The 283,557-nt window shown below is 42.7% G+C and overlaps 1 protein-coding gene and 84 non-coding genes across 90 annotated transcripts in view; 84 read left to right on the plus strand and 1 right to left on the minus strand.

The window, feature by feature from the left end:
• Window positions 1–868: 868 nt before the first annotated feature.
• Window positions 869–947, plus strand: LOC131903024 (small nucleolar RNA SNORD115). The gene has a single exon (XR_009377287.1). It is a non-coding gene; the product is annotated as a small nucleolar RNA SNORD115 (small nucleolar RNA).
• Window positions 948–2,784: 1,837 nt separating this feature from the next.
• Window positions 2,785–2,863, plus strand: LOC131903041 (small nucleolar RNA SNORD115). The gene has a single exon (XR_009377303.1). It is a non-coding gene; the product is annotated as a small nucleolar RNA SNORD115 (small nucleolar RNA).
• A 1,832-nt stretch (window positions 2,864–4,695) lies between these two features.
• LOC131902944 (small nucleolar RNA SNORD115) lies at window positions 4,696–4,774 on the plus strand. Its single transcript, XR_009377212.1, has one exon. It is a non-coding gene; the product is annotated as a small nucleolar RNA SNORD115 (small nucleolar RNA).
• A 10,322-nt stretch (window positions 4,775–15,096) lies between these two features.
• LOC131902945 (small nucleolar RNA SNORD115) lies at window positions 15,097–15,175 on the plus strand. The gene has a single exon (XR_009377213.1). It is a non-coding gene; the product is annotated as a small nucleolar RNA SNORD115 (small nucleolar RNA).
• Window positions 15,176–16,987: 1,812 nt separating this feature from the next.
• LOC131902946 (small nucleolar RNA SNORD115) lies at window positions 16,988–17,066 on the plus strand. Its single transcript, XR_009377214.1, has one exon. It is a non-coding gene; the product is annotated as a small nucleolar RNA SNORD115 (small nucleolar RNA).
• A 1,804-nt stretch (window positions 17,067–18,870) lies between these two features.
• LOC131902948 (small nucleolar RNA SNORD115) lies at window positions 18,871–18,949 on the plus strand. Its single transcript, XR_009377215.1, has one exon. It is a non-coding gene; the product is annotated as a small nucleolar RNA SNORD115 (small nucleolar RNA).
• A 1,820-nt stretch (window positions 18,950–20,769) lies between these two features.
• LOC131903033 (small nucleolar RNA SNORD115) lies at window positions 20,770–20,848 on the plus strand. Its single transcript, XR_009377295.1, has one exon. It is a non-coding gene; the product is annotated as a small nucleolar RNA SNORD115 (small nucleolar RNA).
• Window positions 20,849–22,699: 1,851 nt separating this feature from the next.
• Window positions 22,700–22,778, plus strand: LOC131902908 (small nucleolar RNA SNORD115). Its single transcript, XR_009377178.1, has one exon. It is a non-coding gene; the product is annotated as a small nucleolar RNA SNORD115 (small nucleolar RNA).
• Window positions 22,779–24,592: 1,814 nt separating this feature from the next.
• Window positions 24,593–24,671, plus strand: LOC131902949 (small nucleolar RNA SNORD115). Its single transcript, XR_009377216.1, has one exon. It is a non-coding gene; the product is annotated as a small nucleolar RNA SNORD115 (small nucleolar RNA).
• Window positions 24,672–26,487: 1,816 nt separating this feature from the next.
• On the plus strand, window positions 26,488–26,566 carry LOC131902950 (small nucleolar RNA SNORD115). Its single transcript, XR_009377217.1, has one exon. It is a non-coding gene; the product is annotated as a small nucleolar RNA SNORD115 (small nucleolar RNA).
• A 1,819-nt stretch (window positions 26,567–28,385) lies between these two features.
• On the plus strand, window positions 28,386–28,464 carry LOC131902951 (small nucleolar RNA SNORD115). The gene has a single exon (XR_009377218.1). It is a non-coding gene; the product is annotated as a small nucleolar RNA SNORD115 (small nucleolar RNA).
• A 1,820-nt stretch (window positions 28,465–30,284) lies between these two features.
• LOC131902952 (small nucleolar RNA SNORD115) lies at window positions 30,285–30,363 on the plus strand. Its single transcript, XR_009377219.1, has one exon. It is a non-coding gene; the product is annotated as a small nucleolar RNA SNORD115 (small nucleolar RNA).
• Window positions 30,364–32,182: 1,819 nt separating this feature from the next.
• LOC131902953 (small nucleolar RNA SNORD115) lies at window positions 32,183–32,261 on the plus strand. The gene has a single exon (XR_009377220.1). It is a non-coding gene; the product is annotated as a small nucleolar RNA SNORD115 (small nucleolar RNA).
• Window positions 32,262–34,075: 1,814 nt separating this feature from the next.
• LOC131903026 (small nucleolar RNA SNORD115) lies at window positions 34,076–34,154 on the plus strand. Its single transcript, XR_009377289.1, has one exon. It is a non-coding gene; the product is annotated as a small nucleolar RNA SNORD115 (small nucleolar RNA).
• A 1,822-nt stretch (window positions 34,155–35,976) lies between these two features.
• On the plus strand, window positions 35,977–36,055 carry LOC131902954 (small nucleolar RNA SNORD115). Its single transcript, XR_009377221.1, has one exon. It is a non-coding gene; the product is annotated as a small nucleolar RNA SNORD115 (small nucleolar RNA).
• Window positions 36,056–37,875: 1,820 nt separating this feature from the next.
• Window positions 37,876–37,954, plus strand: LOC131902955 (small nucleolar RNA SNORD115). The gene has a single exon (XR_009377222.1). It is a non-coding gene; the product is annotated as a small nucleolar RNA SNORD115 (small nucleolar RNA).
• A 1,803-nt stretch (window positions 37,955–39,757) lies between these two features.
• LOC131902956 (small nucleolar RNA SNORD115) lies at window positions 39,758–39,836 on the plus strand. Its single transcript, XR_009377223.1, has one exon. It is a non-coding gene; the product is annotated as a small nucleolar RNA SNORD115 (small nucleolar RNA).
• Window positions 39,837–41,652: 1,816 nt separating this feature from the next.
• On the plus strand, window positions 41,653–41,731 carry LOC131902957 (small nucleolar RNA SNORD115). Its single transcript, XR_009377224.1, has one exon. It is a non-coding gene; the product is annotated as a small nucleolar RNA SNORD115 (small nucleolar RNA).
• A 1,822-nt stretch (window positions 41,732–43,553) lies between these two features.
• Window positions 43,554–43,632, plus strand: LOC131902958 (small nucleolar RNA SNORD115). The gene has a single exon (XR_009377225.1). It is a non-coding gene; the product is annotated as a small nucleolar RNA SNORD115 (small nucleolar RNA).
• A 1,826-nt stretch (window positions 43,633–45,458) lies between these two features.
• Window positions 45,459–45,537, plus strand: LOC131902959 (small nucleolar RNA SNORD115). The gene has a single exon (XR_009377226.1). It is a non-coding gene; the product is annotated as a small nucleolar RNA SNORD115 (small nucleolar RNA).
• A 1,812-nt stretch (window positions 45,538–47,349) lies between these two features.
• Window positions 47,350–47,428, plus strand: LOC131902960 (small nucleolar RNA SNORD115). The gene has a single exon (XR_009377227.1). It is a non-coding gene; the product is annotated as a small nucleolar RNA SNORD115 (small nucleolar RNA).
• Window positions 47,429–49,258: 1,830 nt separating this feature from the next.
• Window positions 49,259–49,337, plus strand: LOC131902961 (small nucleolar RNA SNORD115). Its single transcript, XR_009377228.1, has one exon. It is a non-coding gene; the product is annotated as a small nucleolar RNA SNORD115 (small nucleolar RNA).
• Window positions 49,338–51,156: 1,819 nt separating this feature from the next.
• LOC131902962 (small nucleolar RNA SNORD115) lies at window positions 51,157–51,235 on the plus strand. Its single transcript, XR_009377229.1, has one exon. It is a non-coding gene; the product is annotated as a small nucleolar RNA SNORD115 (small nucleolar RNA).
• A 1,816-nt stretch (window positions 51,236–53,051) lies between these two features.
• Window positions 53,052–53,130, plus strand: LOC131903012 (small nucleolar RNA SNORD115). The gene has a single exon (XR_009377275.1). It is a non-coding gene; the product is annotated as a small nucleolar RNA SNORD115 (small nucleolar RNA).
• Window positions 53,131–54,952: 1,822 nt separating this feature from the next.
• On the plus strand, window positions 54,953–55,031 carry LOC131902964 (small nucleolar RNA SNORD115). Its single transcript, XR_009377230.1, has one exon. It is a non-coding gene; the product is annotated as a small nucleolar RNA SNORD115 (small nucleolar RNA).
• A 1,805-nt stretch (window positions 55,032–56,836) lies between these two features.
• Window positions 56,837–56,915, plus strand: LOC131902965 (small nucleolar RNA SNORD115). Its single transcript, XR_009377231.1, has one exon. It is a non-coding gene; the product is annotated as a small nucleolar RNA SNORD115 (small nucleolar RNA).
• Window positions 56,916–58,739: 1,824 nt separating this feature from the next.
• Window positions 58,740–58,818, plus strand: LOC131902966 (small nucleolar RNA SNORD115). The gene has a single exon (XR_009377232.1). It is a non-coding gene; the product is annotated as a small nucleolar RNA SNORD115 (small nucleolar RNA).
• A 1,814-nt stretch (window positions 58,819–60,632) lies between these two features.
• LOC131902967 (small nucleolar RNA SNORD115) lies at window positions 60,633–60,711 on the plus strand. The gene has a single exon (XR_009377233.1). It is a non-coding gene; the product is annotated as a small nucleolar RNA SNORD115 (small nucleolar RNA).
• A 1,824-nt stretch (window positions 60,712–62,535) lies between these two features.
• LOC131903032 (small nucleolar RNA SNORD115) lies at window positions 62,536–62,614 on the plus strand. Its single transcript, XR_009377294.1, has one exon. It is a non-coding gene; the product is annotated as a small nucleolar RNA SNORD115 (small nucleolar RNA).
• A 1,816-nt stretch (window positions 62,615–64,430) lies between these two features.
• LOC131902968 (small nucleolar RNA SNORD115) lies at window positions 64,431–64,509 on the plus strand. Its single transcript, XR_009377234.1, has one exon. It is a non-coding gene; the product is annotated as a small nucleolar RNA SNORD115 (small nucleolar RNA).
• Window positions 64,510–66,327: 1,818 nt separating this feature from the next.
• On the plus strand, window positions 66,328–66,406 carry LOC131903025 (small nucleolar RNA SNORD115). The gene has a single exon (XR_009377288.1). It is a non-coding gene; the product is annotated as a small nucleolar RNA SNORD115 (small nucleolar RNA).
• A 1,812-nt stretch (window positions 66,407–68,218) lies between these two features.
• Window positions 68,219–68,297, plus strand: LOC131902969 (small nucleolar RNA SNORD115). The gene has a single exon (XR_009377235.1). It is a non-coding gene; the product is annotated as a small nucleolar RNA SNORD115 (small nucleolar RNA).
• A 1,834-nt stretch (window positions 68,298–70,131) lies between these two features.
• On the plus strand, window positions 70,132–70,210 carry LOC131902970 (small nucleolar RNA SNORD115). The gene has a single exon (XR_009377236.1). It is a non-coding gene; the product is annotated as a small nucleolar RNA SNORD115 (small nucleolar RNA).
• Window positions 70,211–72,045: 1,835 nt separating this feature from the next.
• Window positions 72,046–72,124, plus strand: LOC131903020 (small nucleolar RNA SNORD115). The gene has a single exon (XR_009377283.1). It is a non-coding gene; the product is annotated as a small nucleolar RNA SNORD115 (small nucleolar RNA).
• A 1,812-nt stretch (window positions 72,125–73,936) lies between these two features.
• LOC131902971 (small nucleolar RNA SNORD115) lies at window positions 73,937–74,015 on the plus strand. The gene has a single exon (XR_009377237.1). It is a non-coding gene; the product is annotated as a small nucleolar RNA SNORD115 (small nucleolar RNA).
• A 1,828-nt stretch (window positions 74,016–75,843) lies between these two features.
• Window positions 75,844–75,922, plus strand: LOC131903028 (small nucleolar RNA SNORD115). The gene has a single exon (XR_009377290.1). It is a non-coding gene; the product is annotated as a small nucleolar RNA SNORD115 (small nucleolar RNA).
• A 1,814-nt stretch (window positions 75,923–77,736) lies between these two features.
• LOC131902909 (small nucleolar RNA SNORD115) lies at window positions 77,737–77,815 on the plus strand. The gene has a single exon (XR_009377179.1). It is a non-coding gene; the product is annotated as a small nucleolar RNA SNORD115 (small nucleolar RNA).
• Window positions 77,816–79,643: 1,828 nt separating this feature from the next.
• Window positions 79,644–79,722, plus strand: LOC131902972 (small nucleolar RNA SNORD115). Its single transcript, XR_009377238.1, has one exon. It is a non-coding gene; the product is annotated as a small nucleolar RNA SNORD115 (small nucleolar RNA).
• Window positions 79,723–81,526: 1,804 nt separating this feature from the next.
• LOC131902973 (small nucleolar RNA SNORD115) lies at window positions 81,527–81,605 on the plus strand. The gene has a single exon (XR_009377239.1). It is a non-coding gene; the product is annotated as a small nucleolar RNA SNORD115 (small nucleolar RNA).
• Window positions 81,606–83,421: 1,816 nt separating this feature from the next.
• On the plus strand, window positions 83,422–83,500 carry LOC131902974 (small nucleolar RNA SNORD115). The gene has a single exon (XR_009377240.1). It is a non-coding gene; the product is annotated as a small nucleolar RNA SNORD115 (small nucleolar RNA).
• A 1,804-nt stretch (window positions 83,501–85,304) lies between these two features.
• Window positions 85,305–85,383, plus strand: LOC131902975 (small nucleolar RNA SNORD115). Its single transcript, XR_009377241.1, has one exon. It is a non-coding gene; the product is annotated as a small nucleolar RNA SNORD115 (small nucleolar RNA).
• Window positions 85,384–87,207: 1,824 nt separating this feature from the next.
• On the plus strand, window positions 87,208–87,286 carry LOC131902976 (small nucleolar RNA SNORD115). The gene has a single exon (XR_009377242.1). It is a non-coding gene; the product is annotated as a small nucleolar RNA SNORD115 (small nucleolar RNA).
• A 1,816-nt stretch (window positions 87,287–89,102) lies between these two features.
• Window positions 89,103–89,181, plus strand: LOC131902977 (small nucleolar RNA SNORD115). The gene has a single exon (XR_009377243.1). It is a non-coding gene; the product is annotated as a small nucleolar RNA SNORD115 (small nucleolar RNA).
• Window positions 89,182–91,024: 1,843 nt separating this feature from the next.
• On the plus strand, window positions 91,025–91,103 carry LOC131902978 (small nucleolar RNA SNORD115). Its single transcript, XR_009377244.1, has one exon. It is a non-coding gene; the product is annotated as a small nucleolar RNA SNORD115 (small nucleolar RNA).
• Window positions 91,104–92,907: 1,804 nt separating this feature from the next.
• Window positions 92,908–92,986, plus strand: LOC131903030 (small nucleolar RNA SNORD115). The gene has a single exon (XR_009377292.1). It is a non-coding gene; the product is annotated as a small nucleolar RNA SNORD115 (small nucleolar RNA).
• A 1,812-nt stretch (window positions 92,987–94,798) lies between these two features.
• Window positions 94,799–94,877, plus strand: LOC131902980 (small nucleolar RNA SNORD115). Its single transcript, XR_009377245.1, has one exon. It is a non-coding gene; the product is annotated as a small nucleolar RNA SNORD115 (small nucleolar RNA).
• A 1,828-nt stretch (window positions 94,878–96,705) lies between these two features.
• LOC131903031 (small nucleolar RNA SNORD115) lies at window positions 96,706–96,784 on the plus strand. Its single transcript, XR_009377293.1, has one exon. It is a non-coding gene; the product is annotated as a small nucleolar RNA SNORD115 (small nucleolar RNA).
• A 1,820-nt stretch (window positions 96,785–98,604) lies between these two features.
• Window positions 98,605–98,683, plus strand: LOC131902981 (small nucleolar RNA SNORD115). Its single transcript, XR_009377246.1, has one exon. It is a non-coding gene; the product is annotated as a small nucleolar RNA SNORD115 (small nucleolar RNA).
• A 1,822-nt stretch (window positions 98,684–100,505) lies between these two features.
• On the plus strand, window positions 100,506–100,584 carry LOC131902910 (small nucleolar RNA SNORD115). The gene has a single exon (XR_009377180.1). It is a non-coding gene; the product is annotated as a small nucleolar RNA SNORD115 (small nucleolar RNA).
• Window positions 100,585–102,413: 1,829 nt separating this feature from the next.
• On the plus strand, window positions 102,414–102,492 carry LOC131903014 (small nucleolar RNA SNORD115). The gene has a single exon (XR_009377277.1). It is a non-coding gene; the product is annotated as a small nucleolar RNA SNORD115 (small nucleolar RNA).
• Window positions 102,493–104,296: 1,804 nt separating this feature from the next.
• LOC131902982 (small nucleolar RNA SNORD115) lies at window positions 104,297–104,375 on the plus strand. The gene has a single exon (XR_009377247.1). It is a non-coding gene; the product is annotated as a small nucleolar RNA SNORD115 (small nucleolar RNA).
• A 1,804-nt stretch (window positions 104,376–106,179) lies between these two features.
• On the plus strand, window positions 106,180–106,258 carry LOC131903015 (small nucleolar RNA SNORD115). Its single transcript, XR_009377278.1, has one exon. It is a non-coding gene; the product is annotated as a small nucleolar RNA SNORD115 (small nucleolar RNA).
• Window positions 106,259–108,102: 1,844 nt separating this feature from the next.
• Window positions 108,103–108,181, plus strand: LOC131902983 (small nucleolar RNA SNORD115). Its single transcript, XR_009377248.1, has one exon. It is a non-coding gene; the product is annotated as a small nucleolar RNA SNORD115 (small nucleolar RNA).
• Window positions 108,182–109,989: 1,808 nt separating this feature from the next.
• On the plus strand, window positions 109,990–110,068 carry LOC131903016 (small nucleolar RNA SNORD115). Its single transcript, XR_009377279.1, has one exon. It is a non-coding gene; the product is annotated as a small nucleolar RNA SNORD115 (small nucleolar RNA).
• Window positions 110,069–111,872: 1,804 nt separating this feature from the next.
• On the plus strand, window positions 111,873–111,951 carry LOC131902984 (small nucleolar RNA SNORD115). The gene has a single exon (XR_009377249.1). It is a non-coding gene; the product is annotated as a small nucleolar RNA SNORD115 (small nucleolar RNA).
• A 1,804-nt stretch (window positions 111,952–113,755) lies between these two features.
• On the plus strand, window positions 113,756–113,834 carry LOC131903017 (small nucleolar RNA SNORD115). The gene has a single exon (XR_009377280.1). It is a non-coding gene; the product is annotated as a small nucleolar RNA SNORD115 (small nucleolar RNA).
• Window positions 113,835–115,694: 1,860 nt separating this feature from the next.
• Window positions 115,695–115,773, plus strand: LOC131902985 (small nucleolar RNA SNORD115). The gene has a single exon (XR_009377250.1). It is a non-coding gene; the product is annotated as a small nucleolar RNA SNORD115 (small nucleolar RNA).
• Window positions 115,774–117,581: 1,808 nt separating this feature from the next.
• Window positions 117,582–117,660, plus strand: LOC131902986 (small nucleolar RNA SNORD115). The gene has a single exon (XR_009377251.1). It is a non-coding gene; the product is annotated as a small nucleolar RNA SNORD115 (small nucleolar RNA).
• A 1,806-nt stretch (window positions 117,661–119,466) lies between these two features.
• LOC131903018 (small nucleolar RNA SNORD115) lies at window positions 119,467–119,545 on the plus strand. Its single transcript, XR_009377281.1, has one exon. It is a non-coding gene; the product is annotated as a small nucleolar RNA SNORD115 (small nucleolar RNA).
• A 1,852-nt stretch (window positions 119,546–121,397) lies between these two features.
• Window positions 121,398–121,476, plus strand: LOC131902987 (small nucleolar RNA SNORD115). The gene has a single exon (XR_009377252.1). It is a non-coding gene; the product is annotated as a small nucleolar RNA SNORD115 (small nucleolar RNA).
• Window positions 121,477–123,284: 1,808 nt separating this feature from the next.
• On the plus strand, window positions 123,285–123,363 carry LOC131902988 (small nucleolar RNA SNORD115). Its single transcript, XR_009377253.1, has one exon. It is a non-coding gene; the product is annotated as a small nucleolar RNA SNORD115 (small nucleolar RNA).
• Window positions 123,364–125,167: 1,804 nt separating this feature from the next.
• On the plus strand, window positions 125,168–125,246 carry LOC131902989 (small nucleolar RNA SNORD115). The gene has a single exon (XR_009377254.1). It is a non-coding gene; the product is annotated as a small nucleolar RNA SNORD115 (small nucleolar RNA).
• A 1,818-nt stretch (window positions 125,247–127,064) lies between these two features.
• Window positions 127,065–127,143, plus strand: LOC131902990 (small nucleolar RNA SNORD115). Its single transcript, XR_009377255.1, has one exon. It is a non-coding gene; the product is annotated as a small nucleolar RNA SNORD115 (small nucleolar RNA).
• Window positions 127,144–128,963: 1,820 nt separating this feature from the next.
• LOC131902991 (small nucleolar RNA SNORD115) lies at window positions 128,964–129,042 on the plus strand. The gene has a single exon (XR_009377256.1). It is a non-coding gene; the product is annotated as a small nucleolar RNA SNORD115 (small nucleolar RNA).
• A 1,820-nt stretch (window positions 129,043–130,862) lies between these two features.
• Window positions 130,863–130,941, plus strand: LOC131902992 (small nucleolar RNA SNORD115). Its single transcript, XR_009377257.1, has one exon. It is a non-coding gene; the product is annotated as a small nucleolar RNA SNORD115 (small nucleolar RNA).
• A 1,816-nt stretch (window positions 130,942–132,757) lies between these two features.
• On the plus strand, window positions 132,758–132,836 carry LOC131902993 (small nucleolar RNA SNORD115). Its single transcript, XR_009377258.1, has one exon. It is a non-coding gene; the product is annotated as a small nucleolar RNA SNORD115 (small nucleolar RNA).
• A 1,804-nt stretch (window positions 132,837–134,640) lies between these two features.
• On the plus strand, window positions 134,641–134,719 carry LOC131902994 (small nucleolar RNA SNORD115). Its single transcript, XR_009377259.1, has one exon. It is a non-coding gene; the product is annotated as a small nucleolar RNA SNORD115 (small nucleolar RNA).
• A 1,804-nt stretch (window positions 134,720–136,523) lies between these two features.
• Window positions 136,524–136,602, plus strand: LOC131903019 (small nucleolar RNA SNORD115). Its single transcript, XR_009377282.1, has one exon. It is a non-coding gene; the product is annotated as a small nucleolar RNA SNORD115 (small nucleolar RNA).
• Window positions 136,603–138,406: 1,804 nt separating this feature from the next.
• Window positions 138,407–138,485, plus strand: LOC131902996 (small nucleolar RNA SNORD115). The gene has a single exon (XR_009377260.1). It is a non-coding gene; the product is annotated as a small nucleolar RNA SNORD115 (small nucleolar RNA).
• A 1,804-nt stretch (window positions 138,486–140,289) lies between these two features.
• LOC131902997 (small nucleolar RNA SNORD115) lies at window positions 140,290–140,368 on the plus strand. The gene has a single exon (XR_009377261.1). It is a non-coding gene; the product is annotated as a small nucleolar RNA SNORD115 (small nucleolar RNA).
• A 1,822-nt stretch (window positions 140,369–142,190) lies between these two features.
• On the plus strand, window positions 142,191–142,269 carry LOC131903013 (small nucleolar RNA SNORD115). Its single transcript, XR_009377276.1, has one exon. It is a non-coding gene; the product is annotated as a small nucleolar RNA SNORD115 (small nucleolar RNA).
• Window positions 142,270–144,079: 1,810 nt separating this feature from the next.
• On the plus strand, window positions 144,080–144,158 carry LOC131902998 (small nucleolar RNA SNORD115). The gene has a single exon (XR_009377262.1). It is a non-coding gene; the product is annotated as a small nucleolar RNA SNORD115 (small nucleolar RNA).
• Window positions 144,159–145,974: 1,816 nt separating this feature from the next.
• On the plus strand, window positions 145,975–146,053 carry LOC131903000 (small nucleolar RNA SNORD115). Its single transcript, XR_009377264.1, has one exon. It is a non-coding gene; the product is annotated as a small nucleolar RNA SNORD115 (small nucleolar RNA).
• A 1,804-nt stretch (window positions 146,054–147,857) lies between these two features.
• Window positions 147,858–147,936, plus strand: LOC131903001 (small nucleolar RNA SNORD115). The gene has a single exon (XR_009377265.1). It is a non-coding gene; the product is annotated as a small nucleolar RNA SNORD115 (small nucleolar RNA).
• A 1,822-nt stretch (window positions 147,937–149,758) lies between these two features.
• LOC131903002 (small nucleolar RNA SNORD115) lies at window positions 149,759–149,837 on the plus strand. The gene has a single exon (XR_009377266.1). It is a non-coding gene; the product is annotated as a small nucleolar RNA SNORD115 (small nucleolar RNA).
• Window positions 149,838–151,641: 1,804 nt separating this feature from the next.
• LOC131903003 (small nucleolar RNA SNORD115) lies at window positions 151,642–151,720 on the plus strand. Its single transcript, XR_009377267.1, has one exon. It is a non-coding gene; the product is annotated as a small nucleolar RNA SNORD115 (small nucleolar RNA).
• A 1,822-nt stretch (window positions 151,721–153,542) lies between these two features.
• Window positions 153,543–153,621, plus strand: LOC131903004 (small nucleolar RNA SNORD115). The gene has a single exon (XR_009377268.1). It is a non-coding gene; the product is annotated as a small nucleolar RNA SNORD115 (small nucleolar RNA).
• A 1,804-nt stretch (window positions 153,622–155,425) lies between these two features.
• Window positions 155,426–155,504, plus strand: LOC131903005 (small nucleolar RNA SNORD115). Its single transcript, XR_009377269.1, has one exon. It is a non-coding gene; the product is annotated as a small nucleolar RNA SNORD115 (small nucleolar RNA).
• Window positions 155,505–157,326: 1,822 nt separating this feature from the next.
• On the plus strand, window positions 157,327–157,405 carry LOC131903006 (small nucleolar RNA SNORD115). The gene has a single exon (XR_009377270.1). It is a non-coding gene; the product is annotated as a small nucleolar RNA SNORD115 (small nucleolar RNA).
• A 1,828-nt stretch (window positions 157,406–159,233) lies between these two features.
• LOC131903009 (small nucleolar RNA SNORD115) lies at window positions 159,234–159,312 on the plus strand. Its single transcript, XR_009377273.1, has one exon. It is a non-coding gene; the product is annotated as a small nucleolar RNA SNORD115 (small nucleolar RNA).
• A 1,836-nt stretch (window positions 159,313–161,148) lies between these two features.
• LOC131903007 (small nucleolar RNA SNORD115) lies at window positions 161,149–161,227 on the plus strand. Its single transcript, XR_009377271.1, has one exon. It is a non-coding gene; the product is annotated as a small nucleolar RNA SNORD115 (small nucleolar RNA).
• A 1,822-nt stretch (window positions 161,228–163,049) lies between these two features.
• LOC131903008 (small nucleolar RNA SNORD115) lies at window positions 163,050–163,128 on the plus strand. Its single transcript, XR_009377272.1, has one exon. It is a non-coding gene; the product is annotated as a small nucleolar RNA SNORD115 (small nucleolar RNA).
• A 6,007-nt stretch (window positions 163,129–169,135) lies between these two features.
• LOC131903241 (small nucleolar RNA SNORD109A) lies at window positions 169,136–169,201 on the plus strand. Its single transcript, XR_009377481.1, has one exon. It is a non-coding gene; the product is annotated as a small nucleolar RNA SNORD109A (small nucleolar RNA).
• A 3,887-nt stretch (window positions 169,202–173,088) lies between these two features.
• Window positions 173,089–173,152, plus strand: LOC131903243 (small nucleolar RNA SNORD109A). The gene has a single exon (XR_009377483.1). It is a non-coding gene; the product is annotated as a small nucleolar RNA SNORD109A (small nucleolar RNA).
• Window positions 173,153–201,360: 28,208 nt separating this feature from the next.
• The window catches only part of Ube3a (ubiquitin protein ligase E3A), a 100,091-nt gene continuing 17,894 nt past the window's right edge, over window positions 201,361–283,557 (minus strand). For 5 of the 6 annotated variants that reach the window (XM_059273607.1, XM_059273599.1, XM_059273582.1 and 2 more), the window contains 10 exons: window positions 280,328–280,372; window positions 247,185–247,480; window positions 241,826–243,132; window positions 232,461–232,605; window positions 230,105–230,310; window positions 229,110–229,274; window positions 227,733–227,888; window positions 227,548–227,621; window positions 209,468–209,611; window positions 207,799–208,398 (listed from right to left, as the gene is read on the minus strand). In XM_059273607.1, the coding sequence (XP_059129590.1) occupies window positions 208,278–208,398; window positions 209,468–209,611; window positions 227,548–227,621; window positions 227,733–227,888; window positions 229,110–229,274; window positions 230,105–230,310; window positions 232,461–232,605; window positions 241,826–243,132; window positions 247,185–247,480; window positions 280,328–280,329 (2,616 nt within the window). In that variant the 5' untranslated portion in view covers window positions 280,330–280,372 and the 3' untranslated portion in view covers window positions 207,799–208,277. Of the gene's footprint in view, window positions 201,669–207,798; window positions 208,399–209,467; window positions 209,612–227,547; window positions 227,622–227,732; window positions 227,889–229,109; window positions 229,275–230,104; window positions 230,311–232,460; window positions 232,606–241,825; window positions 243,133–247,184; window positions 247,481–280,327; window positions 280,373–283,557 lie in introns of those variants that run through there. The other variant, XM_059273616.1, reaches the window with a different exon arrangement.

A 283,557-nucleotide genomic window follows, 5' to 3' on the forward strand; every position in this document is an offset into this window, starting at 1 on the left:
CAAGAGCCCTGATTGTTTTCAGACCCTCACTACCGTAGGCATTCTCAACGAATGTCAGCTCCATGTATATCCTACAAAGCTCTAAAAACACACTTCTGTGACCACTGTGATTTGGAATTTCCCAGGGGTGTAAAGGAGGCTAGTGACACAGGCTGGGGACCAGCAAATGTCGCCCCTGGTACAATGGATTTTTTTATGGAGTGATTTATCTGTGGTTATCAGCCATTAGATACATATATACATATATTATTTATTTATTTATTTATTTATTTATTTATTTATTTATTTATTTATGCATTTGTATATATATATATATGGTTCTCTACCATGGAGAACTGATGAGAGTTCTCTGACTTGGTGGGGCCAAGGCAGGAATCACAAGGAAAAAAGATGTAATTAGCCCTGTATAGTGTCTTGACAATTGTCATCAGTCTAAGTCTAAAAGTCAGAGCACGAGGGGAAAGGTGCCTTTACTGAAAAACTCACATTAAAATTTGGGCATGCAAGACAGGAAACTATGCCTTACTGTGTGACAGGACTCACCATTTGATTTTCCAAGGGCCCGAGATTTCCTAAACCTTGTCATGCTTTCAGAGCATGGTCCAATCCCGCAGACCGAGCAGCGTCATCAGTGGCCCATCTCAAGAGTGCCCTGACATCCTCCCCTTTCTTCCTCCCAAAAAGGTTCCCTAAGGAAGAAGAGAACTCATTCTGCTGCTTCCCTTGAAGCAGAGTTCACCAGGCCCAGGCCCAGCTGTCATTTGGGCCTAACCTTCTTACGGCCAAGGCCCTCTTCAGCAATGGCAGCCCTGGTAAGCAATGTTGTTTGTGTCCTAAACGCATGTGTGGCTGTGCTCTCCGGAAACCTGGGACTATGATGACAAACCTATATCATGAAGAGAGATGATGACATAAAAATCATGCTCAATAGGATTACGCTGAGGCCCAAGCTGCAGGGCAGGAGAGAAACAGGTGCCTCGTCTCATTGAGGCCCAATTCTCAGGCCCTGCTTCCCAAATTCCTGTTTCCCCTCCTGGGGAATCCATCCTATCCAGGTGCAAATACCTAGGAGAGCCCTGAGGGCTCCATTCCAAAGCACCTGGTGTGACTCTCTAGCCACATGCAAGGCTTTAGCGCCCAACATGCTGCTCATGTCCCTGTCTCCTGTGCTGTCTTTCAGTGACCTGGGATGCCGTTTCACAGCCCGAAGCATCCTGGCACATTTCAGGTAATTGGAAATATCAACCCAAGGGCTGGGAATCTCTAAACATCGTGTGCCCTCGCCTTCTAAAGCCTCTGACACCCAAAGAACCTTTCCAGCTTAGAAGCAAGGCCTCCAGGCTCTGGCCTGATGGTGGCAATCTTCTACCCTTCTGACCTATGGGTGCAGAATGGCAATTTAAATGTATACACTGTCCTGGACAATTCCAAGGAAATTGGACAGGAGCCACAGATCAGGGACTGCAGCGCAATACCCATAGGTAGAGTCAGGAGGCCCAGACTTTTCTGGTTCATGGCACAGGGATAGAACAAGTTACCCTCCACTTGACTGTCCCGCCTAGTTGGATCCTAGCACCTGACATACAGACTAGGTCGGATGGGCGGGGAAAGACCTTCAAGGTCACACTGTGACACAAGGCAGGAGACCAACATCCATCATGAAGGGGCTTTGAGGAAGGGCCATCTGGCACACCCTAGAGCTCACGGTGAGCCGAGGCAACTTCTTGGGCATATCGGACTTAGGGACATCTCGAAGGACATCTACTGAAGGACAGGCCCACAAAGCGTTCCCTACCCCTGTGCCTTACAGAAGCCACTCTATTGACCTCCCATCCATCAGGCCACTGGAGCCAAGGCAGGATTGTTTTTCGGGGCAGGCATTCTCTTCCTGGCTGCAAGGTCAAGAGCCCTGATTGTTTTCAGACCTTCTCTACCGTAGGCTTTCTCAACGAATGTCAGCTCCATGTATATCCTACAAAGCTCTAAAAACACACTTCTGTGACCACTGTGATTTGGAATTTCCCCAGGGGTGTAAAGGAGGCTAGTGACACAGGCTGGGGACCAGCAAATGACGCCCCTGGTACAATGGATTTTTTTATGGAGTGATTTATCTGTGGTTATCAGCCATTAGATACATATATACATATATTATGTATTTATTTATTTATTTATTTATTTATTTATTTATTTATTTATTTATGCATTTGTATATATATATATATATATATATATATATATGGTTCTCTACCATGGAGAACTAATGAGAGTTCTCTGACATGGTGGGGCCAAGGCAGGAATCACAAGGAAAAAAGATGTAATTAGCCCTGTATAGTGTCTCGTCAATTGTCATCAGTCTAAGTCTAAAAGTCAGAGCACGAGTGGAAAGGAGCCTTTACTGAAAAACTCACATTAAAATTTGGGCATGCAAGACAGGAAACTATGCCTTACTGTGTGGCAGGACTCACCATTTGATTTTCCAAGGGCCCAAGATTTCCTAAACCTTGTTATGCGTTCAGACCATGGTCCCATCCCGCAGACCGAGCAGTGTCATCAGTGCCCCATCTCAAGAGTGCCCTGACATCCTCCCCTTTCTTCCTCCCAAAAAGGTTCCCTTAGGAAGAAGAGAACTCATTCTGCTGCTTCCCTTGAAGAAGAGTTCACCAGGCCCAGCTGTCCTTTGGGCCTAACCTTCTCACGGCCAAGGCCCTCTTCAGCAATGGCAGCCCTGGTAAGCAATGTTGTTTGAGTCCTAAGCACATGTGTCGCTGTGCTCTCCGGAATCCTGGGTCTAAGATGACAAACCTATGTCACGAAGAGAGATGATGACATAAAAATCATGCTCAACAGGATTACGCTGAGCCTCAAACTGCAGGGCAGGAGAGAAACAGGTGCCTCGTGTCCTTGTGGCTTCCTTGAGGCCCAATTCTCAGGCCCTGCTTCCCAAAGCCCTGTTTCCCCTCCTGGGGAATCCAAGCTATCCAGGTGCACATACCTAGGAGAGCCCTGAGGGCTCCATTCCAAAGCACCTGGTGTGACTCTCTAGCCTCATGCAAGGCTTTAGCGCCCAACACGCTGCTCATGTCCCTGTCTCCTGTGCTGTCTTTCAGTGACCTGGGATGCCGTTTCACAGCCCGAAGCATCCTGGCACATTTCAGGTAATTGGAAATATCAACCCAAGGGCTGGGAATCTCTAAACATCGTGTGCCCTCGCCTTCTAAAGCCTCTGACACCCCAAGAACCTTTCCACCTTAGAAGCAAGGCCTCCAGGCTCTGGCCTGATGGAGGCAATCTTCTACCCTTCTGACCTATGGGTGCAGAATGGCAATTTAAATGTATACACTGTCCTGGACAATTCCAAGGAAATTGGACAGGAGCCACAGCTCAGGGACTGCAGCGCAATACCCATAGGTAGAGTCAGGAGGCCCAGACTTTTCTGGTTCATCGCACAGGGATAGAACAAGTTACCCTCCACTTGACTGTCCCGCCTAATTGGATCCTAGCACCAGCCATACAGACTAGGTCGGATGGGCGGGGAAAGACCTTCAAGGTCACACTGAAACACAAGGAAGGAGACCAACATCCATCATGAAGGGGCTTTGAGGAAGGGCCATCTGGCACACCCTAGAGCTCACGGTGAGCTGAGGCAACTTCTTGGGCATATCGGACTTGGGACATCTCGAAGGACATCTACTGAAGGACAGGGCCCACAAAGCGTTCCCTACCCCTGTGCCTTACAGAAGCCACTCTATTGACCTCCCATCCATCAGGCCACTGGAGCCAAGGCAGGATTGTTTTTCGGGGCAGGCATTCTCTTCCTGGCCGCAAGGCCAAGAGCACTGATTGTTTTCAGACCCTCACTACCGTAGGCATTCTCAACGAATGTCAGCTCCATGTATATCCTACAAAGCTCTAAAAACACACTTGTGTGACCACTGTGATTTGGAATTTCCCCAGGGGTGTAAAGGAGACTAGTGACACAGGGGGGGGACCATCAAATGACGCCCCTGGTACAATGGATTTTTTAATGGAGTGATTTATGTGTGGGTATCAGCCATTAGATACATATATACATATTTTATTTATTTATTTATTTATTTATTTATTTATTTATGCATTTATGCATTTGTATATATATATATATATGGTTCTCTACCATGGAGAACTGATGAGAGTTCTCTGACTTGGTGGGGCCAAGGCAGGAATCACAAGGAAAAAAGATGTAATTAGCCTTGTATAGTGTCTTGACATTTGTCATCAGTCTAAGTCTAAAAGTCAGAGCACGAGGGGAAAGGTGCCTTTACTGAAAAACTCACATTAAAATTTGGGCATGTAAGACAGGAAACTATGCCTTACTGTGTGGCAGGACTCACCATTTGATTTTCCAAGGGCCCGAGATTTCCTAAACCTTGTTATGCGTTCAGACCATGGTCCCATCCCGCAGACCGAGCAGTGTCATCAGTGGCCCATCAAAAGAGTGCCCTGACATCCTCCCCTTTCTTCCTCCCAAAAAGGTTCCCTTAGGAAGAAGAGAACTCATTCTGCTGCTTCCCTTGAAGCAGAGGTCACCAGGCCCAGGCCCAGCTGTCTTTTGGACCTAACCTTCTCACGGCCAAGGCCCTCTTCAGCAATGGCAGCCCTGGTAAGCAATATTGTTTGTGTCCTAAACGCATGTGTCGCTGTGCTCTCCAGAAACCTGGGTCTATGATGACAAACCTATGTCACGAAGAGAGATGATGACATAAAAATCATGCTCAATAGGATTACGCTGAGGCCCAAGCTGCAGGGCAGGAGAGAAACAGGTGCCTCGTCTCCTTGTGGCTTCCTTGAGGCCCAATTCTCAGGCCCTGCTTCCCAAAGCCCTGTTTCCCCTCCTGGGGAATCCAAGCTATCCAGGTGCACATTCCTAGGAGAGCCCTGAGGGCTCCATTCCAAAGCACCTGGTGTGACTCTCTAGCCTCATGCAAGGCTTTAGCGCCCAACACGCTGCTCATGTCCCTGTCTCCTGTGCTGTCTTTCAGTGACCTGGGATGCCGTTTCCCAGCCCGAAGCATCCTGGCACATTTCAGGTAATTGGAAATATCAACCCAAGGGCTGGGAATCTCTAAACATCGTGTGCCCTCGCCTTCTAAAGCCTCTGACACCCCAAGAACCTTTCCACCTTAGAAGCAAGGCCTCCAGGCTCTGGCCTGATGGTGGCAATCTTCTACCCTTCTGACCTATGGGTGCAGAATGGCAATTCCAAAAGCATACACTGTCCTGGACAATTCCAAGGAATTTGGACAGGAGCCACTGATCAGGGACTGCAGCACAATACCCATAGGTAGAGTCAGGAGGCCCAGACTTTTCTGGTTCATGGCACAGGGATAGAACAAGTTACCCTCCACTTGACTGTCCCGCGTAGTTGGATCCTAGCACCTCCCATACAGACTAGGTCGGATGGGCGGGGGAAGACCTTCAAGGTCACACTGTGACACAAGGCATGAGACCCACATCCATCATGAAGGGGCTTTGAGGAAGGGCCATCTTGCACACCCTAGAGCTCACCGTAAGCCGAGGCAACTTCTTGGGCATATCGGACTTAGGGACATCTCCAAGGACATCTACTGAAGGACAGGGCCCACAAAGCGTTCCCTACCCCTGTGCCTTACAGAGGCCACTCTATTGACCTCCCATCCATCAGGCCACTGGAGCCAAGGCAGGATTGTTTTTCGGGGCAGGCATTCTCTTCCTGGCCGCAAGGCCAAGAACCCTGATTGTTTTCGGACCCTCTCTACCGTAGGCATTCTCAACGAATGTCAGCTCCATGTATATCCTACAAAGCTCTAAAAACACACTTCTGTGACCACTGTGATTTGGAATTTCCCCAGGGGTGTAAAGGAGGCTAGTGACACAGGGTGGGGACCAGCAAATGACGCCCCTGGTACAATGGATTTTTTTATGGAGTGATTTATCTGTGGGTATCAGCCATTAGATACATATATACATATATTATTTATTTATTTTTTTATTTATTTATGTATTTGTATATATATATATGGTTCTCTACCATGGAGAACTGATGAGAGTTCTCTGACATGGTGGGGCCAAGGCAGGAATCACAAGGAAAAAAGATGTAATTAGCTCTGTATAGTGTCTTGACATTTGTTATCAGTCTAAGTCTAAAAGTCAGAGCACGAGGGGAAAGGTGACTTTACTGAAAAACTCACATTAAAATTTGGGCATGCAAGACAGGAAACTATGCCTTACTGTGTGGCAGGACTCACCATTTGATTTTCCAAGGGCCCAAGATTTCCTAATCCTGGAGATGTAACCAACCTTCTTATTTAAATAAGAAACACAGAACCAATGCAAAGAAGAAAGCCAAGAGGTCAGAGCTAAGAGCTAAAACCTTACCCTTCCTCCTGCAGTGGTCCTACCTCTCAGAACCCACTACCCCTGTGTTAATGTCTTTATATAGTGTTCCTGTTCTGCCTTCTCATTGGTTGTAAACCCAACCACATGACTGCCTCGTCACGGCCTGTCTGTATAGGCCTCCAGGTTTTCCTTGCTTGGTATTGAGATTAAAGGCATGTGTGTCCAATAATGGCTGTATCCCTGAACACACAGAGACTTACCCAGCTCTGCATACCAAGTGCTGGGATTACAAGTATACGCCACCACTGCCCTGCTTTCCTATGGCTTGCTAATAACTCTGACCCCCGGGCAACTTTATTTATTTACAAACAAATAACATTTTAATACAAATAAAATATCACCATATTTCCCCTTTTCTATTTTAATAAAAAGGAAAAAAGAAAAAGCTTATAACATAAGAAAAACTATATACAAAAGTACAATAACTATATACAATATATACAAATAATAAATGTCTAAACAATGTCTAGTCCATTTGTATTTGACAAATTCAGAGATGATAATCTCATTATCCTATTTTGTTAAGTCCAAAATGTATCTAATTCACTTTCTATCCTAATTAATCTTCAACTAACTAACCTTCAACTATAACTAACTAATCTTCAACTCCTTCAGAGACCCAAGAAGGAAATAATATTAGCTAACAAAAATAAAAACAGAAAGTGCATGCAAGCAACTTCCAAAAAATTTGTGAGTTGACAGAAACAGCCAACTGCCTGGACAGTCACCTGAGGTTTCTCCACAATGCTGGGGCATCATCTTCAGCCTATATAGGCTTAGCATGTCTGACAGACTCATTTGTGAAGTAGGATGTACACAAGGTCAACAGTTCAACCTCACATTGGGTGAGAGCAGTCCATGCACCAGAAACACCTGAATTCCACTAATGTCATGTCATGATTCAGGATTTTAAATTCTGGAAAATGTTGATGGTTTTTTAGTTCAGCTCTCCATTCTTCTTGGCTGTGTACATATGGCTTCATCTCAGCATCCCGTTCTTCTCCACATCTCTCTATCAAATGCCAGTCTACTATTGAGAGGCGTGAGCTTAGTTACTCTTCAAGAATAACTGTTTCAGCTGCTGTTCCATAGCACATCAGAAGCCATCGGCCCACTGCCTGTTCAGCTGCCTTCGAAGAAAAGGGCACTGTACCTTTCCCGGATTGCGAAGGCCACTTCAGGGATGATGCCATTTTGTCCTGGCCTCAGAAGATGCCTTTTGATAAAGCCATAACCACGCTTGTTTAGGCAAGAATCAGTAGTCCTTTGTTTCATGTCCTGTCTGTCCATTTTGTCATCAGTTGATTCGAGGATACTTTGTTGTCCAGTGGCTAACTCTTGCCACAATGAAAGCTAACTCCATACGCAGTTTCTTCAATGCCCATATTTTCTCTGAAGTAGATTGGTACTGCCAGGAGCTGACATGTCTCATAGTCATAACAAAAAAGAAAATTTTTCTAGGTTATTAAAACATTTTAAATGCCATATTCTGTAGATCTCTGAAGGGTTTGAAGATAACCTGTCTATCTAAAATATATCTACTCAATCTTGAAAACATACCTAATATAACTACAAGTTCTATTATAATGTCTAACTACTAACTTTTATTTCTTTATATCCTAATAGTTGGTAATAACAACATTCAAGGATTAGAAAATTGCATTGTTAAATGAACGATATAAGTACAATTAGAAATATACATATAGCATTTTCTAACAATATCAATTTCAATATATATAATTTGTATACAATATAAAACAATCCAATCCAATGTAAAGTATTTAAAACTAGTAATTGTCTTTTTCTTCTTCTTTCTTTCTCTCTTTTTTTTTAAATAAGAACCTTAAATCTAATCTGCTTAGTCTTTTTCCTAACCCTTGACAACAACTTGTAACCAACCCCCCTAAACAATGAAAATTATCCCAGACCCAAAACCCATTAAAAAGACCAAAAAACCACCCACCCCACACCACCTCTTTGGGAATGTGGGCGTCGTATTCTTAAAATTGCTTCCTGCTGGGTATGGGCGAAGTTATCTTTATCCTGAAAGAAAAATTTTAGGTTAATTGTCAAATTCTAGGAAAGGTAACTATATCCTTCATTATCCATTCTGTGTATAATGCCAAAGTTCAGGGTTTATCTCAATTCCTTATTCAAGTAGTCTTTGAGACTGGATCATCTCAGCTAGTCATCTCAAAATTGCTCTGAGCACCTTGTAGTTCAAAGCTGATCTGTAGATGATGTTTGTCAGCTTAGTGATGTTATTATTGTCCACGTGAAATTGTTGTTGTTGTGGGGCCCCAACTTCTTCCTGGAGACTTCAGTTGATGTTAGGCCTGGCCGTGAATTCGTGCAGAAAACTGATAAGAGACTCGAACACAAAGACATATATATGCAGCTAATTGAAGCCTTTTTTTTTTTAGAATTAATCAGTACTCTATATGACCATTCACATCTTAGCAAAGTTTAAAATGTATATATATATCTATATCTATATATCTATATATATTAATCTTGTAAGTTTTGATATAAAATTTATACTTTAAGAAAAGTTTAAAGAATCAGAATAGAATCAAAGAGTTGAGATTAGTAATACAATAGTCCCTTAATTAATTTGGCTTTTCTCCTGTCTCATAGCAGAAGATGGCTCTTTTATTCTGGCATGATACAGGGAGTTTGCATTTTCCTTTTAACAACATGCTTGAGTTTAAAGAAGGAGAGAGCCATTCTCCAACTCCAAAGTCAGCTTTAAATTTTAATTGGACTGGGACTATTAGAAGACCAATAGTGTTAAATCTTTAGAGAAAAGCAGAAACAAACATTTAGGAAGACATAAAATATTTTAGATAATATATACCCATACGCCATTTCACTCTGCTTCCTGGGATAGATGATTTGTCCCTTTTCTTCAGTTGTCTTATTTGTCCAGTGTTCTTCAGATTCCTTAACCTTCATTCTCCTAAAAGACAAAAACAAAAACTTTTCCCCAAGGTTTTTTGGGGATGTTCCTTTTTGGCAAGTTACTATCTGATTAAATGAAAAGACATGTGTTACTGGTATAAGTTAGTTTAAATTGGATGTTCATGTTGGTTGATGAGCTATCACCTCCTCTAATTAAGAGGTTTATCTTGTTCAAATCGAACCTTTATCAATTTTGATGGTACCCACAACTTATCTTCTCCTGTAGAAACAAAAGCAAAACCTCGTCCCCAATGTAACACATACCCTGGTTTCCATTCTGAGGTCAGCACATCCTTAAAATATATAGGCTGATTTAATTCTGTAGTTTTTTCTATTATCCAATGTCTCTCTGCAGCTGTTGTTCCTTTCTCATTGGCATTAAGAAAATTCAAAGTTAATAGAGCATTATGCAGTCTATTTCTGGGGGTTTTTGTTGCCCCTTTCTGTTTATTTAGCATATCCTTTAGAGTTCTGTTTGATCTTTCTATAACTGCTTGACCTGTAGGATTATGTGGTATACCTGTAATATGGTTTATATTATAATAAGCAAAAAACTGTTTCATTTTAACAGAGACATATGATGGAGCATTATCAGTTTTGATTTGTGCAGGTATACCCATAATGGCCATAACTTCTAGCAAATGAGTGATTACAGAATCAGCTTTTTCAGAACTCAAAGCAGTTGCCCATTGAAATCCTGAATAAGTATCAATAGTGTGGTGTACATATTTCAATTTTCCAAATTCTGCAAAGTGAAACACGTCCATCTGCCAGATTTCATTCCTCTGAGTACCCTTTGGGTTACATCCTGCAGGTAATGGCGTTTGATTGTAGAAGGAACAAGTAGGACATTTCTTTACTATTTCTTTGGCTTGTTGCCAGGTTATGGAAAAATCCTTTTTTAAACCTTTACTATTTACATGATGTTTTTTATGAAATTCTGAGGCCTCCAACACATTTCCTATCAATAATTTATCAATCTCATCATTGCGTTGTGCTAGAGGGCCTGGCAGACCAGTATGGGATCGGATGTGAGTTATATATAAAGGATGACTCCTTTTTCTGATTGTATCTTGTAATTGAATAAATAATGTAGTTAATTCTGAAGTATCGTGGATAAATTCTGCAGTCTCAATATGTAATACTACTCTTTCAGCATACTGAGAGTCAGTTACTACATTGAGAGGTTCTGAAAAATCCATTAATACCAACAGAATAGCATACAATTCTGATTTTTGAACTGAATTATAAGGACTTTGAACTACTTTACTTAAATTTTCTGATTTGTAACCTGCCTTTCCTTGTTTGTTGGCATCTGTATAAAATGTACGAACTCCAGATATGGGTTTTTTCCTCACAATTCGAGGCAAGATCCAATCAGCTCTCTTTATAAGATCAATTCTATTGCTTTTGGGATATTTGCTGTTAATTTCTCCCAAAAAATTACTACAAGCTTTTTGCCAAGCTTCATTTTCTATCCATAATTTTTCAATATCCTCCTTAGTTAAAGGTACAACAATTTCTGCTGGGTCTATTCCTGCTAACTGACGAAGTCTCAATTTTCCTTTCCAAATCAAGTCAGAGATTTTTTCTACATAAGTTTTTAATTTTTTATTTGGTTTATTTGGTAAAAATATCCATTCTAATATAATATCTTCCCTTTGCATTAATATTCCTGTTGGAGAATGCCTAGAAGGTAAAATAACCAAAATGCAATCCAGCTTTGGATCAATACGATCTACGTGCCCTTCATGTACTTTCTTTTCTACCAAGGCCAATTCTTTTTCAGCTTCAGGTGATAATTCTCTTGGACTGTTCAAGTCCTTATCACCTTCTAAGGTTTTAAACAAATTATTCAGTTCATCATTTTTTACCCCAACAATAGTTCTTAGATGAGAAATGTCTCCAAATAATCTTTGAAAGTCATTAAGAGTCTGTAGTCTATCTCTCCTAATTTGCACCTTTTGAGGTCTAATTTTTTGAAGTTCTATTTTATATCCTAAATAATTAATAGAATCTCCTCTTTGTATCTTTTCGGGGGCAATTTGTAAACCCCAGCAAGGCAAAATTTTCTTTACTTCTTCAAACATTCTTTCTAAAGTATCTGCATTTGAGTCAGCTAATAAAATATCATCCATATAATGATAAATTATAGATTTAGGAAATTTTTTACGTATCACTTCTAATGGCTGTTTTACAAAATATTGGCACAAAGTTGGGCTATTCAGCATTCCCTGTGGGAGAACCCTCCATTGAAATCTTTTAACCGGTTGAGAATTATTATAAGTAGGCACTGTGAAAGCAAATCTTTCTCTGTCTTTTTCTTGTAACGGTATTGAAAAGAAACAGTCTTTTAAATCAATAACTATGAGAGGCCATCCTTTTGGTAACAGAGTAGGCAAAGGAATTCCAGATTGTAAAGAGCCCATTGGCTGAATTACTTTGTTAATTGCTCTAAGGTCTGTTACCATTCTCCATTTACCAGATTTCTTTTTAACAACAAATACAGGAGAATTCCAAGGGCTGGTTGATTCTTCAATATGATGAGCATTTAACTGTTCTTCCACCAGCTCTTGTAAAGCCTGGAGATTCTCTGTTGTTAAAGGCCATTGCTGAACCCATACAGGCTTATCTGTTGACCATTTTAAAGGTAGAGCTATTGGTGTTTTTGGAAAATTATCAGTTGTGCCCTGTTCTTGTATGACATGGATGGCTGGTGAGCACTCATTAGAATAATATCTTTTAATATTTCTCCCAGAAACATGTACTAATTTATGATTTGTTTCTGAGATTGGAGGGATATTAATCTGAGTATTCCATTGTTGTAACAAATCTCGACCCCACAGGTTCATAGCTATGTTAGCCATATATGGTTTTAATTTTCCTTTCTGTCCTTCTGGACCTATAAATTCAAGCCATCTTGCACTTTGTTTCACTCGAGATAATGTCCCAATTCCTAACAGTTGAACGTTTACCTCCTGAAGAGGCCAAGTTGGATGCCAAAATTCTGGTGCAATTATGGTAATGTCAGCACCTGTGTCTACCAGACCAGACAACAAAACACCATTTATTTTTATTGTTAGTTTTGGTCTTTGTTCATTAATAGAAGTTTGCCAAAAAATTTTCTTTATGTTTTTTCCTGAATTCCCTATTTTCTCTGTTTCATCATCTCGACTAACATGATTTATTCCTATAGACATTTGGTTATTTAGTTGCTTTGAGTAGGTGTTTTCTCTACAACTGCAGGAAAGGTTTGAACTGGATTTACTGTGGGGGCCTGCCTGAGGCCCCTCTGGGAGTTTCCCGAGGCTCGAGGCAGAGGATTACCCTGTCTGTCCCTTGTTGATCTACATTCGTTGGTCCAGTGTTTTCCCTTACCACACCTTCTGCATACTCCAGAAGGAAGGGGCATTCTGTTGCCAGTGTTCCTTAAAGAAACATTATTTCTAGGAATGACCTGTTTACAATCCCTTTTCAAATGTCCTTGCTTTCCACATCCAAAACATCTAACATTGCTCAAACCTTTTGAAATTGCTTTTCCTACCCACATATCATCATGGTCATAAGCCTCAATATTAACTGTATCTCTAATCCAATCTTCCAAAGGTGCAGATCTTGCCTTTAATGGCCTGATTATCCTTTTGCATGCTGCATTTGCATTCTCAAAGGCCAAAGTTTCTATTATTATCTGACTAGCCTCTGAATTCGGGACCATTTTCTGTACTGCTGAAGTCAATCTTTGTAAGAAATCTGTGAAAGATTCTTTTGGGCCCTGTATAACCTTTGTAAATGACTCAGTTTTTTTTCCTGGTTCTTCAACTTTGTCCCATGCATTCAAAGCTGCCGTTCGACATAGAACTAGGGTTTGGACATCATATAAACTTTGTGTTTCTACTGAAGCATATTGGCCTTCTCCAATAAGCTGATCCTGACAGACTTGTATTCCGCTATCCCTCCATTGTTTTTCTATATTTTTAGCCTCATTATTGAACCACATTTTCCACTGGAGATGTTGTCCAGGTTCAAGAACAGCCTGTGCCAATTCCCGCCAGTCCTTTGGTATAATCCTATTACTAGTTGACCAGTTGTTTAACATTTGCTTTACATATGGGGAGTGCATGCCATAAGATGCTATTGCCTCCTTAAATCTTCGTAAGTCTAACATTTTAATTGGAGCCCAAGTATTTTGTTCATTCTCTTCATCAGGTAGCTGCTGTACCGCTACCAGATAAATTAAGGGTGATTGTGTGAAAACTGGCTTTCTTTCTGTAACCTTATGATCCAATTTTGAAACAACTTCACTGTTTATTTCTTCTGTCTGAGTTTGAATTTCTCTATAATTCATTTTTACTAGTTTAATAGGTTTTTCTAAGACTGTTATCCTGGTACTTAAATTGACTATCTTTTTAAATAGTAAAATGAGGATAAGAAAAGTAATAAACTGAATAATTCGATCAATATTAACCTTTTCATATACTTGTTCCATTGTCAGAGTGCCTAAAATTTCAAACAAAGTCCAATTTTCTTCCAATGCACACATAAAGCCCATTTTTTTTTAATGTAGAAAAAAAAATTCCCTTTTAAATAGATATGTTAATTGACTTACCAAGTCTGGGTAGAACAGTAGAATCCCAGGGAATTTCAAAACAGCTTCCTGGTGTTCGAGGTGTGAATCCAGAGAGAGAAAGAGAGAGAGAGAGAGAGAGAGAGAGAGAGAGAGAGAGAGAGAGAGAGAAGAGAGAGAGAGAGAGAGAAGAGAGAGAAAGAGTAGCGGCTTGAGCTGAGTCAAGCCTTGGCTTTACGGGTATGGGCCCTATTCGGCAGGGCAGGCCTGAGTTGTTTGTAGCAGTTGCAAGTAGCTCCAGCTGCGGGTCAGTCAGGCCTGGGCCCGAGCTAGGCAGCTGGGCCGCCCAGGCCGGAAACCGGACCTGCCGCCAAGCCAAACCAAGCGGTTTTTAATGGATTCTTGTCACGTTGGGCGCCAAATGTAGATGTAACCAACCTTCTTATTTAAATAAGAAACACAGAACCAATGCAAAGAAGAAAGCCAAGAGGTCAGAGCTAAGAGCTAAAACCTTACCCTTCCTCCTGCAGTGGTCCTACCTCTCAGAACCCACTACCCCTGTGTTAATGTGTTTATATAGTGTTCCTGTTCTGCCTTCTCATTGGTTGTAAACCCAACCACATGACTGCCTCGTCACGGCCTGTCTGTATAGGCCTCCAGGTTTTCCTTGCTTGGTATTGAGATTAAAGGCATGTGTGTCCAATAATGGCTGTATCCCTGAACACACAGAGACTTACCCAGCTCTGCATACCAAGTGCTGGGATTACAAGTATACGCCACCACTGCCCTGCTTTCCTATGGCTTGCTAATAGCTCTGACCCCCGGGCAACTTTATTTATTAACATACAAATAACATTTTAATACAAATAAAATATCACCATGCGTTCAGACCATGGTCCCATCCCGCAGACCGAGCAGTGTCATCAATGGCCCATCTCAAGAGTGCCCTGACATCCTCCCCTTTCTTCCTCCCGAAAAGGTTCCCTTAGGAAGAAGAGAACTCATTCTGCTGCTTCCCTTGAAGCAGAGTTCACCAGGCCCAGCTGTCCTTTGGGCCTAACCTTCTCACGGCCAAGGCCCTCTTCAGCAATGGCAGCCCTGGTAAGCAATGTTGTTTGTGTCCTAAACGCATGTGTCGCTGTGCTCTCCGGAAACCTGGGTCTATGATGACAAACCTATGTCACGAAGAGAGATGATGACATAAAAATCATGCTCAATAGGATTACGCTGAGGCCCAAGCTGCAGGGCAGGAGAGAAACAGGTGCCTCGGCTCCTTGTGGCTTCCTTGAGGCCCAATTCTCAGGCCCTGCTTCCCAAAGCCCTGTTTCCCCTCCTGGGGAATCCAAGCTATCCAGGTGCACATACCTAGGAGAGCCCTGAGGGCTCCATTCCAAAGCACCTGGTGTGACTCTCTAGCCTCATGCAAGGCTTTAGCGCCCAACACGCTGCTCATGTCCCTGTCTCCTGTGCTGTCTTTCAGTGACCTGGGATGCCGTTTCACAGCCCGAAGCATCCTGGCACATTTCAGGTAATTGGAAATATCAACCCAAGGGCTGGGAATCTCTAAACATCGTGTGCCCTCGCCTTCTAAAGCCTCTGACACCCCAAGAACCTTTCCACCTTAGAAGCAAGGCCTCCAGGCTATGGCCTGATGGTGGCAATCTTCTACCCTTCTGACCTATGGGTGCAGAATGGCAATTCCAAAAGCATACACTGTCCTGGACAATTCCAAGGAATTTGGACAGGAGCCACTGATCAGGGACTGCAGCACAATACCCATAAGTAGAGTCAGGAGGCCCAGACTTTTCTGGTTCATGCCACAGGGATAGAACAAGTTACTCTCCACTTGACTGTCCCACCTAGTTGGATCCTAGCACCTCCCATACAGACTAGGTCGGATGGGTGGGGGAAGAATTTCAAGGTCACACTGTGACACAAGGCATGAGACCCACATCCATCATGAAGGGGCTTTGAGGAAGGGCCATCTTGCACACCCTAGAGCTCACGGTAAGCCCAGGCAACTACTTGGGCATATCGAACTTAGGGACATCTCGAAGGACATCTACTGAAGGACAGGGCCCACGAAGCATTCCCTACCCCTGTGCCTTACAGAAGCCACTCTATTGACCTCCCATCCATCAGGCCACTGGAGCCAAGGTAGGATTGTTTTTCGGGGCAGGCATTCTCTTCCTGGCCGCAAGGCCAAGAACCCTGATTGTTTTCAGACCCTCTCTACCGTAGGCATTCTCAACGAATGTCAGCTCCATGTATATCCTACAAAGCTCTAAAAACACACTTCTGTGACCACTGTGATTTGGAATTTTCCCAGGGGTGTAAAGCAGGCTAGTGACACAGGCTGGGGACCAGCAAATGACGCCCCTGGTACAATGGATTTTTTTATGGAGTGATTTATCTTTGGGTATCAGCCATTAGATACATATATACATATATTATTTATTTATTTATTTACCTATTTATACATCTGTATATATATATATATATGGTTCTCTACCATGGAGAACTGATGAGAGTTCTCTGACTTGGTGGGGCCAAGGCAGGAATCAAAAGGAAAAAAGATGTAATTAGCCCTGTATAGTGTCTTGACAATTGTCATCAGTCTAAGTCTAAAAGTCAGAGCATGAGGGGAAAGGTGCCTTTACTGAAAAACTCACATTATAATTTGGGCATGCAAGACAGGAAACTATGCCTTACTGTGTGGCAGGACTCACCATTTGATTTTCCAAGGGCCCGAGATTTCCTAAACCTTGTCATGCGTTCAGACCATGGTCCCATCCCGCAGACCGAGCAGTGTCATCAGTGGCCCATCTCAAGAGTGCCCTGACATCCTCCCCTTTCTTCCTCCCGAAAAGGTTCCCTTAGGAAGAAGAGAACTCATTCTGCTGCTTCCCTTGAAGCAGAGTTCACCAGGCCCAGCTGTCCTTTGGGCCTAACCTTCTCACGGCCAAGGCCCTCTTCAGCAATGGCAGCCCTGGTAAGCAATGTTGTTTGTGTCCTAAACGCATGTGTTGCTGTGCTCTCCGGAAACCTGGGTCTATGATGACAAACCTATGTCACGAAGAGAGATGATGACATAAAAATCATGCTCAATAGGATTACGCTGAGGCCCAAGCTGCAGGGCAGGAGAGAAACAGGTGCCTCGGCTCCTTGTGGCTTCCTTGAGGCCCAATTCTCAGGCCCTGCTTCCCAAAGCCCTGTTTCCCCTCCTGGGGAATCCAAGCTATCCAGGTGCACATACCTAGGAGAGCCCTGAGGGCTCCATTCCAAAGCACCTGGTGTGACTCTTTAGCCTCATGCAAGACTTTAGCGCCCAACACGCTGCTCATGTCCCTGTCTCCTGTGCTGTCTTTCAGTGACCTGGGATGCCGTTTCACAGCCCGAAGCATCCTGGCACATTTCAGGTAATTGGAAATATCAACCCAAGGGCTGGGAATCTCTAAACATCGTGTGCCCTCGCCTTCTAAAGCCTCTGACACCCCAAGAACTTTTCCACCTTATAAGCAAGGCCTCCAGGCTCTGGCCTGATGGAGGCAATCTTCTACCCTTCTGACCTATGGGTGCAGAATGGCAATTCCAAATGTGTACACTGTCCTGGACAATTCCAAGGAATTTGGACAGGAGCCACTGATCAGGGACTGCAGCGCAATACCCATAGGTAGAGTCAGGAGGCCCAGATTTTTCTGCTTCATGGCACAGGGATAGAACAAGTTACCCTCCATTTGACTGTCCCGCGTAGTTGGATCCTAGCACCTCCCATACAGATTAGGTCGGATGGGTGGTGGAAGACCTTCAAGGTCACACTGTGACACAAGGCATGAGACCCACATCCATCATGAAGGGGCTTTGGGGAGGGGCCATCTGGCACATAATAGAGCTCACGGTGGGCCGAGGCATCTTCTTGGGCATATCGGACTTAGGGACATCTCGAAGGACATCTACTGAAGGACAGGGCCCACAAAGCGTTCCCTACCCCTGTGCCTTACAGAGGCCACTCTATTGACCTCCCTTCCATCAGGCCACTGGAGCCAAGGCAGGATTGTTTTTCGGGGCAGGCATTCTCTTCCTGGCCACAAGGCCAAGAGCCCTGATTGTTTTCAGACCCTCTCTACCGTAGGCATTCTCAACGAATGTCAATTCCATGTATATCCTACAAAGCTCTAAAAACACACTTCTGTGACCACTGTGATTTGGAATTTCCCCAGGGGTGTAAAGGAGGCTAGTGACACAGGCTGGGGACCAGCAAATGACGCCCCTGGTACAATGGATTTTTTTATGGAGTGATTGATCTGTGGGTATCAGCCATTAGATACATATATACATATATTATTTATTTATTTATTTATTTATGCATTTGTATATATATATATGGTTCTCTACCGTGGCGAACTGATGAGAGTTCTCTGACTTGGTGGGGCCAAGGCAGGAATCACAAGGAAAAAAGATGTAATTAGCCCTGTATAGTGTCTTGACAATTGTCATCAGTCTAAGTCTAAAAGTCAGAGCACGAGGAGAAAGGTGCCTTTGCTGAAAAACCCACATTAAAATTTGGACATGCAAGAAAGGAACCTATGCCTTACTGTGTGGCAGGACTCACCATTTGATTTTCCAAGGGCCCGAGATTTCCTAAACCTTGTCATGCTTTCAGACCATGGTCCCATCCCGCAGACCGAGCAGTGTCATCAGTGGCCCATCAAAAGAGTGCCCTGACATCCTCCCCTTTCTTCCTCCCAAAAAGGTTCCCTTAGGAAGAAGAGAACTCATTCTGCTGCTTCCCTTGAAGCAGAGTTCACCAGGCCCAGCTTTCCTTTGGGCCTAACCTTCTCACGGCCAAGTCCCTCTTCAGCAATGGCAGCCCTGGTAAGCAATGTTGTTTGTGTCCTAAACGCATGTGTCGCTGTGCTCTCCGGAAACCTGGGTCTATGATGACAAACCTATGTCACGAAGAGAGATGATGACATAAAAATCATGCTCAATAGGATTACGCTGAGGCCCAAGCTGCAGGGCAGGAGAGAAACAGGTGCCTCGTCTCCTTGTGGCTTCCTTGAGGCCCAATTCTCAGGCCCTGCTTCCCAAAGCCCTGTTTCCCCTCCTGGGGAATCCAAGCTATCCAGGTGCACATACCTAGCAGAGCCCTGAGGGCTCCATTCCAAAGCACCTGGTGTGACTCTCTAGCCTCATGCAAGGCTTTAGCGCCCAACACGCTGCTCATGTCCCTGTCTCCTGTGCTGTCTTTCAGGGACCCGGAATGCCATTTCACAGCCCGAAGCATCCTGGCACATTTCAGGTAATTGGAAATATCAACCCAAGGGCTGAGAATCTCTAAACATCGTGTGCCCTCGCCTTCTAAAGCCTCTGACACCCCAAGAACCTTTCCAGCTTAGAAGCAAGGCCTCCAGGCTCTTGCCTGATGGTGGCAATCTTCTACTTTTCTGATCTATGGGTGCAGAATGGCAATTCCAAATATACACACTGTCCTGGACAATTCCAAGGAAATTGGACAAAACCACTGATCAGGGACTGCAGCGCAATACGCGTAGGTAGAGTTGGAGGCCCAGACTTTTCTGGTTCATGGCACAGGGATAGAACAAGTTACCCACCACTTGACTGTCCCGCCTAGTTGGATCCTAACACCTCCCATACAGATTAGGTCAGATGGGCTGGGGAAGACCTTCAAAGTCACACTGTGACACAAGGCATGAGACGCACATCCATCATGAAGGGGCTTTGAGGAGGGGCCATCTGGCACACACTAGAGCTCATGGTGAGCCGAGGCAACTTCTTGGGCATATCGGACTTAGGGACATCTCGAAGGACATCTACTGAAGGACAGGGCCCACAAAGCGTTCCCTACCCCTGTGCCTTACAGAGGCCACTCTATTGACCTCCCTTCCATCAGGACACTGGAGCCAAGGCAGGATTGTTTCTCGGGGCAGGCATTCTCTTCCTGGCCAAAAGGCCAAGAGCCCTGATTGTTTTCAGATGCTCTCTACCGTAGGCATTCTCAACGAATGTCAGCTCCATGTATATCCTAAAAAGCTCTAAAAACACACTTCTGTGACCACTGTGATTTGGAATTTCCCCAGGGGTGTAAAGGAGGCTAGTGACACAGGCTGGGGACCAGCAAATGACGCCCCTGGTACAATGGATTTTTTTTAGGAGTGATTTATCTGTGGGTATCAGCCATTAGATACATATATACATATATTATTTATTTATTTATTTATTTATGCATTTGTATATATATATATATATATATATATATATATGGTTCTCTACCATGGAGAACTGATGAGAGTTCTCTGACTTGGTGGGGCCAAGGCATGAATCACAAGGAAAAAAGATGTAATTAGCCCTGTATAGTGTCTTGACAATTGTCATCAGTCTAAGTCTAAAAGTCAGAGCACGAGAAGAAAGGTGCCTTTACTGAAAAACTCACATTAAAATTTGGGCATGCAAGAAAGGAACCTATGCCTTACTGTGTGGCAGGACTCACCATTTGATTTTCCAAGGTCCCAAGATTTCCTAAACCTTGTCATGCGTTCAGACCATGGTCCCATCCCGCAGACCGAGCAGTGTCATCAGTGGCCCATCTCAAGAGTGCCCTGACATCCTCCCCTTTCTTCCTCACGAAAAGGTTCCCTTAGGAAGAAGAGAACTCATTCTGCTGCTTCCCTTGAAGCAGAGTTCACCAGGCCCAGCTGTCCTTTGGGCCTAACCTTCTCACGGCCAAGGCCCTCTTCAGCAATGGCAGCCCTGGTAAGCAATGTTGTTTGTGTCCTAAACGCATGTGTTGCTGTGCTCTCCGGAAACCTGGGTCTATGATGACAAACCTATGTCACGAAGAGAGATGATGACATAAAAATCATGCTCAATATTATTACGCTGAGGCCCAAGCTGCAGGGCAGGTGAGAAACAGGTGCCTCGTCTCCTTGTGGCTTCCTTGAGGCCCAATTCTCAGGCCCTGCTTCCCAAAGCCCTGTTTCCCCTCCTGGGGAATCCAAGCTATCCAGGTGCACATACCTAGGAGAGCCCTGAGGGCTCCATTCCAAAGCACCTGGTGTGAATCTTTAGCCTCATGCAAGGCTTTAGCGCCCAACACGCTGCTCATGTCCCTGTCTCCTGTGCTGTCTTTCAGTGACCTGGGATGCCGTTTCCCAGCCCGAAGCATCCTGGCACATTTCAGGTAATTGGAAATATCAACCCAAGGGCTGGGAATCTCTAAACATCGTGTGCCCTTGCCTTCTAAAGCCTCTGACACCCCAAGAACTTTCCAGCTTAGAAGCAAGGCCTCCAGGCTCTGGCCTGATGGTGGCAATCTTCTACCCTTCTGACCTATGGGTGCAGAATGGCAATTCCAAATGTATACACTGTCCTGGACAATTCCAAGGAATTTGGACAGGAGCCACTGATCAGGGACTGCAGCGCAATACACATAGGTAGAGTCAGGAGGCCCAGAATTTTCTGGTTCATGGCACAGGGATAAAACACGTTACCTTCCAATTGACTGTCCCGCCTAGTTGGATCCTAGCACCTCCCATACAGATTAGGTCGGATGGGTGGTGGAAGACCTTCAAGGTCACACTGTGACACACGGCATGAGACCCACATCCATCATTAAGGGGCTTTGGGGAGGGGCCATCTGGCACACCCTAGAGCTCACGGTGAGCCGAGGCAACTTCTTGGGCATATCGGACTTAGGGACATCTCGAAGGACATCTACTGAAGGACAGGGCCCACAAAGCGTTCCCTACCCCTGTGCCTTACAGAGGCCACTCTATTGATCTCCCTTCCATCAGGCCACTGGAGCCAAGGCAGGATTGTTTTTCGGGGCAGGCATTCTCTTCCTGGCCACAAGGCCAAGAGCCCTGATTGTTTTCAGACCCTCTCTACCGTAGGCATTCTCAACGAATGTCAGCTCCATGTATATCCTACAAAGCTCTAAAAACACACTTCTGTGACCACTGTGATTTGGAATTTCCCCAGGGGTGTAAAGGAGGCTAGTGACACAGGCTGGGGACCAGCAAATGACGCCCCTGGTACAATGGATTTTTTTATTCAGTGATTTATCTGTGGGTATCAGCCATTAGATACATATATACATATATTATTTATTTATTTATTTATTTATTTATTTATTTAGGCATTTGTGTATATATATATATATATATATATATATATATATATATATATATATATGGTTGTCTACCATGGAAAACTGATGAGAGTTCTCTGACATGGTGGGGCCAAGGCAGGAATCACAATGAAAAAAGATGTAATTAGCCCTGTATAGTGTCTTGACAATTGTCATCAGTCTAAGTTTAAAAGTCAGAGCACGAGGGGAAAGGTGCCTTTACTGAAAAACCCACATTAAAATTTGGGCATGCAAGACAGAAAACTATGCTTTACTGTGTGGCAGGACTCACCATTTGATTTTCCTAGGGCCCGAGATATCCTAAACCTTGTCAATGCGTTCAAACCATTTTCCCATCCCGCAGACCGAGCAGTGTCATCAGTGGCCCATCTCAAGAGTGCCCTGACTTCCTCCCCTTTCTTCCTCCCAAAAAGGTTCCCTTAGGAAGAAGAGAACTCATTCTGCTGCTTCCTTTGAAGCAGACTTCACCAGGCCAGCTGTCCTTTGGGCCTAACCTTCTCACGGCCAAGGCCCTCTACAGCAATGGCAACCCTGGTAAGCAATGTTGTAGGTGTCCTAAACGCATGTGTCGCTGTGCTCTCCGGAAACCAGGGTCTATGATGACAAACCTATGTCATGAAGAGAGATGATGACATAAAAATCATGCTCAATAGGATTACGCTGAGGCCCAAGCTGCAGGGCAGGAGAGAAACAGGTGCTTCGTCTCCTTGTGGCTTCCTTGAGGCCCAATTCTCAGGCCCTGCTTCCCAAAGCCCTGTTTCCCCTCCTGGGGAATCCAAGCTATCCAGGTGCACATACCTAGGAGAGCCCTGAGGGCTCCATTCCAAAGCACCTGGTGTGACTCTCTAGCCTCATGCAAGGCTTTAGCGCCCAACACGCTGCTCATGTCCCTGTCTCCTGTGCTGTCTTTCAGTGACCCGGAATGCCGTTTCACAGCCGGAAGCATTCTGGCACATTTCAGGTAATTGGAAATATCAACCCAAGGGCTGGGAATCTCTAAACATCGTGTGCCCTCGCCTTCTAAAGCCTCTGACACCCCAAGAACCTTTCCAGCTTAGAAGCAAGGCCTCCAGGCTCTTGCCTGATGGTGGCAATCTTCTACCTTTCTGACCTATGGGTGCAGAATGGCAATTCCAAATGTACACACTGTCCTGGACAATTCCAAGGAAATTGGACAAAACCACTGATCAGGGACTGCAGCGCAATACGCGTAGGTAGAGTTGGAGGCCCAGACTTTTCTGGTTCATGGCACAGGGATAGAACAAGTTACCCACCACTTGACTGTCCCGCCTAGTTGGATCCTAACACCTCCCATACAGATTAGGTCAGATGGGCTGGGGAAGACCTTCAAAGTCACACTGTGACACAAGGCCTGAGACGCACACCCATCATGAAGGGGCTTTGAGGAGGGGCCAACTGGCACACACTAGAGCTCATGGTGAGCCGAGGCAACTTCTTCGGCATATCGGACTTAGGGACATCTCGAAGGACATCTACTGAAGGACAGGGCCCACAAAGCGTTCCCTACCCCTGTGCCTTACAGAGGCCACTCTATTGACCTCCCTTCCATCAGGCCACTGGAGCCAAGGCAGGATTGTTTTTCGGGGCAGGCATTCTCTTCCTAGCCGCAAGGCCAAGAGCCCTGACTGTTTTCAGACCCTCTCTACCGTAGGCATTCTCAACGAATGTCAGCTCCATGTATATCCTACAAAGCTCTAAAAACACACTTCTGTGACCACTGTGATTTGGAATTTCCCCAGGGGTGTAAAGGAGGCTAGTGACACAGGCTGGGGACCAGCAAATGACGCCCCTGGTACAATGGATTTTTTTATGGAGTGATTTATCTATGGATATCAGATATTAGATACATATATACATTTATTATTTATTTATGTATTTATTTATTTATATATGCATTTGTGTATATATATATATATGGTTCTCTACCATGGAGAACTGATGAGAGTTCTCTGACTTGGTGGGGCCAAGGCAGGAATCACAAGGAAAAAAGATGTAATTAGCCCTGTATAGTGTCTTGACAATTGTCATCAGTCTAAGTCTAAAAGTCAGAGCACGAGGGGAAAGGTGCCTTTACTGAAAAACTCACATTAAAATTTGGGCATGCAAGACAGGAAACTATGCCTTACTGTGTGGCAGGACTCACCATTTGATTTTCCAAGGGCCCGAGATTTCCTAAACCTTGTCATGCGTTCAGACCATGGTCCCATCCCGCAGACCGAGCAGTGTCATCAGTGGCCCATCTCAAGAGTGCCCTGACATCCTCCCCTTTCTTCCTCCCGAAAAGGTTCCCTTAGGAAGAAGAGAACTCATTCTGCTGCTTCCCTTGAAGCAGAGTTCACCAGGCCCAGCTGTCAATTGGGCCTAACCTTCTCACTGCCAAGGCCCTCTTCAGCAATGGCAGCCCTGGTAAGCAATGTTGTTTGTGTCCTAAACGCATGTGTCGCTGTGCTCTCCGGAAACCTGGGTCTATGATGACAAACCTATGTCACGAAGAGAGATGATGACATAAAAATCATGCTCAATAGGATTACGCTGAGGCCCAAGCTGCAGGGCAGGAGAGAAACAGGTGCCTCGTCTCCTTGTGGCTTCCTTGAGGCCCAATTCTCAGGCCCTGCTTCCCAAAGCCCTGTTTCCCCTCCTGGGGAATCCAAGCTATCCAGGTGCACATACCTAGGAGAGCCCTGAGGGCTCCATTCCAAAGCACCTGGTGTGACTCTCTAGCCTCATGCAAGGCTTTAGCGCCCAACACGCTGCTCATGTCCCTGTCTCCTGTGCTGTCTTTCAGTGACCTGGGATGCCGTTTCCCAGCCCGACGCATCCTGGCACATTTCAGGTAATTGGAAATATCAACCCAAGGGCTGGGAATCTCTAAACATCGTGTGCCCTCGCCTTCTAAAGCCTCTGACACCCCAAGAACCTTTCCAGCTTATAGACAAGGCCTCCAGGCTCTGGCCTGATGGAGGCAATCTTCTACCCTTCTGACCTATGGGTGCAGAATGGCAATTCCAAATGTATACACTGTCCTGGACAATTCCAAGGAATTTGGACAGGAGCCACTGATCAGGGACTGCAGCGCAATACCCATAGGTAGAGTCAGGAGGCCCAGACTTTTCTGGTTCATGGCACAGGGATAGAACAAGTTACCCTCCACTTGACTGTCGCGCCTAGTTGGATCCTAGCACCTCCCATACAGACTAGGTCGGATGGGCGGGGGAAGACCTTCAAGGTCACACTGTGACACAAGGCATGAGACCCACATCCATCATGAAGGGGCTTTGAGGAAGGGCCATCTGGCACACCCTAGAGCTCACGGTGGGCCGAGGCAACTTCTTGGGCATATCGGACTTAGGGACATTTCGAAGGACATCTACTGAAGGACAGGGCCCACAAAGCGTTCCCTACCCCTGTGCCTTACAGAGGCCACTCTATTGACCTCCCTTCCATCAGGCCACTGGAGCCAAGGCAGGATTGTTTTTCGGGTCAGGCATTCTCTTCCTGGCCAAAAGGCCAAGAGCCCTGATTGTTTTCAGACCCTCTCTACCGTAGGCATTCTCAACGAATGTCAGCTCCATGTATATCCTACAAAGCTCTAAAAACACACTTCTGTGACCACTGTGATTTGGAATTTCCCCAGGGGTGTAAAGGAGGCTAGTGACACAGGCTGGGGACCAGCAAATGACGCCCCTGGTACAATGGATTTTTTTATGGAGTGATTTATCTATGGATATCAGCCATTAGATACTTTTATACATTTATTATTTATTTATGTATTTATTTATTTATTTATGCATTTGTATATATATATATATATGGTTCTCTACCATGGAGAACTGATGAGAGTTCTCTGACTTGGTGGGGCCAAGGCAGGAATCACAAGGAAAAAAGATGTAATTAGCCCTGTATAGTGTCTTGACAATTGTCATCAGTCTAAGTCTAAAAGTCAGAGCACGAGGGGAAAGGTGCCTTTACTGAAAAACTCACATTAAAATTTGGCCATGCTAGACAGGAAACTATGCCTTACTGTGTGGCAGGACTCACCATTTGATTTTCCAAGGGCCCGAGATTTCCTAAACCTTGTCATGCGTTCAGACCATGGTCCCATCCCGCAGACCGAGCAGTGTCATCAGTGGCCCATCTCAAGAGTGCCCTGACATCCTCCCCTTTCTTCCTCCCGAAAAGGTTCCCTTAGGAAGAAGAGAACTCATTCTGCTGCTTCCCTTGAAGCAGAGTTCACCAGGCCCAGCTGTCCTTTGGGCCTAACCTTCTCACGGCCAAGGCCCTCTTCAGCAATGGCAGCCCTGGTAAGCAATGTTGTTTGTGTCCTAAACGCATGTGTCGCTGTGCTCTCCGGAAACCTGGGTCTATGATGACAAACCTATGTCACGAAGAGAGATGATGACATAAAAATCATGCTCAATAGGATTACGCTGAGGCCCAAGCTGCAGGGCAGGAGAGAAACAGGTGCCTCGTCTCCTTGTGGCTTCCTTGAGGCCCAATTCTCAGGCCCTGCTTCCCAAAGCCCTGTTTCCCCTCCTGGGGAATCCAAGCTATCCAGGTGCACATACCTAGGAGAGCCCTGAGGGCTCCATTCCAAAGCACCTGGTGTGACTCTCTAGCCTCATGCCAGGCTTTAGCGCCCAACACGCTGCTCATGTCCCTGTCTCCTGTGCTGTCTTTCAGTGACCTGGGATGCCGTTTCACAGCCCGAAGCATCCTGGCACATTTCAGGTAATTGGAAATATCAACCCAAGGGCTGGGAATCTCTAAACATCGTGTGCCCTCGCCTTCTAAAGCCTCTGACACCCCAAGAACCTTTCCACCTTAGAAGCAAGGCCTCCAGGCTCAGGCCTGATGGAGGCAATCATCTACCCTTCTGACCTATGGGTGCAGAATGGCAATTCCAAATGTATACACTGTCCTGGACAATTCCAAGGAATTTGGACAGGAGCCACTGATCAGGGACTGCAGCTCAATACAAATAGGTAGAGTCAGGAGGCCCAGACTTTTCTGGTTCATGGCACAGGGATAGAACAAGTTACCCTCCACTTGACTGTCCCGCCTAGTTGGATCCTAGCACCTCCCATACAGACTAGGTCGGATGGGCGGGGGAAGACCTTCAAGGTCACACTGTGACACAAGGCATGAGACCCACATCCATCATGAAGGGGCTTTGAGGAGGGGCCATCTGGCACACCCTAGAGCTCACGGTGGGCCGAGGCAACTTCTTGGGCATATCGGACTTAGGGACATCTCGAAGGACATCTACTGAAGGACAGGGCCCACAAAGCGTTCCCTACCCCTGTGCCTTACAGAGGCCACTCTATTGACCTCCCTTCCATCAGGCCACTGGAGCCAAGGCAGGATTGTTTTTCGGGGCAGGCATTCTCTTCCTGGCCAAAAGGCCAAGAGCCCTGATTGTTTTCAGACCCTCTCTACCGTAGGCATTCTCAACGAATGTCAGCTCCATGTATATCCTACAAAGCTCTAAAAACACACTTCTGTGACCACTGTGATTTGGAATTTCCCCAGGGGTGTAAAGGAGGCTAGTTACACAGGCTGGGGACCAGCAAATGACGCCCCTGGTACAATGGATTTTTTTATGGAGTGATTTATCTGTGGGTATCAGCCATTAGATACATATATACATATATTATTTATTTATTTATTTATTTATTTATTTATTTATTTATGCATTTGTATATATATATATGGTTGTCTACCATGGAGAACTGATGAGAGTTCTCTGACATGGTGGGGCCAGGCCGGAATCACAAGGAAAAAAGATGTAATTAGCCCTGTATAGTGTCTTGACAATTGTCATCAGTCTAAGTCTAAAAGTCAGAGCACGAGGGGAAAGGTGCCTTTACTGAAAAACTCACATTAAAATTTGGGCATGCAAGAAAGGAAACTATGCCTTACTGTGTGGCAGGACTCACCATTTGATTTTCCAAGGGCCCGAGATTTCCTAAACCTTGTCATGCGTTCAGACCATGGTCCCATCCTGCAGACCGAGCAGCGTCATCAGTGGCCCATCTCAAGAGTGCCCTGACATCCTCCCCTTTCTTCCTCCCGAAAAGGTTCCCTTAGGAAGAAGAGAACTCATTCTGCTGCTTCCCTTGGAACAGAGTTCACCAGGTCCAGCTGTCTTTTGGGCCTAACCTTCTCATGGCCAAGGCCCTCTTCAGCAATGGCAGCCCTGGTAAGCAATGTTGTTTGTGTCCTAAACGCATGTGTCGCTGTGCTCTCCGGAAACCTGGGTCTATGATGACAAACCTATGTCACGAAGAGAGATGATGACATAAAAATCATGCTCAATAGGATTACGCTGAGGCCCAAGCTGCAGGGCAGGAGAGAAACAGGTGCCTCGTCTCCTTGTGGCTTCCTTGAGGCCCAATTCTCAGGCCCTGCTTCCCAAAGCCCTGTTTCCCCTCCTGGGGAATCCAAGCTATCCAGGTGCACATACCTAGGAGAGCCCTGAGGGCTCCATTCCAAAGCACCTGGTGTGACTCTCTAGCCTCATGCAAGGCTTTAGCGCCCAACACGCTGCTCATGTCCCTGTCTCCTGTGCTGTCTTTCAGTGACCTGGGATGCCGTTTCACAGCCCGAAGCATCCTGGCACATTTCAGGTAATTGGAAATATCAACCCAAGGGCTGGGAATCTCTAAACATCGTGTGCCCTCGCCTTCTAAAGCCTCTGACACCCCAAGAACATTTCCAGCTTAGAAGCAAGGCCTCCAGGCTCTGGCCTGATGGAGGCAATTTTCTACCCTTCTGACCTATGGGTGCAGAATGGCAATTCCAAATGTATACACTGTCCAGGACAATTCCAAGGAATTTGGACAGGAGCCACTGCTCAGGGACTGCAGTGCAATACCCATAGGTAGAGTCAGGAGGACCAGACTTTTCTGGTTCATGGCACAGGGATAGAACAAGTTACCCTCCACTTGACTGTCCCGCGTAGTTGGATCCTAGCACCTCCCATACAGACTAGGTCGGATGGGCGGGGGAAGACCTTCAAGGTCACACTGTGACACAAGGCATGAGACCCACACCCATCATGAAGGGGCTTTGAGGAAGGGCCATCTGACACATCCTAGAGCTCACGGTGGGCCGAGGCAACTTCTTGGGCATATCGGACTTAGGGACATCTCGACGGACATCTACTGAAGGACAGGGCCCACAAAGCGTTCCCTACCCCTGTGCCTTACAGAGGCCACTCTATTGATCTCCCTTCCATCAGGCCACTGGAGCCAAGGCAGGATTGTTTTTCGGGGCAGGCATTCTCTTCCTGGCCGCAAGGCCAAGAGCCCTGATTGTTTTCAGACCCTCTCTACCGTAGGCATTCTCAACGAATGTCAGCTCCATGTATATCCTACAAAGCTCTAAAAACATACTTCTGTGACCACTGTGATTTGGAATTTCCCCAGGGGTGTAAAGGAGGCTAGTGACACAGGCTGGGGACCAGCAAATGATGCCCCTGGTACAATGGATTTTTTTATTGAGTGATTTATCTATGGGTATCAGCCAGTAGATACATATATACATGTATTATTTATTTATGTATTTATTTATTTATTTATTTATTTATGCATTTGTATATATATATATGGTTCTCTAACATGGAGAACTGATGAGAGTTCTCTGACTTGGTGGGGCCAAGGCAGGAATCACAAGGAAAAAAGATGTAATTAGCCCTGTATAGTGTCTTGACAATTGTCATCAGTCTAAGTCTAAAAGTCAGAGCATGAGGGGAAAGGTGCCTTTACTGAAAAACTCACATTAAAATTTGGGCATGCAAGACAGGAAACTATGCCTTACTGAGTGGCAGGACTCACCATTTGATTTTCCAAGGGCCCGAGATTTCCTAAACCTTGTCATGCGTTCAGACCATGGTCCCATCCCGCAGACCGAGCAGTGTCATCAGTGGCCCATCTCAAGAGTGCCCTGACATCCTCCCCTTTCTTCCTCCCGAAAAGGTTCCCTTAGGAAGAAGAGAACTCATTCTGCTGCTTCCCTTGAAGCAGAGTTCACCAGGCCCAGCTGTCCTTTGGGCCTAACCTTCTCACGGCCAAGGCCCTCTTCAGCAATGGCAGCCCTGGTAAGCAATGTTGTTTGTGTCCTAAACGCATGTGTCGCTGTGCTCTCCGGAAACCTGGGTCTATGATGACAAACCTATGTCACGAAGAGAGATGATGACATAAAAATCATGCTCAATAGGATTACGCTGAGGCCCAAGCTGCAGGGCAGGAGAGAAACAGGTGCCTCGTCTCCTTGTGGCTTCCTTGAGGCCCAATTCTCAGGCCCTGCTTCCCAAAGCCCTGTTTCCCCTCCTGGGGAATCCAAGCTATCCAGGTGCACATACCTAGGAGAGCCCTGAGGGCTCCATTCCAAAGCACCTGGTGTGACTCTCTAGCCTCATGCAAGGCTTTAGCGCCCAACACGCTGCTCATGTCCCTGTCTCCTGTGCTGTCTTTCAGTGACCTGGGATGCCGTTTCCCAGCCCGAAGCATCCTGGCACATTTCAGGTAATTGGAAATATCAACCCAAGGGCTGGGAATCTCTAAACATCGTGTGCCCTCGCCTTCTAAAGCCTCTGACACCCCAAGAACCTTTCCACCTTAGAAGCAAGGCCTCCAGGCTCAGGCCTGATGGAGGCAATCTTCTACCCTTCTGACCTATGGGTGCAGAATGGCAATTCCAAATGTATACACTGTCCTGGACAATTCCAAGGAATTTGGACAGGAGCCACTGATCAGGGACTGCAGCTCAATACAAATAGGTAGAGTCAGGAGGCCCAGACTTTTCTGGTTCATGGCACAGGGATAGAACAAGTTACCCTCCACTTGACTGTCCCGCCTAGTTGGATCCTAGCACCTCCCATACAGACTAGGTCGGATGGGCAGGGGAAGACCTTCAAGGTCACACTGTGACACAAGGCATGAGACCCACATCCATCATGAAGGGGCTTTGAGGAAGGGCCATCTGGCACACCCTAGAGCTCACGGTGGGCCGAGGCAACTTCTTGGGCATATCGGACTTAGGGACATCTCGAAGGACATCTACTGAAGGACAGGGCCCACAAAGCGTTCCCTACCCCTGTGCCTTACAGAGGCCACTCTATTGACCTCCCTTCCATCAGGCCACTGGAGCCAAGGCAGGATTGTTTTTCGGGGCAGGCATTCTCTTCCTGGCCAAAAGGCCAAGAGCCCTGATTGTTTTCAGACCCTCTCTACCGTAGGCATTCTCAACGAATGTCAGCTCCATGTATATCCTACAAAGCTCTAAAAACACACTTCTGTGACCACTGTGATTTGGAATTTCCCCAGGGGTGTAAAGGAGGCTAGTTACACAGGCTGGGGACCAGCAAATGACGCCCCTGGTACAATGGATTTTTTTATGGAGTGATTTATCTGTGGGTATCAGCCATTAGATACATATATACATATATTATTTATTTATTTATTTATTTATTTATTTATTTATTTATGCATTTGTATATATATATATGGTTGTCTACCATGGAGAACTGATGAGAGTTCTCTGACATGGTGGGGCCAGGCCGGAATCACAAGGAAAAAAGATGTAATTAGCCCTGTATAGTGTCTTGACAATTGTCATCAGTCTAAGTCTAAAAGTCAGAGCACGAGGGGAAAGGTGCCTTTACTGAAAAACTCACATTAAAATTTGGGCATGCAAGAAAGGAAACTATGCCTTACTGTGTGGCAGGACTCACCATTTGATTTTCCAAGGGCCCGAGATTTCCTAAACCTTGTCATGCGTTCAGACCATGGTCCCATCCTGCAGACCGAGCAGCGTCATCAGTGGCCCATCTCAAGAGTGCCCTGACATCCTCCCCTTTCTTCCTCCCGAAAAGGTTCCCTTAGGAAGAAGAGAACTCATTCTGCTGCTTCCCTTGGAACAGAGTTCACCAGGTCCAGCTGTCTTTTGGGCCTAACCTTCTCATGGCCAAGGCCCTCTTCAGCAATGGCAGCCCTGGTAAGCAATGTTGTTTGTGTCCTAAACGCATGTGTCGCTGTGCTCTCCGGAAACCTGGGTCTATGATGACAAACCTATGTCACGAAGAGAGATGATGACATAAAAATCATGCTCAATAGGATTACGCTGAGGCCCAAGCTGCAGGGCAGGAGAGAAACAGGTGCCTCGTCTCCTTGTGGCTTCCTTGAGGCCCAATTCTCAGGCCCTGCTTCCCAAAGCCCTGTTTCCCCTCCTGGGGAATCCAAGCTATCCAGGTGCACATACCTAGGAGAGCCCTGAGGGCTCCATTCCAAAGCACCTGGTGTGACTCTCTAGCCTCATGCCAGGCTTTAGCGCCCAACACGCTGCTCATGTCCCTGTCTCCTGTGCTGTCTTTCAGTGACCTGGGATGCCGTTTCACAGCCCGAAGCATCCTGGCACATTTCAGGTAATTGGAAATATCAACCCAAGGGCTGGGAATCTCTAAACATCGTGTGCCCTCGCCTTCTAAAGCCTCTGACACCCCAAGAACATTTCCAGCTTAGAAGCAAGGCCTCCAGGCTCTGGCCTGATGGAGGCAATTTTCTACCCTTCTGACCTATGGGTGCAGAATGGCAATTCCAAATGTATACACTGTCCAGGAAAATTCCAAGGAATTTGGACAGGAGCCACTGCTCAGGGACTGCAGTGCAATACCCATAGGTAGAGTCAGGAGGACCAGACTTTTCTGGTTCATTGCACAGGGATAGAACAAGTTACCCTCCACTTGACTGTCCCGCGTAGTTGGATCCTAGCACCTCCCATACAGACTAGGTCGGATGGGCGGGGGAAGACCTTCAAGGTCACACTGTGACACAAGGCATGAGACCCACACCCATCATGAAGGGGCTTTGAGGAAGGGCCATCTGACACATCCTAGAGCTCACGGTGGGCCGAGGCAACTTCTTGGGCATATCGGACTTAGGGACATCTCGAAGGACATCTACTGAAGGACAGGGCCCACAAAGCGTTCCCTACCCCTGTGCCTTACAGAGGCCACTCTATTGACCTCCCTTCCATCAGGCCACTGGAGCCAAGGCAGGATTGTTTTTCGGGGCAGGCATTCTCTTCCTGGCCGCAAGGCCAAGAGCCCTGATTGTTTTCAGACCCTCTCTACCGTAGGCATTCTCAACGAATGTCAGCTCCATGTATATCCTACAAAGCTCTAAAAACACACTTCTGTGACCACTGTGATTTGGAATTTCCCCAGGGGTGTAAAGGAGGCTAGTGACACAGGCTGGGGACCAGCAAATGACGCCCCTGGTACAATGGATTTTTTTATGGAGTGATTTATCTATGGATATCAGCCATTAGATACTTTTATACATTTATTATTTATTTATGTATTTATTTATTTATTTATGCATTTGTATATATATATATATGGTTCTCTACCATGGAGAACTGATGAGAGTTCTCTGACTTGGTGGGGCCAAGGCAGGAATCACAAGGAAAAAAGATGTAATTAGCCCTGTATAGTGTCTTGACAATTGTCATCAGTCTAAGTCTAAAAGTCAGAGCACGAGGGGAAAGGTGCCTTTACTGAAAAACTCACATTAAAATTTGGGCATGCAAGACAGGAAACTATGCCTTACTGTGTGGCAGGACTCACCATTTGATTTTCCACGGGCCCGAGATTTCCTAAACCTTGTCATGCGTTCAGACCATGGTCCCATCCCGCAGACCGAGCAGTGTCATCAGTGGCCCACCTCAAGAGTGCCCTGATATCCTCCCCTTTCTTCTTCCCGAAAAGGTTCCCTTAGGAAGAAGAGAACTCATTCTGCTGCTTCCCTTGAAGCAGAGTTCACCAGGCCCAGCTGTCCTTTGGGCCTAACCTTCTCACGGCCAAGTCCCTCTTCAGCAATGGCAGCCCTGGTAAGCAATATTGTTTGTGTCCTAAACGCATGTGTCGCTGTGCTCTCCGGAAACCTGGGTCTATGATTACAAACCTATGTCACGAAGAGAGATGATGACATAAAAATCATGCTCAATAGGATTACGCTGAGGCCCAAGCTGCAGGGCAGGAGAGAAACAGGTGCCTCGTCTCCTTGTGGCTTCCTTGAGGCCCAATTCTCAGGCCCTGCTTCCCAAAGCCCTGTTTCCCCTCCTGGGGAATCCAAGCTATCCAGGTGCACATACCTAGGAGAGCCCTGAGGGCTCCATTCCAAAGCACCTGGTGTGACTCTCTAGCCTCATGCAAGGCTTTAGTGCCCAACACGCTGCTCATGTCCCTGTCTCCTGTGCTGTCTTTCAGTGACCTGGGATGCCGTTTCACAGCCCGAAGCATCCTGGCACATTTCAGGTAATTGGAAATATCAACCCAAGGGCTGGGAATCTCTAAACATCGTGTGCCCTCGCCTTCTAAAGCCTCTGACACCCCAAGAACCTTTCCAGCTTAGAAGCAAGGCCTCCAGGCTCTGGCCTGATGGAGGCAATCTTCTACCCTTCTGACCTATGGGAGCAGAATGGCAATTCCAAGTGTATTCACTGTCCTGGACAATTCCAAGGAATTTGGACAGGAGCCACTGATCAGGGACTGCAGCGCAATACCCATAGGTAGAGTCAGGAGGCCCAGACTTTTCTGGTTCATGGCACAGGGATAGAACAAGTTACCCTCCACTTGACTGTCGCGCCTAGTTGGATCCTAGCACCTCCCATACAGACTAGGTCGGATGGGCGGGGGAAGACCTTCAAGGTCACACTGTGACACAAGGCATGAGACCCACATCCATCATGAAGGGGCTTTGAGGAAGGGCCATCTGGCACACCCTAGAGCTCACGGTGGGCCGAGGCAACTTCTTGGGCATATCGGACTTAGGGACATCTCGAAGGACATCTACTGAAGGACAGGGCCCACAAAGCGTTCCCTACCCCTGTGCCTTACAGAGGCCACTCTAATGACCTCCCTTCCATCAGGCCACTGGAGCCAAGGCAGGATTGTTTTTCGGGGCAGGCATTCTCTTCCTGGCCGCAAGGCCAAGAGCCCTGATTGTTTTCAGACCCTCTCTACCGTAGGCATTCTCAACGAATGTCAGCTCCATGTATATCCTACAAAGCTCTAAAAACACACTTCTGTGACCACTGTGATTTGGAATTTCCCCAGGGGTGTAAAGGAGGCTAGTGACACAGGCTGGGGACCAGCAAATGATGCCCCTGGTACAATGGATTTTTTTATGGAGTGATTTATCTATGGGTATCAGCCATTAGATACATATATACATATATTATTTATTTATGTATTTATTTATTTATTTATTTATTTATGCATTTGTATATATATATATATGGTTCTCTACCATGGAGAACTGATGAGAGTTCTCTGACTTGGTGGGGCCAAGGCAGGAATCACAAGGAAAAAAGATGTAATTAGCCCTGTATAGTGTCTTGACAATTGTCATCAGTCTAAGTCTAAAAGTCAGAGCACGAGGGGAAAGGTGCCTTTACTGAAAAACTCACATTAAAATTTGGGCATGCAAGACAGGAAACTATGCCTTACTGTGTGGCAGGACTCACCATTTGATTTTCCAAGGGACCGAGAGTTCCTAAACCTTGTCATGCGTTCAGACCATGGTCCCATTCCGCAGACCGAGCAGTGTCATCAGTGGCCCACCTCAAGAGTGCCCTGATATCCTCCCCTTTCTTCTTCCTGAAAAGGTTCCCTTAGGAAGAAGAGAACTCATTCTGCTGCTTCCCTTGAAGCAGAGTTCACCAGGCCCAGCTGTCCTTTGGGCCTAACCTTCTCACGGCCAAGTCCCTCTTCAGCAATGGCAGCCCTGGTAAGCAATGTTGTTTGTGTCCTAAACGCATGTGTCGCTGTGCTCTCCGGAAACCTGGGTCTATGATGACAAACCTATGTCACGAAGAGAGATGATGACATAAAAATCATGCTCAATAGGATTACGCTGAGGCCCAAGCTGCAGGGCAGGAGAGAAACAGGTGCCTCGTCTCCTTGTGGCTTCCTTGAGGCCCAATTCTCAGGCCCTGCTTCCCAAATCCCTGTTTCCCCTCCTGGGGAATCCAAGCTATCCAGGTGCACATACCTAGGAGAGCCCTGAGGGCTCCATTCCAAAGCACCTGGTGTGACTCTCTAGCCTCATGCAAGGCTTTAGCGCCCAACACGCTGCTCATGTCCCTGTCTCCTGTGCTGTCTTTCAGTGACCTGGGATGCCGTTTCCCAGCCCGAAGCATCCTGGCACATTTCAGGTAATTGGAAATATCAACCCAAGGGCTGGGAATCTCTAAACATCGTGTGCCCTCGCCTTCTAAAGCCTCTGACACCCCAAGAACCTTTCCAGCTTAGAAGCAAGGCCTCTAGGCTCTGGCCTGATGGAGGCAATCTTCTACCCTTCTGACCTATGGGTGCAGAATGGCAATTCCAAATGTATACACTGTCCTGGACAATTCCAAGGAATTTGGACAGGAGCCACTGATCAGGGACTGCAGCGCAATACCCATAGGAAGAGTCAGGAGGCCCAGACTGTTCTGGTTCATGGCACAGGGATAGAACAAGTTACCCTCCACTTGACTGTCCCGCCTAGTTGGATCCTAGCACCTCCCATACAGACTAGGTCGGATGGGCGGGGGAAGACCTTCAAGGTCACACTGTGACACAAGGCATGAGACCCACATCCATCATGAAGGGGCTTTGAGGAAGGGCCATCTGGCACACCCTAGAGCTCACGGTGGGCCGAGGCAACTTCTTGGGCATATCGGACTTAGGGACATCTCGAAGGACATCTACTGAAGGACAGGGCCCACAAAGCGTTCCCTACCCCTGTGCCTTACAGAGGCCACTCTATTGACCTCCCTTCCATCAGGCCACTGGAGCCAAGGCAGGATTGTTTTTCGGGGCAGGCATTCTCTTCCTGGCCGCAAGGCCAAGAGCCCTGATTCTTTTCAGACCCTCTCTACCGTAGGCATTCTCAACGAATGTCAGCTCCATGTATATCCTACAAAGCTCTAAAAACACACTTCTGTGACGACTGTGATTTGGAATTTCCCCAGGGGTGTAAAGGAGGCTAGTGACACAGGCTGGGGACCAGCAAATGATGCCCCTGGTACAATGGAATTTTTTTATGGAGTGATTGATCTGTGAGTATCAGCCATTAGATACATATATACATATATTATTTATTTATGTATTTATTTATTTATTTATTTATTTATGCATTTGTATATATATATATGGTTCTCTACCATGGAGAACTGATGAGAGTTCTCTGACTTGGTGGGGCCAAGGCAGGAATCACAAGGAAAAAAGATGTAATTAGCCCTGTATAGTGTCTTGACAATTGTCATCTGTCTAAGTCTAAAAGTCAGAGCACGAGGGGAAAGGTGCCTTTACTGAAAAACTCACATTAAAATTTGGGCATGCAAGACAGGAAACTATGCCTTACTGTGTGGCAGGACTCACCATTTGATTTTCCAATGGCCCGAGATTTCCTAAACCTTGTCATGCGTTCAGACCATGGTCCCATTCCGCAGACCGAGCAGTGTCATCAGTGGCCCACCTCAAGAGTGCCCTGATATCCTCCCCTTTCTTCTTCCCGAAAAGGTTCCCTTAGGAAGAAGAGAACTCATTCTGCTGCTTCCCTTGAAGCAGAGTTCACCAGGCCCAGCTGTCCTTTGGGCCTAACCTTCTCACGGCCAATCCCTCTTCATCAATGGCAACCCTGGTAAGCAATGTTGTTTGTGTCCTAAACGCATGTGTCGCTGTGCTCTCCGGAAACCTGGGTCTATGATGACAAACCTATGTCACGAAGAGAGATGATGACATAAAAATCATGCTCAATAGGATTACGCTGAGGCCCAAGCTGCAGGGCAGGAGAGAAACAGGTGCCTCGTCTCTTTGTGGCTTCCTTGAGGCCCAATTCTCAGGCCCTGCTTCCCAAAGCCCTGTTTCCCCTCCTGGGGAATCCAAGCTATCCAGGTGCACATACCTAGGAGAGCCCTGAGGGCTCCATTCCAAAGCACCTGGTGTGACTCTCTAGCCTCATGCAAGGCTTTAGTGCCCAACAAGCTGCTCATGTCCCTGTCTCCTGTGCTGTCTTTCAGTGACCTGGGATGCCGTTTCACAGCCCGAAGCATCCTGGCACATTTCAGGTAATTGGAAATATCAACCCAAGGGCTGGGAATCTCTAAACATCGTGTGCCCTCGCCTTCTAAAGCCTCTGACACCCCAAGAACCTTTCCAGCTTATAAGCAAGGCCTCCAGGCTCTGGCCTGATGGAGGCAATCTTCTACCCTTCTGACCTATGGGTGCAGAATGGCAATTCCAAATGTATACACTGTCCTGGACAATTCCAAGGAATTTGGACAGGAGCCACTGATCAGGGACTGCAGCGCAATACCCATAGGAAGAGTCAGGAGGCCCAGACTGTTCTGGTTCATGGCACAGGGATAGAACAAGTTACCCTCCACTTGACTGTCCCGCCTAGTTGGATCCTAGCACCTCCCATACAGACTAGGTCGGATGGGCGGGGGAAGACCTTCAAGGTCACACTGTGACACAAGGCATGAGACCCACATCCATCATGAAGGGGCTTTGAGGAAGGGCCATCTGGCACACCCTAGAGCTCACGGTGGGCCGAGGCAACTTCTTGGGCATATCGGACTTAGGGACATCTCGAAGGACATCTACTGAAGGACAGGGCCCACAAAGCGTTCCCTACCCCTGTGCCTTACAGAGGCCACTCTATTGACCTCCCTTCCATCAGGCCACTGGAGCCAAGGCAGGATTGTTTTTCGGGGCAGGCATTCTCTTCCTGGCCGCAAGGCCAAGAGCCCTGATTCTTTTCAGACCCTCTCTACCGTAGGCATTCTCAACGAATGTCAGCTCCATGTATATCCTACAAAGCTCTAAAAACACACTTCTGTGACGACTGTGATTTGGAATTTCCCCAGGGGTGTAAAGGAGGCTAGTGACACAGGCTGGGGACCAGCAAATGATGCCCCTGGTACAATGGATTTTTTTATGGAGTGATTGATCTGTGAGTATCAGCCATTAGATACATATATACATATATTATTTATTTATTTATTTATTTATGCATTTGTATATATATATATGGTTCTCTACCATGGAGAACTGATGAGAGTTCTCTGACTTGGTGGGGCCAAGGCAGGAATCACAAGGAAAAAAGATGTAATTAGCCCTGTATAGTGTCTTGACAATTGTCATCTGTCTAAGTCTAAAAGTCAGAGCACGAGGGGAAAGGTGCCTTTACTGAAAAACTCACATTAAAATTTGGGCATGCAAGACAGGAAACTATGCCTTACTGTGTGGCAGGACTCACCATTTGATTTTCCAATGGCCCGAGATTTCCTAAACCTTGTCATGCGTTCAGACCATGGTCCCATTCCGCAGACCGAGCAGTGTCATCAGTGGCCCACCTCAAGAGTGCCCTGATATCCTCCCCTTTCTTCTTCCCGAAAAGGTTCCCTTAGGAAGAAGAGAACTCATTCTGCTGCTTCCCTTGAAGCAGAGTTCACCAGGCCCAGCTGTCCTTTGGGCCTAACCTTCTCACGGCCAATCCCTCTTCATCAAAGGCAACCCTGGTAAGCAATGTTGTTTGTGTCCTAAACGCATGTGTCGCTGTGCTCTCCGGAAACCTGGGTCTATGATGACAAACCTATGTCACGAAGAGAGATGATGACATAAAAATCATGCTCAATAGGATTACGCTGAGGCCCAAGCTGCAGGGCAGGAGAGAAACAGGTGCCTCGTCTCTTTGTGGCTTCCTTGAGGCCCAATTCTCAGGCCCTGCTTCCCAAAGCCCTGTTTCCCCTCCTGGGGAATCCAAGCTATCCAGGTGCACATACCTAGGAGAGCCCTGAGGGCTCCATTCCAAAGCACCTGGTGTGACTCTCTAGCCTCATGCAAGGCTTTAGTGCCCAACAAGCTGCTCATGTCCCTGTCTCCTGTGCTGTCTTTCAGTGACCTGGGATGCCGTTTCACAGCCCGAAGCATCCTGGCACATTTCAGGTAATTGGAAATATCAACCCAAGGGCTGGGAATCTCTAAACATCGTGTGCCCTCGCCTTCTAAAGCCTCTGACACCCCAAGAACCTTTCCAGCTTAGAAGCAAGGCCTCCAGGCTCTGGCCTGATGGAGGCAATCTTCTACTCTTCTGACCTATGGGTGCAGAATGGCAATTCCAAATGTATACACTGTCCTGGACAATTCCAAGGAATTTGGACAGGAGCCACTGATCAGGGACTGCAGCGCAATACCCATAAATAGAGTCAGGGGGCCCAGACTTTTCTGGTTCATGGCACAGGGATAGAACAAGTTACCCCCCACTTGACTGTCCCGCGTAGTTGGATCCTAGCACCTCCCATACAGACTAGGTCGGATGGGCGGGGGAAGACCTTCAAGGTCACACTGTGACACAAGGCATGAGACCCACATCCATCATGAAGTGGCTTTGAGGAAGGGCCACCTGGCACACCCTAGAGCTCACGGTGGGCCGAGGCAACTTCTTGGGCATATCGGACTTAGGGACATCTCCAAGGACATCTACTGAAGGACAGGGCCCACAAAGCGTTCCCTACCCCTGTGCCTTACAGAGGCCACTCTATTGACCTCCCTTCCATCAGGCCACTGGAGCCAAGGCAGGATTGTTTTTCGGGGCAGGCATTCTCTTCCTGGCCGCAAGGCCAAGAGCCCTGATTCTTTTCAGACCCTCTCTACCGTAAGCATTCTCAACGAATGTCAGCTCCATGTATATCCTACAAAGCTCTAAAAACACACTTCTGTGACGACTGTGATTTGGAATTTCCCCAGGGGTGTAAAGGAGGCTAGTGACACAGGCTGGGGACCAGCAAATGATGCCCCTGGTACGATGGATTTTTTTATGGAGTGATTGATCTGTGGATATCAGCCATTAGATACATATATACATATATTATTTATTTATTTATTTATTTATTTATTTATTTATGCATTTGTATATATATATATGGTTCTCTACCATGGAGAACTGATGAGAGTTCTCTGACTGGGTGGGGCCAAGGCAATAATCACAAGGAAAAAAGATGTAATTAGCCCTGTATAGTGTCTTGACAATTGTCATCAGTCTAAGTCTAAAAGTCAGAGCACGAGGGGAAATGTGCCTTTACTGAAAAACTCACATTAAAATTTGGGCATGCAAGACAGGAAACTATGCCTTACTGTGTGGCAGGACTCACCATTTGATTTTCCAAGGGCCCGAGATTTCCTACACCTTGTCATGCGTTCAGACCATGGTCCCATCCCGCAGACCGAGCAGTGTCATCAGTGGCCCACCTCAAGAGTGCCCTGATATCCTCCCCTTTCTTCCTCCCAAAAAGGTTCCCTTAGGAAGAAGAGAACTCATTCTGCTGCTTCCCTTGAAGCAGAGTTCACCAGGCCCAGCTGTCCTTTGGGCCTAACCTTCTCACGGCCAAGTCCCTCTTCAGCAATGGCAGCCCTGGTAAGCAATGTTGTTTGTGTCCTAAACGCATGTGTCGCTGTGCTCTCCGGAAACCTGGGTCTATGATGACAAACCTATGTCACGAAGAGAGATGATGACATAAAAATCATGCTCAATAGGATTACGCTGAGGCCCAAGCTGCAGGGCAGGAGAGAAACAGGTGCCTCGTCTCCTTGTGGCTTCCTTGAGGCCCAATTCTCAGGCCCTGCTTCCCAAAGCCCTGATTCCCCTCCTGGGGAATCCAAGATATCCAGGTGCACATACCTAGGAGAGCCCTGAGGGCTCCATTCCAAAGCACCTGGTGTGACTCTCTAGCCTCATGCAAGGCTTTAGCGCCCAACACGCTGCTCATGTCCCTGTCTCCTGTGCTGTCTTTCAGTGACCTGGGATGCCGTTTCCCAGCCCGAAGCATCCTGGCACATTTCAGGTAATTGGAAATATCAACCCAAGGGCTGGGAATCTCTAAACATCGTGTGCCCTCAACTTCTAAATCCTCTGACACCCCAAGAACCTTTCCAGCTTAGAAGCAAGGCCTCCAGGCTCTGGCCTGATGGAGGCAATCTTCTACCCTTCTGACCTATGGGTGCAGAATGGCAATTCCAAATGTATACACTGTCCTGGACAATTCCAAGGAAATTGGACAGGAGCCACTGCTCAGGGACTGCAGCGCAATACCCATAGGTAGAGTCAGGAGGCCCAGACGTTTCTGGTTCATGGCACAGGGATAGAACAAGTTACCCTCCACTTGACTGTCCCGCGTAGTTGGATCCTAGCACCTCCCATACAGACTAGGTCGGATGGGCGGGGGAAGACCTTCAAGGTCACACTGTGACACAAGGCATGAGACCCACATCCATCATGAAGGGGCTTTGAGGAAGGGCCACCTGGCACACACTAGAGCTCTCGGTGGGCCGAGGCAACTTCTTGGGCATATCGGACTTAGGGACATCTCCAAGGACATCTACTGAAGGACAGGGCCCACAAAGCGTTCCCTACCCCTGTGCCTTACAGAGGCCACTCTATTGACCTCCCTTCCATCAGGCCACTGGAGCCAAGGCAGGATTGTTTTTTGGGGCAGGCTTTCTCTTCCTGGCCAAAAGGCCAAGAGCCCTGATTGTTTTCAGACCCTCTCTACCGTAGGCATTCTCAACGAATGTCAGCTCCATGTATATCCTACAAAGCTCTAAAAACACACTTCTGTGACGACTGTGATTTGGAATTTCCCCACGGGTGTAAAGGAGGCTAGTGACACAGGCTGGGGACCAGCAAATGACGCCCCTGGTACAATTGATATTTTATGGAGTGATTTATCTATGGGTATAAGCCATTAGATACATATATACATATATTATTTATTTATGTATTTATTTATTTATTTATTTATTTATTTATGCATTTGTATATATATATATGGTTCTCTACCATGGAGAACTGATGAGAGTTCTCTGACTTGGTGGGGCCAAGGCAGGAATCACAAGGAAAAAAGATGTAATTAGCCCTGTATAGTGTCTTGACAATTGTCATCAGTCTAAGTCTAAAAGTCAGAGCACGAGGAGAAAGGTGCCTTTGCTGAAAAACTCACATAAAATTTGGACATGCAAGACAGGAAACTATGCCTTACTGTGTGGCAGGACTCACCATTTGATTTTCCAAGGGCCCGAGATTTCCTAAACCTTGTCATGCGTTCAGACCATGGTCCCATCCCGCAGACCGAGCAGTGTCATCAGTAGCCCATCAAAAGAGTGCCCTGACATCCTCCCCTTTCTTCCTCTCAAAAAGGTTCCCTTAGGAAGAAGAGAACTCATTCTGCTGCTTCCGTTGAAGCAGAGTTCACCAGGCCCAGCTGTCCTTTGGGCCTAACCTTCTCATGGCCAAGGCCCTCTTCAGCAATGGCAGCCCTGGTAAGCAATGTTGTTTGTGTCCTAAACGCATGTGTCGCTGTGCTCTCCGGAAACCTGGGTCTATGATGACAAACCTATGTCACGAAGAGAGATGATGACATAAAAATCATGCTCAATAGGATTACGCTGAGGCCCAAGCTGCAGGGCAGGAGAGAAACAGGTGCCTCGTCTCCTTGTGGCTTCCTTGAGGCCCAATTCTCAGGCCCTGCTTCCCAAAGCCCTGTTTCCCCTCCTGGGGAATCCAAGCTATCCAGGTGCACATACCTAGGAGAGCCCTGAGGGCTCCATTCCAAAGCACCTGGTGTGACTCTCTAGCCTCATGCAAGGCTTTAGCGCCCAACACGCTGCTCATGTCCCTGTCTCCTGTGCTGTCTTTCAGTGACCTGGGATGCCGTTTCCCAGCCCGAAGCATCCTGGCACATTTCAGGTAATTGGAAATATCAACCCAAGGGCTGGGAATCTCTAAACATCGTGTGCCCTCACCTTCTAAAGCCTCTGACACCCCAAGAACCTTTCCAGCTTAGAAGCAATGCCTCTAGGCTCTGGCCTGATGGAGGCAATCTTCTACCCTTCTGACCTATGGGTGCAGAATGGCAATTCCAAATGTATACACTGTCCTGGACAATTCCAAGGAATTTGGACAGGAGCCACTGCTCAGGGACTGCAGCGCAATACCCATAGGTAGAGTCAAGAAGCCCAGACTTTTCTGGTTCATGGCACAGGGATAGAACAAGTTACCCTCCACTTGACTGTCCCGCCTAGTTGGATCCTAGCACCTCCCATACAGACTAGGTCGGATGGGCGGGGGAAGACCTTCAAGGTCACACTGTGACACAAGGCATGAGACCCACATCCATCATGAAGGGGCTTTGAGGAAGGGCCACCTGGCACACCCTAGAGCTCACGGTGGGCCGAGGCAACTTCTTTGCATATCGGACTTAGGGACATCTCGAAGGACATCTACTGAAGGACAGGGCCCACAAAGCGTTCCCTACCCCTGTGCCTTACAGAGGCCACTCTATTGACCTCCCTTCCATCAGGCCACTGGAGCCAAGGCAGGATTGTTTTTCTGGGCAGGCATTCTCTTCCTGGCCGCAAGGCAAAGAGCCCTGATTCTTTTCAGACCCTCTCTACCATAGGCATTCTCAACGAATGTCAGCTCCATGTATATCCTACAAAGCTCTAAAAACACACTTCTGTGACGACTGTGATTTGGAATTTCCCCAGGGGTGTAAAGGAGGCTAGTGACACAGGCTGGGGACCAGCAAATGATGCCCCTGGTACAATGGATTTTTTTATGGAGTGATTGATCTGTGAGTATCAGCCATTAGATACATATATACATATATTATTTATTTATGTATTTATTTATTTATTTATTTATTTATTTATTTATGCATTTGTATATATATATATGGTTCTCTACCATGGAGAACTGATGAGAGTTCTCTGACTTGGTGGGGCCAAGGCAGGAATCACAAGGAAAAAAGATGTAATTAGCCCTGTATAGTGTCTTGACAATTGTCATCTGTCTAAGTCTAAAAGTCAGAGCACGAGGGGAAAGGTGCCTTTACTGAAAAACTCACATTAAAATTTGGGCATGCAAGACAGGAAACTATGCCTTACTGTGTGGCAGGACTCACCATTTGATTTTCCAATGGCCCGAGATTTCCTAAACCTTGTCATGCGTTCAGACCATGGTCCCATTCCGCAGACCGAGCAGTGTCATCAGTGGCCCACCTCAAGAGTGCCCTGATATCCTCCCCTTTCTTCTTCCCGAAAAGGTTCCCTTAGGAAGAAGAGAACTCATTCTGCTGCTTCCCTTGAAGCAGAGTTCACCAGGCCCAGCTGTCCTTTGGGCGTAACCTTCTCACGGCCAATCCCTCTTCATCAATGGCAACCCTGGTAAGCAATGTTGTTTGTGTCCTAAACGCATGTGTCGCTGTGCTCTCCGGAAACCTGGGTCTATGATGACAAACCTATGTCACGAAGAGAGATGATGACATAAAAATCATGCTCAATAGGATTACGCTGAGGCCCAAGCTGCAGGGCAGGAGAGAAACAGGTGCCTCGTCTCTTTGTGGCTTCCTTGAGGCCCAATTCTCAGGCCCTGCTTCCCAAAGCCCTGTTTCCCCTCCTGGGGAATCCAAGCTATCCAGGTGTACATACCTAGGAGAGCCCTGAGGGCTCCATTCCAAAGCACCTGGTGTGACTCTCTAGCCTCATGCAAGGCTTTAGTGCCCAACAAGCTGCTCATGTCCCTGTCTCCTGTGCTGTCTTTCAGTGACCTGGGATGCCGTTTCACAGCCCGAAGCATCCTGGCACATTTCAGGTAATTGGAAATATCCACCCAAGGGCTGGGAATCTCTAAACATCGTGTGCCCTCGCCTTCTAAAGCCTCTGACACCCCAAGAACCTTTCCAGTTTAGAAGCAAGGCCTCCAGGCTCTGGCCTGATGGAGGCAATCTTCTACTCTTCTGACCTATGGGTGCAGAATGGCAATTCCAAATGTATACACTGTCCTGGACAATTCCAAGGAATTTGGACAGGAGCCACTGATCAGGGACTGCAGCGCAATACCCATAGGTAGAGTCAGGGGGCCCAGACTTTTCTGGTTCATGGCACAGGGATAGAACAAGTTACCCCCCACTTGACTGTCCCGCGTAGTTGGATCCTAGCACCTCCCATACAGACTAGGTCGGATGGGCGGGGGAAGACCTTCAAGGTCACACTGTGACACAAGGCATGAGACCCACATCCATCATGAAGTGGCTTTGAGGAAGGGCCACCTGGCACACCCTAGAGCTCACGGTGGGCCGAGGCAACTTCTCGGGCATATCGGACTTAGGGACATCTCCAAGGACATCTACTGAAGGACAGGGCCCACAAAGCGTTCCCTACCCCTGTGCCTTACAGAGGCCACTCTATTGACCTCCCTTCCATCAGGCCACTGGAGCCAAGGCAGGATTGTTTTTCGGGGCAGGCATTCTCTTCCTGGCCGCAAGGCCAAGAGCCCTGATTCTTTTCAGACCCTCTCTACCGTAAGCATTCTCAACGAATGTCAGCTCCATGTATATCCTACAAAGCTCTAAAAACACACTTCTGTGACGACTGTGATTTGGAATTTCCCCAGGGGTGTAAAGGAGGCTAGTGACACAGGCTGGGGACCAGCAAATGATGCCCCTGGTACGATGGATTTTTTTATGGAGTGATTGATCTGTGGGTATCAGCCATTAGATACATATATACATATATTATTTATTTATTTATTTATTTATTTATTTATGCATTTGTATATATATATATGGTTCTCTACCATGGAGAACTGATGAGAGTTCTCTGACTGGGTAGGGCCAAGGCAATAATCACAAGGAAAAAAGATGTAATTAGCCCTGTATAGTGTCTTGACAATTGTCATCAGTCTAAGTCTAAAAGTCAGAGCACGAGGGGAAATGTGCCTTTACTGAAAAACTCACATTAAAATTTGGGCATGCAAGACAGGAAACTATGCCTTACTGTGTGGCAGGACTCACCATTTGATTTTCCAAGGGCCCGAGATTTCCTACACCTTGTCATGCGTTCAGACCATGGTCCCATCCCGCAGACCGAGCAGTGTCATCAGTGGCCCACCTCAAGAGTGCCCTGATATCCTCCCCTTTCTTCCTCCCAAAAAGGTTCCCTTAGGAAGAAGAGAACTCATTCTGCTGCTTCCCTTGAAGCAGAGTTCACCAGGCCCAGCTGTCCTTTGGGCCTAACCTTCTCACGGCCAAGTCCCTCTTCAGCAATGGCAGCCCTGGTAAGCAATGTTGTTTGTGTCCTAAACGCATGTGTCGCTGTGCTCTTCGGAAACCTGGGTCTATGATGACAAACCTATGTCACGAAGAGAGATGATGACATAAAAATCATGCTCAATAGGATTACGCTGAGGCCCAAGCTGCAGGGCAGGAGAGAAACAGGTGCCTCGTCTCCTTGTGGCTTCCTTGAGGCCCAATTCTCAGGCCCTGCTTCCCAAAGCCCTGATTCCCCTCCTGGGGAATCCAAGATATCCAGGTGCACATACCTAGGAGAGCCCTGAGGGCTCCATTCCAAAGCACCTGGTGTGACTCTCTAGCCTCATGCAAGGCTTTAGCGCCCAACACGCTGCTCATGTCCCTGTCTCCTGTGCTGTCTTTCAGTGACCTGGGATGCCGTTTCCCAGCCCGAAGCATCCTGGCACATTTCAGGTAATTGGAAATATCAACCCAAGGGCTGGGAATCTCTAAACATCGTGTGCCCTCAACTTCTAAATCCTCTGACACCCCAAGAACCTTTCCAGCTTAGAAGCAAGGCCTCCAGGCTCTGGCCTGATGGAGGCAATCTTCTACCCTTCTGACCTATGGGTGCAGAATGGCAATTCCAAATGTATACACTGTCCTGGACAATTCCAAGGAAATTGGACAGGAGCCACTGCTCAGGGACTGCAGCGCAATACCCATAGGTAGAGTCAGGAGGCCCAGACGTTTCTGGTTCATGGCACAGGGATAGAACAAGTTACCCTCCACTTGACTGTCCCGCGTAGTTGGATCCTAGCACCTCCCATACAGACTAGGTCGGATGGGCGGGGGAAGACCTTCAAGGTCACACTGTGACACAAGGCATGAGACCCACATCCATCATGAAGGGGCTTTGAGGAAGGGCCACCTGGCACACACTAGAGCTCTCGGTGGGCCGAGGCAACTTCTTGGGCATATCGGACTTAGGGACATCTCCAAGGACATCTACTGAAGGACAGGGCCCACAAAGCGTTCCCTACCCCTGTGCCTTACAGAGGCCACTCTATTGACCTCCCTTCCATCAGGCCACTGGAGCCAAGGCAGGATTGTTTTTTGGGGCAGGCTTTCTCTTCCTGGCCAAAAGGCCAAGAGCCCTGATTGTTTTCAGACCCTCTCTACCGTAGGCATTCTCAACGAATGTCAGCACCATGTATATCCTACAAAGCTCTAAAAACACACTTCTGTGACCACTGTGATTTGGAATTTCCCCACGGGTGTAAAGGAGGCTAGTGACACAGGCTGGGGACCAGCAAATGACGCCCCTGGTACAATTGATATTTTATGGAGTGATTTATCTATGGGTATAAGCCATTAGATACATATATACATATATTATTTATTTATGTATTTATTTATTTATTTATTTATTTATTTATTTATTTATGCATTTGTATATATATATATGGTTCTCTACCATGGAGAACTGATGAGAGTTCTCTGACTTGGTGGGGCCAAGGCAGGAATCACAAGGAAAAAAGATGTAATTAGCCCTGTATAGTGTCTTGACAATTGTCATCAGTCTAAGTCTAAAAGTCAGAGCACGAGGAGAAAGGTGCCTTTGCTGAAAAACTCACATAAAATTTGGACATGCAAGACAGGAAACTATGCCTTACTGTGTGGCAGGACTCACCATTTGATTTTCCAAGGGCCCGAGATTTCCTAAACCTTGTCATGCGTTCAGACCATGGTCCCATCCCGCAGACCGAGCAGTGTCATCAGTAGCCCATCAAAAGAGTGCCCTGACATCCTCCCCTTTCTTCCTCTCAAAAAGGTTCCCTTAGGAAGAAGAGAACTCATTCTGCTGCTTCCGTTGAAGCAGAGTTCACCAGGCCCAGCTGTCCTTTGGGCCTAACCTTCTCATGGCCAAGGCCCTCTTCAGCAATGGCAGCCCTGGTAAGCAATGTTGTTTGTGTCCTAAACGCATGTGTCGCTGTGCTCTCCGGAAACCTGGGTCTATGATGACAAACCTATGTCACGAAGAGAGATGATGACATAAAAATCATGCTCAATAGGATTACGCTGAGGCCCAAGCTGCAGGGCAGGAGAGAAACAGGTGCCTCGTCTCCTTGTGGCTTCCTTGAGGCCCAATTCTCAGGCCCTGCTTCCCAAAGCCCTGTTTCCCCTCCTGGGGAATCCAAGCTATCCAGGTGCACATACCTAGGAGAGCCCTGAGGGCTCCATTCCAAAGCACCTGGTGTGACTCTCTAGCCTCATGCAAGGCTTTAGCGCCCAACACGCTGCTCATGTCCCTGTCTCCTGTGCTGTCTTTCAGTGACCTGGGATGCCGTTTCCCAGCCCGAAGCATCCTGGCACATTTCAGGTAATTGGAAATATCAACCCAAGGGCTGGGAATCTCTAAACATCGTGTGCCCTCACCTTCTAAAGCCTCTGACACCCCAAGAACCTTTCCAGCTTAGAAGCAATGCCTCTAGGCTCTGGCCTGATGGAGGCAATCTTCTACCCTTCTGACCTATGGGTGCAGAATGGCAATTCCAAATGTATACACTGTCCTGGACAATTCCAAGGAATTTGGACAGGAGCCACTGCTCAGGGACTGCAGCGCAATACCCATAGGTAGAGTCAAGAAGCCCAGACTTTTCTGGTTCATGGCACAGGGATAGAACAAGTTACCCTCCACTTGACTGTCCCGCCTAGTTGGATCCTAGCACCTCCCATACAGACTAGGTCGGATGGGCGGGGGAAGACCTTCAAGGTCACACTGTGACACAAGGCATGAGACCCACATCCATCATGAAGGGGCTTTGAGGAAGGGCAACCTGGCACACCCTAGAGCTCACGGTGGGCCGAGGCAACTTCTTTGCATATCGGACTTAGGGACATCTCGAAGGACATCTACTGAAGGACAGGGCCCACAAAGCGTTCCCTACCCCTGTGCCTTACAGAGGCCACTCTATTGACCTCCCTTCCATCAGGCCACTGGAGCCAAGGCAGGATTGTTTTTCTGGGCAGGCATTCTCTTCCTGGCCGCAAGGCAAAGAGCCCTGATTCTTTTCAGACCCTCTCTACCGTAGGCATTCTCAACGAATGTCAGCTCCATGTATATCCTACAAAGCTCTAAAAACACACTTCTGTGACGACTGTGATTTGGAATTTCCCCAGGGGTGTAAAGGAGGCTAGTGACACAGGCTGGGGACCAGCAAATGATGCCCCTGGTACAATGGATTTTTTTATGGAGTGATTGATCTGTGAGTATCAGCCATTAGATACATATATACATATATTATTTATTTATGTATTTATTTATTTATTTATTTATTTATGCATTTGTATATATATATATGGTTCTCTACCATGGAGAACTGATGAGAGTTCTCTGACTTGGTGGGGCCAAGGCAGGAATCACAAGGAAAAAAGATGTAATTAGCCCTGTATAGTGTCTTGACAATTGTCATCTGTCTAAGTCTAAAAGTCAGAGCACGAGGGGAAAGGTGCCTTTACTGAAAAACTCACATTAAAATTTGGGCATGCAAGACAGGAAACTATGCCTTACTGTGTGGCAGGACTCACCATTTGATTTTCCAATGGCCCGAGATTTCCTAAACCTTGTCATGCGTTCAGACCATGGTCCCATCCCGCAGACCGAGCAGTGTCATCAGTGGCCCACCTCAAGAGTGCCCTGATATCCTCCCCTTTCTTCTTCCCGAAAAGGTTCCCTTAGGAAGAAGAGAACTCATTCTGCTGCTTCCCTTGAAGCAGAGTTCACCAGGCCCAGCTGTCCTTTGGGCCTAACCTTCTCACGGCCAAGTCCCTCTTCATCAATGGCAACCCTGGTAAGCAATGTTGTTTGTGTCCTAAACGCATGTGTCGCTGTGCTCTCCGGAAACCTGGGTCTATGATGACAAACCTATGTCACGAAGAGAGATGATGACATAAAAATCATGCTCAATAGGATTACGCTGAGGCCCAAGCTGCAGGGCAGGAGAGAAACAGGTGCCTCGTCTCCTTGTGGCTTCCTTGAGGCCCAATTCTCAGGCCCTGCTTCCCAAAGCCCTGTTTCCCCTCCTGGGGAATCCAAGCTATCCAGGTGCACATACCTAGGAGAGCCCTGAGGGCTCCATTCCAAAGCACCTGGTGTGACTCTCTAGCCTCATGCAAGGCTTTAGTGCCCAACAAGCTGCTCATGTCCCTGTCTCCTGTGCTGTCTTTCAGTGACCTGGGATGCCGTTTCACAGCCCGAAGCATCCTGGCACATTTCAGGTAATTGGAAATATCAACCCAAGGGCTGGGAATCTCTAAACATCGTGTGCCCTCGCCTTTTAAAGCCTCTGACACCCCAAGAACCTTTCCAGCTTAGAAGCAAGGCCTCCAGGCTCTGGCCTGATGGAGGCAATCTTCTACTCTTCTGACCTATGGGTGCAGAATGGCAATTCCAAATGTATACACTGTCCTGGACAATTCCAAGGAATTTGGACAGGAGCCACTGATCAGGGACTGCAGCGCAATACCCATAGGTAGAGTCAGGGGGCCCAGACTTTTCTGGTTCATGGCACAGGGATAGAACAAGTTACCCCCCACTTGACTGTCCCGCGTAGTTGGATCCTAGCACCTCCCATACAGACTAGGTCGGATGGGCGGGGGAAGACCTTCAAGGTCACACTGTGACACAAGGCATGAGACCCACATCCATCATGAAGTGGCTTTGAGGAAGGGCCACCTGGCACACCCTAGAGCTCACGGTGGGCCGAGGCAACTTCTTGGGCATATCGGACTTAGGGACATCTCCAAGGACATCTACTGAAGGACAGGGCCCACAAAGCGTTCCCTACCCCTGTGCCTTACAGAGGCCACTCTATTGACCTCCCTTCCATCAGGCCACTGGAGCCAAGGCAGGATTGTTTTTCGGGACAGGCATTCTCTTCCTGGCCGCAAGGCCAAGAGCCCTGATTCTTTTCAGACCCTCTCTACCGTAAGCATTCTCAACGAATGTCAGCTCCATGTATATCCTACAAAGCTCTAAAAACACACTTCTGTGACGACTGTGATTTGGAATTTCCCCAGGGGTGTAAAGGAGGCTAGTGACACAGGCTGGGGACCAGCAAATGATGCCCATGGTACGATGGATTTTTTTATGGAGTGATTGATCTGTGGGTATCAGCCATTAGATACATATATACATATATTATTTATTTATTTATTTATTTATTTATTTATTTATGCATTTGTATATATATATATGGTTCTCTACCATGGAGAACTGATGAGAGTTCTCTGACTGGGTAGGGCCAAGGCAATAATCACAAGGAAAAAAGATGTAATTAGCCCTGTATAGTGTCTTGACAATTGTCATCAGTCTAAGTCTAAAAGTCAGAGCACGAGGGGAAATGTGCCTTTACTGAAAAACTCACATTAAAATTTGGGCATGCAAGACAGGAAACTATGCCTTACTGTGTGGCAGGACTCACCATTTGATTTTCCAAGGGCCCGAGATTTCCTACACCTTGTCATGCGTTCAGACCATGGTCCCATCCCGCAGACCGAGCAGTGTCATCAGTGGCCCACCTCAAGAGTGCCCTGATATCCTCCCCTTTCTTCCTCCCAAAAAGGTTCCCTTAGGAAGAAGAGAACTCATTCTGCTGCTTCCCTTGAAGCAGAGTTCACCAGGCCCAGCTGTCCTTTGGGCCTAACCTTCTCACGGCCAAGTCCCTCTTCAGCAATGGCAGCCCTGGTAAGCAATGTTGTTTGTGTCCTAAACGCATGTGTCGCTGTGCTCTCCGGAAACCTGGGTCTACGATGACAAACCTATGTCACGAAGAGAGATGATGACATAAAAATCATGCTCAATAGGATTACGCTGAGGCCCAAGCTGCAGGGCAGGAGAGAAACAGGTGCCTCGTCTCCTTGTGGCTTCCTTGAGGCCCAATTCTCAGGCCCTGCTTCCCAAAGCCCTGATTCCCCTCCTGGGGAATCCAAGATATCCAGGTGCACATACCTAGGAGAGCCCTGAGGGCTCCATTCCAAAGCACCTGGTGTGACTCTCTAGCCTCATGCAAGGCTTTAGCGCCCAACACGCTGCTCATGTCCCTGTCTCCTGTGCTGTCTTTCAGTGACCTGGGATGCCGTTTCCCAGCCCGAAGCATCCTGGCACATTTCAGGTAATTGGAAATATCAACCCAAGGGCTGGGAATCTCTAAACATCGTGTGCCCTCAACTTCTAAATCCTCTGACACCCCAAGAACCTTTCCAGCTTAGAAGCAAGGCCTCCAGGCTCTGGCCTGATGGAGGCAATCTTCTACCCTTCTGACCTATGGGTGCAGAATGGCAATTCCAAATGTATACACTGTCCTGGACAATTCCAAGGAAATTGGACAGGAGCCACTGCTCAGGGACTGCAGCGCAATACCCATAGGTAGAGTCAGGAGGCCCAGACGTTTCTGGTTCATGGCACAGGGATAGAACAAGTTACCCTCCACTTGACTGTCCCGCGTAGTTGGATCCTAGCACCTCCCATACAGACTAGGTCGGATGGGCGGGGGAAGACCTTCAAGGTCACACTGTGACACAAGGCATGAGACCCACATCCATCATGAAGGGGCTTTGAGGAAGGGCCACCTGGCACACACTAGAGCTCTCGGTGGGCCGAGGCAACTTCTTGGGCATATCGGACTTAGGGACATCTCCAAGGACATCTACTGAAGGACAGGGCCCACAAAGCGTTCCCTACCCCTGTGCCTTACAGAGGCCACTCTATTGACCTCCCTTCCATCAGGCCACTGGAGCCAAGGCAGGATTGTTTTTTGGGGCAGGCTTTCTCTTCCTGGCCAAAAGGCCAAGAGCCCTGATTGTTTTCAGACCCTCTCTACCGTAGGCATTCTCAACGAATGTCAGCACCATGTATATCCTACAAAGCTCTAAAAACACACTTCTGTGACCACTGTGATTTGGAATTTCCCCACGGGTGTAAAGGAGGCTAGTGACACAGGCTGGGGACCAGCAAATGACGCCCCTGGTACAATTGATATTTTATGGAGTGATTTATCTATGGGTATAAGCCATTAGATACATATATACATATATTATTTATTTATGTATTTATTTATTTATTTATTTATTTATTTATGCATTTGTATATATATATATGGTTCTCTACCATGGAGAACTGATGAGAGTTCTCTGACTTGGTGGGGCCAAGGCAGGAATCACAAGGAAAAAAGATGTAATTAGCCCTGTATAGTGTCTTGACAATTGTCATCAGTCTAAGTCTAAAAGTCAGAGCACGAGGAGAAAGGTGCCTTTGCTGAAAAACTCACATAAAATTTGGACATGCAAGACAGGAAACTATGCCTTACTGTGTGGCAGGACTCACCATTTGATTTTCCAAGGGCCCGAGATTTCCTAAACCTTGTCATGCGTTCAGACCATGGTCCCATCCCGCAGACCGAGCAGTGTCATCAGTAGCCCATCAAAAGAGTGCCCTGACATCCTCCCCTTTCTTCCTCTCAAAAAGGTTCCCTTAGGAAGAAGAGAACTCATTCTGCTGCTTCCGTTGAAGCAGAGTTCACCAGGCCCAGCTGTCCTTTGGGCCTAACCTTCTCATGGCCAAGGCCCTCTTCAGCAATGGCAGCCCTGGTAAGCAATGTTGTTTGTGTCCTAAACGCATGTGTCGCTGTGCTCTCCGGAAACCTGGGTCTATGATGACAAACCTATGTCACGAAGAGAGATGATGACATAAAAATCATGCTCAATAGGATTACGCTGAGGCCCAAGCTGCAGGGCAGGAGAGAAACAGGTGCCTCGTCTCCTTGTGGCTTCCTTGAGGCCCAATTCTCAGGCCCTGCTTCCCAAAGCCCTGTTTCCCCTCCTGGGGAATCCAAGCTATCCAGGTGCACATACCTAGGAGAGCCCTGAGGGCTCCATTCCAAAGCACCTGGTGTGACTCTCTAGCCTCATGCAAGGCTTTAGCGCCCAACACGCTGCTCATGTCCCTGTCTCCTGTGCTGTCTTTCAGTGACCTGGGATGCCGTTTCCCAGCCCGAAGCATCCTGGCACATTTCAGGTAATTGGAAATATCAACCCAAGGGCTGGGAATCTCTAAACATCGTGTGCCCTCACCTTCTAAAGCCTCTGACACCCCAAGAACCTTTCCAGCTTAGAAGCAATGCCTCTAGGCTCTGGCCTGATGGAGGCAATCTTCTACCCTTCTGACCTATGGGTGCAGAATGGCAATTCCAAATGTATACACTGTCCTGGACAATTCCAAGGAATTTGGACAGGAGCCACTGCTCAGGGACTGCAGCGCAATACCCATAGGTAGAGTCAAGAAGCCCAGACTTTTCTGGTTCATGGCACAGGGATAGAACAAGTTACCCTCCACTTGACTGTCCCGCCTAGTTGGATCCTAGCACCTCCCATACAGACTAGGTCGGATGGGTGGTGGAAGACCTTCAAGGTCACACTGTGACACAAGGCATGAGACCCACATCCATCATGAAGGGGCTTTGAGGAAGGGCCACCTGGCACACCCTAGAGCTCACGGTGGGCCGAGGCAACTTCTTTGCATATCGGACTTAGGGACATCTCGAAGGACATCTACTGAAGGACAGGGCCCACAAAGCGTTCCCTACCCCTGTGCCTTACAGAGGCCACTCTATTGACCTCCCTTCCATCAGGCCACTGGAGCCAAGGCAGGATTGTTTTTCGGGGCAGGCATTCTCTTCCTGGCCGCAAGGCCAAGAGCCCTGATTCTTTTCAGACCCTCTCTACCGTAGGCATTCTCAACGAATGTCAGCTCCATGTATATCCTACAAAGCTCTAAAAACACACTTCTGTGACGACTGTGATTTGGAATTTCCCCAGGGGTGTAAAGGAGGCTAGTGACACAGGCTGGGGACCAGCAAATGATGCCCCTGGTACAATGGATTTTTTATGGAGTGATTTATCTATGGGTATCAGCCATTAGATACATATGTACATATATTTTTTATTTATATATTTATTTATTTATGCATTTGTATATATATATATGGTTCTCTACCATGGAGAACTGATGAGAGTTCTCTGACTTGGTGGGGCCAAGGCAGGAATCACAAGGAAAAAAGATGTAATTAGCCCTGTATAGTGTCTTGACAATTGTCATCTGTCTAAGTCTAAAAGTCAGAGCACGAGGGGAAAGGTGCCTTTACTGAAAAACTCACATTAAAATTTGGGCATGCAAGACAGGAAACTATGCCTTACTGTGTGGCAGGACTCACCATTTGATTTTCCAGGTCCGGAGATTTCCTAAACCTTGTCATGCGTTCAGACCATGGTCCCATCCCGCAGACCGAGCAGTGTCATCAGTGGCCCACCTCAAGAGTGCCCTGATATCCTCCCCTTTCTTCTTCACGAAAAGGATCCCTTAGGAAGAAGAGAACTCATTCTGCTGCTTCCCTTGAAGCAGAGTTCACCAGGCCCAGCTGTCCTTTGGGCCTAACCTTCTCACGGCCAAGTCCCTCTTCAGCAATGGCAGCCCTGGTAAGCAATGTTGTTTGTGTCCTAAACGCATGTGTCGCTGTGCTCTCCGGAAACCTGGGTCTATGATGACAAACCTATGTCACGAAGAGAGATGATGACATAAAAATCATGCTCAATAGGATTACGCTGAGGCCCAAGCTGCAGGGCAGGAGAGAAACAGGTGCCTCATCTCCTTGTGGCTTCCTTGAGGCCCAATTCTCAGGCCCTGCTTCCCAAAGCCCTGTTTCCCCTCCTGGGGAATCCAAGCTATCCAGGTGCACATACCTAGGAGAGCCCTGAGGGCTCCATTCCAAAGCACCTGGTGTGACTCTCTAGCCTCATGCAAGGCTTTAGTGCCCAACAAGCTGCTCATGTCCCTGTCTCCTGTGCTGTCTTTCAGTGACCTGGGATGCCGTTTCACAGCCCGAAGCATCCTGGCACATTTCAGGTAATTGGAAATATCAACCCAAGGGCTGGGAATCTCTAAACATCGTGTGCCCTCGCCTTCTAAAGCCTCTGACACCCCAAGAACCTTTCCAGCTTAGAAGCAAGGCCTCCAGGCTCTGGCCTGATGGAGGCAATCTTCTACCCTTCTGACCTATGGGTGCAGAATGGCAATTCCAAATGTATACACTGTCCTGGACAATTCCAAGGAATTTGGACAGGAGCCAATGATCAGGGACTGCGGCGCAATACCCATAGGAAGAGTCAGGAGGCCCAGACTTTTCTGGTTCATGGCACAGGGATAGAACAAGTTACCCTCCACTTGACTGTCCCGCCTAGTTGGATCCTAGCACCTCCCATACAGACTAGGTCGGATGGGCGGGGGAAGACCTTCAAGGTCACACTGTGACACAAGGCATGAGACCCACATCCATCATGAAGGGGCTTTGAGGAAGGGCCATCTGGCACACCCTAGAGCTCACGGTGGGCCGAGGCAACTTCTTGGGCATATCGGACTTAGGGACATCTCGAAGGACATCTACTGAAGGACAGGGCCCACAAAGCGTTCCCTACCCCTGTGCCTTACAGAGGCCACTCTATTGACCTCCCTTCCATCAGGCCACTGGAGCCAAGGCAGGATTGTTTTTCGGGGCAGGCATTCTCTTCCTGGCCGCAAGGCCAAGAGCCCTGATTGTTTTCAGACCCTCTCTACCGTAGGCATTCTCAACGAATGTCAGCTCCATGTATATCCTACAAAGCTCTAAAAACACACTTCTGTGACGACTGTGATTTGGAATTTCCCCACGGGTGTAAAGGAGGCTAGTGACACAGGCTGGGGACCAGCAAATGACGCCCCTGGTACAATGGATTTTTTTATGGAGTGATTTATCTATGGGTATCAGCCATTAGATACATATATACATGTATTATTTATTTATGTATTTATTTATTTATTTATTTTTTTATTTATGCATTTGTATATATATATATGGTTCTCTACCATGAAGAACTGATGAGAGTTCTCTGACTTGGTGGGGCCAAGGCAGGAATCACAAGGAAAAAAGATGTAATTAGCCCTGTATAGTGTCTTGACAATTGTCATCAGTCTAAGTCTAAAAGTCAGAGCACGAGGAGAAAGGTGCATTTGCTGAAAAACTCACATTAAAATTTGGACATGCAAGAAAGGAACCTATGCCTTACTGTGTGGCAGGACTCACCATTTGATTTTCCAAGGGCCCGAGATTTCCTAAACCTTGTCATGCGTTAAGACCATGGTCCCATCCCGCAGACCGAGCAGTGTCATCAGTAGCCCATCAAAAGAGTGCCCTGACATCCTCCCCTTTCTTCCTCTCAAAAAGGTTCCCTTAGGAAGAAGAGAACTCATTCTGCTGCTTCCCTTGAAGCAGAGTTCACCAGGCCCAGCTGTCCTTTGGGCCTAACCTTCTCATGGCCAAGGCCCTCTTCAGCAATGGCAGCCCTGGTAAGCAATGTTGTTTGTGTCCTAAACGCATGTGTCGCTGTGCTCTCCGGAAACCTGGGTCTATGATGACAAACCTATGTCACGAAGAGAGATGATGACATAAAAATCATGCTCAATAGGATTACGCTGAGGCCCAAGCTGCAGGGCAGGAGAGAAACAGGTGCCTCGTCTCCTTGTGGCTTCCTTGAGGCCCAATTCTCAGGCCCTGCTTCCCAAAGCCCTGTTTCCCCTCCTGGGGAATCCAAGCTATCCAGGTGCACATACCTAGGAGAGCCCTGAGGGCTCCATTCCAAAGCACCTGGTGTGACTCTCTAGCCTCATGCAAGGCTTTAGCGCCCAACACGCTGCTCATGTCCCTGTCTCCTGTGCTGTCTTTCAGTGACCTGGGATGCCGTTTCCCAGCCCGAAGCATCCTGGCACATTTCAGGTAATTGGAAATATCAACCCAAGGGCTGGGAATCTCTAAACATCGTGTGCCCTCACCTTCTAAAGCCTCTGACACCCCAAGAACCTTTCCAGCTTAGAAGCAATGCCTCTAGGCTCTGGCCTGATGGAGGCAATCTTCTACCCTTCTGACCTATGGGTGCAGAATGGCAATTCCAAATGTATACACTGTCCTGGACAATTCCAAGGAATTTGGACAGGAGCCACTGCTCAGGGACTGCAGCGCAATACCCATAGGTAGAGTCAAGAAGCCCAGACTTTTCTGGTTCATGGCACAGGGATAGAACAAGTTACCCTCCACTTGACTGTCCCGCCTAGTTGGATCCTAGCACCTCCCATACAGACTAGGTCGGATGGGCGGGGGAAGACCTTCAAGGTCACACTGTGACACAAGGCATGAGACCCACATCCATCATGAAGGGGCTTTGAGGAAGGGCCACCTGGCACACCCTAGAGCTCACGGTGGGCCGAGGCAACTTCTTTGCATATCGGACTTAGGGACATCTCGAAGGACATCTACTGAAGGACAGGGCCCACAAAGCGTTCCCTACCCCTGTGCCTTACAGAGGCCACTCTATTGACCTCCCTTCCATCAGGCCACTGGAGCCAAGGCAGGATTGTTTTTCGGGGCAGGCATTCTCTTCCTGGCCGCAAGGCCAAGAGCCCTGATTGTTTTCAGACCCTCTCTACCGTAGGCATTCTCAACGAATGTCAGCTCCATGTATATCCTACAAAGCTCTAAAAACACAATTCTGTGACGACTGTGATTTGGAATTTCCCCAGGGGTGTAAAGGAGGCTAGTGACACAGGCTGGGGACCAGCAAATGATGCCCCTGGTACAATGGATTTTTTATGGAGTGATTTATCTATGGGTATCAGCCATTAGATACATATGTACATATATTTTTTATTTATATATTTATTTATTTATTTATTTATGCATTTGTATATATATATATGGTTCTCTACCATGGAGAACTGATGAGAGTTCTCTGACTTGGTGGGGCCAAGGCAGGAATCACAAGGAAAAAAGATGTAATTAGCCCTGTATAGTGTCTTGACAATTGTCATCTGTCCAAGTCTAAAAGTCAGAGCACGAGGGGAAAGGTGCCTTTACTGAAAAACTCACATTAAAATTTGGGCATGCAAGACAGGAAACTATGCCTTACTGTGTGGCAGGACTCACCATTTGATTTTCCAAGGTCCGGAGATTTCCTAAACCTTGTCATGCGTTCAGACCATGGTCCCATCCCGCAGACCGAGCAGTGTCATCAGTGGCCCACCTCAAGAGTGCCCTGATATCCTCCCCTTTCTTCTTCCCGAAAAGGATCCCTTAGGAAGAAGAGAACTCATTCTGCTGCTTCCCTTGAAGCAGAGTTCACCAGGCCCAGCTGTCCTTTGGGCCTAACCTTCTCACGGCCAAGTCCCTCTTCAGCAATGGCAGCCCTGGTAAGCAATGTTGTTTGTGTCCTAAACGCATGTGTCGCTGTGCTCTCCGGAAACCTGGGTCTATGATGACAAACCTATGTCACGAAGAGAGATGATGACATAAAAATCATGCTCAATAGGATTACGCTGAGGCCCAAGCTGCAGGGCAGGAGAGAAACAGGTGCCTCGTCTCCTTGTGGCTTCCTTGAGGCCCAATTCTCAGGCCCTGCTTCCCAAAGCCCTGTTTCCCCTCCTGGGGAATCCAAGCTATCCAGGTGCACATACCTAGGAGAGCCCTGAGGGCTCCATTCCAAAGCACCTGGTGTGACTCTCTAGCCTCATGCAAGGCTTTAGTGCCCAACAAGCTGCTCATGTCCCTGTCTCCTGTGCTGTCTTTCAGTGACCTGGGATGCCGTTTCCCAGCCCGAAGCATCCTGGCACATTTCAGGTAATTGGAAATATCAACCCAAGGGCTGGGAATCTCTAAACATCGTGTGCCCTCGCCTTCTAAAGCCTCTGACACCCCAAGAACCTTTCCAGCTTATAAGCAAGGCCTCCAGGCTCTGGCCTGATGGAGGCAATCTTCTACCCTTCTGACCTATGGGTGCAGAATGGCAATTCCAAATGTATACACTGTCCTGGACAATTCCAAGGAATTTGGACAGGAGCCACTGATCAGGGACTGCGGCGCAATACCCATAGGAAGAGTCAGGAGGCCCAGACTTTTCTGGTTCATGGCACAGGGATAGAACAAGTTACCCTCCACTTGACTGTCCCACCTAGTTGGATCCTAGCACCTCCCATACAGACTAGGTCGGATGGGCGGGGGAAGACCTTCAAGGTCACACTGTGACACAAGGCATGAGACCCACATCCATCATGAAGGGGCTTTGAGGAAGGGCCATCTGGCACACCCTAGAGCTCACGGTGGGCCGAGGCAACTTCTTGGGCATATCGGACTTAGGGACATCTCGAAGGACATCTACTGAAGGACAGGGCCCACAAAGCGTTCCCTACCCCTGTGCCTTACAGAGGCCACTCTATTGACCTCCCTTCCATCAGGCCACTGGAGCCAAGGCAGGATTGTTTTTCGGGGCAGGCATTCTCTTCCTGGCCGCAAGGCCAAGAGCCCTGATTGTTTTCAGACCCTCTCTACCGTAGGCATTCTCAACGAATGTCAGCTCCATGTATATCCTACAAAGCTCTAAAAACACACTTCTGTGACGACTGTGATTTGGAATTTCCCCACGGGTGTAAAGGAGGCTAGTGACACAGGCTGGGGACCAGCAAATGACGCCCCTGGTACAATGGATTTTTTTATGGAGTGATTTATCTATGGGTATCAGCCATTAGATACATATATACATGTATTATTTATTTATGTATTTATTTATTTATTTATTTTTTTATTTATGCATTTGTATATATATATATGGTTCTCTACCATGAAGAACTGATGAGAGTTCTCTGACTTGGTGGGGCCAAGGCAGGAATCACAAGGAAAAAAGATGTAATTAGCCCTGTATAGTGTCTTGACAATTGTCATCAGTCTAAGTCTAAAAGTCAGAGCACGAGGAGAAAGGTGCATTTGCTGAAAAACTCACATTAAAATTTGGACATGCAAGAAAGGAACCTATGCCTTACTGTGTGGCAGGACTCACCATTTGATTTTCCAAGGGCCCGAGATTTCCTAAACCTTGTCATGCGTTAAGACCATGGTCCCATCCCGCAGACCGAGCAGTGTCATCAGTGGCCCACCAAAAGAGTGCCCTGACTTCCTCCCCTTTCTTCCTCCCGAAAAGGTTCCCTTAGGAAGAAGAGAACTCATTCTGCTGCTTCCCCTCAAGCAGAGTTCACCAGGCCCAGCTGTCCTTTGGGCCTAACCTTCTCACGGCCAAGTCCCTCTTCAGCAATGGCAGCCCTGGTAAGCAATGTTGTTTGTGTCCTAAACGCATGTGTCGCTGTGCTCTCCGGAAACCTGGGTCTAAGATGACAAACCTATGTCACGAAGAGAGATGATGACATAAAAATCATGCTCAATAGGATTACGCTGAGGCCCAAGCTGCAGGGCAGGAGAGAAACAGGTGCCTCGTCTCCTTGTGGCTTCCTTGAGGCCCAATTCTCAGGCCCTGCTTCCCAAAGCCCTGTTTCCCCTCCTGGGGAATCCAAGCTATCCAGGTGCACATACCTAGGAGAGCCCTGAGGGCTCCATTCCAAAGCACCTGGTGTGACTCTCTAGCCTCATGCAATGCTTTAGCGCCCAACACGCTGCTCATGTCCCTGTCTCCTGTGCTGTCTTTCAGTGACCTGGGATGCCGTTTCCCAGCCCGAAGCATCCTGGCACATTTCAGGTAATTGGAAATATCAACCCAAGGGCTGGGAATCTCTAAACATCGTGTGCCCTCACCTTCTAAAGCCTCTGACACCCCAAGAACCTTTCCACCTTAGAAGCAAGGCCTCCAGGCTCTGGCCTGATGGAGGCAATCTTCTACCCTTCTGACCTATGGGTGCAGAATGGCAATTCCAAATGTATACACTGTCCTGGACAATTCCAAGGAATTTGGACAGGAGCAACTGATCAGGGACTGCAGCGCAATACCCATAGGTAGAGTCAGGAAGCCCAGACTTTTCTGGTTCATGGCACAGGGATAGAACAAGTTACCCTCCACTTGACTGTCCCGCCTAGTTGGATCCTAGCACCTCCCATACAGACTAGGTGGGATTGGCAGGGGAAGACCTTCAAGGTCACACTGTGACACAAGGCATGAGAACCACATCCATCATGAAGGGGCTTTGAGGAAGGGCCATCTGGCACACCCTAGAGCTCACGGTGGGCCGAGGCAACTTCTTGGGCATATCGGACTTAGGGACATCTCGAAGGACATCTACTGAAGGAGAGGGCCCACAAAGCGTTCCCTACCCCTGTGCCTTACAGAGGCCACTCTATTGACCTCCCTTCCATCAGGCCACTGGAGCCAAGGCAGGATTGTTTTTCGGGGCAGGTATTCTCTTCCTGGCCGCAAGGCCAAGAGCCCTGATTGTTTTCAGACCCTCTCTACCGTAGGCATTCTCAACGAATGTCAGCTCCATGTATATCCTACAAAGCTCTAAAAACACACTTCTGTGACGACTGTGATTTGGAATTTCCCCAGGGGTGTAAAGGAGGCTAGTGACACAGGCTGGGGACCAGCAAATGATGCCCCTGGTACAATGGATTTTTTTATGGAGTGATTGATCTGTGGGTATCAGCCATTAGATACATATATACATATATTATTTATTTATGTATTTATTTATTTATTTATTTATGCATTTGTATATATATATATGGTTCTCTACCATGGAGAACTGATGAGAGTTCTCTGACTTGGTGGGGCCAAGGCAGGAATCACAAGGAAAAAAGATGTAATTAGCCCTGTATAGTGTCTTGACAATTGTCATCAGTCTAAGTCTAAAAGTCAGAACACGAGGGGAAAGGTGTTTTTGCTGAAAAACTCACATTAAAATTTGGACATGCAAGAAAGGAACCTATGCCTTACTGTGTGGCAGGACTCACCATTTGATTTTCCAAGGGCCCGAGATTTCCTAAACCTTGTCATGCTTTCAGACCATGGTCCCATCCCGCAGACCGAGCAGTGTCATCAGTGGCCCATCAAAAGAGTGCCCTGACTTCCTCCCCTTTCTTCCTCCCGAAAAGGTTCCCTTAGGAAGAAAAGAACTCATTCTGCTGCTTCCCTTGAAGCAGAGTTCACCAGGCCCAGCTTTCCTTTGGGCCTAACCTTCTCACGGCCAAGTCCCTCTTCAGCAATGGCAGCCCTGGTAAGCAATGTTGTTTGTGTCCTAAACGCATGTGTCGCTGTGCTCTCCAGAAACCTGGGTCTATGATGACAAACCTATGTCACGAAGAGAGATGATGACATAAAAATCATGCTCAATAGGATTACGCTGAGGCCCAAGCTGCAGGGAAGGAGAGAAACAGGTGCCTCGTCTCCTTGTGGCTTCCTTGACGCCCAATTCTCAGGCCCTGCTTCCCAAAGCCCTGTTTCCCCTCCTGGGGAATCCAAGCTATCCAGGTGCACATACCTAGGAGAGCCCTGAGGGCTCCATTCCAAAGTACCTGGTGTGACTCTCTAGCCTCATGCAAGGCTTTAGCGCCCAACACGCTGCTCATGTCCCTGTCTCCTGTGCTGTCTTTCAGTGACCTGGGATGCCGTTTCACAGCCCGAAGCATCCTGGCACATTTCAGGTAATTGGAAATATCAACCCAAGGCCTGGGAATCTCTAAACATCGTGTGCCCTCACCTTCTAAAGCCTCTGACACCCCAAGAACCTTTCTACCTTAGAAGCAAGGCCTCCAGGCTCTGGCCTGATGGAGGCAATCTTCTATCCTTCTGACCTGTGGGTGCAGAATGGCAATTCCAAATGTATACACTGTCCTGGACAATTCCAAGGAATTTGGACAGGAGCCACTGATCAGGGACTGCAGCGCAATACAAATAGGTAGAGTCAGGAGGCCCAGACTTTTCTGGTTCATGGCACAGGGATAGAACAAGTTACCCTCCACTTGACTGTGCCGCCTAGTTGGATCCTAGCACCTCCCATACAGACTAGGTCGGATGGGCGGGGGAAGTCCTTCAAGGTCACACTGTGACACAAGGCATGAGACCCACATCTATCATGAAGGGGTTTGAGGAAGGGCCATCTGGCACACCCTAGAGCTCACAGTGGGCCGAGGCAACTTCTTGGGCATATCGGACTTAGGGACATCTCGAAGGACATCTACTGAAGGACAGGGCCCACAAAGCGTTCCCTACCCCTGTGCCTTACAGAGGCCACTCTATTGACCTCCCTTCCATCAGGCCACTGGAGCCAAGGCAGGATTGTTTTTCGGGGCAGGCATTCTCTTCCTGGCCAAAAGGCCAAGAGCCCTGATTGTTTTCAGACCCTCTCTACCGTAGGCATTCTCAACGAATGTCAGCTCCATGTATATCCTACAAAGCTCTAAAAACACACTTCTGTGACCACTGTGATTTGGAATTTCCCCAGGGGTGTAAAGGAGGCTAGTGACACAGGCTGGGGACCAGCAAATGATGCCCCTGGTACAATGGATTTTTTATGGAGTGATTGATCTGTGGGTATCAGCCATTAGATACATATATACATATATTATTTATTTATTTATTTATTTATTTATTTATTTATGCATTTGTATATATATATATATATGGTTCTCTACCATGGAGAACTGATGAGAGTTCTCTGACTTGGTGGGGCCAAGGCAGGAATCACAAGGAAAAAAGATGTAATTAGCCCTGTATAGTGTCTTGACAATTGTCATCAGTCTAAGTCTAAAAGTCAGAGCACGAGGGGAAAGGTGCCTTTACTGAAAAACTCACATTAAAATTTGGGCATGCAAGACAGGAAACTATGCCTTACTGTGTGGCAGGACTCACCATTTGATTTTCCAAGGGCCCGAGATTTCCTAAACCTTGTCATGCGTTCAGACCATGGTCCCATCCCGCAGACCGAGCAGTGTCATCAGTGGCCCAACTCAAGAGTGCCCTGACATCCTCCCCTTTCTTCCTCCCGAAAAGGTTCCCTTAGGAAGAAGAGAACTCATTCTGCTGCTTCCCTTGAAGCAGAGTTCACCAGGCCCAGCTGTCCTTTGGGCCTAACCTTCTCACGGCCAAGTCCCTCTTCAGCAATGGCAGCCCTGGTAAGCAATGTTGTTTGTGTCCTAAACGCATGTGTCGCTGTGCTCTCCAGAAACCTGGGTCTATGATGACAAACCTATGTCACGAAGAGAGATGATGACATAAAAATCATGCTCAATAGGATTACGCTGAAGCCCAAGCTGCAGGGCAGGAGAGAAACAGGTGCCTCGTCTCCTTGTGGCTTCCTTGAGGCCCAATTCTCAGGCCCTGCTTCCCAAAGCCCTGTTTCCCCTCCTGGGGAATCCAAGCTATCCAGGTGCACATACCTAGGAGAGCCCTGAGGGCTCCATTCCAAAGCACCTGGTGTGACTCTCTAGCCTCATGCAAGGCTTTAGCGCCCAACACGCTGCTCATGTCCCTGTCTCCTGTGCTGTCTTTCAGTGACCTGGGATGCCGTTTCACAGCCCGAAGCATCCTGGCACATTTCAGGTAATTGGAAATATCAACCCAAGGGCTGGGAATCTCTAAACATCGTGTGCCCTCGCCTTCTAAAGCCTCTGACACCCCAAGAACCTTTCCACCTTAGAAGCAAGGCCTCCAGGCTCTGGCCTGATGGAGGCAATCTTCTACCCTTCTGACCTATGGGAGCAGAATGGCAATTCCAAGTGTATTCACTGTCCTGGACAATTCCAAGGAATTTGGACAGGAGCCACTGATCAGGGACTGCAGCGCAATACCCATAGGTAGAGTCAGGAGGCCCAGACTTTTCTGGTTCATGGCACAGGGATAGAACAAGTTACCCTCCACTTGACTGTCCCGCCTAGTTGGATCCTAGCACCTCCCATACAGACTAGGTCGGATGGGCGGGGGAAGACCTTCAAGGTCACACTGTGACACAAGGCATGAGACCCACATCCATCATGAAGGGGCTTTGAGGAAGGGCCACCTGGCACACCCTAGAGCTCACGGTGGGCCGAGGCAACTTCTTGGGCATATCGGACTTAGGGACATCTCGAAGGACATCTACTGAAGGACAGGGCCCACAAAGCGTTCCCTACCCCTGTGCCTTACAGAGGCCACTCTATTGACCTCCCTTCCATCAGGCCACTGGAGCCAAGGCAGGATTGTTTTTCGGGGCAGGCATTCTCTTCCTGGCCGCAAGGCCAAGAGCCCTGATTGTTTTCAGACCCTCTCTACCGTAGGCATTCTCAACGAATGTCAGCTCCATGTATATCCTACAAAGCTCTAAAAACACACTTCTGTGACCACTGTGATTTGGAATTTCCCCAGGGGTGTAAAGGAGGCTAGTGACACAGGCTGGGGACCAGCAAATGACGCCCCTGGTACAATGGATTTTTTTATGGAGTGATTGATCTGTGGGTATCAGCCATTAGATACATATATACATATATTATTTATTTATTTATTTATTTATTTATTTATGCATTTGTATATATATATATGGTTCTCTACCATGGAGAACTGATGAGAGTTCTCTGACTTGGTGGGGCCAAGGCAGGAATCACAAGGAAAAAAGATGTAATTAGCCCTGTATAGTGTCTTGACAATTGTCATCAGTCTAAGTCTAAAAGTCAGAGCACGAGGAGAAAGGTGCCTTTGCTGAAAAACTCACATTAAACTTTGGACATGCAAGAAAGGAACCTATGCCTTACTGTGTGGCAGGACTCACCATTTGATTTTCCAAGGGCCCGAGATTTCCTAAACCTTGTCATGCTTTCAGACCATGGTCCCATCCCGCAGACCGAGCAGTGTCATCAGTGGCCCATCAAAAGAGTGCCCTGACATCCTCCCCTTTCTTCCTCCCAAAAAGGTTTCCTTAGGAAGAAGAGAACTCATTCTGCTGCTTCCCTTGAAGCAGAGTTCACCAGGCCCAGCTTTCCTTTGGGCCTAACCTTCTCACGGCCAAGTCCCTCTTCAGCAATGGCAGCCCTGGTAAGCAATGTTGTTTGTGTCCTAAACGCATGTGTCGCTGTGCTCTCCGGAAAACTGGGTCTATGATGACAAACCTATGTCACGAAGAGAGATGATGACATAAAAATCATGCTCAATAGGATTACGCTGAGGCCCGAGCTGCAGGGCAGGAGAGAAACAGGTGCCTCGTCTCCTTGTGGCTTCCTTGAGGCCCAATTCTCAGGCCCTGCTTCCCAAAGCCCTGTTTCCCCTCCTGGGGAATCCAAGCTATCCAGGTGCACATACCTAGGAGAGCCCTGAGGGCTCCATTCCAAAGCACCTGGTGTGACTCTCTAGCCTCATGCAAGGCTTTAGCGCCCAACACGCTGCTCATGTCCCTGTCTCCTGTGCTGTCTTTCAGTGACCTGGGATGCCGTTTCACAGCCCGAAGCATCCTGGCACATTTCAGGTAATTGGAAATATCAACCCAAGGGCTGGGAATCTCTAAACATCGTGTGCCCTCGCCTTCTAAAGCCTCTGACACCCCAAGAACCTTTCCACCTTAGAAGCAAGGCCTCCAGGCTCTGGCCTGATGGAGGCAATCTTCTATCCTTCTGACCTGTGGGTGCAGAATGGCAATTCCAAATGTATACACTGTCCTGGACAATTCCAAGGAATTTGGACAGGAGCCACTGATCAGGGACTGCAGCGCAATACAAATAGGTAGAGTCAGGAGGCCCAGACTTTTCTGGTTCATGGCACAGGGATAGAACAAGTTACCCTCCACTTGACTGTCCCGCCTAGTTGGATCCTAGCACCTCCCATACAGACTAGGTCGGATGGGCGGGGGAAGACCTTCAAGGTCACACTGTGACACAAGGCATGAGACCCACATCCATCATGAAGGGGCTTTGAGGAAGGGCCACCTGGCACACCCTAGAGCTCACGGTGGGCCGAGGCAACTTCTTGGGCATATCGGACTTAGGGACATCTCGAAGGACATCTACTGAAGGACAGGGCCCACAAAGCGTTCCCTACCCCTGTGCCTTACAGAGGCCACTCTATTGACCTCCCTTCCATCAGGCCACTGGAGCCAAGGCAGGATTGTTTTTCGGGGCAGGCATTCTCTTCCTGGCCGCAAGGCCAAGAGCCCTGATTGTTTTCAGACCCTCTCTACCGTAGGCATTCTCAACGAATGTCAGCTCCACGTATATCCTACAAAGCTCTAAAAACACACTACTGTGACCACTGTGATTTGGAATTTCCCCAGGGGTGTAAAGGAGGCTAGTGACACAGGCTGGGGACCTGCAAATGACGCCCCTGGTACAATGGATTTTTTTATGGAGTGATTGATCTGTGGGTATCAGCCATTAGATACATATATACATATATTATTTATTTATTTATTTATTTATTTATGCATTTGTATATATATATATATATATATATATATATATATATATATATGGTTCTCTACCATGGAGAACTGATGAGAGTTCTCTGACTTGGTGGGGCCAAGGCAGGAATCACAAGGAAAATGATGTAATTAGCCCTGTATAGTGTCTTGACAATTGTCATCAGTCTAAGTCTAAAAGTCAGAGCACGAGGGGAAAGGTGCCTTTACTGAAAAACTCATATTAAAATTTGGACATGCAAGACAGGAAACTATGCCTTACTGTGTGGCAGGACTCACCATTTGATTTTCCAAGGGCCCAAGATTTCCTAAACCTTGTCATGCGTTCAGACCATGGTCCCATCCCGCAGAGCGAGCAGTGTCATCAGTGGCCCATCTCAAGAGTGCCCTGACATCCTCCCCTTTCTTCCTCCCGAAAAGGTTCCCTTAGGAAGAAGAGAACTCATTCTGCTGCTTCCCTTGAAGCAGAGTTCACCAGGCCCAGCTGTCCTTTGGGCCTAACCTTCTCACGGCCAATCCCTCTTCAGCAATGGCAGCCCTGGTAAGCAATGTTGTTTGTGTCCTAAACGCATGTGTCGCTGTGCTCTCCAGAAACCTGGGTCTATGATGACAAACCTATGTCACGAAGAGAGATGATGACATAAAAATCATGCTCAATAGGATTACGCTGAGGCCCAAGCTGCAGGGCAGGAGAGAAACAGGTGCCTCGTCTCCTTGTGGCTTCCTTGAGTCCCAATTCTCAGGCCCTGTTTCCCAAAGCCCTGTTTCCCCTCCTGGGGAATCCAAGCTATCCAGGTGCACATACCTAGGAGAGCCCTGAGGGCTCCATTCCAAAGCACCTGGTGTGACAATGTAGCCTCATGCAAGGCTTTAGCGCCCAACACGCTGCTCATGTCCCTGTCTCCTGTGCTGTCTTTCAGTGACCTGGGATGCCGTTTCACAGCCCGAAGCATCCTGGCACATTTCAGGTAATTGGAAATATCAACCCAAGGCCTGGTAATCTCTAAACATTGTGTGCCCTCGCCTTCTAAAGCCTCTGACACCCCAAGAACCTTTCCACCTTAGAAGCAAGGCCTCCAGGCTCTGGCCTGATGGAGGCAATCTTCTATCCTTCTGACCTGTGGGTGCAGAATGGCAATTCCAAATGTATACACTGTCCTGGACAATTCCAAGGAATTTGGACAGGAGCCACTGATCAGGGACTGCAGCGCAATACAAATAGGTAGAGTCAGGAGGCCCAGACTTTTCTGGTTCATGGCACAGGGATAGAACAAGTTACCCTCCACTTGACTGTGCCGCCTAGTTGGATCCTAGCACCTCCCATACAGACTAGGTCGGATGGGCGGGGGAAGTCCTTCAAGGTCACACTGTGACACAAGGCATGAGACCCACATCCATCATGAAGGGGCTTTGAGGAAGGGCCATCTGGCACACCCTAGAGCTCACAGTGGGCCGAGGCAACTTCTTGGGCATATCGGACTTAGGGACATCTCGAAGGACATCTACTGAAGGACAGGGCCCACAAAGCGTTCCCTACCCCTGTGCCTTACAGAGGCCACTCTATTGACCTCCCTTCCATCAGGCCACTGGAGCCAAGGCAGGATTGTTTTTCGGGGCAGGCATTCTCTTCCTGGCCAAAAGGCCAAGAGCCCTGATTGTTTTCAGACCCTCTCTACCGTAGGCATTCTCAACGAATGTCAGCTCCATGTATATCCTACAAAGCTCTAAAAACACACTTCTGTGACCACTGTGATTTGGAATTTCCCCAGGGGTGTAAAGGAGGCTAGTGACACAGGCTGGGGACCAGCAAATGACGCCCCTGGTACAATGGATTTTTTTATGGAGTGATAGATCTGTGGGTATCAGCCATTAGATACATATATACATATATTATTTATTTATTTATTTATTTATTTATGCATTTGTGTATATATATATATATATATATATATATATATATATAATGGTTCTCTACCATGGAGAACTGATGAGAGTTCTCTGACTTGGTGGGGCCAAGGCAGGAATCACAAGGAAAAAATATGTAATTAGCCCTGTATAGTGTCTTGACAATTGTCATCAGTCTAAGTCTAAAAGTCAGAGCACAAGGGGAAAGGTGCCTTTACTGAAAAACTCACATTAAAATTTGGGCATGCAAGACAGGAAACTATGCCTTACTGTGTGGCAGGACTCACCATTTGATTTTCCAAGGGCCCAAGATTTCCTAAACCTTGTCATGCGTTCAGACCATGGTCCCATCCCGCAGACCGAGCAGTGTCATCAGTGGCCCATCTCAAGAGGGCCCTGACATCCTCCCCTTTCTTCCTCCCGAAAAGGTTCCCTTAGGAAGAAGAGAACTCATTCTGCTGCTTCCCTTGAAGCAGAGTTCACCAGGCCCAGCTGTCCTTTGGGCCTAACCTTCTCACGGCCAAGGCCCTCTTCAGCAATGGCAGCCCTGGTAAGCAATGTTGTTTGTGTCCTAAACGCATGTGTCGCTGTGCTCTCCGGAAACCTGGGTCTGTGATGACAAACCTATGTCACGAAGAGAGATGATGACATAAAAATCATGCTCAATAGGATTACGCTGAGGCCCAAGCTGCAGGGCAGGAGAGAAACAGGTGCCTCATCTCCTTGTGGCTTCCTTGAGGCCCAATTCTCAGGCCCTGCTTCCCAAAGCCCTGTTTCCCCTCCTGGGGAATCCAAGCTATCCAGGTGCACATACCTAGGAGAGCCCTGAGGGCTCCATTCCAAAGCACCTGGTGTGACTCTCTAGCCTCATGCAAGGCTTTAGCGCCCAACACGCTGCTCATGTCCCTATCTCCTGTGCTGTCTTTCAGTGACCTGGGATGCCGTTTCACAGCCCGAAGCATCCTGGCACATTTCAGGTAATTGGAAATATCAACCCAAGGGCTGGGAATCTCTAAACATCGTGTGCCCTCACCTTCTAAAGCCTCTGACACCCCAAGAACCTTTCCACCTTAGAAGCAAGGCCTCCAGGCTCTGGCCTGATGGAGGCAATCTTCTACCCTTCGGACCTATGGGAGCAGAATGGCAATTCCAAGTGTATTCACTGTCCTGGACAATTCCAAGGAATTTGGACAGGAGCCACTGATCAGGGTCTGCAGCGCAATACCCATAGGTAGTGTCAGGAGGCCCAGACTTTTCTGGTTCATGGCACAGGGATAGAACAAGTTACCCTCCACTTGACTGTCCCGCCTAGTTGGATCCTAGCACCTCCCATACAGACTAGGTCGGATGGGCGGGGGAAGACCTTCAAGGTCACACTGTGACACAAGGCATGAGACCCACATCCATCATGAAGGGGCTTTGAGGAAGGGCCACCTGGCACACCCTAGAGCTCACGGTGGGCCGAGGCAACTTCTTGGGCATATCGGACTTAGGGACATCTCGAAGGACATCTACTGAAGGACAGGGCCCACAAAGCGTTCCCTACCCCTGTGCCTTACAGAGGCCACTCTATTGACCTCCCTTCCATCAGGCCACTGGAGCCAAGGCAGGATTGTTTTTCGGGGCAGGCATTCTCTTCCTGGCCGCAAGGCCAAGAGCCCTGATTGTTTTCAGACCCTCTCTACCGTAGGCATTCTCAACGAATGTCAGCTCCATGTATATCCTACAAAGCTCTAAAAACACACTTCTGTGACCACTGTGATTTGGAATTTCCCCAGGGGTGTAAAGGAGGCTAGTGACACAGGCTGGGGACCAGCAAATGACGCCCCTGGTACAATGGATTTTTTTATGGAGTGATTGATCTGTGGGTATCAGCCATTAGATACATATATACATATATTATTTATTTATTTATTTATTTATTTATTTATGCATTTGTATATATATATATGGTTCTCTACCATGGAGAACTGATGAGAGTTCTCTGACTTGGTGGGGCCAAGGCAGGAATCACAAGGAAAAAAGATGTAATTAGCCCTGTATAGTGTCTTGACAATTGTCATCAGTCTAAGTCTAAAAGTCAGAGCACGAGGAGAAAGGTGCCTTTGCTGAAAAACTCACATTAAACTTTGGACATGCAAGAAAGGAACCTATGCCTTACTGTGTGGCAGGACTCACCATTTGATTTTCCAAGGGCCCGAGATTTCCTAAACCTTGTCATGCTTTCAGACCATGGTCCCATCCCGCAGACCGAGCAGTGTCATCAGTGGCCCATCAAAAGAGTGCCCTGACATCCTCCCCTTTCTTCCTCCCAAAAAGGTTTCCTTAGGAAGAAGAGAACTCATTCTGCTGCTTCCCTTGAAGCAGAGTTCACCAGGCCCAGCTTTCCTTTGGGCCTAACCTTCTCACGGCCAAGTCCCTCTTCAGCAATGGCAGCCCTGGTAAGCAATGTTGTTTGTGTCCTAAACGCATGTGTCGCTGTGCTCTCCGGAAAACTGGGTCTATGATGACAAACCTATGTCACGAAGAGAGATGATGACATAAAAATCATGCTCAATAGGATTACGCTGAGGCCCGAGCTGCAGGGCAGGAGAGAAACAGGTGCCTCGTCTCCTTGTGGCTTCCTTGAGGCCCAATTCTCAGGCCCTGCTTCCCAAAGCCCTGTTTCCCCTCCTGGGGAATCCAAGCTATCCAGGTGCACATACCTAGGAGAGCCCTGAGGGCTCCATTCCAAAGCACCTGGTGTGACTCTCTAGCCTCATGCAAGGCTTTAGCGCCCAACACGCTGCTCATGTCCCTGTCTCCTGTGCTGTCTTTCAGTGACCTGGGATGCCGTTTCACAGCCCGAAGCATCCTGGCACATTTCAGGTAATTGGAAATATCAACCCAAGGGCTGGGAATCTCTAAACATCGTGTGCCCTCGCCTTCTAAAGCCTCTGACACCCCAAGAACCTTTCCACCTTAGAAGCAAGGCCTCCAGGCTCTGGCCTGATGGAGGCAATCTTCTATCCTTCTGACCTGTGGGTGCAGAATGGCAATTCCAAATGTATACACTGTCCTGGACAATTCCAAGGAATTTGGACAGGAGCCACTGATCAGGGACTGCAGCGCAATACAAATAGGTAGAGTCAGGAGGCCCAGACTTTTCTGGTTCATGGCACAGGGATAGAACAAGTTACCCTCCACTTGACTGTCCCGCCTAGTTGGATCCTAGCACCTACCATACAGACTAGGTCGGATTGGCGGGGGAAGACCTTCAAGGTCACACTGTGACACAAGGCATGAGACCCACATCCATCATGAAGGGGCTTTGAGGAAGGGCCATCTGGCACACCCTAGAGTTCACGGTGGGCCGAGGCAACTTCTTGGGCATATCGGACTTAGGGACATCTCGAAGGACATCTACTGAAGGACAGGGCCCACAAAGCGTTCCCTACCCCTGTGCCTTACAGAGGCCACTCTATTGACCTCCCTTCCATCAGGCCACTGGAGCCAAGGCAGGATTGTTTTTCGGGGCAGGCATTCTCTTCCTGGCCTCAAGGTCAAGAGCCCTGATTGTTTTCAGACTCTCTCTACGGTAGGCATTCTCAACGAATGTCAGCTCCATGTATATCCTACAAAGCTCTAAAAACACACTTCTGTGACCACTGTGATTTGGAATTTCCCCAGGGGTGTAAAGGAGGCTAGTGACACAGGCTGGGGACCAGCAAATGACGCCCCTGATACAATGGATTTTTTGATGGAGTGATTGATCTGTGGGTATCAGCCATTAGATACATATATACATATTTCATTTATTTATTTATTTATTTATTCATTTATTTATTTATTTATGCATTTGTATATATATATATATATGGTTCTCTACCATGGAGAACTGATGAGAGTTCTCTGACTTGGTGGGGCCAAGGCAGGAATCACAAGGAAAAAAGATGTAATTAGCCCTGTATAGTGTCTTGACAATTGTCATCAGTCTAAGTCTAAAAGTCAGAGCACGAGGGGAAAGGTGCCTTTACTGAAAAACTCACATTAAAATTTGGACATGCAAGTATGGAACCTATGCCTTACTGTGTGGCAGGACTCACCATTTGATTTTCCAAGGGCCCGAGATTTCCTAAACCTTGTCATGCGTTCAGACCATGGTCCCATCCCGCAGACCGAGCAGTGTCATGAGTGGCCCATCTCAAGAGTGCCCTGACATCCTCCCCTTTCTTCCTCCCGAAAAGGTTCCCATAGGAAGAAGAGAACTCATTCTGCTGCTTCCCTTGAAGCAGAGTTCACCAGGCCCAGCTGTCCTTTGGGCCTAACCTTCTCACTGCCAAGGCCCTCTTCAGCAATGGCAGCCCTGGTAAGCAATGTTGTTTGTGTCCTAAACGCATGTGTCGCTGTGCTCTCCGGAAACCTAGGTCTATGATGACAAACCTATGTCATGAAGAGAGATGATGACATAAAAATCATGCTCAATAGGATTACGCTGAGGCCCAAGCTGCAGGGCAGGAGTGAAACAGGTGCCTCGTCTCCTTGTGGCTTCCTTGAGGCCCAATTCTCAGGCCCTGCTTCCCAAAGCCCTGTTTCCCCTCCTGAGGAATCCAAGCTATCCAGGTGCACATACCTAGGAGAGCCCTGAGGGCTCCATTCCAAAGCACCTGGTGTGACTCTCTAGCCTCATGCAAGGCTTTAGCGCCCAACAGGCTGCTCATGTCCCTGTCTCCTGTGCTGTCTTTCAGTGACCTGGGATGCCGTTTCCCAGCCCGAAGCATCCTGGCACATTTCAGGTAATTGGAAATATCAACCCAAGGGCTGGGAATCTCTAAACATCGTGTGCCCTCACCTTCTAAAGCCTCTGACACCCCAAGAACCTTTCCACCTTAGAAGCAAGGCCTCCAGCCTCTGGCCTGATGGAGGCAATCTTCTACCCTTCTGACCTATGGGTGCAGAATGGCAATTCCAAATGTATACACTGTCCTGGACAATTCCAAGGAATTTGGACAGGAGCCACTGATCAGGGACTGCAGCCCAATACCCATAGGTAGAGTCAGGATGCCCAGACTTTTCTGGTTCAGGGCACAGGGATAGAACAAGTTACCCTCCACTTGACTGTCCCGCCTAGTTGGATCCTAGCACCTCCCATACAGACTAGGTCGGATGGGTGGTGGAAGACCTTCAAGGTCACACTGTGACACAAGGCATGTGACCCACATCCATCATGAAGGGGCTTTGAGGAAGGGCCATCTGGCACACCCTAGAGCTCACGGTGGGCCGAGGCAACTTCTTGGGCATATCGGACTTAGGGACATCTCGAAGGACATCTACTGAAGGACAGGGCCCACAAAGCGTTCCCTACCCCTGTGCCTTACAGAGGCCACTCTATTGACCTCCCATCCATCAGGCCACTGGAGCCAAGGCAGGATTGTTTCTCTGGGCAGGCGTTCTCTTCCTGGCCGCAAGGCCAAGAGCCCTGATTGTTTTCAGACCCTCTCTACCGTAGGCATTCTCAACGAATGTCAGCTCCATGTATATCCTACAAAGCTCTAAAAACACACTTCTGTGACCACTGTGATTTGGAATTTCCCCAGGGGTGTAAAGGAGGCTAGTGACACAGGCTGGGGATCAGCAAATGACGCCCCTGGTACAATGGATTTTTTTATGGAGTGATTTATCTGTGGGTATCAGCCATTAGATACATATATACATATATTATTTATTTATTTATTTATTTATTTATTTATGCATTTGTATATATATATATATGGTCCTCTACCATGGAGAACTGATGAGAGTTCTCTGACTTGGTGGGGCCAAGGCAGGAATCACAAGGAAAAAAGATGTAATTAGCCCTGCATAGTGTCTTGACAATTGTCATCAGTCTAAGTCTAAAAGTCAGAGCACGAGGACAAAGGTGCCTTTGCTGAAAAACTCACATTAAAATTTGGACATGCAAGAAAGGAACCTATGCCTTACTGTGTGGCAGGACTCACCATTTGATTTTCCAAGGGCCCGAGATTTCCTAAACCTTGTCATGCTTTCAGACAATGGTCCCATCCCGCACACCGAGCAGTGTCATCAGTGGCCCATCAAAAGAGTGCCCTGACATCCTCCCCTTTCTTCCTCCCAAAAAGGTTTCCTTAGGAAGAAAAGAACTCATTCTGCTGCTTCCCTTGAAGCAGAGTTCACCAGGCCCAGCTGTCCTTTGGGCCTAACCTTCTCACTGCCAAGACCCTCTTCAGCAATGGCAGCCCTGGTAAGCAATGTTGTTTGTGTCCTAAACGCATGTGTCGCTGTGCTCTCCGGAAACCTGGGTCTATGATGACAAACCTATGTCATGAAGAGAGATGATGACATAAAAATCATGCTCAATAGGATTACGCTGAGGCCCAAGCTGCAGGGCAGGAGAGAAACAGGTGCCTCGTCTCCTTGTGGCTTCCTTGAGGCCCAATTCTCAGGCCCTGCTTCCCAAAGCCCTGTTTCCCCTCCTGGGGAATCCAAGCTATCCAGGTGCACATACCTAGGAGAGCCCTGAGGGCTCCATTCCAAAGCACCTGGTGTGACTCTCTAGCCTCATGCAAGGCTTTAGCACCCAACACGCTGCTCATGTCCCTGTCTCCTGTGCTGTCTTTCAGTGACCTGGGATGCCGTTTCACAGCCCGAAGCATCCTGGCACATTTCAGGTAATTGGAAATATCAACCCAAGGGCTGGGAATCTCTAAACATCGTGTGCCCTCGCCTTCTAAAGCCTCTGACACCCCAAGAACCTTTCCACCTTAGAAGCAAGGCCTCCAGGCTCTGGCCTGATGGTGGCAATCTTCTACCCTTCTCACCTGTGGGTGCAGAATGGCAATTCCAAATGTATACACTATCCTGGACAATTCCAAGGAAATTGGACAGGAGCCACTGATCAGGGACTGCAGCGCAATACCCATAGGTAGAGTCAGGAGGCCCAGACTTTTCTGGTTCATGGCACAGGGATAGAACAAGTTACCCACCACTTGACTGTCCCGCCTAGTTGGATCCTAACACCTCCCATACAGATTAGGTAGGATATGCGGGGGAAGACCTTCAAAATCACACTGTGACACAAGGCATGAGATCCACATCCATCATGAAGGGGCTTTGAGGAGGGGCCATCTGGCACACACTAGAGCTCACGGTGAGCCCAGGCAACTTCTTGGGCATATCGGACTTAGGGACATCTCGAAGGACATCTACTGAAGGACAGGGCCCACAAAGCGTTTCCTACCCCTGTGCCTTACAGAGGCCACTCTATTGACCTCCCATCCATCAGGCCACTGGAGCCAAGGCAGGATTGTTTCTCTGGGCAGGCGTTCTCTTCCTGGCCGCAAGGCCAAGAGCCCTGATTGTTTTCAGACCCTCTCTACCGTAGGCATTCTCAACGAATGTCAGCTCCATGTATATCCTACAAAGCTCTAAAAACACACTTCTGTGACCACTGTGATTTGGAATTTCCCCAGGGGTGTAAAGGAGGCTAGTGACACAGGCTGGGGACCAGCAAATGATGCCCCTGGTACAATGGATTTTTTTATGGAGTGATTGATCTGTGGGTATCAGCCATTAGATACATATATACATATTTTATTTATTTATTTATTTATTCATTTATTTATTTATGCATTTGTATATATATATATATATATATATATGGTTCTCTACCATGGAGAACTGATGAGAGTTCTCTGACTTGGTGGGGCCAAGGCAGGAATCACAAGGAAAAAAGATGTAATTAGCCCTGTATAGTGTCTTGACAATTGTCATCAGTCTAAGTCTAAAAGTCAGAGCACGAGGGGAAAGGTGCCTTTACTGAAAAACTCACATTAAAATTTGGACATGCAAGTATGGAACCTATGCCTTACTGTGTGGCAGGACTCACCATTTGATTTTCCAAGGACCCGAGATTTCCTAAACCTTGTCATGCTTTCAGACCATGGTCCCATCCCGCAGACCGAGCAGTGTCATCAGTGGCCCATCTCAAGAGTGCCCTGACATCCTCCCCTTTCTTCCTCCCGAAAAGGTTCCCTTAGGAAGAAGAGAACTCATTCTGCTGCTTCCCTTGAAGCAGAGTTCACCAGGCCCAGCTGTCCTTTGGTCCTAACCTTCTCACTGCCAAGACCCTCTTCAGCAATGGCAGCCCTGGTAAGCAATGTTGTTTGTGTCCTAAACGCATGTGTCGCTGTGCTCTCCGGAAACCTGGGTCTATGATGACAAACCTATGTCACGAAGAGAGATGATGACATAAAAATCATGCTCAATAGGATTACGCTGAGGCCCAAGCTGCAGGGCAGGAGAGAAACAGGTGCCTCGTCTCCTTGTGGCTTCCTTGAGGCCCAATTCTCAGGCCCTGCTTCCCAAAGCCCTGTTTCCCCTCCTGGGGAATCCAAGCTATCCAGGTGCACATACCTAGGAGAGCCCTGAGGGCTCCATTCCAAAGCACCTGGTGTGACTCTCTAGCCTCATGCAAGGCTTTAGCGCCCAACACGCTGCTCATGTCCCTGTCTCCTGTGCTGTCTTTCAGTGACCTGGGATGTCGTTTCACAGCCCGAAGCATCCTGGCACATTTCAGGTAATTGGAAATATCAACCCAAGGGCTGGGAATCTCTAAACGTCGTGTGCCCTCGCCTTCTAAAGCCTCTGAAACCCCAAGAACCTTTCCACCTTAGAAGCAAGGCCTCCAGCCTCTGGCCTGATGGAGGCAATCTTCTAACCTTCTGACCTGTGGGTGCAGAATGGCAATTCCAAATGTATACACTATCCTGGACAATTCCAAGGAATTTGGACAGGAGCCACTGATCAGGGACTGCAGCGCAATACAAATAGGTAGAGTCAGGAGGCCCAGACTTTTCTGGTTCATGGCACAGGGATAGAACAAGTTACCCTCCACTTGACTGTCCCGCCTAGTTGGATCCTAACACCTCCCATAAAGATTAGGTAGGATATGCGGGGGAAGACCTTCAAAATCACACTGTGACACAAGGCATGAGATCCACATCCATCATGAAGGGGCTTTGAGGATGGGCCATCTGGCACACATTAGAGCTCACAGTGAGCCGAGGCAACTTCTTGGGCATATCGGACTTAGGGACATCTCGAAGGACATCTACTGAAGGACAGGGCCCACAAAGCATTCCCTACCCCTGTGCCTTACAGAGGCCACTCTATTGACCTCCCATCCATCAGGCCACTGGAGCCAAGGCAGGATTGTTTCTCGTGGCAGGCATTCTCTTCCTGGCCTCAAGGCCAAGAGCCCTGATTGTTTTCAGACCCTCTCTACCGTAGGCATTCTCAACGAATGTCAGCTCCATGTATATCCTACAAAGCTCTAAAAACATACTTCTGTGACCACTGTGATTTGGAATTTCCCCAGGGGTGTAAAGGAGGCTAGTGACACAGGCTGGGGACCAGCAAATGACGCCCCTGGTACAATGGATTTTTTTATGGAGTGATTGATCTGTGGGTATCAGCCATTAGATACATATATACATATATTATTTATTTATTTATTTATTTATGCATTTGTATATATATATATGGTTCTCTACCGTGGCGAACTGATGAGAGTTCTCTGACTTGGTGGGGCCAAGGCAGGAATCACAAGGAAAAAAGATGTAATTAGCCCTGTATAGTGTCTTGACAATTGTCATCAGTCTAAGTCTAAAAGTCAGAGCACGAGGAGAAAGGTGCCTTTGCTGAAAAACCCACATTAAAATTTGGACATGCAAGTATGGAACCTATGCCTTACTGTGTGGCAGGACTCACCATTTGATTTTCCAAGGGCCCGAGATTTCCTAAACCTTGTCATGCTTTCAGACCATGGTCCCATCCCGCAGACCGAGCAGTGTCATCAGTGGCCCATCTCAAGAGTGCCCTGACAACCTCCCCTTTCTTCCTCCCAAAAAGGTTCCCTTAGGAAGAAGAGAACTCATTCTGCTGCTTCCCTTGAAGCAGAGTTCACCAGGCCCAGCTGTCCTTTGGGCCTAACCTTCTCACTGCCAAGACCCTCTTCAGCAATGGCAGCCCTGGTAAGCAATGTTGTTTGTGTCCTAAACGCATGTGTCGCTGTGCTCTCCGGAAACCTGGGTCTATGATGACAAACCTATGTCACGAAGAGAGATGATGACATAAAAATCATGCTCAATAGGATTACGCTGAGGCCCAAGCTGCAGGGCAGGAGAGAAACAGGTGCCTCGTCTCCTTGTGGCTTCCTTGAGGCCCAATTCTCAGGCCCTGCTTCCCAAAGCCGTGTTTCCCCTCCTGGGGAATCCAAGCTATCCAGGTGCACATACCTAGGAGAGCCCTGAGGGCTCCATTCCAAAGCACCTGGTGTGACTCTCTAGCCTCATGCAAGGCTTTAGCGCCCAACACGCTGCTCATGTCCCTGTCTCCTGTGCTGTCTTTCAGTGACCTGGGATGCCGTTTCACAGCCCGAAGCATCCTGGCACATTTCAGGTAATTGGAAATATCAACCCAAGGGCTGGGAATCTCTAAACATCGTGTGCCCTCGCCTTCTAAAGCCTCTGACACCCCAAGAACCTTTCCACCTTAGAAGCAAGGCCTCCAGGCTCTGGCCTGATGGTGGCAATCTTCTACCCTTCTGACCTATGGGTGCAGAATGGCAATTCCAAATGTATACACTGTCCTGGACAATTCCAAGGAAATTGGACAGGAGCCACTGATCAGGGACTGCAGCGCAATACCCATAGGTAGAGTCAGGAGGCCCAGACTTTTCTGGTTCATGGCACAGGGATAGAACAAGTTACCCACCACTTGACTGTCCCGCCTAGTTGGATCCTAACACCTCCCATACAGATTAGGTCGGATATGCGGGGGAAGACCTTCAAAATCACACTGTGACACAAGGCATGAGATCCACATCCATCATGAAGGGGCTTTGAGGAGGGGCCATCTGGCACACACTAGAGCTCACGGTGAGCCGAGGCAACTTCTTGGGCATATCGGACTTAGGGACATCTCGAAGGACATCTACTGAAGGACAGGGCCCACAAAGCGTTCCCTACCCCTGTGCCTTACAGAGGCCACTCTATTGACCTCCCATCCATCAGGCCACTGGAGCCAAGGCAGGATTGTTTCTCGGGGCAGGCATTCTCTTCCTGGCCTCAAGGCCAAGAGCCCTGATTGTTTTCAGACCCTCTCTACCATAGGCATTCTCAACGAATGTCAGCTCCATGTATATCCTACAAAGCTCTAAAAACACACTTCTGTGACCACTGTGATTTGGAATTTCCCCAGGGGTGTAAAGGAGGCTAGTGACACAGGCTGGGGACCAGCAAATGACGCCCCTGGTACAATGGATTTTTTTATGGAGTGATTGATCTGTGGGTATCAGCCATTAGATACATATATACATATATTATTTATTTATTTATTTATTTATTTATTTATTTATGCATTTGTATATATATATATGGTTCTCTACCGTGGCGAACTGATGAGAGTTCTCTGACTTGGTGGGGCCAAGGCAGGAATCACAAGGAAAAAAGATGTAATTAGCCCTGTATAGTGTCTTGACAATTGTCATCAGTCTAAGTCTAAAAGTCAGAGCACGAGGAGAAAGGTGCCTTTGCTGAAAAACCCACATTAAAATTTGGACATGCAAGAAAGGAACCTATGCCTTACTGTGTGGCAGGACTCACCATTTGATTTTCCAAGGGCCCGAGATTTCCTAAACCTTGTCATGCTTTCAGACCATGGTCCCATCCCGCAGACCGAGCAGTGTCATCAGTGGCCCATCAAAAGAGTGCCCTGACATCCTCCCCTTTCTTCCTCCCAAAAAGGTTCCCATAGGAAGAAGAGAACTCATTCTGCTGCTTCCCTTGAAGCAGAGTTCACCAGGCCCAGCTTTCCTTTGGGCCTAACCTTCTCACGGCCAAGTCCCTCTTCAGCAATGGCAGCCCTGGTAAGCAATGTTGTTTGTGTCCTAAACGCATGTGTCGCTGTGCTCTCCGGAAACCTGGGTCTATGATGACAAACCTATGTCACGAAGAGAGATGATGACATAAAAATCATGCTCAATAGGATTACGCTGAGGCCCAAGCTGCAGGGCAGGAGAGAAACAGGTGCCTCGTCTCCTTGTGGCTTCCTTGAGGCCCAATTCTCAGGCCCTGCTTCCCAAAGCCCTGTTTCCCCTCCTGGGGAATCCAAGCTATCCAGGTGCACATACCTAGGAGAGCCCTGAGGGCTCCATTCCAAAGCACCTGGTGTGACTCTCTAGCCTCATGCAAGGCTTTAGCACCCAACACGCTGCTCATGTCCCTGTCTCCTGTGCTGTCTTTCAGTGATCTGGGATGCCGTTTCACAGCCCGAAGCATCCTGGCACATTTCAGGTAATTGGAAATATCAACCCAAGGGCTGGGAATCTCTAAACATCGTGTGCCCTCGCCTTCTAAAGCCTCTGACACCCCAAGAACCTTTCCACCTTAGAAGCAAGGCCTCCAGGCTCTGGCCTGATGGTGGCAATCTTCTACCCTTCTGACCTATGGGTGCAGAATGGCAATTCCAAATGTATACACTATCCTGGACAATTCCAAGGAAATTGGACAGGAGCCACTGATCAGGGACTGCAGCGCAATACCCATAGGTAGAGTCAGGAGGCCCAGACTTCTCTGGTTCATGGCACAGGGATAGAACAAGTTACCCACCACTTGACTGTCCCGCCTAGTTGGATCCTAACACCTCCCATACAGATTAGGTAGGATATGCGGGGGAAGACCTTCAAAATCACACTGTGACACAAGGCATGAGATCCACATCCATCATGAAGGGGCTTTGAGGAGGGGCCATCTGGCACACACTAGAGCTCACGGTGAGCCCAGGCAACTTCTTGGGCATATCGGACTTAGGGACATCTCGAAGGACATCTACTGAAGGACAGGGCCCACAAAGCGTTCCCTACCCCTGTGCCTTACAGAGGCCACTCTATTGACCTCCCATCCATCAGGCCACTGGAGCCAAGGCAGGATTGTTTCTCTGGGCAGGCGTTCTCTTCCTGGCCGCAAGGCCAAGAGCCCTGATTGTTTTTAGACCCTCTCTACCGTAGGCATTCTCAACGAATGTCAGCTCCATGTATATCCTACAAAGCTCTAAAAACACACTTCTGTGACCACTGTGATTTGGAATTTCCCCAGGGGTGTAAAGGAGGCTAGTGACACAGGCTGGGGACCAGCAAATGATGCCCCTGGTACAATGGATTTTTTTATGGAGTGATTGATCTGTGGGTATCAGCCATTAGATACATATATACATATATTATTTATTTATTTATTTATTTATGCATTTGTATATATATATATGGTTCTCTACCGTGGCGAACTGATGAGAGTTCTCTGACTTGGTGGGGCCAAGGCAGGAATCACAAGGAAAAAAGATGTAATTAGCCCTGTATAGTGTCTTGACAATTGTCATCAGTCTAAGTCTAAAAGTCAGAGCACGAGGAGAAAGGTGCCTTTGCTGAAAAACCCACATTAAAATTTGGACATGCAAGAAAGGAACCTATGCCTTACTGTGTGGCAGGACTCACCATTTGATTTTCCAAGGGCCCGAGATTTCCTAAACCTTGTCATGCTTTCAGACCATGGTCCCATCCCGCAGACCGAGCAGTGTCATCAGTGGCCCATCAAAAGAGTGCCCTGACATCCTCCCCTTTCTTCCTCCCAAAAAGGTTCCCTTAGGAAGAAGAGAACTCATTCTGCTGCTTCCCTTGAAGCAGAGTTCACCAGGCCCAGCTTTCCTTTGGGCCTAACCTTCTCACGGCCAAGTCCCTCTTCAGCAATGGCAGCCCTGGTAAGCAATGTTGTTTGTGTCCTAAACGCATGTGTCGCTGTGCTCTCCGGAAACCTGGGTCTATGATGACAAACCTATGTCACGAAGAGAGATGATGACATAAAAATCATGCTCAATAGGATTACGCTGAGGCCCAAGCTGCAGGGCAGGAGAGAAACAGGTGCCTCGTCTCCTTGTGGCTTCCTTGAGGCCCAATTCTCAGGCCCTGCTTCCCAAAGCCCTGTTTCCCCTCCTGGGGAATCCAAGCTATCCAGGTGCACATACCTAGGAGAGCCCTGAGGGCTCCATTCCAAAGCACCTGGTGTGACTCTCTAGCCTCATGCAAGGCTTTAGCACCCAACACGCTGCTCATGTCCCTGTCTCCTGTGCTGTCTTTCAGTGACCTGGGATGCCGTTTCACAGCCCGAAGCATCCTGGCACATTTCAGGTAATTGGAAATATCAACCCAAGGGCTGGGAATCTCTAAACATCGTGTGCCCTCGCCTTCTAAAGCCTCTGACACCCCAAGAACCTTTCCACCTTAGAAGCAAGGCCTCCAGGCTCTGGCCTGATGGTGGCAATCTTCTACCCTTCTGACCTGTGGGTGCAGAATGGCAATTCCAAATGTATACACTATCCTGGACAATTCCAAGGAAATTGGACAGGAGCCACTGATCAGGGACTGCAGCGCAATACCCATAGGTAGAGTCAGGAGGCCCAGACTTTTCTGGTTCATGGCACAGGGATAGAACAAGTTACCCACCACTTGACTGTCCCGCCTAGTTGGATCCTAACACCTCCCATACAGATTAGGTAGGATATGCGGGGGAAGACCTTCAAAATCACACTGTGACACAAGGCATGAGATCCACATCCATCATGAAGGGGCTTTGAGGAGGGGCCATCTGGCACACACTAGAGCTCACGGTGAGCCCAGGCAACTTCTTGGGCATATCGGACTTAGGGACATCTCGAAGGACATCTACTGAAGGACAGGGCCCACAAAGCGTTCCCTACCCCTGTGCCTTACAGAGGCCACTCTATTGACCTCCCATCCATCAGGCCACTGGAGCCAAGGCAGGATTGTTTCTCTGGGCAGGCGTTCTCTTCCTGGCCGCAAGGCCAAGAGCCCTGATTGTTTTCAGACCCTCTCTACCGTAGGCATTCTCAACGAATGTCAGCTCCATGTATATCCTACAAAGCTCTAAAAACACACTTCTGTGACCACTGTGATTTGGAATTTCCCCAGGGGTGTAAAGGAGGCTAGTGACACAGGCTGGGGACCAGCAAATGATGCCCCTGGTACAATGGATTTTTTTATGGAGTGATTGATCTGTGGGTATCAGCCATTAGATACATATATACATATTTTATTTATTTATTTATTTATTCATTTATTTATTTATGCATTTGTGTATATATATATATATATATGGTTCTCTACCATGGAGAACTGATGAGAGTTCTCTGACTTGGTGGGGCCAAGGCAGGAATCACAAGGAAAAAAGATGTAATTAGCCCTGTATAGTGTCTTGACAATTGTCATCAGTCTAAGTCTAAAAGTCAGAGCACGAGGGGAAAGGTGCCTTTACTGAAAAACTCACATTAAAATTTGGACATGCAAGTATGGAACCTATGCCTTACTGTGTGGCAGGACTCACCATTTGATTTTAGAAGGACCCGAGATTTCCTAAACCTTGTCATGCTTTCAGACCATGGTCCCATCCCGCAGACCGAGCAGTGTCATCAGTGGCCCATCTCAAGAGTGCCCTGACATCCTCCCCTTTCTTCCTCCCGAAAAGGTTCCCTTAGGAAGAAGAGAACTCATTCTGCTGCTTCCCTTGAAGCAGAGTTCACCAGGCCCAGCTGTCCTTTGGTCCTAACCTTCTCACTGCCAAGACCCTCTTCAGCAATGGCAGCCCTGGTAAGCAATGTTGTTTGTGTCCTAAACGCATGTGTCGCTGTGCTCTCCGGAAACCTGGGTCTATGATGACAAACCTATGTCACGAAGAGAGATGATGACATAAAAATCATGCTCAATAGGATTACGCTGAGGCCCAAGCTGCAGGGCAGGAGAGAAACAGGTGCCTCGTCTCCTTGTGGCTTCCTTGAGGCCCAATTCTCAGGCCCTGCTTCCCAAAGCCCTGTTTCCCCTCCTGGGGAATCCAAGCTATCCAGGTGCACATACCTAGGAGAGCCCTGAGGGCTCCATTCCAAAGCACCTGGTGTGACTCTCTAGCCTCATGCAAGGCTTTAGCGCCCAACACGCTGCTCATGTCCCTGTGTCCTGTGCTGTCTTTCAGTGACCTGGGATGCCGTTTCCCAGCCCGAAGCATCCTGGCACATTTCAGGTAATTGGAAATATCAACCCAAGGCCTGGGAATCTCTAAACATCGTGTGCCCTCGCCTTCTAAAGCCTCTGACACCCCAAGAACCTTTCCACCTTAGAAGCAAGGCCTCCAGGCTCTGGCCTGATGGAGGCAATCTTCTATCCTTCTGACCTGTGGGTGCAGAATGGCAATTCCAAATGTATACACTGTCCTGGACAATTCCAAGGAATTTGGACAGGAGCCACTGATCAGGGACTGCAGCGCAATACCCATAGGTAGAGTCAGGAGGCCCAGACTTTTCTGGTTCATGGCACAGGGATAGAACAAGTTACCCTCCACTTGACTGTCCCGCCTAGTTGGATCCTAGCACCTCCCATACAGACTAGGTCGGATGGGCGGGGGAAGACCTTCAAGGTCACACTGTGACACAAGGCATGAGACCCACATCCATCATGAAGGGGCTTTGAGGAAGGGCCATCTGGCACACCCTAGAGCTCACGGTGGGCCGAGGCAACTTCTTGGGCATATCGGACTTAGGGACATCTCGAAGGACATCTACTGAAGGACAGGGCCCACAAAGCGTTCCCTACCCCTGTGCCTTACAGAGGCCACTCTATTGACCTCCCTTCCATCAGGCCACTGGAGCCAAGGCAGGATTGTTTTTCGGGGCAGGATTTCTCTTCCTGGCCGCAAGGCCAAGAGCCCTGATTGTTTTCAGACCCTCTCTACCGTAGGCATTCTCAACGAATGTCAGCTCCATGTATATCCTACAAAGCTCTAAAAACACACTTCTGTGACCACTGTGATTTGGAATTTCCCCAGGGGTGTAAAGGAGGCTAGTGACACAGGCTGGGGACCAGCAAATGATGCCCCTGGTACAATGGATTTTTTTATGGAGTGATTGATCTGTGGGTATCAGCCATTAGATACATATATACATATATTATTTATTTATTTATTTATTTATTTATGCATTTGTATATATATATATATATATATGGTTCTCTACCATGGAGAACTGATGAGAGTTCTCTGACTTGGTGGGGCCAAGGCAGGAATCACAAGGAAAAAAGATGTAATTAGCCCTGTATAGTGTCTTGACAATTGTCATCAGTCTAAGTCTAAAAGTCAGAGCACGAGGGGAAAGGTGCCTTTACTGAAAAACTCACATTAAAATTTGGGCATGCAAGACAGGAAACTATGCCTTACTGTGTGGCAGGACTCACCATTTGATTTTCCAAGGGCCCGAGATTTCCTAAACCTTGTCATGCATTCAGACCATGGTCCCATCCCGCAGACCGAGCAGTGTCATCAGTGGCCCATCTCAAGAGGGCCCTGACATCCTCCCCTTTCTTCCTCCCGAAAAGGTTCCCTTAGGAAGAAGAGAACTCATTCTGCTGCTTCCCTTGAAGCAGAGTTCACCAGGCCCAGCTGTCCTTTGGGCCTAACCTTCTCACGGCCAAGTCCCTCTTCATCAATGGCAGCCCTGGTAAGCAATGTTGTTTGTGTCCTAAACGCATGTGTCGCTGTGCTCTCCGGAAACCTGGGTCTATGATGACAAACCTATGTCACGAAGAGAGATGATGACATAAAAATCATGCTCAATAGGATTACGCTGAGGCCCAAGCTGCAGGGCAGGAGAGAAACAGGTGCCTCATCTCCTTGTGGCTTCCTTGAGGCCCAATTCTCAGGCCCTGCTTCCCAAAGCCCTGTTTCCCCTCCTGGGGAATCCAAGCTATCCAGGTGCACATACCTAGGAGAGCCCTGAGGGCTCCATTCCAAAGCACCTGGTGTGACTCTCTAGCCTCATGCAAGGCTTTAGCGCCCAACACGCTGCTCATGTCCCTGTCTCCTGTGCTGTCTTTCAGTGACCTGGGATGCCGTTTCACAGCCCGAAGCATCCTGGCACATTTCAGGTAATTGGAAATATCAACCCAAGGGCTGGGAATCTCTAAACATCGTGTGCCCTCGCCTTCTAAAGCCTCTGACACCCCAAGAACCTTTCCACCTTAGAAGCAAGGCCTCCAGCCTCTGGCCTGATGGAGGCAATCTTCTACCCTTCTGACCTATGGGAGCAGAATGGCAATTCCAAGTGTATTCACTGTCCTGGACAATTCCAAGGAATTTGGACAGGAGCCACTGATCAGGGACTGCAGCGCAATACCCATAGGTAGAGTCAGGAGGCCCAGACTTTTCTGGTTCATGGCACAGGGATAGAACAAGTTACCCTCCACTTGACTGTCCCGCCTAGTTGGATCCTAGCACCTCCCATACAGACTAGGTCGGATGGGCGGGGGAAGACCTTCAAGGTCACACTGTGACACAAGGCATGAGACCCACATCCATCATGAAGGGGCTTTGAGGAAGGGCCACCTGGCACACCCTAGAGCTCACGGTGGGCCGAGGCAACTTCTTGGGCATATCGGACTTAGGGACATCTCGAAGGACATCTACTGAAGGACAGGGCCCACAAAGCGTTCCCTACCCCTGTGCCTTACAGAGGCCACTCTATTGACCTCCCTTCCATCAGGCCACTGGAGCCAAGGCAGGATTGTTTTTCGGGGCAGGCATTCTCTTCCTGGCCGCAAGGCCAAGAGCCCTGATTGTTTTCAGACCCTCTCTACCGTAGGCATTCTCAACGAATGTCAGCTCCACGTATATCCTACAAAGCTCTAAAAACACACTACTGTGACCACTGTGATTTGGAATTTCCCCAGGGGTGTAAAGGAGGCTAGTGACACAGGCTGGGGACCTGCAAATGACGCCCCTGGTACAATGGATTTTTTTATGGAGTGATTGATCTGTGGGTATCAGCCATTAGATACATATATACATATATTATTTATTTATTTATTTATTTATGCATTTGTATATATATATATATATATATATATATATATATATATATATATATATATATATGGTTCTCTACCATGGAGAACTGATGAGAGTTCTCTGACTTGGTGGGGCCAAGGCAGGAATCACAAGGAAAATGATGTAATTAGCCCTGTATAGTGTCTTGACAATTGTCATCAGTCTAAGTCTAAAAGTCAGAGCACGAGGGGAAAGGTGCCTTTACTGAAAAACTCATATTAAAATTTGGACATGCAAGACAGGAAACTATGCCTTACTGTGTGGCAGGACTCACCATTTGATTTTCCAAGGGCCCAAGATTTCCTAAACCTTGTCATGCGTTCAGACCATGGTCCCATCCCGCAGACCGAGCAGTGTCATCAGTGGCCCATCTCAAGAGTGCCCTGACATCCTCCCCTTTCTTCCTCCCGAAAAGGTTCCCTTAGGAAGAAGAGAACTCATTCTGCTGCTTCCCTTGAAGCAGAGTTCACCAGGCCCAGCTGTCCTTTGGGCCTAACCTTCTCACGGCCAAGGCCCTCTTCAGCAATGGCAGCCCTGGTAAGCAATGTTGTTTGTGTCCTAAACGCATGTGTCGCTGTGCTCTCCAGAAACCTGGGTCTATGATGACAAACCTATGTCACGAAGAGAGATGATGACATAAAAATCATGCTCAATAGGATTACGCTGAGGCCCAAGCTGCAGGGCAGGAGAGAAACAGGTGCCTCGTCTCCTTGTGGCTTCCTTGAGTCCCAATTCTCAGGCCCTGTTTCCCAAAGCCCTGTTTCCCCTCCTGGGGAATCCAAGCTATCCAGGTGCACATACCTAGGAGAGCCCTGAGGGCTCCATTCCAAAGCACCTGGTGTGACAATCTAGCCTCATGCAAGGCTTTAGCGCCCAACACGCTGCTCATGTCCCTGTCTCCTGTGCTGTCTTTCAGTGACCTGGGATGCCGTTTCACAGCCCGAAGCATCCTGGCACATTTCAGGTAATTGGAAATATCAACCCAAGGCCTGGTAATCTCTAAACATCGTGTGCCCTCGCCTTCTAAAGCCTCTGACACCCCAAGAACCTTTCCACCTTAGAAGCAAGGCCTCCAGGCTCTGGCCTGATGGAGGCAATCTTCTATCCTTCTGACCTGTGGGTGCAGAATGGCAATTCCAAATGTATACACTGTCCTGGACAATTCCAAGGAAATTGGACAGGAGCCACTGATCAGGGACTGCAGCGCAATACAAATAGGTAGAGTCAGGAGGCCCAGACTTTTCTGGTTCATGGCACAGGGATAGAACAAGTTACCCTCCACTTGACTGTCCCGCCTAGTTGGATCCTAGCACCTCCCATACAGACTAGGTCGGATGGGCGGGGGAAGTCCTTCAAGGTCACACTGTGACACAAGGCATGAGACCCACATCCATCATGAAGGGGCTTTGAGGAAGGGCCATCTGGCACACCCTAGAGCTCACAGTGGGCCGAGGCAACTTCTTGGGCATATCGGACTTAGGGACATCTCGAAGGACATCTACTGAAGGACAGGGCCCACAAAGCGTTCCCTACCCCTGTGCCTTACAGAGGCCACTCTATTGACCTCCCTTCCATCAGGCCACTGGAGCCAAGGCAGGATTGTTTTTCGGGGCAGGCATTCTCTTCCTGGCCAAAAGGCCAAGAGCCCTGATTGTTTTCAGACCCTCTCTACCGTAGGCATTCTCAACGAATGTCAGCTCCATGTATATCCTACAAAGCTCTAAAAACACACTTCTGTGACCACTGTGATTTGGAATTTCCCCAGGGGTGTAAAGGAGGCTAGTGACACAGGCTGGGGACCAGCAAATGACGCCCCTGGTACAATGGATTTTTTTATGGAGTGATTGATCTGTGGGTATCAGCCATTAGATACATATATACATATATTATTTATTTATTTATTTATTTATGCATTTGTATATATATATATGGTTCTCTACCATGGAGAACTGATGAGAGTTCTCTGACTTGGTGGGGCCAAGGCAGGAATCACAAGGAAAAAAGATGTAATTAGCCCTGTATAGTGTCTTGACAATTGTCATCAGTCTAAGTCTAAAAGTCAGAGCACAAGGGGAAAGGTGCCTTTACTGAAAAACTCACATTAAAATTTGGGCATGCAAGACAGGAAACTATGCCTTACTGTGTGGCAGGACTCACCATTTGATTTTCCAAGGGCCCAAGATTTCCTAAACCTTGTCATGCGTTCAGACCATGGTCCCATCCCGCAGACCGAGCAGTGTCATCAGTGGCCCATCTCAAGAGGGCCCTGACATCCTCCCCTTTCTTCCTCCCGAAAAGGTTCCCTTAGGAAGAAGAGAACTCATTCTGCTGCTTCCCTTGAAGCAGAGTTCACCAGGCCCAGCTGTCCTTTGGGCCTAACCTTCTCACGGCCAAGGCCCTCTTCAGCAATGGCAGCCCTGGTAAGCAATGTTGTTTGTGTCCTAAACGCATGTGTCGCTGTGCTCTCCGGAAACCTGGGTCTGTGATGACAAACCTATGTCACGAAGAGAGATGATGACATAAAAATCAGGCTCAATAGGATTACGCTGAGGCCCAAGCTGCAGGGCAGGAGAGAAACAGGTGCCTCATCTCCTTGTGGCTTCCTTGAGGCCCAATTCTCAGGCCCTGCTTCCCAAAGCCCTGTTTCCCCTCCTGGGGAATCCAAGCTATCCAGGTGCACATACCTAGGAGAGCCCTGAAGGCTCCATTCCAAAGCACCTGGTGTGACTCTCTAGCCTCATGCAAGGCTTTAGCGCCCAACACGCTGCTCATGTCCCTATCTCCTGTGCTGTCTTTCAGTGACCTGGGATGCCGTTTCACAGCCCGAAGCATCCTGGCACATTTCAGGTAATTGGAAATATCAACCCAAGGGCTGGGAATCTCTAAACATCGTGTGCCCTCACCTTCTAAAGCCTCTGACACCCCAAGAACCTTTCCACCTTAGAAGCAAGGCCTCCAGGCTCTGGCCTGATGGAGGCAATCTTCTACCCTTCGGACCTATGGGAGCAGAATGGCAATTCCAAGTGTATTCACTGTCCTGGACAATTCCAAGGAATTTGGACAGGAGCCACTGATCAGGGTCTGCAGCGCAATACCCATAGGTAGTGTCAGGAGGCCCAGACTTTTCTGGTTCATGGCACAGGGATAGAACAAGTTACCCTCCACTTGACTGTCCCGCCTAGTTGGATCCTAGCACCTCCCATACAGACTAGGTCGGATGGGCGGAAGAAGACCTTCAAGGTCACACTGTGACACAAGGCATGAGACCCACATCCATCATGAAGGGGCTTTGAGGAAGGGCCACCTGGCACACCCTAGAGCTCACGGTGGGCCGAGGCAACTTCTTGGGCATATCGGACTTAGGGACATCTCGAAGGACATCTACTGAAGGACAGGGCCCACAAAGCGTTCCCTACCCCTGTGCCTTACAGAGGCCACTCTATTGACCTCCCTTCCATCAGGCCACTGGAGCCAAGGCAGGATTGTTTTTCGGGGCAGGCATTCTCTTCCTGGCCGCAAGGCCAAGAGCCCTGATTGTTTTCAGACCCTCTCTACCGTAGGCATTCTCAACGAATGTCAGCTCCATGTATATCCTACAAAGCTCTAAAAACACACTTCTGTGACCACTGTGATTTGGAATTTCCCCAGGGGTGTAAAGGAGGCTAGTGACACAGGCTGGGGACCAGCAAATGACGCCCCTGGTACAATGGATTTTTTTATGGAGTGATTGATCTGTGGGTATCAGCCATTAGATACATATATACATATATTATTTATTTATTTATTTATTTATTTATTTATGCATTTGTATATATATATATGGTTCTCTACCATGGAGAACTGATGAGAGTTCTCTGACTTGGTGGGGCCAAGGCAGGAATCACAAGGAAAAAAGATGTAATTAGCCCTGTATAGTGTCTTGACAATTGTCATCAGTCTAAGTCTAAAAGTCAGAGCACGAGGAGAAAGGTGCCTTTGCTGAAAAACTCACATTAAACTTTGGACATGCAAGAAAGGAACCTATGCCTTACTGTGTGGCAGGACTCACCATTTGATTTTCCAAGGGCCCGAGATTTCCTAAACCTTGTCATGCTTTCAGACCATGGTCCCATCCCGCAGACCGAGCAGTGTCATCAGTGGCCCATCAAAAGAGTGCCCTGACATCCTCCCCTTTCTTCCTCCCAAAAAGGTTTCCTTAGGAAGAAGAGAACTCATTCTGCTGCTTCCCTTGAAGCAGAGTTCACCAGGCCCAGCTTTCCTTTGGGCCTAACCTTCTCACGGCCAAGTCCCTCTTCAGCAATGGCAGCCCTGGTAAGCAATGTTGTTTGTGTCCTAAACGCATGTGTCGCTGTGCTCTCCGGAAAACTGGGTCTATGATGACAAACCTATGTCACGAAGAGAGATGATGACATAAAAATCATGCTCAATAGGATTACGCTGAGGCCCGAGCTGCAGGGCAGGAGAGAAACAGGTGCCTCGTCTCCTTGTGGCTTCCTTGAGGCCCAATTCTCAGGCCCTGCTTCCCAAAGCCCTGTTTCCCTTCCTGGGGAATCCAAGCTATCCAGGTGCACATACCTAGGAGAGCCCTGAGGGCTCCATTCCAAAGCACCTGGTGTGACTCTCTAGCCTCATGCAAGGCTTTAGCGCCCAACACGCTGCTCATGTCCCTGTCTCCTGTGCTGTCTTTCAGTGACCTGGGATGCCGTTTCACAGCCCGAAGCATCCTGGCACATTTCAGGTAATTGGAAATATCAACCCAAGGGCTGGGAATCTCTAAACATCGTGTGCCCTCGCCTTCTAAAGCCTCTGACACCCCAAGAACCTTTCCACCTTAGAAGCAAGGCCTCCAGGCTCTGGCCTGATGGAGGCAATCTTCTATCCTTCTGACCTGTGGGTGCAGAATGGCAATTCCAAATGTATACACTGTCCTGGACAATTCCAAGGAATTTGGACAGGAGCCACTGATCAGGGACTGCAGCGCAATACAAATAGGTAGAGTCAGGAGGCCCAGACTTTTCTGGTTCATGGCACAGGGATAGAACAAGTTACCCTCCACTTGACTGTCCCGCCTAGTTGGATCCTAGCACCTACCATACAGACTAGGTCGGATTGGCGGGGGAAGACCTTCAAGGTCACACTGTGACACAAGGCATGAGACCCACATCCATCATGAAGGGGCTTTGAGGAAGGGCCATCTGGCACACCCTAGAGTTCACGGTGGGCCGAGGCAACTTCTTGGGCATATCGGACTTAGGGACATCTCGAAGGACATCTACTGAAGGACAGGGCCCACAAAGCGTTCCCTACCCCTGTGCCTTACAGAGGCCACTCTATTGACCTCCCTTCCATCAGGCCACTGGAGCCAAGGCAGGATTGTTTTTCGGGGCAGGCATTCTCTTCCTGGCCTCAAGGTCAAGAGCCCTGATTGTTTTCAGACTCTCTCTATGGTAGGCATTCTCAACGAATGTCAGCTCCATGTATATCCTACAAAGCTCTAAAAACACACTTCTGTGACCACTGTGATTTGGAATTTCCCCAGGGGTGTAAAGGAGGCTAGTGACACAGGCTGGGGACCAGCAAATGACGCCCCTGATACAATGGATTTTTTGATGGAGTGATTGATCTGTGGGTATCAGCCATTAGATACATATATACATATTTCATTTATTTATTTATTTATTTATTCATTTATTTATTTATTTATGCATTTGTATATATATATATATATGGTTCTCTACCATGGAGAACTGATGAGAGTTCTCTGACTTGGTGGGGCCAAGGCAGGAATCACAAGGAAAAAAGATGTAATTAGCCCTGTATAGTGTCTTGACAATTGTCATCAGTCTAAGTCTAAAAGTCAGAGCACGAGGGGAAAGGTGCCTTTACTGAAAAACTCACATTAAAATTTGGACATGCAAGTATGGAACCTATGCCTTACTGTGTGGCAGGACTCACCATTTGATTTTCCAAGGGCCCGAGATTTCCTAAACCTTGTCATGCGTTCAGACCATGGTCCCATCCCGCAGACCGAGCAGTGTCATCAGTGGCCCATCTCAAGAGTGCCCTGACATCCTCCCCTTTCTTCCTCCCGAAAAGGTTCCCATAGGAAGAAGAGAACTCATTCTGCTGCTTCCCTTGAAGCAGAGTTCACCAGGCCCAGCTGTCCTTTGGGCCTAACCTTCTCACTGCCAAGGCCCTCTTCAGCAATGGCAGCCCTGGTAAGCAATGTTGTTTGTGTCCTAAACGCATGTGTCGCTGTGCTCTCCGGAAACCTAGGTCTATGATGACAAACCTATGTCACGAAGAGAGATGATGACATAAAAATCATGCTCAATAGGATTACGCTGAGGCCCAAGCTGCAGGGCAGGAGTGAAACAGGTGCCTCGTCTCCTTGTGGCTTCCTTGAGGCCCAATTCTCAGGCCCTGCTTCCCAAAGCCCTGTTTCCCCTCCTGGGGAATCCAAGCTATCCAGGTGCACATACCTAGGAGAGCCCTGAGGGCTCCATTCCAAAGCACCTGGTGTGACTCTCTAGCCTCATGCAAGGCTTTAGCGCCCAACAGGCTGCTCATGTCCCTGTCTCCTGTGCTGTCTTTCAGTGACCTGGGATGCCGTTTCACAGCCCGAAGCATCCTGGCACATTTCAGGTAATTGGAAATATCAACCCAAGGGCTGGGAATCTCTAAACATCGTGTGCCCTCACCTTCTAAAGCCTCTGACACCCCAAGAACCTTTCCACCTTAGAAGCAAGGCCTCCAGGCTCTGGCCTGATGGAGGCAATCTTCTACCCTTCTGACCTATGGGTGCAGAATGGCAATTCCAAATGTATACACTGTCCTGGACAATTCCAAGGAATTTGGACAGGAGCCACTGATCAGGGACTGCAGCCCAATACCCATAGGTAGAGTCAGGATGCCCAGACTTTTCTGGTTCATGGCACAGGGATAGAACAAGTTACCCTCCACTTGACTGTCCCGCCTAGTTGGATCCTAGCACCTCCCATACAGACTAGGTCGGATGGGTGGTGGAAGACCTTCAAGGTCACACTGTGACACAAGGCATGTGACCCACATCCATCATGAAGGGGCTTTGAGGAAGGGCCATCTGGCACACCCTAGAGCTCACGGTGGGCCGAGGCAACTTCTTGGGCATATCGGACTTAGGGACATCTCGAAGGACATCTACTGAAGGACAGGGCCCACAAAGCGTTCCCTACCCCTGTGCCTTACAGAGGCCACTCTATTGACCTCCCTTCCATCAGGCCACTGGAGCCAAGGCAGGATTGTTTTTCGGGGCAGGCATTCTCTTCCTGGCCAAAAGGCCAAGAGCCCTGATTGTTTTCAGACCCTCTCTACCGTAGGCATTCTCAACGAATGTCAGCTCCATGTATATCCTACAAAGCTCTAAAAACACACTTCTGTGACCACTGTGATTTGGAATTTCCCCAGGGGTGTAAAGGAGGCTAGTGACACAGGCTGGGGACCAGCAAATGACGCCCCTGGTACAATGGATTTTTTTATGGAGTGATTGATCTGTGGGTATCAGCCATTAGATACATATATACATATTTTATTTATTTATTTATTTATTCATTTATTTATTTATTTATGCATTTGTATATATATATATGGTTCTCTACCATGGAGAACTGATGAGAGTTCTCTGACTTGGTGGGGCCAAGGCAGGAATCACAAGGAAAAAAGATGTAATTAGCCCTGTATAGTGTCTTGACAATTGTCATCAGTCTAAGTCTAAAAGTCAGAGCACGAGGGGAAAGGTGCCTTTACTGAAAAACTCACATTAAAATTTGGACATGCAAGTATGGAACCTATGCCTTACTGTGTGGCAGGACTCACCATTTGATTTTCCAAGGGCCCGAGATTTCCTAAACCTTGTCATGCTTTCAGACCATGGTCCCATCCCGCAGACTGAGCAGTGTCATCAGTGGCCCATCTCAAGAGTGCCCTGACAACCTCCCCTTTCTTCCTCCCGAAAAGGTTCCCTTAGGAAGAAGAGAACTCATTCTGCTGCTTCCCTTGAAGCAGAGTTCACCAGGCCCAGCTGTCCTTTGGGCCTAACCTTCTCACTGCCAAGACCCTCTTCAGCAATGGCAGCCCTGGTAAGCAATGTTGTTTGTGTCCTAAACGCATGTGTCGCTGTGCTCTCCGGAAACCTGGGTCTATGATGACAAACCTATGTCACGAAGAGAGATGATGACATAAAAATCATGCTCAATAGGATTACGCTGAGGCCCAAGCTGCAGGGCAGGAGAGAAACAGGTGCCTCGTCTCCTTGTGGCTTCCTTGAGGCCCAATTCTCAGGCCCTGCTTCCCAAAGCCCTGTTTCCCCTCCTGGGGAATCCAAGCTATCCAGGTGCACATACCTAGGAGAGCCCTGAGGGCTCCATTCCAAAGCACCTGGTGTGACTCTCTAGCCTCATGCAAGGCTTTAGCGCCCAACACGCTGCTCATGTCCCTGTCTCCTGTGCTGTCTTTCAGTGACCTGGGATGCCGTTTCACAGCCCGAAGCATCCTGGCACATTTCAGGTAATTGGAAATATCAACCCAAGGGCTGGGAATCTCTAAACATCGTGTGCCCTCGCCTTCTAAAGCCTCTGACACCCCAAGAACCTTTCCACCTTAGAAGCAAGGCCTCCAGGCTCTGGCCTGATGGTGGCAATCTTTTACCCTTCTGACCTGTGGGTGCAGAATGGCAATTCCAAATGTATACACTATCCTGGACAATTCCAAGGAAATTGGACAGGAGCCACTGATCAGGGACTGCAGCGCAATACCCATAGGTAGAGTCAGGAGGCCCAGACTTTTCTGGTTCATGGCACAGGGATAGAACAAGTTACCCACCACTTGACTGTCCCGCCTAGTTGGATCCTAACACCTCCCATACAGATTAGGTAGGATATGCGGGGGAAGACCTTCAAAATCACACTGTGACACAAGGCATGAGATCCACATCCATCATGAAGGGGCTTTGAGGAGGGGCCATCTGGCACACACTAGAGCTCACGGTGAGCCCAGGCAACTTCTTGGGCATATCGGACTTAGGGACATCTCGAAGGACATCTACTGAAGGACAGGGCCCACAAAGCGTTCCCTACCCCTGTGCCTTACAGAGGCCACTCTATTGACCTCCCATCCATCAGGCCACTGGAGCCAAGGCAGGATTGTTTCTCTGGGCAGGCGTTCTCTTCCTGGCCGCAAGGCCAAGAGCCCTGATTGTTTTCAGACCCTCTCTACCGTAGGCATTCTCAACGAATGTCAGCTCCATGTATATCCTACAAAGCTCTAAAAACACACTTCTGTGACCACTGTGATTTGGAATTTCCCCAGGGGTGTAAAGGAGGCTAGTGACACAGGCTGGGGACCAGCAAATGACGCCCCTGGTACAATGGATTTTTTTATGGAGTGATTTATCTGTGGGTATCAGCCATTAGATACATATATACATATTTTATTTATTTATTTATTTATTTATTTACTTATTTATTTATGCATTTGTATATATATATATATGGTCCTCTACCATGGAGAACTGATGAGAGTTCTCTGACTTGGTGGGGCCAAGGCAGGAATCACAAGGAAAAAAGATGTAATTAGCCCTGCATAGTGTCTTGACAATTGTCATCAGTCTAAGTCTAAAAGTCAGAGCACGAGGACAAAGGTGCCTTTGCTGAAAAACTCACATTAAAATTTGGACATGCAAGAAAGGAACCTATGCCTTACTGTGTGGCAGGACTCACCATTTGATTTTCCAAGGGCCCGAGATTTCCTAAACCTTGTCATGCTTTCAGACAATGGTCCCATCCCGCAGACCGAGCAGTGTCATCAGTGGCCCATCAAAAGAGTGCCCTGACATCCTCCCCTTTCTTCCTCCCAAAAAGGTTTCCTTAGGAAGAAAAGAACTCATTCTGCTGCTTCCCTTGAAGCAGAGTTCACCAGGCCCAGCTGTCCTTTGGGCCTAACCTTCTCACTGCCAAGACCCTCTTCAGCAATGGCAGCCCTGGTAAGCAATGTTGTTTGTGTCCTAAACGCATGTGTCGCTGTGCTCTCCGGAAACCTGGGTCTATGATGACAAACCTATGTCATGAAGAGAGATGATGACATAAAAATCATGCTCAATAGGATTACGCTGAGGCCCAAGCTGCAGGGCAGGAGAGAAACAGGTGCCTCGTCTCCTTGTGGCTTCCTTGAGGCCCAATTCTCAGGCCCTGCTTCCCAAAGCCCTGTTTCCCCTCCTGGGGAATCCAAGCTATCCAGGTGCACATACCTAGGAGAGCCCTGAGGGCTCCATTCCAAAGCACCTGGTGTGACTCTCTAGCCTCATGCAAGGCTTTAGCGCCCAACACGCTGCTCATGTCCCTGTCTCCTGTGCTGTCTTTCAGTGACCTGGGATGCCGTTTCACAGCCCGAAGCATCCTGGCACATTTCAGGTAATTGGAAATATCAACCCAAGGCCTGGGGATCTCTAAACATCGTGTGCCCTCGCCTTCTAAAGCCTCTGACACCCCAAGAACCTTTCAACCTTAGAAGCAAGGCCTCCAGGCTCTGGCCTAATGGTGGCAATCTTCTACCCTTCTGACCTATGGGTGCAGAATGGCAATTCCAAATGTATACACTGTCCTGGACAATTCCAAGGAAATTGGACAGGAGACACTGATCAGGGACTGCAGCGCAATACCCATAGGTAGAGTCAGGAGGCCCAGACTTTTCTGGTTCATGGCACAGGGATAGAACAAGTTACCCACCACTTGACTGTCCCGCCTAGTTGGATCCTAACACCTCCCATACAGATTAGGTCGGATATGCGGGGGAAGATCTTCAAAATCACACTGTGACACAAGGCATGAGATCCACATCCATCATGAAGGGGCTTTGAGGAGGGGCCATCTGGCACACACTAGAGCTCACGGTGAGCCGAGGCAACTTCTTGTGCATATCGGACTTAGGGACATCTCGAAGGACATCTACTGAAGGACAGGGCCCACAAAGCGTTCCCTACCCCTGTGCCTTACAGAGGCCACTCTATTGACCTCCCTTCCATCAGGCCACTGGAGCCAAGGCAGGATTGTTTCTCGGGGCAGGCATTCTCTTCCTGGCCTCAAGGCCAAGAGCCCTGATTGTTTTCAGACCCTCTCTACCGTAGGCATTCTCAACGAATGTCAGCTCCATGTATATCCTACAAAGCTCTAAAAACACACTTCTCTGACCACTGTGATTTGGAATTTCCCCAGGGGTGTAAAGGAGGCTAGTGACACAGGCTGGGGACCAGCAAATGACGCCCCTGGTACAATGGATTTTTTTATGGAGTGATTGATCTGTGGGTATCAGCCATTAGATACATATATACACATATTATTTATGTATTTATTTATTTATTTATTTAATTTATTTATTTATGCATTTGTATATATATATATATATGGTTCTCTACCATGGAGAACTGATGAGAGTTCTCTGACTTGGTGGGGCCAAGGCAGGAATCACAAGGAAAAAAGATGTAATTAGCCCTGTATAGTGTCTTGACAATTGTCATCAGTCTAAGTCTAAAAGTCAGAGCACGAGGGGAAAGGTGCCTTTACTGAAAAACTCACATTAAAATTTGGACATGCAAGTATGGAACCTATGCCTTACTGTGTGGCAGGACTCACCATTTGATTTTCCAAGGACCCGAGATTTCCTAAACCTTGTCATGCTTTCAGACCATGGTCCCATCCCGCAGACCGAGCAGTGTCATCAGTGGCCCATCTCAAGAGTGCCCTGACATCCTCCCCTTTCTTCCTCCCGAAAAGGTTCCCTTAGGAAGAAGAGAACTCATTCTGCTGCTTCCCTTGAAGCAGAGTTCACCAGGCCCAGCTGTCCTTTGGTCCTAACCTTCTCACTGCCAAGACCCTCTTCAGCAATGGCAGCCCTGGTAAGCAATGTTGTTTGTGTCCTAAACGCATGTGTCGCTGTGCTCTCCGGAAACCTGGGTCTATGATGACAAACCTATGTCACAAAGAGAGATGATGACATAAAAATCATGCTCAATAGGATTACGCTGAGGCCCAAGCTGCAGGGCAGGAGAGAAACAGGTGCCTCGTCTCCTTGTGGCTTCCTTGAGGCCCAATTCTCAGGCCCTGCTTCCCAAAGCCCTGTTTCCCCTCCTGGGGAATCCAAGCTATCCAGGTGCACATACCTAGGAGAGCCCTGAGGGCTCCATTCCAAAGCACCTGGTGTGACTCTCTAGCCTCATGCAAGGCTTTAGCGCCCAACACGCTGCTCATGTCCCTGTCTCCTGTGCTGTCTTTCAGTGACCTGGGATGCCGTTTCACAGCCCGAAGCATCCTGGCACATTTCAGGTAATTGGAAATATCAACCCAAGGGCTGGGAATCTCTAAACATCGTGTGCCCTCGCCTTCTAAAGCCTCTGACACCCCAAGAACCTTTCCACCTTAGAAGCAAGGCCTCCAGCCTCTGGCCTGATGGAGGCAATCTTCTACCCTTCTGACCTGTGGGTGCAGAATGGCAATTCCAAATGTATACACTGTCCTGGACAATTCCAAGGAATTTGGACAGGAGCCACTGATCAGGGACTGCAGCGCAATACAAATAGGTAGAGTCAGGAGGCCCAGACATTTCTGGTTCATGGCACAGGGATAGAACAAGTTACCCTCCACTTGACTGTCCCGCCTAGTTGGATCCTAACACCTCCCATAAAGATTAGGTAGGATATGCGGGGGAAGACCTTCAAAATCACACTGTGACACAAGGCATGAGATCCACATCCATCATGAAGGGGCTTTGAGGATGGGCCATCTGGCACACACTAGAGCTCACAGTGAGCCGAGGCAACTTCTTGGGCATATCGGACTTAGGGACATCTCGAAGGACATCTACTGAAGGACAGGGCCCACAAAGCGTTCCCTACCCCTGTGCCTTACAGAGGCCACTCTATTGACCTCCCATCCATCAGGCCACTGGAGCCAAGGCAGGATTGTTTCTCGGGGCAGGCATTCTCTTCCTGGCCTCAAGGCCAAGAGCCCTGATTGTTTTCAGACCCTCTCTACCGTAGGCATTCTCAACGAATGTCAGCTCCATGTATATCCTACAAAGCTCTAAAAACACACTTCTGTGACCACTGTGATTTGGAATTTCCCCAGGGGTGTAAAGGAGGCTAGTGACACAGGCTGGGGACCAGCAAATGACGCCCCTGGTACAATGGATTTTTTTATGGAGTGATTGATCTGTGGGTATCAGCCATTAGATACATATATACATATATTATTTATTTATTTATTTATTTATGCATTTGTATATATATATATGGTTCTCTACCGTGGCGAACTGATGAGAGTTCTCTGACTTGGTGGGGCCAAGGCAGGAATCACAAGGAAAAAAGATGTAATTAGCCCTGTATAGTGTCTTGACAATTGTCATCAGTCTAAGTCTAAAAGTCAGAGCACGAGGAGAAAGGTGCCTTTGCTGAAAAACCCACATTAAAATTTGGACATGCTAGAAAGGAACCTATGCCTTACTGTGTGGCAGGACTCACCATTTGATTTTCCAAGGGCCCGAGATTTCCTAAACCTTGTCATGCTTTCAGACCATGGTCCCATCCCGCAGACCGAGCAGTGTCATCAGTGGCCCATCAAAAGAGTGCCCTGACATCCTCCCCTTTCTTCCTCCCAAAAAGGTTCCCTTAGGAAGAAGAGAACTCATTCTGCTGCTTCCCTTGAAGCAGAGTTCACCAGGCCCAGCTTTCCTTTGGGCCTAACCTTCTCACGGCCAAGTCCCTCTTCAGCAATGGCAGCCCTGGTAAGCAATGTTGTTTGTGTCCTAAACGCATGTGTCGCTGTGCTCTCCGGAAACCTGGGTCTATGATGACAAACCTATGTCACGAAGAGAGATGATGACATAAAAATCATGCTCAATAGGATTACGCTGAGGCCCAAGCTGCAGGGCAGGAGAGAAACAGGTGCCTCGTCTCCTTGTGGCTTCCTTGAGGCCCAATTCTCAGGCCCTGCTTCCCAAAGCCCTGTTTCCCCTCCTGGGGAATCCAAGCTATCCAGGTGCACATACCTAGGAGAGCCCTGAGGGCTCCATTCCAAAGCACCTGGTGTGACTCTCTAGCCTCATGCAAGGCTTTAGCACCCAACACGCTGCTCATGTCCCTGTCTCCTGTGCTGTCTTTCAGTGACCTGGGATGCCGTTTCACAGCCCGAAGCATCCTGGCACATTTCAGGTAATTGGAAATATCAACCCAAGGGCTGGGAATCTCTAAACATCGTGTGCCCTCGCCTTCTAAAGCCTCTGACACCCCAAGAACCTTTCCACCTTAGAAGCAAGGCCTCCAGGCTCTGGCCTGATGGTGGCAATCTTCTACCCTTCTGACCTGTGGGTGCAGAATGGCAATTCCAAATGTATACACTATCCTGGACAATTCCAAGGAAATTGGACAGGAGCCACTGATCAGGGACTGCAGCGCAATACCCATAGGTAGAGTCAGGAGGCCCAGACTTTTCTGGTTCATGGCACAGGGATAGAACAAGTTACCCACCACTTGACTGTCCCGCCTAGTTGGATCCTAACACCTCCCATACAGATTAGGTAGGATATGCGGGGGAAGACCTTCAAAATCACACTGTGACACAAGGCATGAGATCCACATCCATCATGAAGGGGCTTTGAGGAGGGGCCATCTGGCACACACTAGAGCTCACGGTGAGCCCAGGCAACTTCTTGGGCATATCGGACTTAGGGACATCTCGAAGGACATCTACTGAAGGACAGGGCCCACAAAGCGTTCCCTACCCCTGTGCCTTACAGAGGCCACTCTATTGACCTCCCATCCATCAGGCCACTGGAGCCAAGGCAGGATTGTTTCTCTGGGCAGGCGTTCTCTTCCTGGCTGCAAGGCCAAGAGCCCTGATTGTTTTCAGACCCTCTCTACCGTAGGCATTCTCAACGAATGTCAGCTCCATGTATATCCTACAAAGCTCTAAAAACACACTTCTGTGACCACTGTGATTTGGAATTTCCCCAGGGGTGTAAAGGAGGCTAGTGACACAGGCTGGGGACCAGCAAATGACGCCCCTGGTACAATGGATTTTTTTATGGAGTGATTGATCTGTGGGTATCAGCCATTAGATACATATATACATATATTATTTATTTATTTATTTATTTATGCATTTGTATATATATATATGGTTCTCTACCGTGGCGAACTGATGAGAGTTCTCTGACTTGGTGGGGCCAAGGCAGGAATCACAAGGAAAAAAGATGTAATTAGCCCTGTATAGTGTCTTGACAATTGTCATCAGTCTAAGTCTAAAAGTCAGAGCACGAGGAGAAAGGTGCCTTTGCTGAAAAACCCACATTAAAATTTGGACATGCAAGAAAGGAACCTATGCCTTACTGTGTGGCAGGACTCACCATTTGATTTTCCAAGGGCCCGAGATTTCCTAAACCTTGTCATGCTTTCAGACCATGGTCCCATCCCGCAGACCGAGCAGTGTCATCAGTGGCCCATCAAAAGAGTGCCCTGACATCCTCCCCTTTCTTCCTCCCAAAAAGGTTCCCTTAGGAAGAAGAGAACTCATTCTGCTGCTTCCCTTGAAGCAGAGTTCACCAGGCCCAGCTTTCCTTTGGGCCTAACCTTCTCACGGCCAAGTCCCTCTTCAGCAATGGCAGCCCTGGTAAGCAATGTTGTTTGTGTCCTAAACGCATGTGTCGCTGTGCTCTCCGGAAACCTGGGTCTATGATGACAAACCTATGTCACAAAGAGAGATGATGACATAAAAATCATGCTCAATAGGATTACGCTGAGGCCCAAGCTGCAGGGCAGGAGAGAAACAGGTGCCTCGTCTCCTTGTGGCTTCCTTGAGGCCCAATTCTCAGGCCCTGCTTCCCAAAGCCCTGTTTCCCCTCCTGGGGAATCCAAGCTATCCAGGTGCACATACCTAGGAGAGCCCTGAGGGCTCCATTCCAAAGCACCTGGTGTGACTCTCTAGCCTCATGCAAGGCTTTAGCGCCCAACACGCTGCTCATGTCCCTGTCTCCTGTGCTGTCTTTCAGTGACCTGGGATGCCGTTTCACAGCCCGAAGCATCCTGGCACATTTCAGGTAATTGGAAATATCAACCCAAGGGCTGGGAATCTCTAAACATCGTGTGCCCTCGCCTTCTAAAGCCTCTGACACCCCAAGAACCTTTCCACCTTAGAAGCAAGGCCTCCAGCCTCTGGCCTGATGGAGGCAATCTTCTACCCTTCTGACCTGTGGGTGCAGAATGGCAATTCCAAATGTATACACTGTCCTGGACAATTCCAAGGAATTTGGACAGGAGCCACTGATCAGGGACTGCAGCGCAATACAAATAGGTAGAGTCAGGAGGCCCAGACATTTCTGGTTCATGGCACAGGGATAGAACAAGTTACCCTCCACTTGACTGTCCCGCCTAGTTGGATCCTAACACCTCCCATAAAGATTAGGTAGGATATGCGGGGGAAGACCTTCAAAATCACACTGTGACACAAGGCATGAGATCCACATCCATCATGAAGGGGCTTTGAGGATGGGCCATCTGGCACACACTAGAGCTCACAGTGAGCCGAGGCAACTTCTTGGGCATATCGGACTTAGGGACATCTCGAAGGACATCTACTGAAGGACAGGGCCCACAAAGCGTTCCCTACCCCTGTGCCTTACAGAGGCCACTCTATTGACCTCCCTTCCATCAGGCCACTGGAGCCAAGGCAGGATTGTTTCTCGGGGCAGGCATTCTCTTCCTGGCCTCAAGGCCAAGAGCCCTGATTGTTTTCAGACCCTCTCTACCGTAGGCATTCTCAACGAATGTCAGCTCCATGTATATCCTACAAAGCTCTAAAAACACACTTCTCTGACCACTGTGATTTGGAATTTCCCCAGGGGTGTAAAGGAGGCTAGTGACACAGGCTGGGGACCAGCAAATGACGCCCCTGGTACAATGGATTTTTTTATGGAGTGATTGATCTGTGGGTATCAGCCATTAGATACATATATACACATATTATTTATGTATTTATTTATTTATTTATTTATTTATTTATTTATTTATTTATTTATTTATGCATTTGTATATATATATATATATGGTTCTCTACCATGGAGAACTGATGAGAGTTCTCTGACTTGGTGGGGCCAAGGCAGGAATCACAAGGAAAAAAGATGTAATTAGCCCTGTATAGTGTCTTGACAATTGTCATCAGTCTAAGTCTAAAAGTCAGAGCACGAGGGGAAAGGTGCCTTTACTGAAAAACTCACATTAAAATTTGGACATGCAAGTATGGAACCTATGCCTTACTGTGTGGCAGGACTCACCATTTGATTTTCCAAGGACCCGAGATTTCCTAAACCTTGTCATGCTTTCAGACCATGGTCCCATCCCGCAGACCGAGCAGTGTCATCAGTGGCCCATCTCAAGAGTGCCCTGACATCCTCCCCTTTCTTCCTCCCGAAAAGGTTCCCTTAGGAAGAAGAGAACTCATTCTGCTGCTTCCCTTGAAGCAGAGTTCACCAGGCCCAGCTGTCCTTTGGTCCTAACCTTCTCACTGCCAAGACCCTCTTCAGCAATGGCAGCCCTGGTAAGCAATGTTGTTTGTGTCCTAAACGCATGTGTCGCTGTGCTCTCCGGAAACCTGGGTCTATGATGACAAACCTATGTCACGAAGAGAGATGATGACATAAAAATCATGCTCAATAGGATTACGCTGAGGCCCAAGCTGCAGGGCAGGAGAGAAACAGGTGCCTCGTCTCCTTGTGGCTTCCTTGAGGCCCAATTCTCAGGCCCTGCTTCCCAAAGCCCTGTTTCCCCTCCTGGGGAATCCAAGCTATCCAGGTGCACATACCTAGGAGAGCCCTGAGGGCTCCATTCCAAAGCACCTGGTGTGACTCTCTAGCCTCATGCAAGGCTTTAGCGCCCAACACGCTGCTCATGTCCCTGTCTCCTGTGCTGTCTTTCAGTGACCTGGGATGCCGTTTCACAGCCCAAAGCATCCTGGCACATTTCAGGTAATTGGAAATATCAACCCAAGGGCTGGGAATCTCTAAACATCGTGTGCCCTCGCCTTCTAAAGCCTCTGACACCCCAAGAACCTTTCCACCTTAGAAGCAAGGCCTCCAGCCTCTGGCCTGATGGAGGCAATCTTCTAACCTTCTGACCTGTGGGTGCAGAATGGCAATTCCAAATGTATACACTGTCCTGGACAATTCCAAGGAATTTGGACAGGAGCCACTGATCAGGGACTGCAGCGCAATACCCATAGGTAGAGTCAGGAGGCCCAGACTTTTCTGGTTCATGGCACAGGGATAGAACAAGTTATCCTCCACTTGACTGTCCCGCCTAGTTGGATCCTAACACCTCCCATAAAGATTAGGTAGGATATGCGGGGGAAGACCTTCAAAATCACACTGTGACACAAGGCATGAGATCCACATCCATCATGAAGGGGCTTTGAGGATGGGCCATCTGGCACACACTAGAGCTCACGGTGAGCCGAGGCAACTTCTTGGGCATATCGGACTTAGGGACATCTCGAAGGACATCTACTGAAGGACAGGGCCCACAAAGCGTTCCCTACCCCTGTGCCTTACAGAGGCCACTCTATTGACCTCCCATCCATCAGGCCACTGGAGCCAAGGCAGGATTGTTTCTCGGGGCAGGCATTCTCTTCCTGGCCTCAAGGCCAAGAGCCCTGATTGTTTTCAGACCCTCTCTACCGTAGGCATTCTCAACGAATGTCAGCTCCATGTATATCCTACAAAGCTCTAAAAACACACTTCTGTGACCACTGTGATTTGGAATTTCCCCAGGGGTGTAAAGGAGGCTAGTGACACAGGCTGGGGACCAGCAAATGACGCCCCTGGTACAATGGATTTTTTTATGGAGTGATTGATCTGTGGGTATCAGCCATTAGATACATATATACATATATTATTTATTTATTTATTTATTTATTTATGCATTTGTATATATATATATGGTTCTCTACCGTGGCGAACTGATGAGAGTTCTCTGACTTGGTGGGGCCAAGGCAGGAATCACAAGGAAAAAAGATGTAATTAGCCCTGTATAGTGTCTTGACAATTGTCATCAGTCTAAGTCTAAAAGTCAGAGCACGAGGAGAAAGGTGCCTTTGCTGAAAAACCCACATTAAAATTTGGACATGCAAGAAAGGAACCTATGCCTTACTGTGTGGCAGGACTCACCATTTGATTTTCCAAGGGCCCGAGATTTCCTAAACCTTGTCATGCGTTAAGACCATGGTCCCATCCCGCAGACCGAGCAGTGTCATCAGTGGCCCATCAAAAGAGTGCCCTGACATCCTCCCCTTTCTTCCTCCCAAAAAGGTTCCCTTAGGAAGAAGAGAACTCATTCTGCTGCTTCCCTTGAAGCAGAGTTCACCAGGCCCAGCTTTCCTTTGGGCCTAACCTTCTCACGGCCAAGTCCCTCTTCAGCAATGGCAGCCCTGGTAAGCAATGTTGTTTGTGTCCTAAACGCATGTGTCGCTGTGCTCTCCGGAAACCTGGGTCTATGATGACAAACCTATGTCACAAAGAGAGATGATGACATAAAAATCATGCTCAATAGGATTACGCTGAGGCCCAAGCTGCAGGGCAGGAGAGAAACAGGTGCCTCGTCTCCTTGTGGCTTCCTTGAGGCCCAATTCTCAGGCCCTGCTTCCCAAAGCCCTGTTTCCCCTCCTGGGGAATCCAAGCTATCCAGGTGCACATACCTAGGAGAGCCCTGAGGGCTCCATTCCAAAGCACCTGGTGTGACTCTCTAGCCTCATGCAAGGCTTTAGCGCCCAACACGCTGCTCATGTCCCTGTCTCCTGTGCTGTCTTTCAGTGACCTGGGATGCCGTTTCACAGCCCGAAGCATCCTGGCACATTTCAGGTAATTGGAAATATCAACCCAAGGGCTGGGAATCTCTAAACATCGTGTGCCCTCGCCTTCTAAAGCCTCTGACACCCCAAGAACCTTTCCACCTTAGAAGCAAGGCCTCCAGCCTCTGGCCTGATGGAGGCAATCTTCTATCCTTCTGACCTGTGGGTGCAGAATGGCAATTCCAAATGTATACACTGTCCTGGACAATTCCAAGGAATTTGGACAGGAGCCACTGATCAGGGACTGCAGCGCAATACAAATAGGTAGAGTCAGGAGGCCTAGACATTTCTGGTTCATGGCACAGGGATAGAACAAGTTACCCTCCACTTGACTGTCCCGCCTAGTTGGATCCTAACACCTCCCATAAAGATTAGGTAGGATATGCGGGGGAAGACCTTCAAAATCACACTGTGACACAAGGCATGAGATCCACATCCATCATGAAGGGGCTTTGAGGATGGGCCATCTGGCACACACTAGAGCTCACAGTGAGCCGAGGCAACTTCTTGGGCATATCGGACTTAGGGACATCTCGAAGGACATCTACTGAAGGACAGGGCCCACAAAGCGTTCCCTACCCCTGTGCCTTACAGAGGCCACTCTATTGACCTCCCTTCCATCAGGCCACTGGAGCCAAGGCAGGATTGTTTCTCGGGGCAGGCATTCTCTTCCTGGCCTCAAGGCCAAGAGCCCTGATTGTTTTCAGACCCTCTCTACCGTAGGCATTCTCAACGAATGTCAGCTCCATGTATATCCTACAAAGCTCTAAAAACACACTTCTGTGACCACTGTGATTTGGAATTTCCCCAGGGGTGTAAAGGAGGCTAGTGACACAGGCTGGGGACCAGCAAATGACGCCCCTGGTACAATGGATTTTTTTATGGAGTGATTGATCTGTGGGTATCAGCCATTAGATACATATATACATATATTATTTATTTATTTATTTATTTATGCATTTGTATATATATATATGGTTCTCTACCGTGGCGAACTGATGAGAGTTCTCTGACTTGGTGGGGCCAAGGCAGGAATCACAAGGAAAAAAGATGTAATTAGCCCTGTATAGTGTCTTGACAATTGTCATCAGTCTAAGTCTAAAAGTCAGAGCACGAGGAGAAAGGTGCCTTTGCTGAAAAACCCACATTAAAATTTGGACATGCTAGAAAGGAACCTATGCCTTACTGTGTGGCAGGACTCACCATTTGATTTTCCAAGGGCCCGAGATTTCCTAAACCTTGTCATGCTTTCAGACCATGGTCCCATCCCGCAGACCGAGCAGTGTCATCAGTGGCCCATCAAAAGAGTGCCCTGACATCCTCCCCTTTCTTCCTCCCAAAAAGGTTCCCTTAGGAAGAAGAGAACTCATTCTGCTGCTTCCCTTGAAGCAGAGTTCACCAGGCCCAGCTTTCCTTTGGGCCTAACCTTCTCACGGCCAAGTCCCTCTTCAGCAATGGCAGCCCTGGTAAGCAATGTTGTTTGTGTCCTAAACGCATGTGTCGCTGTGCTCTCCGGAAACCTGGGTCTATGATGACAAACCTATGTCACGAAGAGAGATGATGACATAAAAATCATGCTCAATAGGATTACGCTGAGGCCCAAGCTGCAGGGCAGGAGAGAAACAGGTGCCTCGTCTCCTTGTGGCTTCCTTGAGGCCCAATTCTCAGGCCCTGCTTCCCAAAGCCCTGTTTCCCCTCCTGGGGAATCCAAGCTATCCAGGTGCACATACCTAGGAGAGCCCTGAGGGCTCCATTCCAAAGCACCTGGTGTGACTCTCTAGCCTCATGCAAGGCTTTAGCACCCAACACGCTGCTCATGTCCCTGTCTCCTGTGCTGTCTTTCAGTGACCTGGGATGCCGTTTCACAGCCCGAAGCATCCTGGCACATTTCAGGTAATTGGAAATATCAACCCAAGGGCTGGGAATCTCTAAACATCGTGTGCCCTCGCCTTCTAAAGCCTCTGACACCCCAAGAACCTTTCCACCTTAGAAGCAAGGCCTCCAGGCTCTGGCCTGATGGTGGCAATCTTCTACCCTTCTGACCTGTGGGTGCATAATGGCAATTCCAAATGTATACACTATCCTGGACAATTCCAAGGAAATTGGACAGGAGCCACTGATCAGGGACTGCAGCGCAATACCCATAGGTAGAGTCAGGAGGCCCAGACTTTTCTGGTTCATGGCACAGGGATAGAACAAGTTACCCACCACTTGACTGTCCCGCCTAGTTGGATCCTAACACCTCCCATACAGATTAGGTCGGATATGCGGGGGAAGACCTTCAAAATCACACTGTGACACAAGGCATGAGATCCACATCCATCATGAAGGGGCTTTGAGGAGGGGCCATCTGGCACACACTAGAGCTCACGGTGAGCCCAGGCAACATCTTGGGCATATCGGACTTAGGGACATCTCGAAGGACATCTACTGAAGGACAGGGCCCACAAAGCGTTCCCTACCCCTGTGCCTTACAGAGGCCACTCTATTGACCTCCCATCCATCAGGCCACTGGAGCCAAGGCAGGATTGTTTCTCTGGGCAGGCGTTCTCTTCCTGGCTGCAAGGCCAAGAGCCCTGATTGTTTTCAGACCCTCTCTACCGTAGGCATTCTCAACGAATGTCAGCTCCATGTATATCCTACAAAGCTCTAAAAACACACTTCTGTGACCACTGTGATTTGGAATTTCCCCAGGGGTGTAAAGGAGGCTAGTGACACAGGCTGGGGACCAGCAAATGACGCCCCTGGTACAATGGATTTTTTTATGGAGTGATTGATCTGTGGGTATCAGCCATTAGATACATATATACATATATTATTTATTTATTTATTTATTTATGCATTTGTATATATATATATGGTTCTCTACCGTGGCGAACTGATGAGAGTTCTCTGACTTGGTGGGGCCAAGGCAGGAATCACAAGGAAAAAAGATGTAATTAGCCCTGTATAGTGTCTTGACAATTGTCATCAGTCTAAGTCTAAAAGTCAGAGCACGAGGAGAAAGGTGCCTTTGCTGAAAAACCCACATTAAAATTTGGACATGCAAGAAAGGAACCTATGCCTTACTGTGTGGCAGGACTCACCATTTGATTTTCCAAGGGCCCGAGATTTCCTAAACCTTGTCATGCTTTCAGACCATGGTCCCATCCCGCAGACCGAGCAGTGTCATCAGTGGCCCATCAAAAGAGTGCCCTGACATCCTCCCCTTTCTTCCTCCCAAAAAGGTTCCCTTAGGAAGAAGAGAACTCATTCTGCTGCTTCCCTTGAAGCAGAGTTCACCAGGCCCAGCTTTCCTTTGGGCCTAACCTTCTCACGGCCAAGTCCCTCTTCAGCAATGGCAGCCCTGGTAAGCAATGTTGTTTGTGTCCTAAACGCATGTGTCGCTGTGCTCTCCGGAAACCTGGGTCTATGATGACAAACCTATGTCACAAAGAGAGATGATGACATAAAAATCATGCTCAATAGGATTACGCTGAGGCCCAAGCTGCAGGGCAGGAGAGAAACAGGTGCCTCGTCTCCTTGTGGCTTCCTTGAGGCCCAATTCTCAGGCCCTGCTTCCCAAAGCCCTATTTCCCCATCTGGGGAATCCAAGCTATCCAGGTGCACATACCTAGGAGAGCCCTGAGGGCTCCATTCCAAAGCACCTGGTGTGACTCTCTAGCCTCATGCAAGGCTTTAGCACCCAACACGCTGCTCATGTCCCTGTCTCCTGTGCTGTCTTTCAGTGACCTGGGATGCCGTTTCACAGCCCGAAGCATCCTGGCACATTTCAGGTAATTGGAAATATCAACCCAAGGGCTGGGAATCTCTAAACATCGTGTGCCCTCGCCTTCTAAAGCCTCTGACACCCCAAGAACCTTTCCACCTTAGAAGCAAGGCCTCCAGGCTCTGGCCTGATGGTGGCAATCTTCTACCCTTCTGACCTGTGGGTGCAGAATGGCAATTCCAAATGTATACACTATCCTGGACAATTCCAAGGAAATTGGACAGGAGCCACTGATCAGGGACTGCAGCGCAATACCCATAGGTAGAGTCAGGAGGCCCAGACTTTTCTGGTTCATGGCACAGGGATAGAACAAGTTACCCACCACTTGACTGTCCCGCCTAGTTGGATCCTAACACCTCCCATACAGATTAGGTAGGATATGCGGGGGAAGACCTTCAAAATCACACTGTGACACAAGGCATGAGATCCACATCCATCATGAAGGGGCTTTGAGGAGGGGCCATCTGGCACACACTAGAGCTCACGGTGAGCCCAGGCAACTTCTTGGGCATATCGGACTTAGGGACATCTCGAAGGACATCTACTGAAGGACAGGGCCCACAAAGCGTTCCCTACCCCTGTGCCTTACAGAGGCCACTCTATTGACCTCCCATCCATCAGGCCACTGGAGCCAAGGCAGGATTGTTTCTCTGGGCAGGCGTTCTCTTCCTGGCCGCAAGGCCAGGAGCCCTGATTGTTTTCAGACCCTCTCTACCATAGGCATTCTCAACGAATGTCAGCTCCATGTATATCCTACAAAGCTCTAAAAACACACTTCTGTGACCACTGTGATTTGGAATTTCCCCAGGGGTGTAAAGGAGGCTAGTGACACAGGCTGGGGACCAGCAAATGATGCCCCTGGTACAATGGATTTTTTTATGGAGTGATTGATCTGTGGGTATCAGCCATTAGATACATATATACATATTTTATTTATTTATTTATTTATTCATTTATTTATTTATGCATTTGTATATATATATATATATATATATATATATATATATATATATATATATATATATATATGGTTCTCTACCATGGAGAACTGATGAGAGTTCTCTGACTTGGTGGGGCCAAGGCAGGAATCACAAGGAAAAAAGATGTAATTAGCCCTGTATAGTGTCTTGACAATTGTCATCAGTCTAAGTCTAAAAGTCAGAGCACGAGGGGAAAGGTGCCTTTACTGAAAAACTCACATTAAAATTTGGACATGCAAGTATGGAACCTATGCCTTACTGTGTGGCAGGACTCACCATTTGATTTTCCAAGGACCCGAGATTTCCTAAACCTTGTCATGCTTTCAGACCATGGTCCCATCCCGCAGACCGAGCAGTGTCATCAGTGGCCCATCTCAAGAGTGCCCTGACATCCTCCCCTTTCTTCCTCCCGAAAAGGTTCCCTTAGGAAGAAGAGAACTCATTCTGCTGCTTCCCTTGAAGCAGAGTTCACCAGGCCCAGCTGTCCTTTGGTCCTAACCTTCTCACTGCCAAGACCCTCTTCAGCAATGGCAGCCCTGGTAAGCAATGTTGTTTGTGTCCTAAACGCATGTGTCGCTGTGCTCTCCGGAAACCTGGGTCTATGATGACAAACCTATGTCACGAAGAGAGATGATGACATAAAAATCATGCTCAATAGGATTACGCTGAGGCCCAAGCTGCAGGGCAGGAGAGAAACAGGTGCCTCGTCTCCTTGTGGCTTCCTTGAGGCCCAATTCTCAGGCCCTGCTTCCCAAAGCCCTGTTTCCCCTCCTGGGGAATCCAAGCTATCCAGGTGCACATACCTAGGAGAGCCCTGAGGGCTCCATTCCAAAGCACCTGGTGTGACTCTCTAGCCTCATGCAAGGCTTTAGCGCCCAACACGCTGCTCATGTCCCTGTCTCCTGTGCTGTCTTTCAGTGACCTGGGATGCCGTTTCACAGCCCGAAGCATCCTGGCACATTTCAGGTAATTGGAAATATCAACCCAAGGGCTGGGAATCTCTAAACATCGTGTGCCCTCGCCTTCTAAAGCCTCTGACACCCCAAGAACCTTTCCACCTTAGAAGCAAGGCCTCCAGCCTCTGGCCTGATGGAGGCAATCTTCTAACCTTCTGACCTGTGGGTGCAGAATGGCAATTCCAAATGTATACACTGTCCTGGACAATTCCAAGGAATTTGGACAGGAGCCACTGATCAGGGACTGCAGCGCAATACCCATAGGTAGAGTCAGGAGGCCCAGACTTTTCTGGTTCATGGCACAGGGATAGAACAAGTTATCCTCCACTTGACTGTCCCGCCTAGTTGGATCCTAACACCTCCCATAAAGATTAGGTAGGATATGCGGGCGAAGACCTTCAAAATCACACTGTGACACAAGGCATGAGATCCACATCCATCATGAAGGGGCTTTGAGGATGGGCCATCTGGCACACACTAGAGCTCACGGTGAGCCGAGGCAACTTCTTGGGCATATCGGACTTAGGGACATCTCGAAGGACATCTACTGAAGGACAGGGCCCACAAAGCGTTCCCTACCCCTGTGCCTTACAGAGGCCACTCTATTGACCTCCCATCCATCAGGCCACTGGAGCCAAGGCAGGATTGTTTCTCGGGGCAGGCATTCTCTTCCTGGCCTCAAGGCCAAGAGCCCTGATTGTTTTCAGACCCTCTCTACCGTAGGCATTCTCAACGAATGTCAGCTCCATGTATATCCTACAAAGCTCTAAAAACACACTTCTGTGACCACTGTGATTTGGAATTTCCCCAGGGGTGTAAAGGAGGCTAGTGACACAGGCTGGGGACCAGCAAATGACGCCCCTGGTACAATGGATTTTTTTATGGAGTGATTGATCTGTGGGTATCAGCCATTAGATACATATATACATATATTATTTATTTATTTATTTATTTATTTATGCATTTGTATATATATATATGGTTCTCTACCGTGGCGAACTGATGAGAGTTCTCTGACTTGGTGGGGCCAAGGCAGGAATCACAAGGAAAAAAGATGTAATTAGCCCTGTATAGTGTCTTGACAATTGTCATCAGTCTAAGTCTAAAAGTCAGAGCACGAGGAGAAAGGTGCCTTTGCTGAAAAACCCACATTAAAATTTGGACATGCAAGAAAGGAACCTATGCCTTACTGTGTGGCAGGACTCACCATTTGATTTTCCAAGGGCCCGAGATTTCCTAAACCTTGTCATGCTTTCAGACCATGGTCCCATCCCGCAGACCGAGCAGTGTCATCAGTGGCCCATCAAAAGAGTGCCCTGACAACCTCCCCTTTCTTCCTCCCGAAAAGGTTCCCTTAGGAAGAAGAGAACTCATTCTGCTGCTTCCCTTGAAGCAGAGTTCACCAGGCCCAGCTGTCCTTTGGGCCTAACCTTCTCACTGCCAAGACCCTCTTCAGCAATGGCAGCCCTGGTAAGCAATGTTGTTTGTGTCCTAAACGCATGTGTCGCTGTGCTCTCCGGAAACCTGGGTCTATGATGACAAACCTATGTCACGAAGAGAGATGATGACATAAAAATCATGCTCAATAGGATTACGCTGAGGCCCAAGCTGCAGGGCAGGAGAGAAACAGGTGCCTCGTCTCCTTGTGGCTTCCTTGAGGCCCAATTCTCAGGCCCTGCTTCCCAAAGCCCTGTTTCCCCTCCTGGGGAATCCAAGCTATCCAGGTGCACATACCTAGGAGAGCCCTGAGGGCTCCATTCCAAAGCACCTGGTGTGACTCTCTAGCCTCATGCAAGGCTTTAGCACCCAACACGCTGCTCATGTCCCTGTCTCCTGTGCTGTCTTTCAGTGACCTGGGATGCCGTTTCACAGCCCGAAGCATCCTGGCACATTTCAGGTAATTGGAAATATCAACCCAAGGGCTGGGAATCTCTAAACATCGTGTGCCCTCGCCTTCTAAAGCCTCTGACACCCCAAGAACCTTTCCACCTTAGAAGCAAGGCCTCCAGGCTCTGGCCTGATGGTGGCAATCTTCTACCCTTCTGACCTGTGGGTGCAGAATGGCAATTCCAAATGTATACACTATCCTGGACAATTCCAAGGAAATTGGACAGGAGCCACTGATCAGGGACTGCAGCGCAATACCCATAGGTAGAGTCAGGAGGCCCAGACTTTTCTGGTTCATGGCACAGGGATAGAACAAGTTACCCACCACTTGACTGTCCCGCCTAGTTGGATCCTAACACCTCCCATACAGATTAGGTAGGATATGCGGGGGAAGACCTTCAAAATCACACTGTGACACAAGGCATGAGATCCACATCCATCATGAAGGGGCTTTGAGGAGGGGCCATCTGGCACACACTAGAGCTCACGGTGAGCCCAGGCAACTTCTTGGGCATATCGGACTTAGGGACATCTCGAAGGACATCTACTGAAGGACAGGGCCCACAAAGCGTTCCCTACCCCTGTGCCTTACAGAGGCCACTCTATTGACCTCCCATCCATCAGGCCACTGGAGCCAAGGCAGGATTGTTTCTCTGGGCAGGCGTTCTCTTCCTGGCTGCAAGGCCAAGAGCCCTGATTGTTTTCAGACCCTCTCTACCGTAGGCATTCTCAACGAATGTCAGCTCCATGTATATCCTACAAAGCTCTAAAAACACACTTCTGTGACCACTGTGATTTGGAATTTCCCCAGGGGTGTAAAGGAGGCTAGTGACACAGGCTGGGGACCAGCAAATGACGCCCCTGGTACAATGGATTTTTTTATGGAGTGATTGATCTGTGGGTATCAGCCATTAGATACATATATACATATATTATTTATTTATTTATTTATTTATGCATTTGTATATATATATATATGGTTCTCTACCGTGGCGAACTGATGAGAGTTCTCTGACTTGGTGGGGCCAAGGCAGGAATCACAAGGAAAAAAGATGTAATTAGCCCTGTATAGTGTCTTGACAATTGTCATCAGTCTAAGTCTAAAAGTCAGAGCACGAGGAGAAAGGTGCCTTTGCTGAAAAACCCACATTAAAATTTGGACATGCAAGAAAGGAACCTATGCCTTACTGTGTGGCAGGACTCACCATTTGATTTTCCAAGGGCCCGAGATTTCCTAAACCTTGTCATGCTTTCAGACCATGGTCCCATCCCGCAGACCGAGCAGTGTCATCAGTGGCCCATCAAAAGAGTGCCCTGACATCCTCCCCTTTCTTCCTCCCAAAAAGGTTCCCTTAGGAAGAAGAGAACTCATTCTGCTGCTTCCCTTGAAGCAGAGTTCACCAGGCCCAGCTTTCCTTTGGGCCTAACCTTCTCACGGCCAAGTCCCTCTTCAGCAATGGCAGCCCTGGTAAGCAATGTTGTTTGTGTCCTAAACGCATGTGTCGCTGTGCTCTCCGGAAACCTGGGTCTATGATGACAAACCTATGTCACAAAGAGAGATGATGACATAAAAATCATGCTCAATAGGATTACGCTGAGGCCCAAGCTGCAGGGCAGGAGAGAAACAGGTGCCTCGTCTCCTTGTGGCTTCCTTGAGGCCCAATTCTCAGGCCCTGCTTCCCAAAGCCCTATTTCCCCATCTGGGGAATCCAAGCTATCCAGGTGCACATACCTAGGAGAGCCCTGAGGGCTCCATTCCAAAGCACCTGGTGTGACTCTCTAGCCTCATGCAAGGCTTTAGCACCCAACACGCTGCTCATGTCCCTGTCTCCTGTGCTGTCTTTCAGTGACCTGGGATGCCGTTTCACAGCCCGAAGCATCCTGGCACATTTCAGGTAATTGGAAATATCAACCCAAGGGCTGGGAATCTCTAAACATCGTGTGCCCTCGCCTTCTAAAGCCTCTGACACCCCAAGAACCTTTCCACCTTAGAAGCAAGGCCTCCAGGCTCTGGCCTGATGGTGGCAATCTTCTACCCTTCTGACCTGTGGGTGCAGAATGGCAATTCCAAATGTATACACTATCCTGGACAATTCCAAGGAAATTGGACAGGAGCCACTGATCAGGGACTGCAGCGCAATACCCATAGGTAGAGTCAGGAGGCCCAGACTTTTCTGGTTCATGGCACAGGGATAGAACAAGTTACCCACCACTTGACTGTCCCGCCTAGTTGGATCCTAACACCTCCCATACAGATTAGGTAGGATATGCGGGGGAAGACCTTCAAAATCACACTGTGACACAAGGCATGAGATCCACATCCATCATGAAGGGGCTTTGAGGAGGGGCCATCTGGCACACACTAGAGCTCACGGTGAGCCCAGGCAACTTCTTGGGCATATCGGACTTAGGGACATCTCGAAGGACATCTACTGAAGGACAGGGCCCACAAAGCGTTCCCTACCCCTGTGCCTTACAGAGGCCACTCTATTGACCTCCCATCCATCAGGCCACTGGAGCCAAGGCAGGATTGTTTCTCTGGGCAGGCGTTCTCTTCCTGGCCGCAAGGCCAGGAGCCCTGATTGTTTTCAGACCCTCTCTACCATAGGCATTCTCAACGAATGTCAGCTCCATGTATATCCTACAAAGCTCTAAAAACACACTTCTGTGACCACTGTGATTTGGAATTTCCCCAGGGGTGTAAAGGAGGCTAGTGACACAGGCTGGGGACCAGCAAATGATGCCCCTGGTACAATGGATTTTTTTATGGAGTGATTGATCTGTGGGTATCAGCCATTAGATACATATATACATATTTTATTTATTTATTTATTTATTCATTTATTTATTTATGCATTTGTATATATATATATATATATATATATATATATATATATATATATATATATGGTTCTCTACCATGGAGAACTGATGAGAGTTCTCTGACTTGGTGGGGCCAAGGCAGGAATCACAAGGAAAAAAGATGTAATTAGCCCTGTATAGTGTCTTGACAATTGTCATCAGTCTAAGTCTAAAAGTCAGAGCACGAGGGGAAAGGTGCCTTTACTGAAAAACTCACATTAAAATTTGGACATGCAAGTATGGAACCTATGCCTTACTGTGTGGCAGGACTCACCATTTGATTTTCCAAGGACCCGAGATTTCCTAAACCTTGTCATGCTTTCAGACCATGGTCCCATCCCGCAGACCGAGCAGTGTCATCAGTGGCCCATCTCAAGAGTGCCCTGACATCCTCCCCTTTCTTCCTCCCGAAAAGGTTCCCTTAGGAAGAAGAGAACTCATTCTGCTGCTTCCCTTGAAGCAGAGTTCACCAGGCCCAGCTGTCCTTTGGTCCTAACCTTCTCACTGCCAAGACCCTCTTCAGCAATGGCAGCCCTGGTAAGCAATGTTGTTTGTGTCCTAAACGCATGTGTCGCTGTGCTCTCCGGAAACCTGGGTCTATGATGACAAACCTATGTCACGAAGAGAGATGATGACATAAAAATCATGCTCAATAGGATTACGCTGAGGCCCAAGCTGCAGGGCAGGAGAGAAACAGGTGCCTCGTCTCCTTGTGGCTTCCTTGAGGCCCAATTCTCAGGCCCTGCTTCCCAAAGCCCTGTTTCCCCTCCTGGGGAATCCAAGCTATCCAGGTGCACATACCTAGGAGAGCCCTGAGGGCTCCATTCCAAAGCACCTGGTGTGACTCTCTAGCCTCATGCAAGGCTTTAGCGCCCAACACGCTGCTCATGTCCCTGTCTCCTGTGCTGTCTTTCAGTGACCTGGGATGCCGTTTCACAGCCCGAAGCATCCTGGCACATTTCAGGTAATTGGAAATATCAACCCAAGGGCTGGGAATCTCTAAACATCGTGTGCCCTCGCCTTCTAAAGCCTCTGACACCCCAAGAACCTTTCCACCTTAGAAGCAAGGCCTCCAGCCTCTGGCCTGATGGAGGCAATCTTCTAACCTTCTGACCTGTGGGTGCAGAATGGCAATTCCAAATGTATACACTGTCCTGGACAATTCCAAGGAATTTGGACAGGAGCCACTGATCAGGGACTGCAGCGCAATACCCATAGGTAGAGTCAGGAGGCCCAGACTTTTCTGGTTCATGGCACAGGGATAGAACAAGTTATCCTCCACTTGACTGTCCCGCCTAGTTGGATCCTAACACCTCCCATAAAGATTAGGTAGGATATGCGGGCGAAGACCTTCAAAATCACACTGTGACACAAGGCATGAGATCCACATCCATCATGAAGGGGCTTTGAGGATGGGCCATCTGGCACACACTAGAGCTCACGGTGAGCCGAGGCAACTTCTTGGGCATATCGGACTTAGGGACATCTCGAAGGACATCTACTGAAGGACAGGGCCCACAAAGCGTTCCCTACCCCTGTGCCTTACAGAGGCCACTCTATTGACCTCCCATCCATCAGGCCACTGGAGCCAAGGCAGGATTGTTTCTCGGGGCAGGCATTCTCTTCCTGGCCTCAAGGCCAAGAGCCCTGATTGTTTTCAGACCCTCTCTACCGTAGGCATTCTCAACGAATGTCAGCTCCATGTATATCCTACAAAGCTCTAAAAACACACTTCTGTGACCACTGTGATTTGGAATTTCCCCAGGGGTGTAAAGGAGGCTAGTGACACAGGCTGGGGACCAGCAAATGACGCCCCTGGTACAATGGATTTTTTTATGGAGTGATTGATCTGTGGGTATCAGCCATTAGATACATATATACATATATTATTTATTTATTTATTTATTTATTTATGCATTTGTATATATATATATGGTTCTCTACCGTGGCGAACTGATGAGAGTTCTCTGACTTGGTGGGGCCAAGGCAGGAATCACAAGGAAAAAAGATGTAATTAGCCCTGTATAGTGTCTTGACAATTGTCATCAGTCTAAGTCTAAAAGTCAGAGCACGAGGAGAAAGGTGCCTTTGCTGAAAAACCCACATTAAAATTTGGACATGCAAGAAAGGAACCTATGCCTTACTGTGTGGCAGGACTCACCATTTGATTTTCCAAGGGCCCGAGATTTCCTAAACCTTGTCATGCTTTCAGACCATGGTCCCATCCCGCAGACCGAGCAGTGTCATCAGTGGCCCATCAAAAGAGTGCCCTGACAACCTCCCCTTTCTTCCTCCCGAAAAGGTTCCCTTAGGAAGAAGAGAACTCATTCTGCTGCTTCCCTTGAAGCAGAGTTCACCAGGCCCAGCTGTCCTTTGGGCCTAACCTTCTCACTGCCAAGACCCTCTTCAGCAATGGCAGCCCTGGTAAGCAATGTTGTTTGTGTCCTAAACGCATGTGTCGCTGTGCTCTCCGGAAACCTGGGTCTATGATGACAAACCTATGTCACGAAGAGAGATGATGACATAAAAATCATGCTCAATAGGATTACGCTGAGGCCCAAGCTGCAGGGCAGGAGAGAAACAGGTGCCTCGTCTCCTTGTGGCTTCCTTGAGGCCCAATTCTCAGGCCCTGCTTCCCAAAGCCCTGTTTCCCCTCCTGGGGAATCCAAGCTATCCAGGTGCACATACCTAGGAGAGCCCTGAGGGCTCCATTCCAAAGCACCTGGTGTGACTCTCTAGCCTCATGCAAGGCTTTAGCACCCAACACGCTGCTCATGTCCCTGTCTCCTGTGCTGTCTTTCAGTGACCTGGGATGCCGTTTCACAGCCCGAAGCATCCTGGCACATTTCAGGTAATTGGAAATATCAACCCAAGGGCTGGGAATCTCTAAACATCGTGTGCCCTCGCCTTCTAAAGCCTCTGACACCCCAAGAACCTTTCCACCTTAGAAGCAAGGCCTCCAGGCTCTGGCCTGATGGTGGCAATCTTCTACCCTTCTGACCTGTGGGTGCAGAATGGCAATTCCAAATGTATACACTATCCTGGACAATTCCAAGGAAATTGGACAGGAGCCACTGATCAGGGACTGCAGCGCAATACCCATAGGTAGAGTCAGGAGGCCCAGACTTTTCTGGTTCATGGCACAGGGATAGAACAAGTTACCCACCACTTGACTGTCCCGCCTAGTTGGATCCTAACACCTCCCATACAGATTAGGTAGGATATGCGGGGGAAGACCTTCAAAATCACACTGTGACACAAGGCATGAGATCCACATCCATCATGAAGGGGCTTTGAGGAGGGGCCATCTGGCACACACTAGAGCTCACGGTGAGCCCAGGCAACTTCTTGGGCATATCGGACTTAGGGACATCTCGAAGGACATCTACTGAAGGACAGGGCCCACAAAGCGTTCCCTACCCCTGTGCCTTACAGAGGCCACTCTATTGACCTCCCATCCATCAGGCCACTGGAGCCAAGGCAGGATTGTTTCTCTGGGCAGGCGTTCTCTTCCTGGCCGCAAGGCCAAGAGCCCTGATTGTTTTCAGACCCTCTCTACCGTAGGCATTCTCAACGAATGTCAGCTCCATGTATATCCTACAAAGCTCTAAAAACACACTTCTGTGACCACTGTGATTTGGAATTTCCCCAGGGGTGTAAAGGAGGCTAGTGACACAGGCTGGGGACCAGCAAATGATGCCCCTGGTACAATGGATTTTTTTATGGAGTGATTGATCTGTGGGTATCAGCCATTAGATACATATATACATATATTATTTATTTATTTATTTATTTATGCATTTGTATATATATATATGGTTCTCTACCGTGGCGAACTGATGAGAGTTCTCTGACTTGGTGGGGCCAAGGCAGGAATCACAAGGAAAAAAGATGTAATTAGCCCTGTATAGTGTCTTGACAATTGTCATCAGTCTAAGTCTAAAAGTCAGAGCACGAGGAGAAAGGTGCCTTTGCTGAAAAACCCACATTAAAATTTGGACATGCAAGAAAGGAACCTATGCCTTACTGTGTGGCAGGACTCACCATTTGATTTTCCAAGGGCCCGAGATTTCCTAAACCTTGTCATGCTTTCAGACCATGGTCCCATCCCGCAGACCGAGCAGTGTCATCAGTGGCCCATCAAAAGAGTGCCCTGACATCCTCCCCTTTCTTCCTCCCAAAAAGGTTCCCTTAGGAAGAAGAGAACTCATTCTGCTGCTTCCCTTGAAGCAGAGTTCACCAGGCCCAGCTTTCCTTTGGGCCTAACCTTCTCACGGCCAAGTCCCTCTTCAGCAATGGCAGCCCTGGTAAGCAATGTTGTTTGTGTCCTAAACGCATGTGTCGCTGTGCTCTCCGGAAACCTGGGTCTATGATGACAAACCTATGTCACGAAGAGAGATGATGACATAAAAATCATGCTCAATAGGATTACGCTGAGGCCCAAGCTGCAGGGCAGGAGAGAAACAGGTGCCTCGTCTCCTTGTGGCTTCCTTGAGGCCCAATTCTCAGGCCCTGCTTCCCAAAGCCCTGTTTCCCCTCCTGGGGAATCCAAGCTATCCAGGTGCACATACCTAGGAGAGCCCTGAGGGCTCCATTCCAAAGCACCTGGTGTGACTCTCTAGCCTCATGCAAGGCTTTAGCACCCAACACGCTGCTCATGTCCCTGTCTCCTGTGCTGTCTTTCAGTGACCTGGGATGCCGTTTCACAGCCCGAAGCATCCTGGCACATTTCAGGTAATTGGAAATATCAACCCAAGGGCTGGGAATCTCTAAACATCGTGTGCCCTCGCCTTCTAAAGCCTCTGACACCCCAAGAACCTTTCCACCTTAGAAGCAAGGCCTCCAGGCTCTGGCCTGATGGTGGCAATCTTCTACCCTTCTGACCTGTGGGTGCAGAATGGCAATTCCAAATGTATACACTATCCTGGACAATTCCAAGGAAATTGGACAGGAGCCACTGATCAGGGACTGCAGCGCAATACCCATAGGTAGAGTCAGGAGGCCCAGACTTCTCTGGTTCATGGCACAGGGATAGAACAAGTTACCCACCACTTGACTGTCCCGCCTAGTTGGATCCTAACACCTCCCATACAGATTAGGTAGGATATGCGGGGGAAGACCTTCAAAATCACACTGTGACACAAGGCATGAGATCCACATCCATCATGAAGGGGCTTTGAGGAGGGGCCATCTGGCACACACTAGAGCTCACGGTGAGCCCAGGCAACTTCTTGGGCATATCGGACTTAGGGACATCTCGAAGGACATCTACTGAAGGACAGGGCCCACAAAGCGTTCCCTACCCCTGTGCCTTACAGAGGCCACTCTATTGACCTCCCATCCATCAGGCCACTGGAGCCAAGGCAGGATTGTTTCTCTGGGCAGGCGTTCTCTTCCTGGCCGCAAGGCCAGGAGCCCTGATTGTTTTCAGACCCTCTCTACCGTAGGCATTCTCAACGAATGTCAGCTCCATGTATATCCTACAAAGCTCTAAAAACACACTTCTGTGACCACTGTGATTTGGAATTTCCCCAGGGGTGTAAAGGAGGCTAGTGACACAGGCTGGGGACCAGCAAATGATGCCCCTGGTACAATGGATTTTTTTATGGAGTGATTGATCTGTGGGTATCAGCCATTAGATACATATATACATATTTTATTTATTTATTTATTCATTTATTTATTTATGCATTTGTGTATATATATATATATATGGTTCTCTACCATGGAGAACTGATGAGAGTTCTCTGACTTGGTGGGGCCAAGGCAGGAATCACAAGGAAAAAAGATGTAATTAGCCCTGTATAGTGTCTTGACAATTGTCATCAGTCTAAGTCTAAAAGTCAGAGCACGAGGGGAAAGGTGCCTTTACTGAAAAACTCACATTAAAATTTGGACATGCAAGTATGGAACCTATGCCTTACTGTGTGGCAGGACTCACCATTTGATTTTCCAAGGACCCGAGATTTCCTAAACCTTGTCATGCTTTCAGACCATGGTCCCATCCCGCAGACCGAGCAGTGTCATCAGTGGCCCATCTCAAGAGTGCCCTGACATCCTCCCCTTTCTTCCTCCCGAAAAGGTTCCCTTAGGAAGAAGAGAACTCATTCTGCTGCTTCCCTTGAAGCAGAGTTCACCAGGCCCAGCTGTCCTTTGGTCCTAACCTTCTCACTGCCAAGACCCTCTTCAGCAATGGCAGCCCTGGTAAGCAATGTTGTTTGTGTCCTAAACGCATGTGTCGCTGTGCTCTCCGGAAACCTGGGTCTATGATGACAAACCTATGTCACGAAGAGAGATGATGACATAAAAATCATGCTCAATAGGATTACGCTGAGGCCCAAGCTGCAGGGCAGGAGAGAAACAGGTGCCTCATCTCCTTGTGGCTTCCTTGAGGCCCAATTCTCAGGCCCTGCTTCCCAAAGCCCTGTTTCCCCTCCTGGGGAATCCAAGCTATCCAGGTGCACATACCTAGGAGAGCCCTGAGGGCTCCATTCCAAAGCACCTGGTGTGACTCTCTAGCCTCATGCAAGGCTTTAGCGCCCAACACGCTGCTCATGTCCCTGTCTCCTGTGCTGTCTTTCAGTGACCTGGGATGCCGTTTCACAGCCCGAAGCATCCTGGCACATTTCAGGTAATTGGAAATATCAACCCAAGGGCTGGGAATCTCTAAACATCGTGTGCCCTCGCCTTCTAAAGCCTCTGACACCCCAAGAACCTTTCCACCTTAGAAGCAAGGCCTCCAGCCTCTGGCCTGATGGAGGCAATCTTCTACCCTTCTGACCTGTGGGTGCAGAATGGCAATTCCAAATGTATACACTGTCCTGGACAATTCCAAGGAATTTGGACAGGAGCCACTGATCAGGGACTGCAGCGCAATACAAATAGGTAGAGTCAGGAGGCCCAGACTTTTCTGGTTCATGGCACAGGGATAGAACAAGTTACCCTCCACTTGACTGTCCCGCCTAGTTGGATCCTAACACCTCCCATAAAGATTAGGTAGGATATGCGGGGGAAGACCTTCAAAATCACACTGTGACACAAGGCATGAGATCCACATCCATCATGAAGGGGCTTTGAGGATGGGCCATCTGGCACACACTAGAGCTCACAGTGAGCCGAGGCAACTTCTTGGGCATATCGGACTTAGGGACATCTCGAAGGACATCTACTGAAGGACAGGGCCCACAAAGCGTTCCCTACCCCTGTGCCTTACAGAGGCCACTCTATTGACCTCCCATCCATCAGGCCACTGGAGCCAAGGCAGGATTGTTTCTCGGGGCAGGCATTCTCTTCCTGGCCTCAAGGCCAAGAGCCCTGATTGTTTTCAGACCCTCTCTACCGTAGGCATTCTCAACGAATGTCAGCTCCATGTATATCCTACAAAGCTCTAAAAACACACTTCTGTGACCACTGTGATTTGGAATTTCCCCAGGGGTGTAAAGGAGGCTAGTGACACAGGCTGGGGACCAGCAAATGACGCCCCTGGTACAATGGATTTTTTTATGGAGTGATTGATCTGTGGGTATCAGCCATTAGATACATATATACATATTTTATTTATTTATTTATTTATTCATTTATTTATTTATTTATGCATTTGTATATATATATATGGTTCTCTACCATGGAGAACTGATGAGAGTTCTCTGACTTGGTGGGGCCAAGGCAGGAATCACAAGGAAAAAAGATGTAATTAGCCCTGTATAGTGTCTTGACAATTGTCATCAGTCTAAGTCTAAAAGTCAGAGCACGAGGGGAAAGGTGCCTTTACTGAAAAACTCACATTAAAATTTGGACATGCAAGTATGGAACCTATGCCTTACTGTGTGGCAGGACTCACCATTTGATTTTCCAAGGGCCCGAGATTTCCTAAACCTTGTCATGCTTTCAGACCATGGTCCCATCCCGCAGACCGAGCAGTGTCATCAGTGGCCCATCTCAAGAGTGCCCTGACATCCTCCCCTTTCTTCCTCCCGAAAAGGTTCCCTTAGGAAGAAGAGAACTCATTCTGCTGCTTCCCTTGAAGCAGAGTTCACCAGGCCCAGCTGTCCTTTGGTCCTAACCTTCTCACTGCCAAGACCCTCTTCAGCAATGGCAGCCCTGGTAAGCAATGTTGTTTGTGTCCTAAACGCATGTGTCGCTGTGCTCTCCGGAAACCTGGGTCTATGATGACAAACCTATGTCACGAAGAGAGATGATGACATAAAAATCATGCTCAATAGGATTACGCTGAGGCCCAAGCTGCAGGGCAGGAGAGAAACAGGTGCCTCGTCTCCTTGTGGCTTCCTTGAGGCCCAATTCTCAGGCCCTGCTTCCCAAAGCCCTGTTTCCCCTCCTGGGGAATCCAAGCTATCCAGGTGCACATACCTAGGAGAGCCCTGAGGGCTCCATTCCAAAGCACCTGGTGTGACTCTCTAGCCTCATGCAAGGCTTTAGCGCCCAACACGCTGCTCATGTCCCTGTCTCCTGTGCTGTCTTTCAGTGACCTGGGATGCCGTTTCACAGCCCGAAGCATCCTGGCACATTTCAGGTAATTGGAAATATCAACCCAAGGGCTGGGAATCTCTAAACATCGTGTGCCCTCGCCTTCTAAAGCCTCTGACACCCCAAGAACCTTTCCACCTTAGAAGCAAGACCTCCAGGCTCTGGCCTGATGGTGGCAATCTTCTACCCTTCTGACCTATGGGTGCAGAATGGCAATTCCAAATGTATACACTGTCCTGGACAATTCCAAGGAAATTGGACAGGAGCCACTGATCAGGGACTGCAGCACAATACCCATAGGTAGAGTCAGGAGGCCCAGACTTTTCTGGTTCATGGCACAGGGATAGAACAAGTTACCCACCACTTGACTGTCCCGCCTAGTTGGATCCTAACACCTCCCATACAGATTAGGTCGGATATGCGGGGGAAGACCTTCAAAATCACACTGTGACACAAGGCATGAGATCCACATCCATCATGAAGGGGCTTTGAGGAGGGGCCATCTGGCACACACTAGAGCTCACGGTGAGCCCAGGCAACTTCTTGGGCATATCGGACTTAGGGACATCTCGAAGGACATCTACTGAAGGACAGGGCCCACAAAGCGTTCCCTACCCCTGTGCCTTACAGAGGCCACTCTATTGACCTCCCATCCATCAGGCCACTGGAGCCAAGGCAGGATTGTTTCTCGGGGCAGGCATTCTCTTCCTGGCCTCAAGGCCAAGAGCCCTGATTGTTTTCAGACCCTCTCTACCGTAGGCATTCTCAACGAATGTCAGCTCCATGTATATCCTACAAAGCTCTAAAAACACACTTCTGTGACCACTGTGATTTGGAATTTCCCCAGGGGTGTAAAGGAGGCTAGTGACACAGGCTGGGGACCAGCAAATGACGCCCCTGGTACAATGGATTTTTTTATGGAGTGATTGATCTGTGGGTATCAGCCATTAGATACATATATACATATTTTATTTATTTATTTATTTATTCATTTATTTATTTATTTATGCATTTGTATATATATATATGGTTCTCTACCATGGAGAACTGATGAGAGTTCTCTGACTTGGTGGGGCCAAGGCAGGAATCACAAGGAAAAAAGATGTAATTAGCCCTGTATAGTGTCTTGACAATTGTCATCAGTCTAAGTCTAAAAGTCAGAGCACGAGGGGAAAGGTGCCTTTACTGAAAAACTCACATTAAAATTTGGACATGCAAGTATGGAACCTATGCCTTACTGTGTGGCAGGACTCACCATTTGATTTTCCAAGGGCCCGAGATTTCCTAAACCTTGTCATGCTTTCAGACCATGGTCCCATCCCGCAGACCGAGCAGTGTCATCAGTGGCCCATCTCAAGAGTGCCCTGACAACCTCCCCTTTCTTCCTCCCGAAAAGGTTCCCTTAGGAAGAAGAGAACTCATTCTGCTGCTTCCCTTGAAGCAGAGTTCACCAGGCCCAGCTGTCCTTTGGTCCTAACCTTCTCACTGCCAAGACCCTCTTCAGCAATGGCAGCCCTGGTAAGCAATGTTGTTTGTGTCCTAAACGCATGTGTCGCTGTGCTCTCCGGAAACCTGGGTCTATGATGACAAACCTATGTCACGAAGAGAGATGATGACATAAAAATCATGCTCAATAGGATTACGCTGAGGCCCAAGCTGCAGGGCAGGAGAGAAACAGGTGCCTCGTCTCCTTGTGGCTTCCTTGAGGCCCAATTCTCAGGCCCTGCTTCCCAAAGCCCTGTTTCCCCTCCTGGGGAATCCAAGCTATCCAGGTGCACATACCTAGGAGAGCCCTGAGGGCTCCATTCCAAAGCACCTGGTGTGACTCTCTAGCCTCATGCAAGGCTTTAGCGCCCAACACGCTGCTCATGTCCCTGTCTCCTGTGCTGTCTTTCAGTGACCTGGGATGCCGTTTCACAGCCCGAAGCATCCTGGCACATTTCAGGTAATTGGAAATATCAACCCAAGGGCTGGGAATCTCTAAACATCGTGTGCCCTCGCCTTCTAAAGCCTCTGACACCCCAAGAACCTTTCCACCTTAGAAGCAAGGCCTCCAGGCTCTGGCCTAATGGTGGCAATCTTCTACCCTTCTGACCTATGGGTGCAGAATGGCAATTCCAAATGTATACACTGTCCTGGACAATTCCAAGGAAATTGGACAGGAGCCACTGATCAGGGACTGCAGCACAATACCCATAGGTAGAGTCAGGAGGCCCAGACTTTTCTGGTTCATGGCACAGGGATAGAACAAGTTACCCACCACTTGACTGTCCCGCCTAGTTGGATCCTAACACCTCCCATACAGATTAGGTCGGATATGCGGGGGAAGACCTTCAAAATCACACTGTGACACAAGGCATGAGATCCACATCCATCATGAAGGGGCTTTGAGGAGGGGCCATCTGGCACACACTAGAGCTCACGGTGAGCCGAGGCAACTTCTTGGGCATATCGGACTTAGGGACATCTCGAAGGACATCTACTGAAGGACAGGGCCCACAAAGCGTTCCCTACCCCTGTGCCTTACAGAGGCCACTCTATTGACCTCCCATCCATCAGGCCACTGGAGCCAAGGCAGGATTGTTTCTCGGGGCAGGCATTCTCTTCCTGGCCTCAAGGCCAAGAGCCCTGATTGTTTTCAGACCCTCTCTACCGTAGGCATTCTCAACGAATGTCAGCTCCATGTATATCCTACAAAGCTCTAAAAACACACTTCTGTGACCACTGTGATTTGGAATTTCCCCAGGGGTGTAAAGGAGGCTAGTGACACAGGCTGGGGACCAGCAAATGACGCCCCTGGTACAATGGATTTTTTTATGGAGTGATTGATCTGTGGGTATCAGCCATTAGATACATATATACATATATTATTTATTTATTTATTTATTTATTTATTTATTTATGCATTTGTATATATATATATGGTTCTCTACCGTGGCGAACTGATGAGAGTTCTCTGACTTGGTGGGGCCAAGGCAGGAATCACAAGGAAAAAAGATGTAATTAGCCCTGTATAGTGTCTTGACAATTGTCATCAGTCTAAGTCTAAAAGTCAGAGCACGAGGAGAAAGGTGCCTTTGCTGAAAAACCCACATTAAAATTTGGACATGCAAGAAAGGAACCTATGCCTTACTGTGTGGCAGGACTCACCATTTGATTTTCCAAGGGCCCGAGATTTCCTAAACCTTGTCATGCTTTCAGACCATGGTCCCATCCCGCAGACCGAGCAGTGTCATCAGTGGCCCATCAAAAGAGTGCCCTGACATCCTCCCCTTTCTTCCTCCCAAAAAGGTTTCCTTAGGAAGAAGAGAACTCATTCTGCTGCTTCCCTTGAAGCAGAGTTCACCAGGCCCAGCTTTCCTTTGGGCCTAACCTTCTCACGGCCAAGTCCCTCTTCAGCAATGGCAGCCCTGGTAAGCAATGTTGTTTGTGTCCTAAACGCATGTGTCGCTGTGCTCTCCGGAAACCTGGGTCTATGATGACAAACCTATGTCACGAAGAGAGATGATGACATAAAAATCATGCTCAATAGGATTACGCTGAGGCCCAAGCTGCAGGGCAGGAGAGAAACAGGTGCCTCGTCTCCTTGTGGCTTCCTTGAGGCCCAATTCTCAGGCCCTGCTTCCCAAAGCCCTGTTTCCCCTCCTGGGGAATCCAAGCTATCCAGGTGCACATACCTAGGAGAGCCCTGAGGGCTCCATTCCAAAGCACCTGGTGTGACTCTCTAGCCTCATGCAAGGCTTTAGCACCCAACACGCTGCTCATGTCCCTGTCTCCTGTGCTGTCTTTCAGTGACCTGGGATGCCGTTTCACAGCCCGAAGCATCCTGGCACATTTCAGGTAATTGGAAATATCAACCCAAGGGCTGGGAATCTCTAAACATCGTGTGCCCTCGCCTTCTAAAGCCTCTGACACCCCAAGAACCTTTCCACCTTAGAAGCAAGGCCTCCAGGCTCTGGCCTGATGGTGGCAATCTTCTACCCTTCTGACCTGTGGGTGCAGAATGGCAATTCCAAATGTATACACTGTCCTGGACAATTCCAAGGAAATTGGACAGGAGCCACTGATCAGGGACTGCAGCGCAATACCCATAGGTAGAGTCAGGAGGCCCAGACTTTTCTGGTTCATGGCACAGGGATAGAACAAGTTACCCACCACTTGACTGTCCCGCCTAGTTGGATCCTAACACCTCCCATACAGATTAGGTCGGATATGCGGGGGAAGACCTTCAAAATCACACTGTGACACAAGGCATGAGATCCACATCCATCATGAAGGGGCTTTGAGGAGGGGCCATCTGGCACACACTAGAGCTCACGGTGAGCCGAGGCAACTTCTTGGGCATATCGGACTTAGGGACATCTCGAAGGACATCTACTGAAGGACAGGGCCCACAAAGCGTTCCCTACCCCTGTGCCTTACAGAGGCCACTCTATTGACCTCCCATCCATCAGGCCACTGGAGCCAAGGCAGGATTGTTTCTCGGGGCAGGCATTCTCTTTCTGGCCTCAAGGCCAAGAGCCCTGATTGTTTTCAGACCCTCTCTACCGTAGGCATTCTCAACGAATGTCAGCTCCATGTATATCCTACAAAGCTCTAAAAACACACTTCTGTGACCACTGTGATTTGGAATTTCCCCAGGGGTGTAAAGGAGGCTAGTGACACAGGCTGGGGACCAGCAAATGACGCCCCTGGTACAATGGATTTTTTTATGGAGTGATTGATCTGTGGGTATCAGCCATTAGATACATATATACATATATTATTTATTTATTTATTTATTTATGCATTTGTATATATATATATGGTTCTCTACCGTGGCGAACTGATGAGAGTTCTCTGACTTGGTGGGGCCAAGGCAGGAATCACAAGGAAAAAAGATGTAATTAGCCCTGTATAGTGTCTTGACAATTGTCATCAGTCTAAGTCTAAAAGTCAGAGCACGAGGAGAAAGGTACCTTTGCTGAAAAACCCACATTAAAATTTGGACATGCAAGTATGGAACCTATGCCTTACTGTGTGGCAGGACTCACCATTTGATTTTCGAAGGACCCGAGATTTCCTAAACCTTGTCATGCTTTCAGACCATGGTCCCATCCCGCAGACCGAGCAGTGTCATCAGTGGCCCATCTCAAGAGTGCCCTGACAACCTCCCCTTTCTTCCTCCCAAAAAGGTTCCCTTAGGAAGAAGAGAACTCATTCTGCTGCTTCCCTTGAAGCAGAGTTCACCAGGCCCAGCTGTCCTTTGGGCCTAACCTTCTCACTGCCAAGACCCTCTTCAGCAATGGCAGCCCTGGTAAGCAATGTTGTTTGTGTCCTAAACGCATGTGTCGCTGTGCTCTCCGGAAACCTGGGTCTATGATGACAAACCTATGTCACGAAGAGAGATGATGACATAAAAATCATGCTCAATAGGATTACGCTGAGGCCCAAGCTGCAGGGCAGGAGAGAAACAGGTGCCTCATCTCCTTGTGGCTTCCTTGAGGCCCAATTCTCAGGCCCTGCTTCCCAAAGCCCTGTTTCCCCTCCTGGGGAATCCAAGCTATCCAGGTGCACATACCTAGGAGAGCCCTGAGGGCTCCATTCCAAAGCACCTGGTGTGACTCTCTAGCCTCATGCAAGGCTTTAGCGCCCAACACGCTGCTCATGTCCCTGTCTCCTGTGCTGTCTTTCAGTGACCTGGGATGCCGTTTCACAGCCCGAAGCATCCTGGCACATTTCAGGTAATTGGAAATATCAACCCAAGGGCTGGGAATCTCTAAACATCGTGTGCCCTCGCCTTCTAAAGCCTCTGACACCCCAAGAACCTTTCCACCTTAGAAGCAAGGCCTCCAGGCTCTGGCCTGATGGTGGCAATCTTCTACCCTTCTGACCTATGGGTGCAGAATGGCAATTCCAAATGTATACACTGTCCTGGACAATTCCAAGGAAATTGGACAGGAGCCACTGATCAGGGACTGCAGCGCAATACCCATAGGTAGAGTCAGGAGGCCCAGACTTTTCTGGTTCATGGCACAGGGATAGAACAAGTTACCCACCACTTGACTGTCCCGCCTAGTTGGATCCTAACACCTCCCATACAGATTAGGTAGGATATGCGGGGGAAGACCTTCAAAATCACACTGTGACACAAGGCATGAGATCCACATCCATCATGAAGGGGCTTTGAGGAGGGGCCATCTGGCACACACTAGAGCTCACGGTGAGCCGAGGCAACTTCTTGGGCATATCGGACTTAGGGACATCTCGAAGGACATCTACTGAAGGACAGGGCCCACAAAGCGTTCCCTACCCCTGTGCCTTACAGAGGCCACTCTATTGACCTCCCATCCATCAGGCCACTGGAGCCAAGGCAGGATTGTTTCTCGGGGCAGGCATTCTCTTCCTGGCCTCAAGGCCAAGAGCCCTGATTGTTTTCAGACCCTCTCTACCGTAGGCATTCTCAACGAATGTCAGCTCCATGTATATCCTACAAAGCTCTAAAAACACACTTCTGTGACCACTGTGATTTGGAATTTCCCCAGGGGTGTAAAGGAGGCTAGTGACACAGGCTGGGGACCAGCAAATGACGCCCCTGGTACAATGGATTTTTTTATGGAGTGATTGATCTGTGGGTATCAGCCATTAGATACATATATACATATATTATTTATTTATTTATTTATTTATGCATTTGTATATATATATATGGTTCTCTACCGTGGCGAACTGATGAGAGTTCTCTGACTTGGTGGGGCCAAGGCAGGAATCACAAGGAAAAAAGATGTAATTAGCCCTGTATAGTGTCTTGACAATTGTCATCAGTCTAAGTCTAAAAGTCAGAGCACGAGGAGAAAGGTGCCTTTGCTGAAAAACCCACATTAAAATTTGGACATGCAAGAAAGGAACCTATGCCTTACTGTGTGGCAGGACTCACCATTTGATTTTCCAAGGGCCCGAGATTTCCTAAACCTTGTCATGCTTTCAGACCATGGTCCCATCCCGCAGACCGAGCAGTGTCATCAGTGGCCCATCAAAAGAGTGCCCTGACATCCTCCCCTTTCTTCCTCCCAAAAAGGTTCCCTTAGGAAGAAGAGAACTCATTCTGCTGCTTCCCTTGAAGCAGAGTTCACCAGGCCCAGCTTTCCTTTGGGCCTAACCTTCTCACGGCCAAGTCCCTCTTCAGCAATGGCAGCCCTGGTAAGCAATGTTGTTTGTGTCCTAAACGCATGTGTCGCTGTGCTCTCCGGAAACCTGGGTCTATGATGACAAACCTATGTCACAAAGAGAGATGATGACATAAAAATCATGCTCAATAGGATTACGCTGAGGCCCAAGCTGCAGGGCAGGAGAGAAACAGGTGCCTCGTCTCCTTGTGGCTTCCTTGAGGCCCAATTCTCAGGCCCTGCTTCCCAAAGCCCTGTTTCCCCTCCTGGGGAATCCAAGCTATCCAGGTGCACATACCTAGGAGAGCCCTGAGGGCTCCATTCCAAAGCACCTGGTGTGACTCTCTAGCCTCATGCAAGGCTTTAGCACCCAACACGCTGCTCATGTCCCTGTCTCCTGTGCTGTCTTTCAGTGACCTGGGATGCCGTTTCCCAGCCCGAAGCATCCTGGCACATTTCAGGTAATTGGAAATATCAACCCAAGGGCTGGGAATCTCTAAACATCGTGTGCCCTCGCCTTCTAAAGCCTCTGACACCCCAAGAACCTTTCCACCTTAGAAGCAAGGCCTCCAGGCTCTGGCCTGATGGTGGCAATCTTCTACCCTTCTGACCTGTGGGTGCAGAATGGCAATTCCAAATGTATACACTATCCTGGACAATTCCAAGGAAATTGGACAGGAGCCACTGATCAGGGACTGCAGCGCAATACCCATAGGTAGAGTCAGGAGGCCCAGACTTTTCTGGTTCATGGCACAGGGATAGAACAAGTTACCCACCACTTGACTGTCCCGCCTAGTTGGATCCTAACACCTCCCATACAGATTAGGTCGGATATGCGGGGGAAGACCTTCAAAATCACACTGTGACACAAGGCATGAGATCCACATCCATCATGAAGGGGCTTTGAGGAGGGGCCATCTGGCACACACTAGAGCTCACGGTGAGCCGAGGCAACTTCTTGGGCATATCGGACTTAGGGACATCTCGAAGGACATCTACTGAAGGACAGGGCCCACAAAGCGTTCCCTACCCCTGTGCCTTACAGAGGCCACTCTATTGACCTCCCATCCATCAGGCCACTGGAGCCAAGGCAGGATTGTTTCTCGGGGCAGGCATTCTCTTCCTGGCCTCAAGGCCAAGAGCCCTGATTGTTTTCAGACCCTCTCTACCGTAGGCATTCTCAACGAATGTCAGCTCCATGTATATCCTACAAAGCTCTAAAAACACACTTCTGTGACCACTGTGATTTGGAATTTCCCCAGGGGTGTAAAGGAGGCTAGTGACACAGGCTGGGGACCAGCAAATGACGCCCCTGGTACAATGGATTTTTTTATGGAGTGATTGATCTGTGGGTATCAGCCATTAGATACATATATACATATATTATTTATTTATTTATTTATTTATGCATTTGTATATATATATATGGTTCTCTACCGTGGCGAACTGATGAGAGTTCTCTGACTTGGTGGGGCCAAGGCAGGAATCACAAGGAAAAAAGATGTAATTAGCCCTGTATAGTGTCTTGACAATTGTCATCAGTCTAAGTCTAAAAGTCAGAGCACGAGGAGAAAGGTGCCTTTGCTGAAAAACCCACATTAAAATTTGGACATGCAAGAAAGGAACCTATGCCTTACTGTGTGGCAGGACTCACCATTTGATTTTCCAAGGGCCCGAGATTTCCTAAACCTTGTCATGCTTTCAGACCATGGTCCCATCCCGCAGACCGAGCAGTGTCATCAGTGGCCCATCTCAAGAGTGCCCTGACAACCTCCCCTTTCTTCCTCCCAAAAAGGTTCCCTTAGGAAGAAGAGAACTCATTCTGCTGCTTCCCTTGAAGCAGAGTTCACCAGGCCCAGCTGTCCTTTGGGCCTAACCTTCTCACTGCCAAGACCCTCTTCAGCAATGGCAGCCCTGGTAAGCAATGTTGTTTGTGTCCTAAACGCATGTGTCGCTGTGCTCTCCGGAAACCTGGGTCTATGATGACAAACCTATGTCACGAAGAGAGATGATGACATAAAAATCATGCTCAATAGGATTACGCTGAGGCCCAAGCTGCAGGGCAGGAGAGAAACAGGTGCCTCGTCTCCTTGTGGCTTCCTTGAGGCCCAATTCTCAGGCCCTGCTTCCCAAAGCCCTGTTTCCCCTCCTGGGGAATCCAAGCTATCCAGGTGCACATACCTAGGAGAGCCCTGAGGGCTCCATTCCAAAGCACCTGGTGTGACTCTCTAGCCTCATGCAAGGCTTTAGCGCCCAACACGCTGCTCATGTCCCTGTCTCCTGTGCTGTCTTTCAGTGACCTGGGATGCCGTTTCACAGCCCGAAGCATCCTGGCACATTTCAGGTAATTGGAAATATCAACCCAAGGGCTGGGAATCTCTAAACATCGTGTGCCCTCGCCTTCTAAAGCCTCTGACACCCCAAGAACCTTTCCACCTTAGAAGCAAGGCCTCCAGGCTCTGGCCTGATGGTGGCAATCTTCTACCCTTCTGACCTATGGGTGCAGAATGGCAATTCCAAATGTATACACTGTCCTGGACAATTCCAAGGAAATTGGACAGGAGCCACTGATCAGGGACTGCAGCGCAATACCCATAGGTAGAGTCAGGAGGCCCAGACTTTTCTGGTTCATGGCACAGGGATAGAACAAGTTACCCACCACTTGACTGTCCCGCCTAGTTGGATCCTAACACCTCCCATACAGATTAGGTCGGATATGCGGGGGAAGACCTTCAAAATCACACTGTGACACAAGGCATGAGATCCACATCCATCATGAAGGGGCTTTGAGGAGGGGCCATCTGGCACACACTAGAGCTCACGGTGAGCCGAGGCAACTTCTTGGGCATATCGGACTTAGGGACATCTCGAAGGACATCTACTGAAGGACAGGGCCCACAAAGCGTTCCCTACCCCTGTGCCTTACAGAGGCCACTCTATTGACCTCCCATCCATCAGGCCACTGGAGCCAAGGCAGGATTGTTTCTCGGGGCAGGCATTCTCTTCCTGGCCTCAAGGCCAAGAGCCCTGATTGTTTTCAGACCCTCTCTACCGTAGGCATTCTCAACGAATGTCAGCTCCATGTATATCCTACAAAGCTCTAAAAACACACTTCTGTGACCACTGTGATTTGGAATTTCCCCAGGGGTGTAAAGGAGGCTAGTGACACAGGCTGGGGACCAGCAAATGACGCCCCTGGTACAATGGATTTTTTTATGGAGTGATTGATCTGTGGGTATCAGCCATTAGATACATATATACATATATTATTTATTTATTTATTTATTTATGCATTTGTATATATATATATGGTTCTCTACCGTGGCGAACTGATGAGAGTTCTCTGACTTGGTGGGGCCAAGGCAGGAATCACAAGGAAAAAAGATGTAATTAGCCCTGTATAGTGTCTTGACAATTGTCATCAGTCTAAGTCTAAAAGTCAGAGCACGAGGAGAAAGGTGCCTTTGCTGAAAAACCCACATTAAAATTTGGACATGCAAGAAAGGAACCTATGCCTTACTGTGTGGCAGGACTCACCATTTGATTTTCCAAGGGCCCGAGATTTCCTAAACCTTGTCATGCTTTCAGACCATGGTCCCATCCCGCAGACCGAGCAGTGTCATCAGTGGCCCATCAAAAGAGTGCCCTGACATCCTCCCCTTTCTTCCTCCCAAAAAGGTTCCCTTAGGAAGAAGAGAACTCATTCTGCTGCTTCCCTTGAAGCAGAGTTCACCAGGCCCAGCTGTCCTTTGGGCCTAACCTTCTCACGGCCAAGTCCCTCTTCAGCAATGGCAGCCCTGGTAAGCAATGTTGTTTGTGTCCTAAACGCATGTGTCGCTGTGCTCTCCGGAAACCTGGGTCTATGATGACAAACCTATGTCACGAAGAGAGATGATGACATAAAAATCATGCTCAATAGGATTACGCTGAGGCCCAAGCTGCAGGGCAGGAGAGAAACAGGTGCCTCGTCTCCTTGTGGCTTCCTTGAGGCCCAATTCTCAGGCCCTACTTCCCAAAGCCCTGTTTCCCCTCCTGGGGAATCCAAGCTATCCAGGTGCACATACCTAGGAGAGCCCTGAGGGCTCCATTCCAAAGCACCTGGTGTGACTCTCTAGCCTCATGCAAGGCTTTAGCACCCAACACGCTGCTCATGTCCCTGTCTCCTGTGCTGTCTTTCAGTGATCTGGGATGCCGTTTCACAGCCCGAAGCATCCTGGCACATTTCAGGTAATTGGAAATATCAACCCAAGGGCTGGGAATCTCTAAACATCGTGTGCCCTCGCCTTCTAAAGCCTCTGACACCCCAAGAACCTTTCCACCTTAGAAGCAAGGCCTCCAGGCTCTGGCCTGATGGTGGCAATCTTCTACCCTTCTGACCTGTGGGTGCAGAATGGCAATTCCAAATGTATACACTATCCTGGACAATTCCAAGGAAATTGGACAGGAGCCACTGATCAGGGACTGCAGCGCAATACCCATAGGTAGAGTCAGGAGGCCCAGACTTTTCTGGTTCATGGCACAGGGATAGAACAAGTTACCCACCACTTGACTGTCCCGCCTAGTTGGATCCTAACACCTCCCATACAGATTAGGTAGGATATGCGGGGGAAGACCTTCAAAATCACACTGTGACACAAGGCATGAGATCCACATCCATCATGAAGGGGCTTTGAGGAGGGGCCATCTGGGACACACTAGAGCTCACGGTGAGCCCAGGCAACTTCTTGGGCATATCGGACTTAGGGACATCTCGAAGGACATCTACTGAAGGACAGGGCCCACAAAGCGTTCCCTACCCCTGTGCCTTACAGAGGCCACTCTATTGACCTCCCATCCATCAGGCCACTGGAGCCAAGGCAGGATTGTTTCTCTGGGCAGGCGTTCTCTTCCTGGCCGCAAGGCCAAGAGCCCTGATTGTTTTCAGACCCTCTCTACCGTAGGCATTCTCAACGAATGTCAGCTCCATGTATATCCTACAAAGCTCTAAAAACACACTTCTGTGACCACTGTGATTTGGAATTTCCCCAGGGGTGTAAAGGAGGCTAGTGACACAGGCTGGGGACCAGCAAATGATGCCCCTGGTACAATGGATTTTTTTATGGAGTGATTGATCTGTGGGTATCAGCCATTAGATACATATATACATATTTTATTTATTTATTTATTTATTCATTTATTTATTTATGCATTTGTGTATATATATATATATATGGTTCTCTACCATGAAGAACTGATGAGAGTTCTCTGACTTGGTGGGGCCAAGGCAGGAATCACAAGGAAAAAAGATGTAATTAGCCCTGTATAGTGTCTTGACAATTGTCATCAGTCTAAGTCTAAAAGTCAGAGCACGAGGGGAAAGGTGCCTTTACTGAAAAACTCACATTAAAATTTGGACATGCAAGTATGGAACCTATGCCTTACTGTGTGGCAGGACTCACCATTTGATTTTCCAAGGGCCCGAGATTTCCTAAACCTTGTCATGCTTTCAGACCATGGTCCCATCCCGCAGACCGAGCAGTGTCATCAGTGGCCCATCTCAAGAGTGCCCTGACAACCTCCCCTTTCTTCCTCCCGAAAAGGTTCCCTTAGGAAGAAGAGAACTCATTCTGCTGCTTCCCTTGAAGCAGAGTTCACCAGGCCCAGCTGTCCTTTGGGCCTAACCTTCTCACTGCCAAGACCCTCTTCAGCAATGGCAGCCCTGGTAAGCAATGTTGTTTGTGTCCTAAACGCATGTGTCGCTGTGCTCTCCGGAAACCTGGGTCTATGATGACAAACCTATGTCACGAAGAGAGATGATGACATAAAAATCATGCTCAATAGGATTACACTGAGGCCCAAGCTGCAGGGCAGGAGAGAAACAGGTGCCTCGTCTCCTTGTGGCTTCCTTGAGGCCCAATTCTCAGGCCCTGCTTCCCAAAGCCCTGTTTCCCCTCCTGGGGAATCCAAGCTATCCAGGTGCACATACCTAGGAGAGCCCTGAGGGCTCCATTCCAAAGCACCTGGTGTGACTCTCTAGCCTCATGCAAGGCTTTAGCGCCCAACACGCTGCTCATGTCCCTGTCTCCTGTGCTGTCTTTCAGTGACCTGGGATGCCGTTTCACAGCCCGAAGCATCCTGGCACATTTCAGGTAATTGGAAATATCAACCCAAGGGCTGGGAATCTCTAAACATCGTGTGCCCTCGCCTTCTAAAGCCTCTGACACCCCAAGAACCTTTCCACCTTAGAAGCAAGGCCTCCAGGCTCTGGCCTGATGGTGGCAATCTTCTACCCTTCTGACCTATGGGTGCAGAATGGCAATTCCAAATGTATACACTGTCCTGGACAATTCCAAGGAAATTGGACAGGAGCCACTGATCAGGGACTGCAGCGCAATACCCATAGGTAGAGTCAGGAGGCCCAGACTTTTCTGGTTCATGGCACAGGGATAGAACAAGTTACCCACCACTTGACTGTCCCGCCTAGTTGGATCCTAACACCTCCCATACAGATTAGGTCGGATATGCGGGGGAAGACCTTCAAAATCACACTGTGACACAAGGCATGAGATCCACATCCATCATGAAGGGGCTTTGAGGAGGGGCCATCTGGCACACACTAGAGCTCACGGTGAGCCGAGGCAACTTCTTGGGCATATCGGACTTAGGGACATCTCGAAGGACATCTACTGAAGGACAGGGCCCACAAAGCGTTCCCTACCCCTGTGCCTTACAGAGGCCACTCTATTGACCTCCCATCCATCAGGCCACTGGAGCCAAGGCAGGATTGTTTCTCGGGGCAGGCATTCTCTTCCTGGCCTCAAGGCCAAGAGCCCTGATTGTTTTCAGACCCTCTCTACCGTAGGCATTCTCAACGAATGTCAGCTCCATGTATATCCTACAAAGCTCTAAAAACACACTTCTGTGACCACTGTGATTTGGAATTTCCCCAGGGGTGTAAAGGAGGCTAGTGACACAGGCTGGGGACCAGCAAATGACGCCCCTGGTACAATGGATTTTTTTATGGAGTGATTGATCTGTGGGTATCAGCCATTAGATACATATATACATATATTATTTATTTATTTATTTATTTATTTATGCATTTGTATATATATATATATGGTTCTCTACCGTGGCGAACTGATGAGAGTTCTCTGACTTGGTGGGGCCAAGGCAGGAATCACAAGGAAAAAAGATGTAATTAGCCCTGTATAGTGTCTTGACAATTGTCATCAGTCTAAGTCTAAAAGTCAGAGCACGAGGAGAAAGGTGCCTTTGCTGAAAAACCCACATTAAAATTTGGACATGCAAGAAAGGAACCTATGCCTTACTGTGTGGCAGGACTCACCATTTGATTTTCCAAGGGCCCGAGATTTCCTAAACCTTGTCATGCGTTAAGACCATGGTCCCATCCCGCAGACCGAGCAGTGTCATCAGTGGCCCATCAAAAGAGTGCCCTGACATCCTCCCCTTTCTTCCTCCCAAAAAGGTTCCCTTAGGAAGAAGAGAACTCATTCTGCTGCTTCCCTTGAAGCAGAGTTCACCAGGCCCAGCTTTCCTTTGGGCCTAACCTTCTCACGGCCAAGTCCCTCTTCAGCAATGGCAGCCCTGGTAAGCAATGTTGTTTGTGTCCTAAACGCATGTGTCGCTGTGCTCTCCGGAAACCTGGGTCTATGATGACAAACCTATGTCACGAAGAGAGATGATGACATAAAAATCATGCTCAATAGGATTACGCTGAGGCCCAAGCTGCAGGGCAGGAGAGAAACAGGTGCCTCGTCTCCTTGTGGCTTCCTTGAGGCCCAATTCTCAGGCCCTGCTTCCCAAAGCCCTGTTTCCCCTCCTGGGGAATCCAAGCTATCCAGGTGCACATACCTAGGAGAGCCCTGAGGGCTCCATTCCAAAGCACCTGGTGTGACTCTCTAGCCTCATGCAAGGCTTTAGCACCCAACACGCTGCTCATGTCCCTGTCTCCTGTGCTGTCTTTCAGTGATCTGGGATGCCGTTTCACAGCCCGAAGCATCCTGGCACATTTCAGGTAATTGGAAATATCAACCCAAGGGCTGGGAATCTCTAAACATCGTGTGCCCTCGCCTTCTAAAGCCTCTGACACCCCAAGAACCTTTCCACCTTAGAAGCAAGGCCTCCAGGCTCTGGCCTGATGGTGGCAATCTTCTACCCTTCTGACCTGTGGGTGCAGAATGGCAATTCCAAATGTATACACTATCCTGGACAATTCCAAGGAAATTGGACAGGAGCCACTGATCAGGGACTGCAGCGCAATACCCATAGGTAGAGTCAGGAGGCCCAGACTTTTCTGGTTCATGGCACAGGGATAGAACAAGTTACCCACCACTTGACTGTCCCGCCTAGTTGGATCCTAACACCTCCCATACAGATTAGGTCGGATATGCGGGGGAAGACCTTCAAAATCACACTGTGACACAAGGCATGAGATCCACATCCATCATGAAGGGGCTTTGAGGAGGGGCCATCTGGCATACACTAGAGCTCACGGTGAGCCGAGGCAACTTCTTGGGCATATCGGACTTAGGGACATCTCGAAGGACATCTACTGAAGGACAGGGCCCACAAAGCGTTCCCTACCCCTGTGCCTTACAGAGGCCACTCTATTGACCTCCCATCCATCAGGCCACTGGAGCCAAGGCAGGATTGTTTCTCGGGGCAGGCATTCTTTTTCTGGCCTCAAGGCCAAGAGCCCTGATTGTTTTCAGACCCTCTCTACCATAGGCATTCTCAACGAATGTCAGCTCCATGTATATCCTACAAAGCTCTAAAAACACACTTCTGTGACCACTGTGATTTGGAATTTCCCCAGGGGTGTAAAGGAGGCTAGTGACACAGGCTGGGGACCAGCAAATGACGCCCCTGGTACAATGGATTTTTTTATGGAGTGATTGATCTGTGGGTATCAGCCATTAGATACATATATACATATATTATTTATTTATTTATTTATTTATTTATTTATTTATGCATTTGTATATATATATATGGTTCTCTACCGTGGCGAACTGATGAGAGTTCTCTGACTTGGTGGGGCCAAGGCAGGAATCACAAGGAAAAAAGATGTAATTAGCCCTGTATAGTGTCTTGACAATTGTCATCAGTCTAAGTCTAAAAGTCAGAGCACGAGGAGAAAGGTGCCTTTGCTGAAAAACCCACATTAAAATTTGGACATGCAAGTATGGAACCTATGCCTTACTGTGTGGCAGGACTCACCATTTGATTTTCCAAGGGCCCGAGATTTCCTAAACCTTGTCATGCTTTCAGACCATGGTCCCATCCCGCAGACCGAGCAGTGTCATCAGTGGCCCATCTCAAGAGTGCCCTGACAACCTCCCCTTTCTTCCTCCCAAAAAGGTTCCCTTAGGAAGAAGAGAACTCATTCTGCTGCTTCCCTTGAAGCAGAGTTCACCAGGCCCAGCTGTCCTTTGGGCCTAACCTTCTCACTGCCAAGACCCTCTTCAGCAATGGCAGCCCTGGTAAGCAATGTTGTTTGTGTCCTAAACGCATGTGTCGCTGTGCTCTCCGGAAACCTGGGTCTATGATGACAAACCTATGTCACGAAGAGAGATGATGACATAAAAATCATGCTCAATAGGATTACGCTGAGGCCCAAGCTGCAGGGCAGGAGAGAAACAGGTGCCTCGTCTCCTTGTGGCTTCCTTGAGGCCCAATTCTCAGGCCCTGCTTCCCAAAGCCCTGTTTCCCCTCCTGGGGAATCCAAGCTATCCAGGTGCACATACCTAGGAGAGCCCTGAGGGCTCCATTCCAAAGCACCTGGTGTGACTCTCTAGCCTCATGCAAGGCTTTAGCGCCCAACACGCTGCTCATGTCCCTGTCTCCTGTGCTGTCTTTCAGTGACCTGGGATGCCGTTTCACAGCCCGAAGCATCCTGGCACATTTCAGGTAATTGGAAATATCAACCCAAGGGCTGGGAATCTCTAAACATCGTGTGCCCTCGCCTTCTAAAGCCTCTGACACCCCAAGAACCTTTCCACCTTAGAAGCAAGGCCTCCAGGCTCTGGCCTGATGGTGGCAATCTTCTACCCTTCTGACCTATGGGTGCAGAATGGCAATTCCAAATGTATACACTGTCCTGGACAATTCCAAGGAATTTGGACAGGAGCCACTGATCAGGGACTGCAGCGCAATACAAATAGGTAGAGTCAGGAGGCCCAGACTTTTCTGGTTCATGGCACAGGGATAGAACAAGTTACCCTCCACTTGACTGTCCCGCCTAGTTGGATCCTAACACCTCCCATAAAGATTAGGTAGGATATGCGGGGGAAGACCTTCAAAATCACACTGTGACACAAGGCATGAGATCCACATCCATCATGAAGGGGCTTTGAGGATGGGCCTTCTGGCACACACTAGAGCTCACAGTGAGCCCAGGCAACTTCTTGGGCATATCGGACTTAGGGACATCTCGAAGGACATCTACTGAAGGACAGGGCCCACAAAGCGTTCCCTACCCCTGTGCCTTACAGAGGCCACTCTATTGACCTCCCATCCATCAGGCCACTGGAGCCAAGGCAGGATTGTTTCTCGGGGCAGGCATTCTCTTCCTGGCCTCAAGGCCAAGAGCCCTGATTGTTTTCAGACCCTCTCTACCGTAGGCATTCTCAACGAATGTCAGCTCCATGTATATCCTACAAAGCTCTAAAAACACACTTCTGTGACCACTGTGATTTGGAATTTCCCCAGGGGTGTAAAGGAGGCTAGTGACACAGGCTGGGGACCAGCAAATGACGCCCCTGGTACAATGGATTTTTTTATGGAGTGATTGATCTGTGGGTATCAGCCATTAGATACATATATACATATATTATTTATTTATTTATTTATTTATGCATTTGTATATATATATATGGTTCTCTACCGTGGCGAACTGATGAGAGTTCTCTGACTTGGTGGGGCCAAGGCAGGAATCACAAGGAAAAAAGATGTAATTAGCCCTGTATAGTGTCTTGACAATTGTCATCAGTCTAAGTCTAAAAGTCAGAGCACGAGGAGAAAGGTGCCTTTGCTGAAAAACCCACATTAAAATTTGGACATGCAAGAAAGGAACCTATGCCTTACTGTGTGGCAGGACTCACCATTTGATTTTCCAAGGGCCCGAGATTTCCTAAACCTTGTCATGCTTTCAGACCATGGTCCCATCCCGCAGACCGAGCAGTGTCATCAGTGGCCCATCAAAAGAGTGCCCTGACATCCTCCCCTTTCTTCCTCCCAAAAAGGTTCCCTTAGGAAGAAGAGAACTCATTCTGCTGCTTCCCTTGAAGCAGAGTTCACCAGGCCCAGCTTTCCTTTGGGCCTAACCTTCTCACGGCCAAGTCCCTCTTCAGCAATGGCAGCCCTGGTAAGCAATGTTGTTTGTGTCCTAAACGCATGTGTCGCTGTGCTCTCCGGAAACCTGGGTCTATGATGACAAACCTATGTCACGAAGAGAGATGATGACATAAAAATCATGCTCAATAGGATTACGCTGAGGCCCAAGCTGCAGGGCAGGAGAGAAACAGGTGCCTCGTCTCCTTGTGGCTTCCTTGAGGCCCAATTCTCAGGCCCTGCTTCCCAAAGCCCTGTTTCCCCTCCTGGGGAATCCAAGCTATCCAGGTGCACATACCTAGGAGAGCCCTGAGGGCTCCATTCCAAAGCACCTGGTGTGACTCTCTAGCCTCATGCAAGGCTTTAGCACCCAACACGCTGCTCATGTCCCTGTCTCCTGTGCTGTCTTTCAGTGATCTGGGATGCCGTTTCACAGCCCGAAGCATCCTGGCACATTTCAGGTAATTGGAAATATCAACCCAAGGGCTGGGAATCTCTAAACATCGTGTGCCCTCGCCTTCTAAAGCCTCTGACACCCCAAGAACCTTTCCACCTTAGAAGCAAGGCCTCCAGGCTCTGGCCTGATGGTGGCAATCTTCTACCCTTCTGACCTGTGGGTGCAGAATGGCAATTCCAAATGTATACACTATCCTGGACAATTCCAAGGAAATTGGACAGGAGCCACTGATCAGGGACTGCAGCGCAATACCCATAGGTAGAGTCAGGAGGCCCAGACTTTTCTGGTTCATGGCACAGGGATAGAACAAGTTACCCACCACTTGACTGTCCCGCCTAGTTGGATCCTAACACCTCCCATACAGATTAGGTAGGATATGCGGGGGAAGACCTTCAAAATCACACTGTGACACAAGGCATGAGATCCACATCCATCATGAAGGGGCTTTGAGGAGGGGCCATCTGGCACACACTAGAGCTCACGGTGAGCCCAGGCAACTTCTTGGGCATATCGGACTTAGGGACATCTCAAAGGACATCTACTGAAGGACAGGGCCCACAAAGCGTTCCCTACCCCTGTGCCTTACAGAGGCCACTCTATTGACCTCCCATCCATCAGGCCACTGGAGCCAAGGCAGGATTGTTTCTCTGGGCAGGCGTTCTCTTCCTGGCCGCAAGGCCAAGAGCCCTGATTGTTTTCAGACCCTCTCTACCGGAGGCATTCTCAACGAATGTCAGCTCCATGTATATCCTACAAAGCTCTAAAAACACACTTCTGTGACCACTGTGATTTGGAATTTCCCCAGGGGTGTAAAGGAGGCTAGTGACACAGGCTGGGGACCAGCAAATGATGCCCCTGGTACAATGGATTTTTTTATGGAGTGATTGATCTGTGGGTATCAGCCATTAGATACATATATACATATTTTATTTATTTATTTATTTATTCATTTATTTATTTATGCATTTGTGTATATATATATATATATGGTTCTCTACCATGGAGAACTGATGAGAGTTCTCTGACTTGGTGGGGCCAAGGCAGGAATCACAAGGAAAAAAGATGTAATTAGCCCTGTATAGTGTCTTGACAATTGTCATCAGTCTAAGTCTAAAAGTCAGAGCACGAGGGGAAAGGTGCCTTTACTGAAAAACTCACATTAAAATTTGGACATGCAAGTATGGAACCTATGCCTTACTGTGTGGCAGGACTCACCATTTGATTTTCCAAGGACCCGAGATTTCCTAAACCTTGTCATGCTTTCAGACCATGGTCCCATCCCGCAGACCGAGCAGCGTCATCAGTGGCCCATCTCAAGAGTGCCCTGACATCCTCCCCTTTCTTCCTCCCGAAAAGGTTCCCTTAGGAAGAAGAGAACTCATTCTGCTGCTTCCCTTGAAGCAGAGTTCACCAGGCCCAGCTGTCCTTTGGTCCTAACCTTCTCACTGCCAAGACCCTCTTCAGCAATGGCAGCCCTGGTAGGCAATGTTGTTTGTGTCCTAAACGCATGTGTCGCTGTGCTCTCCGGAAACCTGGGTCTATGATGACAAACCTATGTCACGAAGAGAGATGATGACATAAAAATCATGCTCAATAGGATTACGCTGAGGCCCAAGCTGCAGGGCAGGAGAGAAACAGGTGCCTCGTCTCCTTGTGGCTTCCTTGAGGCCCAATTCTCAGGCCCTGCTTCCCAAAGCCCTGTTTCCCCTCCTAGGGAATCCAAGCTATCCAGGTGCACATACCTAGGAGAGCCCTGAGGGCTCCATTCCAAAGCACCTGGTGTGACTCTCTAGCCTCATGCAAGGCTTTAGCGCCCAACACGCTGCTCATGTCCCTGTCTCCTGTGCTGTCTTTCAGTGACCTGGGATGCCGTTTCACAGCCCGAAGCATCCTGGCACATTTCAGGTAATTGGAAATATCAACCCAAGGGCTGGGAATCTCTAAACATCGTGTGCCCTCGCCTTCTAAAGCCTCTGACACCCCAAGAACCTTTCCACCTTAGAAGCAAGGCCTCCAGCCTCTGGCCTGATGGAGGCAATCTTCTACCCTTCTGACCTGTGGGTGCAGAATGGCAATTCCAAATGTATACACTGTCCTGGACAATTCCAAGGAATTTGGACAGGAGCCACTGATCAGGGACTGCAGCGCAATACAAATAGGTAGAGTCAGGAGGCCCAGACTTTTCTGGTTCATGGCACAGGGATAGAACAAGTTACCCTCCACTTGACTGTCCCGCCTAGTTTGATCCTAACACCTCCCATAAAGATTAGGTAGGATATGCGGGGGAAGACCTTCAAAATCACACTGTGACACAAGGCATGAGATCCACATCCATCATGAAGGGGCTTTGAGGATGGGCCTTCTGGCACACACTAGAGCTCACAGTGAGCCCAGGCAACTTCTTGGGCATATCGGACTTAGGGACATCTCGAAGGACATCTACTGAAGGACAGGGCCCACAAAGCGTTCCCTACCCCTGTGCCTTACAGAGGCCACTCTATTGACCTCCCATCCATCAGGCCACTGGAGCCAAGGCAGGATTGTTTCTCGGGGCAGGCATTCTCTTCCTGGCCTCAAGGCCAAGAGCCCTGATTGTTTTCAGACCCTCTCTACCGTAGGCATTCTCAACGAATGTCAGCTCCATGTATATCCTACAAAGCTCTAAAAACACACTTCTGTGACCACTGTGATTTGGAATTTCCCCAGGGGTGTAAAGGAGGCTAGTGACACAGGCTGGGGACCAGCAAATGACGCCCCTGGTACAATGGATTTTTTTATGGAGTGATTGATCTGTGGGTATCAGCCATTAGATACATATATACATATATTATTTATTTATTTATTTATTTATGCATTTGTATATATATATATGGTTCTCTACCGTGGCGAACTGATGAGAGTTCTCTGACTTGGTGGGGCCAAGGCAGGAATCACAAGGAAAAAAGATGTAATTAGCCCTGTATAGTGTCTTGACAATTGTCATCAGTCTAAGTCTAAAAGTCAGAGCACGAGGAGAAAGGTGCCTTTGCTGAAAAACCCACATTAAAATTTGGACATGCAAGAAAGGAACCTATGCCTTACTGTGTGGCAGGACTCACCATTTGATTTTCCAAGGGCCCGAGATTTCCTAAACCTTGTCATGCTTTCAGACCATGGTCCCATCCCGCAGACCGAGCAGTGTCATCAGTGGCCCATCAAAAGAGTGCCCTGACATCCTCCCCTTTCTTCCTCCCAAAAAGGTTCCCTTAGGAAGAAGAGAACTCATTCTGCTGCTTCCCTTGAAGCAGAGTTCACCAGGCCCAGCTTTCCTTTGGGCCTAACCTTCTCACGGCCAAGTCCCTCTTCAGCAATGGCAGCCCTGGTAAGCAATGTTGTTTGTGTCCTAAACGCATGTGTCGCTGTGCTCTCCGGAAACCTGGGTCTATGATGACAAACCTATGTCACGAAGAGAGATGATGACATAAAAATCATGCTCAATAGGATTACGCTGAGGCCCAAGCTGCAGGGCAGGAGAGAAACAGGTGCCTCGTCTCCTTGTGGCTTCCTTGAGGCCCAATTCTCAGGCCCTGCTTCCCAAAGCCCTGTTTCCCCTCCTGGGGAATCCAAGCTATCCAGGTGCACATACCTAGGAGAGCCCTGAGGGCTCCATTCCAAAGCACCTGGTGTGACTCTCTAGCCTCATGCAAGGCTTTAGCACCCAACACGCTGCTCATGTCCCTGTCTCCTGTGCTGTCTTTCAGTGATCTGGGATGCCGTTTCACAGCCCGAAGCATCCTGGCACATTTCAGGTAATTGGAAATATCAACCCAAGGGCTGGGAATCTCTAAACATCGTGTGCCCTCGCCTTCTAAAGCCTCTGACACCCCAAGAACCTTTCCACCTTAGAAGCAAGGCCTCCAGGCTCTGGCCTGATGGTGGCAATCTTCTACCCTTCTGACCTGTGGGTGCAGAATGGCAATTCCAAATGTATACACTATCCTGGACAATTCCAAGGAAATTGGACAGGAGCCACTGATCAGGGACTGCAGCGCAATACCCATAGGTAGAGTCAGGAGGCCCAGACTTTTCTGGTTCATGGCACAGGGATAGAACAAGTTACCCACCACTTGACTGTCCCGCCTAGTTGGATCCTAACACCTCCCATACAGATTAGGTAGGATATGCGGGGGAAGACCTTCAAAATCACACTGTGACACAAGGCATGAGATCCACATCCATCATGAAGGGGCTTTGAGGAGGGGCCATCTGGCACACACTAGAGCTCACGGTGAGCCCAGGCAACTTCTTGGGCATATCGGACTTAGGGACATCTCAAAGGACATCTACTGAAGGACAGGGCCCACAAAGCGTTCCCTACCCCTGTGCCTTACAGAGGCCACTCTATTGACCTCCCATCCATCAGGCCACTGGAGCCAAGGCAGGATTGTTTCTCTGGGCAGGCGTTCTCTTCCTGGCCGCAAGGCCAAGAGCCCTGATTGTTTTCAGACCCTCTCTACCGGAGGCATTCTCAACGAATGTCAGCTCCATGTATATCCTACAAAGCTCTAAAAACACACTTCTGTGACCACTGTGATTTGGAATTTCCCCAGGGGTGTAAAGGAGGCTAGTGACACAGGCTGGGGACCAGCAAATGATGCCCCTGGTACAATGGATTTTTTTATGGAGTGATTGATCTGTGGGTATCAGCCATTAGATACATATATACATATTTTATTTATTTATTTATTTATTCATTTATTTATTTATGCATTTGTGTATATATATATATATATGGTTCTCTACCATGGAGAACTGATGAGAGTTCTCTGACTTGGTGGGGCCAAGGCAGGAATCACAAGGAAAAAAGATGTAATTAGCCCTGTATAGTGTCTTGACAATTGTCATCAGTCTAAGTCTAAAAGTCAGAGCACGAGGGGAAAGGTGCCTTTACTGAAAAACTCACATTAAAATTTGGACATGCAAGTATGGAACCTATGCCTTACTGTGTGGCAGGACTCACCATTTGATTTTCCAAGGACCCGAGATTTCCTAAACCTTGTCATGCTTTCAGACCATGGTCCCATCCCGCAGACCGAGCAGTGTCATCAGTGGCCCATCTCAAGAGTGCCCTGACATCCTCCCCTTTCTTCCTCCCGAAAAGGTTCCCTTAGGAAGAAGAGAACTCATTCTGCTGCTTCCCTTGAAGCAGAGTTCACCAGGCCCAGCTGTCCTTTGGTCCTAACCTTCTCACTGCCAAGACCCTCTTCAGCAATGGCAGCCCTGGTAGGCAATGTTGTTTGTGTCCTAAACGCATGTGTCGCTGTGCTCTCCGGAAACCTGGGTCTATGATGACAAACCTATGTCACGAAGAGAGATGATGACATAAAAATCATGCTCAATAGGATTACGCTGAGGCCCAAGCTGCAGGGCAGGAGAGAAACAGGTGCCTCGTCTCCTTGTGGCTTCCTTGAGGCCCAATTCTCAGGCCCTGCTTCCCAAAGCCCTGTTTCCCCTCCTAGGGAATCCAAGCTATCCAGGTGCACATACCTAGGAGAGCCCTGAGGGCTCCATTCCAAAGCACCTGGTGTGACTCTCTAGCCTCATGCAAGGCTTTAGCGCCCAACACGCTGCTCATGTCCCTGTCTCCTGTGCTGTCTTTCAGTGACCTGGGATGCCGTTTCACAGCCCGAAGCATCCTGGCACATTTCAGGTAATTGGAAATATCAACCCAAGGGCTGGGAATCTCTAAACATCGTGTGCCCTCGCCTTCTAAAGCCTCTGACACCCCAAGAACCTTTCCACCTTAGAAGCAAGGCCTCCAGCCTCTGGCCTGATGGAGGCAATCTTCTACCCTTCTGACCTGTGGGTGCAGAATGGCAATTCCAAATGTATACACTGTCCTGGACAATTCCAAGGAATTTGGACAGGAGCCACTGATCAGGGACTGCAGCGCAATACAAATAGGTAGAGTCAGGAGGCCCAGACTTTTCTGGTTCATGGCACAGGGATAGAACAAGTTACCCTCCACTTGACTGTCCCGCCTAGTTGGATCCTAACACCTCCCATAAAGATTAGGTAGGATATGCGGGGGAAGACCTTCAAAATCACACTGTGACACAAGGCATGAGATCCACATCCATCATGAAGGGGCTTTGAGGATGGGCCTTCTGGCACACACTAGAGCTCACAGTGAGCCCAGGCAACTTCTTGGGCATATCGGACTTAGGGACATCTCGAAGGACATCTACTGAAGGACAGGGCCCACAAAGCGTTCCCTACCCCTGTGCCTTACAGAGGCCACTCTATTGACCTCCCATCCATCAGGCCACTGGAGCCAAGGCAGGATTGTTTCTCGGGGCAGGCATTCTCTTCCTGGCCTCAAGGCCAAGAGCCCTGATTGTTTTCAGACCCTCTCTACCGTAGGCATTCTCAACGAATGTCAGCTCCATGTATATCCTACAAAGCTCTAAAAACACACTTCTGTGACCACTGTGATTTGGAATTTCCCCAGGGGTGTAAAGGAGGCTAGTGACACAGGCTGGGGACCAGCAAATGACGCCCCTGGTACAATGGATTTTTTTATGGAGTGATTGATCTGTGGGTATCAGCCATTAGATACATATATACATATATTATTTATTTATTTATTTATTTATGCATTTGTATATATATATATGGTTCTCTACCGTGGCGAACTGATGAGAGTTCTCTGACTTGGTGGGGCCAAGGCAGGAATCACAAGGAAAAAAGATGTAATTAGCCCTGTATAGTGTCTTGACAATTGTCATCAGTCTAAGTCTAAAAGTCAGAGCACGAGGAGAAAGGTGCCTTTGCTGAAAAACCCACATTAAAATTTGGACATGCAAGAAAGGAACCTATGCCTTACTGTGTGGCAGGACTCACCATTTGATTTTCCAAGGGCCCGAGATTTCCTAAACCTTGTCATGCTTTCAGACCATGGTCCCATCCCGCAGACCGAGCAGTGTCATCAGTGGCCCATCAAAAGAGTGCCCTGACATCCTCCCCTTTCTTCCTCCCAAAAAGGTTCCCTTAGGAAGAAGAGAACTCATTCTGCTGCTTCCCTTGAAGCAGAGTTCACCAGGCCCAGCTTTCCTTTGGGCCTAACCTTCTCACGGCCAAGTCCCTCTTCAGCAATGGCAGCCCTGGTAAGCAATGTTGTTTGTGTCCTAAACGCATGTGTCGCTGTGCTCTCCGGAAACCTGGGTCTATGATGACAAACCTATGTCACGAAGAGAGATGATGACATAAAAATCATGCTCAATAGGATTACGCTGAGGCCCAAGCTGCAGGGCAGGAGAGAAACAGGTGCCTCGTCTCCTTGTGGCTTCCTTGAGGCCCAATTCTCAGGCCCTGCTTCCCAAAGCCCTGTTTCCCCTCCTGGGGAATCCAAGCTATCCAGGTGCACATACCTAGGAGAGCCCTGAGGGCTCCATTCCAAAGCACCTGGTGTGACTCTCTAGCCTCATGCAAGGCTTTAGCACCCAACACGCTGCTCATGTCCCTGTCTCCTGTGCTGTCTTTCAGTGATCTGGGATGCCGTTTCACAGCCCGAAGCATCCTGGCACATTTCAGGTAATTGGAAATATCAACCCAAGGGCTGGGAATCTCTAAACATCGTGTGCCCTCGCCTTCTAAAGCCTCTGACACCCCAAGAACCTTTCCACCTTAGAAGCAAGGCCTCCAGGCTCTGGCCTGATGGTGGCAATCTTCTACCCTTCTGACCTGTGGGTGCAGAATGGCAATTCCAAATGTATACACTATCCTGGACAATTCCAAGGAAATTGGACAGGAGCCACTGATCAGGGACTGCAGCGCAATACCCATAGGTAGAGTCAGGAGGCCCAGACTTTTCTGGTTCATGGCACAGGGATAGAACAAGTTACCCACCACTTGACTGTCCCGCCTAGTTGGATCCTAACACCTCCCATACAGATTAGGTAGGATATGCGGGGGAAGACCTTCAAAATCACACTGTGACACAAGGCATGAGATCCACATCCATCATGAAGGGGCTTTGAGGAGGGGCCATCTGGCACACACTAGAGCTCACGGTGAGCCCAGGCAACTTCTTGGGCATATCGGACTTAGGGACATCTCAAAGGACATCTACTGAAGGACAGGGCCCACAAAGCGTTCCCTACCCCTGTGCCTTACAGAGGCCACTCTATTGACCTCCCATCCATCAGGCCACTGGAGCCAAGGCAGGATTGTTTCTCTGGGCAGGCGTTCTCTTCCTGGCCGCAAGGCCAAGAGCCCTGATTGTTTTCAGACCCTCTCTACCGTAGGCATTCTCAACGAATGTCAGCTCCATGTATATCCTACAAAGCTCTAAAAACACACTTCTGTGACCACTGTGATTTGGAATTTCCCCAGGGGTGTAAAGGAGGCTAGTGACACAGGCTGGGGACCAGCAAATGATGCCCCTGGTACAATGGATTTTTTTATGGAGTGATTGATCTGTGGGTATCAGCCATTAGATACATATATACATATTTTATTTATTTATTTATTTATTCATTTATTTATTTATGCATTTGTGTATATATATATATATATGGTTCTCTACCATGGAGAACTGATGAGAGTTCTCTGACTTGGTGGGGCCAAGGCAGGAATCACAAGGAAAAAAGATGTAATTAGCCCCGTATAGTGTCTTGACAATTGTCATCAGTCTAAGTCTAAAAGTCAGAGCACGAGGGGAAAGGTGCCTTTACTGAAAAACTCACATTAAAATTTGGACATGCAAGTATGGAACCTATGCCTTACTGTGTGGCAGGACTCACCATTTGATTTTCCAAGGACCCGAGATTTCCTAAACCTTGTCATGCTTTCAGACCATGGTCCCATCCCGCAGACCGAGCAGTGTCATCAGTGGCCCATCTCAAGAGTGCCCTGACATCCTCCCCTTTCTTCCTCCCGAAAAGGTTCCCTTAGGAAGAAGAGAACTCATTCTGCTGCTTCCCTTGAAGCAGAGTTCACCAGGCCCAGCTGTCCTTTGGTCCTAACCTTCTCACTGCCAAGACCCTCTTCAGCAATGGCAGCCCTGGTAAGCAATGTTGTTTGTGTCCTAAACGCATGTGTCGCTGTGCTCTCCGGAAACCTGGGTCTATGATGACAAACCTATGTCACGAAGAGAGATGATGACATAAAAATCATGCTCAATAGGATTACGCTGAGGCCCAAGCTGCAGGGCAGGAGAGAAACAGGTGCCTCGTCTCCTTGTGGCTTCCTTGAGGCCCAATTCTCAGGCCCTGCTTCCCAAAGCCCTGTTTCCCCTCCTAGGGAATCCAAGCTATCCAGGTGCACATACCTAGGAGAGCCCTGAGGGCTCCATTCCAAAGCACCTGGTGTGACTCTCTAGCCTCATGCAAGGCTTTAGCGCCCAACACGCTGCTCATGTCCCTGTCTCCTGTGCTGTCTTTCAGTGACCTGGGATGCCGTTTCACAGCCCGAAGCATCCTGGCACATTTCAGGTAATTGGAAATATCAACCCAAGGGCTGGGAATCTCTAAACATCGTGTGCCCTCGCCTTCTAAAGCCTCTGACACCCCAAGAACCTTTCCACCTTAGAAGCAAGGCCTCCAGCCTCTGGCCTGATGGAGGCAATCTTCTACCCTTCTGACCTGTGGGTGCAGAATGGCAATTCCAAATGTATACACTGTCCTGGACAATTCCAAGGAATTTGGACAGGAGCCACTGATCAGGGACTGCAGCGCAATACAAATAGGTAGAGTCAGGAGGCCCAGACTTTTCTGGTTCATGGCACAGGGATAGAACAAGTTACCCTCCACTTGACTGTCCCGCCTAGTTGGATCCTAACACCTCCCATAAAGATTAGGTAGGATATGCGGGGGAAGACCTTCAAAATCACACTGTGACACAAGGCATGAGATCCACATCCATCATGAAGGGGCTTTGAGGATGGGCCTTCTGGCACACACTAGAGCTCACAGTGAGCCCAGGCAACTTCTTGGGCATATCGGACTTAGGGACATCTCGAAGGACATCTACTGAAGGACAGGGCCCACAAAGCGTTCCCTACCCCTGTGCCTTACAGAGGCCACTCTATTGACCTCCCATCCATCAGGCCACTGGAGCCAAGGCAGGATTGTTTCTCGGGGCAGGCATTCTCTTCCTGGCCTCAAGGCCAAGAGCCCTGATTGTTTTCAGACCCTCTCTACCGTAGGCATTCTCAACGAATGTCAGCTCCATGTATATCCTACAAAGCTCTAAAAACACACTTCTGTGACCACTGTGATTTGGAATTTCCCCAGGGGTGTAAAGGAGGCTAGTGACACAGGCTGGGGACCAGCAAATGACGCCCCTGGTACAATGGATTTTTTTATGGAGTGATTGATCTGTGGGTATCAGCCATTAGATACATATATACATATATTATTTATTTATTTATTTATTTATTTATTTATTTATTTATTTATGCATTTGTATATATATATATATATGGTTCTCTACCATGGAGAACTGATGAGAGTTCTCTGACTTGGTGGGGCCAAGGCAGGAATCACAAGGAAAAAAGATGTAATTAGCCCTGTATAGTGTCTTGACAATTGTCATCAGTCTAAGTCTATAAGTCAGAGCACGAGGGGAAAGGTGCCTTTACTGAAAAACTCACATTATAATTTGGACATGCAAGTATGGAACCTATGCCTTACTGTGTGGCAGGACTCACCATTTGATTTTCCAAGGGCCCGAGATTTCCTAAACCTTGTCATGCGTTCAGACCATGGTCCCATCCCGCAGACCGAGCAGTGTCATCAGTGGCCCATCAAAAGAGTGCCCTGACATCCTCCCCTTTCTTTCTCCCGAAAAGGTTCCCTTAGGAAGAAGAGAACTCATTCTGCTGCTTCCCTTGAAGCAGAGTTCACCAGGCCCAGCTGTCCTTTGGGCCTATCCTTCTCACTGCCAAGGCCCTCTTCAGCAATGGCAGCCCTGGTAAGCAATGTTGTTTGTGTCCTAAACGCATGTGTCGCTGTGCTCTCCGGAAACCTGGGTCTATGATGACAAACCTATGTCATGAAGAGAGATGATGACATAAAAATCATGCCCAATAGGATTACGCTGAGGCCCAAGCTGCAGGGCAGGAGAGAAACAGGTGCCTCGTCTCCTTGTGGCTTCCTTGAGGCCCAATTCTCAGGCCCTGCTTCCCAAAGCCCTGTTTCCCCTCCTGGGGAATCCAAGCTATCCAGGTGCACATACCTAGGAGAGCCCTGAGGGCTCCATTCCAAAGCACCTGGTGTGACTCTCTAGCCTCATGCAAGGCTTTAGCGCCCAACACGCTGCTCATGTCCCTGTCTCCTGTGCTGTCTTTCAGTGACCTGGGATGCCGTTTCACAGCCCGAAGCATCCTGGCACATTTCAGGTAATTGGAAATATCAACCCAAGGGCTGGGAATCTCTAAACATTGTGTGCCCTCGCCTTCTAAAGTCTCTGACACCCCAAGAACCTTTCCACCTTAGAAGCAAGGCCTTCAGGCTCTGGCCTGATGGAGGCAATCTTCTACCCTTCTGACCTATGGGTGCAGAATGGCAATTCCAAATGTATACACTGTCCTGGACAATTCCAAGGAAATTGGACAGGAGCCACTGATCAGGGACTGCAGCGCAATACAAATAGGTAGAGTCAGAAGGCCCAGAATTTTCTGGTTCATGGCACAGGGATAGAACAAGTTACCCACCACTTGACTGTCCCGCCTAGTTGGATCCTAACACCTCCCATACAGATTAGGTCGGATGGGCGGGGGAAGACCTTCAAATTCACACTGTGACACAAGGCATGAGACCCACATCCATCATGAAGGGGCTTTGAGGAGGGGCCATCTGGCACACACTAGAGCTCACGGTGGGCCGAGGCAACTTCTTGGGCATATCGGACTTAGGGACACCTCGAAGGACATCTACTGAAGGACAGGGCCCACAAAGCGTTCCCTACCCCTGTGCCTTACAGAGGCCACTCTATTGACCTCCCTTCCATCAGGCCACTGGAGCCAAGGCAGGATTGTTTCTCGGGGCAGGCATTCTCTTTCTGGCCAAAAGGCCAACAGCCCTGATTGTTTTCAGACCCTCTCTACCGTAGGCATTCTCAACGAATGTCAGCTCCATGTATATCCTACAAAGCTCTAAAAACACATTTCTGTGACCACTGTGATTTGGAATTTCCCCAGGGGTGTAAAGGAGGCTAGTGACACAGGCTGGGGACCAGCAAATGATGCCCCTGGTACAATGGATTTTTTTATGGAGTGATTTATCTGTGGGTATCAGCCATTAGATACATATATACATATATTATTTATTTATTTATTTATTTATTTATTTATTTATTTATGCATTTATGCATTTATGCATTTGTATACATATATATGGTTGTCTACCATGGAGAACTGATGAGAGTTCTCTGACATGGTGGGGCCAAGGCAGGAATCACAAGGAAAAAAGATGTAATTAGCCCTGTATAGTGTCTTGACAATTGTCATCAGTCTAAGTCTAAAAGTCAGAGCACGAGGGGAACGGTGCCTTTACTGAAAAACTCACATTAAAATTTGGGCATGCAAGACAGGAAACTATGCCTTACTGTGTGGCAGGACTCACCATTTGATTTTCCAAGGGCCCAAGATATCCTAAACCTTGTCAATGCTTTCAGACCATTTTCCCATCCCGCAGACCGAGCAGTGTCATCAGTGGCCCATCTCAAGAGTGCCCTGACATCCTCCCCTTTCTTCCTCCCAAAAAGGTTCCCTTAGGAAGAAGAGAACTCATTCTGCTGCTTCCCTTGAAGCAGACCTCACCAGGCCAGCTGTCCTTTGGGCCTAACCTTCTCACGGCCAAGGCCCTCTTCAGCAATGGCAACCCTGGTAAGCAATGTTGTAGGTGTCCTAAACGCATGTGTTGCTGTGCTCTCCGGAAACCTGGGTCTATGATGACAAACCTATGTCACGAAGAGAGATGATGACATAAAAATCATGCTCAATAGGATTACGCTGAGGCCCAAGCTGCAGGGCAGGAGAGAAACAGGTGCCTCGTCTCCTTGTGGCTTCCTTGAGGCCCAATTCTCAGGCCCTGCTTCCCAAAGCCCTGTTTCCCCTCCTGGGGAATCCAAGCTATCCAGGTGCACATACCTAGGAGAGCCCTGAGGGCTCCATTCCAAAGCACCTGGTGTGACTCTCTAGCCTCATGCAAGGATTTAGCGCCCAACACGCTGCTCATGTCCCTGTCTCCTGTGCTGTCTTTCAGTGATCTTGGAAGCCGTTTCACAGCCCGAAGCATCCTGGCACATTTCAGGTAATTGGAAATATCAACCCAAGGGCTGGGAATCTCTAAACATCGTGTGCCCTCGCCTTCTAAAGCCTCTGACACCCCAAGAACCTTTCCAGCTTAGAAGCAAGGCCTTCAGGCTCTGGCCTGATGGAGGCAATCTTCTACCCTTCTGACCTATGGGTGCAGAATGGCAATTCCAAATGTATACACTGTCCTGGACAATTCCAAGGAATTTGGACAGGAGCCACTGATCAGGGACTGCAGCGCAATACCCATAGGTAGAGTCAGGATGCCCAGACTTTTCTGGTTCATGGCACAGGGATAGAACAAATTACCTTCCTTTTGACTGCTCTGCCTAGTTGGATCCTAGCACCTCCCATACAGATTAGGTCGGATGGGCGGGGGAAGAACTTCAAGGTCACACTGTGACACAAGGCATGAGACCCACATCCATCATGAAGAGGCTTTGAGGAATTACCATCTAGCACACCCTAGAGCTCATGGTGAGCCGAGGCAACTTCTTGGGCATATCGGACTTAGGGACATCTCGAAGGACATCTACTGAAGGACAGGGCCCACAAAGCTTTCTCTACCCCTGTGCCTTACAGAGGCCACTCTATTGACCTCCCATCCATCAGGCCACTGGAGCCAAGGCAGGATTGTTTTTCAGGGCAGGCATTCTCTTCCTGGCCGCAAGGCCAAGAGCCCTGATTGTTTTCAGACCATCTCTACCGTAGGCATTCTCAACGAATGTCAGCTCTATGCATATCCTACAAAGCTTTAAAAACACACCTGTGTGACAACCGTGATGTGGAATTTCCCCAGAGTTGTAGACGAGGCAGTGACACAGGTTGGGGACCACAAATGACTACCCTGGTACAGTGGATTTTTTTATGGAGTAATTTATCTGTGGGTATCAGCCATTATATACTGTTTATATATATTTATTTATTTATTTATTTATTTATTTATTTATTTATTTATTTGTATATATATGGTTCTCTACCATGGAGAACTGATGAGAGGTCTCTGACTTGGTGGGGCCAAGGCAGGAATCACAAGGAAAAAAGATTTAATTAGCCCTGTATAGTGTCTTGACAATTGTCATCAGTCTAAGTATCAGTCTAAGTCTGAAAGTCAGAGCATGTGGGGAAAGGTGCCTTTACTGAAAAACTCACATTAAAATTTGGGCATGCAAGAAAGGAACCTATGCCTTACTGTGTGGCAGGACTCACCATTTGATTTTCCAAGTGCCCGAGATTTCCTAAACCTTGTCATGCGTTCAGACCATAGTCCCATCCCGCAGACCGAGCAGTGTCATCAGTGGCCCATCTCAAGAGTGCCCTGACATCCTCCCCTTTCTTCCTCTCAAAAAGCTGCCCTTAGGAGGAAGAGAACTCAATCTGCTGCATCCCTTGAAGCAGAGTTCACCAGGCCCAGCTGCCCTTTGGGCCTAACCTTCTCACGGCCAAGGCCCTCTTAAGGAATGGCAGCCCTGGTAAGCAATGTTGTTTGTGTCCTAAACGCATGTGTCACTGTACTCTCAGGAGACCTGGGTCTATGATGACAAACCTATATCAGGAAGAGAGATGATGACATAAAAATCATGCTCAATAGGATTACGCTGAGGCCCAAGCTGCAGGGCAGGAGAGAAACAGGTGCCTCGTCTCCTTGTGGCTTCCTTGAGGCCCAATTCTCAGGCCCTGCTTCCCAAAGCCCTGTTTCCCCTCCTGGGGAATCCAAGCTATCCAGGTGCACATACCTAGGAGAGCCCTGAGGGCTCCATTCCAAAGCACCTGGTGTGACTCTCTAGCCTCATGCAAGGATTTAGCGCCCAACACGCTGCTCATGTCCCTGTCTCCTGTGCTGTCTTTCAGTGATCTTGGAAGCCGTTTCATAGCCCGAAGCATCCTGGCACATTTCAGGTAACTGGAAATATCAACCCAAGGGCTGGGATCTCTAAACATCGTGTGGCCTCGCCTTCTAAAGCCTCTGACACCCCAAGAACCTTTCCACCTTAGAAGCAAGGCCTCCAGGCTCTGGCCTGATGGTGGCAATCTTTTACCTTTCTGACCTATGGGTGCAGAATGGCAATTCCAAATGTATACACTGTCCTGGACAATTCCAAGGAAATTGGACAGGAGCCACTGATCAGGGACTGCAGCGCAATACCCATAGGTAGAGTCAGGAGGCCCAGATTTTTCTGGTTTATGGCACAGGGATAGAACAAGTTACCCTCCATTTGACTGCCCCACCTCTTTGGATCCTAGCACCTCCCATACAGATTAGGTTGGATGGGCTGGGGAAGACCTTCAAGGTCACACTGTGACACAAGGCATTAGACCCATCTCCATCATGAAGGGGCTTTGAGGAAGGGCCATCTTGCACACCTTAGAGCTCACAGTGAGCCGAGGCAACTTCTTGGGCATATCGGACTTAGGGACATCTTGAACATTCTACTGAAGGACAGGGCCCACTAAGAGTTCCCTACCCCTGTGCCTTAGAGAGGCCACTTGATTGACCTCCCATTCATCATGTCACAGGAGCCAAGGCAGGATTGTTTTTTGGGGCAGGCATTCTATTCCTGGCCGCAAGGCCAAGAGCCCTGATTGTTTTCAGACCCTCTCTACCTTAGGCAATCTCAACGAATGTCAGCTCCATGCATATCCTACAAAGCTCTAAAAACACACTTATGTTACCACTGTGATGTGGAATTTCCCAAGGGGTGTAGAGGAGGCTAGTGACACAGGCTGGGGACCAGCAAATGACTACCCTGGTACAATGGATTTTTTTATGGAATGATTTATCTGTGGGTATCAGCCATTATATACATGTTTACATTATTTATTTATTTATTTATTTATTTATTTATTCATTTGTATATATATATGGTTCTCTACCATGGAGAACTGATGAGAGTTCTCTGACTTGGTGGGGCCAAGGCAGGAATCACAAAGAAAAAATATTTAATTAGCCCTGTATTGTGTCTTGACCATTGTCATCAGTCTAAGTCTAAAAGTCAGAGCACGAGGGGAAAGGTGCCTTTACTGAAAAACTCACATTAAAATTTGGGCATGCAATAAAGGAACCTATGCCTTACTGTGTGGCAAGACTCACTGTTTGATTTTTCCAAGCGCCAGAGTTTTACTAAACCTTTTCATGCATTCATACCATGGTTCCATCCTATAGACTGAGCAGTGTCGTCAGTGGCCCATCTCAAGAATGTCCTGACAATCTCCCCTGTCTTCCTCCCAAAAAGGTTCCCTTATAAAGATGAGAACTCATTCTGCTTCATCCCTTGAGGAAGAGTTCACCAGGCTGAGCTCTCCTTTGGGCCTAATCTTTTCCCGGCCAAGGTCCTCCTTTTGGGAAATGTAGTGATATTTTATTTGTATGTTAATAAATAAAGTTTGAATGGAGATTAGAGGGAATAGATATCCAGCCATAAATAAAAGTCAGGTGGTAGTAGTATATGCCCTTAATCCAATCACATGGCAGGCAGAGTTTCTGTGTTTTCAAGGACACAGCCATGTGTGTTGATATCAGGCTTTGGTCCCACTACCAATCATAGAGACCTGGATGTCTGTCTGGACAGGCACTTATAAGAAAGTGAGTTGACATGGCTAAGAACCAATAAGAGGGCAGAACAGCAAGACAATAAGGGCACTGATTAGACAGGAAGAAGCTAGTTCTCTTGTGATGTTATGATGGTATGGGAAGTTAAGTTTAGTTGGTGGCTATTCCTATTTCTCTCATCTCTATGGCTTTCACCCTTGTTAAAAAATGTCTTTATAATGGAATATCTTATTTTCTACACCAATGTTGATTGAATTTTGCCTGGTATAGTAACCTTTTCTGTCATATGTGGTATCTTATAGTCTGTCACGTATCTATCCAAGCTCTTCTAGAGTCTATCTATTCAGGCTCTTTTAGAGCCTCCATTGAGCATTCGGGGGTAATTCTAATACATCTGCCTTCATATGTTACTTGGTCTTTTTCTCTTGCAGCTTTTAATATTCTTTCTATGTTGTATAAGTTTAGTGTTTTGATTTTTATGTGGCAAGGGGACTTTATTTTCATATCCAATCTGTTTGGTGTTCTGTATGCTTCTTGTATCTTCATAGGCGTTTCTCTCTTAAGATTAGGAAAATTTTCCTCTGTGATATTGTTGAAATAATTTTGTGAGTCTTTGAACTGAGTTTCTTCTCCTCCCTCTATACCTATTATTTTTAGGTTTTGTCTCTTCATAATGTCCCAGATTTCCTGGATGTTTGTGTCAAGATTTTTTTAGATTTAATATTTTGATCAATGTACCTATTTCTTTTATCATATCTTCAATGCATGACAGTTTCTTTTTTCTTTTTTTTTTTAAATTTTTATTTTGCAATACAATTCAGTTCTACATATCAGCCACGGATTCCCTTGTTCTCCCCCCTCCTGCCCCCCTCACCTTCCCCTCAGCCCGCCCCCCATTCCCATCTCCTCCAGGGCAAAGCCTTCCCCACAGACTGAGATTAATCTGGTAGACTCAGTCCAGGTAGGTCCAGTCCCCTCCTCCCAGGCTGAGCCAAGCGACCCTGCATAGGCCCCAGGTTTCAAACAGCTGACTCATGCAATGAGCACAGGACCCGGTCCCACTGCCTGGATGCCTCCCAAACAGATCAGGCCAATCAACTGTCTCACCCACTCAGAAGGCCTGATCCAGTTGGTGACCCCTCAGCCATTGGTTCATATTTCACATGTTTCCGTTCGTTTGGCTATTTGTCTCTGTGCTTTATCCAACTTTGGTCTCAACAATTCTCGCTCATATAAACCCTCCTCATTCTCGCTAATTGGACTCCCAGAGATCCACCCGGGACCTAGTCATGGATCTCTGCATCCAGATCCCTCAGTAGTTGGATGAGGTTTCTAGCATGACAATTAGGGTGTTTGGCCATCCCATCACCAGAGTAGGTCAGTTCGGGCTGTCTCTCGACCATTGCCAGCAGTCTGTTGTGGGGGTATCTTTGTGGATTTCTGTGGGCCTCTCTAGCACTTTGCTTCTTCTTATTCTCATGTGGTCTTCATTTACCATGGTCTCCTATTCCTTGTTCTCCCTCTCTGTTGTTGATCCAGCTGGGATCTCCAGCTCCCCCAAGCTCTCTTTCCCTCGACCCTCGCCCTTCACTACCCCCATTCATGTCCAGGCTGTTCATGTAGATCTCATTCCATTTCTCTGTCATTGGGCGATCCCCGTGTCTTTCTTGGGGACAGTTTCTATTTCATCTCTTGCCTCCTGTTGGTGAAGCTAGCCTCTCTAGTTCCTGTTTGAATTCCTAAAGTTTTCATTTCCATAATTCTCTCAGTTTGTGTTTTATTTATTGCTTCTTTTTACATGTTCAAGACGAACAGTTTTATTCATTTCCTTAAACTATTTGTGTTTTCCAGGTTTCTTTAAGGGATTTATTCATTTATACTTTAAGGACCTCTGTCATATAGTTGGTTTTAAGGTCTTTCTTGAGCTTCAGCCATGTTGGAATATTCAGGACCTGCTGTGGTAGTATAGCTGGGATCTAATGGGCATATAGTGTCCTGGATATTGTTGATTGTATTGATTGATTAAAAATGTTTGCACCTCAGCATCTGAGTTTGGAATTGTTAAAGTTCTAGGTTCTGATTTCTGGATTTGTCTTTCTTTCGTGGTTTCTGTTTCCTTTCTGGATTCTTGGAGTGTGATAGATGTGTTGCCTATTTTCCTGACCTATTCAGCTGATGTTGAAATCTGGGTAACTGGGATGAATTGGAGAAGGAAGGTTGAGGAGAAGGTCTTTAAGATCCATTCAAAATAGTGTCAAAGAGGAAAGGGAGACCACAAGAGGTTTCTAGCTCCAGATCTGGAAACAAGACTGGGGCTATTGGCTCTCAGGAATAGTAGGTGAGGTGTGGGTCTGCCTTAAGCATGCTTGTTGCTCTGGGAAGAGATACCCATGGGTAAGCAATGGGTGCCTGCTGGAGTTGGTGTCAGGGACAAAGCAAGAAGTTGGGAGAGGTTAGGGGGGATTATTTGTGGGATCCACAGGAGATGTACACAGGAGTAAGGCAATGCTGCAGCTGATACTGTGTTATAGCTCTACAGATGAGATTGTGGAATTGAGTCTTTCTTAATTGAGAGAGAAGAAAGGGTCTGTGGGCAACTTACCTGGTCTCTTGCAAGGTGTGGCCTGTGGTTTAGCAGGGGGTATCTGTTGGCATTGGTGGCTTGGATAAAGCAACAAATGGAGGGAGGGAAGTTAAGAGGGAATGGTCTGTGGGGTCCAGAAAAGATGTGGTGAGGGGTGAGAGAATGATGCAACTGGTGTTCAGTTGCAGAACTAGGGATGAGACTGGGGATTGGGTCTTTTTGAACAGAGAGAGAGGAGGTCTGCAGGAAGCATACCTCTTGTGTGACTTTCTACTCTTGCACAAGCCTCAAATGACCAACCAACATTGCTCAGGTCCTTGTCCCCTCTTGTGTCTTTCAGTGATCTGGGATGCCCTCTTTGACCCCACAGCATCACACTTTTCAGGTAACATGAAATATAAGGCCTATAACTTGCGTTTAAAAAGGCCAACGGTTCTCCTTCACCCTTTAGAATTTCTGTCTAGTTCTAATGACATTTGAATCATCCCATCCATGCTAGGGGTGGTTTCTGTACATCACCTACCACGTAGGCCTATGTGTCAGGAATTGGAAATACAATTTATCTTGCTTGGGTAAATTCTAAGACACTTGGACATAAGCAACTGATCAGGTAAAAAAAAAAAAGAGGATTGTGCATAGCTATAGTTGGGATAGCCTTGAGGTGGCCATGCTAAGGGGATGTAGGAATTTACCATTAACTTTCATGCCTACTCTTTAACATCTGCTTCCCATCACACTGGCAATGGAGAAGACCAACACTTCAAGGGCTTATTGTGACAATAGTCATCCAAACTACAAACGTGGAAGACTCCTCATAAAGAGTTGCCAGATTGGCAGCCCTAGAACACATCAGAGATACCAATATCACTTCTCAGATCAATTGGACACACTGATAACTAGAAAATTCTGGTGGTGGATTGTGGTTCTAGGTATCCTTGACTATAAGCCCTTCATTTGATATTTAGTGATCAATCTCCAAACCTGCAGGCAGCACAAACTGTGGTAGGCAAGTGCATCACAACAGGCATTCTCTTTGGGACCTCAATGCCATGAGACAGAATAAAATTAGCAGAACAAGATGCAGAGTGATTTAAAGACCTTCTAGTACTGTCAAATATCAGCTAGCTAGTGTTAACAGTGAAATGAGTGAGTAGTAGGGTGAGTGGAGTAGCCATTTGTGCTTTCCTTGCCCTTGCTAATATTTATCCATACATTAATGTGTGCTGGGCCTCATGTAATTCAGGATCGAGGTTCTGGAAGTCTTTCTGCTCAATGGCACTATGCATTGATGATTTGATATAGGGCACACAAAACCCACTCTCAAATGTTCCTTCCTCCTGGTCACCTTTCACATTGCCAGCAGATACTTGTTCAGAAAGTAAGCAAATTGTCTACTGCACAATCATACTCTTTCAAAACATAGCTTACCCAGGTTTTGTCTGGCTGTGGAAATATTCATCTTTTAAAAGATGACTTGTCTGGATCAATGATGAAAACAACTCTCTGAAGATGGTGAATAACTCATACAAATGGCAATCAGAGGTTCAGAAATGAGTCCTTCAAATAAGACAAATAAGATTTTCATAGTCTGCCTTTGCCTCATGAGCCACTGGTGAAGACCTCTAACCACTATGTGTGGGTTTTGTCTCCTAGCTTTTGAGGTAATGTGTATAGTGATTTTGTCTAGTGACCAAAATTTGCATCATTCTTCTTACCGTGAATGGAGCTGCTGACACTTTCATCAAGGAAATTTACAACAAATAAGAACAATGGAAATAAGAAATCAAAAGCAGGGCAAGGAACTGGAATATATGCTGACAGTCATACTAGCATTTCAAAAACAATATTGCTTTCCTGTTAGGTAAGTATAATGGAACATACTTTTTACATCTTCTATTAGTGTTAAGGTTTTTTTAGGCAATTTCTTTTCTTTTTTATTGTTTTAGTGATCTAAGACTGGAAAATTCAGTTCAGATAACATAGGTGAGTAACTATAAACTTTATAGACTGTATGTATTGTTCAGTATGCAACTTTCTGAAGTCTATGTATCTTTTTTGAGTCTTAATGGAGGTTACTGTTGTGATTTTTTTGAAACTTTAAAGATTCATTATTGAGTGTTTGTTGCTTCTACTCTTTCCTTTTCTCTTTAACGATTTTCTATAATATGTAAAAGGTGTAAATTTAAGAAAATTTATTTTAATAATTTTATATTGAATAAAAATTAGTAAGATCAAGTTGTTGCAAAACAATATCACACTGTACCTATTTGATTATTTACTAGAGTTTCAGAATAGAGATCCATTGCTCATAAGGAGACTGTGTTCATACTGTAGTACTCTTTGCTTCTAGTTTAATCAGAGAAGGCTGACATAAATTTACTGTTCCTTTTCCAAAGTGGAAATATATATGTGATTTTTCTTGCTTCTCTGTGGCATATAAGACATAGACATAAGATATTTGAATAGATTCTGGAATCTTAAAAAACATCTTGTCTGTATTAGTTAATTGCTGGTTTTGTGTGATATAAAATTATTGAGCTGGAGAAATTTAGTATATGTACTTTTGTATAAGTATTCTGTATTTCAACAGATAGTAAAATACACCATCAGTCTAGTGTCTATTGGTTGAGGTTATTTCTTGAGAATGTTGTCTAGTAGATGGTATTTTACTTGGTGCTTAATGGTTGATGTCCTCAGAACAGGACAAATACTCATAAGGAAAACATTGATTTAATATATGATACTTTGGTGGTACAATGGTTTGATTAAGAATGGCCCCTATAAACTCGTATGTTTGAATGCTTGGTTAACAGAGCATGGCACTATTAGGAGGTGTGGCCTTGTTGGAGTAGGTGTGGCCTTGTTGAAGAAAATGTGTCACTAAAGATTGGGCTTTGAGGTCTCAGATGCTCAAGCTAGGACTAATGTGGCATTCTTTTCCTGATATCTGCTGATCCAGTTGTAGAACCCCCATCTATCTCTCCAGCACCATGTCTGCCTGCATGCCACCATGTTTGACATGTACATTGTTAGAAAGCTCAATAAACTAGTATATTGCTATTTAAGATATCTTAAATAACATTTATTAAAATAAATTTTGTTAATTTAAGTAAAATTGTCAGTACTGTTTACAAACATGTATCATTTAACATATAGAATTTAACAGTGACATTGATGCCATAAAAATCTTAATTTTCAGTCATCCCACTACTTCTAATTATAAACCAAAGTATGAATACTAAATTTTAAAGGTTCCAAGTCATTGTATGCATAGGTTTCTAAGTTTCTATATTATTTATAATAAGATATTCTTAAATCTCAAATTTATAACTTTATTGTCAAACATAGTGAAAAGTCACAATGAACTACAATAATATCATATTAAGAAATTAATTAGGATAGACTACATGGTATGAATTTGGATAAATTTATAAGAAAAAATGCTCTGACATATTTTCCAAACTTTTAATAGAAGTTTTAAAAATGTTTCTTTACCTCTAAAGAATTTGAGTATATATGGTATATAAGTTTTTTTTTATTAATTGGATCTGTCCATTGACAAATTCATGCACATACAAAATACATTCTGATTACTCTTACTCCCCTCATTTCCCCTCTCATACCCTTGTCAATCCACCCTATTGACAACAAATCCCTTTCTTATGTTTATATCTTTTTGTTTTATAAGCCAGTTAGTTTAGCAAGGGTCATCTCTGTGACTATGGGTTTGGAACTATCCAGTAGAGATTGTAGACTCACCAGTGGGTACAATTCTGAAAATAATGACTCTGTAAATAGTTTAACAAGAAAGGTAGGTCCCATGAGTCCATCCTCTATCCATGGCTGGTTGTGATAGTTCAAGTTTTGTGCTGGACTAATGTGGGTAACCACCAGTGCTATGAGTTCATAGTTGCATAGTTCATCACATCCCGAGAAAGTATTTCATATCCCTTATATCTATCTTCAGGTTCTTACATTATTTCTACTCCCTCTTCCTTGAGCCTTACATGGAATGGTATAAATGTGTTTTTAGTTGAGTACTTAACCACCTGTGAGAGTTTTATTTATCCATCGTCCTGACTATATATGAACAAATAAGAAAAAAAACATAATTAGGTTCCCATATTGAGTTATTATATCATACAAGACACAAGGCAGTGGTTCTCAAACACCCTAAAGCTGAGACCATTTAATACAGTTCCTTGTGCTGTGGTGATCACCAAATCATAAAATTATTTTGTTGCTACTTCATAACTGGAATTTTGCTAGTTATGAATTGTAATATAAATATCTGATATGCAGGATATCTGATATATGACCCCACAAAGGGCTGTGACCCATAGATTGAGGAATACTGACATAAGTGGTTTTAATCTAGAATGCTTGTGCAAAAATATAAATGTGAGTGGTATATAACATATAACAATTATTTTCATGTAATTGACAGGCCTTATAAATAATGAAACTTACATCTTGGTTTTATATTAATAACCCAAGTAAGTCTTTATGGGTTTTCCACATGAATAACAGGTGTGTGTGTGAGTGTGTGTGTGTGTATGTATATGTGTGCATGAGAGAAGCAACAATATCAAGCTGTCAGTGTGTTTCTTAGGTGTTGCTATAATTGTAGTTTCCCAGATCTGGAGCAAACACATAAGAATTTCCAGCAAACAAGACAGTTTCAAATCCCTAAATATGTAATATTTCACTAGCATTTCATCACTCCTTCCTAAATATATAGTTTGTATGAACATAAATCAAAGACAATTTGGAGCCATCTTGAATGGGTGGTAATGCATTATTTATATACCTACGGTCTTGACGATGGTGAGGAGAATGAGGGAAATGACAAAAGTAGGCCTGCTAGAACAGAGATGCAGGTGGAAGTTTAATGACCTTGATTTGGATAGAAAATTGGAAAAACACACATGACAAGAAATCATTCATGTGACTCCTTTATTGAGAGAAATTAGCTAATTTTTGATAAACTGGAAATACTGGATATTGTCTTGAGTTGCTTCTGGTAATACAGTCCATAGATGTGAATATGGCAGTAATATTGTTTTTCCAACATGGAAATAACTTCTTGGGTACTGAGAAGAGATAGAATTGGTAAAAGCAGGTTTGTATTGGATGTTTTAGTGTTCATGGCCTTTTGTTCTAGTCATCTCAGTGATACATGCTGAAAGTTTAACCTTGCAGCAATATTTATTCCTTTTAATTTTTCTAAGTGTCAAGCTGCCATCTCCCAAACTCTTGTTCTCCTACTATTGTTCTGCTATAGTGTTCTGCTAAAGTTGATTAAGTCAACATACTGCTAGCTTTAGTAAGCTAAAGGTGAAGAATAAAGCATCTTGAGAATCTAGACAACAGCTATGTCAGAAAGTAATCCAGTTATATAAAAAGCCTAACTTGTCAGGAACAGTCTTACCAAGATCAATGATGAGCACAATCATCTGAGGACTGTGAAGTATTTTAAGATGTCAATCAGAGAACAGGTAAAATTCCTTTGGTAGCAAAAAAGAAATTTCAAGAATTATCTCAATGTGACGACCTCTTTACTCACAATATTCCTACATAACACTTTTCTTTATTTCCTCAATAAATCGTATTGTCAAAATGATTTTTCTGGGGAGACTTTAGCCTTAAGGTTTCACATTAAAGAGAAGTTTGATATTTTAACTACTGTGAATAGTTTAATATTGATTGAATCAAAGGACTTGAGTGAATACTTGATTACAAAGCCATTAAAAATACACACATATATTTGATTAGATTAGAGAAATATACATATCTCTATTACAAAAATAAAATGTGACCAAACTGTTATAAAGGGGCATGTAACTCAGTAATGTTGAGAAAGTTCGATGAGAATAGACACAAGTAATATCTAAAGACAATTGTGTTAGTTTATTGTAATTGCTGTTTATTATTTTCTAAATTGATTTGTTTGCTTTTTTCCTTTGCCATTTATTTCTCTGTCAGGTAGAAGTGGTAACATCATGTTGAGGAATAGAAATCAGCAGATTCCTTTGTCATTATAAGTGATAAGATAGTAATATAATTAGTTGATACATTTAGAATGAGTACAATTCATATAAAACATGTTGATTTAATTCCACAATAGATTGAAATTAGAAGCAGGAAAATATTTATTGATAATCTCCAAAATATTTGAAAAAAATGAAAACTTCTAAGCAATTTACTGGACAAAGAAGACATAAAAAGAGAAACTGAGAAGCATTTCAAACTAAATACATATAAAAATTAATATCTTCAAATTCAAATGTAGCTAAACTGGCTTGGGAAAATTTTTTTGTGTTTTTGTTTTTGTTTTTCGAGACAGGGTTTTTCTGTGTAGCTTTGCGCCTGTCCTAGAAGTCACTCTGCAGCCCAGGCCAGCCTCAAACTCACAGAGATCCGCCTGGCTCAGCCTCCCAAGTGTACGACCACTGCCCTGCTGGGAAGATTTTTATAGAACTGAAATTCTTATGCTACAAATAATTAGAAGCCTTTAATAAATGGCATTATTTCAAATGAATGGCTTTATACTCCAGTATAAGAAACTTAAGAATGATATAACACAGAATAAGAGAAAGAGCACATTCATAAAGAGAACAGAAAGTAATCAAATATATACTTATACATTATATATTTACACATAAATATACATACATACATGCATGCATACATATATAGAGGGAGAGAGAATGAGAATGAGTTAAATTAAATTAAATTAAAAGTAACCCATTAAAGAATGCAGAAAGAATTAACGAAAACCTAGTCCCTGGGGTAAAGGTTAATAACTGGACTGTCATTTATACCTTCTGAGAGTGGGAAAATCAGCTTTCTCCAATGAAGGGACATTGGGTATATAAACCACTCAAGGTCAGATCTTTTGTTCAGGAGTAGCTAGTCAAAATATAATAGGCTCCATGGTTTGGTTTTTTGTTTGTTTGTTTGTTTGTTTTTGTTATAGTTTGTGTGTTTTTACTTGGTCACGGTGTTTTTTTCTTTTGGGGTATTACAAATTTTGTGTTTTTTTCATTTGGGGAAGTTTGTTGTTGTATTAGATTTTTAGGGTTTTTTTTTTGAGAAAAAACAAAGTTGGGTATGTAGGGATGGGGAGAAGATTTGGAAAGAGCCCATAAACCCAGCAATTTAGATGGAGTAAAAATTTTCACTTGAAAGATGCAAATATAAAAATTAAGTCAGTAAGTAGATAACTAAAATAGTGTTTTATCAAAAAAATAATTTTTATTAAAAATATTCTTGCAAGGAAATATAGATTACACTGAACTTTAAAACCTGAATTCCATATGATCTTCCAGAAGATATAGAAGAAGGGAATAATTCCAAATTTAACATACTTGAAAAGCAGTATCTTCATAGAAAAAAACCTACATTTAAAATGAGCCTATACAAAAATATTTTTTTATGAGCATGTATGTCTGTGTTCAAATTTTTAGAAATAAAATCTAACAATTTATAACCATGTTTCATGATTAAATCAAATTAAGCACAGAATCAAGTTTGGTTGAACATTTAAAAATAAATCTGTATTTGCAAATCACTAGAAATTCAAGGTGAAAACATTTTAAATGTACTTATCTATAAAATCTGTGTTTACATAAATACTCAAAATTAGCCAGGCATAGGCACATACATGTGATCTTAGCATTCAGGAAGCTACAAAGCAGGAAAATGTTGGTTTGAAGACCAGCTTGACAACAAAGTGATAGTGTTTCAAACAAAAGTCAAAATTAATATTTATATTTTTGGAAAGTAACCAAAGACTTACACATTTCCAAAGAATATTTATGCAAGAAAACCTTCTGATTCTCAGTAAGAAAAACAGAATAACTATTTGGATCTGCTAATAAGTTCTCTAGAAAAAATATAGCTTGCGGTGGTATTGTGTTCCCCGAAAAATTGTGCACTCCAATAAACTTATCTGGGGTCAGAGAACAGAACAGCCACAATATTAAACATAGAGGTTAGGCAGTGGTAGCACACAGACTTTAATCCTAACATTCCAGAAGCAGAGATCTGCCTGGATCTCTGTGGGTTCAAGGCCACGTTGGAAATAGCCAAGCATGGTGACTCACACTTTAATCCCAGGAAGTAATGGCAGGAGGCAGAAAGGTATTTCAGGTGTGAGGACAAGGAATTATAGCCTGGTTAAACTTTTAGGCTTTTGAGCAACAGTTCAGCTGAGATTCATTCTGGATGAGGACTGAAGAGGCTTCCAGTCTAAGGAAACAGGATCAGCTGAGGAATTGGTGAGGTGATCTTCCAGCGTTGATCCCAGTATGTGGCTCCCAGGTTTGTTTTCATTAATAAGACCTTTTAAGATTCATGCTACAATAGCCCATGAAATTTTTAGTTATTTGGGCTGATGCAGAGACTTTTCTATGAGTAGATTCCCATACCAGTGTTAAGCATAAAGAATTAATAGCAATTATTGACTACCATATAAGGTTAAATAACTAACGGTAACTGGAATAAAAACACAACAAAATAATGAAAATGTAAAAACAATGGATGATAAAGATACATTTTGTGTCATATTCAAAGAGTTCTTTGGAAAACAATAACACACTGCTTTTTATATGAAGTCCACATGAATGTGCAGAATGTATGGTAGCATAGGAAATACTTGAAGTTCCTAGATGCTTACTTCTTAATTATCACAAGCAGTAGGTTAAGGCTAAGAAAGAATTTTGAGCTACCTGAATACCACATGTGAAACAAAATACACATAGAGAAAGTCCCTTAGTAAAGAGTGAGTGACATATTGGTTACTTAGCGAAATTTTTACCTAATCATTATATGTGCTCAAAGCTGCAAAGATAACTCATTATCCACACATTACAATATACAAATTTTATACAGAAAAATCATGAAAAAGAACAGATTAGCAACAAAAACAAACTATATGAATGGAGAAAACCTATTTGCATATATAATGTTCAGTTTCTAAGAAAATTAAAAAAGTATACAAAGAAATAGTAAATTATGGCACATGCACAGAAAAAGAAATCAACAGAAAGTATTCCAAAGGAAAGAAAGGTACTGGACTTACTAGACATTAAGTCAACTTTTAAAAATATATCCAAAGAACTAAAGAAAAACATCAGTAAAGATTTTAGTAAAGTATGAAGCTGATGCTTCAACAAATATAGACTGTTATTAAGACATGGATAATAAAAAAGAACTACATAAAAATTCCTCAGTTTAGAAATAAAATAAGTGGGTAATGCTTCCATCCAACGCTGAAAAAATTAAAATATATATGACATAAAGGACCCTCAAGAATGGATTTTTAGCAGACAAGAAATCCACTAACTTGAAGATGTTCCAATTAAGATTATCTAGTCCAGATATCAAGGGGGGAAGCTAATAATGGAGAAAAATGAATTGAACAGAAGAGAACCATAGAAAACCACACTTGTACCAATGTACACATTAATGGGAGTCCAAGAAGGAAAATAGAGAAAGGGGAAAAATTGAAGAATGATAGCTCAAAGCTTCCCAAATATGAAGGAAAACACTAATGTACCCAATAATAATATCAAGAAGCTCCAAGTAAGATAGATTTGAAGACAAAAATCTAATTCCAAAGAGAAAAGCATCATTGTGAATTTCAAATAACTAATAAAAACAGAATGCTGAAGACTGTAAGAGTAATATTGAAAACATGATTCTTATAAACTGTGTAAAACAGCAAGTATTTTATATATAATATACAAAATATACAGTATGTATACATATTAAAAGTAATGAAACAAAATATTCAATAATTTAATATCTACCAAAATACACTTCTTAAATTGAGAAATGAATACATTTCTAAGAAAACACAAATTTGGAGAAACCCTTTTTTATACATAGAGCCCTGAAAAAGTGCTAAGGAAACTTTAACATATAAAATAGGAAGACACTAGACAGTTAAATAAATCCACATCAGGAATAAAAAAAACAGAAAACATAATATCTGTAAATTTAAAATAAAACATAAATGTATTTTGCATGTGACATTTGTCTTTTATTTAGTTTATAATATTTCATGAAAATTCCATGTTGATAGTCTCATATATAATTATGGAGCAATTGAAGAATGATAGCATACAGGAGTTTTCTACCAACACCCCACAAAATTATCAACAGCAGAAAGAACCTGAGAACCTCTGGAAACAGCTTGGGAGCACACATCACCTATTGGTCTGACTCTGGCGAAAGATAAATATGTGAGTTTCAGGGTATGGCCTAAGGAAAAAGTAACAAAAGGCTTTCTGAATTAATCTAGGATTAGAGGAATAAGAAAAGTCATACAAATTTACAGCTTTGTGGGAAAAAAATGAAGCAAATTTATGAACTGAAAAAAATCAAAGCTTCAGTAGCTTAAGCACTATTGAGGGGTGAAGGTAATTCCCTCTCAAAGCTAGTTACTGAAGACTGGGAGGTGGGGCTCCTTCAAATGCATTGACAGCAGTAAAAGAATTTTTTTTTTTTTAAAAAAAGGAATATCAAGGAAACAAGGAATCACCCAGCAAATATGATGACTTTGCAATAATTCATCCCAAATAAGATAAGGTCCATAAATAAATTGCTAGAGAAAAAAAAAGAATGATTGTCTTAAGAAAGCTCAGCAAGCTGTATGGAGAAAAAAATAACAAAATCTGAAAATAACTACATGGACAATTAGAATTCTTCTATAAAACAGAAATAGAGACAAGAAATTTTAAAGTCCAAAACTGAGGAGCTGAATAATACAACAGCAGATTTGATGAAGCTGAAGAAAGTCTTAACTTAAAAAGTAGGTCATTTGAGGGACTGGCTCTTCCTGAGAACCCAAGATCAATCCTCAGCATCCACATGGTGTCTTACAGCTATCTATAAGATATGATGCTCTCTCCTGGTCTCTGTAGGTACTGCATACAAGTAGTATGGGAGTCCAAGACAGACTCTATTTTCTTTCTTTTCCTTCTTGGACTCCCATTAATGTATGGTAGAGACATGAATGAAGGCAAAACACCCATTCACAAAAAATAAAAATAAAGGAAAAAATAGGTAACTTGAAATTATCCACTAGGTGAGGAAAATTATAAATAAAAAGCTTATAGAATTAACATGGCATCATCAAAAGAAATAACATAAGGATTATAGTAGTTACAGAAAAAGAAACAAAGAGACAGAAAGCTTAAAGACATAATGGCTTAAAACTTCCCAAATCTGGCTCGGCAGCAGTGGCACATGCCTTTAATCCCAGCACTCAGGAAGCAGAGCCAGGCTGATCTCTGTGAGTTTGAGGCCAGCCGGATCTACAGAGTGAGATCAAAAACAGGCACCAAAACTACATGGAGAAACCCTGTCTCAAAAAACCAAAAAAACAAACAAAACAAAATCCTCCCCAAATCTGTGGCACAATATGGACATCAAAATAATACAATTCAAATATCCCCAAATATATTAAAACTTCACAAAGACACATTATAATAAAAAATAAATGTCTAGCTAATCACTTTGCAAGCACCAATCATTAAGAGTCATGATATATATATTTCTATGCTACAATTATTTGCATATAACTTAAGTAAATTCTACTGAAAACTCTGTATGTTAAAGGAATAAATTTGAAAGAATGGAGTGAAAATAGACCCATTACAATATAAGGGATCATTTACAATCAAAATATTTCTGAGAAAAAAAACTTACAGACAAGGAAAGAGTGTGGTAATATATTCTCTTTTGAAAGAGACTATGGAAAGTTGGTCTTCTTTCTTACAGTAGCCATTTATTTTTATTTATTTATTATTTATTTATTTATTTGCTTATTTTTAACTTATTCTTAATTTTTTATTTTACATACCAATCACAATTCCCCCTCTTCCCTCCTCCTGCCCCTCCAACCTCCCCCCTCAAGCCACCCCCATTCCCTCCTCCAAGAAAGTAAGGCCTCCCATGGGTTGTCAGCAGAGCCTGGTATATTCAGTAGAGGCCTCAAGGCTGTGTGTCCCACCATAGGTAGTGGGCTCCAAAAAGCCATCTCATGCACCAGGGATGTATCCTGACCCTACTGCCAGGGGCCCTCTTAAGCAGATCAAGCTACACAACTGTTTCTCTTATGCAGAGGACCTAGCCCAGTCCATGGAGGCTCCACAGGTGTTGGTCTAAATTTCATGAGTTCCCACTAGTTTGGTTTGGTTGTCTATGTACATCTCCCCATCATGATTTTGATGCCCCTTACTTGTAGAATCCCTCTTCTCTCTCTTTGACTGGACTCCTAGAGCTGGACCTGGTATTTGGCTGTGGATCTCTGCATCTGCTTCCATCAGTTACTGGAGAAAGGCTCTATGATGACAGGGTACTCACCGATCTGATTACTGGGATAAGCCAGTTCAGGTAACCCTTTCCACTATTGCTTGTAGTCTATGCTGGGGTCATCCTTATGGATTCCTGGGAAATTCCCTAGTACCCAGTTTCTCCCTGTCCCCACGATGTCTCCCTCTATCATTGCTCTCCCACTCCATCCCTTTTCCAGCTCAACCATCCCATTCGTTTATGTTCTCAGATGGCTCAGCCATTAAAGGCTAGGCTCACAATGAAAAATATAGCAGTAGCCATATTTATATCTGATAAGATAGACTTCAAGCCAAAGATAAGAGATAAAGTCAATGTATTTTAATAAAGAGATAATTCCTCAAGACTATATAAATATATTTGCACCAAATGTTAGCAATATAATTTCATACTACAAACAGTATGAGGCACTGAGGGGAGGATAAACCTATATAAAATAAATAATATAGTGACTTCAATACCCTAGTCTCATCAATAGACAGACAAAAATAACAGATAAATTTCAGATGAGCTACATCATAAGCCCAGGACGAGATGAAATGATTAGCTGATAAGTTCCATCAGATCATTAATGAAGCATTATCATCAATCTTTCCCAAATTATTTCCTAAAATAGAAAGTTAAAAAAGAGCAACATAATTTATGAGGCCAGTATTACATTGATACAAAGCCTGGATAAGGAGACAATAAAGAAATCTATACACAAATTTCCATGATAAACATGCATACAAAAAAATTAATAAAATTATCAACCAAATCCAAAAGTACATTTTAAAGGTTGATGTAACATAATCAAACTGGCTTCATTCCAGAGATACAAAGATAGTTCAACATATACAAATCAGTATGTGTTAACAAACATGTACATATATGTAACAAAGGCTTAAGGACAGAAATTAGATGATAATTGCAATAAATACAAAACAGCCTTTGAATAATCTCCATTATCCCTTCATGAAAAAAGACTCCAAAGAAACTAAGAATAGGAAGACCATAGCTTACTATAATAAAAGCTACAAATATAAGATTATAGCCAACATTATACTCAATGGGACAAAAACTGAAAGCACTTCCTCTAGTATTAGGAGACAAGTATATCTTGCCTCTCCATAATTATTCAATATAATGTTTGAATTCTTTGTCTGGGTAATAAAGCAATGTAAATAAAGCATAGATTAAATGAAATAATTCAATTCATTTCTACTGCAGACAGTATGGACCCTAAAACTCTCACCAAAGAGGAAGACAAACTTTGATCTGACAAACACTTCTAACAAAATGGAAGGATATAAAAATCAAAATACAAAGGTCAACAGCTTTTCTATATGATAACTAACATTCTGCATAGGAGACTGGTCCCATTTACAAGGATCTCAAAAAAAAAAAAAAAACAGCTAGAAAGAAGTCTTACCAAGAAGGTAAGTAAGCTCAACAATGAAAATCTTAAAACACTTCCAAAAGAAATCAAAGACACTACAGGATGGATTGGTAGAGTTAATGTTGTAAAAATAGCCATGTAACAGAAAGTGATTTATATTTTCAATGTAATCCCTATCAAAATACCAAATATTCTTCAAAAAATTATTTTAAATCTTAAAAGTCATACAGAAGTACAAAGGACTATGCACTAAGCACTCCTAAGCAGAAAGAGCAATATTGGAATTGCCAAAGTATGGAATTTCAAACATACTATAGAGCCATTATGTTGAAACAACATGATACTTGCACAAAAACTGAAATATAGACCAATACACTATGTAAACTAAATATACAAATCAAAACCAAAAACAAACAAACAAACAAACAAATAAAACAGAAATAAGCCCATGCAGTTATGGCCACTGGTTTTGACATAATTTCAAAAATCATGTGCAGGGGTTACAAACAGCATCTTCGACAAATGGTTCTGGGAAACTTAATATGCACATGTTCAAGATTGAAACTTGATAGCTCTGTCTCACACTGCATGAAACCCACTCAAAACAAGAAAAGACTTTAACATAAGACCTGAAGGATTGAAGCTGCTAACAGGGAAAACACTCAAAGGTATAGACACAGGCAAGAATCTTCTGAAAGGAACTCAAGTAAGTCAGAAAATAATGGCAAGAATTTTCAAGTAGGATTATATAAAATTAAGAAGTTTCTGCACAGCAAAAGAGACAAAAGTCAAATCTGTAAAGATGGGTGAGTTGTCACATTATGTACACACAGAATAGCTTGGTTTTGCTCCACACTACCTCTAACTCCAGTTACAAGCAATCTACTGCCCCCAGGTCCCTGCACACACATGGTGCACATACTCTCATGAAGGCTCACACACATAAAAATAAACAAATGAATAAATAAATCTTTTTCTAAAGTGTCAAGGTTCAGCCTACAAAATTTGAGAAAATTTTTGCCACTTATACATTTGAAGGGAACTAGTATCAAGAATATATAAAATGCTGCAAATATTAAAAATCAAAACCATAAGTAATGAGTAAAACAGCAAAAAAGGGCCAATAAATACATGAAATAACAATCAGTATTTTTAGCCATTTAGGAAATGCAAATCAAAAGATTGGGATTCCATCTTGTCTCCACTGAAAAAGCTATCATTAAGATAACAGGTAGGGCTCCTTCTGGAGATAGTTCTTTTAGTATAATTTCTGTCTTCCAAGCATGAGGACCTGAATTTCAGCTATAGAACTTAAATAAAAAGAAGCCAGGTCTGGTAACACATGCTGTAATGCCACTCCTGAAGAGACTGAGATAGGTTGGATCCCTGGAACTCACTGTCTAAGTAGTGTAAGCTACATTTCCAGGCCAGTGAGAGACCCTATCTCAAAGCAAAGAAAAACAAGCAAGAAAAAAGCAACAATAACCACAAAACAAACAACAGGTAAACAGAACCTGAAGAAAGACACCCAAGATTGACTTCTGGCCTCCATATGCCAGTACACATGTGCATGCACACCCACACCCACACATGAAAAGCAACAACAGAAAATGCTGAGGAGGGGTGTGAGGGGGACTGTTATACAAAGCTGGTAATAATATAAATTAGTCCAGCCACTATGAAAGTCTGTATAGATGTTCCTCAAGAAAACGAAAAATGACAAACTACCAGGTGATATGGTAATACCACTCTTGGAAATATAATTCAGTACAGAATAGAGGTATGAGACCATCCTTGTTCACTGTGAAACTATTGCTGGCTCTGCAGCTGGGGTCTCACTGTCTCTGATCACAGGGGAAGGGGGTGGGTAGATGCAGAGTCAATGACACAGACTCCTGTAGGTTTGCAAGCCGTCTCTCTTTTATTAAACAAAGAGCTGAGGTTTATATATGTGGATTTTTGTCAGGCTTTGCTTCTGGCTGCTGTGGTGTTTCTTGGTTGGCTCTAGGCTGCATGTCATCATCTTTTGGTTTGGGGCTTATGGGTCAGATTTCCTCTGGCCAGAGTGCTCTCTGCACATGTCACATCTCTTTGTTTGCTTAAGGCATGGCCCAGTGCTTTGGCCTTACCCACCTCAGTGAAACAATTTTTTTTTTTGAGACAGGGTTTCTCTGTGTAGTTTGTGCCTTTCCTGGATCTTGCTCTGTAGACCAGGCTGGCCTCAAACTCACAAAGATCCACCTGGCTCTGCCTCCTGAGTGCTGGCATTAAAGGTGTGCGCCACCAATGCCCGGCTTCAGTGAAACAATTTAAAATGGAGGTGGTATAAATCAGTTTTGATGTCTATGAGCACATTAACAGAAAAATGAGCTTTATTTATCTCTAAAGAATGAAATGATCACATTTACAGGAAAATATTTCAATGGAACCACACTTAAATTATACTAAGTGAAAATAGCCATACTCAGAAAGACAAAACGTCAGAATTTCTCTCTTATTTAGAACCTAGATTTCACACACATGCACACAGATACACACACACACACACACACACACACACACACACACACACACGAATGGCAGAGAAGTAGGGGAGGGAAGTATTCAGGGAAATGGGGAGAAGGTTAGCAACAGGAAGACGGGGTCAATAGAAGAGATTAATGAGAATATGGTAAATGTGTTTGGAGTAGATGATGTATTTTAATGAAAATGCCATGAAACCTACCACTCTGTACAAGAAATATATTCTATTATAGCAAAAAAGAAACATTTATCTAGCCATCTACTACATTTCTATAGTTATTAACTATAGATTGTATGATCTCTGACATTCCACCACACATTATACATTGGCTGTATCTATGATGCTAAACGTATCAGAATTAACATCATTATGATTTTCAACTTACTAGCTTGAAAACCTGTTAGTACAAAATTCAGCCTTTCAGTAAAAGTTACAATATTTTACTTAACTATATTTTTATAATTAAAACCTACTGACATGATTATGGAAACACAATTAAAGCATTTAGCACAAGTTAACATATACACACACTTCTTCCTTACATTTGTGATAGAGTTTAACTGTGAGAACATGTAGCCTTTGCTTTCTATTTGGAATGTTACTGGTCCTTATTTTAATTTATTCAATAAGTACATATTTGCTTAGATTTCTGTTTCTTGTGTGAGCTTTATCAGGTCAATTGACCAAGGAGTTGGTCAATTTCAGTGAGGTTATTAAATTGGACACATAAATGATCATTTTTATAATACTTTGAATACTCTCATTTTTAAAGTTAGAACAGCATTACCAATTTTATTTATCTTTTCTAAAACACAGCTTTTAGTTTTCTTGATTCATTTGGTTTTGTTAATTCTAGTAAAAAACTTTTCATTAGTTTAACATTACTATTTTTTCCTGTTTTACTTTAGATTGAATTGTTTTTCTAGTTGCCTGAGGTAGAAAATATTAATTTTAGAATTTTCTTTTTCATCATTGCTCTAAATTTTTAAAGATTTTTTTCATGCATTCTGAAGTTTGGTAAGTTATATTTTCATTTTCTTTAAAATAATTTTCAATTTCTTGAAACTTCTTATCTAACAATTTATGGGTAAGTTTAATTTGGACTAGGACTGTAGCTCAGTGGAAAAAGGTATGTAGCTCACATACATTATTGCCTAGCATATGTGAGACATAGGCTTTGAATCTCAGCACTGAAAAAATATGTTTTAAAATCTGAAAATGCAGTGGACATGAGACCAAATTCCAAATCAGATTTCATAGCTAGTGCCAGATTGATAAAAGCCCTATGCTGTCCTTATACTTTAGAGGTGATTATATGTTTAATTTACATTTAAAATTTGTTTTTATTTTTCTCTGAATATTTTTCAGGAAGGACAGAGTAGAAAATTATCATAATATTAGTTACCTTTGAGAGAATATATAAAAATGAGAAAAGGCTTTTTACTACTACTTTTATATTATTTTATCTCTCCTGATTATTTGGTGTGGGATAACTTAATGTATATTGATTATTTGATTAGAAGTATACAAAAGAACCTATGCAGCACTCAGGTATATTTTGACACAATAAATAAAATCAATCCTGTGAAGCACTCAATTTAGAGGCATGTTCATTTCAAATATTGTTACTGCTGTAGTTTTCTGATAATTTTCTTACTAAGTGGATGTAGCATTTTAAATTCAGAATTAAATGTTCATTTGACTCTTAGAACACTACAATTTTCTGGTCTTGGTGCATATATAATTATTAAAAGAATTAAAAGCTTTTTTAAAAAACTCTGTAAATACTTAGCACTTTTCAGTTATGTTATTGATTTAAAGTTTAATTGCATTGTGGTCTCAAAGAAGCATTACATGTCTTATGTGTTGTGGGTACTGTTGTTCAGATCCTGAACAACAGATTCCTTTCACACATTCTCAATTCTTGTGTGCTGGGTGGGGAGGGCTGGCACAAAACCCAGCCACAGCTCAATTTCACTAATTCTTTCATTTGTCATTGGCATTTCATTTGAGTACATCCATCAAATTTTTAGTTGCATAATTTTATTTCTGTAATTTGCATTGTTTTTTACAACTTTATTTCCTGAAAATAAAATTGTTTTCATTTTCAAGTTGATTGATATTGTACTTTGTAGAATATTTATGGTGACACCTTAAAATCCTATAGATATTTCCAACATCTGATTCGTGTTGATGTTGGCACTTGCAGAATATCTTCCATTATTGAAGGTGTAAGTTTCTTACAATTTGCTATAATGAAAGGTTTTTCAGTCATGACTATGACATTTAGTAATTATGTGACTCTCAGTCTAATAGAATCTTTAATCAGTCCTCCTATGTAGCTATAGCTCAAGGTCATAGTGACTGCAAATTCATCTTCCTACTTCACCAGATTCACCACTACCCAGCAAAAAAGGGAGTCTGACTGGTTTAATTGTATGGTTAGAATGCAATTTCTGCTTCTTAGTCCCACTTATACTTTCCCAACAAAATGCAATAACTTAAGCCACTATTGCCTCCTATTGAGGACGTGGTTTTGGTTTTTCATTGTAACCTACTGATGTTGGGTTGAAAAATCTGAGTTTTGCTTATTTTCATTTATATTAGGTGTTCAAATCTCTACTGGGACCACTGACAATAGGGTGTGCTTCACATAGGGTTGAACAGTGATGACTAGCCTTGTCTAACACTAATTCTTACTGCCTTTGTGTTGGGGGTAGTTGAAGAGATCTCAATGTTCCCCTAAACTCCATTGATATAACTCTAGTAGATAATTTAGTTCTCCTCATGGCACCACTGGAAGGTGATAGAAGTTCAGTTGACACAACCCTGGCAAGGGAATTGATACACTATTATTACCAGTACATTTTTCCTATTCCATGTTGTCATTTCTTATGAAATATAAACATTGAGTGGAAAGTAATAAAGTCATTTTGCATGTACTAGAAATACATTTAACACTACCTAACAGGGAAAAAATAATTCCCAGATAGATATTCTTAAGCAGAATGTGCCACACTATAGAGGAACTACTAGCTACTATAGTAAAGGATGAAAAAATAATGGTCTTGCAGATTTGAAAAGGAGGAAAAACATTTATTCACAGATGACATGATTATCAATGAAGAATCCCAAAGAATCTAAAAACAAAACAAACAACCTGAAGCTTGACTAGGAATTACATATATATCTTACAATCAGAGCAGGGAATATTCTTGTATCTTGCTATTTATCTTCCAGTTACTTCATTATAATGAATTCATTTTTGTTCAACTAGCTTACTTCCTAAAGCTTTATTTACACACCACTAAAGAGCAGAGAGGACTGTCTATTCTTTTGTTTCTCAGTGAAGATCAGTGACATGACTTGAGTACAGAAAACATAAATCTTACATAAAGTAGCAAATGCAGAACTCTTTGCTAGTCTGGTTTTATCTAGATACAGATAAACTTACGACACTAGTAGAATGACTGTTTATTGCTCATCAAGAATAATGTTTATGGATGCCTATTTACTTAGACAGAAGGTAGAACAAATGGTTTCTCTTATGAAAATTGAATAGCTATATAATACAAATATAGAAATTGTAGTTTTCTTTATGAATCATAATTAGATTTGACTTTCACTCAACCTGTCTGTCTTGGGAACATTTGATGTATTGGCAAGGGGTTCCAAACATTAGACAATGTAGCACAACTTTGTTATCTACAAAGTTCTCTGTAGAGGAATTTCTAAATGGTCTTAATAAATAAAAAACACAGAGCCAGAAATTTGGGTTAAAGCCCAAGAGAAAGATCAGAAGAATAGGACAAACCATGAGCTAACCTCACCTCACCAACTCCATAGCTTCCAAAGAAAGCAACTTCCTGTCTACCTAGGCTTATATGCCTTGCTGTTCTGTCATCTGATTTGCTCTCTGTCTAGCTATATCACTTCCTCTTCCTGGCCAGCTCTGTTACTTCCTGTCTGTACAGGCCTCCAGAATTTGTGATACTAGGATTAAAGGCATGTGTCACCACACTTGGCTCTGTTCCCCAGTATGGCTTTCAACACACAGAGATCCTGCCTGCTAAGTAATAGGATTAAGGGCATGTGCTACTGCTGCCTGACTTCGTTTACTTTAAATGGCTTGCTATTTCCTCTGATCTCCAGGCAAACTTTATTTATTAAAGCACAAGTAAAATATCACGTTTCAGTTCTCAGTTAAGGACTGTCACACACACACACACACACACACACACACACACACACACACACACACACCCTCAAATCTCACCTTAAGTAAATTTACAATTTTGTGTTACATTGTATTCCTAGCTATCCTTGTTTCATGGGGCCACATTCAGCCTACAGGCCACAGGTTGAACATATTTGGATAGTTTAAGCTCAGTGTTACCTTGATGGCTTTTTGTCTTGATAATCTGTGCACTCTAAAGTAGTATATAAAGGTCTAAAGCTGTATGAAGGCTATCTCTCACTTCTCATTGTTCAACAATTGCTTTCTACATTTACACACACCAATACTGGGTGGATATATATTTACAACTGTCTTATCTCCACTTTGAGTCTAACATGTGACAATCAGGTGAAGCATATCTCCTTAAGACAGCAGTTTTGTTGTATTTTATTTCATTTAAAAAAATAATTCCACCACTTTATTCCATTTGGTTGAATAATTCAATCCATTTACATTCAAGGTAAGTTCTGATAAGGAATGTTATCATTTTGGGTTTTTTTTTCTGGTGGTTCTGTAAGTCATTTTTCAATTTTCACTGTCTTTGTTGTAGTTAAGGAAATTTCTCTAAAATTTGTATTGTAGGTTCTGAATTTTGGTTATAATAAGGCTTACAAAAGGATAATTAAACAAATACTCTTAAAATATTAACAAATAATTTAACCTCTCCCTTTCTTTTTCTCTCTTCCTCTCTCTTTCAAATTTCCCCTTTCCTCCCTTTTGAATTTTCAGGTCACATTTTAAAGGATTACAAAATGCCTATCTCTTAATGTTAGTGCATTTATTAGAATAGCTTTGGCCAGCTCTGGTGGCACATACCTTTAATTCCAACACTTGGAATGCAAAGGTTGGTGGATCTCTGTGAGTTGGAGGTCAGCCTGCTCTACATGGTGAATTCTAGATGAGCCATGAATTCATAATGAGACCATAAACAAAGAATAATACTTTTTATTGTGATATTTATACAGAAGATATCAGGAAGTCTTTTACTTTCAGATTATTTTTAATTTTTGCAGTGTTGAGATAAAATATAAGGCATTACACATTCTAGGCAAGCAGTCTACCTTAGAACTTTGTATCTGGTTCCCTTTCCACTTTCATTAACCATTTTTGTAGGGCTGGGAATCAAACCCAAGGCTTTATTCACCCTAGGCAAGCAATCAACTACTGAGCCAAAGGCTTTGTTCATTTAACATTTTGCATAAGGCAGGTCACTTTTTATCACCTTAACTTTTAGGAAGAGTAAGAGTAGTCTGCAAAGTCTCTCTTTGTTTCTGAAGGACAGTTATATTAGGCATAGTAATTCTTGGTTGGCAGCACCCCCCCCCATTTAATAGCTTGAATATGGATTCATTTAGGGGTGACTGGAACGTAGAAACTGATCTAATTAGTGTATTAAACCTAATTAGTGGGTTAATCTGAAGGTATTATTGAGGAATGTTAGGTGGAACAAATAGGTCATTGGGGCTGTGATCTGGAGGTCTGAGCCTTGTCTTTGGCCTTTCCAAAACAATGGAGGCAGTAGATCATTGACTGAAACCCCAAATACCATGAGCCAAAACAGATGTTTCCTCTTTTTAAACTGTTCAAGTATTCAACACAGAATTGAGAAGCTAAAATATTCTTTAGCATTTTAAATACCATCCTACTTTCTCAAGGCATGATGTTTCTGTTGGGATATATGCTACATATATGAGAGGACTCTTATATACTATTTGTTTTCAACATTCTCATTTTTTTTCTTGATGTGTGTGTATGTGTGTGTGTGTGTGTGTGTGTGTGTGTGTGTGTGTGTGTGTAACACAAGATTACAATTATGTCCTGGGGCATAATATATAGATTAAACCCAGAGACTGGTGAACTTCCTATACCTGGATATCTTTTTGCTAGAATGGGAAGTTTCCTGTCATGAATACTTGTCTCTAATCTTTTCTCTTTATTTTATCTTGAATACAAATCATTCAAACATTTGTCCTGTTATAACACTTGGTGCTTTTAATTTAATCCAGGGAATTGGGTAAGCAAAACAAACGTGCCAACTTCAAGCTCAAACATTTGCCTTTTAATAGTATCCCACCAATCCCACAAGCTTTTTTTAACTCCTTGTTCATTTTTCTCTTCTCTCTATATATTTTCAGATATATTAATTAATCATCTAGGTAAGATTTTCATTTTTTAACAACTTGTCATTTCACTGATGTTATTTTCCAGCTAATTTTGTTTACTATTATTTCATTCTTTTATCCTTCCAGTCATTTATTGTTTCTCATTTTGAATTCTCAATCATTAAGCTTAAATGTCAGTTCAATTTGTAGTTTGGTGCTCTAATTAAGTTATTTTCATGACTTTCACATAATACTTCTGGCAGTTCACACATTTCCATTTCTTTGTGATTAGCCATTTGTTGCTTGTTTTTCCCCATCTTATTGGGGAAAATAATTCTGACATCACCTTTGACTCTTGTAATAAGGGCATGGCATTTGTATACTGAAGTAAATACTCATTCCATATTTTGTAGTCTTCCTTTGAAAATGCCTGTTCAAAGATCCTGGACAGACCGCTGTGGCCTCTGGGCCCATACCAATACAGCCTTTGAAACACTAAGGTGTTATCTCATTACAACACTGCACTGGCTGGCACAATGCTGGACTGGAATCTTGTGTCTACTGATTCAGGCACATATTTAAGAAATACTCAAAACCTACAAGCTACTAAGGCTAAAACAGCACTAAAACATGCCTAAATTTCATCACCACCAAGCCCCCTGTAGTCAACCAGTAGTGTATAATATAAGCAAATGCAGATCAGCTCCATCTGGCTGGTGCTACAAGTTCCTGCCTAATACTGGGGAAAGGGTTGAAGCTCAAATCACAGGCATCTTCTTACAGAGGCCACATTATTTGCTCAGTAAAGAGTTTCATTGACAGTCCTGATTAGTATTGGGGTCCTTAGTAAAATTCCATGCTTATTTATCCATTTCATTCACTGTAATGACTGAATATCACTTTATGAATATACTGTTTTGTTTATATATTAGTTGGTTAATATTTGGATTTTTCTCTACATATTGACTATTTTGAAGAGTGTTGCTTTGAAAATTGGTAGAAAGCTTTTGATTGAACACTTCAGTTCATATATACTTATAGGTCAAATCAAGTCATATAATAATTCTCTTTAGTTTACTGAGGAACCACCAATTTCTTTCTACCATGTCAGCATAATTTTCCATTCCTATTAATATGAGAAAATATTCTAATTTCTCATATACTTACCAATATTTAATTCTCCTCTTTGAAGAGGAAAGCCACCTAATGGGTATAATGAAGCATCTGATTTTGATGTAGTTTTCACTTGACTAAGGAAAACTAATTTTGGGTGCCTTTTCAGGTACATGTCACTATGTGTATATATGCCTTAAAATCTAAAGTTTAGATGTCAATGTCTTTTACTTTGTCCATTATTTAACTCAGTCTCCTTGGCTGCAGAATTACTATATGCATAATTCCTACATATTTCAGAATTTCTCAATTTGCTATTACTGATTTGTTGGCCCATTCCACTTATAATCAAGAAATGTGTGCATGGTGATTTAAAATTTTATTGTTGTTCTTGCTTTTTTTCTTCTGCTGTGTGTTTTATATTTAGCTTCAGTTTTGGGGAACAGGGTAGTGATATGTAGCTCAAGTTTATCTTGGCTTTCTGAGTGTGTACCTCAAGGCATATGACATCAGATTGGCATGAAAAATTAAGACTGGGTTTGTGGCTTAATATATAGATTTTCTTAGAAAAATTTTAGGTGGAACAAAGAAAAACATATATACTACAACCTTTGGGCAGAGGAGTAGTCTTGGTTTTTTAAGTCTGACTTAATCTATAATATTGAAGTCTTTTATTTTGTATTGGTCAGTTTTCTACTCATTACTGAAAGTAAGATATTATGTATATTCATGTGGAACTGTCCTTTTCACCTTTCAGTTTTGTTAATGGTTACTTAATATATTTTGGAGATTTGAAATTTACAGCACTGGAAATACTGTTATGTTGCCTTAGTCAATTGACTCTCTTAATCGCCACACACTATTCCTTGTCTCTAAGCATCTCATTTTTAAAGTGGCTACCACCATCCCCCAAGTCTGAATACAGATCTCTTGCTCCCTGCCCTAACTCACTTTGTGTTACATTTGCATACAGAGCCTTTCCCCCATTCTTTCACTGACCTGCTTTTTTTTCTGCTTACTTCTTTCCCTTTAGTGTATGGCTGACAAAATGACATTTGCTTTAAATAGTTTGGATTTTGTGTCTCTTAACTTTTTATTTATTTATTTATTTATTTATTTATTTATTTATTTATTTATTTATTTATTTAGCCTGCCATTCCTTCCAATATAGCTACTGGTGTTCAACTGTTTTTTGTTTGGGGGATGGGGGTCAGGGAGGTGGATGGGTAGTTGTCAGTTTGGTTCCTTTGTTTCCTTCTGTGTGTATACTGCAGTACTCTTTGTGGGAATCATAGGTTCCCACAAAGACTCCCACATACACTCTTCTAATATAATAATATCTTTCATTGAGGGATTGCATAAGGGTTAAATGGAAATACAAATTATCTAGTATAATTTAAGCATTTAGGAATTAGTAATTCAAGTTCCAATCCTTGCTTTCCTATATCTTTTCCTGATATTCTAAGAAGCATAACATAAAAGGGTATGTTTCCTACAGTATTCAAAATGACTTGTAAAAAGATGAAAACAGTTAACTTGTAGGACTAGGAGCATACAATAACCAAACCTAACTAACAAAGTATAAATGAAATAGATGGAGCACAAAATACAGAATTGGTACTTGGGAGCACTGAACATTAGTAGACTGATCCTTTCCCTTTAAATTATTTTTCACATGGCTTCTATATGATGTATGTGATACTGTGATTCAAAAGCATCCAAACTATAAAAGACTTGTAATCCCTTTCAGGTTTAATTACTGGTTCTCATATTAAATTTAAATTTGAACTGATGACAAATTCACTGCAAAAGGATGCACAGAGTTCTGCCTTATTTCCCAGCATCATGAATCACATCTTTATAAAATGTACATATAACATGGATTTTTATTTCTAAAATCTACACATAATTGGAACTACAAACCAAAAGTAATACCGTGTTTTATTTTTCAATGTATTAAGTTTAGCCCACAATCTTTACAACATGAGTCCGAATTATTACCGTTCATATTAACCTTTTATTTATTTATTTATTTATTTATTTATTTATTTATTTATTTATTTATTTTGAAACTGGGTCTCACTAAGTAGTCCTGGCTGGCCTTAAACTCAGAGATCCTCCTGCTTCTGACTCCCTAGTGCTGAGATTAAAGAGATGAGCCAATTACATCTGGATAAAAAAAAAATCAATCTAGTAGTAATGAGTTCTCATAGCTTTGGAGAATGTTTTAATGCTACATCCATTTTTGCAGAAAATCCCCTGGATACAAAACCTCAGTGTTATTTTTATGTTCTCTCTCTCCACCCTTCTCCACTCTTCCCCCTTCATTCCCCTCCTCTCAGTTCCTATGAATCTATCTTCCTCTTTCCTTTAGATGTCTAAAATTTTATTAAGTCAACCAATAATTTAATTTGAAGTATATAAATTTGAGTTGCTTCTCTTTTGTTTCAGATTCTTTCTCTGGCTTTTGATAAGTGTGATAATGTATCTTGACACACATACACACCCTTCCTTTAGGGTTTATCCTAGACTATACAGGATATCTTACTCATGTAAATTTATGCCTCAAAAATTTTGCAGTTTTTCAGCCACTATTCTGAAATTTTTCTCTTCTAGATATTCTATATTGGTTCCTTTAATTGTATGTTACAATTATAAACCCTGTACACTTTTTAACCTCTTGCTTCGTTCTGTTCCTCATACTTAATTCAAATGTCAGTCTTCACTTCTTCTGCCAGCTCATATTTTTCCTTGAACACTATAATGAATATTTAAAGTTGTGAGTTCATTTTGTCAGGTCCATTGTTTTGATTGGTTCCTTTTTGTACTTTGGTGATATTTTTATTTGCCTTATGTATGTTTCATTTCCTTCACTATTGTTTTCCTTTTGCTCTTTTACCATAACTAAGGCACTTTAGAATCTTAAGTCCAGCCATCTACACTTCTTCAGAGATGGTATCTGCCAATTTACATTCTTCTCTTCAGTTTGCTGTATTTTCCTATTTCTGTGTGCTTTTAGTTTTTGTTACAAATAGGCATTTGAAAATATAGTCATCATTCCCATCTTGGTTAGAGAAATATAATCAGTTTAAATGAAACTTAGGGTCTTCTTATATATCTTCCTGGGCATGCATTTTTCCTAAGCCCATGTATGACTTTCTCAATGGCCCTATATAAAAAGCTACTCTTTATTAGCCTCTGTCGTCTTTTCCAAGGTTTCTCTGAGTCTACAGTAGCACTGCTACTTTCCCCAGCCACACCACCCTCTGCTCCCTATGTTTTGGCTTAGTTGAGATAGAAAATATTCCTTTAAGTAGCCCTCAGAAATGTAGGGAACTTTCATAGGGAAGTTTTGGTGCAAGTCCAAGTAAAATCATAAAATAATTTTAAAGGCAAGTTTTGCTTCTAGAGCTCCAAAAAGGTTACTTTTTCAAGTTTTTAATGGTTCTAAAGGAGACTGAGTTTTTCTCACAAATCGTTTTAAGGGCCTTTTGCATGCTAGGTAAGCACTATTCCACTGCAGTAAATCAACAACCCTGATTGCCCTACTGAGATTTGCTTTATGGTTCAGAATAACGTCTGCTTTGGCAAGTGCTCAAAATGTAAATGAAAAAAAATGTACACATCACTGTTGCTTGAGGTGTTCTGTCACTTAAGGTAGTTACCAATGATGTTAAGTAACTAAGTACTCTACAGCTTTACTGTTATCCTAAGAATGACTCAAACAAGTATTTAAGATCTATAACTTTAATTGTAGATTTTTTTCCTTTGTAGTTCAGTTACATTAGATTTTGCTTCCAGTAATCAAGGGCTGTTCTTAAGTACAGGTTTGTCTTCTGGTTACATAACTCCTTAGCAACCATTAACTTATTATTTGCTTCAAAGCATATTTTGCTATTAACATAGCTCAGCATTTCTTTTGGCAAGCTGTTATTTTTGTCACCATCCTCTTTTTTAAAACCCATTTCTCTTTAAAATCTACTTCCAATATTCTTATGCATTGCATAGAGTTAGGTCTTTGTAAAGAATCCATATAAAATTCTGTCTTTTCAATGCAGAATTTATATTATAGATAAAATTATCACTTTGCTATTCAGTTTGTTAGTCCCATTACATATTCCTTTTGTTTCTATTGAGCATTGAATTAGTTTCCTAAGGCTGATGTATTACCACACACTGACACAGTATAAGAGAAATTCATTGTGTTAATTTTGGAGTCTAAACAAAGTAACATTCACCTTTTTAAAAAGTCAAAGTATCATCAGGGCCATACTTTATCTAAAACCTGTATGGGATAATCCTTGTCTCTTATAGGTTCTGATTTTTTTTAAAGTAATCCCCAGCATTCCTTGTCTCTCAGAAGCAATGGCCTAATCTCTTGCTCCTTAATACATACTCATTTCTTCCTATGTGTGTATGCTCTCCTTATCCAATAAGGGTATCAGGCATACTAAATCAGAGCTCATTCTAAAACCATCATCCTCAGTTGACTACAACTGAAAAGATGTTATTTCCAAACAAGCTCCCCTTCATAGGTATTAGGACTTCAATATATCATGTTGGGGGAGAGGTTAGACCATAGTTTGTGTGATTGACTTTTAAATTTGTTGTGTTATTAACTTCAACTGTTTGATCTAATGGGTGTTTTAGAGCTTACAGTATACATCTTGATCAGTCTACCTTCAGGCTACAACCTTTGTGAATACTATAAGAAACTTACAATGGTGTTTTCTCATTTCTCATCTTTGATCAATATTTGCATAGTTTGAATATTATTAACAATATGATAGCTTTTAAGAACTGCTATTTCTGGCTGACTTAATTGTGTGATATTTGTGTATACACATTCTTACTCTGCTCTCCCTTGTATATTTGCATTCTGCATCATTTCCTGCTACCTGAAAGTTATATGTCAGATTTTTCTCATCACTATTTAGGGCAATGGGCTATGTGAATTAGTATAATTTTCCTCATGCTTACAGTGATTTTAAATCTGTATGTATAGTTTATCAAACTTATATTTGACTGTGTCTTAAAATATTCCTTGTTGCCTCTGCCTTTCCTCCTGTTATGGCACTTTGATTTTCATACTACAGATGTTAGGGCCAAATTGTCGCTTCTCTTGTTACCATTATGGTAGCTAAATGTTAGTCCTTGTCAACATTCCTTGTGAAATAGCAACCTGCAGTTGACTGTCCCAGGTACCTGATCATTTTAAGTCTTAACACCTGGACAGCTGAGCTTAGTTTAAGAAAATTAACGTACCAGTGTTTTACCAGGGTAACTAAATGTTTTTAGGCATTTCTTGAGTTTTAGATATGAGACTCTCAAGTTTTGGTGTTTATGTATTTTCAAAAGTACTATCAAGGATAATTTTAACACAAATTCAAAGCTATTACCCCCTATAGGAAACCTTCCAGCATTCTGCCCTCCTCCCTTAGGTGCCCCTTTCCAGGCCCATCTTCACACCTCTTCCTACATTGTAGCATACAGAAAGGGCAAAGCTCAGGTTGCAATGAGGCAAGTGAATTGCTACCTTCTGCCTTTTCATTTCCCCTTCTGATTTTCTGATTTTAGAACTAGTTAAAAGACAAGGCCAGTGAAATGGCTCAGTAGGTAAAGTGTATTTGTTGCTAAGCCTGACAACTTGATCAATCCCCCAAAGCCACACAATAGAGAAAACCAACTGAAAGTTTCCTTGCACATGCACACTCGAAGAATACTAAGCAAAATCTTTTTTGTTTGTTGTTTTTTTGTTTTGTTTTGTTTTTTTCGAGACAGGGTTTCTCTGTGTAGTTTTTGGTGCCTGTCCTGGATTTCGTTCTGTAGACCAGACTGACCTGACTCTGCCTCCCGAGGGCTGGGATTAAAGGCATGTACCACCACCACCCAGCACTGAGCAAAATCTTATCAAATAACAAATATAAGCCGGGCGGTGGTGGCGCACGCCTTTAATCCCAGCACTCGGGAGGCAGAGGCAGGCGGATCTCTGTGAGTTTGAGGCCAGCCTGGGCTACCAAGTGAGTTCCAGGAGAGGCACAAAGCTACACAGAGAAACCCTGTCTCGAAAAAACAAAAAAACCAAAAAACCAAAAAATAAAAATAAAAAAATAAATATACACACAAAATAAACTAATAATGTAAGAGTTGAAAAACAGACTTTGACAAATTAAGAACATACTGAGGTGGGGTGGAGAAACATGAGCAAGTCAGTTTTACTTGATAAGTTTGTTAATGTACACATTCTCTGGGGGACCCTTTGGATGCTAAAGATCAGTTTTATATATATATATATATATATATATATATATATATATATATATATATATATATATATATATATATACACCCTTCTATAGTATCTGTGCAGAGGATCAGAAACTATTCTTTTTTAACAGAAGGAACATGGAAACTCATTGCTACCACCTAAATAGGAGGGTGTTTTTTCCTCTGGTATAGTCACAAAGTACGTTAGTTAGCTTTGTTTTTTGTCTTATATCCTTCCAACAAAGCTATGAGCAGAGGCAACTCAATGCAGTAGAGTACTGGCTTAAGGGCTGAGTGCATCAAAACAGCTATACAACCCTGACAAGCACCATAACTTCCTAGGCTTCAGATCCCCTCATCACTTGGGCTATGTGATCTGATTGCCTCTCTGCTTTTCTTCTGTAATCCAAGAGCAGTAGAGCAGCCCAGAGCTCCTACTACCTCTAAGCTTTAGGAAACTGTCAGTTGTTACAGAGAAGCTCTACAAATTTTGTACCTGCCCAGAGTTAGCTCAGTAGTTAGAAGCAACTTGGACTCAGTGACAGATTTGGACTGTGATAAAGGCCTGAAGAACCCTGAAACTCATGCATCTACTATTTGAGAAACTTGACTCTACATTCCACCGACCACGCTAAGAATATATTTGGGGTCATCTCTCCAAATTACCTAACAGCCATTCATTAGGGGAAACATGGCCTAGATTCATGACAATTTATTTTGATTTAGGCAACATCTTCTAATTTAGAAGTCACTCATACAATTTCATTTCACCCATAGAAATAATATCTCTTCACTCAATATAGGACAAAGGTAGAGTCTCCTTGGTAAGAAAGGTGACAGATCTACCACAGATTATTATTTTCACACAGATAGCAAAGCAAAGTTGCCACTACTAGGGGTGGGGATAAATGCAGATGGAGTCTACAGGATATGAAATTCCAGAATAAGGTTTGATGTGCTGTAAGAAGGGGCAGAGGTGTTGCAGGCATGCAAAGTTCTTAAGAGATTTGGGGATCGTCTGGGAAATAAAAGAGAATTAGGAGGAAAGGAGTCTAGGTGATTTACACATGGCATAGATGACCATCAGTGGACCCTACAACGGGGAAGATTATAGCTATATATAAGAAAGGACAGTCACTGACAAAGAAATCTAACAAGTAACAAACTTGAATTCCAAAACAGCTGGAGTCACATAATACACAAATAATTCAAAACAGATCAGCAGTGTATGTGAAGGTACTCATGGGATTAAGGAATGACATAACAGAAAAAGTAGCCCTTATCATTGTGTTTGAGGCTGAATACAAGAGCTTGAAGAGGGAGGGAGAAGGAATAACACTAAGGGGGTTTGAAACCACCACAGGAAATCATATTATTTTGTTTAGATAAAATTATGTGATATATGTATTTTTAGCCAGTACTCAAGTGTTGTACAAAACCACTGACAAGAAGAAAAGGCAAGTCTTAAGTTGGTGAGATGGTTCAGTGGGTAAAGGCCAGTACCAAGCAACATCTGAGTTTGATCCCTGGGACTCAGATGGTGGAGAGAACCAACCCCAAGTTGCAATCACCTCCACTCTCTCCAGAAACACAACAAAATAAGTTTAAAATGTGATTTAAAAAATAAAAAACAAGCTTTTTAAACAAACCCTTGGACAAAGTGTGGAATACTCCAAAAAGAAAAAGCCAAAGCACGAAACACCTCTGAGGCCTAGAGAATGTACACATACACACACATAGACCCAACATTGCTGACTCACATCAAAGCAATCCTAAAATAAGGGTTGAGCAACCTAATCTTTTGGGTTACTTTTAGCTCCAAGCATCCACAATCAAATTATCTCAAAAGCAATACTGGAAAGATATTCTTTTTTTTTAAATAAATAAATCTTTAATTATGTATACAGCATGTATGACTGCAGGCCAGAAGAGGGCACCAGATCTCCTTACAGATGGTTGTGAGCCACCATGTGGTTTCAGGGAATTGAACTCAGGACCTCTGGAAGAGCAGTCAGTGCTCTTAACCTCTGAGCCATCTCTCCAGCCCTGGAAAGATATTCTTGTATAACCTAAAATACTAGCCATTTTCTCTCTAGTGAGAAGTCAGCATTTTAGAACTTATTCCTTGAAGTTGTTACCATTTAAGTGGTTAGGACGTGTGTGTGTGTGTGTGTGTGTGTGTGTGTGTGTGTGTGTGTGTAATGGCATTTGGCATTTAAATGAAAATGTTAGGGATCTCTTGACCAGTACTTCTACATATTTCCCAAATATTACCGTCTATGATAGAAAACACTGAGTTCATCTTTAAATAAACGCATTCATACCACTAAGCTCATCATTAAATAACTGCAGGTTTAAAGTGTTACTAGATAACTAAAGGGGCACCTAACTAGGGAAAGGACTTACGTCTCAAAAAGTAAGTGCTGTTTGTTCTACATGACAACTTCACATGGACTGTTTTCATTTCCTTACTTTCCCTTATGAGTTGGTTATGTAGAAACAGAAAGCATAGATCAAAGACCAAAAACATACCCTTGCATAAGTAATGGGATTATGAATGCAATGTTAAGGACTTGGGGGAATAAGTAAAAAGTAGCATAATAATGAAGGGATGGTTTAAAGTCACATACAAAAACCTGATGGATTTACCCATCACCTTTTAAGGAATAAAGGAAAAGCAAGCTCATTTTCTTCTGTTGTTTTTCCAAAATGGGTGTAAACATAAGACCACTTTAGGATTGTGTTATCCTTGCACAATGGAGAAAAGGTGCAAAGAGTGTCTGAATGTTAGTAAAGCTGTACCCAGGATGGGTCTTCATATACAGGAACAATTTTTGCAATAATTTTTCTTTTTACTGGTAGCTTTATAGAAGTATGCAAAAGGTCTGGTTGGCTAACCAGGTCATGTCTTTGCAATCATTTAAATTCATACATTCAATCAATTACAGAGTGGTCATTGGGATTAAAAAAAAAAAGTGAGACTATCCCTACTCTAGTAGAGCTCAGTGAGGAACTAAAAGCAAAAACTGAAGTAAATACACAAATACAAATGACCTGGAAGAACTATGGTACACATTCTGAGAAACACAATATAAATATATATTGGTCCTAAATTATTATATTGGGAGCTCTCAGTGGGAGCTCGTAAAAGATGCAAGCATTTTGGAAACAACTTCTGAAATGCAGTTAGTTAATAGGCTAGCTTCCATTACCCAAGTGTACACCATCTAGTTACAATCTAGAATCCCTTTGGACAATCTTATCTTGAAACACTTCCTGCTACATCTATCTCTAGGCAAGTCTAGTTTATATGAGAACCTGTGCTCCATCTCCCAATCTTCCAAGGTCCCTCAAAACAAATCTTACTACTGTGATCTTTGGAATCACCAAGAAAGGTCAAATAGCACAATGAAGCACAGTGATGGGACCTGAGAGAATAACTAACAATTATTTTAGAGTTAGTATTACAACTATTTGAAATATCTGCACTTGGCTAACTGGATTTCATACAGTGTGTATCAGGTTATCTAATAGTTATAATGAGAGTTGTAATTGGAAAATAGAGCTAGTGGTATGGAGATGGTAAGAAGTAGGATGAAAATAAGATTCTAAGACAGTCTGATCATTGTATGATTACAAAAAGTATATTCATATTTTGATGTAGATCCTTCAGGCAGAGCTACAAACAAAAGCAAGTCCCTAACCTTAAGAAGCCTGATCTAGTAAGGATAACATAGATAAAGTCAAGCAAACCAATAAGCCATTTTTTTCTCATTTTCCTTTACTGTGAGTTCTTTGTGTAATTCTCAAATGATAGTTCTTCCATGGACTTTATCTTTAGTCTTCTCTCCTCCCTTCATTATTGTTTCCTGATCATAATACTCCAGGGAAACAGTCCAAACTGTGCATTTATACACTATTATAAATACTCTGGGCTTTGCATATATGTCTAGTCCAATAAGATCCTCTCTGTGTATGACAACTTAATTGAGCAAAGCAGCTCTGAATTAAACTGAAGCATCCAGCAACCTGGAAAACAGCAAACATCCAATAGTTTTGTTAATGAAAAAAATGTTAATGAAAAACTTGAACTTCTGTTAGACTATGATAACAGCAACTTTTAAAATGTTTAACATATAGATCTTTCTTCATCATAGATATTATCCCACATTTCTTAAACCCTTTGCATAGATCTGATGATGCAGATTTTATGTATCTATAATGCTGGTGGGGTAAAAAAAGGTTTTGTTTTTTTTTTTTTTTAAAACGTGGTCTCTACTTTTTCTGGTGAGGAAACATCAAGCTTTGAGACTTTTAGGGTCATATTGAGGAAACATCAAGCTTTGAGACTTTTAGGGTCATATTGAGGAAACAAAATGTTTATTTTGTGGGCACCAAATATCCCATAGTACTTAAATATTAAAATGTCTAATTCTTAACTGAAGATTTTAAGTCTTCCTGCTCAGGTCTTCCTATGGATGCAAAGCCTGAATGTAGGGCCTATAGCAACTTGACACCCCCACAAGCCCCCACACCCACATACACACTCCTTCCATCATCCTTTAGGCTGAACAGCTACTTAGGGCACTTCTGCACTAGGGGGAATCATAGAAAAGATATTGTCTTAGTTATCAAGTTGTTAGGATTATGAGAAGTTGTGGTGGGGAGTGGGGTATTAATAACTTTCTTTCAAAAATTTACCTTCTTGGCAATCCCACCTGAGATTGTTTGGCTTGCCCATTAGCTTCCAATGCTTGCTACTGTGAATGCATCTATGTTAGGTAGCACTCAGCTTCTAGGTGTGTGTCTTAATGAGAGGTCATTTGTGCAAGGTAATTCTTAAGACAGCTGATGGCTGATCTCCTCTAACAACTACACACAGCTCATGAGAAACACCCATCTTGACCAAAGATGGATGTTAACTGCCCTTTATTCAGCTGCCAAAGGCCACTCCAGTCATGTCTTACCTTGGAATCCCTGCAAGAGTCAATCATTTATTCCTGTGTCACCCAGTATCTAAAGATCACAGATTAAGTCTCAAAGTATGTCATTTCAAACACACCTCACTGGATTTAAGAATAGTTGGAAAGCTTCTGGCATATTTTGAGACCAGTATTACCCTGATAGCAAAAACAAAGATAAGAGAAAAAAAAAAACTATAGACCAATATCATTTATGAATATAGATGCAAATATGCTAAACAAAATACTAGCAAACCAAATCCAGCAGCATAGAAAATGGTTTATGTAGCATAGACAAGTGGGGTTATTCCAGGAATGCAAGATTTGTTCAATATACAAAAATCCATCAATGTAATACAACATATCAATAGAATAAAGACAAAAACTACATGACAACCTTAATAGATACAGAAGCATTTGACAAAATTCAATACTCTTTTTTTTTTTGATAAAAAACACTCAATAAAGTAGGAATAGATGGAAATTTCCTCAACTTTGCAGCATCTATGAAAAACCCACAGCTAACATCATATTTAATGGTGAAAGAACTAATAATTTCCCCCTAATATCAGGAACAAGAAAAAGATGCCTACTCTTGCCACTTCTATTTAATATTATACTGGACGTGCTAGCCAGGGCACTTAGGCAGATAAAATAAAGAATCTAGATTGGAAAGGAAGCCAAATTATTTCTATTAACAGATGCACAATCTGGTAAACAGAATCAGCTCAGAATACCTATAGTATACAAGGTCAATACACAAAATTCAATTCTTTCTAGATGCTTGCAATGAATAATTCAAAAATTAAAAAATAATTATAATAGCATCAAGAAAAATACCCTCAAAAAACATTTAACCCAAAAAAATCAAGATGTATACACTAAAATCTATAAAACAGCATTGAAAGAAATTACAGATCTAAATAAATGGAAAGACACTCCATGTTTATGGATTAGAAAATTTAATACTGTTAAAATACCAACATACTTCAATCTGATGTATCGAATCAACACAAAAACTATCAAAATCTCAGGTGCTTGTTACGCAGAAATTAACAAATTGATCCTAAAATCCATGTGGAATGCAAGGGACCCAGAACAGGTAAAATGATCCTGCAGTAGAACAAAGTTGGTGAACTCACACATTCTAAACTCAAAACTTACTACAGAGGTACAATTAAGACAATGTGGTACTGGCATAAGAACAGACACATAGGACAATGAATTAAAGTTCAAGAGTCCATTTTTACGGTCATTTGTATGTGTGTGTGTGTGTGTGTGTGTGTGTGTGTGTGTGTGTGTGTGTGTGTTGGGGGGGTGTTTTGTTTTTGACAAGGATGGCAAGCCCACTCATAAAGAAATAATTATTAGTCTATGTAACAATTAGTTATTTGTTCTACTGGATACTCACATATTAAAGAATAAAACTGGATCCCTAAAATGCACCACATGCAAAAATGGATCAAAGACCTAAATTTAAGAACTAAAACCATAAGATGCTTACAAGACATAAGAGAAATGAAAATTTAACGTGTACACAAAGTATTCATAGTTGTATTCATAATATGCAAAAAGCAGAAACAACACAACTATCCACAACCAAATAGACAAGCAAAAAAATACATTATATCAATACAATGACAATATTCGGCCACAAAAGAAACAGTACCGATACATGCTACCACAAGGATGTACTTTGAACTCATTACTTTGGGGACGGTGGGGGAACAGACAAAAAAGGCCACATATCATATGACTCCATTAACATGAAATGTCCAAAATAGGCAAATTCATAGGCATATGTAGATGAGTAGTTGTCAGGGTCTGGGGGTTAAGAACAGGCAGTCACAACTAATGGATACAGAAAACTTTTTACAGTGATGAAAATGCTCTGGAATTATATATAATGACAACTTCACAACTCTGTGAATATACTATGACCACAAATTTTACACTTTTTAAAAGGGTGAATTTTATACTATCTCAAACAAAGATGAGAGAAAGCACATCTCTTCCATTTAAAGGTGGATGAGATAAGGTCAATTCTTCCAAAATAAAATCTTTATTACAGACATTTCCAATCTCTGGTTTTTTGTTTGTTGTTTTTCTTTTTTTTTTTTTAGTTAACAAGCAAACGTTAGGAGAACTCCTCTCAGGATGTCCTCCAAGATGTTATCTAGCATCTGTATGGTAATTTCATTAAAACCACCCCGGAGATAAGGTACAATTGGGTATAATCCAAATCAAGGGAATGGCAGGGCCAAAACTAAACTCGGGAGTCATTTCACTGAACGCTGTAATAACTAATCTCAACCACTCTGTACTACTATTTTCCTTATTCCTTCCACATCATTTTCTATGAATTTTGGGGAAATGAAAAATAATGAGGATAATGATCTTAGAAAAATAATTAGGATAATGATCCTAGGTCCCATGCATGTCAGCCTAAGAATCTTAATTTGATATTTGATTTTTTTTTAAGGGGGAAGATAACAAATATTAGGTGGTCATATGGGCCCACCCATACCACTAGTCTGGCTGTATGACTTTCGGTAAGGTGTATAACCTCTCAAGTTACAGTGATTGACCTATTTTGTGCAAGAACCATGTGCACAGTTACTCAGCAGTCACTGAAAGTTCTCTTCAGAATTTACAGGAATCTGATTTACAAAGAATAAGAAAATGTTAAATATGACTCACATACATTTACAGAGAACTGCATCTGGAGGACTCCTCCATGAAAATTTGAGGGACTAGTAATAGGACAATGATTTAAGGTGCCATATGCCATCTTAGCTGGGATAAAGAGAAGTGTGTGGGTAGCATAAAGAAGGTGGCTTCTGCTATCTAGCTTACAAGAGAAGGTAGAAAGCAGTCACAAAAACTTGCTTTCAACAATCTAGTCTTTTTCAACTCTCTGACTTCCTTTTCCATGGGCCAATATGATTCAGTGAGTCCAGAATATGAATACGTGTGTGTGTGTACACACATATACCTAAGAGACAGAAAAATCTATGGTGATCAATGGAATAAGAGGAGAAAAGATAAGAGAAGCAGCAAGTAGAAGTTGCTATTATTATTTTACTCTGGTGGCTGTGGTAAGGGTAGAAAGGATAAAGGTAGTATTAAAATCAGCAAGTACAGCGATGAACATCACAAAGAGTAGCCTCAGAAAAACACTTCTTTCTCCAGTAGGTTATATGGATTCTTGAGAAAAAATTCCTTAAAACAGGTTTAAGTTTCAGCATAGCCACCTTATGGAAACAGGGAGTGATGCTGCCCAATTATAAGCATTTGCCACATGTTAACATGAACAAGTTCTCTGAAGCCTCATTTATAGGTTTCCTTGGATATATACCTTCCTATACAGGGATGTATCTCCAAATAAAGCTAAGGTAATTGTAAGTGGATTTGATCACACAATTAACTATAAACCACAATATATACAATCAGACACTCAATTCATTTGCTGCAGCTGCCAAGTCTCCAGAAAAATTTTGCTGCAGGCTGTGCTTTTATACTGTAAGTTTGAAATGTTCTACAATAGTAAAAGGTATTCTTTTACTCATAAGATACTGTTTCTTGACATTCTAAGAAAGCAATAATGAAAAGGCAGCCATAACAATGTGGTAACATGCTGAGAAAAACTGAATAGGAAGTAAATCAGAGTTTATTTTTTCCTCTTAAAACTTTTTAGGATATTTTTTCCCACTTTCAATTAATATATTGATGTTACTTCTGTCTGATAATCTATATTATCACTTGAAAACTTTCACACAGGTATAATATCACAACTACTTCAATACTGTAGTGATAATAAAACTTGAGAACTAAAGAACACAAATTTCTTCACAAATTTATTTTATAAAATGTACCCACTTAATTTGTCTTCTTATTACTTTCATAATACGTAAGAAGCACAGTGGATGAGAGAGGCCCTTTAAGATGACTATAGTCACATTTAGGGGTCCTAGAAATAAAGGTAGCATACATACCACAATAGTGTTCTAAAGGCTAGCCCAGAAAAAAACCCACATTACCTTATCACAATATGGAAAGCACTGAGTTCTTTTTCCCATTAAGATATAATTTGTTTTTTTAAGCCACTGCTTTATTTAGCATTACAGTAAATAATAGTTCTGTGTCAACTACTACAAGAATGAAAAAACAAACTCTGACAGACATCCTTTTCCCACTTCCAATGATTTGAAAGCTACTTATTTTCCCCTGCCAATTTTAAAATATAAGGTTGATTTGCACTAAAACAATCAAGGCACAAGCTCAACAAATTAGCTGCAGCTTGTAGTAAAATGATATACCAGTATGTATCTCCTTAAAAATACATAATTCTTTTATTTTATTATGCAACAAAAGAAATTAACATCACAGACATAGAAGACTACGAATGGGAAACTACATTAAATATCCAGTAATTTAAGCCTATTTGTACTTTCCTATAGCACATGAAATATTTAACACTTTTTGAAGTAAAATTTAATTTGGGGGATATACAATGTAATTCTCAGGAGTAATAGTTCCATTCATTTGCAGGCCTGCTTACTGTGTGACTAAGTAACACAAGGCACAGTAGCCATCCTTTCTGTTATGCTGCAACACTGATCGTGTGTCTTGGAAAATAGCTGATTAAACAAGATGATGGCAACAGAAGGGGAGACTTTGGATTGTCTATTAAAATCTAGGTAATAATAAAGATTCATTTTAAGTGCACTTTTACATGCTTGTTTATACAACAAACTTTCTAATTTTGTTGCAGTAGGCTTGACTACCCTATCATTTGGCCAAATGCACTTTCCCCAGTAAACTTAAAACAACAACAAAAACAAAAACAAAAAATCCCTGTCCTTTCATATACTAAGAGGATTGGCTACTGAAACAGTTCATTGCAAGACACATGAAGACAATATACTGTGGCATGAGTTGTTTTAATTTGTTGTGCTGTTACTAAAGAAAAGTTCTGAGGGCTGTGATCAAAACATTCCAAGTTCTCCCTTCCGTCTTTATTGGTTCTCAAAATTTTGCACAGAAAACTCTTTTGGGGCTAGAACAGCAGTACTTGCACCACACTGTTTCCAAGACTTCAAGTTTCAAAAGAAAATTGATAGGAGAAATAAAAAAAAAAAGAAGGAGGTCCTGATTTGAATTAGATACAGGGACAAAAAAAAAAAAAAAACAAAACCACCAACAACAACAAAACCAAAAAACCACATACTTGAAGATTACATGGTCTACAAATGGTGGCAATGTTTTCCTTGCGAGAGTAGTTTTGTTGGTATATATATTTTAAATACTCAAAAAGGCTCAACCTCAAGCAGTAATAAACACAAGCAAAAGTGATTTAACCCTTAAAATAAATATTCAGAAAAACCTCTCTGTACATACAAGTGAAAGAATATGTAACACTTTCACACAAAAAAATAATTATAATAATAATAAAGGATTTGTTCATATATGTAGCTGAAATCTGCTGTTCCAGCCCACAATGTCCCCAATGAAGAAGGGAGGCACAGACATAGATGACTACTGTGGTTCATTATCTTACAGCCTTTTTGTACTGGGACACTATCACCACCAAATTATCCCTCTTACTATATTTACTAAGTTTTTTTTAACGTTTTTCTTTTTTTTCCCCTTGTTTTTGTTTTTGTTTTCGTTTTGTTTACAGCATGCCAAATCCTTTGGCATATGTGATGGCCTTCAACAATCTCTCTTTAAGTTTTTCTTTGTTTGAATATTCCGGAAGTAAAAGGACATTAAAGCAAGTATGAGATGTAGGTAACCTAAATAGAGAGAAAGAGAAAAACAGGAAAATCGTTAAGTCAGAAAAAATATGCTCAGTGTTAAATGCTCCTATTAGATGCTTATCTAGTTAAGATGGTTTGTAATGAGAAACTACAGATTAAAATATATCATAAACATTGTACTGTTCATCTACAAACATCAGTTGATCTTTATCTTATGAAATAATGTTAATATGATGGTGATAGTGATGATAGTAACATTTTGCATTTATTAAGTTTATACTCTATTGTTTTAGATACTTAAACCTTCGTAGTTCATTTAAATCTTCAGACAACAAACATACCAAGATATTACTAAACCCACTTAAAAGCTGAAGTCATTAAATAACTTACTCTCAAGTTGAAAAATAATTCAAACGTAGTATTAAAGATTTCAGAGTCTGTGCTCTTTTAATACTGATTAGAAATGCAGTTGGAGGGCTGGAGCGATAGCTCATCCGTTAAAGGCTAGGCTCACAACCAAAAATATAAGAAATGCAGTTAGCAAAATGACAATGAAAATGAGTGGATGGAAAATATAAATTAATTAAAATTAGAGCCATAATGTATCAAATAATGGAGAATAGACAGTAATGAAAATATATGTTGATGTATAGCAAAGTCAACATACTTCTAAGGATATATCGTCCAGCCCCACCATAAATTAGTAAGTATTTAATGGGGAAAGGATACAATTAAATGTCAAAAGTATGTAACTCAGGATTCTAGAATAAGCTTCAAAGAACTAAGAATCCTAAATTTCAGTGTAAGCATTCTAAATAGACTGTTACATAAAAACGGCTTTCTTAACAAACTGTAAAACCAAGGAGAGGATAAATCATACCAATTTGACATACTCTGAACTCATGTAGCTCCACAATTACTTTTTAAGTATGTCAACTTTACAATTGAGTAATAAAGGCAAAATATTCCCTCCATTGATTTTTTTTGTTGACTTGGCTATTTCTATATAGTAGCAGAAGAGAACACAGAGGCTAAATGTTGCCTCTGCTCACATGTGTGAGGTGAAAGGTTTACAGTAGGTATGGAGCTGCACTTCAATAATTACCTTTCTGTGTCTGGGCCATTTTTGGCTATGATCATCTTCAATTTTCCCAGCCCTCCAACAGGTGCTCTGTCTGTGCCCGTTGTAAACTGTAAGAAGAGTCTTTTCTGTTCATCTGTAAATGAATGAACAACTTCCCAGAACTCCCTAATGAAAAAAGATACAACACTAGTTTTAATTTGACATTATTACAAATACAAGCTCATTGTTACTACAACATCATTAAGGACAATTTTACAGTTAACATTAGGGATACCAATATCATTCGGAATATATTTTATTTACCATTCTTCCATTACTCTCCTGTTTACTTATTCCGTACTCAACTTTGTGAAGGCAAGGTGGTAACAGATTTAGATTATAAGAAAAACATGAACTGAAGTAAAAAAAAAAAATCAGACTTAATAGCAAGAATACAAATGTACTTTTCATGTAGTGTTTTTGAGCAAGAGTTACAATGGTATTTATCCCACATGTAGTAACTATAAGATATATCTGGCTGACTAAAACCTATAAACTAAATTTAATAACGCAATAATCTTCATGTTACTCTAAGATCAAAAAACAACACACAAGCTCATAATGAACAACTTTGGTTTGCTTCAATTAGCTATCTGTAAAATGAGTATGTTTGAATTAGCTATCCATAAAATGCATATAGCAATAATTCACAGCTAAGAAAATAAAGATTTCAGAAAAAATTCAAAAGTATTTTTAATTGGCAATAGAGTATATTTTATGTTTTATATTTAAAGTTCTTTCCAAAATAATCTTAGAAGGGGGCTAAATAGATTGCTCAGTGGTTAACAGCACTTGCGGTTTAATCTGTCAACTCCTTCATGCTATATTCTGTCACCTCTACTAGCTCCATGACATGTACACCCATCACACACTCAGTCACTGTCTCTCTCTCTCTCTCTCTCTCTGTCTCTCTCTCTCTCTGTCTCTCTCTGTCTCTCTCTCTCTCTCTCTCTCTCTCTCTCTCTCTCTCTCTCACACACACACACACACACACACAAATGTAAGAAAAAATTTAATCTCAAAAGAGACATCATGCTTTTCAAGCTTTTGAGATTCTATCCTTTGACATTCTGGTATACTAGTTTTATTACCCAAATGTTGGTATTTTTATTGCTGTAAACCATTATTCTGACATTAATCACATTATTTCCAAAATTTCAATATCCAAAAGCTTTCTCAGATTTCCTGGCTTTCTTCAATCTCTTGTCATGATTCCTGTAAAACTAATACACACCTAGAGAAAATAATAATGGTACACACAATCAACAGGAAACTGGACTAGGAATTTGTGTAAGAATCCCCCATTTAGAAGGAAAAGCTCCTACTTCCATTTGTAGATGTCGTTTTTGGGGGTTGGCAGGAGAAAAGTAGTCTACTGCAGTGCCAAGACTCCTGCTAGGACACAAAAGCTACACAGGAGCCATTGGCAGTTAATGGCTGTTGGAGAAGGGAAACTCAGATTTTCTTTGGGAGTGTGTTCATGGACAGGTTGACCATGTTCCAGTGCACAGGTTCACAGGCATGTATATTTGGGTCATTCTACTTCTGACTCAGGGGGTTACTTTTTAAAAAGAAGGCCTAAGTTGGGAAGGGGCTTGGGGAGTGCAGTGAATCTAGTAGGAGTTGGAAAAGGGTGTAAGGGGTAATATGATCAAAAATACACTATATACGTATTTGAAATTTTCAAAGAATAAATTATTTTAAAGCTATATTGCAAGATGCGTGGTTAAAATAAAAGCCTTCTCACACTCAAGGCTCTGACACTTGACCTAATTCATCATCTAAGGAGGCAGATATTCAGGCATCACTGCAGGTCACGGAGGAAGCAGATAAACCATGGTCACAGTGACCAGGTCTGGCTATGTTCCATTTCTGTAGTTGTTTTTAAAATAACAAAAATCCTCAGAGGTCCATAAAATCTACTTAATGAAAACAATGCTGAAAGAGAACTCCTCTTCATGTTATACCCTACTAAAATCTTTTAATTAAAAACATGTATGTATTTAGAAAGCTCAAAAGAAAGTATCAAATAGATCATATCCTATTCACATTCTCCAAAATCTATTCAGATCAGAGACAGAGAGAGACAGAAAGACAGAGTAATAAAAATCTATGCCAAGAATAAAACTAGGACATCAAGTCATAAATCTCCAAAGACAGAAGATAAAAAGAGTTAGGGACCATACTAGGACCAAACAAAATGGCAGGCATAGAAGTTGTAAAGGAAGGGGTGGCAAAGTTTTTCAAAAGGGATAGATATGCCTGATGAAAGGGATTCCAACTAAAATAAGATATAGTTAAAAACCTAGAGAGCACTGGATCGTGTAAAGCAGAACCAAATGTTAATGAAACATTGTACAGCAGTAAAAGGGACCCCCCTTCAACAGAGAAACCACTTAAAGTGACTCTAGAATACTTTGCTCCCCCATGACATTTATTAACAGCAGGTCCAGGCAAAAAAATATAAAAAAAGTAAATGAGAAAAAAAATGTAATTTTAAATACTAATACAAATATTATGAGGAGTCCTGCAAATAAGAAACAAAGCTTTCTGGCATAGGAAAGTACATAAGAGAGACTGAATCATGAATAATTTAAACTTTAACATGAAAAGTTCAGCCACAAAGAATGCCATGGATCAAAAATAAAGAGATGAATACATTCAAATGGAAATGAAAATACTAGAAAATTCTGAAGCACTATGCATAGGAAATCTGGAAATAATAGATGATTTATGAATGAAGTGAGCAAAGGAGAAAAAAGAAGTCATTTCTATTTGACAATCATCCAGTATTTGTATCTGACATCAGTCTAAAAACAAAAGGCAAGATGGGGGTAGGTAAGGGAGGGGGAGAGAGAGGAGATAAAATAATTGAAATTAAAGAAATGCATATCAAAGTAGAATAGAAAAAAATTAATAAGTACACTGACAAAACCTTTCACTTAGTAAAAACCCTAATAAATAAAGATAAATGGCAATGTAGAAAAAATTCTGTAAATTTTTCTATCATAAGGACCAATGTCTTTAATGTGTAAGAAAAGGATATGTAAAAAAAGGATAAGGGAAAGGATATGTAAAAGATATTCCTATAATTAATTCAGCACTTATGAGGTGGAGGCAAAAGTTAGGCCTAGGCAAGATCTTGTCAAAACAAACAAACAAAAAGGAAAAAGATCAGTAACTGAACAGTAATATTAAAAATATTAATATTAAAAATACAGATAGTTAATACAGTCCATGTATTAAAGAAAAAAAATACATGTCCATGAAGATTTAAAAACCTACATTGCATCAATACTTTGTGGCAGTAGTAGGCAAGCAAAAATGTTGCAGAAGTAACTTCTACATTAATGAGGGATTGCTTCTGAGATATACTTAAAAGAAGATTATTTCTAGGTTTGTTCCTTGACAAGTCCTACCAGCAATAACATTCAATAGTAAATCATATTCCTAAATGCAATTCTCTAATCATTTCTTTTATTTCTTTTATGTTTTATTCAAGATAAGCCAAAACTTCAAACTTTACTGGAGTTATGTGTCATGTTAAAAATACGATCCTAAAACACATACACTACTTTAAAAAAAAAAAAATCCATGAATTCATAGTATTTGAACACAAAAATAAACTCGCCTAACATTATTTAAATTACCACATTATCTCTTCATTTTCTCAAACGTAAATAGATTTGACTTTACCTTTTCAACAAACTCCTTTCTTAAGGCAATAAAATAGTACTTGCTGATACGAAAAAAGATAGGAAAATAGGAGAATGACGATGTAAAATGATCAGATACTGTTTCCTTAAATCAACATTTTTGTAATCTCAGGTTAAATAGTGAAATAATGGATTAAGGAAAGACAGACAAAAATAAGATACATACAAGGCAAAGAACTATCAATCACAGCTATTTTGCTTTAGCTCTACAATCTCTGTCAACAGAACAAATTTTTTTTTTTTTTTTTTTTTTTTTTTTTGGTTTTTCGAGACAGGGTTTCTCTGTGTAGCTTTGCGCCTTTCCTGGGACTCACTTGGTAGTCCAGGCTGGCCTCGAACTCGCAGAGATCCACCTGGCTCTGCCTCCCGAGTGCTGGGATTAAAGGCGTGCGCCACCACCGCCCGGCCAGAACAAATTTAATTAGGAAAATCAGACACCTACATTAATGTTTTGTTTATCTCAGTCTACTGCAAATAAGACAGAAGGAAAATGAGGAAGGAGTTAGGGGGCAGTGAATCAGCCAAGTAGTGTTGTTATGGTTCCTGCCCTGACACCCTTCAATGACAGATTGTGAACTGGATGGGTACAAAAATATACAAGGCTTCATAAGCCCAAACCACATATAGCAAATATGAATATTTCACTTAAAAGAAATGTTTGCTTCTCATAATAAGACACATTTTCTAAAGTCAAAAAGGCACAGTCTTCAAGGTGACAGAGAGGTTTAAAGACAAATTTGCTGAAATGTAGAAACGAAGACAGAAAGAATTAAAGGAATGAACATGCAGAAGGGAGGAGGATGTATTTTTATAAAAAGAAAAAGGGGGCCGAGCAGTGGTGGCACACACCTTTAATCCCAGCACTCAGGAGGCAGAGGCAGGCGGATCTCTCTGTGAGTTCGAGGCCAGCCTAGACTACAGAGGGAGTTCCAGGAAAGGTGCAAAGCTACACAAAGAAACCCTGTCTTGGAAAAAAAGAAAAAAAAAGAAAAAAAGAAAAGAAAAGAAAAAGGGAAGGTGAATTAGTAAATAGCTGAGCAAATTAAGAACATAATACAGGAACTAAAACCGTCATCAGAGGAAGGAGATGATTCACTGCTTTTAACAGTGGTACCTGTCAAATCATATATCTAGAAAAGGCAATTTTGGAGATCTAGAGACAGAATTAAGAAAAGAACTGAAGAACTGGGCAACAAAGACAGAAAAATTGAAAGATGCAAGAGGAAGAAGAAACATGACATTTAAAGTGAAGAGTGCTTTTGAACAGGCTAGATGTGAGGGAAAAAACCAAAGACACACACACACACACACACACACACACAAATGTAAAGAGCATAGCCCTGAAAAACTCAAAACTCAGTTTTGACAAAGCAGAAAGGCAAAGAAGAAAAGACAAAGAAGAAAACAGATGAGACTGAAAGGAGACTGAAGAAGGAAAAAAACTCATCTACTGAATCAAGGAGAAGTAAGGTATTGGATGATTCCAGAGATGTTTAAAACAATATCGTATACTAAGACAGCTGGAAATTATTTTTTAAGAAAACTAAAGTCAAAAATGGAAGAAGAAGAATGATTAACAAAGGAGCAACAGGAATATAAGCTAGAAACAGAAAACAAACAAAAACAACAGAGAACTAAGACAAGAAATGGGAAAAGAGGAAGAAAATGACACCTTTTGACTGAGCAGAGAATATGAAGAACTAATCAAATTAAAAGCAGTAGTTCTATTCACACTAAAAACCCTAAAAAAAAAGTTTGAAAAAAGTTAATAGCTCTGAAAAATAGAGAAGAACAAGCAAAAAGGACTGCAATTGAATTTGAAATTAAAGAGAAACAGAAAACTTTCACAAGACAAATGGATCTAAAACTTGCAAAAAAAAAATGAAGATCTACTCATAAGGTGAGCATGAAAACCATATTTGAACAAACAGCTAAGGAAAGAGAAGCACAAAGAAGAATTAAAAAACAAGAGTTACTAACTCAGTTTGAAATAAAATAAACTGAAGTTGTCCTACAAAAGAAAAAAGTTGAGGAGAAAAAAGGGAAGTAGCACTATGATTGACTTCGCTGTGGAAGATGAAGAGCAAATCAAATCAGAAGCGCAATGTTTCAAAAAGCTGGAAAAACAAAAACCTATCAATTGTACAAGTATACCCCTTAGATTTAAAGTAATAGGAGCACCAGAGCCAGAAATTCCAAGGTGATCTGAGATAGAAATATTGCAGGATGGAGAATATGGCCAGTAGCTTGAAAGGAGAAGCTTATTGGTATTATTTACCAGAAGAAGGAAGAACATGAGTAAACTAAACAAAAATGTTATGTAGCTAGCTAGTTAGTACTTCTATTTTTATTGTACAAAATAAAAACTGTCACTTGATCTTTTAGTCTACTAAAATGTTTTCTCCATGGGGTGGGAGAAACCATTTTTCTCTTTTCGAGTAGACAACAGATGGGCTTCCTTTCCTTCCCCCTTCAGTACTTTCTCTAAGTTTCTTACTATATACATCTTTTCTATGAGGAGGCCAAAAAACAAACAAACAAACAGATAAGGACCAGAGGTACCACTATATTGACTTGCTAATTCCTTTCTCTAAGTCTTCAAAATAGAAGTTCAACTAAATAGATATTTTTACAAATGAACATCAGATTTATCATTATGCTGTGCAGAAGTCAAGAAGTATTTAACAAGGGTGAAAACTTTACTCATTTTCTCAGAATTTAAAACACAGGCTGTGGATTTCCCATGTTTATAGCAATTATACTTACAGTATATATTATTTTGAATTAAAAATTAATTTATGAGCATTTACATAAAAAATTAATCTAACATAACAGATAATGAAATTGGAACCTATCAATATGAATGGCCCCTTTTTACCATAATAGTATGTAATTTTGACTGCTACAGTTTCAAAGTCTTTCTGAAGAAGATATACTGATGGAGTATCATTCTTTTCATGGGGAAGGAACATAGAAAGCAACAACAAATCAAAAGTGACTTTTAAGAAACAATTGCCAAACACAGCTTGCAGCTTTAAAAACATGCATAGCATGTAATATTCACAAATGTATAGTGTGGTCCTGCTGAACACATTACAAGAAAACTATTTGTATTCCATGGAGGAGCAACGACTTCCAAATAATTGAAGGCCTCAAGATCTAAGAGAATTAGATATAAGAAAAAGTAATACAATTTTTAATTTAAAATTCAAGAAGTAGACCTGGAGAGGTTGTACAGTGGTTAAGAGTACCCTCTGCTGTTGCAGGGGTCCCAGGTTGGATTTACAATACCTACAATGAGGGCTTATAACAATCTTCAACTATAGTGCTAGGGGATCTAACTCCATCCTCTGGCCTCAGCAGACACTGCACACACATTGCATGGACATATGTAGGCAAGCCACCCATATACATAAAATTAAAAAACAACTCTATCTTTTAAAGTAAGTCTATAAATAATTAGTTATTGTGTTCTATTTTTGAGTTGTCTCATATTTTAATTTACTGAAAGATAATTTTATTCTACAATGTAAATTGGTAATAAAGTTACTTTTTAAAAAAGAAATGAAAAACAAAACTGGGGATTAAAATAAAACATCACACACATTTTATTAAATAGTATATGCATGAGAACTTTGTCCATTTAGAAGATATCAACAAGAGATGAAAACTATAAAAACATGAAAACTAAGGCTATAAACATAATAAACTAAAAGTAAAATTTTGAAATAACAGAGTCTATGAAAGAACAACTAGTTCAGAAATGCAAAGTGTATTAGACATTAACAGAAAGAAAGCTTTAAAAGATGTGAAAAAACTAAGGTATAACAAGAAATAAATTTTTGAAATCATGCCAAAAATAAACTAAAGGTAAATTTAAAAATATACATTAAGAGTAAACATAAAAAATTTGCAATCTTTTAAAAACCTAAGACAGAAAGATTAAAAATCAAAGAAGTTGTGCACCATACTCGACATTCTTTGTTGTTACTAAGCACTGAAGAAGATTCTGCTATGACTAGTTCTGTCCCTGAAATGCTATCCTTTGAGCATTAGAGACCCTTAGGTAAGCCTAAGATAAACACATGGGCTGGGAACCCCAGCAGCCAGTCAGCAGCAGGCAAGATTCCTGCAGTCATGCCACTCCACCACCTTCCCTGCAGCATCAAAGGCCCCCACAGAGGCACAGGCTCCACCTACACCATTTTGAGGAAGAGCAGCCCCTAGCTAGGCACAGACATCACCTGCACCAATTGGAGGAAGAGTCAACACCTGTACCTATAATTACTCCACACCCAGCAGTGTAAGAATAAATTCAACAACATAAAGGGCAATATGGCACCACCAGAACCTAGTGGTTCTATAACAGCAAGACCTGAACATCCAAGTGAAAATGAAGCAGAAAAAAATGACCTTAAAAATAACTTCATGAAGAGAGGCAAGAGGGATTATATGAGCAAAGGGTGGTCAAGATCATGATGGGGAAATCTACAGAGACAACTGAACCAAGCTCACAGGAACTCACAAACTTTAGAACGACAGCTGTGGAACCTGCATGGGAACAGACTAGGCCCTCTGCACATAGGAGACAAGTTGTGTAGCTAGGTCTGTTTGAGGGGCCACTGGTGGTAGGATCAGGATCTATCCCTGGTGCATGAGCTGGCTTTCTGGAGCCCATTACCTATGTTGGGACTCCTTGCTCAGTCTTGATGCAGGGGGAAGGGGCTTGGTCCTGCCTCAACTGAATGTACCAGGCTTTGCTGACTCCCCATGGGAGGCCTTACCCTTTTGGAGGAGGAGATGAGGAGTGGGTCAAAGAGGAGAAGTCTGGGGGAGGGGAGCGGGAGGAGGGATGAGAGGGGATCTGCAGTCGGTATGAAAAATGAATTTTTAAAAAAAATACAAAAAAATCATGAAAATAAAAGAGGCCCTTAAAGATGAATTGAAAAATTCACCTGAAGAAATGGAGGACAAGACAAACAAAACATTGGAAGAAATCAATAAATCCCTTAAAGAAAGCCAAGAAAAAACAAACAGGTGAAGAAAACAGTTCAAGACTTGAAAACTGAAAGAGAGGCAATAAAGAAAACACAAACTGAGGGAATGCTAGAAATAGAAAATCTGAGTAAATAAACAATGAACTACAGATGCAAGCATAACCAACATAATGCAAGAGATGGAAGAGAGAACCTCAGGTGTTGAAGATATATTGGTCAAAGAAAATGTTAAATCCAAGAAAACATCCAGGAAATCTGGGACACCATGACAAGACCAAATGAAGGAGAATTCTAGCTAAAAGGCACAGAAAATATATTCAACAAAATCACTGAAGAAAACTTTCCCAACCTAAAGAAGGACGTGCCTGTGAAGGTACAAGAAGCATACAGAATACCAAATAGACTAGACCAAAAATAAAAAATAATCCTCGCCACATAATAATCAAAACACTAAACATGGATGATAAAGAAAGAATATTAAGAGCTGCAAAGGAAAAAGCCCAAGTAACATATAAAGGAAGACCTATGAGAATTACACCCAACATCTCAAAGGAGATTATGAAAGCCAGATAGTCCTGGACAGACATTATTCAGACACTGGGAAACCACAAATGCCAGCCCAGATTATTATACCCAGCAAAGCATTCAATCACCATAGACAGAGAAAATAAGATATTCCATGATAAAACCAGATTTAAACAATACCAATTCATAAATCCAGCCCAACAGAAAGTATGAGAAGGAAAACTTCAACCCAAGGAAGTCAGCAACACCCACAAGAAGGACATTTTCATATTCATCACAAGAAAAATCCATCAAGATGAAGGCCCCAAATACAAGGGCACCCACATTTGTAAAAGAAAGATTACTAAAGCTTAAAACACACATCAAACCCTACACACTAATAGTGGGAGATTTCAACACCCCACTCTCATCAATGGATAGGTCTGTCAGTCGGAATCTTAACAGAGAAATAAGGAAACTAACAGATACTATGACTCAAATGAACTTAAGAGACATCTATAAAACATTTCACCCAAACACAAAAGAATATACCTTCTTCTCAGCATCTCATAGAACCTTCTCTAAAATTGACCACATACTCTGTCATAAAGCAAATCTCAACAGATACAAAAAAAATTGAATAACCCCCTGTATCTTATCAGATCACCATCGCTTAAAGTTAGAATACAACAACACAAATCACATAAAGCCTACAATCTCATGGAAACAGAACTACTGACCTGAATCACCACTGGTTCAAGGAAGAAATAAAAAAATTAAAGATTTCCTAGAATTCAGTGAAAATGAGAGCACAACATATCCAAACTTATGAGACACTGAAAGCAATGCTAAGAGTAAAGTTCATAGCACTAAATACCTGCATAAAGAAGTTGGAGGAATCTCACACTAGCGACTTAAACAGTGCACCTGACAGCTCTAGAACAAAAAGAAGCAAACTTATCCAGGAAGAGTAGACAACAGGAAATAATCAAACTGAGGGCTGAATCAATAAACAGAAACAAAGAGTTGGTTCTTTGAGAAAATCAGGGAGGGAGATAGCATGATAGATGAGGACATCATGGGAATAGAGGCAAGGTGCCGGGAAAGCTCTCAGGAATCTACAAGGACGACCCCACCTTGGAGTGCTGGCAGTGGTCTAGAGGGTGCCTGGACTGGTCTACTCTGACGACCAGTCTAGCGAATACCCTGTCATCATAGAGCCTTTGTCCAGTGACTGATGGAGGCAGATGCAGAGATCCATGGCCAGGCGCCAGGCTGAATCCAATACATGAGAGAGAGGAGGGATTCTGCAGGCGGGGTACGTCGAGATCATGATGGGAAGACGTGCAGAAATGACTGGCCACACTAGTGGAAGCCCATGAACTGTAGACTAGTGGTTGTGGAGCCCCAATGGGATTGGACTAGGCCCTCTGGATATGGAAGACGGTTGTTTGGCTGGAACTATTTGGGGGGCACCCAGGCAGGGGGTTCGGGATCCGTCCCTGGTGCATGGACAGGCTTTTGGGAGCCCGGTGCCTGTGATGTGACGCCTTGCGCAGCCTTGGTGCAGTGGGGAGGGGCTTGGACCTGCCTAGGCTCAGTGTGCTGGACTCTGCTGACTCCCCATGGGAGACCTTGATTTGGGAGATGTGGAGTGGCTTGGGAGGGAGGGCTGAGAGGTGGGAGGAGGGAGGAGGGGGGATCTGTGGGTGGTATGTACAGCGAATAGAAAATTTAATAAAGAAAAATGAAAAAAAAAAAGAAAGAAAAAACAAGACAGACAAACTCTTATCCAAACTAACCAAAAGGCAGAGAGAATATCCAAATTCACAAAATCAGAAATGAAAAGAGGGACATAAAAATAGACACTGAGGAAATCCAGAGAGTCATCAGGTCATACTTCAAAAACCTGTATTCCACAAACATTGGAAAATGTAAAAGAAATGAACAATTTTCTGGATAGGTACACTTACCAAAATTAAATCAAGATCACATTAACAACTTAAATAGAACTATAACTCCCAAGGAAATAGCAGTCATTAAAAGTCAAACAACAAAAAGCCAGGGCCAGATGGTTTCAGTGCAGAATTCTACTAGAATTTCAAGAATAGTTAATACCAATACTCCTCAAATTATTCCACACAATAGAAACAGAAGGAACATTGTCAACCTCTTTTTATGAGGCTACAGTTACCCTGATACCCAAACCACACAAAGATGCAACAAAAAAAGAGAATTACAGACCAGTCTCCCTCATGAACAAAATACTCAATAAAATACTGGCAAACCAAGTCCAAGAACAGATCAAAAAAATCATTCACCATGATCAAGTAGGCTTCATCCTGAACAGGGATGGTTCAACATACAAAAATCTGTCAATGTAATCCACCATATAAACAAACTGAAAGAAAAAACCCACATGATCATCTCGTTAGATGTTGAAAAAGGCTTTGACAAAATCCAACACCCCTTCATGATAAAGGTCTTGGAGAGATCACATATACAAGGAACATACCTAAACATAATAAAGGAAATTTACAGCAGGCTGACAGCCAATATCAAACTAAATGGAGAGAAAAATCAGAGCGATTCCACTAAAACAAGGAACAAGACAAGACTGCTCACTCTCTCCATATCTACTCAATATAGTACTCAAAGTTCTAGCTACAGCAATAAGACAACAAAAGGAGATCAAGGGGATACAAATTGGAAAGGAAGAAGTCAAACTTTCAGTATTTGCTGATGATATGATAGTATACATAAGTGACCCCAAAAATATGAGCAAGGGGGGTCAACATCATGATGGGTAAACCCACAGAGACAGCTGACCCAAGCTGGTGGGAGCTCATGGATTCTCGACTAACAGCTGGGAAACCTACATGGGACCAAAATAGGCCCTCTGCATGTGGGTGACAATTGTGTGGCTTGGTTGGTTTGGTGGTGGTGGTGGGGGCCTAGAAGTGGGATGAGGATTTATCACTAGTGCATGAACTGGTTTTTGGAGCCCATTCCCTATGGAGGGATATCTTGCTCAGACTTGATGCAGGGGGGAGGGGCTTGATCCTGCCTCAACTTGATATGCCAGACTTTGTTGACTCCCCATTGGGAGGCCTTATGCTCCTTGAGGACTGGCTGGGGAGTAGGGTGGAGGAGGAAGAGGAAGGGAAGAGAGAGGGGAAACTGTGGTTGGTGTGAAAATTGAAAAATAAAGAAGAAAAAAAAATCAGAAATGGGGAAAACAAAACAAAATTAAAAAAAACACATGGGCTGAGGTACTGCTAGGGGCACCAGGAACAACTAGCTACACGAAGTACATATTCTATAACATACAAATAGCTGGGGAATGTTCTTTCTCTACTTAAAGACAAGATGTATATATAGCTAAGTTGAGAAAAGACTTTGCAAGCAGTACCAGAAGGGACTTGCCGGAGCCTGAGCAGAACGAGATTAAAACAACAATAACAGTACAAATGAGAACCGAAGTGTGAGAACGTCACATAGTCAGTGGAACAATTTACAAAAGTGAACTACCCTAACAGAATGACTGCCTATTAAACAATTTAAATGGGATCATGAATCTCTTAACAGCTGAAATGTTCAAGATATGATTAAAAACAAAACAACAACAACAAAAAACTTCCTATCAATTACTATTCATGGTACTGGAAGGTACTCTGCATACTACCAAAAGAGAAAGTTAAACATCAACCAGATACAAACCCTTTGATCTACAAGAGTGATCTGCCTGCAAGATACACTGGTGTAATAACAGTACAAAGTTTGTGGGAATAACCATCTAATATCTGAATTGAATTAAGGAAGGCCTCCTCCATGAGCTGGAATCCATACCCATCATTGCTCAGGTGGCTATGAACCTGACACTAAATAGCCCAAGAACCTAGGGGAAAATCAAGTACTACTGTTCTGCTAAAGGAATGTAGGAGTAAAATGACTCCAAACAACATTCTGCTACACTCATAGAGCTGTGCTGTGCTCGGCCACCATCAGGGAAGCTTCCTCCTGAAGCAGAAAGGAACAAATACAGTAGACCTGCAGCCAGAAAATACACAGAAGACTTTGGAACACTCAGCTCTAAAGGGGATGTCTTCATCAAATCACCTCCCTACTGGGCTCAGAGAACTCTATGGAAGGGGAAAGAGTGTTAAGAACCAGAGGGAATGGAGAACACTAAGGAATCAAGGCCTTTTTGATACAACAGAGCTGCTGCACATATGAACTCAGAGACTGTGGCAGCATGCACAGAGCCTGTCTGGTATGCACCAGATGTGGTCCTAGAGCTGAAAGGAGAAGTGAACACATACAACCATCCCTAACCTAGAAGCGATCTCTAACTGATAGCCACTTGCAAATGAAAAACTGGTTTTCTCCAAGGGAGTCTCAATGGAGAAACGAACTACTCATATGGGTGGGCCCCGTGTCCATCAATAGATGGCCAACACAAACCTAATTCACCAGCATCTACAGAGGTTCTTCAACTCATAATGGTAAGTCAGGGGGTTTCTTTCCCTACTTAAAGACCCTCTGATTATGTATTATGGCTTTATGGTTTGGGTTTTTATAAGATTCCTGAGTATACATCTATATGTGTTTCTTGTGCCTTTTTTCTTTGGCTCTTTTTCTTGGTTTTGTCATATTCCAATTTGTTTTTTCATTTATTTTAATATTATTCCTTAGATGCCTGTTTGATTTCTTACAAGAGAAAGAAAAGGTGTAATCCAGATGGAGGAGAGGTGGGAGGACCTGGGAGAAGTAGGGAGAGGGTAAAATTGTAACCAGAATATATTATATGAAAAAAACTATTTTAGATAAAACAAAACAATAACAAAACCTTCAAAAGACAAAAATGAAACAAAAATACTAGCATACCAGAATCCAGGAAATGAAAACAACTGATGCCAACATAGATATCAATAAGATGTTTGAATTATCTGATAAGGTTCTTTAATACAATTTAAGAATTATAAGCTTGGTCTCAGAAATAAAAAATAACACATAAGAAACATGTCAGATTAATATTTATTCCTGACTAAAGCATACATTATTTCAGCACTAAAATTACAAGACAATGCTAGGAGAAACTAATGCATAATAAATGGAAAGGTCTATGTCATGCTTGAGGTTTAGAGAATCCAAACTGGTGAAAATGACAATTCTCTATAGTAATGTATTGTGTTCCCCAATATACTCTGTCTCCCAATAAAATTTACCTGAGGATCAGAGAAAAAGGCCAGCCTAGAAACCACAGAAGTCAGACAATAGTAGCACACATCTTTAATCTTATTTTGGCAGGCAGGGGTCTGTCTGGATCTCTGTGAGTTCAAGGCCACACTGGGAAAAGTGTCAGACATGGTGGCACATGCCTTAAATTCCAACACTAGTTAACCATGGAGGTCTGTAGGTCTGTACAGACAGACAGGAAGTGATAGACCTGGGCAGAAAGGGGAAATGATGTAGCTGGATAGAGACAGCAAATCAGATGGCAGAACAGCAAGGTATATAGGCATGGGTAGACAGGAAGTAGCTCGTTCTTTGGAAGCTGCGGAGTTGGTGAGGTGAGGTTAGTTGTGGCTTTCCCAATTTCCCTGATCTCTCAGGTAAATTTTATTGGGAGACACAGTATATTGGGGGACACAATATATCACCACAATTCTCAGATTGATTTATTCAATCAAAGTAATTCAAATCAAAATCTCAAAGGAATTTTACTCTATTCATGTAAAATTCAGAAACAGATTTTAATATTTCTATGGAAGTAAAAACAGTAAAAGGAATTGAGAACAAGGAAAAAGTAAAGGTGGTCACTTACACCTTCTGATTTAAAGACCTGTTCTATAATGTAAAGAATCAAGAAGATGTGAATCTGACCAAAAGACATAAGAATACTTAGAACAGTATTCTAATCTAGAATTAACAAATAATTCATTTTCAACAAAAAAGAAATTCAATGGGGAAAAGAAAGCTACAAACTAGAAGAACACATGTATAACATGTTAGCAACAATCTTTTATCAAGAATATATTTTAAAAGAAAAAATCATAATCAGTGAAAAACGGGGAAGACAGTTAACAAAGTAATGGCAAAAAAAAAAAAAAAAAGTGAAGCCAGCTCAACATCATGAGTCATCAGAGATATGCAAATTTAAACTACAGTTGAGATTTTATTTCACATTCCTCCAAGAGAACTAAAGAATAACATGACCAAAGACTAAAAGAGATATAGAGCTGAGAGCTCTGACATTGCTGGTCATCCTAGGGTGAAATGGCACTATCATTTAGCAAAAACAAAAACAAAAACAAAAAAAAAAGAAAAAGTTAAAAAGCTTAAAACACAAACCTCTACCTCCTATGTTTGTATAAGAGAAATGAAAACACTTCAACAACAAGACTGGATAACTTTATTTGTAATAGTTCTAACCTTAAGAAAATCTAATTGCCATCAATAATAGGAGGATGGATAAGCAAACATCATACATTCATCTAAAACATTACTTTGCCATAAAAAACTCACAATGTAAATTAGAGTAATAGCATGAATAGATTTCAAAAATGACTCCATATATATTTAATTCAATAACAACCCCCCCCAAAAAAAAAGAAAGAAAGGAAAAAAAATCCACTGTTACAGAAATCTAAACGGTGATTGCCCGTAGGAACAGGAATTAACAGGAAAGAGCCACAGGAACTTGGATAATAGTCTGTATCTTGCTGTTGCAAAGGTGTAATTATCTGAATCTCCAAATTGTCCAGTAAAGTTCTGTATATTTCACTGTACCTAAAAGCTACCTCACACATTACTATCACCACTATCACCAACACCATATTCATAATGTTTAGAGAACCACTGTTTAGAAAGCAATTAAGCTATTATAAAATTTTGGTAAACAAAAAAATTAGTAATGAGAAAGACTCATTTATCATGAAAGGTATACAATAAAATATATATCTCTAATTCTAGAAAAGCAAATATTGATGAGCACTGCAGATAATACTTATCAATACTCCAAGTAATAAAATGTGGACTAAAAATAACAATATTATCATTTGATAGCATTAAATGATTTAACAAAGTTGTCTATCTTCACCTAGGGCAAAAATTACTAAAAGGCAGAGATGGTTAAGTTTAAAGTATCTCTACAACAAAGTACAAATAAAAACTTATTAGGTAGGGAAGAAATCAAATACAGAGCTGAATCAAGCCTTTCAAGTTGAAATTATCCATTAAAAGATAAATTGCTGGGGCTGGAGAGATGGCTCAGCAGTTAAGAGGACTGGCTGCTCTTGCAGAGGACCTGGGTTCAATTATTAGCATCCACGCGGCAGCTCACAACTGCCTACAACTACAGCATCTGACACCCTCATACATATATACATGCAGGCAAAACACTGATATACATAAAATTTAATTAATCAAAAAATGAAAAAACAGCTATCTCTAATCTCAAAAGGGGGATGGAACATCAGAAAAAAAATCTCTTAAGTAGAAAAAAGGAAACAGGTAGAACTTTTCTAAATGAAAAATACATGCATAAAACCTTACTTGTGCATTCTGATTTTATAAATTCTGAATACACAAGATAATTATTAACAACATATCAGTATTGTAAGATTTTAGGGCAAAGGATTATTTTAGTATTTGACTCCTACTAACTATAAATTCCAATGAATGATTTCACAGTATTTATAGTGACAGAAAAAAAAAGTTGAAGTAGTTTCACAGGATATAAGATACCATAAACTGTTAAGTCTGAACCTTTGTTACTGCTGTAATTTTCTTGCCATTAAAGCCTGAATTCACAGATAATCTTAAGATATGCATGACATAAGAATGGAATTGTTACAAAAGCATAAAACTTTGATTTCTAAGATAACTGATTCAGAAATAACAGTCCAAGATACTTCTACTGGTCTAAAATGAAATGTACTGTAATGCTAGTTTTCTCATATTAATTCTCTGAGAAGGCCTATCTTGGATCAACATTATTACAGATATAATATACATATATATATATGTTATGATAATTATAATATTATATGATAATTATAATAATAATGTCATGATATTCCCATTAAGGCTTTACTATTACCATGTTATTTCAGTCCTTTTATGAATAACCTTTGAAACTGAGTTTTTAGGAGCAATATAATGACTGCCATTAGTAAACACACTTGTGACTGCTGTTAGAAAGGGCAAAGCAACAGTAATCTTCTACAAACCTAGGTAAATAATAAAATAACACTGTGATACAAAACTAAAAACATAATGTATCATTACTAGACATAGTTAATATGCATTCTGTTCTTCACATACTTGAGTCTTACAGCTCTAGAGGGATCTTCCAGTTTAAATGCCTCTGACTTTACAACAAATAGTGGATGCTAAAAGGGCCTATCTGTCATTTTGACCAGTTACATTAGTGGATCGGAAACCCATCTTTCAGAATTGGATATTACAGAGAAGTAGGAACAATAACCAGGGTATTTGGCTAGAGAAAGACAGTATCAGTGATACTGTTCTGAGAATTGTTCAGAAGCACCAGTACATATCATTCGTCCAAAATATCTTAAAGACCAAAAAATATACCACTTTACATATTACCAGAAATAAACCAAAAGCAAGAGAAAACATGAGACTTATATAACCACTTAATTAAATAAATCATTAGATTGTATGAAAACCGGTAATATTAATACAGGTCTACTTTTACAGATGAGAGCTTTTGAGCTTGCTTGTTTGGGAAGCAATACCGACAGATACAGGTCTGAATACAACAGTACACATAAACTTCTTTGATGAATAAAATCTTCTTAAGAATAAAACACCTCACCTAATCAAAACAGATTCTCTGGTATAGCCACCGTCATATTCTGTAGTTTCTTCTAGTGCCTGGAAATCTAGGTTCTGAAAATTATAGAAAAAAATACACCTTAACATTTACAGCAAACTATTAAAAAAATAAAATATGAGGGTTTTTTTTTGTTTTGTTTTGTTTTTTGGAGATGTCTTTCTTACCCGGCTTCCACATATAAGCAATTCAATCTCTTCTGGTCTGAATAGGTACTTTAAGGGAGATTCATTAGTCACCATATGAAAACCTCTGCGAAATGCCTTGAACTGTTTTTCTACTGATTTATTGAGAATGTAGTCTGAATAGAGATTGACAAATTCCTGTATAAACATTAAAAACAAAAAATCACATGCTATACAAGTACAAGTGAACACAATTAGTTATTAGGTTTACATAGCCGCTTTTAGCCCCACCCAAAAGAAATCCTTCAGGAGTATTTTTTAAAAATAAGTTAAAAAATAAATTTTGGAGAGATGGGTCAGAAGTTAAGAGCATTCTGGCCTCCATGGGCAATACATGCAAACAACCCACCAACATATACACAGGCAAAACATTCATGCATATAAGACAAAAGTCTTACAAATATTAATAAAATGTTGTATATACAAAGAAACTTTCACAATTTTTTGTATATACAAAAAAAGATACTTTCCTCACTTCTGATAGATACTAATCTATAAATAGTTCATATACAAGAATATATAAATTATGATTCTGAGAGTAAATTAAATAGGAATTAATATAAAATATAATTTTATAATAGTAAGATTAATATAAAAGATTAAAATGACTTAATATTAAAATAGAGCCTCAACACAATGTTTCAAAGTCCCTTAACTAAGTATGCAAATATAAGTTTAAGATATGAACACTGAATTTGAGCAAACCAGAATCTCATGTTTTCTACTAGAGACTTTGGTAAACTACTTACTATATCCAGTTCAGCAAAAACACTATTTGTTGGTAAGCTAAGCTATTCTATTAAATTACAAAAATGTATTCTGTGTTCTGACATTGTAATATTTTACCAAAAAAGTAGTAACATAAACTTACATATTTCTTAAAAGTTAAACTATTTATTGTAATTTTCTTATTCTGTTCAGTTATTTCCTGTTCCTAAATGAATACTGTTCTAAATTAACAGAAACTAAATCCAATGAAAAGAATAATTTTCAGATGTATAATTAGATTTCAAATGGGAAATATGTATACACACTAAATAGGACCTTAATCACTTGGGCCATTACCTCTACAGTTTAATATGGTAATGCCCTGTTTCTGGTGTTACACTATAGTTATATTTACGCATTCATTCTGTCCTAGTCAATGTACTCTCTCTAAAGAGGGATTAGAAACTAATTGTATATACTGACATTGGCTCTTCTCTAAGAGTTAGCAAACTGTACCTTTACTATCTACATAAATTTGTTTATGTGATTTTTTTGTTACCGCTTCAAGCCATATTAAATAATTCTTTGAAAACTCTAAGAAAACTGCTTTGAAATTATATTTACAAAACAATGTCAGAAAATTTTTATTACCTTCCTGTTTTCATTTGTAATTGGAATTTTATCACCATTTTCCTTTAGATCATACATCATTGGGTTACCAAAGAGATCTGTTTGTGATATCTGGAAAGTGATCATCATATCATCTTCCACATTCCCTTCATATTCCAATAAGTCCTTTAAACTCTGATATAAAACCTAACAATCAGAAAGAGAAGTGAGGTTACCAAATGACTTGTAAAAGACATTTTAAGAGAGAGAGAGAGAGAGAGAGAGAGAGAGAGAGAGAGAGAGAGAGAGAGAGAGCAACAGCTTGTTTTCATTCCTTTTAGAAACAATTTGTCAATAAAAATGAAGCCAAAATTATTCCTCCATCTCCCAAATAGTTTATTAAGGCATAAAGACTGTCACTGAGCTGGGCAGTGGTGGTGCACACCTTTAATCCCAGCACCCGAGAAGTAGAGGCAGTGGATCTTGTGGATTCGAGGCCAGCCTAGTTTATAGAATGACTGCTGTAACATAGAGAAACCCTGTCTTGAAAAGAGCAGGAAAGAAAAAAAGAAAAAAGAAAAAAAAAATGTCACTGTCACTGATAATGTGTCAATCTTCGCTTAGAAATTCTTCAAATCATCAACTCAGCAACATATTTCATACTGGGCTCTAGAACATCCACAGTGTCTCCAGGCTGGAGGCCAGGTACACAGAGGAAAAAAACACATCAGCTGTATCTATCAAGGACCAAGCAATGCTCATTCTACCAGGCAGTCATAGGTTACATTGAAAACAATGTTTACAACATTTAACTATGCAGTCAATCAAAAGTTGCTTGATCCAATCTACAGAATCAATACTCTTTAAAAATTTAAGTTTTCATTACTTAAACAGATTAAAAGAATTTTTACCACACTGGTTAGCAGTATGTATTGACAAAAGATCCCAAACAAAAACATATTTTTATATCAATTAAGATGTACTTCTGTATTTAGATAGTATCTTAGAGACTATTTAAAGAATGACAAAGAACTTACTGGGTGGGAGTCTCCCAAGTCACGAAAGGTTCCTTTTTTCCCCATTAGCTTCCTGTAGACAACCATGGGAAAATGGACATCCAGTATACAGTTATTGTAAATAGCCAGACCGAGGACTATGCCAATCAGAGTAAACTGACCCTCAGTCTCAAAAGAAGATGGATTAAACCAAAATAATTTTGTAGCTTCATCATATGTGAACATACCTATAAAAATAAGTTTTAAAATAATTTGTACTTTTTGAAACTCTAAAAATTTAAAAATAATTTTGACAAAAAATAACAGAATTTTAATGCAGTAGATTTAAGTTTTTGCTATTACATGCATGCAAGAAAACTGTACAAATATAGTATCCGATTATCATTAAGTGTATTAATTGGTGGTATACAATTCTAAGAACACAACAAAATAAAATAAAATGCAATCTGGGTAACATTTCAGGAAAGGTCAGCCTGGTCTACAAAGTGAGTTCCAGGAAAGGCGCAAAGCTACACAGAGAAATCCTGTCTCAAAAAACCAAAAAACCAAAAAAAAAAAAAAAAAAAAAAACTTTGGTTAAAAATTTTTAAAGAATTTTTAAGTTTATTTTTATGTACATATGTGTGGGTGTGTGTCAAAGTGTATATATAGTCAGAAGAGGACTGATAAGGATCAGTTCTCTCAGCCATTTTCCTGCTCCTCATATTCATTCTCTTCATTTATTCATCTGGTGCCAGGGATAGATCTCAGGGCTCTGGAGTGTGCTAGGTAAGCATTCTACTGCTGAGCTATATATTCCCAATCCTTTCACAGCATGTGGAAGGTCAGTAGAAGAGACCATCATTCCCCTGTGTTCTGTTACTGATTTTATTCAACGCAGGTTATGGACGTGGTTCCTGTCCTCTCCACTATGCTACATCCTTGATGTATTGGCTTAAAAGTCTCTTTTGAACTACATTTTCAAGGAGGTGCTCTCAGCCCTGGTTGGCAGATAAGAACACAGGATGAGTCCAGATGGTATACTCAAGGTCACTTTAGAGGGCACAGGGAGAAGACTAAAAAAAAATAAAAATAAAAAAAATAAAAAAATTTAAAAAAAAGCTTTATTAAATTATTCAAGGCTTATTACAGATTTTCATTGACTAATTAAAGGTTAATTTACAGTCATATTTTAGCCACTTGACTGAAACTTACATAAGAAGCAAACTCATGATCAATTACAAAAATTAGATAAAGTTGATTAACTTTAAGTTACTTAAGATACATATCTAATGTGAGCTAATAGTTTAAAAAGGCAACTTTATAATCTTTCATCTTTACATGATCTTCATTATTCAAAACTAAACTTGAGAGACATTTCTCCTATCATCATTATTTCATCTACGGAGCAGTAATAGAGATGTCTTTTCTTTTTCAGGGAACATCAAAGATAAAAATATTTAAAATATATTCATATGCTTTTTAATTTTTCTAAGTTCATTTTCAGTTGCTTCTCAGGAAGTACTTGTAAATTAAGGACTAATATGCTGGGGGAGAAGGAATTGCACACATTAGCAGAATGAGACAGGAGGATCATGAGTTTAAGGCCAGAAAGCACTAATATAATATAAAAAGACTGTCCACAACCAAAACCAAGACCAAAGGAAACAAACCAAAGTAGGTTTGGGAAAAAACTTTATTCTAATGGAAAAAGATTATTCAAAACCAAATAAAACAGCATTAAAATGTACTTTTAAGTTAATTTTGTAAGAATTTTGAAAAGATTTTAAAATGTTTCATTTTCATTTTCCGTTTAAATGAAAAAGAAAACTACAATTTTCTCTCTAACCTGTAGGAGTATAAATGAAGTCTATGCTTTTTCTTGCAATTTAGTATTTGTGAAATGCTGGTTTTAAAATTGTCCAATTTATACTTAAGTTCCACAGTTTTAAAAATATGTATACATTGTATGTATAGTTATTTATTTGTAAGCCAAGTTATAAATCCATGGAGTATCTAAAACTTCAGTTGACAAGCAATAAATCTGACAGAATGTCACAAATGGATGATTTTGTTCTCAAGAACAATAAGCTATAAATTAACCAGAGTATAAAATTTATAAGCCATTAATCTCATGCCTTCAGTTGTTTCCAATGCACCATTCTAAGGTTTTCCAAATTAAATTTACCAAAAATTGTTCTCTACTAGAATATTTGGCTAAGTAATTTAAGGAAGAACGTGAATACGTGAATGACAGATCAGTTCCTGAAGCATACATATTTGTTATCTGTAATAATTATACTCAATTCTTTTGTTGTTTATCATAGCTGAGAATATTCTCAAAACAAGTTCATAATTCAAAAGACTAACATATCATAATCATATCACTAACACTTACCAATATCTGGATTAAAGATTTCCTCCACAACCAACTGAAAAAATTCTTTGGAAACACCTCCCTCATCCACTCCTTGTTCTCCTTCAAATTCCACATACAACTGCTTCTTCAAGTCTGCAGGATTTTCCATAGCAATCATCTCTAGCTGTTGAATGAAAAGATAAAGAAGACTGATGATAATAGGATAAAAGCTAAATGCAAGTTAAGTATAAGAAAACAAGGAATATTATTAAAAGGAAACAATTTTGTTTCTGAATAAAAACAAGAAGCAAACTGACTCCCCTTCCAAAGAGTATGGTAGAGTGCTAGGGACATGGCTGATTAGGTAAGAGTATTTCATCTGCAAGCATTAAAATCTCAGTTTGAATCCCTAGTATCAATGTTAAACTCCTGGCATGACCACTCATGACTGCAACATTACTTAACACCTGCAACATGGTGGGGAACAAGCCAGAAGATCTCTAATGCTTGCTGGTTAGACAGCGTAGTCAAAATGGGTGAGCTTCCAGTTCACTCAATGATCTTATTATCTAAAAGTGGAAAAACACCTGACATCATAGACGGGCTTCCAGATGTTCATGCATAGGTACATACATCAGCACATTCATAGGCATTAACCACAAACATACACCACACAACACATACACACAAAACTACCACTAAAGAAAATAGTTACTTCTAACTTATTAACTAAATTTTCTATTATTATATTTTTATATATTAATATAATCCACAGAACAAGACATGAGAACAAGTTGAGGCAGCAAAATACCTAATTGTTTGCCTACTCACACTATCATTTTAGCAAAACCAAGCATAGAAATGTGACCTATACATTGTTTACTAGTAGAAATTATAGTAAACCTATAAATAACTTATACATGGAAATGTAAAGAGTTAAGCCTTCCTAACTACCATGTTATAAGTGAGATAATTTCAATTAAGAAATATACACTGGAAAGCCAGATGTGGTAGTTCAGGCCTATGAGACAGGAAAATCATAAGTTCTAGGAAATCTTAGATTACATATCAAGACTCTGTTGTTAACGTAATTCCCCTTCTGCCAAAACAAATTTGGCTAACCATTAGCCAAAACTGCTCTACTAGCATCAACTTCAGTCTGCTATGAAATTAATATTAAATTCTAATGTGTTATGTTTAAAATGTAATTTATCTACTTAAACTTCTCAGGTAATATTCATAACTAATTATTCAATGTATTTTGAACATTGTTTCCAAACATGTTGGCTTAAAAAAAGTAACATAAAAGATGAAAGTTTGACAAAATAATATTTAAGGATGTTAAAGACTGCTTAACCAGTGAAAAAGGAATTTTAAAAGGGCTTTGAAAAATGTAAATGGCACTTGAGTAAGTATATTAGCTTCCTAAAGCAAATTCCATAAACAACAATAGTTTTTTGGATAAGTATCTATTTAAAAAAAAAAAAAAAAAAAAAAACAACTAACTAGAATCTCATAAATTCAAGAATCTGGCCAGGCTGCCCTAGATCTGTTTTTAAAACTGTACTGTAATGATTTGCAACCAATAAGAAGTTTGAAAAAAAAAAAAAAAAGATCCACCACATCAGAATGCATTCCAAATTCCAGAATGCATTCCTACTATTTTTGGCAAGATATATTTCAATATATAGGTATATATTTTGTTTAAAATGCTATATTTTTCTTAGCCGGGCGGTGGTGGCGCACGCCTTTAATCCCAGCACTCGGGAGGCAGAGCCAGGAGGATCTCTGTGAGTTCGAGGCCAGCCTGGACTACCAAGTGAGTCCCAGGAAAGGCGCAAAGCTACACAGAGAAACCCTGTCTCGAAAAACCAAAAAAAAAAAAAAAAAAAAGCTATATTTTTCTTAGTAGGAGATGTAGCCAAAACTTTTTGGGAAAAAACAAATGGTTCAAATTAATTCCTGGATATCTTCAACTCTGGGGTTCTAGGATACTATGAATTTTTATTTTTTTTAAATCTGTCTTGCTCTTGTTTAACTCATTTGTATGTCTTCATGTGTGCAGATACATATGTGTGATTACACCTCAGATGTTATTCCTCAGGACCTGTCCACCTTGTTTGTCAACGGAGAGTCTCTGACTTGCCTGGAAGATTGAAAAGCAGCACAAGTTATACTGTCAAGAAGCCCCAGGCACCTGCCAGTACCAGTACCTGACTACCTAGTATCAGGATTGCAATGCCCACTCCATTTTTCTCTTCTTTGACAGGGTTTTGGGGATTAAACTTGGATCTACTGTAAGCACTCTACTAATTGACCTATCTTCTCAGCTCACATACATAATTTTCAGGTCAGTATTTATTGAAAATTTATTTTTGAAGCACTATTTTGTTGCTGAATATATAAGAAACCAAATACTCTTTTATAAGTCCTAAATGTTACTACAGATTAACATTTAATTATTAAGCTCCATAATTCTTGACAACTTTCTAATGTACAAAAAAAAAGGAGGTAATATTCTCCTTACTACAAGATGGTAAAAGTTTAAGAATATATAATTTCTATTAAGCATGCAAAATTGGTATGAACTAATATTATCCTTTAAAATATAGGTTATTTCTTAAAATCCACAATTTTTTGTCCCCCAAAAAGATCAAAAGGTAGACTAGTTCTGAGACTCTACAGTCAAAAAAATATGTAGAGTCAAAATTAACCCTGAAAATGGAAAAGAAAAGCACATTGACAACAGTGCTAATTGGAAATTTGTCTTAAGAAAGAATAACTTTGAAACTTTGAATTTCAATGCTCCCACACAACATCACTATTACTGTGTGACCCATCTCAGTACTTTCTTCCAGTTCTCAACTTGCTAAGAATTTGAGATTTAACTAAATGTTTTCATTTGTTTTTCCAACACAAAAGCAAAACTTCTTTGATCAAATATTACTAAATAGGAAAAAAAGCCCAATATTTATGCATTTGATTGCTTTTTCTATTAAAACATGTAAATTATTTGATTCAAAAGCCTGTTGGTATTCTTAGCCCATTATGATTCAAATAAGACAGTATATGTCTGTCCATTTCTATCAATCTCTACTCTTTTTCCCCCCAATACTGGTTACCAGAATAATACTGTATGTTCTATTTTGATCACTGAAAACATAATTTTCTGTCTTTTTTTGCTTTGAAATATAAAGTAAACATAATATAGTATCAAATAAATTAATATGTGAAGTGCTTAGATTAATTCTCTAACATTAACTCTGACTATAAGCTTGTGGTTGCAAGTACTATCATCCTATTAATTTAAAAATGTTCCAGGCTCTCTATACATGGCAACACATGCATTTAATCTCAGCACTCAAACTCTGTTAGTTTAATGCTGTTTCATCAACATAGAAAATTTTAGGCCAGTGAAGGCTATACACTCATTCTCTATCTAAATTAAGATTAAAAAATAAATAAATATTTCCAGTTTTGTCAGAATACTTAACCAGAAGATTTTTAAGACAAAAACTGTTCGGGAATAAGAGCAGCAGAAGTAGTGTATAAAACTTATGAATTGGGGCTGGAAAGATGGCTCAGCAGTTAAGAGCACTGGCTGCTCTTCCAGAGGACATGGGTTCAATTCCTAGCACCCACATGGCAGCTCACAACTGTCTATAACTCCTGTTCCAGGGGATCTGACACCTTCACACAGACATACATGCAGGCAAAACACCACTGTACATAAAATACAAAAAAATAAATAATTTTTAAAAAGATGACTTTAATTAAAAAAAAATTTATGAATCACTTTACAAATAAAAACTGGTTTGATTATCTACAACCACCTAGCAAGCAGATGGCTAAAATCACTTTACAGATGGAGCTTTGAAGTAATAAAAGGCTGAATAATTTAAGAAACAGTAATTCAGAGAAGAGAGGTTCTAATTCAGACAGCAAACTTTAGACTACAGTTCAACTACTTCTCCACAGAAACTAGAGATAATACTTGTTTTTAGATTTTATGTGCCTTTTTACTTTCTTCTTTGGCTTTTTACAGTCTTATCAATACTCACATATTATTTTCAGAATCAGGGCGTATTCGAAGGTTATGATTTAAAAATAGTTGGCAACTTAATTCTGTAGGTAGAAGTGTCCAATTAGCTATTTAAGAAGACCATTCTCAATGTGCCAAAGTGATTTTGTAAATTATTATCTTCTTTGAAGATAATGCACTAGTAGCCTATCTTTCTAAAAACTGTGACAACAAAAACAAAACATATTTAATAATAACCACTGACAGAAGCCATTATCATAAGAAGTCACATTAAATTTTCTTTTTCTTAAAAATAACCCTTAAAGCACACACACACAAAACTTAAGCCATCGTTTCGTCAAAGAATAGTATAAGAATTAAAATTATACAATTATATTACTTTATATAACACCTTTTATTTAAAACTGAATTTGTAAAATCAAGTTTTTTTTATGAAGTTGGGAAAATGAAAATTGTTGGAATATGTCAGATAATTTTGAAAATAATCTGTAAGCATCCTTGACCTCATTAATTATACAGCAATGGATTTTATATGTATTTATATTTCTTGAAATACAAAATAGTATTGCCATAATAGACTGTAGTACTATTATTATTCTGTATTAAAATACAGTGCCACTTCCTAACTCAGCTTCCTTTCTGACTAGGAATTCTTGCTCTTATCAACTGTTAAAATAATTTTAAATTCCTTAACTTTTAATTGGCAAGACAAATCCTAAAGAGATCATTTGTTACAAGGTGACCTGATATGAAAGCATTCCCAGAACTCTAAGTAGGATGATATATTGATGCAAAACATTCTATTCCTGTATCTTCAAAAGTCAAAAATATTTTTTCAAGTCCATTATTTAAAATATTTAGACATCCTGAGTTACTACCTCAAATCCTATGTTGACATAATTTAAAATAAAAGAAAAAAACGAGGGATTTAATTATTTAAGTAGAAGCAGCACTTAAATTAGCTCAATAGTGCTAAGACTCTCCAAGAAAGGTGTTTTATACACTTTGGTAAATAACTCTAAGATAGGGATCACAAATGCAATTACCTTGATAAATTTAAGTTTTTCATGATATCTGTAAATAAATAAAGACCAGTGTGTTGTGCCTTAAAGTTTAAGTGGATTATAGCTGAGTCAAATGATTACATCTTAGGTTCTAAATCCAATTATGACATTCATTTCTGTAAATAAGAATCTCTCTAAGATTTATTTTCCTCACATGAAATAGGAGTTTGATGAATTTTATTATTTTACATTATTATATAATGCTGACCCTTTATAATTCTGACTATTTCATTTCTCATTCTCATTCTAAGAAATTAATTTGAAGATAAAGTGAGGATTCCAATCATTTCTATAAGAATAATTTTAAATAACAGTTATTACCCTAAGCACAATTTAATTAATGATTGATAAAATTAAATACACAGCACAGAAAACCTCCATTATTAAAGCACTGTAGGCCAGCTGATTTAAAAAATCTCAAATTCATGTAGCAATAGGTATTCATACTAATGGTAATTATGGAAGCTGAGTTAGACAATGCTTCTAGATCCCTAAATAAACAGGGTTAGTGACTTTGAGAGGAAATTGGGCAACAATTCTCACAACTTTTTCTTTTAACCAATTTCCTTCATCTGTGTGTGCCAGCTCCTGGTTTTTGGACTTTCTTTTTCAGTTCTACATCTTAACCATTCCTTTTGGTCTTCAGATTAACCATTTAAAATTCTATAATTTACTAAATTTAATCAGGTACTATAACACCATTAACTCCTATTTTAGTTATACTAACTTCATTATTCCTTTTAAATACTGGCAATATTCTAAGCATGTAAATTAACACAGCCAATAACCTATACATATAAACTGTACTAAGAGCCATTTCCCAAATATTGGTCTGCAGCATAGATGTACTTTGGTATGCTAGATATTTTGATATCTAACGTACAGACACCAAGGCTTCATATCAGAATCCCTAATCTGAATTGCTAAAAGGCAAAATCTTGATTTTTTGTTGCTGTTGTGTTTTTCATTTGGGCAGCTCTCTGTTTAGACTGTGACATCAGTCTGAAGCAATATTGTCTCTTCCTTGATACAAAGAATCTTGATCTCCTACTCCTTTAAAAACAACATTTTAAGATTGTATATATACTACATCCCTCAAAAAGTTTTGTTCAAAAGGGAAAGAGAGCATATGTTAATTATTTACTGGGGAGTAGAGGGACACATGTAGCACAGCACACACTGGAGGTCAGAGGATAAGATTTGGGCTTCAGTTCTTTCCTACCATGTGCATCATCAGGGCTGGTGGCAAGTGACTTTTACCCACTAAACCATCTCAGTAGCCTAAGGAGAAAAAACAAAACAAACAAAAAAACAACCTTCCACACTAGAACTGTTATCATTCAAATGGAAGAAGGATTCTCATTATTATTTATTTCTGTATTATTTTCTAAGCAATAAAAGCCAAAAATCAAGGCTTGGGAGAAATAATGCAGTTTTTTTTTTTTCTCTTTAGTAGGAATAAAATAGTACTTTTTAAAAAATAGTACCTTATACTTAATAAAATATTTCAAACACTAACTATCCTCTTGTCAACAAACAGTTCCTCTAAAACACCAGTTAGGGAAGAGTTGTTAAGACTGATTTGAATTTAATAACACATGAAAGCAACAGACATACTTTGGCTTAAAAAAAAAAAAATTGACCAGAGAGTTTAGCACTCAAAGAGAAGCAGAAACAAGATAATCACAAGTGTAAAAAAAAAAAAAAAAAAAAAATCATAATTATTAATTTAGTTTACTGACCTTCTTTCTACCTTCAAACTAGCGAGTCTAATTAATAACTGTAAAATAAGATTCAATATAAAAAAATCACATATGCAATCTTTTCTAAGCCTCATTTGTAAACTAAGGAAAAAAACTTATTATCATCTTCTCAGCTCTTAAGTTTAGGGTACCGTAACTTTCATTATTTATTTATTAATGATGAATTCATGGCAGAACTTCTCTTTCCTTCTTCTCTATCCAGCCTTAATATGCAGTTCAAAATGATTAGGTAATAAGCAAGTGTGATCAACAGGAATTATTTTGTCAAGCATTTTATGAAAGAAAGCACGAGGCTTAAAAAACAAAAGGGATGCGTGGAAAATAAGACACGGAAAGAAAGCAGTTCATCAGTGGGGATCTTTTTAAATACTGCTTGCTGTAAACGTCCTTTCTGTTACTAATCTAATGTGACTTGCTATTAATATTGTTTATGAGGGGGTCATCAATTTGATCTCTAAGGCTTGTGTCTATACTTACATTCTAACCCTTTCACACTAGTATGTTGAAAAAGAAAAAGAAATCTGGGGATGGGAGTTAAAATGGTGTAGGAAGTCGAAGAAGAGAGGAGGAGGAAAAGTAGGGAAAGGAAATGCTCAAAAAAATACTATTTGTTTGTAACTGTACTGCTTATCAAAGAAACAGGCACACAAAATTGATGAAGGCAAGGGCTTCTGCAAACTGGTACTAGTCAAGTACAGATATCTAATGAATTACGATTTATAACATGTCAACGCATAATTACAAAACTTACTGTTGATTTTATTCCAAAACCTCTTTAGAAAAATAATTTTAAATACAGAAATGGCTAATTTTCTCCTAAAACGTAACTTAAAAAAATATGTAAATACTATCTCAATTTTTACTGGTTCTTACCATCACTTTATTATAAAAAAAAAAAAGGAGGACAGGAAGAAAATAACAAAGGAATCAGGTAAGAAAGGTTGACAGTTTTGGTTAAGTCTGAATTTAGTTCAGTCTTATTACTTTTCAGATTTAAACAAATCCATACTAAAACAAAAATACATTTTCAAATAAATATCATTTGTTAGCTGTTATGCATTCTTATTATTTGTTAGTGTATAAGGGTGATACTTCAATTATAACAGTGCTAACTTTTACATCAAGTTCATAGAAAAAGAACTAGCACTGACAGGAATAATTAACACCACAGAATAAAGACCTAAATTTGTTAAATATAATTCTGTAAAAATATGACTGGCAATTGGCAAACCAATTTTATTGCTTAATTGACAGGGACACTGCAATTCTTGTCGTCTGTAGAAGAGAGAAACAGATAAGAAGCAATGTCACTTGAAAAAAATTCAAGGAGTTAGAAGTATCTGACTTCCCAGTTAAAAATTCTAGATTTGACTGAAAAATTGATATCATTAATCCCAAAGTCTTCCAGAAGTCTCAAGACTTTTATTATTACAGTGAAAAAAAAAAAAAATCCTACAGTGTCATGTAAGACAGAGTGGCTTAGAACTCCAAAGTCTTACTGACAAAATGAACCAAGCTATCCTGGTCATATTACCAAGTTCACAATAATGAGTTTTACATAATGAAATTTGCTAGGCACCTTTTATACATCTAAAATTCAGATTTATTGCATTACTTCTTCCCCTATATCCATTCTTAACACTAGGTATCACATTTCCCTTTGTCATGTGTTTCAGTATTCCAGTCTTTGAAGTCTTTTCTTCTGAATGAAAATATATGGGGCTGGCTTTCAAGATTTAGAAAATCCATTCCTTTTTTATTTTTTTGAGACAGGGTTTCTCTGTGTAGTTTTGGTGCCTGTCCTGGAACTCACTCTGTAGACCGGGCTGGCTTCAAACTCACAGAGATCCACCTGGCTCTACCTCCCAAGTGCTGGGAATAAAGGCGTGTGCCACTACCACTCGGCTGAAAATCCATTCCTTTTTAGTGCTTTTTAAGTGTGTGTGTGTGTGTGTGTGTGTGTGTGTGTGTGTGTGTGTGCAAGAGAGAGAGAGAGAGAGAGAGAGAGAGAAAGGGGGGGAGGGCGGCGGGGGGGAATGCATTAGTGGAAGTCAGAGCACATCAAGTATCAGTCCTTGCCTTCTACCTTCTGAGACAGGATTTAGTTATTTGCTACTTTATATAACAGGCTCTCTGACCCACAAGCTCTGAGGGTTCTTCTGTCTCTACCTTCCATCTTGTTTTAGGATGTGGAATTATAAATGGTACTACCACATCCTGTTTTACACATGTTTAGGGAATCCAAGCTTAGGTCCTCATATTTGCACAGCAAACTTTACCCAATTAGTCATCTCCCCAGCACTATAAAATCTATTCTTCTTCAAAAAGAAAATAATCATTAGATTAGACAACCAATATACCCAATATTTTTGGTGAGTAGCAAAATAGGTGTAGTAATATAGATAAGAAATACAAACATGTTACTAAGTTACAAGATCATTTTTTTTTCAAAACCATAGATAAAATGAATACACTGAAATATGTCACTTTGTAGCTCTTAGTTTAATTCTGATTTTAAATAGCAGTCAAACTTACCCGGACAAGTGCATCATCTATGATATGGTCACGTCTGACTTTGAGTCTCAAATATGGATTCAACTGCTGTCCTTGAACTAAGCTGTAGAGAACAGTGATTCTTCGTTCACTGTACATGCGAATTCTATTGTCATAATATAATCCCAAATTCTTTGTGACAGCATTCAATATAAAGGGACATGTCATAAAAGAGAATTTGTTCTCTGTTTCAACTTTGAAAAAGGTATAATCTTTATCCATTTCTAGAACATCATTCAGTGGCTCATTAATGAATTCTTCAAAGGAGATAAGTGGTTTTCGACAATCTAGAGTTTTAACACCAAGTTCAGTTTCTATTGGGTCCACTCGAGGACCTTTCTTGTTTCTTCGTTCCTCTCCCAAAAGCTCCTGCAATGTCAATTCGCTGGAATCAGGTATGGGCTCTTCATCATCTTCCTCATTGTGATTTGTGTCCACTTCCCCTCCCACTACATTTGCATAGTAAACCATTTTCAAACACTTTGAAGCAGCAACAATGGAATCATCATCATTCACTAGATTTCGGCTATTAAATTCATTGCTTATGACTTTGAACGTAATAAGTTGCTGAAATGTTTCCATCATTCTCCGAATCTGATCTGCACTGTATTTAGACCAAAGTCTAATCAGTTTTCCTTGAGCTGCAAGGGGTAGCTTACACATAGCTTTGCAAAATAATGGCAGCGCCATTTCCAGATATTCAGGACTGTGGAGGTTTCCATTCTCCATTACAATAATGAACACATTGAGATAATTAGGATCTCGGGCATACACACTATGATATGTCAAGTCACATTCCACGTTAGGTGACAGATATACAAGTGCATTGAGAAAAGCAGTTTCTAAATTTTCATTAGCAAGCAATCTGGCATAGACCCTTCTAATAGCATCAATATCCACAGTCACTTCATCAGGACCCAATTTTTGTACATTGTTGTCTCCCTGTGAGCTATCACCCATCCTTGAAGAAGATGCTTCTGAGTCTTCTTCCATAGCAGCAGCAGCAGCAGAACATGCAGCAGCAGCAGAACATGCAGCAGCAGCAGAACATGTAGCAGCAGCAGAACATGCAGCTTTTTCTTTTTCATCTTCATCTTTGTCTTCATCCTTTTCTTGAAGAGATTTCAATTCCTCCTTAGTATGTTGTTTGACTTTCCGAAAGCTCATAACCAATGCCTCAGCACTAGAAAAAATTCTTCCAATTACTCGAATTAAAGGGGAGTAATCCTCACTTTCTCTACATACGTCAAGAATTTCATACACTATCTCTTCAGTTAGGTAATTCACATCTAAAAAATGGAAAGAAAAAGAACATTTACTGTTGTAATATATATATGTTTATTTTGTCATAATAAGTTATATAATAAATGTAAAATACCTAAACATTCTGAACTCAAAGAGCTAGAAATTGTAAATAATAAATCTAATTTACCTATCAACATACTACACTTAGCAATTCCTTTTTCATTCAAGTAATACCAACAACCTCACCCTTGGCATTCATTCAACAACATATAATTATTAATTATGTCATGTTGATTAAGATTTGCTTTGTAATCAAGACGTATTAGTATATAACTTTTATAAGTATGAACTAATATCTATATATATGTGTGTGTGTGTGTATTATTTCATCACTGTAGTATATTACAACCTTGATGAAGAGCTACTACACTGATATACTGAATGCATTTTTCCCTTGCATTGTTCTCAAAAGATTAAGGAGGCAAGGTTTTATAACAGATGTCCCTTGGTCCCATCATATGCAAGCAACTTTTCCTACTTCTGTATATATTAAAATCAAGTGGCAGCCGGGCGGTGGTGGCGCATGCCTTTAATCCCAGCACTCGGGAGGCAGAGCCAGGTGGATCTCTGTGAGTTCGAGGCCAGCCTGGGCTACCAAGTGAGTCCCAGGAAAGGCGCAAAGCTACACAGAGAAACCCTGTCTCAAAAAAAAAAAAAAACCAAAAAAAAAAAAAAAAAACCAAAAAAAAAAAAAAAAATCAAGTGGCACACACCTTTAATCCCAGCATTTAGGAGGCAGAGGCAAGCGGATCTCTGTTAGTTCAGACGAGTTCCAGAACAGCCACAGCTGTTACACAGAGAAACTCTGTCACAAAAAAAACAAAACCTCCCCCACCCCACCCCCTAAAAAAAACCAAACAAACAAAAACTGATTCATTTTATGTTTTCCTCATTTCTTCCAGGGATTCTATTCTGTGACTACTACTCATACAAACTCTGAAGTATGACTGCTGCTACTGCTACTACTACTACCTGTTACCATAATTCAGGTCCTAATAACTCTTAAGAGAGCTACTGGAAATGATTACAAACAGCGGGTACAAGCTAAGAAAGCAAAGGCCACAAGCACCAAAACATATCTATTTTCTCCCAGGCACAAAACTGGGATCATAAACTTCCTAGTTTCCCTCACCTTTACAGTAAATACCACTTTCACCAAAGGCTTTACCCTTTCCAGTTAACGAAACACAAGACATTTTATCTTATTGGAAAAAGATGAAAGACATTTTATATACTAAAATTTTAGAAATTAAATATTAAATAATGCTGAAAGCTTAATCCTTTAATCAAGAGTATTATAGTATAATCATTAAATATTTAGGGGAGGATAATTTTATAGTTATGTTCTCAATTCATCTCTACCTTCACTGTGTCAAGTATTCCTTATATACATTCAGCATGTAAAAATCCTTTTTTAAGAATATTATTTATTGATTTTACATGCTGGCCAGTTTCTCCTCCCCCTCCTCTCCTCGCAGTCCCTCCCCCTCATCATCTCTCTGTTCCCACCCCTGAATCCACTCCTCAGTTTCTGTTTAGGAAAGGGCAGGTCTCCCATGACAGTCAACAAAACAAAGCATGCAAAAACCTTTCCTATGATTCCTACATATTATTCAAGGTACCTACTCAACAGTAAGAGACAATATAAAATTCAAGTAATCATTGACAGAATGGCTTCCAAAACATAAACCATGGAGCAATAAGCTTTATATACTGCAAACCTGATCTGTAGGCTGTTCCAAGAATATCAACACGTTTGTTTTATGATCTTGAATTCTTTCTTTAAAAAGAAGTGTTGTTCTTACATATATTTAATAGGGGTAAGGGGACAGCAGACATGTGGTGGTGAGAGGATAACCTGAAGGATTTGGTTTTCTCCTTCTATAATGTGGGTCTCAGGCATCTAATTCAAGCCATGAAGCTTGGCAGTAGGTACATGTATCTATGAGCTAGCATGCCAATCCAAGCACTAACTCTTCAGTTTCTTAAGAATAAGTAAGTATGAAAGAACTAACATTGAGCTTATTTCTCATTATAACTGGAAAATACTACGGTATCTTCTTTGACCATTCAAGTCTAATTTTTCTCTAAAATGTAACCAAAAACATAGAAAATATCTATAATGAATAAAGAGCCTGTTAGGAGATAACATGTTTGACCTACAATCCTACAATGTACCAATACTTGTTCCAAGCAGTGTTCTGCTTGAAATGTTTAACAGACAACTCTCCTCTTCTCCCCACCCCTCCCTCCCTCCCTCTCTCCTCCCTCTGTGTATGTATATCTGTGTGTCTGTGTGTGTATGTAAAGCACTGCAATCAGAAATACAAATAGTTACAGTCTGGATATCAATGAACCGGTAAGTGAAGAAACATTTTTAAGATTCACTTGGAATTCAAGATGCTTCTTCCCTGGCTTCCTGAGTACCTAGACTACAATGACACAAGACTCAGCTAAAAGACAATCTTAAAACATAGTTTGTTTTTTTTTTGTTGTTTTTTTGTTTTTTTGAGACAAGGTTTCTCTGTGTAGCTTTGCGCCTTTTCCTGGAATTCACTTGGTAGCTCAGGCTGGCCTTGAACTCACAGAGATCCGCCTGGCTCTGCCTCCCGAGTGCTGGGATTAAAGGCGTGCGCCACCACCGCCCGGCCCAAAACATAGTGTTTTATACTCTAAAAAGTACAAAACAGTTTCATGTAAGAACACAGCTGTCATACAATAATTGATACCTACACATCTAATTAGATTGAACAAATACAATTATCAAAATGAGAGCTGTAGTATGATTAAGCATGTGTAATTCCTAATAAAAATATTATAATGAGTAAAGGCAATAAAAATTGAAGTGATACACAAAACAAGAAATTACAAAAAAAAAATGGGCAAAAAAAAGACTAATACATCCATACATCCATTATGTACTAGATTTCCTACAGCTAGTTGCATTCAATCACAGTGGCATATTACACTTCATTTACTGTTACTCTGTGATACCCCTCTGTGGTAAAAACATGCAAAATGAAGCTAACACAACTTCCACATCCAACATATTGATAGCATTCACCTATTTATCCATATGTGAGAAAATTCATGAAAAAGGACTAAGTAGCAAAGTTTCTGGTTTTTCTATAGTTATATTGTGGAATAATAGCATAAAGTTTTAACATAATTTTATTACACCAATTCTTTTAAACATGTTTCAAATGACAGTGGGTCTAAGCCCTGGCAATTTGAAAAATTAAATAACCTCATTGTTAATACTAATTACTTACACTAAGAAAAAGAAAGATCGAATATCCATGAGGGAAAAGCAGAAAGTTTTAAGATGTTTCAAAATATAGGACCATTTTAAAAAGAACAGATTGGTTGGGGATGTAACTCAGTTGGCAGTGCTTATCTTGCATGTACAAAGACTTAGCTTTCATTCCCAGTACCACATAAACCAGGTATGCTGGCCCAATCCTTTAATCAATAAAAGTCCAAAGACAGTCTTAGTAACCTTGCTTAAAACAAAACAAAACAAACAAACAAACAAAAAAAAAACAAGACCTGAATCCCTTGTGAGGATAACAAATGCCCAAGGTAAAGGCAGTATATGGGAAGAAAATGTTACAAAAAAACCCAACATTTTTTAGATAACTATTGCAAATATTGCCCTGATATATATATATATGCTTCTTTTACCACAGTCTCTGGAGTTTCAGAGCTCATACCAGGATTTACTGCAAATGCAATATATGTAATAGACTTTGTGAACTAATAAGCTATTAGGTACAATGGAAATCATTACATATTGAGATCAACTCATTAACATATCAACTTTTAGATTATAATCTGCTTCTGACTAACAACTACTATATCAATAAAGTAACTAATTCAATTATAACTGTCCTTTACCACATCTTACCAAAAGAGTGGCTTTCACTATACTGTGATGTCTTTAGGTCACAAAAAGGCAAAAGAACAAAAGCAAAACATTTAAATCTCTGATACAGCTTTTAATTAACTATTCTCAATTGAAAATACAATCTCTTACCTTTAAAATCAGGCTTAGCTCCTTTTCCATCCTTGTTCATTTTCATCTCTGAGTTAGATGTGCCTTTTGAGTTCTCAAGGTAAGCTGAGCTTGCTCCTTTCTTGGAGGGATGAGGATCACAGAGTTTTCCATTAATTTTATAAAGCTCAAGGGCTTTAATAGCTGCTGCATTGTTATCCATACGAAGAAAAGTTGGACAGGAAGCACAAAACTCATTCGTGCAGGCCTCATTTCCACAGCCCTCAGTTAACTGGTGGTAGTAGCGTTCTATTAGATGCTTTGCAGCTGCTCGCTTCCTGTACCAGACATTCAAACAATAAGCACAGTGATTAGTATTGCTCAGAAACAAAGCCGAATAGATAAGACAAAAGTTAGCTAAGCAATGAAGCAATAAACTAAATATTTAGATGTAGAAACTAGAAATCCACTATTACCCTCAAGTGTTTTAAGTAGTAAAGTAATACTAACAAACTGTGATAAAAAATGTCATCTTATAAAAATCATTTTAATACAGTATGCTTTTCTTTGGTTTAAAAAGATAAGCTTGCCGGGCGGTGGTGGCACACACCTTTAATCCCAGCACTTGGGAGGCAGAGGCAGGCGGATCTTTGTGAGTTCGAGGCCAGCCTGGTCTACAGAGCGAGATCCAGGAAAGGCGCAAAGCTACACAGAGAAACCCAGTCTCAAAAACACAAACAAACAAACAAAAAAGATAAGCTTAATTGGATGATGTATGATCCTTAAACTGTTTAGCACAAGTAAAAACCAAAAAAAAAAAACCTTAAATATATTGCTGTGTCACACCTCCAAGCCAGTTTTCCTTTTCATTATATATAAAATCACTAATTCATTCTAATTAAGTCTCAAATACTTAATTTGTAGTTAACACTAAATTCCTATCTAGAGTTTAAGAAAATAATTTTTTCTCAATTAACAATCAAGAGATTTAAAAGGGAACAATCTAAATCTCATATAATTCAAGGGAAAGCAGTACCAACGTATACAATCTTGAGCCCAGATTTGTTACTAACCCTCTTCATTAAATCCGTGTCGTAGGAAAGACAAAAAAGGTTTTAACTTCCATTAGGTCAAACTCATATTCATCTTCATGAACTTTAACCATGAAGATTAACATTTGATTATCATTTTTCACACAAAGTGATCAATAAAACTTAAGGAATGAATTATGTCACCAACCAAGAAGTTGTTCTACATAATCTATCTCTATATGTTGACTCTAAAATTCTATTCTTTGAGATTACCACTGTAAGCAAGGGGAAAGGTATCCGGACTGCTCTGGAAGTCAGGCTATACCTGGAGCTGGGGTGCAGTGGCTGAAGGTCTCCCCGCAGGATATAGCAATCCTGCTCCTCTCCTGGAGAGGCACTACAGCTGAGCTCTTAAGGGAGCTTCCCAGCAGAGCTCGGCTTCTTCTCCCTTGCCCAAGATGTTGCTTCTTTTGCTTCAACTCTGCAAAGTGTAGCAATCTCCCGACTCCTGAGAAAAGTTGTTACTTTTTCTGCTCTACCTTGCTCAGTCCCCTTAAGGGAGATCTCAGCAAGGTTCTTCTGTTCTGCTCCGCCTTGCTCAGTCCCCTAAGGAAACCTCTCAGCAAGGATTTTTCCTGCTCAGTCTCCTAAAGGACGTCTTAGCAAGGTTCTTCTTCTCTGCACCAGCAAATGAAGATCTTCACCCAAGATTCTTCTGAGAAAGAGATTTATTTAGGAAGTCCAACAGAGTGCCTGCCTCTACCAGGGTGGGAAAGAACAGCATGGTGGTTTATAAATGGGTTTGGGGGGCAGAGTTTCTCCAGAGAATTTTTTGTTCAGGGATTTAGTTTCACTGGTCAGGGGCACAGATGGCTCTGATTTCAGAGCCAAACTGTTGTGTTTTTTTCACTGGCCTTTTTTTTTTCAAAGCTTTTTGGCTCTAATTCTAAAGCCAGGGCATATTTCATTCACTGGCTCAGTCCCAGATCCAGGCTGTGTTTCTTTCACTGGTTCTGGGTTCCTGGGTCAGGGTGGAGGATGTCTTTAGCTGGCCCCTGGCCCCTACAACCACAATTTAAGGAGAATTGTATACTTGATCCACAGTAATATAATTCAAAATTATTCTTTTGAATCTAAATTTACAAGCATGGGAACTGCAAGTAGGAAGAATCTACCTACTTTCATTCTCAAAACTTCATGCCATTATTTTGCTAATGGATAGAACTAAGTGGCCAAAGGGAATAGAGGTAAACAAGTAAATAGGGAACTGGTAAGTCTTAGAACTATGACTCCAAACAACACAGGCAGATGGTACAGAATTGTATGCCAAATACTACCAACCCATCCAGGTGCTTATATTTAGAAATGTTTCCTATACATTTACCACTCACAGTGTGCAAACAAAGAATGACCCACAGGCTAACCTTGATGACCTGATTTTGATCCCTGAATCCCACTTGGTGAAAGGAGAGAACTTATTACCGCAAATTATCTTCTCACCTCTACACACACACCACAGCATGTACCCAGCCACACATATTCACAGAATATAAATAAATTAAATAAAGTTTAAAATGTATCATATGAGTTAAGAGATCCCACTTATGGGGAAAAGTGGTCAGTTAAGGAAAACATTATTTCCCTATATCTAGGGAAAATCAGCATGCCTAGTAACAGTGATCTGCTTTAATAAACTGACAGAATTCACTAAATTAAATAATTACCAACAGCCTTCCTGCTATATCACTAACAAAACGAGTGATCAAATTATAAATGTAGGATAAACCTGTTTGTTTCAAAATATAAAATAAGAATTTTCTGAATGACATGACTAAGTTAAATATTCCATGCTTTTTATTCTAGCTACCTTTTTCTGTAAGTATATACTTATAAAATAAAAATTACTAAATATTAATGAGGAAGAAGCAGTTTCAAAACTGCATCTACATGATTTGAAGGGGCCCAAAGTTCATTTTTGTATCCAAGATTTTTAAGTATTAATTTTGAAGTTCAAAATACTAACATACTATTTTTCTTAAGAATACTAGGTTTTGTTTACAAAGAAGCCCAAAAGAGAACATCTAAGAGTCATCTCCCATGTAGTTAGTTGGGTGATCTTAAGGAACTAATTGTCTAGGCCTCAATTTTAACATCTTGAGTTCTTTAGCTTGTCTAGCACTCAACATCCAATACATTGCCTGGTACTCTGATTATCATGCAAAACTTGACCTTGAAGATTATCTTCAGTCTACAGCCATTAAGAGAGGTGCACGCCTTTAATCCCAGCACTCAGGAGGCAGAGGCAGGTGGATCTCTGTGAGTTCGAGGCCAGCCTGGTCTACAGAGCGAGATCCAGGAAAGGCGCAAAGCTACACAGAGAAACCCTGTCTCGAAAAACCAAAAAAAAAAAAAAAAAAAGAGAGAGAGAGAGAGACAGAACTGAAAAAGTAAAATCTTAGAATTGAACTTATGCCTAGGACCAGAAAAGGAGTCAGCAAGACTTCCACCTTCAGAATCTAATTTATATCCAAGCAGTGTTTTACATATGGTAATTTCAGAATAATATGTAATTGGAACACAAAACCTACCACCCAAAAAAATCTAATCTGAACTTCATAATCATGTGTACTGCCTGGGTACAGTACTGAAATTTCCTGAATAAATAATATCAATCTATTATATAATGAATGCTCAAATAATGAAATGCTCAAATAATTAATGGAATATTATACTTCATTAAAAACAAAAAATATTACAAGCTATATTCTGGGCCCTATTGTAAATATCAGATGCTATTACAATTGCTTTAATTCCTATCACTTGCACAAGTATATGACTTGGCCAAGAGAAATCCCACTCCACTAAAGCTCAAAGGAATGACACAGGAAGCCACACATTTAATAAAGGATTAAAATTCAGGCTTGACTCCAAAATTTGAACTTTTATATTGCAGAGTAACTGCTTGAAACTGACCTGCTACTCTGCACCCAGCTATAAATAGCAGCTCCACTAATAGTAAAAATAAAAATTGAATAAAATAAAATAAAATAAAATTCATAATAGACCCTCCAAGATACTGGCAGAATCAACCATATTAAGCACTATTCTTTTCTCCTCATGATAACTTAAATTACTTGAATGCCAATTTCAGGGCACATAAAAGGCGCATATATATATATATTCAGGACATGTAAACAGTCTCAAATTGTGAAACATGTTTCTGATAAACTTCCTGTACAATATTAATCTATACACAGCAGAAGTCACTAAATTATAGCTATTGTGCCAAATCGAGACATCCACCTCTTTTTTTCACAGTTCAACTTCAGAATATTTTGCATTTTGCGGGGGTTGGGGGAAGAAATTCAAGACAGGTTTCTCTGTGTAACAGATTCCTGGCTGTCCTAGAACTCACTCTATAGAACAGGCTGGCCTCAATCCACATACCTCTATCTCTCAAGTGCTGAGACTAAAGGTATGCACCACCACACCTGGCTTAGAATATTTTCCATTCTTAAATCATTCAAAAAATAAAAAAAAAACAGTATTCTGTTCTTATGTGTGAAAATTGCATGAAATTTAAAATTCTATTTCCATATTTTCTAACAGTAAATTTCAAGTATTTATATATTTTCTGCATGGCCTCTATCACTTGGATCTAACAAAAAATAAAAGATGTGCCAACTATTCCCCGTGCACTCCAGTGAAACTTTCATCTAATCATCTGGCCTCCTAACTTTCTCTTTTCCCTCAGCAGATGAATGAAATAAAATTCTTTTCTCCATATTACAAAAAAAGGAAGAAAAAAAAAAAGAAAAGGACATAGAAGGAAAAAAAAAGAAGGTAAAGAAGTCAGGAAATAAGGTGAAGCCTTTTCCTGACATTCATAATCAAAACTCTGCAAAGAGGAGCTACCGATTACTTTTAGCTTCTTCACATTCCACTGACTTTTCTTACAAAACAAAATACAATATATTCATTCCTTAAATAAAAATATGCCATTCTGGGGCGGGGCAAAAAAAAATATGCCATTCTTACCTAACCCATAATAAGGATAAAGTGAATCCTACCAGTGAGAGTGCTCATTTAAAATAAACAATACTTTCAACTTGTTTATAACCATCTAAAAAGCAACTGGCCGTTAAAAAGGTTTCCACAAGTGAAAGTAAAAAAAAAAATAATAATAATTTCAAAGTTCTCAGTAGCACTAGTAACATTCCTTGCTGCCTCCTATTAATTCCAGTTAATTTCTGGAACAGTTGGATACTTAGCAAAAGAAAAAAATTAAAATAAAACTTACAAGTTATAAGATAATCATAACTGTACATAATAACTTATCAAAGAGATTATATACTACAAGAATAAAGAATTCCTACATAAGTAGTTAAGCATAGGAATTAAAAACACTGAATAGCAGCCATGAAAACAAGAGACAAAAGCTAAAAAATGAAAGATAAATAAGAATGTGACTTAAGCAGATGACTTTTTGTTGTTGTTTGAGAAAGGGTTTCTCCATAGCTTTGGATCCTGTCCTGGAACTCACTATGTAAACCAGGCTGGCTTTAAACTCACAGAGATACACCTGTCTGCTTCCCAAGTGCTGGGATTAAAAGTGTGAGCCACCACTGCCCAGTCAGCAAATGACTTTTATTAAAGATAAGTAGAATAAAAACATGAAGATTTGAGAAGGTAAGAATCACAAATGGTCCAAGACTTGATTAACCTGTGCATAAACTAGTAAGCACTGCTTAGTATCTTTCACAGGTGCACTTTTCACAGGTATATCCTTTACTTTTAGGATGTAGCTCTATAAAATCTCTACTCCTACGAAGTGTGGTGGCATATGCTTATGATAGTAGCCACATTAGAGAAATATATAGATGTAAACAACAATCTCAACATTATATTTAAAAGATTTTAAATCATAAATCTCCACGTTATTTACTAGATAGTTCAGTTTCAAAAAATTAGTCAATTTCATATATTGTATTAACAGAATAAGAATAAAAAACAAGATAAACTGGAGGGTAGAGAGAAGACTCAAAGGCAGAGGCAGGCAGATCTTTGTAAGTTCAAGACCAGCCTGGCTGACAGAGTTCCAAGATAGCCAAGGCTACACACAGAGAAACTTTATCTCAAAAAAAAAAAAAAAAAAAAAACACTATCTGGTCTTCCAAAGGAAAAGAGTTTACTTCTCACCATGTATATCAGGTGGCTCACAAAACTGCCTGTTACTCCAGTTTTGATATTCAATGCCCTCTTCTAGCCTGCCACAGGTACCCACCCACACATACAGCATACAAACATACAAACACACACACACACACACACACACACACACACACACACACACACATACATATGCACACATATGTATACACATCTTATTAAATCTAAATACAATCAAAATCAATGCATAAAACACATGTGACAAAGCAGAATACAAACTCATGCTAAAAACATATTAGTAAAAGGAAACCATGTGAAGAAGCCAACAAGCTTTCAGACTCCAGTATGAGAATACAAATAACTACTCCCAGGGATGGAGAGATAGCTCAGTAGTTAAGAACACAGATTGCTCTTCCAGAGAATCAAGATTTGATTCTCAGAACCAACAAACTACAGCACAATCAACTGTAACTTCCAGGGGAATCCAACACTCTTCTGGCCCCCATGGGCCCCAAGGCATGCTGCATGTGGTACACAGACATATATTCAGGCAAAGCACACACATAATTTAAAAAAAAATGAATAATGTTGAGGAATATTATCTTAAGGTGTGTTACTTTTGTTAATGTTGCATTTGTTTAACTCTGTGAAGCTGTGTTACTGTGCCTGTCTAAAACAGCTGATGGTTTAATAAAGAGCTGACTGGCCAATACTGAGGCAGGAGAGAGAAATAAGCAGGACTGGCAGGCAGAGAAAATATATAGAAGGAGAAATCTAAAAGGAAAAGAAAGAGCTAGAGAAGGAGGAGGACATCGGGGCCAGCCACCCAGCTACACAGCAAGCAACAGAGTAAGAAACAAAGAAAGGTATACAGGAATAGAGAAAGATAAAAGCCCAGAGACAAAAGATAAATGGGATAATTTAAGTTAAGGAAAGCTGGACTAAGCCAAGGTAAGGTCAGGCATTTATAATTAAGAATATGCCTCCATGTGTGATTTACTTGGGAGCTGGGTGGTGGGCCTCCCAATGAAGAGTAAAAACTAACAACAACAAATACCTATTTTCACCACTTCTAAATGACACAGTATAGTGTCCAGACATAGCAATGAGATAAGAAAAAGATAAAGAGATCTTTGGAAGGTTGGAGATACCTCTGGGGTTAAGAGCACTGGATATTCTTCCAGAGGACCTAGGTTCAATTAATTCCCAGCACCGACACGGCAGCTCACAACTGTAACTCCAGTTCCAGGGGGTTTGACACCCTCACACAGACATACATGCAGGGAAAATACCACTGCAAATGAAATAAAAATAATAATAAAAAAAGACATTTGGGATAAGACAGGAGATTACAAGCTGCTGAAATGTGATAACATGAATGAAAATAGCCAGGGTAACAAGGAGAGGATTCAATTCTTAAGAGAGAAGGAACACTGGAAATCACAAAAGAGGTACTACAACAGCTGAAAAACAGAGCAAAAGGCTATGCAGTAAAAAAGCAGCAAGTGGTTCTAGCCAAACAACCAGGTGCTGATAAGGGCTATCTCATCCACAAGGTAAGCCAGATGGCACTGAATCAAAAGACTGTGTTTTGATCACAGGACAAGCAACAGTAATCACAAAGCTTAATTTAACTTGGAGTTCTGCCATGACACTGACTTATTCTAAGTCAGCACTGGAGAGGGGAAAACCCAGTTTGGAACTACATTCTGGAGAACTACAGTCAGGTTTTATGAGAAGGGACCTATATCTGTTTGAGAATGAACTATTGTGGGGACTGAAAACTGGAACAATCACAGGTAAGGAGAGTGGAAGATGTTTTGTCACAGTCACAGCTGAGCAAGGCAGTTGTGGGGTAGAGAACTAAACAGAAAAAGGTTGAGAAACTCAAGTAAAAAAGACAAGGCTTAAAGGGCACTATGTCAATGAACCAGCCTTTCTGTGGCAAGGAACATATCCCATTACAAGATATGGAGAATGAAGTGTCAACCTGTGTTCATGGGCTGCTCAGGCAACAAAACTGAGTCACTGATATGAGGTTTGCTGCCTACAGAAGTTGACAACTCAGAAGGTAAGGTCCTGTGGAGAAATTGATACCCCTTTCAGTGTGCTGACTACAGGCAGGATATAAAAGCAGAGAGACAAGTTCTCTAGAACAAAGTGCTTTGTTAGTTGGCTTCCTCATTTTAAATCATTTGGGAGACACTCCTTGGCTTGGAATTAGCCAACTAAAATATAAAAACTGGGATGCCCCTGAAAAATAAGAGTATCTCTAAGCCATGTACTGCAAAGTGCAGCCAGCAGAGACCCTAGTATTAAAAAACACTGACAATCTCAAACAAAGGCAGTTCTCTAAGACATCTCACCTTTGACTGGTTCCAAATGAGCACCAGCCTGAATAAAATAGTAAATGGGAGACACTCCAAAATCACCTGACAAGTTGCTCCATACAGTAGACTGTAATATTAGGGGATGCAGAAGAAATTACTCCAGTATTTTCTTTTACTTGTTATTTTTAAGACTATTTTTTATTTTCTTTTGACTACCCTTTACTATGATTTAGATTATTTTTAAAATGCTAGTGTGCTCTCCTCTTATTCTATTTATCTAATGTTGTTTGCTTTCTTTACTTATTTACCATATGTTCCTTTCTTCTGTTCTTTTTATTATATATTGTCTCTTTTCTTTTAAGCTTGCTCCCCACTTTTTCCTGCATCTTTCTTTTTTGTCATTAAGTTACTATTTCTAATTAATTTTAATTTCTTACAATATTCTTAGCATTTTTTAATGGTCACTGTTGTTATTAGTGCTGGCATCAATTTAAAGTCTACTTCTGTATCTGGTTTGATTTTATTATTCATGTTACAGAGGTTCTTTTTTTCTTCTGAGTAGTACTAAGGATTGAAACCTCAGAGGAATGCTGATTACAAATATCCATCCTTACAACTGTACCAATCACAAGACAGAAACAAACAAACAAAATATTAAAAAGCAAGGCAACAAAACTATTTCAAAAGATCAGCATTCAGTAACTAATACAAAGATACTCAACTGGTTGAAATGCTGTTCAAAGAATTCCAAACTCTAAAGTGTCAATGACCACAGGAATGCAAAACAAAGAATGGAGTACGGAAGTAACTTCAAGATCTAAATAAGAGGGCCAGCAAAATAATGGCTGGGAAATTCAGCAAAGAAAATTGGGGTGAGAAAAAGATGGAAATGAAAAAGCGAATCAAATAATTAAAAATCACAGTGGAGACCATGAGCAATAGACCAAGCCAAGCACAAGACAGAATAGCAGAAATTGAAGAGAAATACTCTATTCAGATACCCAAAAAAAAAAAAAAAAATAGTAAGTAAACATAACCATGACTTTAGGACATGATCAAGAGAAACTCAAGGATCCATGGAGCAGAAGGAACTGAGATACGGAAATCAAATCAATGAAATAATAGCGAAAAAATTCCAAAATGCAGGGAAAGAAATGGATATCCACACAGAAAAATGTTTAGAAACTAAATTACTCATGACCAGAAAGAACTGCTCCATAGCACATTATAGTTCAAATGTTAACACTACACACACACACACAAAAAAAAAAAAAAATTGTAAGCTGAAAAAGTGTTAAGAAAGGGAACTATGAAAGAAACAACAAATTTGACCAACAAATTTATCTCAATATAAATATTCTTAGCATTCCAATTAAGTAACAGGTTAGTAGATTGGATTCAAAACAGGATAAAATTATTGGCTGTCCATAAGAAATGCATTTCACCAGAATATATTCTAAAAGAGAAAAGAAAGAGACTATGAAAAGATAATGAAAGCCAAAAAAGAGCTAGAATAGGGACACAAACATGATTATATACTATAAAAGGAGACAACCATGAGGGAAGTACAATTATAAATATGTATGGATGTATGTGTGCATGCATACACACGCACAGAGACAGATACATACACGCACACATATACCACACACACACACACACACACACACACACACACACACACACTATACACATTGAATGGTGGTGCACCCAAGTTCATAAAACAAGCACTAGTGAACAAAAAGCAACAAGTTAGGCCCAAATAAAATAATAATGGTAATTTTCAAAACTAATAGCTCATCTAAACAAAAAACAAAAGAAATATTTTATCTAAATTGTACCAAACATCAAATAGACTTATCTCAAGACATCTACAGAACATTTCACCTGCTGCAGAATAAACCTTCTTGGCAGCCAATGGAATTCTCTAAAAGACAAACCACATTTTGGAATTTAAGGCAAGTCAACAAAAACAACAACAAAATTACTTTATTGCACTTATCAGATCATAATGAAATAAAATTAGAAATGCGAAAGCAAGCCTGTAAGCTATACAAATACATGGAGACTAAACAATACAATCTTGAATGTCGTAAGAGTCACTGAAAAAATCAGGAAGGAAAACTTGTAAATAAGTAAGTCAAATGAAAAGAAAACATACTAGAATACAGCAAAAAACATCCTGAGTGAGGTAACCCAGACCCAGAAAGATAAATACTCTATATCCCCTTATAAGGGGATATTAGCTGTTACTTAAATGAATGTTAACCAAGCTACATAGACCCAGAGAGGTTTGGTAAAAAAGGAAGGGTCTAGCAGGCAGGCATGGATCTCTCTGGAAGGGAGAAATAGAATAGATTTCATGCTGATTGGGCACAGGTGAAGACAGGAGTAGGGTGAGTATCTGTTGTGGAAGGAGAGATCGGGTGGAGAGAGTGCAGGCAGAGAAGGCTGGAATTGGGGGTGGGTGATGGGGGCGGGCACTTGGAGATTGGGGTGGAAATTTAGTGCAACGGAAACTTCCTGGAATCTATGAAAAAAAAAGAAAAAGAAAAAGAGAGAATATAGCAGGAATGGACAAATGAGACTGCAACAGTTAAAAGGCAAACAATCAGTAAAGTGAAGAGATAGCCCACATAATGAGAAAATCTTTGCCAAGTATACACCTAACAGGGAATTAGCATCTAGAATGCATAAGAAGCAAAATTTAAACATATATACAAACAAAATACCCTTCATCAAAATAAAAAATAGATAAATGTACTGAATATATCTAAAGGGCATACAAATGGCCGATATATGTATTTAAAACTTCTTCATCAGAAAAATGCAAACTGAAACATTAAGAGGACTCTAACCCTAGGCAGAAAGATGGCCATTTCTGGCTAGGATGTGAGGGGAATACCCTATATATTCCTGGTGGAAATACAAATTGGCCCAGCTAGTAGGAAAATTTAATACAAAGAGTCCAAAAATAAGAAATAAAAAAAATCTATCATATAATCCAGGTATAGTACTTTCAATTTAAATATCTAAAGTTATCTATTCCATAGATTAAAAAAGATACTTAACATATATTTACTGAGGCACTACTCACAGTAGTCAAGATGTAGAACCATCTTAGTAACAAAATGTGGTGTATATACATAAAGGAGTTTTATCCAGCCATAAAGAACTAACTTTTTCATTTGCAGGAAAAGATAGGACCGAGACTATGTTAAGATAAATAAGCTATTCTCAAAAAGACAATTATATTTTCATTTGAAATCTATCCATAAAAAATTCTATCTAAACATATACTTTTTTTTTTAACTCACATCCCATGAAATAAGATCAATCACTTCTATAAAGCAAAGGGACTAATGGAATAGGGAGCAAAGCATGGTACTGGACCTCCTGTTCTGGCCCCTTTTCCTCTTTTTGAGGATTCCCCAGATTCCAGAACTGTCACTACCATCAACTCTCCAGCCTGCCCATGTAGTGTAGATACTCATAAAGCTAACTGCACTCTTCCAACAGGTCTCCTCCATCCAGGTCACCCAAGAGCCATGACTGTTTGCCAGAAGCCACCAACTTCTTGTAAACAGCATTCATTCCTTGGGAATTCATCAGAACCAAGCTTGATCTCCAACAGGGACTCTCAAGCCACCACATGTGACCCAGAGACCCAGAGCCCTGACATATGCCTGACTAGTACTATCCTGTTGTCCCTATCCAGCCTTGAAAAACAGGAATTATTGGAAACTTATTCCAAGCTCTAGTGCAAGCTGCTGAAAGCACTAAGATTGTAGCTAAAAAGCTGAAGGACTACAACAAGAGGTGTAGCCCCAATACGAGAATGAGGAACTTGATATCCCAACCCTGCTATAATAAAATAGCCCTCTTGTTCAACATTGTAAACACCTCTGGTGAAAGAAAACAAGTGACCAAGGCAAAAAAAAAAAAAAAAAAAAAAAAAACACAGAAAAATTACAACACAAAAATAAAAAGAACACATGAAAAAAAATGTTTACTCCAAAAAAACCACAAACCCCTTAATAATGGTCCTGAAGAAAAGGACCTGGGAGAAGTTCCAGACAAAGAATTTATAACTGTAACTATAGTCGATGAAAATAAAGACAAAGAGATGTGTAAAATCAACCCAAGAAAATAGTTTGAATTGTTGAAGAAAACACAAACAGAATAAATAAAGTATGTTGGAAAAGAAAACTCAGTAAGCCAGTTAAAAATTTCAGTGGAATGTCTCACCAACACAATCATGTCAAAAACAGGCAGTTAACAATGGAAGAGAAAGAAGAGAAAGTGAGCCACTCAATAAACCAAATTATATGTAAATGAAAGGAACATAATAAAGTTTTGCAACTGTATGGAAAACCTAAACTCATAATTATGAGCACAGAAGAAAAGAAAACCTCCGAAAGAAAAGGCATAAAGACTATCTTCAGTAAACCTTCAGAAGAAAATTTCCAACCTATGAGATATGCCCAAACAGGTCTAAGAAGTTTAGAGAACATGAATAGAAAAGACCAGAAAATAAACTCTCCCCAATATATTTATAACTAAAAATTTTAAAACAGAGAATGAAAGGTATTGAAAGATACAAAAGTGAAGTCACTCATAAAAGCAGGCCCATCAAAATTAATATCTCTTCAACAAAAAAACTTTAAAGCAAGAAGTGCCTGGATCAGTGGTCCTCAACTTTCCTAATGCTGCAACCCTTTAATACAGATTCTCATACTGTGGTGACCCCCAACCATAATATTATTTTTTCGTTACTTCATAATTGTAATTCTGCTAATGTTATGAACCATAACATAAACATCTGATATGCAGAATATCTGATATCTTACCCCTATGGCAGTCATGGCCCAAAGGTTGAGAACCACTGACCTCGATCCTAAATGACCATAACTGTCAACACAAAGCATTACACCAATAAAACTATCCACAAAAACCGAAATACAAATACAAACTTTTCATCATAAAAACAGGAATCAATACACATCTTTAAATGACTGAATATAAATGGTCTCAATCCCCTCCCCAAAAACACAAATTAAAGGAAATCAAAGAGAAAAAAAAATCAACTAGGTGCATGTTACAGTTTTAAACATATAGGCAACTAATACAGGGGCACACAGTTTCATAAGAGAAATGCTATTAGATCTAAAGTACACATTAGTCACAACACAGTGATTCATAGTGGGTAACTTCAATATCAACTCTCACCAACAGACAGGTCATCTAGACAAAAATTAAACAGAAACTTAGAATTAAACGACATAATAAATAAAACAGACCTAACAGATAACTGTACAACATCCCACCCACATACTAAAAACTGCATATTCTTCTCAGTTCATTGAATTTTCTACAAAATCAACTACCTATTAAGACACTGAAAAAGTCTTAACAAATATATGAATACTGTAATAGCATGCTTCATTGTATCTGACCACAATGGAATAAAAATAGGTATTAACAGCAACATATACTACATAAACCATGAAAACTTAACAACACATTATGAACAATTAACTTGGTCTAGAAAAAAAAGTGAAAGACTATTTAAAAATTCTTGGAAGTGAATGAACATAAAAACAAAACAAAACAAATTATATGGGACATAATGAATGCAATACTATAGAGAAAGTTTATAGAACTAAATGCCTAATTAAAAAAACTGAACAGGCCGGGCGGTGGTGGCGCACGCCTTTAATCCCAGCACTCGGGAGGCAGGGGCAGGCGGATCTCTGTGAGTTCGAGGCCAGCCTGGTCTACAGACCAAGATCCAGGAAAGGCGCAAAGCTACACAGAGAAACCCTGTCTCGAAAAAAACCGGCAAAAAAAAAAAAAAAAAAAAAAAAAAAAAAAAAAAAAAAAACCTGGACAGATCCTATATTAATAACTCAACTGCAACTGAATATGTTGAAAAAGCAAAAAGCACAAGAGTAGAAGAAATAATAAAAATCAGAGATGAAAATAATGAAACAAAAAACAAACAAAACTACAAAGACTCGATGAAATTAAGAGTTAGATCTTTGAAAAGATTAACAAGATTGACAAACCTTAGCCAAAAGAAAGACAGGATCCAAATTAATAAAATCAGACATGGAGCAGGAAATATTAAAACAAATACAGAAGAAAGTTAATGAATTATAAGGGCATACTTTAAAAATCTGTGTTTCACTAAACTAGAAAACCTAGTGGATGAATTCCTAGATATATGAGACACCAAAATTAATTATTTAAGTAAGTAATCTAAACAGACCCATACTAATCACATAGAAGCAATAATTTAAAAAAAAAAATCACTCAACTAAAAAAACTTAGGACAAGATGGATATAGCACAGAATCCTACCAGACCTTCAAAGAAGAATTAGTATCAATACTCAAGTTATTTCCAAAAAACAGAAGGAAAACTTACAACTTCTTTTCATGATGCCAACATTACCCTGAGACCAAAACCAGAAAAGGAAAAAAAAAAGAAAAATTATAGGCCATTATCTCAAATGAACACAGACCAAGAAATTCTCAACAAAATATTTACAGAGTGAATTCAAGAACACATCAAAAAGAGTAGCCACCGTGACCAAGTTGGATTCATCCAAGATGTAGGAATTGTTCAAAATATACAAATAAATAAATGTAACCTACCACACAGAGATTTAGGAAAACTATAGGATCACCTCATTATGTGCAGAAATATTCACTAACAAAATCAAACATTCCTTCATGGTAAGTGTTCTGGAAAATCTAGGGATACAGAAGATATACTAACCCAATATATAGAATGCCAGCATCCAACTCCATACAAAGCAGAAAAACTCAAAAGCATGTCAACTAAAATTAGAAATTTAGACAATAATGTCCACTCCCTCCATTCTTGTTCAATACAATGGTTGAAGTCTTATTTGGGGCGACATATTAAGTAAAAGAAATAGAGAGGATAAAGATTAGAAAGGAAAGAAAAAGTCCAAGTGTCCTTATTCACAAATGAAATTATTCTACACCTAAAAGACTCTAAAGACTCCATCAGAAAAATACTAATAGCTGATAAACATATTCAATAATACATAGGACACAAATTTCACACACACACACACACACACACACACACACACACACACACCAGTAGCCTTCCTATACACCAATGAGAAGCAGACTGAAAAAGAAATCAGGAAAACAATTCCATTCCCAACATCCTCCAAAATTTAACAAAACAAAATATATTGAAATAACCTTACCCAAGAAGTGGAAGACTTCAATGAGACAAGACTGATGAAAGAAACTGAAGAATCCGTAACACAGAGAAAGACCTCCCATTCATGATTGGTAGGATTAATATTATGAAAATAGCCATCCTACCAAAACTAATCTACAGATTCAATGCAATCATCATCAACCCAGTTAAAACAGCTAATGTTAAAAAAAAAAAAAAAAAAAAAAAAAGACAACAAATGTTGATATGGATGCGGGGAGATGGAAACATTTATGTCTAGGACCGTAAACTAGTGTAAGTCACTATGGAAATCAGTGTGCAAGTTCCTCAAAAAGCTAAAAACAGATCTACCATTCAATCCAGCTGCACGGATTCTCTTGGGTACCCAAAGACTCCATGTCCTAGTCTAGATATACCATACATATATGTTCATTCTGCTCTACTCCTAACAGTCAGGACATGAAAATAAATTAGATGTCCATCAACTTATGAATGGATAAATAAAAATGTGATACTTTTACAGCAAGGAATATCAGTCACCTGTTAAGAAAAACAAAATTATGAGTAAATGGATAGAGCTGGAAACAACCATTCTAAGTGATGTAACTCAGACCCAGAAAGACATATGTCACATATATTCTCTCATCTGTGGATGTTAGTTTTTAATCTTCAGATATGTGTATTTCATTTTGAATATTCATAGAGGCTTGGAAATTTCCTTGGGTCCATGGGGGAGGGGGAGGACCTTCAAGGAGAGTAGACTGAATGAAATATTTAAAATTAAGATGGAATGATGAAATTATAAAAGGTTAAATTGGAGTAGATGAGTGAGTGGGATGGGGAGGAAATATAGGGGAGGGATAACAACACCAAAGACCTTTCAAGTTATATGATGACTTCCTACTATAGACTTCCTAAAATATATACACACACATACATAAAGAGTTTAAATGAACAGCCCCCTACCTTTCTGCCTGGGACTCACACCAAGTAGTTTCTACCTCCTAGGAGTCAGTAAATCCCACACAAAGAGCCTCAGGAACTACAGGTAGGCAAAACCCAAGTTCCCTTTTCTCTGCCATTTGCCACACTCACCACTCCATAAGGCATTGCATGACATGGTCTGACCACAAGTGTCAATGAGCTGAGACAGTTCAGACACCTCATTCAAAAACCAAAACAGTTGGCCCAAGATTAAATACCAAACTCTATTCAGCTGGTTCACAACCTGGTAGGTTATGGAAATACCAAACAAGGGACAAAACAACCATACAACAAAAAGCTAGCCGTCTACAACTATCAAAGACCTAATTCCAGAAGCATTGATCCAATAGCAAAAATACAAATATTAATAACTAAGAGAATACCTCCTCTAGAAATTAGCACTTGCAGTATACTGATCTCTGAGAAAAGCAACAGATAATGCAGAGAAACATGACCTCAAACAGCAATTATATATTCAAGGAACTCAAAAGACAATGCAAACAAATGCCTGAATGAGAACTGTAAAAAACCACAGCTGAATAAACTAATGAAAGTAATTCAATATGTCAAAAATGGAATTTAATAAAAAAATTGAATCCCTAAAGAAAAGTCAAAATGAAACATTACTGGACATGAAGAATTCAGGAAATCAAACCAAAGAGCTCAGATGAAAATATCGCCACCAGACTGGATCATGTAGAAGATAGAATCAGGCCAGAGGGTAAGGAGGAGAAAATGGAAAATCTGAAATCTTAAAAATCTAGAGAACTTAGTATGCAGGTTATAAAGGATACTATAAATAAAACAAATCTGAAAATAGTAGTTATACAAGAAGAAACACAAGTCAAAGGCACAAAAAAGGTTTTCAACAAAAATCATAGATGAAAATTTCCAATATCTAAAGAGATGCCCATTAGGGTGCAAGAAACATAGAGAACACCATATAGGATCAGAAAGGAATTTTTTCACATTCACATAATAATCAAAACACTAAATGTATAGGGCAAAGGCAGAATATTGAGATCAGCAAGAGAGAAAAAACAAGTCCTATCAGAGTCCCATCAGAATAACACCCAACTTTTCAATGGAAACTTAAAGGAATTTTTTCACATTCACATAATAATCAAAACACTAAATGTATAGGGCAAAGGCAGAATATTGAGATCAGCAAGAGAGAAAAAACAAGTCCTATCAGAGTCCCATCAGAATAACACCCAACTTTTCAACGGAAACTTAAAGGAATTTTTTCACATTCACATAATAATCAAAACACTAAATGTATAGGGCAAAGGCAGAATATTGAGATCAGCAAGAGAGAAAAAAACAAGTCCTATCAGAGTCCCATCAGAATAACACCCAACTTTTCAATGGAAACTTTGAACCTGGACTAATGTTCTCCAAATTCTAAATGACCAGCCCAAGCTACTATATCCAGAAGTCATCATAATCAAAGGAAAGAGTTTCCATGCTAAAATCAGATGTAACGAATTTATGTCCACAAAATTCAGCTTTACAGAAGAAACCACAATCAAGTAGGCTTCATACTAGAGATATGGGGATGGTTCAACACACAAAAATCGATTAATGTAATCCAACACATAAACAGACCCCAGATCAGAAATCATATCATCATCCCATCAGAGATGCAGAGAGGCTTTTGACAAAATCCACCATTCCTTCATGATAAAAGTCCTAGAGAAACTAGGGATACAGGGGACGTATCGCAACATAATAAAGGAAAAACAGAAGAAACTCATGACAAACACCATGAAAATAAGTGGGGGGGGGGGGATACTCAGAACATTTCCACTAATAGGAACAAGACAAGGATGTTCATTCTTGCTATTCACATTCAATAATGCTTGCAAGTTTTAGTTAAAATATTAAAATTATTGAAGGAAATAAAGGGAATACCAATAGTTACTCAAAGAAATCAAATTATCTAGATTTATAATAATACAGTTCTATACAAAAAGTAAATCAGTAAGTAACAGATCATAAGACTCCACCAGAAAACTCCTACAGCTGGTAAATACATTCAATGAAGTAGCAAGACAAAAATTAGACACAAAACTCAGTGGCCTTTCTATATACAAATAATAAACACAAAGAGAGAGAAATCAGGGAGTCACATTAGACTGAAAAAATATCTTGGAATAAATTTAACTAAGGAAGTAAAACAGTTACATAATTAAAACTTTAAGAAAAGACACTGAAGACACCAGAAGATGGAAACACCACCCATGCTCAGGATTGGTATGATTAATGTGAAAAATGGTCACACTACCTAAACCAAGTTACAGACTCAACACAATCCACATCAAAATTACGGCTCAATTTTTCAGAGATACTGAGAAATATTAAATTTCATTTGGTAACACACACAAAAGAAAAACAGTCCTGAACAGTAAAAGAACTGCTAGATGTATCATCATCTATGATTTTAAGTTATACTACAAAGCTTTAGTTATAAAAACAGCATGGTACTAGCATAAAGACAGACAAGTCAATTAATGAAATAGAAGTGAGGTCCCAGATACAAGTCTACAAAGCTACGTGATTTTTTTAAAGAAGCCAAAAATACATACTGGAGAAAAGACAGCATCTTCAACAAAATGTTGCCAGTCAAGCTGGCATGTATAAGAATGAAACTAGATCCTTATCTCTTGTCATGCATACAATGCAACTCCAAGTGAATCAAGGACCATGACATAGCCTAAATCTAATAGAGAACTTAGAAAATATAAGTCAAGGACTCCAGTAGCCATGGCATTAAACCAAAAATTAATTAAATGGAACCGTAATGAAACTAAAAACACTCCATACAGTATACGATTCCTGCAAAGAAGCAGACTACAGAATGGTTGCAGCTATACACTCAACACAGGGCTGTTTTCTACAAAACAGAAAGAACTCAAAAAATTAAACATCAAGAGAACAAGCAAATTTAAAAATGGCACATAAATCTAAATAGTTCTCAAAAGATGAAATACAAAAGTCTGAGAAATACTTTTTGAAGGGCTGAACATCTTTAGCCATCAAAAAAAAAAAAAACCACCAATTAAAATACCGGCATTTCATCCTACCTTAGTCAGACTGGCTAAGTTCAAAGACACAAGAGATGTTGGAATGAATGTAGGGAAAGGGCAATGCTTATTCAGTGCTGGTTGGAATGCAAATTAATGCAAACACTATAGAAATCAGTGTTAGGTTCCTCAAAGAACTTAGATCTACAATATAAGCTTGCTACACCACTCGTGGCAATTTAGGATTTCACATCCTACTACTGAGATACCAACTAATCCATGTTGATTGTTGCTCTATTCACAATAGCTAGGAAATGGAAACAGCCTAGATGTCCATCAACTGATGAATGAATAGTGAAAATACAGTACATTTACACAATAGAATATTGTTCAGCAGCATTTTAAGAAAAACATATGAAATGTGCAGGCAAATGGATGGAGCCAGAAACAGTTACCTGAACAGAGTAATCAAAACAAAGAAAAATAACACTGTATGACCCCTCTCATTTCTGAATGTGAACTTTGAGTCGTCAGGTATCTGTGTTCCATTTGGAATATACATAGAGGTCAGAAATTTACTAAAAAGCCATTAGGAAGAAGGGACTTACACTAACAGGTAAAATACAGTAGCACGAGTAGAGAACAACAGAATAAGAAGGGTTAAATTCGGGTGGAGAAAAGGAGAGCAGTGTAAAGAAGGGAATACGATGAGAAATAATCAGCATTGAAGGCCTTTTGAAATAGCCAGATGGAAACATAGTACTACAGAACCTTAGTAATACACACATACAAAAAGAAGTTTAATAGAGCTATTCTATAACCAGGAACAATACCACAACCAGATACTCCATGCTACTGAATAAAAACCCTAGAACCAGGAATTAGTTGTTAGCCATTGGGCTCACATTGAAACCCCAACCATTATAGTAGGATATTGCTAATACTCCTGGCTAACCTCCAGCCTCAGTTACTTTTCTACTGCTGTGATAAAACACAACCAAAAGAAATTTGAGAAAGAAAGGTTAATTTCACTTAGCCTTCCATATAACAATTCCTCAGTCAAAGTGGTTAAAGCAGAAACTCAAGAAGGGCAGGAACCTGATGCAGAGGCCATAGAGGAGTGGGGCTTACTAGCTTGCTCCTTATAACTTGTTCAGTATGCTTTCTTACAGCCCAGGGGTGGCACAAACCATAACAGACTGGGCCTTTCAAATCAGTCACTGATTTAAAAAATGCCCTGATGGCTTACCCACAGCACAATCTTAGGAAGGCGTTTTCTCAACTAAGTTTCTCTCTTCTCAGATGACTATAGCTTATGTCAAGCTGACATAAAACTAGCTAGCATAACTCCAGAACTTGAGAGTATGACCTTATTGCTGAAGACACTAACAACATCCTTGAAACACTGAGCATGCAGACATAACACTGGTGCTCAGCTGCAAATTTCATCCTGACTGGCTAGCATTCACTACACTGGGAGGTGCTATATAAACTATCAGAGGAGAAAGGTCTCAATCTCATCCAGTCCTGAACCCTGCAAGTTAAAAGTGCCCCAACAAGAGAGGCCCACTGGTGCAATAGTAGCACAAATATTATGGGAATAACTAACCACTACATGACTGGATCAAAAGTCTACTCTATAATTGTTTCTATCAGAAACAATTAAAGGGGCCAAGAACCTGTGATTAGATAAGGTCATAGGTCCTAGGGCAGAACCCAATACCATTACTCTGCTAAAAATATAATATTAAAATGACTTTTAATGATTTATTGCTATACCTACTGACCAAGAGTACCTCTCACCCCTCATCAGAGAATCTTTGCTCTGCAAGAGATGACAATTAACAGAGATTCTCCGAACCCCCAAACTAGTAAGCATAGCATGAAAAGATCAGGGATCTTTTTGGAAGAGGGGCTAGAAAGATGGTCAGAATCACAGGTGACAGATAACTTCAAGGAAACAATGTTTTTCCAAGACACTACAGAGTAGATGCACATACAAGCTTACAGCCATTATGATAGCATGCCTAAGCTCCAGACAGCCAAAATCCCTGCATAGAGGGCAGAGAGGTAGAGATGTCATCCCATCACTACCTGGGGAGCTATTAGTATTTTATGACCCCTGATAGTCAGACTACAAACTAGAACAGGCCCCAGTCCCAATACTAGCAACACAAAACTGGATTCAATGGGGGAATGAAGAAGAAAAAAAAAGTAATCTTAAAGGAAAGGAATGGGAGAGTTAAGAGAGTTTTAAGGGGAGGAATTGATAGGGTGATTATATTCAATTATACACTGGATGAGACACTCGAAGAATTTTTAAAAAGGAAACAAGCAGGTTACAAAACAAATTTAAACGGAGTTTAAGTGTAAATAAAAATCCCAGTAACAGGTGTGGGTTACATCTGGCCAGTGAGATCCCAAAGAACTACCGTTTTCCAACATTACAGCTTATTTAATGCCAATGTTTTTTATCAACCCTATAACTTGATTGATGGTAAGACACTATTGCTGAAAACACCACATACCTTAATTAGAAAATGGAAAAAAAAAAGAGCTAAACCCACTTGGAAGCTTGATCCCTACTACTGACTAGCATCTGTAGTACTTGACAGTGCTATGCAGGCTACCAAAGGAGAAAAGTAATCATCATCAGTCAAACCCAGTTCTGAACACTGAGAGCTACAATAACAACTAGCTTGGCAAGAAAGTCCCCTGTTGTAATAGTAGCACAAATGTCATGAGAATGAATAATCAACTACTCTGATTGGCTTCAAGGTCTGCAGCACAATATGAAACATATACCTAGCCTAGTACCAGGGTCAAGAATCTGTGGCTGGATAGGTCATAGGTCCTGGGCCAGAACCTAATATTAATATTGTCAAATGGCTACAGTATTAAACTAACTCCGAATAGTTTATCATTATCTCTCCATCTTTCAACACTCTTAAGAACGGCTTTGTTCTTCCATAAATGGTGATTAACACAACTGTAGAGAATAAGCTGTGGAAAGCCCAGCCCTACATGAGATATCTACATCCCATATACATAACCCCTCCCAAGGCTCAGGGACCATTTCAAAATAGGGTGTGAAAAGACTGTAGGAGCTAAAAGTGGTAAATGACTACAAGGAATCTGCTTTCCAAAGACAGCTGGCCAGGTGTATATTTGAACTCACAGCAGTTTTGACACCGTGCACAAAACCTATGTGAGCTCAAGCCAGACAAAATCCCGGCCTGGAAAAGAAGGGAGCATGAAGCCCCACCCCTAGCTGAAGTGCTATTGGCAATTGATAGCTGTTGGAAATAGTTGTCATTAAGAGTAACCATGCTCTAATGGAAGGCCACAGATCCAAGATTATATGGGCAGCATAAATTATACTTTATGGGTTAATAAAACATAAATATCACATATAGTGAGGGAGTTGGGAGGGGTGGATCTTGGGAGATTTATGGGAGAGGTGAATATCATCAAGATATATTTTGAAAAAGTATCAAATAACTAAAAATAATCCTCTCCCCAAAAGCCATATGGTATTGGATGAATATAAATAAATTATGTGCATACACAGAGATGTCACAAGAGAACACAGTATTTTGTTTCTCTGGCCTCTGAAATCTCTGGAATTCTGGCTCTGTAACTTTTCATAGTCACTCTGTATCTTACATAAATATATACATTTATGTGTGTATATACACATACGCATCATGTGATATATAATTTGATAGTTGTAACTGGAATAAATTAGCCTGTGTTTGTTTCAGCCAGAGATGTCAAAGAAAGCAGGAATAGCTGGCACATTGCTATCACCAAAACCACCACACCTTTTGAATTTGGTGTTAATAAATTATAACACTTTGAAAAACAGAAATTTGTTCACCTGTGTTTGACATAAAATAAAATAAAAATAAAATTTTAAGAAAAGATTACAGCCAGGCGGTGGTGGTGCACGCCTTTAATCCCAGCACTCGGGAGGCAGAAGTAGGTGAATCTCGGTGAGTTCAAGGCCAGCCTGGTCTAAAAAGTAAGTTCCAGGACAGGCTCCAAAAGCTACACAGAGAAACCCTGTCTCGAAAAACCAGAAAAAAAAAAAAAAAAGATTATGTAGGTACATTGCAAATTAAAGAATCCAGAAAAGGGGTCAAGCCTAAGAGTCTAGAGACAAAGATGAGTGGTAAGAACTTTCTAATTCTGGAGAGTTGGGCCACCGTATCTTAGGGCATCTTCAGCCCTTCAACAGCTATTCATTGTCCACTTCTGTATACTACCTAACATCCTACTTAACTATTGGGTAAAATCTTTTGGGATGTTAACAGATTCCACCAAACTAAAAATTAATAATGTCATTAGATAGCATCTGAAACATATAGCAGAGTATTCCCCATTTTGCTGTAGCCAACTTTTGTGATGTTTCCATTAATGTGTTTGAAAAGTGCCATATTTACATGAAATTCATAAATATATATGTATGTAACAACAATTAGCAAAAAAAAAAAAAGAGGCCATAAAAGCAAGTAAGTGTGTATGGAAAAGTTTAGACAGGAAAGTAGGAAATGATGGATTAATTATACTATAATCTCAAAAAATAAAAGTAAATAAAAAAGAGATAGAACACAAGTGAAGAAAAATCTGAAACCCTGATAAAAAAAAATGCTTCATTAAAAATAAATAAATAAATAAATAAATAGGGAAAATAATTTAGCTATGATGTCTTATTTTCCCAAGTATTTAGATATAAAACTACTTATAAAATTCACATTTTTTTCATTTCAAATGAAGTTTCTTTCAATCAGAGAAATATGCAGTATGAAGTAACAATACTGAACTTGACTTCTAATACCTGTAGGTTTTTTTGCTTGTTAATTTTTTTTTCTGGTTTTGGAGTAAAACGTGGTAAGCATTTAGATGCATCTAGTAAACACACATTATCTACAAAGTTTGTGGAATAAACACTAATGTGCTAAAAAACAAAACAAAAAAGCCACACACATACTTCATGAAAACATTAGCAAGACAAGTTAGAACATGTTATTTGGGGTGTCCTAAAACTTCACATTTTCTATTTTCTATATGGAGATTTCTATTTGGCTCTACAATAAACCATCTCTTGTCCCTTTACAGTGATCTTAGCTGTTTTTGTGTTGACATTGCTAATTAATCCTCATAATCTGAAGTAAGAGACTACAGTTACAAAACAAATAGAAGACCTTGTGAGTAAAAAGGTTCTGCTTTTCATTAACTTGAAAGAACATCTCTTTTATTTTCATTGATTTCTCTAGGCACTGAATTGCACTAACAGCAAATAAACTCTATGTGCTAAAGGTAAACTATCTTCACTGACGTTCCCTAAAAATCTTTTGATGAGAAGAAAATATAAATGAGTAAAATTTACAGTTCACATAAAGACTAAAAGTCTTTCCCTAGATAAACCTCAAAGAGAGTAACCAAGTATAATTTATTGAGAAGACTTAGCCAAACAGTTTATTCAGCCAGTCATTTCTAATGTAAACTAGGATATTTCTTAATATTTAAAAGAGAAGCTATAGCTTTTATGTTTGATAAAGCTGAAAAATGAACAGATTGTGATTGACATCACTTCCATATCTAGTGCTTTACACTGTCTACTCACATGTATCAGGAGATAATCAACTTCCATGTCATAGTCTACTATGATCTACTGTGCTTTTCTAAATTTAATCACACTTCACATCTCCCATCACCTTAACGCTGCATTCCAATAATACTGAGCCTATGCATAGTATAGTGGAATTGCTAGTAATAAGTATTCTTCCTACTGAAAACACCATGGTCCTTAGTTATCACAGTTCATGCCCAAAGCTTCCATTTACATACCATTTCTATATTTCTACAGCAATCACTCCACTACTCCACATTAACTCCACTTCCTTACTGTATCTTCTAAACTACAAAATTACAAACTCAATATTGTCTAATTTCTCTTTAACAAAGGCAATAACAATAACTGTTTTTAGTTGGTGTTTTTCTAGTTATTTGACTTTGAAAAAAAAAAAAACATGTTGGACAACATACATTTCTTCTCCATTCCATATTAGAAGGCTAATCTGCTTAAAGGTCCTACAAAAGTTCAATAGAATCAAGAGTATGATGACAAAACACAGAAAGGAAATCCTTTAAAACAGAACCACCTATGATTAAAGGTAGTTCTTTTATTTAAAAAAATATTTGAGATATTAATTGGTGCATACTTACATATTTGGAAACGTGCCTATGTTAAACATCACACAGAAACTAAAAGCATCCAACCTTATAACCAGAGCTCACTCTGATTAAAAGGCTCATCTCTCCCAAAACAATCTGAGAAAACATTCATGGAGCATGGAGCACAGAGTAAAGTGACCTGCCAAATGGCAAATATTAAGGATAAAGATGTTAGACAATATTTCCCATACTCACAGGGGCTGAGACTATATGACAGAGTTAGATAAATTGATACCACATAATCTTTTTGTGCTTCTGAGATACTAAAAATTTTTCATACATTTAATGATTTTCACTCTTTCATTCAGTAAGCATTATTGACTACTAAACTACATACTTCACTAGGTGTTCAAAGTAGCTTTAGTTGTGAACTTAATATACCCTAGTATGACCTAAGAAGAGAGTCGCAATTTGGGGGACTGCCTAGATCAGACTAACCTGGGCTGTGCAACTGGGGGATTGTCTTGACTGATACTGGAAGGCCCCAACTACTGTGAGCAACACCATTCCCTGGGCAAGTGTTCTTGGACTGCAAAAAGAAGTGGGTAAGCTAAGCTTAGGTCTTCAAGCTGAGTCAACAAGTAGCAGCATTATTCCATACTTCCAAGTTCTCTCAATGGTGGCCTATAACTTGAAAGCTGAAATAAACCCTTTTATCTCCTAAGATACTTTTGGTCAGAATGTTAAATATCAACAGAACACTAGGTTCTCATTCTAGTGAGAGCTTAAAAAAAATCAAGTGATATTAGATATTATAAAGATAAATAGTAAGAACTAAGATGGGGCATAATTATACTTTGACAAAGTTAATCAGAAAAGACATCTCTGACAAAACATTATCTAAAAATTCTGGAACAAATAAAGAAGAAAAAGATGTGGGTAAGCCAAGAGAGGGAAGAGATAGTAAGTATCAGGCTTATGAACTCAAAAGTTGCAGGATAAGAACATAAAGCTAGTACAGGATGTCATATAAATTAAAGAAGCCAATTCATACAAGGCTATCTCAGTTTCAGGGTACAGTTTAAGAAATGGCAAGTCTCTGAAAAGTTTTGAGTATAGAAAAGATAGTTTAACTTCAGTATCAAAAAAAGCATATTTAGTTGTTTCTAGAACAAAAATACTGAGAAGCAATGACATCCCTTATCAAAACAAGATGGCAATGGTACTATAAATGTATCTTAAGTGGGTGAATTGTATTTTAAAGATAAATCCAGCAGGTCTTACAAATGGTTCCAAAATGAGACAAAGAGAAACTGAGGATGCTTTCCAGGATTTGGTTAATGGATGTGGAAAAAAACTACTGAATATGATGCAAAGGTCTATAAAAGAAGATTTGGAGGAATTAAGAGCATACAAAATAACAACCCTATTTTGGATTACTCAATTTCTGTTTGTGTATGCCGGGGGAGGAGGATGTATGTGTGTGCATACATGTGCAGGTATGCATTACCTATGCATGTACAATCAATGCCCAACTTCATCTTCTATTGTTCCACATCTAATGTTTTGAGACAGGGTCTCTCAGCAAATCTGAAGCTCATTGAATTGTCTAGACTCAACAGTGAGTTTCAACAATAATTCTATTTATGTCCCTCCACCAAGAGTGAGATGAGAAGGCCACGTCACACTTTTTACATAGGTTCTAGGAATCTGATCCACAAACTTGTAGAGCATCTACTATACCAAATGAACAAACTCCTTAGCCCGTTTTCAGCTGCCATCTGATGTTGCGGTTATTTAGAGCCAGGGTCTCATGTAGCCTAGACTGGCCTATGAGTGAAGCTAACCCTACACAACCTCCCAAGTACTGGGATTACAGGAGTGTGCCAACATGCCCAGAAAAATATCAAGATTCTTAAAAACCCTAAATGTACAAATGTCTAATATGAAGCTTTCATATAACCTGAATACCTTCTGGCTTTCCTTCCAGTTCTATTAGACTCATAGGCTAAAAGGACATTGTTTTTCTACCCCATTATATCACCAATAAGGTGACATCAATGTCAGTGGGCATGTAAGATCCAAGTATAAGAGTACCAAAATTCTTTATTTCAAACAATTATTCATTTTCTTAAGCATATTAAACACCATACCTATGATTATTGAAATTTTATCAGTCTGTTAAAAACTTTCATTCAAGCAATAATTTTGATATATGAAGACACAGGTGTTTTTCCAAAATTTTTATTTTTGTTGACAAATAAGAACTGCATATATTCACCTCACATACACAGCATATTTGCAAGAATACTTAAAATTTTGCTTTTAGAAAATATTCAAGAAAACATACATTAATAAGCCACAATGTTGTACAACAGGTTTCCTGAACTAAACTCTATCCATTTTCAATTTTGTATTCTGTGATAATCATCTAGTCTACCCTGAGTAACAAACACTTTTAGAAAATCAATGTTTTTATATTTTAATACATGTGAGATCATGCAGCACTTGTTTTTCTGTGCTTGACTTATTTCATTAACTATGAACCATCAATTCCATCCATGTCACAAACATAGGATTTCAGACAATTTTTAATGGTTAAATAATACATCACCATATATATATATCAACTTTCATTTATTTACCCACTGACAAACACTGGTTTATTTCTGCTTTCTGGTTACTTTAACTAATGTTGCAAACAACATGAAAATGCAGGTATCTCTTTCAACACACCAGTTTTATCTCCTTTAGCTATATATTTCTATAATGTAATTGCTAGGTCATGGCAATTCTACTTTTAAATTTTTGAGGAACCTATTATTTTTCCATAATTGATCTAATTTACATTTCTTCCAATTGTGTACAAGATTTCTGTTTGTTAAAAAAAAATTCACTATCATGAACGTTCATATTTTTATAAATGACCATCCTAGTAGGTATGAAGTGGTATCTCACTGTCGCTTCAATTTGGATTTCCTAGATGTTTACAGAGATTAAGAATTTTTTTCTTATGAATTTGAAGCTGGGTGTGGTGACACACACTTTTAATCCCAGCACTCAGTAGGCAGAGGCAGGAAGTTTGAAGCCAACTTGGTCTATAGAGCAAGTCCCAGAACATGTAGAGCTACACAGAGAAAACCTGCCTCGAAAAGCAAAACAAACAATCAAACAAATAAATACAATTTTTTCTCAGATAAGCTTGAAAGAGAGCAAGGAAAGGTGTATGTGAGAGTTTGCAAGGAGTAGCGGGAAGGGAAAGATACTTTAATTATAATCTCAGAATAATTATTAAAAAGTAAAAGATAAATTTTTTCTTATTTAGCCACGTTGCCATTTGTACTTTTTTTCCTTGTGTTGGCCATAGCAGAGCCTCACTTTTCATCCTCAGAAATGTAGTCCAATTCTACATTCTCTCATTAGCATAGAGCTTACCAATTAGACTAGCCCCAGAGATCCTCCTATGTCTTCCTCTCCACACTAGGATTTTATGTGTACACTACCACATACTGCATTTGTGTGTTGTCATTATTTTATCAAGTCAGGTCCTTATGCTTGTTAGGCAAGCACTTCACCTATTGAACTATCTTCCTACCTGTATTACTTTATCAGAAGTGACTATTTAAGTCCTTTGTCTACTTCTTCAATCAGCTATCTGACTTACACAATTTATGTATTAACTCCTCAGAATGCAAATGCTTTCTTTCATTTCAAATTATACCTTTTCATGTGCAGAGAGCTTTTAAGTTTGGTATAATCCCATTAATCTTTTTGTTGTTCATATCTAAAAAAATTCACAAACACTAATATATATATAAGTCTGTCCTGCCTTCTTACAGTGGCTGACAGTCATTAAGGATATTAACTATGTACATAATTTCATTCTTCTATTTATGCATACCCAACTTTTCTCAGCATCATCTACGGAACATATTGTTCTTTCTTCTGCAAGAATGATCAGTGTTCTTAACAGCTGAGCCAGCTCTGCAGCCTCAAGAATCCTTGACTTAGAGAGCAAGGCAACATGGTTCCTGTTGTGAGACAGATTTGGCTTGTTTTTGTTGTTTCTTCTTTGGTTTTCGAAACAGGGTTTCTCTGTGTAGCTCCAGCTGTCCTAGAAGTTGCTCTGTAGACAAGGCTGGTTTAGAACTCAAGAGATCCGCCTGCCTCTGCCTCCTGAGTGCTGAGATTAAAGAGATGCACCCCCATACTAGACTAAGATAAATCCCATTTAATTATGGTGAATAACAATTATGTGTTGTTTAATTCAGCTTGTTATTACTTTCTTGAGAATAACAAGAAAGTTTTGTTACTAGCCTCTAATAGTAGAGTTTCTCTTTTGTTTTTATATCAGAGTAATTATTGACTCATAAAAATAGTTTGGAAATCATCAAAATTTTGGATCGAGCTTGGAAAATATTATTATTAGTTCTTCAAATGTTTAGTGGATTTCAGGAATGAAGACATTAAGTCTGGGCTTTACCTGACAAGAGACTGAATTACTGCTTTAACATCTTGTGTCAGCAAAACCTTCTTAACCATGGCCTTTAGTAATAGTATATAAATGTAAAATGCTCTAACGCTAAAAGTGTACTATACACACCACTAACAATAGTCTGTCCTAGCTATTCAGCTAATATTCAATCTAAAATATTACTCATTAGAGACTACTGAAGAAGTCTCTGAAAATTACAATCACTATGAAGTTTCTAAGCTCAGCTGGCCACTCAGTGCATGAAACTTTGAACATTTAGTCTGCTGTTTTACCCCAACCCTTTCCTAGCTTTTTTAAGTTTTTAGTATATTCAATCCCAACTCAATTATTCTAATTATAGTGTTACACAGAATACCATTAAAATTTTTTTATAAAAAGGTACATGGGAAACTGGCAGTAGTGGTGCACACCTTTAACCCCAGCACTTGGTAGGCAGAGGCACGTCAATCTCTGAGATTGAGGCCAGTTTTGTCTACAAAGTGAGTTACAGGGTAGCCAGGGCTACACAAAGAAACCCTGTCTCAATGAAAAAAAGGGGGGGGGGGTTTTACATGGGGAAGGCAGTTCTTCAGTTCCTGCCATACTTGCAGCTATCTAGGTATAGATAATTTGTAAAATAAAAATAAATTTGTTCTCTTTTGAAGAATAAAATCAACAAAAAAAGCTACTTGGTTACTAAACTATATTTAAAATACCACTTCACATCCATTAGGATGACTACTACTCCCCCAAGAAATTTTTATACACTAGCCAAGTTGTAGAAAAATTATAATGCTTTTATTGTCGGTAATGTAAGTAAAATGGTATAGCTACTGTTTAAAACAGTATGGTATGTTCTAAAAATATTAAACATAATTACCATGATATAATAATTACATTTCAGATATAGACCCAAAAGTATTTTGGACAAGGTCTCAAAGCACTGATCCATGCTTATAGCAACATTATTTGCAATTGCTAACATAGAAATAACACATTAGCAGATAAATAGATGGACAGAATACAGCATATAGAAGCAAGTGAAATTATTTAGTGTAAAAATAGGAATTTCTAGTATTTGATACACATGAATGAACTTTGAGGATGCTATGCTTAGTTTAAAAAAAAAAAAGCCAATCATTAAAATAAAAAAAAAAAGCTGTCGTGACTGCACTTACTTGAGGTAGTTAGAAGCACCAAAACTCAGACAAAAAGCAGAATTGTAGTTGCCAGCCACAGTGGGAACAAGAAGTCACTATTTAATGCATACAAAGTCTCAGCATTGTAAAATACAACAGTTCTGATGATAAATGCTCAAAGCATTAATGGCCACAATATCACTGAATTGTATACTTTAAAACAGTAAATAGTAAATTTTCTACATTTATAATTGTTTTAAAGTTACCAGAGAAATTACATGGTCATATAAATTTAAAAAATATATTTTATAGTCATTTCTTGGAATTCACAATGTACATAAGCATTTAAAATGATGTAATCTGCTTTCAGTAAAGAAAACTTTGACTTTTTCAACCACATTCTTCTTTTTTTTCCTGGTTTTTCAAGACAAGGTTTCTCTGTGTAGTTTTGGTGCCTGTCCTGGATCTCGCTCTCTAGACCAGGCTGGCCTCGAACTCAGAGAGATCTGCTTGGCTCTGCCTCCTGAGTGCTGGGATTAAAGGTGTGTGCCACCATTGCCCGGCCTCAATCACATTCTTAAACACAGCTCCACATACCTACCTTTACCTCCTAATTTCAGAAGACAGGGATGTGTGTATTATGCATTTGTGCAGGTATATTAACACATGTGTGGGGGTTATATGTAGAAGTCAAAGGCTGACACCTAGTGTCTTTATCAACTGTTCTTTATTTGCTGAGGAACTATCTCACTATACTCACAGCTTGCCAATTCTGCCAACCTAGCAGCCATCTTGCCCCCTACTCCAGTCTTTGTACTTGCAGGGCAGGTGCGATATTCACCAAGTCACTGCCACAGTCTCTTGCCTGAACCCTTGTAATGATGATTCTTATCTCCATTTTTCATTCCTCATTGCCAAATTTTGAAATGGTCTCAATTCCTCAATCTTCCCTGTACTCAAGTGTCCTGCTTCAGAACCTTGCCCATGACTGCCTAGAAAACTAGTCAAACTTCCAGCTACTTAATTCCCAGTAGCATTTCAACACTAAACTAGTTTTACCTAGTTATGCCAATTTTCCTACTATCTGCACTAGATTTCTATTGCAAAGTTTGGTACTCCTCTTTATTCCTACTGTAACCCAACTACGATTCTATCTCAATAATTAAAAATATCTGTTTATGCTCTTTCAGATGGTAGGAACTAATTCTCAGGCATCTTTATATCTAAAACACAGGAACTGATGACTTATATTTAGAGTAAACAGAAGTCATATTTAAACAGTCATCATTAGTTATAAATTAGTCAATAGCAGGCACTAAAATGGCTGAGCCTTCCTATCATTTCCCTATTTACCCACAACTGGTAAGGACACAAAAACATAAGAACTGAGAATCACATATGCAATTATCTACTTCCCATTGGACATATAATAGTTTGCAGAGGATGGAAGTATTTGGTAAGGGGAGAAGTAGATATTTTCTAATCTCTAGATAAAATATTAAGTTTTTTCTTTTTTTAATTTTATTTTATTGATTTATTTATTGTTTTACTTTAAGCCTGGAAGTATTTTCAAATAAAGCAGTGTAGGGCAACTTAAAACACACATAGCCTGAACCAAGTTATACTTACATTCGGCTAGCTTCAATGTCCTCAGACTGGGATTCTCCTGGTGATCTGTAAAATGTAATTAAGGACAAAGATTAGTGAATTCCAAAAAGGGATAGAAATGTAAGTAGGGAAGATAAATTTGAAAGCAAGACTTATGTTCTAATGAAAGGGTATTTTAAAAGATTTAGAATGAGAAAACAAAATGGTTAGATCAAATCAGTCATAACACATTTAAGGACAAACTTTAAAAGCCTTGATGCTTTTTTAAAAAAGAAATTGAAATCATTAATATTAGATATCAGATCACTGTAAGCCATAATGATTTACAAAGTCAAGCATATATGAAAAACAAAACTGTAACTTTCTATCAAGTTGGGTTGCCTGCATTTACAAATACGTATTCATTGTCTTGAAATTAAATGAAGTGTTAGCAAACTGTAACCTTGGCAAACACACCAAGGTGTGGAATAAACACCTGATTTTGGAAGTAATGTTTTACTGAGACAGTCACATGTATTTAAATACTGTATATGTATACTGAAAAAGCAAGGTTAAGTACTTTCAGGAAAGACCAGGTTTTCCTCAAAACCTAAACTATTACACAACTCCCTTAAACATTATCTGCCAGCTTCTGCTCTAGACAATTCAAACTAAAATATAACAGTGTATGTAAATCTTAAAATATTTAAATTCTATGTACCATTCTAATCATAATTACTGTGGTCCAACAAGGAAATTAGATTTCTCTAAAAAACATTTATTTGTCATCAGTATGTACAATGAATATTATATTTGTTAGATAATTGTAAGCTAGTTTTAGCTTTGATAGCTGCTGGTTATTTTCTTTATTTATAATATATTAGCTAATATAGAAAATGCATACATCTAAAGCATCAAAAAGCATCCCATTTTTATTGGGTTGGAACATAAGGCAATTTTCCCTATTCCTAGTACATGGTTAAAGAATGAATTCCAGAGTGGACACAGCAGCACTTTCCTATAATTCCTGTACTCAGAGGGTAATCCAGGATCATACATATTTTGGAGCCAGCCTGGACTAAATAGTGAAAAAATCTGTTACTCTGTTAGTTTTTATAAATCATTAAAGTGTGAGAGTCAATGTTCTAAGATGAACTGATTTTAATACCTATTTATAACATTTCAAATTCCCAAAATGGGTTAGAAAAAAAAAATAAAAGATTAAGTTAAAATTTTCAAATTAGTATACAAAGACTTGATTTGTGAATTATCACTGACTTCAGACTTTACAACTTAAATAAAAAAACGTTTATAAAACGGTTTATTTTGGCTCACTGTTATGGAAGTAATTTTTAACAAAGAACCTTAAGGGGCTGGAGAGGTGGCTCACTGGTTAAGGGCACTGGCTGCTCCCAGAGAATTAAGGTTTAACTCCAAGCACCCACACAGTTGCTCTCAACCATCTTTAACTCCAGTCCCAGCCCTGGTGCCCTCTTCTGGCCTCTGTGGGCACCAGGCACACATGTGGTACACGTACATACCTGTAAGCAAAACACTCATACACTTAAAATAAAGAAGTAAAATTTAAAATAAAAAAAGAATCTTAAAGATTACTGTATTCATTTCTTTAGTGTCAAAAAATTCACTTCTTTGCTAGATCTTCAAAACAACAGTCACTGCAATTCATTTAGATTCCAAATTAGTAACACACACACACACACACACACACACACACACACAGAGAGACAGAGAGAAAAAGAGAGAGAGAGAGAGAGAGAGAATGAATAAAAGGCATACTTAATTAAAAACAGATCCAAAGCTCAAATATTTTAGATTTTCTTAACAGTGTATTTATATTTTCTGTTTAACACAAAAATACATAGGAACTGAAAATTGGGGCTTGGTAGTGACAATAAATGCAACACTTTTCCACCCTCTTGCCCCCAGGGAACAAGCAAATCATCTGGGACATACTGGTTTCCACCAGACTTAAATAAATTCTCCAAGATTATTCTCAAACTTACATCCCATACAAAAGAACTAGAAGAGCTAAAATATGATGATAACCCATATGTACTAGCTAAGTCGTTTTTTAATGTGCCCCTCCAATATTCGTCATTAGACTGTGAGGTAAAGCTGGCTTTAAAAAAAGAAAAAAAGGAAACCTGTAGGCAATGAGAAAGACAAATTACAAACTTTTAAACAGGTAGTAGAAAGCAAAATGTCAAAGAGGGAAAGGGAAAAGCTTAGGGAATGATGATAGAAAAAAAAATTGGAAAAATGTAAGACAAGAGGGAAAAAAACATATCTCAGGAGAACATTATAGAACTATTGCTTCAAGATCCTAAAATGGGATATAGAGCAAATATATCTACAAATGGCCAACTATAACTGTTTTCCCAAATTCTGTTCCCTAAACAGAGGATGTGAACAGCAGAATCATAATGCCAATAAAGTATTGTATATATACGATTTAATGTTTACATATATTAGAACCAGCTATTAAACACTATTAAGCCAAACTAACAACCTAAAACAATCCAATCCAGCAAACAGAGAAAAAAAGGATTCAAAGATTATTATCCTAAAATTATTTTCTCTCGGTCTCTTAGACATAGCATAAGCTGCTTTCATTCAAACTGCAGTTTTATTTTAGTCAAAAGAAAAGTAAATATACAAAACAGAAATATGTTATTGATAATTATTGTGTACATCTGAATAATGTCTACTCTAAGACTACTTCAACAATATTTTAAGTAAGTTACTAAAATATACCCTAAAACTAGAATTAACTCTCAAAACTATGAGTATATATAACACCTACTAACAGTTCCAAAGCTGTACTTTGGTTCTTAAAGAGCTTATGGTTTCTTTACTACCAATGCATTGGAAATAAGAATACAGTACATGCTCCTAATTTTACCAAATTCAAAATTTAAAACCAAAGTTAAAAAAAAAAAAAACTACTGACCCAAGTTATCCTGAAGTTTGCCCAAATAAAAAATAAATGGAATTAGAAAACTGAAACATACCTAGTAATGTTGATGAGAAAAAAGTCTTAAAAGTATCAATTTTAGCTATTAACTTGAATGACAGAAAATATGATCACAAAACACCCACTAATCTGAACAGTGCAACATGAGCTTGCAAATCTAACCTTTTAAGGATGTAAAGCTGCACTTTTAACTCCACTGTAACTCTTGAGGAGAAAAAGTAGACTAGTTTTACTAAAGGTACAACACTTCTAGGGAGGCATTTAAACTTCTACCACA

The sequence above is a fragment of the Peromyscus eremicus genome, chromosome 1, assembly GCF_949786415.1.
Source record: "Peromyscus eremicus chromosome 1, PerEre_H2_v1, whole genome shotgun sequence".
Taxonomy (NCBI): Eukaryota; Metazoa; Chordata; class Mammalia; order Rodentia; family Cricetidae; genus Peromyscus; species Peromyscus eremicus.